The sequence below is a fragment of the Pristis pectinata genome, chromosome 34, assembly GCF_009764475.1.
Source record: "Pristis pectinata isolate sPriPec2 chromosome 34, sPriPec2.1.pri, whole genome shotgun sequence".
In the NCBI taxonomy this organism is placed as follows: domain Eukaryota; kingdom Metazoa; phylum Chordata; class Chondrichthyes; order Rhinopristiformes; family Pristidae; genus Pristis; species Pristis pectinata.
The window spans coordinates 1,419,078-1,671,140 of record NC_067438.1 but is presented as its reverse complement, the minus strand read 5'-3'; the positions used below and the strand labels follow the sequence as shown (position 1 = coordinate 1,671,140).

Sequence of the window (252,063 nt, the reverse complement as noted above, 5' to 3'; positions counted from 1 at the left end):
GTGAGAGTTGAATGTGGGGGTGGTGGGTGGTGGGGGGAGGGGAGGGGAGGTTGGGGGCAGTGGTGGGGAGAGGAGACAGGGTTGGTGGGGAGAGGGGTGGAGGTGGGGGCGGTGGGGAGAGGGGAAGGGGAGAGAGGGGAGCGGGAGGTGGGGAGGGGGGAGGTTGGGGCGGTGGTGGTTGGGAGAGGAGAGGTAGGGGAGATGGTGGGGAAGGGTGGTGGGGAGGTGGAGGTGGGGCGGTGGGGAGAGGGGTTGAGGTGGGGAGATGGGGAGGACGGGGCGGTGGGGAGAGGTGGAGGTGGGGAGAGGGGGAGGGGAGGTGGAGGTGGGGGCGGTGGGGAGAGGGGAGTTGGAGGCAGCGGCGCCCGAGGTCTCACTGCTGAGCCACAGTGCGACGGGTTTGCCTCGGCTTCCCCGATAGAAGTTGCCTCTCCTGTGCCCTGACCGCGTGTTTCGGGAGACCTCGTTATTTTGGATGCCTCCGTGCGGGAAGACACCGACTCGAGCTGGGAGCAGAGTCCCGGGACTGGACCGTTCTGTGCGCACATCATCCCGGGGTCTACCGGGGAATGAGGGACTCCAGCGGCACGGGCCCGCGTCACTGTGTCCGATAATATTGTGCACTCAAAGGTCGCGGTGTCCAGATTCACATCCAGTCTCGTCCGAGTCGTTTTACTGCTGGTGCAAGTGGCGCGGACTTGGAACCGGTTCTCTAACGCGGGAGATCAGAGTAAAGCGGACACCCCCCGCCCCCGAAATCCTCTGTCAAGGATGCACCGGCCTTCGCTACCCGCACCCACAGAGCTGGGGTAAACCAAGAGCCTCGTTACTTCTAACACTACAGAAGGTGATTTACTGCAACGTATTCGAGCTGATTTGTACTTCAGTGAGTTGAAGAACCGACCGGTTTAGTTCGAGTCCTGGACAAATTAATTAACAAACAAGATGCTGGAGGAACTCAGCGGGTCAGGCAGCATCTGTAGGGGGACATAGTCCAGATTTCGGGTCAAGACCCTTCATCTGGATAAATTAATCCTGTTGCGAAGGAGCCCTTGGGAAAGAGTGACCACAGTCGGACAGAACTGTACGTTCAGTGCGGCAGTGACGCGGTTCAACCTGAAACCGGGGCTTGAGATCAGAACCAGTGTGGCGGTGTCAGAGGCGGGTGACTGCAGGGAAGCGAGGCAGTGGGCAGGCGATGGTTGAAGAAATATTAAATGATTTGCAAACAATAGGCATTCTTTTAAGGCACAAAAATACAGCAGGAAAAGTGATTCAAATCGAGAGGAGAAATTAATAATTGTACCAAATCTGAGGAAAAGTTTCACACGGTTGCCAGAGGAAGCTCTAAGCCTGAGGATTCTGCTAAGGAAGGTCAAGAAATTGGTAAAGAAACAGAATACAACGTGTGAGTAAGTCGGTGAGAAATGGAAGAGCAGAGTAAATTTCAGAAGACCAAGAGTAGACCATTCGGCCCCTCCAACCTGTTCCACCAGTCAATGTGATCCTGGCTGATCTGCCCCCAGACTCATCTCCTCTTCTGTGCTAGTTCCCCAAGGCCGTCAATCCTCTGATCTTTCAAAATTTACACACCTCCTCTTTAAGGCTCCAGCCCCCAGACAAGAACATTCCGGAGACTCACCGCCCTCTGCAAGAAGTTCCTGGGTTTAAGTGATCAGACTCCTAACCCTGCAGCCACGTCCCCCGTTTCACAAGTGAAAACACGGCATCGAACCTGTCCCGCCCCCTTTAGACTCTTCTAGGTTTCGATAAGGTAACTTTTCATTCTTCTATGCTCCAAAAGTACACATCCAGCCTCTTTAGTTGCTTGTGTTGACAATCCTCTCATCCCCAAAGTTAGCCTGATGACTTTCTTGGACTGCCTTCAACACTGGTACATCCTTTCTTAAATAAGGGGGCTAAACTGCGCACAGTACGCCAGGCGTGGCCTCGTCAACATCCGATACAATTGTATCAAATTGAATCAATATCAATTTCTAAATTCCTACCCTCTTGCAATAAAAGCCAAAGCATCACTTGCCTTCCGACCTGTTTGCTGCATAGTCCTGCTAATATCTGTGATTGCCGCACAAGAACACCTGCATCCCTCTGTGCTTCCCTCATTTGCATTGCTTCTCCATTTAGATAACAGCCTGCCTTTAGATTCCTCTTTCTAAAGTTCATGAGCTTACACTTTCCCACATTAAACATTTGTCAAGTGTTCACCCCTTCACTCAATATCACGTTGCAGAATCTAAATACCCTGATCGCAACGTGACCTCTCATAATTTTAGTGTCATTGGCAAACTTGGATGCCTTACCTCCGCTGCATCGCCCAGGGTTATTGATGAGAAATCGCTCCATTCAGAGGTAGGTGAATATTTGGAATTCGGTACCCTTGGTGGCCTGGAGGCTCAGACATTGATTGGGTATCGGGAAAGGGTGGAAGATCAGCCAGAATCTTGTTGAATGGTGAACATGCTCAGCGATCCCTGTGGCCGGTTCTCCCTTGCTGTTTGGAAAAGAGGGTAACGGTTCGAGGGGAGAAGGGAGAGGAATTAAGCTTTCACACAGCTCCAGAGAAATCCAACAGAGATAGGGACCCCTTGTCCTCACATTTCATCCCACCAGCCTACATATCCAACACATCATTCTCCGCCACTTCCGCCATCTCCAACGGGACCCCACCAACAAGTCCACCGCCAGGACAATTCCAAGTGCAAACTGGAGGAACAGCACCTCATTTTCCGTCTTGGAACCTTGCAGCCTAACGGCATGAATATTGAATTCTCCCACTTTAAGTAATCCTCACCCCCCTTCCCCACACCCCAACCCCGCCATCTCCTCTTCTTCCCTTTCCCAGCATCTCTCTCTTTTTTCTGGCCCCTTTTCTCCCTCTCTCCTTCCCTCTGACCCATTTTCCTATCTTCAGTCCTGAAGAAGGCTCCTGACCCGAAACGTTGACCCCCTGCTTTTCTCCACGGATGCTGCCTGGCCTGCTGAGTTCCTCCAGCATCGGAGTGTTTTTCCACACAGCTCTTTCTGTTTCTCTTGTTGTCTGATGCTGAATAACAGTCCGTACAAAGTGCAACGTCTTCAATCCCCTTCAAAATGGCAAATTTCAAAACCTTTATTCTCCATATTTCCCTTTTTTTACATAAAAAAAATCCAATTAGGTTATTTTAAGAAGCTCAATAAATATTGTTCATTCTAAAATTATAACCGGTATCTCCCGACTCTCCGTGTAATTTCATAAATCTCTTTCCATTTTAACATTTTGTCGAGAATTTTAGTGTTCCTCCTGCTGGCGGTGAGCTGTACTGGGGCCAACAATTTATCCTCCTTAACACGGTACAACATCGCCTCCGGCTGCCGGAGTGCAGGACTGCCAGTGCCGATGTTAACACTGCTACCGGCTGGCGGAGAACACTACCAGCAAATATGAAAGTAAGAAAAAACCGCAGGTGCTGGAAATCTGAAATATAAATATAGTGGATAAAGTCAGCAGATCAGGCAACATCTGTGGAGAGAGAAAAACAGTTAAGTTTTAGGTTGAAGATCTTTCATTTAGAACTAGGAGAGAAAGCAAGTCAACCTTCGACCTGAAACGTCACCTGTTTCTCTCCAATCTAGTTAAATACAGGGATAGGAGAGGTTTAGAGGGCAAGGGGCAAAACGCGGGCAGATGGGGCTAGCTCGCTGGGCAACACAGTCGATATTAACAAGTTGGGCCGAAGGGCCTGTTTCCGTGCTCCGTGACTCTATATGCAATTTGGCCTGCTGAGTTTTTCCAGCACTTTGTTTTTAAGCCTGCAAATATATTTCATCCAGCGCCCATCGCTAGCGCTGTCTACTGATGCAACACACAAGATGCTGGAGGAACTCAGCGGGTCAGGCAGCGTCTGTGGAGGGAAATAAACAGTCGAGTCTTCGGGCCGCATCTCTGCTGTGTACTGATGTTGAGACGGGACAACACCGCCGCCAGCTGGTGGAGAGCGGGACTGTGAGGAATATATTTGTGCAGTGCCGCTTTTTCCCGATAGACGGCGGCAGGTACCAGTTTTTACATGGTGCGATCCTGCCACCGCATTGGCGGCGTTGCGGAGAATGTGCTGGCGGCGCGTTCAGGCAGATTTCAGGCGAAACGAGACCGACAGCTGGTTTCTCTGTGGATTCCGTGCAATCTGACGAGTTTTCCCTGCGATTTGTTTCTGTTTTATATTTCCAGCATCTGCAACATTTTATTTTCTCGATCTACAAATACGTCCATGTCCTTAAGGGTCGAAAGGGGTCTGTGGATTTTGTGCGAGGGGAACACATTTGTGCACGACGCTGCTCTCCGATCAGTGGCGCTGAGGGGCATTAGAAACAGCAATGTGGGAATTGGAATGGAGAAACTCGGAAAGATCACCAGAGAAATGGCACTGAGCAATGCTGACCTTGCTGGGCCTTGTGAGCTTCATTCTCGGGCCCTAACAGAAGTGGCTAGTGAGAGAGCTGATGCCTTGACTTTAACTTCCCCAAATTCCCTGAATTCGCAGAACCTTCCATTACATTGGAGACTGTGGGCCAGTTAGTTTACTGTATGTCATTGGGAAAAGTTAGGAAACATTTTTGAAGACATTTACTGAGAAAAATCCAAGGTCAAATGCCTGTAAAAGAGAAACATGTTTAGGCAGCAAACAATCTGCTGGGGGAACTCAGCGTATCGAGCAGCATCTGAGGGAGGAAAGGAATTGCTGATGTTCAGGGTTGAAAACCCTGCATCAGGACTGAGGCTGGAGAGGGAAGATGGCCAGTATAAAGAGCGGTGGACCGGTGGGGTAGGTGCCAGTAGGTGCCAATGCTTAGCAGATTTACTGGAGTCTTTTGAAGAAGGAACAAGTGCGATTGATAAAGGGAACCAGTGAATGCATTATACTTAGATTTAACAGATTGGAGTGGATAGAAGTTTGGCTGGCTAACAGGAAACAAGGGAGCAGGCATAAATGGTCTTCTTCTGGTTGGCAAGATGAGTGGTGTGCTGTGGGAATCACTGCTGGGGCCTCAGCTTTCTACAGTTAAGATAAATGACAGATAAAGAGCTAAATTTGTTGACACAGAGCTAGGAAGGAAAGTAACTTCTAAAGAGGATATAAGGAGGTTACAAAAGGGATAAAGAAAGATTAAGTGGGGTGGAGAAAGATTCAGCAAATGGAGTATAATGTAGGAGAATGTGAAATTGACCATTTTGGCAGGAAAGCATTTGTGAAAAAGGAAGCATGTTGTCTAATTGATGAGAGATTCAGAGAGGATGCAGAGGGATCCAGTACATGATTCTCAGAAGACCAGCATGTAGATAAACTGCAGATGTTAGCTGGGCATTGAATACAAGGGTAGGGAGGTTTTAATATAACAAAAGAGGAGGCATTGGCAACCTAGAGGCACAGAAAGTTGGACAAATCTGCAGGGCCTGAGCAAGAGTACCCCTAGAGTACTCCTGGAGACAAGAGAAAAAAAATGCTGGGGCCCTAGCAGAGATTTCTGTATCTTCCTTAGCCACAGCTGATGTACTGAAAGACTGGAAGGTGGGTAAGGTTGTGCCTTTGCTTAAGAAGGGCTGCAAGGACGAGCCGGAGAACTGCAGGCCGGTGAGCCTGACATCAGTGGTGGTAAAGATAATGGGGGGATTCTGAGGCATAGGATCTACCTGCATATGTAAAGGCAGGGACTGATAAGTGATGGTAGCTATAGCTCGTGTGTCTCACAAATTTAATTGAATTGTTTGAAGAGTAAAGGCAGGGACTGATAAGTGATGGTAACTATAGCTCGTGTGTCTCACAAATTTAATTGAATTGTTTGAAGAGACGACCAAGAGGACTGATGAGGGCAGGGCGGTGGACATCATCAACATGACTTTAGCAAAACTTACACAAGGTCCCACAAGGTAGACTGGAACAGGAGGTGAGACCACATGGGATGTGGGGTGAGCTAGCCAGCTGGATAATTTGGCTTGCTGGAAGGAGTCGGAGGGTGGTGGAGGAGAGTTGTTATTCAGATCGAAGGCCTGCGACCAGTGGTGTGCAACAGGGATCCGTGCTGGGCCCACTGTTGTCAGACATATATATTTCGGATTAGGGTGAGCATGTAGACAGCACGAGTAATGATGACGCCACAGCTGGTGGTGTGGTAAGGAAGATGGTGAAGGAGGTTGTCTAAGGTGACAACATCTCCATCATATGGAAAAGTGGGCAAAGGAATAACAGATGGAATGTAACTCAGACAAGTGTGAAGAGATGCATTTTGGTGAAACCGGGGCAGGGCTTGCACAGTGAATGGCAGGGCCCTGGACAGTGCTGTAGAACAGAGACCCAGGGTACAGGTACATAGCTCCCTGAAGGTAGTGACACAGGCAGAGGTGAGGCAATGAGTGTTGGTGAGACAACGCCTGGAGTATTGTGTGCAGCTCTGGTCACCATACTATAGCTACGTTGGAGAAGGTGCAGGAAAGATTCACTGGGATGTTGCCGGGACTGGAGGGCTTGAGTTAGAAGGTGAGACTGGACAGGCTGGGACTGTTCTCCCTGGAGTGAGGGTGAACTTATAGGTGGTTATAAAATCATGGGGGACATAGAATAGTTGGATGGTCACAGTTGTTTTTCCAGGGTAGGAGTCCCTAAACTAGAAGGCACAGGTTTAAAGTGAAAGGGGAAAGGTTTAAAGGGGAAATGAGCCAGTTTTTCACACAAAGGGTGGTGGGTATATGGAATGAGCTGCCAGAGGAAGTGGTAGAGATGGGGACAATCATAATGTTTAAAAGACATTTGGACAAGTACAGGGATATGTTGAGAGAAATACGGGCCAACTGGCTCAGGAAGGCACCTTTGTTGGCATGGATGAGTTGACCAAAGGGCCTGTTTTTGTGCTGTATAATTCCATGACTATGGCTTTATGACAAAGCTTTTGTTATGTAGGGCATGGTGGTACTGTGTACAGAATTGGTCCTCTTAAGAAAGATATGAATGCACTGGAAGCAGTTCAGAGAAGGCTGACTGGAGTAACACCTGGATCGTAGGTTGTCCAATGAGGAAAGATTGGACAGACTGGGCTTCTAACATTGGAGTTTAAAAGAGTGAGGTAGGACTTGATTGAAAGATATAAGATCCTGAATGGTCTTGACAGGTTGCATGAGGAGAGGATGATGCCTCTTGTGGGAGAATCTGCTGTTCAGGGACACTTAAAAAATAAGCGGTCACCCATCTAAGAGAAATAAGAGGCAGAAGTTTCACTCTCAGAGGATTACAAGGCTTTGGAACTCTCTTCCTGAAAGTGCAGTGGAGTCAGACTTTGAATACTGTAGAAGCAGTGGCAGAGAGAGCAACATCGTGAGAGTTACTGGGGGTAGACGGGTAGCTGAGGTTACATACAGGTGTTACGAACCAGCAACAAAAGAAATACACTGAGTCATAATTCAGTGTTAAAAACTATTTTATTAATCACTACATAATAATATGAAAAATAAAAGTAAAAATGTTAGTATGTTAGACATTCAAAAATGTTAAACCTTGAACATTAACCTCAAAAACTAAACTCTTCGTGTGCGTGTGGCAAAGTCCCAAACTCCAAGTCCAGGAATGGTTCTTAAAGTTCAGTTCTGCAAGCCATAAGGTGAAATGTGAGCAAAGGCTTCTTCAACAACCACCATTGTCTGAAGATAAGATGTAGATGTAGGGAACATAGAGAGAGTAATTACGAAATCCAAATGTTCCACGATGGAACCCAAATGACACTTCAGTGTTTACTCGGTAGTGACTTCCTCACCCCAAAAAGCATCCAAATCGTGGTCGTCCACACACAAATACCTGTTTCCTTCTACAGGTCAGCAACAAAGTGAACTCCACCGGATTACTTCCAACTTCCATACATGGATTGCAGTAACAGACACAGTTATTGTTTCTCATCCATTGATAGAGAAACTAGCAGGCTGGTGTCTCTCTCCCTTTCTCTCTCTCTCTCCCTTCGACTGACGTCTTCAACAACATCATTACGTCCTTTATCTTCTATTGACGTAAGAACGCCCCCCCCCCCACACACACACACACTCTCTCTCTCTACCTTAAAGGGACATTCACTGAGTCCGTAACACAGGCCAGTTGTGATCTTATAACAAGGCAGAACAGGCTCGAGGGTCCAACTCCTGCTCCTAATTCTAATGCTTGAATGAAGTTACACAAAGCCTTGCTCCGACCACAGGGCCGACAGCTCCAGGTTTTGAGAGGGGGCGGAGGAGAGCACTGCACAGTCTCCGAGGGTTCCGTTACCGCAGGAATTACACACCCCAGACGTCAGCAGGTTGAGAGCGCTTTGGTTCATTTTCCAGATACTTCAGGGAGATGGCAGGCAGTTGGAGAGAGACAATTCTCATTGGCTGGGGAGTCTTGGCAGGGGTTGAGACTGGGAATCAGACCCTAGGATTCAGGATACACAAGAGACTGCAGATGCTGGAATCTGGAGCAACACACAATCTGTTGGAGGAACTCAGTGAGTCAAGCAGCATCTGTGAAGGGAAATGATTCCTCCAGCACCATGTGTGTTGCCTGGTATTCAGGAGTCAGGTTCGGAGACACTTCTCCACTCAGAGATTTGAAAAGGCAATGATGGCAGGTCAGCAGGTAGCAGCTGCCTCACAGGCTCAGAGACCTGGGTTTGATCTTGCCCTCTGGCACTGTCTGTGTAGAGTTCGCACGTTCTCCCTAAAATGTGTGGGTTTCCCTCGGGTGATCCAATTTCCACCCACATCCCAAAGATGTGCGGGTCAATGGATTAACTGGCTGCTGTAAATTGCCCCTGGTGTTGGTGTGTGAGAGGAGAATCGGGGGCAGTTACTGGGCATGTGAGAGAGATTGGGTTAAGGGAAATGTAGGGGGTGGGATTGCCCTGTGTTGGGAGAGCATTGAAAGAACTCCTTTAGCGGATCTCTGCGCTGTGAGGGGGCAGCAATGAGGGATCTCCGCACTGAGGGGCAGCAGTGAGGGAGCTCCTCACTATGAGAGGGGTAGCAGTGAGGGATATCTGCACGTTGAGAGGAGAAGCAATGAGGGATCTCCGCACTGTCTGAGGGGTAGCAGTGAGGGAGCTCCTCACTGTGAGGGGGCAGCAATGAGGGATCTCCGCACTTTGAGAGGAGCAGCAATGAGGGATCTCCGCACTGTCTGAGGGGCAGCAGTGAGGGAGTTCGACAGTTGGAAGGGTGGCAGTGAGGGATCTCCACACGCTGAGGGCCAGCAGTGAGGGATCTCCACACTGAGGGGCAGCAGTGAGGGATCTCCACACTCTGAGGGGCAGCAGTGAGGGATCTCCACACTCTGAGGGGCAGCAGTGAGGGATCTCCACACTCTGAGGGGCAGCAGTGAGGGATCTCCACACTCTGAGGGGCAGCAGTGAGGGATCTCCATACTGTCTGGTTGAGTCGTTCCACAGGAGACCTCGTCAATGGGTCAGGTTTCAAATTATTCAGCAGCAATTTATTTTACCACATTCATTTTATTTCTTTCTTCCAAATAATTAAAAAATATTCCATTTCAGCCAACGAAATCCTCAGGAAAAACAGTGGGAGGGAGGAAGAGACATGTTTCAGAGAAAGAAAACTGATTAACGAGCAAATGGGAGTGAGGGAAAGAGGCGGCGAGAGGGGGAGTGTTGGAGGGAATGAACGTGTGGGAGCGATGGGAGGGAGGGGATATCAGAGGGAGGGAGGGAGGGAGAGAGGGAGAGGGCAGGAGAGAGTGGAAAGGGGAGGGAGAGAGAGAGGAGAGAAGGAGGGAGAGAGTGGAAAGGGGAGGGAGAGAGAGGAGAGAGGGAGGGAGAGAGTGGAAAGGGGGAGGGAGAGAGAGGGAGGGAGAGAGAGGAGAGAGGGAGGGAGAGAGAGGAGAGAGAGAGGGAGAGGTAGAGCGTTTGTCATTTCCCAAATCGGAATCTGAAACCCCCATTCTTGCGATAAGACTCCAGGCCGGTGACAAGCGAGGCAAGGACCTCGTCGTCAAAGCGTCTCTGCCCCAGGGCGGCGGCACAGGGAGTAGCTTCGTCCTCCTCGGTCCCGGCGAGGGGCCTGTCGAACGATAGTGCCGCTGCCCCCGCCTCCCGTCCCACTGCCGGGCGGCCCATGATCCACTTCTTTCCCGCGGTCCTGAGCTCCAGGCCCGCTCCGTCGCCACGCGGCGAGGGGTGGAACTCCGGCGGCCCAGTCTGCACCCGGGAGGGGCACAGTTCCCCGAGGAGTCCAGGCGAGAAGCCGTAGGGTCGGGCGGAGGACGGGGCGGACAGCAGGGCGAGGCAGCAGAGCGCCGTCACGGTCACAGAGGGAGCCGGTGGCTGCCGCGTCTTCATCTGAAAGGTGGAGAGACACAGGGTCACAGAGAGAGGCCAGGAACTGACCCAGACAGGGAAAACCCCGCCTGCCGGCCCAACATCCCGGCAAACAGGGGCGCAGGGAACGTCCTCCTGGAATCGTCCGGTTAGATCCCAACATCCAGGGATCTGCTAATCTATACATAAACCCCCCGAACCCCTCAATTAGATCCCAGCCTGTAACCTACCCCTGGGAATGTTATTACACTTAGAAACAGCCAACCTCCCAGATTAGATGACAGTCTGCACTCCCAGATATCTATTATTCTACATATAATCCTCCAAACCCAGATCCCAGCCTATTTCACATATAACCACCCCCCCCCCACCCCCCACAAAACGCATACATTAGATTCCCACCTGTAACCCAAACCCTGGGGTCGATTATTTACTACATTACCCCCACCCCCCCACCACCGAAAAAAGCTCTGAATTAGATCCCAGCCTGTAACCCACTCCTGGATACGCTTTGTTCTATATACAAACCCCACCGACCTCTTAGATTAGACTTCAGATTGTAACTCACCCCTGGATATCTGTTATTCCATATATAAACCCCACAAATTCGATTCCACCCTGTAACTCTCTCCCAGGTATGGTATTCAACAAATAAACCTCCATCACCCCCTCCCAACCCCCACTATTAGATTCCAACCTGTAACTCACTCCGGGTAACCCTTAATCTATTTGTAAACACCACAAAACCTCCCCATGTGACTCTGATTGTACCCCACTACCAGAGATGTGTTTTTCTACAATACACATTTCCAAAACCATCATTTAACCCTCCCAGAGTCTTGATTCTACTCCCACTTAACCTTGAGATGGTCTGAATCCAGACATTCAGAATGTGGGATCCATTTACGAATTTATCTGCTCTTTACTGTTCCTGCGGTAACAGATCAGCGACCGCTCTGACGGCTACAGCCCAGTTCTCTGGTTCCCACTCCCGCGAATCTTCGGCATCCATAAAGAATGGCACTTACCACGTTGTGTGAAGGATCTCTGGGAACACGGTGACTTGTCTGGATCTCCTCCAAACTTCTGCCCAGCTCCGGCGTGTTCCCTACCTTATATACCATCAGGGTGACATTTAATTGTATCCTAGAGAAATCCTGTAGAGAGCTCAGGAATCTCCGGACAAGGTGGACCTGTACTGAATGAACATTCTTTCCACTAGGATACCTGAAGAATCCTCTCTTGAGAATAAAGGCTCACTCAGCACAGCAATCATTATAATTAAATTAAAATTAAGACAACTGACTCACCCTTTGTGTTAACAGGTAAAAATGTTCTGAATCTCTAACACTTCTCTCTAAGAACAAGGTGAACCCGTCGGGCAGAAGTGAAATCAACGGTTTAACCTGAGTCGTCTTCTGCCCGCTGCTCGGCTTCCTTCTCACCCAGCTGCATGAATCATTTGTATCCACTGAAACAGCAGCTCCCACAGCACTGTTCCCCCACCCCTACCCACACAGACCCTCAGTACTGCCCCCCCCCCCACAGTGATTCCCTCAGTGCTGCCTCTCCCATAGACTACTGCCTCTCCCCCAGTGCGGCGCTCTCAGTACCGCCCCGCCCTCCCCTCAGTGAGGCGCTCCCTCAGTACTGCCTCTCCCACAGTGACTTCCTCAGTGCTGCCCCTCCCATAGACTACTACCTCTCCCCCAGTGCGGCGCTCCCAGTACCGCCCCGCCCCCCCCCCCCCCCCCCCGTGCGGCGCTCCCTCAGTACGGCCCCTCCGACGGCGCAGCATTGTCTCAGACTCACCAGCACCTTCGGAAGGTCAGTTCAGCGTGGGCCAACGGTGCTCTAACCCAATCACGTAGCCCCAGAGACCCGTTTGGAACCCTGTCCATAATCCTGCCCATTCAGACATAATGAAGGATAAAACACAACGTGCATGCCAGCGTTTATTAGGTCCAAGTCAGCAAGTAATAACGATTGCAGGATACAAGGGGACACACAGCGCAGCTCTTGTGCCCCAGGCAAGCTGGAGGAGGGGATTCTTGTTGCAAAGGAAGGTAGTCACATAAAGAGGTCTCTGTTTCAGTGGGAGTAAAACTGGAAAGTGAGTAGGTGAATTACCTGCACCGGCTGCGGCGTGTTGAACGGAGAGAAACACCGTGTAGAGCAGAATGACCCGTCTTCGTCCCGCACGACCCCCACCTCTTCTCTCCCCATCGGCCTTTCCCATTCCACCCCCTTCTCTCCTAGACACCACTCCTCCCCACCCTCACGGCTCCCCTGTAATTGCGGCAGTGACTGGGTTGAGCGCAGACTTGGGCGCAGGGGTTGAACTGTGGAGACAGCCGTTGTACGTCGCTCCAGATGCCCCGTTCCCAAATGGTCAATCGCTCTGAGTGTGGCAGAGACCGGCCGACAACCACTGCCCTGGCTCAGAGCTTGGCGGGAGTGGAGTCAGGTGGATGGGTTCCGGATTCGAACAGTGTGGCCTCTGGGGTAAGAGTCCGAAACTGAGGGCGGGTTACAGCAAACAGCGGCCGCCTACCAGCCCTGGAGAAAGGCGTAACATTAGTGGGCGGCAGCGTAAACCACCCCTCCCGCACCCCACCCCCGCTCTCTGCCCCCATCCAAACCCCTTCTTCCTACCACTGAAGACTCTCACCAAGTAACAATCCTAGTGGTGATGCCCAATAGCCCCCAGCCTCAGTAACCTCTGGAGAGGAGGCTCCGATTGCTCACGGGGATTGGTGATATCTCCCTCACCAATCCCTGACCTCACCCTTGATCAGCCCGGTTCTAATTTTAAGGCAGTGCTGTTCTTTTTTTCCCTGGACTTCCCCACCACCACCTCCACCCCAGCACAGAGTTTCTCTCTTCCCAACCCTGTCAACCCCTTCAGTCATCTCCAATAGATCACGCGTCACTATCAGTCATGCAGTTTACGGACGGAGAGTGCCCATCTGATGGAGAACAGTCTCAGGGCACTGAGGTACCGGAAAACAAGCGAAGTTGACACAATCCGAGAGGTAATGGGAAGGAAGACCCCACTCCCTCCCTCCCCGCCACTCCATCCAGCACAAGGCAGTGATTTTAGTTGTGTTGAAGCTTTGACCTGGGTACAACGGTCACTCGATAGGGCTTGACTTTCATCAGTTTCGCCTCCATGCTTTGTAACTCGGGGAGTTCCCCGGTCTTCGCTGGTAGGAACTTAAACTCCTTCAGGAGGTACGCCAGGCAAAGGAAAAGTTCCACTCGGGCAATGGGTTCACCCAGACAGGTCCTGGCACCCATTCCGAAAGAGATCACGTTCTGCATGGTCTTCTCCGCATCAGGCATATCCAAGAAACGTTCTGTACAAAATAAACAGACCCGGCCTTCAACTAACACACTCAATAAATCATCAGCTAATTGCCTAAATCGCAATCCATCGCCCGTGGGTTGTTCCCTTGTTGGAAATCCAGCAGGTAACTCCAAATCTGTTGTCATCGATTGCTACCTGGACTAAAGTGGGTTGGTTCAGTCACAATGTGGTGGTCATTGCGCAAAGATAAAATACTAACGGCTGAGGTGATCAGTTGATGAGGAAATAGTAGGAGCGGGTCCCTGAATTTGGATCAGCTATGGTCAGCTACTGAACGGGAGAGCAGGTGACACGGCTCCAGCGGTCTACTCCTGCCAAGAATTTGTATGTTCCTGTGATCTGGTCTGAAATCTATCAGGTCAGTGCCAATCCACTGACTGTGGATCGTTAACAGCGTTGAATTCTATCTGGTTAGTCCACTGATCATCAATCATTATCTGGTCTGACTTCTATCCAGTCAGACCCAAACCATCGTTTATAGATCACAGACTCACAGAGTAATACAGCACGGAAACAGGCCCTTCGGCCCAACTCGTCCATGCCAACCAAAAGTCGCAACCGAAGCTAGTCCCATTTGCCCTCTTCTCGTTACTACCATCAGGGAGGAGGTACAGGAGCCTGAAGACCCACACTCAACGATTCAGGAACAGCTTCTTCCCCTCCTCCATCAGATTTCTGAACATGACCTCGTTATTCCTTTTTATTGCACGTTTCATTCATTCATTCATTCATTCATTCATTCATTCATTCATCCATTTCTTTATTTATTTATCTGTTCATCTATTTATTTATCAATTTATTTATTTATTTTTGTGGCTTACAGTAATTTTATGTCTTTCCACTGACTGCTGCCGCAAGTCAGTGACAATAAACCTGATCCTGATTACCTGGTCTGAACTGGGTCGGCTCGGTCCATTTGGTTTCATCGTAATTTGCCCCAAACAGATTTGTGATGATGTGGGTCCCACTTGGAACAAAGTAACCTGCAACGCTTCAAAAGCACAAGCAGAAACGTGAGGAACGATCACTACCGTTCAGCAAGAGGCGAAATCCAACAAATTGACCGGGCACCGAGGGTTGGGGAGTCCGTTCTGGACACGACGACCCCGAACTGGAGCTTCAATTCACTATTCAGTGAAACGTTAGGTGAAGGGAAGACGGAGTCCCGGGTATGGCCAATTCCCTCTTCCCCCCACGGGAGTGAGCCGTGAGCCTCAATCACCCTCCCCCCCACCCCCCCCCCCCCACCACCCTGGGGTGTGGGGAGCCCGGGGTGACCGCGCGAAGGAGGGGTGGGTTGAGCTGCGGCTGCCTGGCCCGAGCTCCTACCTGCTGTTGCAGGTAGTGCGATGCGGCAGAGAGAGGGGTACCACGGGTCGCAGGCGCATCACCTCGACGATGGTGGCTGTCAGGAACGGCAGCTTCCCGCGGTCGGCGTACGAAGGGTAGCGGTCCTCGCCGACTCCGGAACATAACTCCTGAAAAATTCGATCCTGAATCTGGGCAGATAAAAGGAAATCTTGTGAACGGGGCTGGAGGGTCCTTGTAGGGAGATGGGGAATTTGGACCGAGGAGTGGACACGGAGGCCGATGGACAGGGCGGGGGGGCGGTCACGGTTGGACGGGGCGGTGGGTGTGGGGCGGGGTTGGGTAGGGGGGTGGAGACATGGAATTCAAACTTGCTCCGTGATTTCGTTGTCCCCATTAGGACTGAGACCCAGGCCGTGTTTCTCCTCTCCGCTCACCTCCCCCGGGACCTGCTCCGACAACTACAGCGGAAACTACCCCTCCATCCCCTGGGTCACTGGGCAGAAGGCGACAGCCCAACGCCCGCCCTCTTTGGTCGTGCTGCAATGCAGGGAATCCATCGTTGTTAGTCGCCGTGCTGCCCGAGGCCGGAGCGGGGAGGTGTGGACGGGGTGCTGAGGGCAACTGGTTCCGGCAGGTCCTGAGCAGGATCTGCTTTGACGCTCACCTCTGGCCGGTGAACCAAATACGCAACTGCCCAGCCAAGGGTGGATGAGGTCGTCTCTGTTCCGCCAATAAACAGGTCCACTATCACCATGTGAACGTGCTCCTCTGTGACCTCTCCCCGTTGCGAAGAGCCCTCTTCCTGATCCCAGATGGGCTTCATCAACATATCAGTGATATCCCGAATTATCCCCTTCTGGAATGTCACCTGGAAGACAGACTTTGACTATAAGAGGCAGGGACACGATCTCACCAGCTCCCAAGCCAGTGCAGTGTCGGCTGAATCACATAATGGGTTCAATATTAGAAAATGCCAAGTCACGGCAGAGGAGCGAGTTCAAACTGACTCACCAGAAGGTGCTACACGGGGAGGAGCGGTGTAAGTGGAGATGAGGGCGGCTGGGGATTCAGAATTTGGGACCCAGGCGCCAATAGTGGCGTGGCTAAACTCGGGAATGATTGGGAGGCCGGGACTGGAGAACCCGAGCGTTGCAAAGAGAGGGAGGTGAATGGCTGGATTTGGAAACCAGAGAGAATGTTAAACTCAAGGCATTGTTTAACCACGAACTGGCGTGAGCCATCGAGTACGGGGCGGAAGTTGAAGAGTGCTTGAAGCAAGTTGGGATGGATAAAGAGTAGAAGGCGTTTCCGGCCGATCGATAACCTCTGGAGTCAGATCCCGTGCTCGGGAAAAGTTAATTCATGGGCGGCCCCAGCTCCCCTCGCTGATGGTCACTCACCGCCAAAGAGCCACAGCACAGGACCAGAGGGAGGATCGGAACCGGGTCAGCGGCTGAACTGACTCACCTTGTGCTTCTGAATGTGGTGCCGGACAAAGGAGTCCCGCTTGTGTATGGCCTTTTGAAGCTGCCTCCAGGCGGAGTTGTGGAAATACTGCAGAAAGCATATTGGAAAGAACGGGAGGTGACAGTGCTAAACTCACTCCCAGTGACAGGCAGTCCAGTGTTAAAAACACTCTCAGTGACAGGCAGTCCATCATTAAACACCCTCCGAGTGACAGGTAGTCTAGAGTTAAACACACTCTCAGTGACAGCAAGTCCATCGTTAAACACACTTCCAGTTACAGGCAGTCCAGATTTAAACACACTCCCAGTTACAGGCAGTCCAGGGTTAAACACACTTCCAGTGACAAGCAGTCCATTGTTAAACACACACCCAGTGACAGGCAGTCCTGATTTAAACACGCTCCCAGTGACAGCTAGTCTAGAGTTAAACACACTCCCAGTGACAGGCAGTCCAGTGTTAAACACACTCCCAGTGACAGACAGTCCAGAGTTAAACACACTCCCAGTGATAGGCAGTCCAGTGTTAAACACACTCCCAGTGACAGGCAGTCCATCATTAAAAACGCTCCCAGTTACAGGCAGTCCAGAGTTAAACACACTCCCAGTGACAGGCAGTCCAGTGTTAAACACACTCCCAGTGACAGGCAGTCCATCATTAAAAACCCTCCCAGTTACAGGCAGTCTAGAGTTAAACACACTCTCAGTGACAGCAAGTCCATCGTTAAACACACTTCCAGTTGCAGGCAGTCCAGGGTTAAACACACTCCCAGTGACAAGCTGTCCATTGTTAAACACACACCCAGTGACAGGCAGTCCTGATTTAAACATGCTCCCAGTGACAGGTAGTCTAGAGTTAAACACACTCCCAGTGACAGGCAGTCCAGTGTTAAACACACTCCCAGTGACAGGCAGTCCAGAGTTAAACACACTCCCAGTGACAGGCAGTCCATCATTAAAAACGCTCCCAGTTACAGGCAGTCCAGAGTTAAACACACTCCCAGTGACAGGCAGTCTAGTGTTAAACACACTCCCAGTGACAGGCAGTCCAGTGTTAAACAGTCCCAGTGAGAGGCAGTCCAGAGTTAAACACACTCCAGTGGCAGGCAGTCCATCATTAAACACACTCCCAGTGACAGGCAGTATAGAGTTAAACAAACTCCCAGTGATAGCCAATCCAGAGTTAAACACACTTCCAGTTACAGGCAGTACAGCATTAAACACACTCCCAGTGATAGGCAGTCCAGATTTAAACACACTCTCAGTGACAGGCAGTCTAGTGTTAAACACACTCCCAGTTACAGGCAGTCCTGATTTAAACACGCTCCCAGTGACAGGCAGTCCAGAGTTAAACATATTCCCAGTGACAGGCAGTCCAGCATCAAACACTCCCAGTGACAGGCAGTCCAGATTTAAACACACTCCCAGTTACAGACAGTCCATCATTAAACACACTCCCAGTGACAGGCAGTACAGCATTAAACACAATCCTAGTGACAGGCAGTCCAGATTTTAACACACTCCCAGTTACAGACAGTCCATCATTAAACACACTCCCAGTGACAGGTAGACCAGATTTAAACACACTCCCAGTGACAGGCAGTCCAGATTTAAACACACTCCCAGTGACAGGCAGTCCAGATTTAAACACACTCCCAGTGACAGGCAGTACAGCATTAAACAGGCACCCAATGGCTGTAATTCTAATACTAATTACACAGATCCAATGACTGCAACTCCAGTGTCAATCACTGTGCCTGTAGCCTGCACCTTGTTCGAAGGTTTAGTGAGTGTTACGTCACAAAGTCACAGAGCATTGAAATACTCCTTTCGGCCCATCAACTCTGGGCTGACTATTGTCGCCTACTTCTGCACGATCTGTGCCGTTAACCTTCCATTCTCAGTGACAGCTGACAGCCTGTCTTCCGTCTCCTTTTGGTTCCATTAAGCACCAGCTGAATAAGATCCAGCCACTCACATGGCCCAGAGACCTGCTGTGGTTACCAGGTGTACGATAAGGCTAGACCCACTGTGTATCCCGCTCACAGAGAGTGTCACAGACAGGGGGCAACTTTTCTTCCTCCTTACCTGTAGAACAGGAAACATGTCGACAAGGCCAATTGCACGGGAGCCCCAGAGGTAGACCAGCTCCACCAAGCAGTCATGGATCTCCTGCAGCTCCTGGTCATTCCTGTCATACTGGAATTGGTGACAAGGTGAAAGGTAGAAAGTCAACAGCAACAGATCTCTACGGAGGGTGAGCTCATCACGCAGCAACCGATCACCATGCCCTACTCACCACTAACCCATGAGCCCTGCATGGAACCACTGACCACTGTGTATTCATTGACCATTGATCCCTGTCTGTGAACCCACTGACCATTGACCCTTCTGTGTAGGTCCATTAACCTCTGTGCATGGATCAATTTTACCCACGTTGCCCAGGTAGTCTTTTCCACAAATTGCTGATTACAACCTAAGGATCTGACGACACTTTCCAGCACCCTGGGCAGGAAATCTTTGGAATTCTGCAACCCAGCGTGCTGTCAATGTATGGTTCATGGCTGAGCTTGGGAGGTTTAAAGGAATCACAGGATACAGCGAATGGTGGGAAAGTGGACAGACAGGCTGTGATGGCATTGATGGTAGGATCATCTGGGGAGGCCGAATAGGGAGTCATAGAGAACAGGCCCTTCCGCCCACCCAGTCCATGCTGACCATCAACCTGGACAGAAACTTACAAATGCCACTTATTGATACTCACATTAGTACTAAAGATCAGGGAGCAGATTGTGTTACAGGTGAACATGGAGAAATCCTTGTTGGGATCCACGGGAGATCCTACGTAGCTCTGGAGAACCTGGAAATGTCAATTAAGAGATGGTTTATCAAAGGAATATTCTCACTTAGTTCACCAGAAGGAAACTGCACAAAAAGTGATATAATGTGCCCAGGATTGAATGGAAAATGTTCACTAAACTCACCCCCAAACAAGCTCATGACTGTGCCCGTTGAGACACTACAATGTCAGTGCCCAATGACCATACCCACACACACAGACAGTACAATCCCAGTGCCCACTGATTTTAGCCATACACATCCCCAGATACTATACCTACACAGAATGCCTGACAGTGCCCAGAGACTAACCACACATAGTCCCCATACTTTGATTAGCTTCGATCAGCACTGTACTCACACAGCACCCAGAGACTAACCACACACAGTGCCCACAGCCTCAACTCACACATGTAGCCCACACACTGTGATTAACCACAGGCAATAGATAGTGCTCACACACTGTGCTCACACTGTAATTACTATTCTGAGACTGTACCCTTACAGAGTGCTGATAGGCTGTACCCACACAGTGCCCAGAGAATGTACTCATACTGAGTGCGCATAAACTGTACTTATCCACAGTGATTCGACCGTGATTAACACCTATCGTGAGGATATATTCACATACATAATCCGATTAACCCATCCTGATTTTGATTAACCCTTGTCCTGAGATGATACCCACACATGGTGTGATTAACCTCTGTCCACCACGGCCCTGCCCTTTCACACTGTCCTTTCACCAGTCACTGTGAGCGAGGTTTCCTGCTGTACCTTGCAAAATTTCTCAGCTTCACGCAGCACCACCGGCTCGAGGGCCGAGATCCGACTCCACTGTATAGCACCATGTGCCATCTTCTTCTGGATTTTCCAGGTGTGGGTGTAGTCTCCAAGGGATAGGTCCTTCCCACCGAAGGATATGTAGTCTCCTGTAGAAGATAGGGACGGCTGAAACCAGTGGGCCAGAGGCGCGGAGACTGGTCTCTGTCCTGGCCAATATCACCTGAAATCAGCAGGGCTGAATCCTGGGCCGTGCCAATAACTGGAGGCTGATTGGTGATGTCACCCCCGGAGATATTCTACTCAAAACACAGATTGATACAAATATGTGGAGGTCGGTGAGAAGGGATGGGTGGGAAGGATGGAGGGAATCAGGGTCTGTTAGATTCCACGCTCACTGCCTGTGAAGGGCAGGATCGCTATCGAACCCTCCTTATTTCAGGGCAGAATAGTGAATAGTCATCCTCTGCCCCAGAGGACACCCTGAACCACTGCCGGTTCCCTGTTCATGTCACCATGTCCTAAAGTTATCAGCTGAGGGGGTAAGAACCCCTCTGAGGGTTTGGTGACCCTACGTCATTTCCATCCAACTGCAGTGCAAAGACCAAGCATGAACAATCCCAGTAAAACTAGCAAACTCCTATTAAAGAAAGTCAAATATTATCGATAACTTGGACTTAAAATACAGGAGGCACAAATAAGAAGTTTGTCTTTGATACCAAAATAGACAGTGTGGTTGACAGTATGAAGGGTTCTAGGCTGCAGGAAGATATGAATAAGCTTGTTAGCTGAGCAAAGGAAAGGCAAATAGAAGTCGATCTGGAGAAGTGTGTGGTGTGACGCAGTACATTTAGTGTGGTTACACGTGCAGCAAGAACACATTTAACCCAAAATCAACCAAAAGGCAATTTGGCCTTTACACATGGAACTGACCAACTTCCCCTCCCCTGAATGCCACGGGGAACCCCCATGGGACCTCTTTTTTAAAGAAACTTTTAAGCAGCTAGTAAGCTAAAGAATATTTGAAAGGAGTTGTTCATCCAAAGGTACAAACAAAACCAACCCAACGGTATGTCATTGGTCTCCTTTTACTGCAGAGCTTCCACGGTATGACTCCGCACAGAATTTTGATTTGAAAAGTGTTCACTACAGTCAGAACTTGTCAAGGCGCTGATAAGATCAGAAATCGTCCCTGTCAAAAGAGCATCTTGTGAAAATTGATGGCAAGAGCTTGTTTCAGTCAAGCAACTTAGGATCTGTAAAGAATACCAGCAAAAGGGAAAAGTTTGTATCGAACAAATTGCCATGGTTGGGCTTTTGAATTACAAAAAATGGGGATTGGAGCAAACCTTTGGTAACTTACAGGAGTACAGCTGACAGGTACGGTCACCTGTACAGGTGCGAACCAGCTCCTCCAACCTATGGCCCGCGTGAGCTGCATTCAGAGGTAGGGAGCATTACATGAAAATTGAATGTAGTTACAGTTAAACGTTAAAGTATAAAGGCTATATCTTCATGGTATTTTATAGTATTTTATATAAGACGATTCATTTGCAATTAAAACTTCAAAACTTTATTTAAACAACATGGTCTTCTGGCCCAACGAGCCCACGCAGCTCTATTACACCCACGTTAACCTACTAACCCGTACGTCTTCGGAACGTGGGAGGAAACCGGAGCACCCGGAGGAAATTCACGCAGTCACGGGGAGAACGTACAAACTCCTTACAGACAGCTGCGGGAATTGAACCCTGGCCCCTATACCCATATAATAGCGTTACGCTTACAGTTACGCTACCATACAGTAAAGTTGCAATATTTTATATTAGTATTGTACCGTTTGCATTTATATTATTTTACTTGTAGCATTTAGTTTGTTCTATGGATGTTTTGAAGATCCTGAGTTTCGCTGTCCTGAGTACATTGAATGGTTTTACCCCACCGGGACCGGTTCAAGCCAAACCGTGGGTGTAAGAGTCCCCACTCAACAGCAAGACACTGACAAATGGAGAGGAGCAGAAGGAACTTAGAGTGAAAGTCCTTGGGTCACTGAAGGTAGCAGGGCAGCTGCATAAGTTGGTTAAGAAGGTGTCTAGGAAACTTGTCATTACTGGTCAAGGGAGAAAATTCAAGAGCAGAGAGGTTTTATTAGAACTGTGTCAACACCAGTGAGATCAGGGCTGAAGCACCGTGTACGGATCCGGTCGGCATACGACAGAGGGACTCAGCAGGAGAAGGGAGCAGAGGGGATTTGCCAGACCTGGATAGTTGTAGTTCTGGGAAGAGAATGTCTGGGATGGGTTGATTTTTATGGGGAGGGGGGAGGGGTTCATAGCGGTGTATAAAATCATGAGAAGCACAAAAGGAGTGGCCAGAAACTCACTTGGTAGAGGCGCCAATGACTGGGGGACGCCGATTGTTAGAAGGATTAGAGAGCTGAGAGAAGGTGGGGGTTATGGACCTTGCTGGAGGCAGAAACCCCACGGTTAAACCAAACCGAGATGAGCACTTGAGAGCCGCAACCCGCAGGGTCACGGACCGGGAAGTGGGAGAAACCTAAAGTCCACCCGGCGGAACGGTCATGATGGGCCGAATGGCTTGTGTGCCGTGAATGTCTCTGTTCCTGTGACTGGGGAGTGAGGGCCGGTCAGCCAGCACTGAAGAAAGCGCAAGGCGGGTGAGTAAAGGGTTTGGACGGAAGAATCAAGAATGCTGTGGCTCAGACCGGGAGTAGCGGCTGAAGGACACGGTGGGAGAAGAGCCGAGAATGGAGGTGTTGACGCATTCCGACTGTGTCACGAAAGAACAAATAGCTCTGGAGATAAGGACGAACAGGGAACAAGGGCTGACTTACTCCGAGAAGCAATGTGAAATGGACAACAGAAACTGAAAAAAGGCACCAATTGATAACCAAGGGTAACAAAGTACACTTTAGTAGAAAGTGTCGTACAAGAAGCAACCCACAGAAAGGGAGTTTGGTGCGAACAGATCATGGGGCTCTGGAGTCTAAAAGGGGTCCCCGCGAACTTGGCGGAAGTGAAGAGAAAGGACCTTGATAGTGGGAGGCACAAACATGATAAAGCTATTGAATGTCAAATGTGGGTGGTTAGACTCTCATTTGTTGGAGATAATCTTTCCCTGGCACTGTTGTGATGTGAACGTCGTTTGCCACATCAGACCATGCCTTGCTGTGGACTAGTTCTTGTTGCACGTAGGCATCGGCTACTTCATTTGCCAAGTTGTGAATGGAATTGAATATTGCGCAATGGTCAGCAAACATCCCCACTTCCAACTTTATGATGGAAGGAAATCACTGATGAAGCAGCTGAAGGTGGTTGAGCCCAGCGGACCTGAGAAACTCCTGCAGTTATGCCCTGGGGCGGATAGGATTGACCTTTGACAACCATCCTTTTTTTTTACAAAGTAAAATTTATTCATAATAAAAGACAAACTATATACAATTACAAAACAGTGCAAACCTTTACATTCTTGTACAGATTATTCATCAGTGTTACCTTTTTATATAGAAAACAGCACCGATGCCACACGTGTGGCTCCCTGGAAACTACCCGGTCCCGTATTTACAATATTTAGGGGCTTTCTCTCCCTGTCCCCGCCCCTCCCTCTCCAGTGGCAGAAGAACCCTAAACTGTAGTCCTTCCCCACCGAGCCTTTGCGTTGGCTGTGCCCAGCTTCAGTGCGTCCCTCAGCACGTACTCCTGCAGCCTGGAATGTGCCAGCCGGCAGCATTCCCCTCCGAATATCTCAGTGCTGGGAGACCAACAAGTTTCGGGCAGACCAAAGGGCGTCTTTCACCGAGTTGATGACCTTCCAGCAGCAGTTGATGTCCATCTCTGTGTGTGTCCTCGGGAACAGCCCGTAGATCAACCATACCCATCTTCATTTGTGCAGGATATGACTCCCAACTACCGAAGTGCTCCCTTCGAGAAACGGTAGTGTAGCGGTTAGCGCAATGCTTTACAGCGGCAGTGACCTGGGATCAAATCCGGCCGCTGTCTGTAAGAAGTTTGTAGGTTCTCCCCGTGTCTGCGTGGGGTTCCTCCCACATTCCAGAGACGTACGGGTTAGGAAGTTGTGGGCATGCTATGTTGGCACCGGAAGCGTGGTGACACTTGCGGGCTGCCCCCAGAACACTGTGTGTTTCAATGTACATGTGACGGATAAAGATATCTTCGAAGCCCTTTGCTTTTACCAAGGTGCCTTGCTGCAACACTCAGTCAGATGTCTACAAGTCAAGGGCAGTCACTCGCCTCATCACAGTTCCACGGTTGTTTGTTGGTTTTTGTTCTGTGTTCCCCTCTCATCTGTTTACATCTCCTCCAGACAGATTAACCGTCATGAACAAGCCGTCAGCCCCCTCGCTCATCCACTTTGCTCTTTGTCTCCCCCTATCGCTGACTTTGCTCCCGCCCACCAGCCCCCGACTCTGCAGGCGTAGACACGCCTATCTCCTAAAGTTTTCCCGATCTATTGAAAGAGCGGGACCAAACGTCCTGCCCTTTCAGCAGTCCAGATGAAGGGTCTCGACCCGAAACGTCGACTGTCCATTTGCCTCCAGAGATGTTGCCCGACCCGCTGAGTTCCTCCAGCAGCTCGTGTGTGGAACCAAACGTTAGCTCTGCTCCCCCCACCCCCACCCCCAGCCTGACCTGCTGAGCATCCCACCATTTTCTGCTGTTATTTCAGGACTCCGACATCTGCGGGGTTTTTTTTGCGTCTCCCCCAGGTAAAGCCCCAGACCTATTCCTAGAATCTCCGTACGGTCGCTGCGATCACACTGGGTGGTGTAAACGCTCGCCTTACCGACAAACGTCCGGGGACGCCCAGCAAACTCCGACGACCTCTTCACCAGAGCTTCTTTGATCAGTTTCAAGCTGTTCAGGACAATAATATCTAAATTGGGGAAGAAGTTTGTCCACGTCAATATTTACAGCACCCGATAAAGGCCAGTCAGACCCTCGGCTCGCTGCCGCTGGCTATCTATTTCGGATCGGGGCATCGCAGGCGCGGCCAACTTTTATTGCCTGTCCCTCTCTGCCCAGGTTGTGGAAACCCTGTCATCATTCCCTGTGGGCTGCCTGGGGAAGAGGTCTCTCCACATTGCCCCGCTGGATCTAACAGTAATGTGCCCTAAGTTCTTCACTCACTTAAGTTATCCATAAACTTATTCCTCTCACTACTATCTGCCTGCACTGCACTGTCTCTATAACTGTAACACTTTACTCTGCATTCTGTATTGTTTTACCTTGTACTACCTCAATGCACTGTGTAATGAATTGATCTGTATGAACGGGTATGAACGGGGTGCAAGACACGTTTTTCACTGCACCTCGGTACAAATGACAATAATAAACCAATTTCAATTCCAATTCCAATACTGCCGAACTCGCGAAGTACTTGCGTCCGTGCGGCGAGGTCTGCCTCCGACCCGACCCCATGGGAGGCGCGGTGCAACACACAGACAGGCCGACAGAGACGGTTGAACGCTAGCGACCGCGGGTGACTTTCCAGATCTGTTGGTGATTTTACCTGGACAGGCTCCTCGTTTTGGGAACACACAGCCCCTGTCCAAGCAATTCCGGTGGATGTAACCGTGAAGGTCTGGTCTCATTCAGGGGTGGCCCCAGCAGGGCCGAAGATACTGAATAGCTTCTTTCTGAGCCATAGTATGAATCATTGCAGTAATTCTACCCCCGCGCCTTCCCCGCCAGGACCCCGGTATCGCGGGCCGGGCTCCAAGTGCGGTCTCACCCAGGATCTCGGGTACTTCCCAGCTCCATCGCTCTGCATTGAGCCTGGAGCCCAGTTTGGGTTTGGAAGGGTTGAATACTTAAATGAGAGAAGAACTAGAGGTGCATTATTGTTAGATCCGGCGGGGCAATGTGGAGAGACCTCACCCCAAGAGGCCCCTGCCTTCAGGGATTTGCGAAGGCGCCAACACTGGCTTTCGCGGGGTGCGGAGCTGGACCCCGTCGAGGGTTCAGGCAGCACAGGGATCCGTGGGATGAGCGGCCGGCGAGATGGGACCTGTCGAGGTGACCAATGGGTGGCAGCCTGCCGGAGGGTAGCGGGAGAGAATTATGAACGGTTTACTCATCTCGGACACCTTGCCAGTTTGGGAGTCACTGCAGCCTCCGAATTCCTTTCTCCCGCACTGCCCTGGGTCTGCCCTCCCACCTCACCCCCCCCCCCCACCCCGCTTGGCTACCGTGAACCAAGCCGGCTCCCCTCACTGCTACCTACCTTGGTTCCACAGCCGGAGTCTGTAGATTGGCCCGAAGGTCCTGGCCAGTTCGCTCAGGTGGACGTGGAGGTCCTTGTGCCTGAGGTCGGTCAGATTCCCGATGAGAGGCAACGAGGAGGGTCCAGGGACGGCTCGGTGGCTCCGGTCCTCCTGGACTCTCCTGTTCCTGCAGAGGCCGAGGGCCAGGAGCAGTGTGATGATGGCAAACAGAAGCAGAGTGAGCACAGCCATCTGGCAGCGGGGCAGCTGGAACAAAACACACTGTCCTTTTGCCTGTCAGAGCCAGTTCAGTGCTCGCTGATAGCTGAGGGCTGATCCCTGCAACATAGCCCTTGAGGCGGACCCCACCAGGCGCCAAGCCCCTCCTCCCTGGCGCCTAGTCCTTGGCACCAGCCTCCCCCAATCCCGGCCCTCATTCATCTTACAGTCCTTGGTTGCCAGTGGTAAACAAGGCCAGCGAGGCCATTCGGCTCATCTTAGCTTCCTCCGTCCTCGCTTTCCTGTCCTTTTCCGACAAAGCATTTTTCTCTCTCGGAAGGGGCGGGAGGGGAGAGAAACAGGAGACATTTTGGGAGGGCGGAGAGTTGGAGACAGACGGGACTGTGAAATCTTAGTCAAAGGTCATTCGACCCATCAAGTCCGTGACAGCCCTTTGAAAGAGCTCTCCAATTGCTCCCAGTCTCCCCCCATTCCCTCTCCCAGGCGGTAATCCTCCGACGTCCTTGCTGAAGACTGTCCTCTACAACTTTCCCCCCCCCCCCCACCTCCACCACCCCGGCAGCCGGCTCCCCACCCCCCGTTCGATTCAATCCGTGATCAACGTCTCCATATTTCGTCCAGCGAAACCCCGTCTTTTTAACAATTCAGTCAAATCTCCCCTGAACCTTCCCTAGTCTAACCAGAACAAACACGCGTGTTGTGTCTGAATGTGCCGAGCCGGTACCTGAAGTGACTGGTCAGCGGAACCATGAGCCGGGTGGTAACTGGGGAGAGTGGCCTGTTTAACATTGCTGGTTCAATGGTGAATGGGGAAAAAGAAGTGGGAAAGGCAGTACTGGTCGAAGGTACCTATGTAGCGCTGGTGAGGGATACTGGACTTGAAAACTCAACGGTGAAATACATTCGATGGTGTTGAGGGAACACTGACCGGCTCGGCATGGACCGGGGGCCGGAGTAGGTGCCAAGGAAACAGAACTGCAAATCTTCAGGCACATTGCACAGAGATGCAGGGCAGTTCCGTCCCAAACACAGACTGGGACAGTAAACATACGGCAAGAGTGAAAGGTGGGGGGGGGGGGGGGGGGTGCTGCGGTTGGTGGTGGGGGGTGCGGTGATGGTGGTTGTGGAAATGAGAGTCGATCTGTCTGGGTCAGAGTGTCTCCAACCCTGCAGAGCAGAACGCAAGGCGGGGTCCTGTTGCTAAATAAACGTCGCCCAGAAACAGGCTGTGCAGTTTCACAGAGTCGATAATCAACAAATCGAAGACAGAGGGAGGAGGCCGATCGTGTCCGTGAGAACACCCCAGCTTCATCCCACCTTCCTGCACTGGGCCGAAGCCCTGTAGGGCCCGGCTGCCCGAGTACTGCTGAAATGTGATGAGGGCCTCTGCCTCTCCCACACTCTCCGGCAGTGAGTTCCAGCTCCCAACTCTCTCTGGGTGAAAACAGCTTTCCTCATCTCCCCTCTAATTTAGAGTATTGCGTACAATTCTGGTCATCTCACTACAGGAAAGATGTCGAGGCTTTAGAGCGGGTGCAGAGGAGGTTTGCTAGGATGCTGCCTGGATTAGAGGGTATGTGCTATCAGGAGAGGCTGGACAAACTTGGGTTCTTTTCTCTGGAGCAGCGGAGGCTGTGGGGTGATCTGTTGGAAGTGTATACAATTATGAGGGGCATAGATAGCGTGGACAAGCAATATTTTTTCCCCATTATGGAGCGATCCAATACCAGAGGGCATGTATTTAAGGTGAGAGGGGGTAGGATCAGAAAAGACGTCAGGGGTACGTTTTTCACTCAGAGAGTGGTAGATGCCTGGAATGCGTTGCCTGATAGGGTGGTGGAGGCAAGTTCATTGGGGGCTTTTAAGAGGGGCTTGGATGGGCACATGAATGAGAGGAAAACGGAGGGCTATGGGCATTCTGTAGGTAGAAGGGATTAGCTATGTCGGCACAACATTGTGGGCCGAAGGGCCTGTCCTGTTCTATGTTCTAATCTTTGCCTTTGGTATCTGGTCTCGCTGTTTCCTACGTCTAGGCCCCTCATAATCAAGAATTATGATGGGGTATCAAGAACTAGAGGGCACAGGTTTAAGGTGAGAGGGGAAAGATTTAATAGGAACTTGAGGGGCAATCTTTTACACGAAGGGTGGTGTGTGTGTGGACTGAGTTGCCAGAGGAAGCGGCTGAAGCAGGTACAATTATAAATTTTAAAAGACAGTTGGACAGGTACATGGATTGGAAAGGTTTGGAAGGTTATCGGCCAAGCTTGGATGGGGCATTTTGGTGGGGCATTTGGGCCAAAGGTCCTGTTTCTGTGCTGTATAACTCCATATTCTTGGAAACACACTAGACTGCAAATGTTGGAATCTGGAGCAACACTGATGGAGGAACTCAGCGGGTCAGGCAGCATCTGTGGAGGGAAATGATCCGTAGATGATGTCTGACCAGCTGAGTTCTTCCAGCACTTTGTGTGTTTCGCCTTACAATCTTACACACATCCAGCACCTCCCCAGCCTCAAAGCTTTGCCAATCTTTTCCCGTAGGTGCAGTGGACATATCTGCGTTATTTTCGTCAAGCTTTCTCTGTGGTCACGAGTCCCTCGTTTTCACCGCTCTCTGGGTAACGAGTTTCCCCCTGAGCCCTCGGGAGGACTGTGGGCTCCCCACACATGGCTACCTCATTTCTAGTCTACTCTACCCAACCGTTTCATGAGAATGGGACCTTGATCGGGCTTTTCAGAGAAAACAGATCCAGCCAATTCGAAATTAATTACCTGGAAGCATTCTAACAAATCCATTTTTTTATCCTACTCTCCCGTGCCTCGATATCCCAGCACCAGAGAGTGAGCAGGATGTTACAGGACTGGTGGTTTGTCGTTGTGAGCAGAGTCTGCCTCGGCTGGGGTTTGTACTCTTTGGAAAATAGAGTGAGGAGAGATTTAATTGAAATGTTCGAGAGATACAGGCATGTGGACAAGGAGGAGCTTAGAAGAATGAGGGGTAATCTTATTGAATCCTATAAGATCCTAAGGGGCATGACAGGATAGATGTTGAGATGTTTCCACCAGTGGGAGAATCTCGAGCGAGGGGACTTGGTTACATGCTAAGGGGTCGGTCATTCTTCTCTTCGAGAGTGGTAAGTCTCTGGAATCCACACCCCCGGCTGGTCATTGGGAGTATTTAAAAGAGGAGGCAGTTAAGGTTTTGGAAGGTCCGGGTAGAGAGGGCCATGGGGAGCCGCGGAGTCACTGACGATGGAAGCAGAAACCACTTAAAAAGCTCCCGGATGAGCACTTGAAGAGCAACACAGAAAACGATGCCACAGGAGTCCATTCGGTCCATCGTAGTTTGCCGGTCATAAATGGACTTCCATTTCCTAGCTTTCCGTCCATAAAGTCCAATTTTTTTTTGGCTGACGTAGGTACAAAGGGCCGAACGGCCCCCTCCTGTGGTATATTTTTCTGTGATCTTCTTTCAGATCTGGCGGCCGGACCTGTTTAGTCCGTGTCCGATGTCAGGATCAGAGGGAACCCACTGGTTTGTCCGCGCTCGCCCACCTCCTCTCCTGGGACTAAGCCTCACCCTAGTCCCAGGAGACAAAACATCACTTGAAGGCTCTGATATAAGATTGAGTGTGAAAAGTTGAAGGTTGTTTCACATTCAGGGACTGACTTTCGGCGCCAGCCATAAATCACGGCACAGTGGCCGTCACAGTCCGTCAGCTCAGGAAGGGGCCGGGAGAGGTGACGGTCAGAGCCTGGCGGACAAGATGCAATCTGTCAATGTGGCAATGAAGTGTCAGCTTGCACTCTGTGCTCGGCTCTCTGAACACTCCACCTTCTGACTTTGGGGACGACTTAATGAGCCACCGCTCACACACAACCAGAGGAAAAGCGAGGACATTTAGAGCGGCGATTCCAGGCGCGCAAAGACGCGTCGGCAGTGCGATAACTAAAGGTGAACAGATGCGAGGGAGAGAGGGGGAGAGAGGGAGAGAGAGAGAATGGGGAAGGAGAGAGATCGGGAGGGGAGAGATGGAGGCAAGTGAGAGATGGCTTTGGGAAGGGGGACGGGAGAAAGGGGGCGAGAGATCACCGAGTAGGAGCTGGGGAGAGCGCGGAGTCTTTTCACTCTGTTGGACGGGGTTCTGCCTGCGAAACGTTGTTTCCCACACAGTATAAACCAGTACGGCTTGTATGAAGGATTGCAAGGCGATCGCGTCAAATATGGCCGCAGGGACTGAAAGCAGACTCCTCTTTATTATTGGACGTCTGTATCCTGCGGTTTAACGCTCATTCGTTCACAGACTGGTAACTGAGAACATTTGATGCACCAGCTCCCCCGCCTCCAGCCATTCACCACTGACCGCCGCCCAGCACCTCCCCACCTCGCCTACCACCAACCTCCAGCACCCCTCGCCGTTCACTGCTCCCCGCCCACTGCCCGCCACCTCGGCATCCCACACCCTCCACACTTTACCATCCACCTCTGCTCCTCGCCGCTGACTCCCTTCACTGCTCACACCTACCACCACCCACCTCTGCTCACTGCCCACAGGCCCACGCCACCCACTGCCACTCCTTGCCACCCACATCCCCCACTGCCCACTTCGTCCTCCACCAACCGCTGCATTTTCCCCATGCTAAACCCCTGCCCCTTACTGCTCACATCTGTCTCCCTCTTCCCACTGTCTCCCACCAATCAGCTCACCCCTCCCTGTCCACCTCCACCCCTTCCCACCCACCTCCACCTTCCCTCAGCACCCACTACCTCTCCTAACTGCTCACATTCACTGTCCACCATCCTTCACCACCCACCACTCTATCACGCCACCCACTGCCCCTACCCAACCACCAGCACCACCCCTGCTCCCACCCTGCCCTTCAGACAACACCCCCACACACCCCGTACATTGATTACAGACAGGAGACACATTTTCACTTAAGAACATCCAAAACAACAGCAAACTTTCAGAAAGACAACAGGTTTTACTGTAGTGGCTTTAAGAATTAGCCATAAAGGTACAGATTGGGGTAGCAGAGAAAGATCATGTCAATCACTGGCAAAGTGCTGGCAACTGCAGAACAATCGAGGCAGAGGGTACTGTTACTCTGATTGGGTGCTGGTGTTTATGGTTTGACTGAGGTTGTCACTTTCAGCCTGATTAGATGCTGTCTGTTATATTCTGACTGGTTGCTAGCGGTTGTTGTCTGACTGAATATTGCCTATCACACTGAGTGCTGCCTGTTACAGTCTGACCTGGTACTGACAGTAACTGTTTGAGTGCTGTCTTTTACCACCTGACTGGATGCTGCTGTTAAAGATCAACCCATTATACAGCAAGATGATAGCTGCTGGTTCCGACAACTGCCCAGTGAAATCAGAATGGGACCAGCAGGAGCTCTTGACTATTGTCACACTCCTCAGATCAAGACACCAATACACCAACCCATAGCTCCTACTAATAAAAGGGGATTCACTTTGTCCCTCACTAAGACACCATATATCTTACTGCAAAGTCTAACAGTAGAACAGCATGCAGCTCACCAGAAGACTCCCAACACATAATTTATCTTTTTCTAATAGAAGGGGCACTCTACCTGTTGAATATCTCACCAAAGATCTTGCTGCAAGTTGTCTCTAATGGTGGACACAGGAAATATCTTCTCAAACACCTCGTCTATTCCCCTAAGAAAGACTAAAGACTCCCGTGGATATAAACCTCTCTTCTGACACCAACCCCTCCATCCCAGGAATCAACCATCTCTGCATATTTATACAATGTATAAATATCCTTCCTTATATGGAGACCCAAAACTACATGCAGTACACAAGGTGCAGATTTTCCAGCATCCTATGAACTTGCATCAAATCTTCCCTATTTTTATACTGTATAGCCCTTGCAATAAAGGCTAATATTCTATTAGCCTCCCTAATTACATACTGTATCTATATGCCAATCCTTTGTGTTTCATAATGATGATTTGCACATCCCTTTGTACTGCAATATGTTGTAACCCCACTTTACCTAAAAATAATTTGCTTTCTCATTCTTTTTTTGAAGTACATATTCCCACTCACTTAACCCATCTACATCTTTTTGCAGGCACCTTGTGACCTCATAATTTGCTAACCACCTAACTTTGATTCATCAGCAAATGTGCATCCAAGACATTGATACAGATTGTAAATCGGTGAGGCCCCAGCACTGATCCCTGTGGCACCCTACTACTTACTGACTGCCAGTTTGAAAATGATCTAATTTTCCTAACTCTCTATATTTTTTATTTGTTAGCCAATCCCCTGTCCATGCCCCAACCCCTGCACCCTTAACCTGTGAAATAACCCTTTATGCCACACCCTATCATCCCAAGTCGAAATACATTGCATCTAATGTCCCCTTTATCTACTGTGTTACATCCTCAAAGAAGTCTAGCAAATCTGTTAAATCCACATTGATTATGCTTGTCCTATAATTTTTTAAATGTCCTATTATTTCTTTAATAATAGATTCCAGAAGTTTCCAAAGGACAGTTGTTAGGTTAACCACTCTATAATTTCCTGTTAATAGGAATTATAACAGGAAATTACCTGTCTCCTTTTGTTTTAAACAATGGAGTTACACTTCTGCTTTTCCAGTTCTCTGGGATCTCTCCAGAGTCCAAAGAACTAGATTACAGCATTGCATCCACTATCTCTACAGCTGTTCCCTTTAAGACCCTAGGATACAGGCCATAGTTCCAGGGGACTTGTCAGCTTTAGCCCATTAGTTTGCCTAATACATTTTCACCTTGTGATAGAAATTGATTTAAGTTCCTTCTTTCGTACAGTTCCTGGTTATTCCAAGACTTTAATAATGATTCAACTTAAATACTACCTAAAGAACTAAACAAAATAGCAAACAGCCAATAATTTGCTTGTAGTTGCCGGTCTGATGATTCTGCCGAGTTTCTCAACCACCACTGTCCAACAGGTTGACCCCACAATTTCTGGGGGCCAAGGGCTTTGGGAAAACCTGGAAAGTTGGAAACCCTGAGACACTGGTGGGAGGGTTCCAGGAGAGAGTGGTCCCTGTTCCATTCCTGCAGCACAGACGGAGAGCTAGGGACCCCAGGTGCAGGTCCTAGGGACCAGGAGGGGTGGTGGGTTATTAATCCTAGGCCCTCACCAGGTGCCTCAGAAGAGCCGTCGGAATTCATTGTGTACAGACTGGAGGGTTGGCCTTCCTGCCTGGCGGTTGTTCAGTCCCCAGAATGTTGTCGGTCCCAATATGTTGATGCCCCATCTGGTCAAAGGCAGAGTTTCAGCGTTAAGTCTTTCACGTCACACAGATGCTCCCCCCTCCCCTCCCTCCCCACTGTGAAATCTCGGCCTCCCCCTTTAAATGCCCCAAGGTTTACCCTCCCAGTGTGAGAGGCCGGGAGCCACCAAATCTGACTGGCTGATCCCAGACACCAAAAGCCGCCGTCAGCACAGGTTGGTGTGGTCAATGGTCTGGAGGGGATCAGCAGGCCCGTTGGGGTCGATGTTCAGGAAGATGGGCGCCATGGTGGGCCTGGGTGGCGGAAGGGGGCAAGGTGGTGAGCTGCCCTGGCTGGAGAAGAGGGGACTGGGCGGGCCCAGGGGTCCTGGGGTCTGCTGGGTGCTCGGGGAACGAGCTGCCTCCTGGGTGTCCGGCACGGTGTCGCTGTCGGTGTTCTCCTCCTGCAGGAGGCTCTTTCGAAGCTTGGCTCTGGCATTCTGAAACCAAACCTGCAGGGAAATGGGGCGTCAACATCGTATATGGACAATGACAATCCCCCCTCACCCATCCACATCCTTCCCATCCATACCTACTGCACCACCCAATCCCCTTTCACTTCACTCACTCTTACCTCCCTCCAACCCACCCACATAAACACCACCCACCTAAACACCACCGCACCCACCACTCGCAATCCCCTTATGTCACTGCCACCCATTCTACTTCATCCGAGCTCCCACCAATGCATCCCAAGCCTCACTCTCCACCTACCTCTCAAGCCCTGCACCCCACCGCCACTTCATCCCACCTGTCTCCTCATGCCTGTAACCACACCAGTTGCCAGCACTCAAGTCAGAGACTTTGTGCTCAGGCCCCACCCCGAGACACAGGCACAAGACCAATGCCCCACTGCGGTACTGAGGGAGTGCCACATTACTGGAGGAGATGTCTTTCAGATTAGCTGTTAAACTAAAGCCCCCAGATAAAATGACCACTATTTGGAGGAAGAGCAGGCAAGCTCTCGCCAGGGCCAATATTTATCGCTTAACCTACATTACAGAATAATATGACCTTTTTGCTCTGCACACACTGGCTGTCATCTTTCCTACAACAATGGCTGCAATCTGAAAAGAAATGTCATTGGGTGTAAAGCAGTCTGGGTCATCCTGGGGCTGTAGAGTCTTTCCTCACTAGCTGGGCTTTACATTGTTTGTTTGGGATCTTCCAATCACATCGAGCAAGTTTCACCTGGGATTTCAAGGGTGGGGGACGTGTGTGGGAAATGTTCTAAAATTCAGCAATGCAGATGAATGCCCTGGGTCTGAACAGCAGACAGAAGGGAGCTGGGCTGAATAGCAGATGGTTCAAGGACCAGTAGCGTAGTTTTAAAGTTTGGGCCACAAGATATACAAGGAGGCAATACGAGAAGATTCCTCTTCATGCAGAGACTGGCGACAGTCTGGAACTTGCCTGGAGGGTGGGTATGTGGAAACAATTTGTCAGGGCTTTCAAAAGGGAATTAGATCAGTAATGAGGGAATATAATCTGCAGAGCCACGGGGAGAGAGACGGGGAATGAGACTGATGAGATAATGTTACTGGGAGCTGGTTTACACTTAATGGACCTCAGGATGTCCCAAACTACCTTGCAGCCATTGACATACCTTTGCAAACTGCAGTCACTGTTGTAGAAAATCTGGCAGCCAGTGTGTGCACAGCTAGCCCCCAATAAGAGTGAGCTGACCCATCAGTGAAGAAACCCTCCATAAATTCCCTATGGATTCCTGTTAGGATAAGGCATGGGTGGGATTTAAGCGCAGTACTGCTGTGTTGTTAGTGGTTAGACATGTAGTCCCATCAGTGAGGACAGGTTAGGACCCACAGGGACCTTGGGGGGAGGGAGAGACAGCCTCCTGTGTGGTGGGGTTAATGGGATGGAGTCACCCACAGGCACCCTGGGTAAGCCAATGTCCGGCACTCACCTGCAGCACTCGCTTGGGAAGCCCTGTCTTCTTGGACAGCTGCTCCCAGTCTTTGCCATCTGGGTTGTGCTTGACAGCGAAGTAAGATTCCAGGGTGCGGAGCTGATGGTGCTTGAAGCAGGTGCGAATGCGCTTGGCCTTCTGCTGACCAGAGTAGCGAGGCTCCCCCAGGGGCTGCTCCCCCTCGGTGTAGGCTGAAATTGCAACAGAACCACATGTGACACATAGGCACCACTGGCGAGGAACAGGGGCAGCCCCTCGATCTGTGACACCATGGCTGACGGCTGATCCCTCTCCATCTACACCCCCACCCCCCACCCCCGTCTACCGATCCCACCTCCCCCCTTCCCCAGAGGCTGACTGGGTACACCATCAATCAGAAATCTAATGCCATTGAAGCCGCCGAGAGAACTTTTGGTAGGAGGCAGAGCAGTCCCACTTTGAGCTCTCACCGATGTTTTTCCAAAACCAGGAGTGATCAATGGTTTTACTGTTTTTCTCTGATCATAAACCCATCAGTGGTTTTACTCTGACTGTCCCAGATTCTCCCTCCAATGCTCTATCCACCAGTAATGAGAAAAACCCAGTCCAATCACCCTTTGATCTTCTCCATTCCAGGGAACACAAGACAGTTATTTAATAATCTCACAATGGGACCTTTGGAGAACAGGCAATGTGAATCCATCCTGAATGCATCTGAAAGTATCATTCTACACAGGTGGTTCAGAGTACATGAGGAGGAAGGGCAGTGGGGACGGGTCCCAGGGATTTGTGGGATGGGAGATGGCAGATTGCCCTGTGATGGGGTTAATGGGATGGAGGATGGAGTCATCCACAAAGGTGGGGCAAGTTGATGGGGGGGGGGGGGGCAGGATACAGGTTCACAACTGCACTTCGGAAGGCAAGATCGTTGCCTTGTGATGGGTTAAAGGGATACAGTTGCACAGCTGGACTGCCGAAGGTGGGACCGTTGCTCTGTGAAGGGGTTAATAGGATGGAGTCAACACAGGGTTTCCAGGAGGTGGGAGACAGGGTGCAGTGTCACAGATCTATCCCACCCCGGGCTGGTGTTTCCAAGGCCACATGAACACACCTGGATAAAAGTCATCGCCTTCACTCTGGAGCCTGCTGCCTCTCCGCTTCCGACCGCCGCCACTCTGCCTGGGCCATTCGGCGTCCCCACGGTCTGCCTCCATCCCCTCGTCACCCCGTAGGGCCAGGTCGGACAAGCTGTCCATCAGCCGCGCCTCGTCTTCCTCCCGGCCCGGAGGCTCAAAGTGTTCCTGGCAGTAGACCAAACCATGGCGAGTGCCGAAGAGGTCGCCGGTCACCAGCGCCCGTCCACACACAGCACAGGTGAAGCAGCTGAGGTGGTAGACCTCCTCCTTGGCACGCATCACCATCTCTGAGGCCAGGATCCCCAGCTGGCACCGGGAGCACTGCTTGACGCAGAACCTCCTGCACAAAGGAACACAAGTGTCTCACACAATGAAACACAGGACTGCTCCAACTGAGGCCTGACCACAAGACATGGCAAGGAATATCAGGCAGCCCAATCAAAGAGGGAAGGCTAGGGAGGGTCTTGGAGGGGGGAAGAGGCGTGAGGAGGGTGGGAGGAGGAGGTGAGGAGGAGGGAGGAGGAGGAATACATACTGTATATTTATTTAGGGACACTGGGAACCCCAGGAGACTGAAGGCATGGCTGTCTAGGCTCCAGGCATGGGGCAAGATATTCTGGAGGGCTGTAGGGGCTGCAGGAGGTAAGAGAGAGGGGCAGAGAAGGTGGACAATATTAAAAGATGTAAGGCAGTGCCTATCAGGGAGGACAGAGATGATGGATCAGGACTCAGAGCAAGAACACGGACAGTAGAGTGCCAGGCATCTGGAGTTTATGGAGAGCAGAACAAGAGAGCTATCCAGGTTTGAGGCTGGAACAACAACAATGTGGTTGAAGATTTTGGCAGTGGACAGGCAACAACAAGGTTGAGAGAGGGGACAAGACTGGAAATAGGCAACAGCAACAGTGCGGATATGAGATCTGAAGCTCGTTGGGGACAAATCAGACACCAACGTCACAAAGAGTCTGATTCATTCAGGTGGTCTTCAGAAGAGGGGCAAACGTGGGGGCTGGGGAACAGCAGAGGGGAGGGACTTGGTCAATGGAGCAGTGGATAGGTCAAATTCTACCTTGTTGGAGGGGAAGCACCAACTGTGCAGTCAGATGGTCAGTACTGAGGGAGCCCCACGCAGTTTAATGGGCAGTATTGAGGGAGCCCCACGCAGTTTAATAGGCAGTACTGAGGGAGCCCCACGCAGTTTAATGGGCAGTACTGAGGGAGCCCCACGCAGTTTAATGGGCAGTACTGAAGGAGCCCCACGCAGTTTAATGGGCAGTATTGAGGGAGCCCCATGCAATTTAATGGGCAGTATTAAGGGAGCTCCACGCAGTCAATAGGCAATACCGAGGGAGCTCTGCATAGTTGGGTAGGCAGTGCTAAGGGAGCTCAGGACAGTCGGACAGGCAGTGCTAAGGGAACTGCATAGTTGATAGGCGGTATTGAGGGAACTCCGCACAACTGGCTGGGCTGTACTGAGGAAGCGTCCCATGGCTCAACAGGCATTGGTGAATGAGCTCTGTTGAAAGGGCAATGCTAAGGGAGCTCTTGTAGTCCGATGGGCGGAACTGAGGGAGCTCTGTCCAATAGGAGGGCCAGTACCGTGGAGATAATGAGCTGTCAGCAATACTGGGTGAGTGCTGTGCTGTTAGAGAGGCTGTATTGAGGGGGTGCCATACCAGAGGGACAGAAACAGCACCACGGCATTGGGGGAATGATGATGCCAAGTGACCACTGCACTGCTGGAGGCACAATGCCAAGGGAGGAACACATTACTAGAGGGGCAGTGGTGTGGGAGCATCAGACCGTACTGAGGGAGTGCTGCACTGTCAGAGGGCTAAAGTAGCAACTGTATTTGCTACCATACCATGTTAGTATTGAGGTGGTAGGTGCCAGTATGAGGGGTCTGGGGCCAGTGTGAAGGATGTGTGGCCACTGTGAAGGGATCATAGTCAGTGTGAGGGGACCGAGGCCAGTGTGAGGGGTCCAGGGTGTGGGCTCTGGGACCAGTGTGAGGAGTCCTGGCCTGGTGTGAGGGGTCCTAGTTTGGTATGAGGGGCCTAGGGCCAGTGTGCATTGGGGGCTGGGGCACAGGTGTTGCACTTTACCTGTAATAATCGTCCTTGCAGTAGATGGCTCCATCCTTGGAGAAGCAGGTGAGCTCAGAGCCCAGGATGAGGTCACAAACACAGCACTTCAGGCAGCGACTGTGCCAGGGCTTGTCCACCGCAAATACCACGTAGCGGTCATAGATGGCCTCTCCACAGCCGGCACACACTGCGGCCTTCAAAGCGAGGTCCGGCGGCACTCCCTGATGGAAGGGACAGTAGGAGGTAAACCAGGGTGGGACACTTGTACAGGGACAATAGAAAAGGTGGCAGTGAACACTGGAGAGGGGCAGGAGTAACTGGAGAGCACGTTTAGGTGGCAAGCAAAAGGTGCGTGTCTTTCACCTTTCTACAGTGCTGTTGGATGACATTGGTCCCTGGTCAGGAGCTATGAGGACAAGGGCCACAGATTCATTGGCCTGATCCTGGTGTCAATGGGATTGGTCCTGAGGCTGGTGTTCCCTCAAGTGTAGTGGATTAGAATTGACAGGGAATCCTTGTCAATCTGAAAGTGAGATGGGTGGGGGGTGGCAGTAGGGGGAATCCAGAACAAGGGGGCTTGAGTTTAAAATTCAATAGCTGTCATTCGACAGCAGATTCAGGAGTCCCACCTTCACACAGGGGGAGGTGGAACCCAGAACTCTGCTGGGCCATGGGGTGGGATGGTGAGTGATGCACTTTGGAAATCTCACACAAATGTCAAATACTACAGGGCATAACCTTAAGGTGAGAGGGGAAACTTTAAAATACATTTACAAGGCAAGTTTTATTTTTACATAGAGAGTGCTCGGTGCCTATAACGCACTGCCAGGGGAAGCAGATATGAGCAACATTAGACAGGCATTCAGATAGGAACAGGGAATGGAGGGATATGGACATTCTCTCTTCTCTCCTCTCCCATCAGGCAGAAGATACAGGAGCCTGAGGGCACATACCACCAGGCTCAAGGACAGCTTCCATCCCACTGCGATAACACTATTGAACGGTTCCATTATATGTTGAGATGGACTCTTGACCTCGCAACCTACCTTGTTGTGACCTTGCACCTTATTATCTACCTGCAATGCACTTCCTTATAGCTGTGACACTTTACTCTGTACTCTGTTATTGTTTCTTTTTACCTGTACTACCTCAATGCACTCTGTACTAACTCAATGTATCTGCACTGTGTAATGAATTGACCAGTACGAATGGTGTGCAAGACACATTTTTCACTGTACCTCAGTACAAGTGACAATAATAAACCAATTCCAATATGGACCGTGTGCAGGCATATGGGATTAGTTTGGATTTGCATCATGGTCGGTGCAGACACCATGGGCTCAAGGGCCTGTTCCTGTACTGTTCTATGTTCTCTGAGACTGGCAGATAGTAAGGCTACTGAGGGTCAGAGAAGGTAGAGTTCACAAACAGATAAATCACAATCTCACCAGCTTCTTATAGCTGCTCTGCCATTTGGATGACCTCCTGTTCCCATTTTCCTCCCAGAGATTTGATGGGAGATGTGTGTAAAGTTAAAGGCAGAGGTGGCATTGGCAATCAACATTCACAGGATTAAAGTGACAAGCAGAGGAACCTAAAGAGACTCATCTAACACAGCAACACACTGACAGGCTGTTGGACACAGATTCACCAGGAGCTCTTGGATTAGATTGGTGCAGGGACTGGGGAAGAGTAGGGAAGTGGGACAAATTGGGAAGCTCTTTCAATGAGCTGGCACAGGCTCGATGGGCTGAGTGACCTCGTTCTGTGCTTCAAGCAATGCAGCAGCTCCTGTCTCCTCAGTCAGTCAGTTTTGCACCCTTGTGACTGAAGATGATTGGATGTCACTTACCTGTTGCATGTCCAAATGCAGGCTGGGTTGATGTGGAGTAATCCCTTCCTCCAGCATAGTCTCCCGGATTTCTTCCTCAGGGAATCCATGGATCAACATGGAGGAGTATTGGAAGCTGCAGCCTCCGTCCATTGCCAAGGTGCTGTGGCAGTGGTGATGTTAGCAGACCTCATGTGCCCACAGCCTGGGCAAAGATTGTACCTTCCTTCCAAGAAACAAGCAGGAAGCTGAGGTTTGGAAGCAAACACAGACTTTACTTATTATAATGCAGGAGGATATTCAGTCTTTGGGGTCCATGCTAGTTCCCTGCAGATCAATCCTGTCTCACTCCCCCTCTCCTTATTCCCCTGTATCCCTGCAACCTATTGTCTTTCACATGCCCATCAACTCTCTTTTGATACTTTTGTCATCCAGCTACACTGAGTGGTAATATATAGTGGCAAATTAACCCACCTACAATCCTTTGAGATGGAGGAGGTTACTGGAGCACACAGGGGAAACCCATGGGGTCACAAGAACTACAAACTTTACCTTTGGGAGGTCAAATACAAGGGGAAAGTATGCAGTTAATGGCAGGACCCTTAATAGCATTGATGTGCAGAGAGATCTTGGAGTCCAAGTCCATAGCTCTCTGAAAGTGGCCATGCAGGTAGATAGGGTGGTAAGGAAGGCATATGGGATGCTTGCCTTCATTAGATGGAGCAGTGAGTAGAAAGGTAAGGAATTCATGTTGCAGCTGTATAAAACTTAGGTTGCACTTGGGAGTATTGTGTGCAATTTTGGTCACCCCATTACAGGAAGGATGGGAAGGCTTTGGAGAGGGTCCAGAAGAGGTTTATCAGGATGATGCCTGGATTAGAGGTTATGAGCTACCCTCTAATCCAGGTTGGACAAACTTGGGTTGCTTTCTCTGGAGCATTGAAGCCTGAGGGGAAACCTGATAGGAATTTATAAAATTATAAGAGGCATAGATAGGGTAGACAGCCAGAATCTTTTTCCCAGAGAGGAAATGTCAAACACCAGAGGACATGCATTTAAGGTGACAGAGGGAAAGTTTAAAGGAGATATATTCTAGTATTTTTTTTTACACAGAGAGTGGTGGGTGCCTGGAACAGGCTGCCAGGGGTGGTGGTGGAAGCAGATATGATAGTGGTGTTTAAGAGGCTATTAGATAAACACATGAATACACAGGAAGTGGAGGGATATGGATCATGTACAGGCAGAAGGGATTTAGTTTAATTTGGCACTGTGTTTAGCGTAGACATTGTGGACCGAAGGGCCTGTTCCTGTGCTGTACTGTTCTATGTCCTGTGATATCGATGGAATCCAGATCCCTGGGGGTGTGAGGTGGCAACACTAACTGGTGTGTCCCTTTCCACTCTGCTCAAACTCCTTTATAATTGGGATCCTCACAGTGAAACTGCCAGTGCTGTGGGAGAATGAGGTCACAGCCCACGAGATCAGAGAAAGATATGCATTGTTATATCGCTGCTCACCTCCACAGAACATCCCACAGGACTTCAGAACCACAGAGGAACCTATAAAATATGTTCACTATTCTATTAGAGGCAGGCAGAGTGTGCACAGCAAGCTCCCACAAACAGCAACATCAGAATGATGGTTTGGTGGTTGACTGACGGTTGTTGACTCCAGAACTCTCTCCTCCAGAAGTGGCTGAGGGGTCAGATGGGAGCATGGATAAACATCCCATTTGAAAGATAGCTCCCTCAGAGCTGCCTCACCAAAAGTGCTGTGCTCCCTCAGCACTACGCCTCCAACAGAGAGGCGTTCCCTCAGTACTGCCTCTTTGACAGAATGACAATTCCTCACACTGCCCCCCCCCCGCAGTGGAGATCCCTCAGCATCGCCCCTCCGCGATGGAGCTCATTCAGTTTTGCCCCTCATGAGCCTTTGGAATGTTTCAAGATTTCCAACATTGCCAGACAGCTTCCAGTCCCTTGGAAAGTGCCAGCCCTCCCCTGCTTCCTTCTTTGTTCTGCATCACCCCGCCCTCCCCCACCACCTCCATGTCAGAAGCTGGGTGCTGTAGCCGGGGTGCATGGGTTCCCTCACACCAAACCCTGGGGCACACTGAGACACTGTATTTAGCAGGGTGGCCCAGGGGACAATGAAGGGACAGGTACCTGCCTTAACATTACCATTTCTCACTCCCAGAGGGATTGCACAGCGTGTCACTGGGGTCTGCAGAAATGGGTCCAGGAAACGTAGGCCAAGATGGGAAGAACAGCAAGACCCCACAAGGGTGGAGAGCGGTGGGTGACCCTACCCAATCCCTGAGTTTCTGACATGCTGCATAGCAAGATCCCAGAATGTGTCAGAATGGTAACCAATACACTTCACAGCAGCGTTCCGCTGCATTGTGGGGACCCAGAGGAAAAGGTGGCAGGGAGGACACACAGTAGCATCCAGGTCCAGTCCTTGAGATGTAATCACTACTGGAATGTCGGAATTGTAACGGCCAATTAATACACAACAAGATCCCACAAGTTGCCACATGATCATGAGCAGAAAATCTATTTAAGTGGGAATAGGATAAATACTGGTCTCAGGACACTGGGGAGAACTCGCTGCTCTTGTATCCTGGCGTGGTGAATGTTTACATCCACCTGAGACAAGGCCTCAGTTTAACCAATGCCTAAAGACAGCAGCTTACCCTCAATACCACACTCTGTGCAGACCTCATTCTGGAATCACATGCTCAAGTCTCTGGAGAGGGGTTTGGAAACACAATCCTATTCGAGAGATTTGGAGAGACAGGGATGGTGCTCAGTGAACCACAGCCAACAGAATAAATTCATTTTCTGACATGCCACTGATATAGCAGTGAACTAACAAATAGAATACAGGAGTCACATCAGTAAGTTAAGATAGTATATGTCAGAAGTATGTACATGATAGAGGGAGAGGTGGGGGTGGAAAAGGGGGGAGAGAAAGAGAGGGGGGAGAGAGAGGGAGGGGGAGGGGGAGAAGGGAAGGTGGGGGGAGAGCTGGGGGGAGAGAAAGAGAGAGAGAGGGAAAGAGTGAGAGAGAAAGAGAAAAGGAGAGAAAGTATTACTGCTGTTCCTCTGGACGGGCTCACTGCAAGTCAACAACAAGCACTGAGGGAGTGTCTCACAAGTGCTTCTCAGGGAGCATTTCACAAGTTCTATTTAGGGAGTGTTGTAAAGGTTCTGGCCTCCTGCAGGAGGAAAGTCTATCTGAGTATTGTGAACTCTTTATCCTGCAGATCCAGGCCCAACAGATTTCCTTCATCTTACCCAGATTTCACAAACAAACTGCAAAACAGAGCAGCACTGAGCATCTGAGAACCTGCTCCTCCACATCCTCACCCCTCTTCCTATCATTGATACCAGAGCCCCATGCTCCACGGATCCTCCCCCGAGACAACTGGTACAGACCTAATGCCTGAGCATTGGTTCAGTTCTGCTTGTTGTATTCGGAAGGTTTGGAGGCTGTGAGATATCACAGTCAGCTGGGAGCATTACAGAGTTGCACTGACACACTAGTACCCGGCCCAGAGCAGACTTGCAGGAAACAGTGCTCCCACACCGATCAGCCATTTGGTTCTTTTACCAATAGCACAATGCTAATCACTACCTCAGTACAGCAACACTATGACCACTTTAATCACTTTGCACTAAATGGACATTGTTTTTTTGTTCTAATTGTGCATAATTTATGTTTTCTTGTGAATGCTGCTTATATGATGCTATGTGCCTGTGATGCTGCTGCGAATAAGCTTTGCATTGCACCTGGGCATATATATACTTGTGCACATGACAATGAACTCGACTTTGACCCCAGTACCCACATTGTGTGATTGACCAGCCAGGATATGCAGAAGCTCTGTGACCCACTCTATTGCTAGAAAGCCAGGTAGTGTGGGTTTGAGCCTGCACTCCCCATCCAGCCCACAACAGAGCCACAGGACTGAAGGAGCACTGTCCAGGGGGCAGCAATGACAGATCACCACACTGTTGGAAGGTGGTGCTGAGGGATCACTGCATGGCCAGGGAGGCAGTGTGAAAGGAGTGCCGCACTGTGAGAAGGGAAACACTGAGGGATCGCCAACTTTCAGATGGTCAGCACTGTGGGACGGCCACACTGTCCGAGGGTAGGTGCCACAGGGTGGCCGCACTCTCTGAGGGTCAGCGCTGCGGGATGGCCGCACTCTGAAGGTCAGTGCCGCAGGGTGTCCACACTGTCCGAAGGTCAGTGCCACGGGACGGCCGCACTCTGAAGGTCAGTGCCTCAGGATGGCCACACTGAGGGTCAGCACCGCAGGACAGGGTGGAGACTTTGGGGAGCCCGGAGTTTCCACATGATTTTGAGATCCCCATTGATATGAATGAAGACGGTCTAAATCTCACATGTTACAAGCAGCACTGAGGTGTGAGAACCATCTCCTCCCAGGTCTAGACACTGCCACTGGTTAACGCTCCTTTTCAATTGGTTAAGCTGATCGACCTGATTGGTGGAGCAAGCTATGACATCAGGCAGCTGAGGTTGTATAGGGGTGGATGGGCGAGGTGAAGAAACCTCACAGAAAGCCCTTCCTGGTTTGGGGATGCTGAGGGTACGCCAACAGAGCTGGTTAAACCATCAACCCACCACCACCAAAGTAACTGCCCAGGCATGAAACAGACAACATCCCTTTAATTAATACTGCTAATTCCAAGAACTGAAACAGAGGGATTTTATACAGGAGGAGGATGATGGCAACACCCAGGAACAGAGGCAATAATATGGTAAATCTTATAAGCAAGTGGGGTGGTCTGATTGAACTTGAAATGCTTAACAGATTTCACAGCACCCCAAGCAGAGGAGAGGATTTGTAAACTACAGAGAGATGCTGAGATAATAAAACCAGAGCCAACTGTAGACAAAAGCCATCTGTCTGAGCAATTAATTCAACAGGTCTCCCGCAATCTTGCTTTGATAACCACTAATTAAACATGGCTTCATCTGGCGTGTGCTCCCACCCACTAAGAAATAATATCAAGAAAGGACAGGCGAAACATTAAAGCAAGAAATCACCGTCACATACCTGCCACTGTTCGGGGGCTGTCCCAGTACCTCGGTGACTCAGTGGGAGCGATTTGTTGAGGCACAGAGATCTTTGGATCTTGACGCAACCTCCCGACTGGCACGGGTTGCCCAGGAAGCCCAGTCGCCTCCGCACACCTGCTTACATTTACAAGGCCCAGGGAGCCTATTGGTTGCTGGAAGGTCCCTGGAGATGCCCAGTGGCGGATGACACATTAACAGGTAATTGCGCCTCTTGGGAGATGTTGGGTTGTTGGTGGGATTGGTTCACTGGGGGAGGGTGACAGAGACCTGTGAACCATGAATAATTTGACCTGCCATGCTCTGCACTTTAACCATTTTGGGGCTGGAACATGACGATCACTCAGAGATCCCCTGATATCATGGCATTGGCCACCTTGGACTTGAAGCCTTGCCTTTATCCACAGGGTGTTAGCAAATGCTCACTCCTTCTCACCACAATGTCAATAAGATTGTATTTTACCAGAGGGATACTTGGGCAGAGGGTTTTCAATAATGTGTGGAGGAAATCTCCCAGAGTTGCTTCGTCCCTGTGTCCACTGTTATCACCAGACCTTGTTGTTATGGCAGGGACCACCAGGGACACTTTCAACATCCAGTGAACATCCAGTGAAAGTTAGCGTCAGCCCCAAAGCACTGAGATCCTGAATAAAGAGGTGAGTCAGTAAAAGGAGAATGAGATGGAGGGGATAGAGCCAAGGTGGGGGGAGGGGGGAGGGCAGAGAGGACCAGAGGAGAGAAAGGATTGGAGGAAAAGAGGGAGCAGAGAGTAAGAGAGGAAGTAGGGAGGGGCAGAGAATTGGAGGGAGGTAGATAGAGGATGAGAGACACTGGGGAGGTGGATGAGGAAGGTCCAGGAATGAGGAGGGGAAAGGGAAAAAGATGGGGGAATGAAAGAGGGATGAGGGAGGGAAATGGGAGAGGGCTAGTAGGCAGTCCAGGTGAGGCTAGGGGAAGGAGGAAGGAAAGTGGGGGAGGGAGTAAAAGAGGGAGAAATGGAGACTGGGGGAGGGAAAGAACAAAGGGAGGGTGAGCGGGTGGGAGAGGTGGAGGCCAACCAGAACGGGAAGAAATGAGGGAGAGGGTCAGGTGAAACAGGGCAATGAGGGACAAATGGAAAGTGAGTAGAAAGAAACAAAACAGAAAAGCAAGAGGTAGATGGATGGAAGGGAAAGAGATAAACAGGTGAAAATGGGCAGAGAAAGAGAGGTGCAGGCAGAAAGCTAGTTGGGGGGGAGGAGTAGGTTGTATTGGGAAGAAAGAGAGTGAGATACAGGTTGACAGGATGAGGGTAGACAGTTTTGGAATGGAGATATAGAGATGGAGATCGTGGTGGAGGGAGATTAGTCTTGGGGAGAAGAGATAGGTGGGGATTGGAGTGGTGCTGGTGGGAAGGGGAAGAAGGGGATGTGGAAGGGATAGAGATGGGAAGAAGATAGGGAGGAGAGAAACATTCTGTCAGTATTCCTGAATTGGTTAAGGGAAGAAAAATATTACTATCCAGGGATTCTGAAGTGAAAGCATTTCTATCAGTGATGAGGGGAATGTCTACTGAAGGGGCACACAGCTGGAGCCAAGCCACTCATAGGGGCGAGGTCTGGGAGTACAGAGTGTAGTGGATATCTGATACTCTCTTCCTCAAACAGGTGGGCCAGAGCATTGATGCTTTCTATTTTAATGTGATATTGGTAAAATCTTTAAAGGTTGTAAAACCAAGGTGTTTCAATGAGATTGAGGTTCAATTCAGCATTAAGCTTACTGGTAGAACAAGTCGGAGGGGCTGAATGATCTCCTTCTGGTTTGGCTACTCTGGAATGCCAGAATAACATGCCAAATAAGAGCAGGAGTTGGCCATTCAAAATATTGAATTGATGCATCCTCACGTTGGTGAGGATGCATCTGGAATATTGTGTTCAGGTTTGGTCACCCTGCTATAGGAAAGATGCCATTAAGGTGGAAAGAGTGCAGAGAAGATTTACGAGGGTGTCATTGGGACTCGGGGCACTGAGTTACGGAGAGAGAGGTTGAGCAGTCTGGTACTTTATTCATTACGTAAGAGGAGTGATATTATAGAGGCATATAAAATCATGAGGTGCATAGATAGGGTGATTGTGCACTATCTGTTTCCTAGGGTTGGGGAATCAAGAACTAGAGAACATAGGCTTAATGTGAGAGGGGAAAATTTTAACAGGAATCTGAGGCACAACTTTTTCACCCAGAGGGCTTTCAGTATATGGAACAAGCTACCAGAGGAAGTGGCTGAGGCAGGTACATTAACAACATTTAAAAGGTACTTGGACAGGTACACGGATAGGAAAGGTTTAGAGGGATTTTGGCCAAATGCAGGCAAATGGGACTAGCTTAAATGGGAACCTTGGTCGGTCTGGACTAGTTGGGCCAAAGGCCTGTTTCTGTGCTTTATGACTCTATAACCTTGAGCTTGTTCCTTCATTCAATGTTTATGGCTGATCCTCTCCAACTTTTTGCAAATCCTCATATCCCCCAGTTTCCTGAAATCTATCAGCTGCCACACTAATTACACCTGAAGCAAAGAATTCCAAAGATTCACCATGCTCTGAGTGAAGAAATTCATTTCAATGGCCAAGAACATCATCTTCCCCACTGCTCTCAGACTCCTGAACCAACCACCTCTTCCACATCCCCTTCCCGATGGTGCTGACACGTTCTCGTCTCTTAACTCTACCTCTCTCAGTTATTCCGTTATCATCATTTCAGCATTTCTTTTTGCACTACTTCAGTACTTCACTACCCTCTCTGCACTATCCTGTTGTTTTGTACTCACTGTATTTTTTGTTGTATTTATCATTTACCACAAGCTTCACGCGAGAAAGGAATTTCTTTGCACACTGGTGTATATGACAATAAACTAAACTAACTACCTTACTCCTAATCATAAGACTGTGACCCCGGTTCTAGATTCTGCAGCTGAAGAAATAGCCTCTGAGTGGCTGCTGTATCCTGTACATCGCACTGAGTGCAGCAGTTCTCTGAGCATTTTGCAAAAAGCTCCAGAAGGTGGTCCTCACTTTCTTTGGGTGGGTGTAAGCAAATTCGATAACTACATCTGCACGAGGTGCATCCAGTTGCAGCTCATTACAGACCGTGTTAGGGAACTGGAGCTGCAGCTGGATGACCTTCGGCTCCTATGGGATACCGACGAGTACGTAGACAAGAGCTACAGGGAGACAGTCACTCTGAAGCTGCCGGAGGCAGGTAGCTGGATGACTGTCAGGAAAAGGGCAGAGAATAGGCAGGTAGTGCAGAGTACCCCTGTGGTCGTTCCCCTCAACGACAGGTACACTGTTGGGGGGGGGGGGGGGGGCGGGGGATGACCTACAAGGAGATAGCCACAGTGACCAGGTCTCTGGCACTGAGCCTGGTCGTGTGGTGCAGAAGGGAAGGGGGGAGAAGAGGAGAGCGGTAGTGATAGGGGATTCCATAATAGGGGGAGCAGACAGGAGATTCTGTGGACGTGAAAGAGATCCCAGATGGTATGTTACCTCACTGGTGCCAGGGTCAGGATACGTCTCAGATTGGGTCCACAGCATTCTAGTGAACAGCCAGAAGTCATGGTGCATATTTGTACCAACGACATAGGTAGGAAAGGAGATGAGGTCCTGAAGAGGGAAAATGGGGAGTTAGGTAGGAAGATGAAAAGCAGGACCTCAAGGGTAGTAATTTCTGCCTATGCCACATGCCAGTGAGGGTAAGAATAGGATGATTTGGCAGATGAATGCATGGCTGAGAAATTGGTGCAGGGTTTCAGATTTATTGATCATTGGGAGCTCTTCTGGGGAAGGTACGACCTGTACAAAAGGGTCGGGTTACACTTGAACTGGAGGGGGACCAATATTCTTGCGGGAGGGTTTGCTAGAATTGTTGGGGAGGGTTTAAACTAGTTTGGCAAGGGGATGGGAACCAGAGTGGGTCAGAGCTTGGTTCATTTAGTGTACAAGTAGATGCAGAGTGTAGAAAGACTGTGAGGAAGGATAGGCAGTTGAAAGGGCAAAATTGCAGTCAGTTGGATGGGCTGAAGTGAGTCTACTGTAATGTGAGAAGTATCAGGAACAAGGCTGATGAACTTAGAGCGTAGGTCAGTATGTGGAACTATGATGTGGTGACCATTACAGAGATTTGGCTGTCACAAGGGCAGGAATGGCTGCTGGAATATTCCAGGGTTTAGATGTTTCATAAGGGACAGGGGCGGAGGTAAAAGATGTGGGGGAGTGGCTTTGCTGATCAGGGACAGTGTCACAGCTGTAGAAAGGGAGGATGTCCTGGAGGAATCATCCACCGAGTCAATGTGGGAGGAAGTCAGAAACAGGAAGGGAGCGATCACTCTATTGGGAGTATTCTACAGATCCCACCCCCCACCCCCCCAATAGCAGCAGAGATGCTGAGGAGCAGATGAGGAGGCAGATTTTGGAGAGGTGCAAAAATAACAGGGTTGTTGTTATAGGAGATTTCAACTTCACTAATATTGATTGGCACCTTCTTAGTGTAAATGGGATAGATGGGATGGAGTTAGTTTGGTGTGTACAGGAAGGATTCCTGACACAGTATATGGGCAGGCCAACTACAGCAGGGGCCATACTGGACCTGGTACTTGGCAATGAGCCTGATCAGGTTTCAGATCTCTTGGTGGGAGAGCATTTTGGAGATAGTGACCACAACTCCTTGACCTTTACCATAACCTTGGAGAGGGATAGGAGCAGATGACATGGGAAAGTCTTTAACTGGGGGAGGGGGAATTATGATGCTGTTAGGCAGTAACTTGGGAGTGTAAATTGGAAACAGATGTTCTTGGGGAAGCGCACAGCAGAAATGTGGAGGTTTTTTAAGGAATATTTGCATGGGGATCTGGGTAGGTTTGTACCGTTGAGGCAGGGTAAGGATGGCAGAGTGAATGAACCATGGTTGATACGAGATGTAGAATATCTTGTCAAGAGGAAGAAAGAAGCTTACCCGAGGTTTAGAAAGCATGGATCAGACAGGGCTCTGGAGAGATACAAGGTAGCCAGGGGGGAGCTTCAGAATGCACTATTCTTAAGCTAGAAGGGGGCATGGGAAGTCCTTGGCGAGTAGGATCAAGGAAAACTCCGAGGTGTTCTACACGTATGTGAAGAATGAGAAGATGACTAGAGTGAGGGTAGGACCGATCAGAGATACATGCCTGGAGTTGGAAGAGGTAGGGGAGGTCCTTAATGGATACTTTGCTTCAGTGTGGGAGTGGGAGTGGGAGAGATGTACAACAGGCTGATATGCTAGGGCATGTCTATGTGAGGAAAGAGGATGTGCTGGAACTATTGAAAAACATTAGGATAGATAAGTCATCGGGGCCAAACAGGATATATTCAAGGTTATTACAGGAAGCTAGGGAAGAGATTGCTGCACCTTTGGCGATGATCTTTGCTTCCTCACTGGCCACAGGAGTAGTGCCAGATGATTGGAGGGAGGCAAATATTGTTCCTTTGTTTAAGAAAGGGAGTAGGGATAACCCTGGGAATTACAGACCAGTGAGTCTTACTTCAGTGGTGGGCAAATTACTGGAGAAGATTCTTAGAGACAGGACTTATGGGCATTTAGAGAAGCATAGGCTGATTAGGGACAATCAGCATGGCTTTGTGAGGGGCAGGTCATGCCTCACGAGCCTGATTGAATTCTTTGAGTAGATGACAAAGCACATCGATGAAGGTAGAGCAGTGGATGTGGTGTACGTGGATTTTAGAAAGGCGTTTGATAAGGTTCCTCATGGAAGGCTTATTCAGAAAGTCAGGAGGCATGGGATCCAGGGAAGCTTGGCTGTGTGGATTCAGAATTGGCTTGTCCATAGAAGACAGAGGGTGGTGGCAGATGGAGCGTATTCTACCTGGAGTTCCGTGACCAGTGGTGTTCTGCAGGGATCTGTTCTGGATCTGTTCTTTGTGATTTTTATAAATGACGTGGATGAGGATGTGGAAGGGTGGGTTAGTAAGTTTGCTGATGATACAAAGGTTGCTGTAGATTACAACAGGATATTGATAGAATGCAGAGCTGGGTTGAGAAGTGGCAGATGAAGTTCAACTGGATAAGTGTGAAATGATACACTTCGGGATATTGAATTCGAAGGCAGATTATAAGGTTAATGGCAGTGTGGGGAGAGGGATCTTGGGGTCCATGTCCATAGATCCCTCAAGGTTGCCACGCAGGTCGATAGGGTTGTTAAGAAGGCGTATGGAGTGTTGGCCTTCATTAGTCAGGGTATTGAGTTCAAGAGCCACGAGGTGATGTTGCAGCTTTATAGAACTCTGGTCAGACCACACGGAGTATTGTGTTCAGTTCTGGTCGCCTCATTATAGAAAGGATGTGGAAGTTTTAGAGAGGGTGCAGAGGAGATTTACCAGGATGTTGCCTGGATTGGAGAGCATGTCTTTTGAGGATAGGTTGAACGAGCTAGGACTTTTCTCTTTGGAGAGAAGAAGGATGAGAGGTGACTTGACAAAGGTGTACAAGATGATAAGAGGCATAGATCGAGTGGACAGTCAGAGACCTTATCCCAGTGCGACAATGGCTAACACAAGGGGACATAATTTTTAAGGTGATTGGAGGAAGGTATAAGGGGGATGTCAGGGGTATGTTAATTTTACAGAGTGATGGGTGCATGGAACACACTGCCTGCAGAGGTTGTGGGGGCAGATACATTGGGGACATTTAAGAGACCCTTAGATAGACACATGAATGATAGAAAAATAGGGAGATGTGTGGAAAGGAAGGGTTAGATAGATCTTAGAGCAGGATAAAATGTTGGCATATTGTGGGCCAAAGGGCCTGTACTGTGCTGTAGTGTTCTATGTTCTATTCCAAGAGGCTATGAAATGCTGTGCCTGCTTAATTGCCAGTCATTTGCCCCTCTCCTAGTGAGGCAAAGAGAGAAGAGAGATTCTGACACTGCAAATTGGTAACAGTAAATCAACAACTGACTTTACGTTCTTCTCCACGGTTTCAGTTCAAATTAAAGTCAGGAGAGTTGTGAAGAGCTCACTCACAATTGCACATTTTATACCATCAAACATAAGCAGAATCTAACCAACACCTTTATACTGCCAACTCACTGGTATCTGGACATTTAAACAATGATGTACTGTGCATGCTTTTGGTCTCCATTTAATGAAGGGGTACAAGCACTGCAGAGGATGCAACAGGTAAACAGGAAAGATACTGGGCATAAGAATTTATTAATATCAGGTTTGAATAGACTAAGCTCTGAACCTCTGTCAGAGGACTCCAAGATACTGAAATAGTTTAATGGAGTAGACAGAGAGAATACCTTTCTACTTCTGGGCGAGACCAGAATCAGGGGGCTATCAGTAATGAATTCCATCAAGTTCAGGAGAAACTCCTTTACTCAAAGAATGCAGAGAACATGGAACTCCTAGACAGAGTGATTGAGGTTAGTAACAGAGATGCATTTAAAGATGAGCTGGATAAACACAGGAGGGAGAAAGGAATGGAAAGATATGATGATAGGGTGTAAGATAGGGAGGGGATGGAAGGAGGCAGGTGAGCAGCGTGGACCAGTTGGGCTAACTTGTCATTTCTGCACTGCGAGTGCAGGAAGAGACTACTAGTAGCCTGATTGATGTGCCTTCATTTGGTAAAGCAAGTGGTTAAGCTGTAAATAGTGGTGAGGTGTTGTGCTTTCAGAATTCACTGAGAACTGCCTACAGTGACAATCAGCCCGCTCCAGCTAACATTTCATACTATGCTTCCAACTTAATTGCAGCCCACAGGGACTAGAGAATACAATTGGCCCATGAAGTTGCACAATCGCAGGAGCCTGAGCCCACCCTGCCCTCACCCAGGTAAGCACCTACTGAGAATTCCTTTCTGGGACCTCCCTAGGTGTAGTTGGTAGTTGGGGGATATGGGGGAGGGTAAGGCAAGTAGGAGCCAGCAGACAGGCACCAGACTGAGCCAGGAATTAGCAAGACACTTGAACAAAGGTGTTATAAACAAGTGGGGTGCAATTAAAATGGTGCAGTGACAGAGATAGCAAAGTAAACACTCACACCTCACATTACTGGGATGTCCCAAAACACCTCACAGCTAATGAGACATTTCTTGAAGTGATGTCACTACTTTATTGAAGGAACACACAGCAAGATCCCACAAATAGTAATGTGATCGTGACAAGGTGATAGGGTACTGAGTGTTGGCTAATCAGGTGATGGAGGATCAAAGTGACAAAGAACGGTTTTGAAAGAGTAAATAAGGACAAACTATTTCCATTGGCAGATGATCATAGGACCCAGATTTAAGCAGATTGGCATAAGAACCAGAGGGGAGATGAGGAAAGGTTTTAGTTACACAATGTTGTGATGGAGAAGGCACTTCTTAAAAGAGCGGTGGAAGCAGATCCAATTGGAACTTTTAAAAAGAGAAATACACAAGAGTTGAGGTGGAAAGGCAGGGGGATGGAGCTAATTGGAGAGCTCTATCAAACAGCTGGCACAAAAAGAATAGGCTGAAGGGCCTGAGTACTTGCTGTGAGGATAACTTTGTCTCTTGCATGGGGTTACACTGGCCAGGTAACCCTGTATGAGAAACAAGAATCAAAAACAGATACCTAGGAAACAATGCAAAGATCCAGGCCATTAGGTCTATCTCCTGTGTTGGAGCTTGTACCCAACATCTCCATTCACTTCATCTCAGCCCTTTTAGCTTTTATCCTTTGCTTTCCATTTAATCATAGTACTGCTATTTGCTACAACAACTGCTCATAGTCTTCCAAGCAGTCTCTGATACTTCTCCTGATTTCCCTGTTGGATTTATTAGTTAGTCTTGGAATGTATGGCTTCCACAAGTTGAAACATTCTCTCCACATCTCTCCAGTCCAACCAACCAACGATTTTAGAGAATTGCAGCAGACCATCTTTTAGTTGTTAGAATAGGTCCCCACCTGTTCAATCATTCTGGACACCTTAAAACTACAAGTTCTGATACTTCCCCAAAGCTTGTTTTTTTTTTATTGAGGTTCATCTATACAGCTGCACATAGGACAACTGTGCTCAGGAACACATACAGAGACAAACCAACTGCTGCTGGAAGAGCAGCAGAGGATATATTTTGTTTGGCCTATCTAAACCTTGGTCTTCGAACACAAGGGGCTGTGCATAACCAAATGTTGCAAATTGACATATTCCATGGCCCAGGATGACATGCTGTGGGACACACTGAAGTTGAGTGCAGCTACCACAAAGGCCACAGTTTAGGGTGATCCCACCTCTATACAGAGGGACTGGAACTTGTATAAAAAGTTCTCAGGCTGCCCAGGGAAAAAAATGTTAATATACAGTGGCATGCAAAAGTATGGGCACCCCTGGTCAAAATTTCTGTTACTGTAAATAGCTAAGCCAGTAAAAGATGACCTGATTTCCAAAAGGCATAAAGTTAAAGATGACACATTTCTTTAATATTTTAAGCAAGATTACTTTATTTCCATCTTTTACAGTTTCAAAATAACAAAAAAGGAAAAGGGCCCGAAGCAAAAGTTTGGGCACCCTGCATGGTCAGTACTTAGTAACACCCCCTTTGGCAAGTATCACAGCTTGTAAACTTTCTGTAGCCAGCTAAGAGTCTTTCAATTCTTGTTTGGGGGATTTTCATCCATTCTTCTTTGCAAAAGGCTTCTAGTTCTGCAAGATTCTTGGGCCGTCTTGCATGCACTGCGAGGTCTATCCACAGATTTTCTATGATTTTTAGGTCGGGGGACTGTGAGGGCCATGGCAAAACTTTCAGCTTGTGTCCCGAGGTAGTCCATTGTGGATTTTGAGGTGTGTTTAGGATAGTTATCCTGTTGTAGAAGCCATCCTCTTTTCATTTTCAGCTCTTTTTTTTTTAAAAACAGATGGTGGGATGTTTGCTTCCAGAATTTGCTGGTATTTAATTGAATTCATTCTTCCCTCTGCCAGTGAAATGTTCCCTGTGCCACTGGCTGCAACACAAGCCCAAAGCTTGATTGATCCACCCCCGTGCTTAACAGTTGGAGGAGTGTTCTCTTCATGAAATTCTGCACCCTTTTTTCTCCAAACTCTCCTGTGTCCTCACCATAAAATTCAGCGTCAGAAGTTTGCAAAGGAACATCTAAATAAGCCTGATGCATTTTGGAATCAAGTCCTGTGGACTGATGAAGTTAAAATAGAACCTTTTGGCCACAATGAGCAAAGGTATGTTTGGAGGAAAAAGGGTGCAGAATTTCATGAAAAGAACACCTCTCCAACTGTTAAGCACGGGAATGGATCGATCATGCTTTGGGCTTGTGTTGCAGCAGGTGGCACGGGGAACGTTTCACTGGTAGAAGGAAGAATGAATTCAATTAAATACCAGCAAATTCTGGAAGCAAACATCCCACTGTCTGTAAAAAAAAAGCTGAAGATGAAAAGAGGATGGCTTCTACAACAGGATAACTATCCTAAACACACCTCAAAATCCACAATGGACTACGTCAAGAGGCACAAGCTGAAGGTTTTGCCATGGCCCTCAGTCCCCCGACCTAAAAATCATCGAAAATCTGTGGATAGACCTCAAAAGAGCAGTGCATGCAAGACGGCCCAAGAATCTCACAGAACTAGAAGCCTTTTGCAAGGAAGAAAGGGCGAAAATCCCCCAAACAAGAATTGAAAGACTCTTAGCTGGCTACAGAAAGAGTTTACAAGCTGTGATACTTGCCAAAGGGGGTGTTACTAAGTACTGACCATGCAGGGTGCCCAAACTTTTGCTTCAGGCCCTTTTCCTTTTTTATTTTGAAACCATAAAAGATGGAAATAAAAAAGTAATCTTGCTTAAAATATTAAAGAAATGTGTCATCTTTAACTTTATGCCTTTTGGAAATCAGGTCATCTTTTACTCACTTAGCTATTCACAGTAACAGAAATTTTGACCAGGGGTGCCCAAACTTTTGCATGCCACTGTATATCTGGCAAGCAAATGAAATATGTTTTGTGCTGTTAATAGTAATGTGTTATACATTTACAAATTTATGAATAAAGTACATTTTTTGGCGGGGGCAGGGAGGAATCTATATGTTCATGCCTTCCTTTTAGTAAAGAGACAAGAATTGCACACATTCTAAGAGCAGGTCCTTAAAACTATAGCGAGATGAGGAACCAAGATGGGGGAGGGGAATAAACAGCACACCACAGGCTCTGCTCCATGAAGATACACCATGTTAACACGTCAAATGTTAATTGTTCCCAAGCCAATTATTACTTTATGCTTGACAATCCCGAGAGATGTGCCCTGTCTTTCTGTGGGGATTGAGTTGCCAGGTGAACATCGGCAATTTGCAATTAACAACTGTGTGCAATTGACAGACATCACTTCTCAATGAGAACTGGAGGAAAAAGTCAAGGAGGAAGAGAATAGAAGGACAATTTGTTTGGCAAGCACATTCCTTGACTGTGGCAACCCTATGTTAATTAAAGTAATGCAATCCCACGCAACAGTCACACCCTTGACAAGCTCTCAAGGCTCAGATTAATTGGACAATTTCTTTAACCTGCATTTGTTGTGCAATACAAGTGGCGCACTCACATGGAACCTTGTCCCTTGAGAAATATCCCACGTGCAATCAATTATTACATGTCACCAACTACTTTACAAGGGTAAAACTGCATTACTTCTAATCGTCAGGAAGCTACTTGACCCATCAAACCTCTTCACTTTCCAATTTCTCAGACTTTACAGCCACTTTTGCTGGTGTGATACATAGGGAATGTGTTGAATTGTGCACAGCAAGACCTCATAAGCATTAATGAGATAATGATCAAATAATCTAGGCTGATCCCTGTCTCACCCCTCCCTGTCACTTCTATATACTGGTTTTTTTCTCTTTACACTCAGTCCTGGTGCAGGGTCTCGATCCGAAACAACAACCATCCCTTGGCCTCCAAGATGCAGCCCAACCCACTTACTAATCTGCACTTCTGTTTTAGGGATAGCTGTTGAGAGATGAACATTACCCCAAGATATCAGGCAGAATATTTCAGGTGGTTGCCCCACAATCTTTTACTTGACTGTGGATAGAATCTCAGATTAACATTTCACACAAATGATAGCATGGAACATTTTCTTTCTACTTCTATGGTGTATTGGCCTATAGTTTTTGACAAATCATCATAGGATTGCTGTTTGCAGGAGCTTGCTGTGTGCAAACTAGTTGTTCAACTTCTTACATTACAATTTCAGAAAAGGAACAACATTGGTTATGAAGAACTTTGGCTCATCCTGAAAGCTCCCACGTCATTCATTCTTTAACAACGATAGCTCTTGATCCTATTAAATTTATCCCAATTGGAAGTATACTAGAAATTTATTCCAATCAGAAAGAGGGATCCCAGGAGAAAGATGAACTATCATTGGCTAAAAAAGTCAAGCAATATTAAATATTTGAACATTCAAGGTGGTAAGGGCTGGTGGTAGACCAAGGGACTGGAATTTTAGAAGAACTAGCAGTGAGAGACTAAAACATTAATAAGGAGGGAGGAAATAGATTACAGGAGGAAAATTGCTCAGTAATATCAAAACAAACAGCAAGGGTTGCTGTGGATATATAAAAAGGAAAAGAGTAATTAGAGCAAGGGTAAGACCCTTAGAGACTGAGCCTGAGAAATTAATAATAGGAAACAAGGAAATAGCAAGCAAGTTAAATCAATACTTTGCATCAGTCTTCATGGTGGAGGACTGCAAATATCCCAGAAGTATCTGATGGACTAATTTCAGACAGTATGCAAGAAACTTTACTATCAATATTACGAGGAATAAAAGGCAAACAAGTCACTAAGTTCTGATGGGTTACAGCAGAAAGTTTTAAAGGAAATGGCTGCAGAGATGGTGAAGCCATTGGTTGAGTTTCTCAAAACTCATTGAGATCAGGTAAGGTAGCAGCAATTGGAAAACCACAAATCTGACTTCATTATTCAAGGACAAAAGCAGGGAACCGTCGACCTGTTAGCTTAACCTCCAATTTTCGTAAGATGTCAGTGTCTATAATCAAGGAAGAAATAGCTCATAATTTAGAGAAATTTAATAGAATCAAAGCAAGTCAACGTGGATTTATGAAAGTTAAATCATGTTTTACAGATTTTCTGTTCATTGAAGATGCAAGGATTGAGAGGAATGTGTAGATGTAGTATTTGGATTTTCATAAGGCATTTGACAAATACAAGGCTGTTGGACAATACAAGAGCTCATGGCATTGGGCAAAGTGTGTTAGCGTGAAGATTGTCTCCTATGCAATAACCAGTCATAATAAATGGGTCTTTCTGAGGTTGAGAGGATGTAACCAATAACTAGAAAGGAGGGCTTATTGCAATAAGGATATTTGGACTCTGCAAAAGGATAGAGGGTAGATTGAATGAGTGGGTGAAAACCAAGCAAATGAATGTGGAAGAGTGCAAGGTCATGCACTTCGGTAAGAGGAAGCTAAAGGTAGATTATCTAAATGGAGGAAGATTGTGGGTGAGCAAAGTTTAGAGCGATATATTAAAACATTAGCACACACATTGTCTAATTCTGGAGTGAGTTTGCCTCCGAGTCTCCATAGCTAGGAATGTGTATACACTGGTCCAGATGCCTCACCTCTGGCAAATTCGGGACCAGGATGTCAGACAAGACCTGTACACACCTCTAGAACTTTTGACCAACCACCCCAAGTCATTTCTGCCTCCTTGTCAAGTTGTCATGGAGAGAATCTCTCCTTGTCTAGAGACTCACCCACGTGGAAAGAATGAAAAAAACACTACCACATGCTTCTTGATGCTCACAACCAAAGGGGCACCATGCCATGATCAGTATTGTAAAGTCAGAAGCTCAGTCAATTTGCTAATAGAAAGCTCTGTATTTTGTTAAAAAGTGATGTTGATTGAGAAAATATTGGCTCAACACTCCAGGCAGAACACCCACCTCTCTTGCCCACAGCCCCCATCTTCTGCTTATTCCTCATCAAAATAGTGTCCCAAGGGACCTTTTACATTCAGTTGAGAGGGCAGACTGTTGCAAGAGGGATTTAGCTCACTGAATCACTGAGCCCACATAGGGACCAATTTAGGGTGCACTCAAGATAGTTAACTCACTGAGAAAGCAGGAGCCACAGTCGTCAGTCTGGGCCACCTAGGAAAGAAAACTTTCAAGTACTAAGAAAACTTGATTTAGCATCTCACTCTGAAAGATAGCAACTTCTAAAACACATCTTAGCCTATTTTCCCCAGCAAAGATATACAATGGAGTCTGCTGTGCATGTTGTCAGCATTACATTGTCCACCCAAAATTAAAATTAACCCCTCCCTGTCATGTGAGCCCTGGGTGCCTGATACATTACCTAAAGTACTACCGAAACCTGTTTGTCTGTCTCAAGTGATAATTGAAAAAAAAAGACAATGAATGACAGGCTTGAAATACCAAATGGCCTGCTCAAATTCCCATTCCTTATGTAAATTGTTAACCATGTGTAGGATATTAATAAGGACATATCTACCAGCAAAGACTTTGTAAAGTTTGTAAAATAATCATACGGTATGCTACCACTGCACAGCCCACACATCATTCATGATCATAACCCAGTCAAATACCCCACATCCCTGGTTCAAAGAAATCTTAAGACAGGTTTTTACAAAATTGACCCAATACTCAAACCTTTATTTTATTGCATTTTGCAGTAAGAAAATACAAGCACATTTTTTTCTGCATCTTAATTATCAAGATTTTTATTTAAACTCTATTTACAACTCCCAAATCTTTGAAACATGCTCCAAAGTATTCCACTTCTCTTAATACATGGAAGCGCTGGTAACCTGAAATAAGCATGATCTCAGCTACAATACCTGTGCTTTATACAGGTAGTGAAGTAACACATGGAGCAATGCCCTTCAAAACTTGTGACTGTTTTTTTGCACCTTCCTGACCCAGCCAGTCAGCTTTATACTTTCCAGGGATAGAGGGGGGAATTCTATAGTGTAACACAAATTGGAGCACTATTAACTGGGATACTTGTATGGGGTCCCTGTGGGTGATGTACAAGATTTATGCTCAACAGGTACATTTGAAAAGCTGCAGGCTAAAGGCAGGATATTGAGATAATCTTTCAAAGAGCCAACATATGTATGATGGGCCAAAAGGTCTATACACAAAGTGTTTTTGGAAAGTTTGGAGCTTTGCATAATAAGATTTATGTGCGACTAACAAGCAAAGTGCATCAGAACTGACAATAGGGTACTGATGGCACAGGAGGAAAATACTTAATAACAATCGTTTTAAATGGACCACAATTTAAAAAAATCTGAACAGGTAAAAATACATAGCTCTCTCCCTCACACACACATTGAATGAGGTAGTCCATACCTCCTGGCACTGAAGGAAACAGCATTTGGACATTAAAAGCAATCTTTTCCATCTCAGTGTCTGGCAATTCTACTTAGTTACATAACAAGCAATTACATTATGCCTTTAGTTTTTCCTGAAATTTACCATACCATTCATGGAGTCATCAGGCAATGGGGTTGGGTCAAAATTTAGGACAAACCGATTTCTGGTTGACTGAAAATGTGGCAACTTTTTGACCAGTTGGAGGAAAGTTTCTTCAGAGTTGGTTTAGAAAAGTCGGTAAGAAATGTTTGCAAAATATATTTTAAATTATTTTTAAAAGTCAGATGAGTGATTTAAAACAATAACTACAGAGAAACACAGATGAAGCTAATATTTAAAATCACTTAATTTGGGACTTTTTATTTCAGTGATATGTTAGCATTAAAGTTAACCGACAGCAGAATAACAGAGGGAGGGTTTCCCACCAACATCCTTCAAAACAGCCTACAAAATGATTAATATCTCACTGTCTCTGCTGATGGTTTGGCTTTATCCAAATGTCCCCTTTATTCCCAAAGAGTTATAGCCACCTGGGAATGACAACCAGAGGACACAGAGAAAGGTAGAGGGTTGTAAGATGTTAGGGGAACATGCGTTAGGGTGGGGTCATGGTCTCAACCTTCAGCTACTCAGGCCCCACCATGAAGGTGCCAGGGAAGGGAGTATCAATACAAGTCCCCAGATTACCAATGGGGCTATTCTTCTGCCTGCAAAAGTGTAGAAACTTAACCATCATAAAAAGTACATTAAAAAAAAGTAAAATCTATTGCATACTAAAGGTAAAGGAACAGCAGTTAAAACCAGCTCTCAAAGCTCAAGAAAAGTTCAGGGAGTGCAAGCACAATGTGTTCATTGGCCAAGATCTCCCTATAGCTGCTCTCTTGCTGGCTGTACCTACTAGTGACAGAACAGTCAAAATTAAATTTACATTATTTAATACCAAATCACCCTTCTAGCTGGCGATTGGCATTAGATAATCCCATCCTCTGCACAAATGCACAACCTTCACTGGAAAACTGACAAGATAGGGACAGAATTGTTTTGTTCCCCTCCCCTGGTAGGCAAATTCATTCTTTGGGGTGGGAGACTTACTGCAGCTCAGTGATGATGAAAAGAAGGTTGTACAAATCTCCCTGCCACCTCCTTAAAAGGAGATTTTTTTTTCCACCAACCATATTTACATTCACCAAATACTCCATGCTTACCATTTATATTGGACAGAGATTCCCAGTTTCATATTGAAATAGGCAATGGTCAAATGTGTGTTAACTTATCTCAGTGAAGCTTGTGCTCAGGAAAGGATGAGATTAAGATACAAGTGCTGGGGCAGGATACTCCTGTCCGATCAAGCACAGCCTGATCAATAATCAACGTATGTTCCACAAGCACTTCTCAGACCAGTAAGCTTGGCTAGGTTTGAGGTGTGTGGGGGGGGAAGTGGGGGTGGAGGCCAAGAAATCCTGGCCAGCTGCACTGAAGAACAGCTACTATGCTCAGTGACATCAGTTGCTGACGTCTTCCAATTGGAGAGCATTGTGGCACAACTAAAATAAAAAATGGCTTAAAATGACTGAGCATCTATTCGAGAGAGGAGGCAATATGGGCATGCCACAATGATGCATCACCTGAGAGTCACCATGAGGCCCAGGAATGAAGTGGCAGAGCACATTTCCCATATCCCACTCTCTGGTAAATAGTCCTGTCTCCTTATTGGAAGTGAGGAAAGTTTTTTTTGGCACAGGTGCACAAAGGAGGGAGGGGAACATAGCAGAACTGACCTAAACACTTGGTTCTGCTGTGTTAACCCAAACCTGCCTGAATTCCCCTTATTTTTCGGGCCAGCTGTACGTCCTTGGGAAACAGGGTGACTCGCTTGGCATGCAGGGTGCAGAGGTAGGCATCCTCCAGGAGCAGCACCAGAAACGCCTCCGCTGCCTGTAGAACAGGACCAAGAACAAATCCCTGAATTACAATGGGAATTAAGGAAAGCAGCAAAAGAATGGAGGTTATTACAATGCCCTTCACGACCTTGAAACATCCTAATATGTTTTACCCACAAGAAATTTCTTGAAGTACAATCACTGCTGCATAATTTTTTTCTGTTTTGTCTTTTTTTTTACACTGATCACTTCTGGGTTCAGAAAATATTCCATGCTCTGAGGTTGCTATTTATATTGGGAAGGGGACTCCCAGTTTCAGATTGGAATAGGTACTGGTTGAATGAATGATGATTTCTGACTGACTCAATTCCAACTCAAAAGAAACTTGTGCTCCATAAAGGTGCTGGGACACTGAACAACAACACTGATGCCTGATCAATAATCAACAGATGCATTCCACAATTTGCACAGAGCTTCCACAACAGTTACATTTATTTGAAGTGTATAATAAATCTAGATAATAGCAGATTTGTGACAAAATCTGACATCAAGCCAGATTAAAAGATATCAGGACAGACAACCAAAATCTTAGTCACAGTTTTGAGAATCTGAGAAGAGAAGGGAGGGTCAAAGTGTTAATGAATGTAATTTCAGACCTTTGAGTCAGGAAATGTGATAATGACTGGACAACCTGTCCTTTTTAAAAAACACTCAGATATTAAAAGGCAACTGGTAAAGAAAGTGGTGATGAACTACTTCTGCCATTTGGGAATCCAAGGCTGATGCAGAGACTAAGAATTAGAAACAAACACAGGAATGCTGGAAGAACTTAGCCAGTCAAGCAGCATCTATGGAAAGAGAAACCAGTCAATATTTCAGGTCACCAACCCTTTCTTAGAACCTTGTTCCTTACTTCTAAAAGTTTGAGCCAGGCTTCTGGTCTGACATTCAGAAACACTTCAACATGCAGAGGATGGGAGAGATTTGGGATTGTCATCTGCAAATAGCAACCCAAGGTGGTTTTGTCATTAGTTGATAGATTTTTCTTAACCAAAAGGGTATCAATGGAACTAGGGAATAGGTAGGACCTGGAGTAAAGCCACAGATTAACCACAATTACAGCAGGTTATAGAACAACCTCTTCCAGTTTTCACATTCCATTTTTTGCCAAACTTGTGGTTGGTATTTTTTTTAAAAAAGTGGCTTCTTTTATGTCAATTTTACTGCAAATATTGATCCTGAGGGTTGCCTACTCACAGATGTAGTTATGGAGGTTTCTTCAGGAACTTTGTTTTAATAAACAGCTAATTGATGAAAGCATTCAATAAAATTTGTTAAATCATAAGCGCAGCAAAAAGACAAGTGGGATTTTCTGGCGGCATTTTAATCCCAAAGGACAGTAGTGTTAATAGAAGTTGGTGGAAACAGCAAGTTTAGCTACATTTAAATTCAATACCTCTCATGATCGCAGATATATGCGGCTCTGCATTGTTTCTAACAACCTGTACTTTTTAGGAAATCATAATTGGCAGATATTTGCTTAATTTGGGAGCCTACAGTGTTCAAGGCTAACCTTCTGCCAGAGTTCAGCTACTTTTAGAAAGACTTTAATATAGAAATAAGGGAGGGGGCATCACCAAACCAGTAAACACAATAGTCCAACAGTGCCCTATACTGTCCATTATCAGTATTACACTATCTCCAGTTTGAAAGACTGCTTGTTCCCCTAACCTATGAAACTACACCAACTCAGCATCTTCCACCTCTGAAATGCAAGGGACCTAGATGACTTCTTAAGTCAATTGTCAATCCAGCTGCCATGGAGAAAGGAGGAGTGATCTGAGACAAAAACAAACTGCAGGAAGAACTCAGAGGGGCAAGCAGCCTTTGTGGAGGCAAAGAGATAGATGACATTTCGGGTTGAGGCCCTGCATCAGGACTGCGTAGAGGGGAATAACCAGAATAAAGAGGTGAGAGGAAGGGGTGAACACAGGGGCTGGCAGGCCAGGTGAGAGATAATGGGCAGATGGAGCCAGGTGGGTGAGGGGGAAGGGTGGAATCAGGTAGGGGAGGGTGGAATCAGGAGACAGCAGCTGGTAGACAAGGAAAGAGAGAAAAGGGGAACATGGAGCTGGGGGTGCGGTGGGGGGCGTTGGCAGTTGAGACAAAAAGGCTGGAAGGTGATAAATGGGAACACGAGGCTGCAGATAAGGAATCTGATAAGTGAAGAAGGTAATAGGTGGAACCAGATAAGGGAGGGATGATGGGCAGGTGAAAACTGTAGGAGGAGAGGAGAGGAGAACCGGAAAGTCTAGGGTTTGGAATGGGTGATGGTGTGAAGCGAGGGCGGCAGTGATTTAGTTCCACAACTATTCGCTAGTGACGCATGAAGCTTAAAGCATATTAAGGTGGACAAATCTCAGGGGCCTGACCAAGTGCATCCTAGGACATTGTGGGAAGCTAGGGAAGAAATTTCAGGAGATCTAGCAGATAAATTTGTATCTTCCTTAGCCATGGATGAGGTACTGGAAGAGGGTAGCTCATTTTGTGCCTTTATTCAAGAAAGGCAGCAAGAACAAGCCAGAGAACTACAGGCCAGTGAGCCTAACATCAGTGGTGGTGAGGTCACTGGAGGGGATTCTAAGGGACAGGATCTACCAGCATTTGGAAAGTCAAGGACTGATTAGAGATAGTTAGCATGGCCTTGTGGTGGCAAATTGTGTCTCACAAATTTAATTGAGTTTTTATGAAGAGGTGACCAAGAGGATTGATGAAGACAGAGTTGTGGATATTGTCTACATGGCCCTTGGCAAGATCCCAAATGGTAGTCTGGTCTGCAAGGTTAGATCACATGAAATCCATAGTGATCTCACCAACTGGATGAAAATTGGCTTGGTGGAGGAGGGTTGTTTTTCCAGACTGGAGGCCTGTGATTAGTGATGTGCTACAGGGATTAGTGCTGGGTCATCTGTGGTAACTTCGCAGATGACACCAAAATTGATGGTGTAATGTACAGTTAAAAGTGTTAGCCAAGTTTACATGGGGATCTGGACCAACTTGGGAAGTGGGCCAAATACCAAATTAATTTAACTCAGACAAGTGCGATGTGTTGCACTATGGTCAATTAAACCAAAGCAGGACTTGCACAGTAAATGGTAGGGCCCTGGAAAAGTGTTATAGAACAGAGGAACCTAGGAGTACAGGTACAGTTTCCTGAAAGTGAAGACATGGGTAGACAGGATAGTGAAGGCAGCATTTGGCACACTTATCTTCATTGGTCAGGGCACTGAATACAAGAGTCTGGTTGTCAGGTTTAGAGATGTAAAAGATGTTGGTGAGACTGCACTTGGAATACTGTGTGCAGTTCCGGTCACCTGGGTACAGGAAAGATGTCATTAAGCTGGAACGGGTGCAGGAAAGATTCACAAGGATGTTACCAAGACTGCAGGGCTTGAGCTACAAGGACAGACTGGATAGTTGGGACTTTTTTCCTTAGGACGTAGGAGGCTGAGGGGTGACCTTATAGAGAGGTTTATAAAGTCATTAGGGGCAATGATAAGTAAATGGACACAATCTTTTTCCCAGGGATGGTGGGAATATGGAACAAGCTGCCCGAGGAAGTGGTAGAGGCAGGTACAATTACAACATATAAAAGACAGAAACAGGTACCTGGATAGGAAAGGTTTAGAAGGACATTGGCCAAACACAGGGAAATAGGACTAGCTCATGTAGACAACTTGGTCGGCATGAACAAGTTGGGCCAAAGGGTCTATTTGTGCTGTATAACTCTATGACTCTAAGCTGTGACTCTCAAAGTCTGTTGCCATAAGTGCTGGACTGTAGCAAGCCCCAGGGGCTGCACCCCTGCAGATTGCCAGCGTAGGGATTGAGACAGGCAGCAAGCTGGGAGGACGACCTCAGGCTGCCAACTTGCCCTGCTCTTCACTGAAGTGCAAATCTTCTGCAGATGTGTCATTTGCATAAAGGCATCCAATAAATTTATGTAATGTACCCAGGGATGGAGGAAAGTGTCAGAGTCATACAGCACAGAAACAGCCCATTAGTTCATCAAGTACACATCCAAGCTACACCCAGTTACCAGCACTTTGTCTTATTCCTTGGCAATTGAAGTACTCATCCGGTTCCTTCTTCAACATTGAGAGAGTACCTGCCTCCACCACTCCTTCGAGCAACATTTTCAGGATCCAACTACCCTCTGGGTAGAAAAAAAATTCCTCTAATCCCCTCCAAATGTTTTACACTTTACCATAAACCTATGCCTTCTAGTTATAGACAACTCTGCTATGGAGAAAAAGTTTCCTATCATCTACCCTAAAGGAGTTGGATAAATTACACTGGGATTTTGCTGCTTAGTTGGGCAGGGCAGCACAGCACAAGGGAAATCTGGTTAAACAGATCCAATTGATGTACTTTTATTATATAAAGATTTCTACTGTCTACAGCACAGAAGCTATTCAGCATGTCATGCCTACTTTGGCTTGTGGAAAGAACTGACCCAACCAATCCCTAGGACAGAAAGCTTGCTGCTGAAAAAACAGATTTCTGGCCCCATTCCTACTACTGGTTATGAGAAAGGTAGAACTGCCAAGACCTCTTGCACCAGATCTGCTTCTGAGGAACATCACAAACAAATGGGAATGAGTGCTGTTGAATTTATTTTCCCTGCCTCACCAGCCACTACCCAACCCCTTCCAGAGTTCCAAATTGCCTTTCATCCTCATTCACCTTTGAGTACTGTTACGGACTCAGTGAAAGTCCCTTTAAGATAGAGAGTGTGTGTGTATGTGTGTGTGGGGCGTGCTTACGTCAATAGAAGATAAAGGACGTAATGACGTTGTTGAAGAAGTAAGAAGAAGGAGAGAGAGAAGGGAGAGAGACACCAGCCTGCTTGTTTTCTCTATCGATGGATGAGAAACAATAACTGTGTTTGCGACTGAAATCCATGTATGGAAGTTGGAAGTAATCCAGTGGAGTTCACTTTGTTGATGACCTGTAGAAGGAAACAGGTATTTGTGTGGACGACCACGATTCAGATGCTTTTCGGGGTGAGGAAGTCACTACCGAGTAAACACTGAAGTGTCGTTTGGGGTTCCATCGTGGAACATTTGGATTTCGTATTTACTCTCCCTATGTTCTCTACATCTACGTCTTATCTTCAGACAACGGTGGTTGTTGAAGAAGCCCTTGCTCATGTTTCACCTTATGGCTTGCGGAACTGAACTTTAAGAACCATTCCGGAACTGGGAGTTTGGGACTTTGTCACACACACACACGATGAGTTTAGTTTTGGGGTTAACGTTCGAGGTTTAACATTTTTGAATTCTAACATACTAACATTTTTACTTTTATTTTACGTATTATCATAAGTAGTAATTAATAAAATAGTTTTTAACACTAAATCATGCTCAGTGTGTTTCTTTTGTTGCTGGTTCGTGACAGTACTTACACTGATGGACTCCAATTCCCATTCTCCAACTCTGGTTTTAAGACTTCCTCTTGTGTTTGTGTAGTCCCACCCATTATATTTCCAAGCATTGCTATAACATCTCCAAGACTGCTAATTTTTTAGCAAGCCATCTGAGGTGAATTATAAAGAAAAACAGAACACTATATTAAGAAGCTGGCAAGAGAAGCTTCCTCTCTGGTAACTCACTTCTTACCTCCTGCAGTGCTAATAAAGCATTTGCTTGCCATCTGAAATCTACACCTCTTGTAAACCGAGAAGCCACTTCACGAACCTGAAAAGAATAAGCCCCAGAAAATGGTTAGCAGTCTTCATTGAGTGCTCATGCTAACTCTATTCATCTCACTTCTCTGAGTGTCACCCAGCAGAATCAATGCTTATATTAAACACCTATAGGATAAATGTTTACTGTTCACACTCAGTCCTTCTATAGGCATTCCTCAACTAACAAACATGTGACAAATTTTCAACACAATACCATTGAGTCTTTGGAATATGTGCCTTTGATTTAAAAATCCATTGTTCAGTATAAGAAACAGTATGCACTCAAAACCCATAGAAATGTACTGTACCTAAATACCCACAGTGAATTTTCCCCAGCATTTTCAATTCACAAAATTTTGTTTAATGGAATCTTTTCCAAGAACACAACTCTTTCACGAAACAAGGAAACACCTACGTAATAATTACTTTCCTCTTGACTCAATGAATAGGTTTATGTTTTAGCTTTAGGTTTTTCGATTGAACAGATGGTCAACCCATGGTGCCCGCAGTGTCTGAACCAGCCTTTTACTAAATTCCATCCTCTGAGTCTCCCACCTTTCAAGTTATTATTTTGCATCCATTTCTAAATATCGGTTTGATTCTGCAGCCCTTGATACTCCATGATCCAACATAGAGTGGCACAGTGAAACAGCTTGTGCCTGACAGCTCCAGCAACCCAGCTTTGACCTGGACTTCTGTGCTGACTGTGTTGAGCATGAGCATGTGGGTACCTCCCAGGTGCTCCAGTTTCCTCCCACATTCCCAAACACGTGGCTCGTAGGCTAATTGGCCATTGTAACATATCCCTAGTGTGTAGATGAGTGGTAGAAACTGAGGGGAGTTGATGGGACTGTAGGGAGAATACAATGTGATTAGCATAGGATTAGTGTACCTGGGTGCTTGGTGGTCAGTATGCACTCGGTGGCTATATGACCTGTTTCCACGCTGTAAGACTCTATAAAATAGCCATCAGTGTTAACTACGAATAGCTCTGCCATCACAAAAAAATGATTGTACTGGAAGGGGCTTCTAGTACATGATTATCTCAATCACGTACTCAATCCCTTTTGTATCTGTCCACTTCTTAAAATATACTACCCAAAATCAGACAGTGCTCTACCTGGTTTGTACTGATGAAACAATTTCTGCCCAATTTACAGAACCCTGGATCCCACAAATAGTCTGTTTTGTAAGCTAGCCGAACACACTGAAACCTCAAGGCTAGCATTTACTGCCCATTCCTAATTGTTCTTGAGAAGGTGGTAAGCCACTTTATTTGAACAACAGATACTGTTCTTCTCCCAATTCTCTAGCAACCCAATTTTGCTTTCCATAACTGACTTATAATCCTTGTCACATAGAAATTGTAATATTGCGATCCCAATACCAAGCAGCTATATCTGCTAGAGCTGAATTCTGACAGTCCATCCATATTGCTGACAAAAATACCAAATAATCTGCAAAGAGCACTTTTGTTTCTAGTTACCATTCAGCATTTTTGCTATTGGTCACCAGCCCTTATCACAACTCACCACTCTGCTGAACGGCAGCTTCCTTATCAGCAAATCCGTCGACTTTTGATATTTGCGTATCTGCATCAAGGCCCTGGTGCCTGGGCGGAACCTCCTACGCAAGGCAGGCGCTGGAGGTCCTACAAACAGACATTCTTAGTTTTACAGTGATAGTAAGCAGCAAGCCTGCATTTTAATAACCCAATATGACTGAGCACAAACCATTGTACCTGCCCCCAGGTGCGAGGATGATGTGTGCTCTTCGATGAGAGTGTAAGGTGCAGTGTGCTGTTTGCAGGGATGGAGGTAATACATGGTGGGGACAGAGAGGGGAGAAAGAGGCCGCAGAGATCCAAAGGGCATGGCCCTGGATCTTAAAGGTTTTCACAATTTGTTCTCCATTTTGAATGCATCTATTAATCCTCTGTTGCTCTCAGGGGTACAATCCCCACTTCAGACTTTTCTTTAAATGATTCCCCTTTCAGTTAGGGCCAATCAATTCAGTTTCTATACAAAGACATGGATCCTGTAAACTTTAGCAAGATTTCCCCAGTTGACTCCATTCCTGCATTCACCTAAAAAACACTTTTCCAGTCTTTTTCTCCATTACTAGTCTATCTGCATCGCCTGGTTTGTTCCTATCCTACTTTCATGACAGGGTGCTGCAATTTCAAAACTGTACTCCCTGTACCCAAGTCCAAAACCAACTCCTGAAATCTCCAGTCACCAATGACAGCTTGCCAAATCTTAGCAAATTACTCATTCCTGATTTTGAACATGATGTTGCAGCATGCTTAAAACAGTGCTCTGTCTCATTTCTACCACAGAATGATATGCCTTGTGCAACAGGTATTACCCCAGTATAATTAAGATTAATTTTAAAAAATGTGCCTGGACATTGGTATATCACAGTCTGCTACCCTACTAGTAGGTTCTGAAGGAAAAAAAAGAAGTGACCTGCTTTATACTGTCGATGAAATACTGGAGAAGGTCAATTTGTTGATGCTTTTGACTGTCCATTGTCCCACAAAATTACATCCAAGGCGCAGCATTATTCATTTAGTAACGGTTTGCTCCTATTAATGAATTGCATTTGGAAGTGGCATTATCAGTCACTCAACTGAGAAAGAAAGGTTAAATAAGAGAAAGATAGCGCAGGGAGATACAAAAGAAACAACAGGACTGAAATTCTCTTACTTTGTCTGGCTCTGGGACTAACTGGCAGTCTCCCACGGGGACTCCGCTCTTCTGGCCTTCGAGGAACCCTTGGTGACCTCGGCTCTCTTTGTGGTGACCTTGCAGGTGATGCTCTCAATGGTGATCTTCGCTTGGGTGCTGGGCCCCTCCGCCTGGCTGCTCCATGAGGTCTCTCACTCATTATTGGTGCCACCTGGGGTTTAAATGTGATAAATCAAACCAATAATGCCATTTACATAGTGTCATATTAAAATATTAACTGTAAATGAAGTATTTTTAAAGAAAGGTTTGCAATGTTTTGACAAATGAGAGGTGCTCTTAAAGTGATGGGCTTGGGGGTAAGCATTGGTTAAGAACACCAGGAAGACGGCACCTACTCTTCTTCAAACAGTTGCCTCTCAATTTATCCAGTCACCTGAGAACAGAATGGGCCTCATTTAAATCATTCCTCTGAAAGGCCACCCTGGCAGTTATCCCGCATGAACCCTCCTCTAGTGACAATGCATCCCAAATCCAATGAACAGCACTCCCAGTCAATTACCTCTACCCAGTGCCATTTCATCATCTGCCCCACCACCTTTCCCTGAACCCTCCCCCAAATAAAAAAGAAAATGCTGAAAAATTCTCTAATCACTGCAGTTTAGCAACACCATGACCACTTTGCACTAAAATGGACTTTTTTTGTTCAAATTGTTTCTTTCTGTAAAAATTGTGTATAATTTATGTTTAATTTAGGTTGTTCTTGTGAATGCTGCTTATATGATGCTATTTGTCTGTGATGCTGCAAGTAAGTTTTTTATTGCACCTGTGCGTAAATGTACGTGTACATATGACAACAAAAAATTGACTTTGAAAACACTCAGCAGGCCAGGTAGCATCCTAATCCAAATCCCTACCCCTCCACATCTCAGCCCACGGCCTTCTCCTAGATGCCACCCTGCAGCCATGATTCTTCCTTATACTACCAATTATCCTCATAACCACCAATACCATGTCACATCATGCCCATTCCTTATAACCTCACCCAACTCCTTCCAAATGCCAGTGTGCCCACTGCTCCCAACACTGTACCCACACTCTGCACACCAGACTGTCCCATGAACCCCTCCATCTGGGCTACTCACCATGCCCAATCTCACTGACCATACCCACACCCAACTCCTCCAGTGCTCAGACCACCAGCCACCCACCACGGGCTACATCCCATCACCACTTCCCACCCCCACAGACTACATTCGGGGGACCGCCACCTCCCTCTGCACAGCCCTTCACCCACGCTCCCCCACTACCGTTCGTCCCCATGCAAGGCTGCATTTCACTGTGTGTTTCGATGCACATGTGACTGATAAAGAAGTCTCATCTCACCCCCCTCTCCCCACTCCTGGCCCCCGCACCCTCACTTACCACCCTTGCCCGCGCCCACCGTTCTCTCACCGGCGTCACCGCCGTCCGATCCCTTCCACCAGCCGGGCCCGTGACCGTGACCCCGCCCCCCGCGCGCGATCCGCCCGCCCTGCCAGATTCAAATAATGCGGCTCGAGCGTCTCCCGGGCAACCTCCCAGCAGACGGTTGAAACGTACTGATGACGCTAACGGTGCGAGGAGGAGCCGCGCCCCTCCGCAGGACTGACAACCGCGTCAGGCAATAAGAGGACGGGCTTCGGGCTCGTTACCGTGGAGACTGCGCGATTGGCAGGAGAAGAGGCGGGATCCTTCGGTGGAGGGCCTGAACATTCTCCCAATTAGTTGGCAGTCGCATAATTGGCAGACGAATCGGCCAATGATACGCCGAAGGAGTTTTGAGTTGATTGAAAGTCTCGTCTTCAGGGTTGCCCCCTTCAACATAAGGGCGCTCCCTCAGTACTGCCCCTCCGACGGTGCAGCCCCTTTCCTGGCGCTCCCTCAGTACTGGCCCGCCCATAGTGCGGCACTCCCTCAATGGTGATGAGATGTTTCCTCAGCACTGCCTCCCAGATGTTCTGGCACACCCGCAGCGATGCCTCGCCTCTGGGAGAGTGCTCAGTACTCTCATTATCTCTCCGTGCAATTCTTCCTCATACTGGACATACTTTCTTGATGTTATCTTCCCGCTGGAGTGGTTTTCCCTCAGCCTTGCCCCTCCGACCATGCAGCTCTCCCTCAGTATCGCCTCTCGGACAATGCCGCCCATCCTCAGAACTGCCCTCTGATGGTGCAGCGCTCTTCCTTTCTCCAGTCCCTCTGACAGTGCAGCACTTTCTTTACTGTTTCAGAATGTCCACTCGGATATCTTTGGTCAGTTCATTAGAATGAGGCTAGAACCGAGGTATCAACAATCACGTAGGCTATGGACGACACAGTGAATGGTGACAGCCTGCAGATAGACTGGGAATGATGAATCACAATAGACATCCCTCACAGGTACCTGAACAGAGGAGTAATGACACTGCCCCTATTTAAATCATTGGCCTTAAAAGTGTTAAGGAGCACTTCAAATGCGGAATGGGTGGTAATGAGGGAGAGGATAACCAGATCTCTGGAAAGCAAGGCTGCAAATATGACAAACTGTGCATAATCCTACACCAGTGTTGGGGAAAAAAATACCATCTGCACCTAAATTAGGTGCTAAATTAGGTAAATTAGTGACATTCAAAACATACAGTAGTCTGGGGGAGCCATGAATGATTGGTTTATTAGTGGTAAAGATGTGGGAAAAAGAGGACTGGATATTCTGTAAGGTCAATGACTTAACCAGTTGGGTATTTGAGGACAGAACTGCACTAACTTGCTTATTTCAGCTGGTTTACAATAAGTTAAATCATCACTACTGTGTTTTAACAATATCTTTCCTCTTAGCTTCTGCCTTCTGTTTGTCACTTTAAATTGGTGCTCTGGGTCCTGGAACCATCCACAAACACCTGCATCTATTTATCCCATCTAGATACATTATCTTGTACACCTTCAATCAGATCTCTTGTTGCTTTTCTTTGCTCTAGGCTTCTCCAATATCACCTTGTATCTCTGAATCCATTCTAGGAAATGTCTTCTGCATCCTCTCTAGGATCTTTGCATCCTTCCCAAAACTGATGACTAGAATAGATCATAATGTTCCACTTGTGTTCCATGTTACCTTTCATTAGGACATGAGCTTTGAACTGGAAAACTAGCTCCAAAACTTTTTTTCTGTAATTTCACCCAAATCTGCCCTGCCTTTGTGATCTCTGAATTCTATTTACACTTCTGGTCAACCTCCTTTGTCCTATAAAAACAGAAAATGTTGGAAATACGCAGTAGGTTATGTAACAGCTTACCTAATAATAGAGAAATGATTAACATTTCCCTGACCTGAAACATTAATTGTTTCTTTTTCCACAGATGTTGCCTGACCTGAGTATTTCCAGCATTTTCTGTTTTTATTTTAGAATTCCGGCAATCAATTTCATTTACTGCTTTGTCTTATCCTCTATAAACTTGAAGCTATTTGTAACAGCAGCTCTGGGTCCCATTCACCCACTCTGCATGCTCCCTGACTTTTATTTGCTCCTGGTTAAATTAAACATCCCTTTTTTTCAAAGCCTTCCATAGCACTTGCCTTCTCTCTATCTCTCCAACCTTCTCCCGCCCCAATGTCTTTAAAGACATCCGTACTCTTCCAGTTCTTACCTCTTAAACATATTTCAGCTCCAAAGGCCTCTTTTTTGGAATTCCTGCCTGTGTTCTTTTACAAAGAATTTGGTTACCTGCTATAACATATATAACAAAACTTATGTGAAGTTCCTCGGGTGTTTTACTATGAAAATAGAAGTTGTTATTGTTGTGTTGTTGGTTTATCCTTGCTGAGTAACTGCAATGCATTATGTAGATGGCACACACTGGAACCATGATGTGTCAAGCTAATCAAATGTGTTGCTATGTTCTGGATGGTATCAAACTCTTTAAATGTTGCTTGATTTGCACTCATCCAGGCAAGTGGAGAGTATTCCATCACACACCTAACCTGTGGCTTACAATGGTAGAATAGTTTAGAGGAATCTGGAATAAGATACTTTTTAGATGATATCCTGGCTCTATAGTATTTATGCTGCTTGACACTCTTGCATTTCTAGTCAGTAGTGACCCCAAGATTTTGATACTGGTGACAATTTTAATGTTAATAATATGCTTAGTTAAATTAGTATACCATGCAGCTTTTGCATATTCTAAGCATTTATTCCTCTGCAATAACAATTAGAATTATTGGGTCAAATTTGCTTTGTTGCAATATGCTATTTTAGGATGCAAATAGTAGATTTATACTGGCTGGTGATCTCCGCGCTGGCACTGATGGCTCCTGCCTGACATTCCTCACCATTGCTCTCCTCCTTGGTAGTGAACTATTTTGGCAAAAACACCTTGCAGCCACTTTCCTTGCTACTTTTGCTGGCAAAGTCCTTCCAAGCAGCCTCTTCTCCACTTTGGAATGTGGCTGTGTCTGCTCTGTCTTCAGCCTCAGGCTCCTCCTGCAGCCACTTGGCCGACATCAGCGGCTTTCCAGGCAGGGCCCTCACCAGCAGCCCTCGCATCTGCGGCTGAGGATTCACTAATGAGCTTCTAAGAGGGAGACGCCACACCGGCATTGATGTCCTGGCTGGAAGTGACCTTAGTGACAGCTCCCTTGGTAACTGTGACTTCCTCTTTGCTTGTCTCATTGTTTTAGGCTGTAATATTAAAAATAAAAAGGTGGACATTAACTCTGCATTGGTGTGTCACCTCACGCCTGAGCTGTCTCGGAGAGCTTTGCACTAAAGTAGGGAGAAGCAGAGGAGACCAATCACAGGAACAATGGGTAGTAATGAACAGCCTTGGGCATGAATGATTAAAGCATTATGCAGCCACTTTTCTAAACTCAAGGAAGCTGGGAAACGCTGGGTAAAACCATGGCCCTCCCACCTTCTGTATTACTATGTTATAGGTTCAATTCCCATTCCATGGTCTTGAGCATAGAATCCGGGCTGACATTCAGTGCAACTGAGGTGCCACTCTCATGCTGGATGTAAAAGATCACATGCTCAGTATTTCAAAGAGGAAGGAAGCGATAAACTGGCCAAAATGTATTCCTTAGCCCAAATATTATCTAGTCATTTATCCCATTCCTTTTTATGAAGATTGTTGTATGCAGATTGGCTGCTGCATTTCTGACACAACAGTAATTACATTTCAAGACTACTTTGTTAGTTGTGACAATCATGAAAAGTATGAAGCTGAGTTCCAGAGGACTAGATTCTGCACATAGTGTACTTGCAAAGTTCGATTTAGAAAAATAAGTTACATTTATGTATTTTTATATAAAAATTTCCTTGTATCCTAAGTTCAGGTGTACATGTCAATAATAGGCCCCACACAGGCTCCAGATAACAAACACACATCTAATGTTGCAGGGCTCTGCTCATGTCAATTGGAGTTGCAGTCTGTAGGCTGAATGGTCTTTGCTTCAGGAAAGCTTTAACCTGCTCCACAGGACTCTTTTTTTTATTGAACAATGATACCAAACTATTCACTACAATCCAGAAAGTACCAAGATTATCCAGCACATATTAACATGAGGAGGGGCTTGTTTTATAGTTGATTCATTGCAAAGTCTGTTATGCTCAATGTCTGGTTCATCTAATTGCAAATGGTAAAAACAAGGCCAGGACTGAACCAATAGAGTACAAGAGTATTTGATTGACAAGAGGTGAGGCCAGTGATAGTACTACTCTCTACTCGTACTGTTGAATGGTTGCCCTTTACCCCTAATTAAAAGTCAGAGTCCGACACGGCAGAGATTATCCAGTTTTTTACTCTTTTCCTTCAGCCTTCTGGGAAATGGGAGTGCAATGTAACAGGCCTATAGCAACAGGGCATGGCATTTAAGTTCCATCTTATTTTCACCAATTTTCCTTCAGTCCCCCAAACAACAAAAGTTACCTATACAGAGAATCAAAGTGTTCAGAATAAAGTACAGACAATGCAAGGCATTTAATCCATCACAGGATTAAAGGGACAGAGGAGGATTGCTCAGGGAATATATCATCAGTGCACTGTAGAAATTTAGTCTCCTCTCAGTCCTCCTTTCAAGAAACTACTGAAAACCAAACGTTTTATATGAGCTGGTCAAAATATGACCCAAGCCACAGGAGATATCAGGACAGAACTTTGGTCACAAAGGAGAGATTGAAAAGATGTAATAGGGCTCGAAAGACTGAGAAGTTTAGGGAGTGAATTCCAGAACTTTAAGAGCCAGGTTGCTTAAAGCACGACTGCCACTGGTGGTGTGGCTAAATCTGAGGCTGAAATTGGGAGTTAGACCGGGAGGTTTAAAGTCACCTGTCACAATCCTTCCTTATCAACTTGTACCACACAAAGCATCTCAGACATTTCACCAGATCTGAGCTGCTTTTGTCAATGACAGAGCATGGTGGACTTCAGATATCTCACATGGAGCACGGCTCACGGAATGGATTTTCCTCTCAGAAACAAGGAATTCTGCCCCACAACCTACATTTCCAGATGTTACAAAGAAAATGACTATCAAACTGAATTGTCACAGTGAAACACAGAAAGATCCCATTTGGACATCTTTGTCCATGCCAGCTTTCTTGACTTTTACTTTATAATGTATTTATCCAAATCAATTCAGAAGGTTTCATTTCAATCTGCTTCCACCACCCTGTCAGGCAGCACAACACTCCATTAAACCCCTCTGTGATTTTGAGAACCTCAATGAACTTACTTTACTGGGTGTCTTCTGGTTTTGACTCCTCTTCCTGTCTGGTGACGACTGGGGGGCAGGCAAGGCTGACCCCCTACCACCACCCCTACCCAGATTAAGGTCACAAATTTAAAGAGGACCCTCCAGTCAACTTAGGGCAGGAAAAGATTCCTCTCAACCCCAAACTTCCATTTTAACTGTCCCTATTGAAAGTGAGTATCAAGCCCTTGAGCTGAGCTTGAAACATATTGAAGGTATCAGGAAGTCTCTTCACCCATTGGGTGTTGGGCTATGGAACTTGCTGCCTGAATGTGTGGTGGAAGCAGAAAAATGCACCTTATTTAAAATGTGCTCAGATGAATGCTTGGTATGTCCCAACTTACGAGGCAATGGGCCAAGAGCTGGATAGTCCAGCTGGCACAGACATGGTGGGCTCACCCACAGATTTCCACAACAACCCCAAACTCACTGCTCAAAAACTAGTCCAGCTCACACTTTCCTTGGGTCAATGGTTTTAGGAACAACATCAATCAGCTCCGTCATTGAGCCCTTGGATATTTATTACCTTTCCAGCTGCAAGTATGTCATATTCTGTCACTGTGGCATTGGGAGTTGTTACAATTGCAGTGACAAACAAATATTTTGCCTTATTCATAGTCATTGACATGGCAACGGGAAGGTTATGTCACAACGTCATCACAAGTCAGTTGCACCAGAATTTACTCAACAAAATACATTTTACAAACAATCTCAATGCAATTTCAATAATTTCAAAGTTTGTAGAGGGTGAACACAGACAAATCCTGTAAGGTAACAGAAGCCACTACCAAGCTGCTGGAAGAACTCAGCATGTCAGGCAGCATCTGTGGAGGCAAACGGTTAGTGGAAGTTTCCGGTTGAGACCCTGTATCCCAGCCGTAATACAAGGGCTCTACCGGTCTCTTCAATCTCTTGTGTTTCTCTGTAAGGTAAGAGAATAGGTTAAGAAAGTTATTAAAGCAGCAGGCGGGATGTCTGGCTTTATAAAGTGCAGGCAACAAGTACAAAAGCAGCATGCATTAGGTATTTATAAAACACCGGTTGAGCCAGTGTCTTAATTTGGAGCATAATTATTTTAGAAAGGACATTAAGGCCACTGTAGATTGGTGTGGCCTATCCTCATAGTGCGTTATTCAACTGAAATTTGCTGTTGTTTTGGAAAGTCATTGGCTCTGTGAACATCAACTGTAAGATCTATATACCATGCACATTCTGTACTTCCCATTCACACCAGAGGTTCCTATGAGATTTTTTATTCTTATAGCTAAAAGGCTAGCAGGATACTGGTTATTTTCTTGAAGAAACCCATCTGACACTGAAAGCTGTCAGCTGAAAAGGAAGTAACTCTTCACACAGCTATTTTTTTTCCCCCAAGAATCTCATCAGACATTTTGGGGAGGTAACAGAGGTTCCATCGCTAAGCCAATATGTGTCAGCATGAACTTCACTCATCCAACAATCCCTGGAAATTGAATCGAGTTTAGATGGGTTCCTTGCTATGTTTAATTACCAACCACCAGAAGACTTTCTCAGCAGTTTGCCAGACTTATTTCTTTATCTTGTGCATGGTCATCCGTCATTGGGATTATGGTGATTATTCTACAGGAAGATGGGCCAGAGGCCTGAGCTAAGGATCTGACCTCATTGTTCAAATCCCACCAGAAGTGAACTTTAAAACTTTATTTATACAGCCACAGTAACAGGCCCTTCCGGCCCAGCGCCACCCAATTACACAATATCAAAAAATTTGTTGTTTTGTAGCAGCAGTACAGTGCAAGACGTAAAATGTATTATAAGTTACCAAAGTATAAATAGTGCAAAAGAGGAATAATGAGGTAGAGTTCATGGGTTCATGGACTGTTCAGAAATCTGATGGTGGAGGTGAAAAAACTGCTCCTGAAACATTGAGTGTGGGTCTTCAGGCTACTCTACCTCCTTCCTGATGGTAGTAATGAGAAGAGGGCATGTCCCAGATGGTGAGAGTCCTGAATGATGGATGCCACCTTCTCTCACTAATGACCCAATTCAGATTCTGCTGGCAGTCTCAGGTGTTGGCTACACAGCAACCAGCAGAGAATGTACCCATCCCTCTCCAGAGCCTGTACAATGGGGAAGCCAAAAAGAAACTGGAGAGTGCTTTGTAGAACTCCACCATTCAGTTCATAAGCATGATGGTGAGCTTCCAGGAATCTGACAGTTAACTCCTTACTCCACTTCACCTCGACCTTGTCTTCTGCTTTTTCAGCACAACTTCAAGGAGGAAATGGTACAATACTCAGAAGTTCATGACACAGTTTGTCAGTGACAACATAATTTAAAGGAAAATTGTGTTTAATTTTAGTTTCTTTGACGACCTAACCAACAGAATGGATGAAGGGGAACTAATGTTTAGGGGGAATTCAGTTACCCTCTGCACCAACATCAGTCGAGATTCAATTCATTTCAGCATAAGAAAGGAAGGCACCAAGTTACAGAGTTCCAAGATGATTTCAAAATTACAACTTGTGTGGTGATTATCATACCCTCAGCATAGGTACATGTGACTGATTACAAAATCAGAAATGAGCATTTCTTGACCAATGTAGAGATTTTGGTTATCACCTCAATCAACCATATACGAGACCCCTGCCTACCCCCATCACTGCCTGATCATAAAATAATCCTTTGCTAACTTAATCAATCACTACTGCACCCTACAAAACATCAATAGTCACACTTCATCTGGCAGAGTTTAGTTGTTTTTGTGAACAAACTTATAGCTTATTTTATCTCTTTCCAACCTGCAGCTATTTAATAGCCTGAGAAACAATTATGTAATAGCCTGCCGATCTGGACACAACTGGTCAATTAAGTCTCTCCTCCATATCTCTATTATCTTGCTTGATGTATCTTTACACTGACCCAAGCCCCTAATCACCATGGAATTTACAACAAAGACTAGAGCAATCCTGTGACCATGTTATCTTCAAGGGTACAGGCCAGTGGGCTGTTTATTATTTGTACTGCCAACCTGCTAGCTCAATTACTAGATCTCACTCATTAGGAGTATTTGCTACAATGTGCTTTGTACAAGCTGCATCAATATACCAACAGTCATAAAAATATTTTCTAACCCTTCGCAGTGAGTACAGTGTATTTGGATTTTCAACTCGATAAGGTTCCCTTTTCCTGATAGTAGCTGATGTTAGAAATAAGTTCTGGGATATCCCTTCCACTGACCAACAATGATGTCATTATCCAGGGTGAGCAGCCAATCATTTTTTAATTATACCTTTTAAAACATTTTACAGCACTGACTATGAAAGTAAGATTAGAACATGAAATTGGTAAATATTAGTGTCACATTTACAGAGGTACAGTACCATCCATACAGATTATTTCATTGGAAAAGCAATAACAGAATGCAGAAACGGAAATATTAACTTGTAAAAATAAGAAAATTCTATTTTAATATTTCATTCTGAAACATGCAATTAAGAACAGAAATAGGTTTGCCAAAGATATTGTTCAGTAGTAATCATGGCTATATACAAAATATATAAATATTTACAACATATACAAATAAATTAGAGCCATACAGCACAGAAATGGGCTGCCACATCCATGCCAACCTTGTTGGCCACCTATACTAAAATATGTGCCATATCTTGACCTTTTAAAAAAATGCCAAGGTTGTTTCTCAGACTGGAAGCCTGTCACTAGTGGTGTGCCACAGGGGTCGGTTCTGGGACCTTTGATGTTTGTTATTTATATAACTGATTTGGATGGACATGTACAAGGCAATGTTAGTAAGTTTGTGGAGGATACTAAAATTAGGGTAGAACTTTACAGTGAATGGTCAGGCCCTTGGGAGTGTTGTGAAACAGGGACTTAGGAGTACAGGTACATAGTTCGCTGAAAGTGGCATCACAGGTAGACAAGGGGGTGTAGGTGTTTGGTATGCTGGCCTTCATCAGTCAGGGCATTGACTATAGGAGTTGGGACATTGTATTTCAGTTGTACAAGATGTTAGTGAGACCACACTTGGAGTATTGTGTACAGTTTTGGTTGCCCTGTTATAGTAAAGACATCATTAAACATAGACCATAGAACAGTACAGCACAGTACGAGCCCTTCAGCCCACAATGTTGTGCCGACCTATGTAAACCTACTCCCTGATCAACTTAACCCTTCCCTCCTACACAGCCCATAACCCTTCATTTTTATTACATCCATGTGACTATCTAAGAGTGTTTTAAATGTCCCTATTGTATCAGCCTCTACTACCACCACCCCCAGCAGTGCATTGCAGGCATCCACCACTCTGTGTAAAAACAAAACCTACCTCTGACATCTCTCCTAAACTTTCCTCCACTCAACTTAAATAGATGTTCTCTGGTATTGGCCAATGCCATCCTGGGAAAAAGATGCTGGCTGTCCACTATCTATGCCTCTCATGATCTCGTACACCTCTATCAAGTCACCTCTCATTCTCTGTTGCTCCAAAGAGAAAAGCCCGAGCTCACTCAACCTTTCCTCACAAGATGTTCTCTAATCCAGGCAGCATCCTGGTAAATCTCTGCACCTTCTCTAAAGCTTCCACATCCTTCCTATAATGAGGTGACCAGAATGGAACACAATACTCTTGTGTGGTCTAACCAGAGCTTTATAGAGTTGCAGCATCACCTTGCGGCTCTTGAACTCAATACCCCGACTAATGAAGGCCAGCACAGCCTTCTTAACCACCCTATCATATTGCATGGCAACTTTGAGGGATCTATGGACGTGGACCCCAAGATCCCTCTGTTCCTCCAAACTGCTAAGAATTCTGCCATTAACTTTGTACTCCACCTTCACATTAGTTCTTCCAAAGTGTATCACTTCACTTTTCTGGATTGAACTCCATCTGCCACTTCACCATCCAACTCTGCATCCTGTCTAATATCCCACTGTAACCTATGACAACTTTCTACACCATCCACAATGCCTGCAACTTTCGTGTCATCTGCACTCTTACTAACCCACCCCTCCACTTCCTCATCCAAGCCATTTATAAAAGTCACAAAGAGCAGGGGTCCCAGAACAGAGCCCTACAGAACACCACTAGTCACGGACCTCCAGGCAGAATACTTTCCATCTACTACCACCCTCTGCCTTCTGTGGGCAAGCCAATTCCAAATCCACGCAGCCAAGTTTCCATGGATCCCATGTGTCATGACTTTCTGGATGAGCCTATCATGGGGAATCTTGTCAAACTCAAATTCTCCTTGTTAAACTGGAGAAGAATATTTACAAGGATGCTGCTAGGACTTGAGGGCCTAAGTTACAGGGAGAGGGTGGGCAGACCAGGACTTCATTCCTTTGAATGTAGGAGATTGAGGGGTGACTTTATAGAGGTGTGTAAAATCATGAGAGGCATAGATAGGATGAACACTCTTGTCTTTTTTTCCCAGGGAAGTGGAACTTAAAAGTTGAGGACATAGGTTTAAAATGGGAGGTGAAAGATTTAAAAGGGACTTGAGGGGCAACTTCTTTACAGAGCATGATGCGTATATGGAATGGGCTGTCAGAGAAAGTGGTTGAAGGCAGGTACAATAATAACTTCAAAAAACATTTGGGTAAGTACAGAGATAGGAGGGGTTTAGAGGGATATGGGTGAAATGCGGGAAAAGGGGACTAGTTTGGTGGGCACCATGGTTGGCATGGACAAGTTGGGCTAAAGGGCCTGTTTCTGTATTACTCTGACTCTTAACAGTTCTTGGTAATGAACTGTTTATACACCAGTGAGTCCATTACAGTGTTGCCTGCAGAGGAGCAGAGAATCATTGTCCAAACTTTTAAATTTCTGTATTCCATGCTGCTCGAGATTTTCTCCTTTACATCCTTAAACACTGATAAGAGTTCTCAAGAATCTGTACTTCAGTGTGATATGGAACAACATTGGGTTTCACAGTGCAAGAAAACGGGTTAAACAATGCAATAGTCTATTCCAGAGTGAAATGCATCTTTTTTTTTGCATAGTGTGTTCTGGAAGCAGTCTGCAAGTGTCACCACACTTCCAGCACGAACATAGCGTGCCCACACTTCCTAACCTGTAAGTCTTTGGAATGTGGGAGGAAATGTACTGAATTACACCTACATGTAATTCAGTGGATCTAGACTATTAAGAAAGGTCACCTTAACAGTTGTCAGAAACTATTGGATAGTTGAGAAAACCCACTTGGTTCAATAACATTCTTCAGGGAAGGAAATCTATTGCCCTTGCTCACTCATGGTCTACTTGTGACTCCAGAACCACAGCAAGGTAGCTAATTCTTGTGCACTTTCTGAAGTGGTCCAGCAAGAAACTTGGTTAAAAAATAGTGCTGGCCAAATCCCAGGAGAAAATAATATGTCCAATTCATGCATTTTTCATTCTCCTACGATTCTAAGTTCAGTCATTTCTTCACCTAGAAACTCAGCTCCATCATTATTTTAAAACAAATGCAAATTTCTCCAATGTGGCAACTAGTGCTTGACAAAGTGATTAGGTACTGAACCAGCAGTTGGCTAGCTGTTAACTGGGCAAATTGTCAATGGTGATTCACTCCACCCAGGTGAGAAAAATGGGTAGACTTTGCCTGAGAAATTGGTGTTGAAAGTGTAGAGATGGAACATAGTGTCAGCATTGTAGAAGGACACCTTCCCAGCCTGCATGTCCAGGAAAACTCCAATCTTTGTTGGCCTGGTTGTCACTGTGACACTGGAGTGAGTCTTGTCGCTCACTGCGTATGGCTCCCCGTCCCGTCCAAATGTCCAGAAGCCGTTGTTGGAGGACAGGTTGGGCATACCCTTCCGCTGGACAGATTCACTGGCAACACCAATGTCCCAATAACCCTTTGAGGCTACCTCCACCTCCCAGAAGTATGCACCTGTCACGAACCCCTCCATCCCCAGCACATATGGGACTGAGTCAAATCGTTCCGGGAGTTCGGGAACAGTCACTGGCTCTCCAACTCTCGCACTGATCCTCGATGAAGACACCTCCAGACTTCCACTTGCAGTCTTAGGATCTGGATACACAGCAACTAGGAGAGAACAAAAGAGCATAAGAGATAGGAGGTGGATTCCATTCAACCCCTTGAGCCTGCTCCATCATTCAGTAAGTTCATTGTTTTTCATTTACCCCATCTATCCAAACCCTATATCCTCCAGTTCCCTTAGAATCAATCGCCAGTTTTCTGGGATTAGAGAATTCCACAGATTCACAGACTATCGAACCTCTCCTCATATGATGTCAGGAATCAATGTAGAAAGGATTAAGTTTGGGAACAGTTTGGTGAAATGTGGCAGGGCAGGTTGAGAAAATGGTTATAAAAATATAAACAGAGGCATAGCATGCAAAAGCAAGGAAATCTGAGCCTTTATAAGACACTTGGTCAGCCACTACTGGAGAACTGACTCCTGTTCTAGGCTGAAACACCTTAGGAAAGATATAAAAGGCTTTGGAGAGACTGCAGAAGTTGGGATTGTTCTTGGAATAGAGGAAGTTGTGAGGGAATGTGAAAGAGAGATTTAAAAATCACAGTAGATGAGAAACTGTTCAAGACCGACAATCCAGAACCCTACAAGAAGTCCAGGTATGACCTACATACAGCCATCATGGGAGAGAAAAGGGATCCCCATGTCTGCCCCATAAAGCACTAAAAATTCTGTACGTTTCAATGCATTAATTCTTGTAAACTAAAGAATACAGGCATCAATTGCTTAAATTTCTCCTCAAAGTGCTATCGACTCATCCTAGAAATTAATCTACTTTTCGTCCCCTTTTGGAAGTACATCCTCATTTAGGTAGGAAGGTCAGATATGTACACGATATTACGGCTGTGTATTTACCAAGGCCCCATATAATTGCAGGAAAGAAGTCATTACTCTTGTTCTCAAATCCTTTTCCAATAAAACCCAATATACTACTAACTTTCCTAATTGCTTGATGTATATGGATAATAAATTTTTATTTATCTGTGCACAAGATCACACAAGTCTCCATCAACAACATTTTACAGTCTCTCATCTAACAGATGACATTGATTTGTTTGGACAAAAGGCTCTGTGCATAAGGAATTCATGGCTCAGTGCACAACAATCTCACCTCTGGGACAGAAGTCAAGGATTTGAATCGCACTCTAGAAACCTGAGCACAAACCCCAAACTGACAATCCATGCAGCAGTGTTGGAAGAACTGTCTTTTGGTTAGGACATGAAACTGTGGCCTTTCTGCTGCCTCACTTCCACATGAAATAGCTTATGGGGGTTATTTTGGAAAGCAAGGGAGCTCTCCTTGGTGTTCTGGTCAATATTTATCTCAACCAACATCAAATTCTCAACATCCCTCAAATGTGGGCAGTGTCACCCAAGGCTAGTGAGCAGCTGTCGTGCCTCAGTCAGGTCATGTTTTTAAGCCCCACACTAGAAACCTATGCACAAACTCTAAACCAATACCCTCCATGGAGAGGCAGAATAGTAAAATAGTCAACTTTCTGCCCATTCCTCTGATGCTAACTAAAGGGCCATGTGTTCTCTCAAATCCTTGGTCAACAATCTCAAAACCTGGAATCATCAACCTGTTCTTTCCGTCCTTCTGTGTCTACCTAATGCACAACACGTCAAAAGCATGGAGTAAATGTGGAGGTGCAGTGGTTAGTCATAATCTAAGATCTTCCTAATAATCTGGAGAGAATGAGTAGTCTGAGAATTTGAATTCTGTTTTTGAAAACATATTGGAAGTAACATTTCATCTTAGCAGGTGTGATTATACCATATAAAAATATATCTGCTCCATCAACATCCTTTACTGGTTTGGCTCCTACCTGACTAAACATGCTTTGAAGGCAGCACATCTCCCTGTAATCAAAGACACTGGAGGATAGGCAATAAAGGTTATCCTGCCAGCAGTGCCTGTACATTAAGAGTGAATTCCACTGTATGATTGCAAGATCAGCAGCTGTGTTTGGAACATTCAGTTCATTACCCAAAAGTTCTTACCTGCATGACTTCGTATCCTGTCCCATTCTGAAAAAGACACAAGGTGCAAAAAAATTAATGAGTAATTAACATAAACAATCTCAATCACTTCAGTATCAAAGTCCATCCCATTTCTAAAAAGCCAGGGATCTCTGGGCAAACACAAGTAATCGCAAGAAATAGAAGCAGGGGAAGGCCACTTGATCTATCCTGCCTGTATTGCCAGTCAATAAGATCATGCCCAATTCTTATTTCACCTCAACACCACTTTACTGCACTAACCCCCAAAATCCTTCATTTCCTTAATTCCTATACCAGGTAAGGCCTAGTGTTTGCCCTTGATTCACAAACTCTATGCACAAACTCTAAACCATCTTCCAGCACCTCACCTGGCTAATGTTCTGTTATTAAATAAAGCCCCCAAGAATAAGCCAGGAAATTATAGGCCAGTGAGCCTGACATCAGTCGTGGGTAAATTATTGGAAGTTTTCTAAGGGACAAGAAATGTAAGTATTTGGATGGACAGAGCCTGATTAGGAATAGTCAACATGGCTTTGTGTGTGGTAGGTCATGTCTAACCAATCTTAGTTTTTGAGAAGGTTCCCAAGAAGGTCGATGAGGTAAAGATGGTGGATGTTGTCTACATGGACTTTAGCAAGGCTGTTGACAAAGTCCCACATGAGAGGCTGCTCCAGAAGGTTAAGTCACTTGACATTTAGGATGAAGTAGTCAATTGATTCAATGATGGCTTAGCAGGAGAAGCCAGAGAATGATAGTAGATGTTGTCTCTCTGACTGGAGGCCTGTAACTAGTGGTGGGCCTGTTGTTGTTTATCATCAGCAAATTTGCAGATGACACCAAGATTGGGGAAGTAGTGGACAGCAAGGAAGGCTATCAAAGCTTGCAGTGTGACCTTGACCAGCTAGGAAAATGGGCTGAAAAAATGGCAGGTGGAATTTAATGCAGACAGGTGTGAGGTATTGCACTTTGGGAGGACAAACCAGGGTAAGACTCAGTAAATGGCAAGGTTCTGAGGTAGGTGTGCAGTAGAACAGGGATATGGGAATACAGATCCATCATTCCTTGAAAGTGGCATCAGAGAGTCATAAAGACCTTTTGACACAGACCTTCATAAAATAAGGCACTGAGTACAGGAGTTGGGATGTTATGTTGAAGTTGCTAGATAAGCATATGGAGGAATTTAAAATAGAGGGATATGTAGGAGGAAGGGGGTAGATAGTCTTAGGTGAGGTTTAAAGGTCAGCACAACATTGTGGGCTGAAGGGCCTGTATTGTGCTGTACTGTTCTATGATTCAATGCCCTCCATGGAGAGGTGGAATAGTAAAATAGTGTTTGCCCTTGATTCAGTGGGATAGCTGTGTCCCATGACCCTGACAACCACACTGACTGGGTTATGACTCCTGTCTCACTGTAATCTTCTTGCCATAGAGAGACAGGGATAAGATGGCAAGAGAGGCAGACACCTAGCACAAACATGCATATTTTCTGATTTATTTGCATAATAACAGTTCATACAATTAAAAGAGGGAGAAATCAGGTTAGCGATTAATCCTGGTGCGTTCCTCCTCTGGGCTGACGTACCTGACTTGACAAGGGGTCTCCATTGCTCTGAAATGAAAGGAGAAATATAATCCATGAATAAAAACCTTACTCTTTCAATGAAACATTCCCTGTGAGACCAGGTTTATTTCAAAAACAGTTACATTTAATAATACCAGAAACAATCAATGTATTAAAAAAAACTACTTCCACTTTCGTCACCATAAATCATCAAGCCAACATCTCCCAGTCAATTTTGCCATGTCAATTCTCACAGTGTAGTTAACAGGTTCTGGCTATCAGTTGGCTCTGTGGAGGGAAATGGACAGACAATGTTTCGAGTCTCAACTCGAAACGTTGACTGTCTTATTTCCCTCCATAGATGCTGCCTGACCTGCTGAGTTCCTTCAGCACTTTGTGGGTGTTGCTCCAGATTGCAGCATCTCCAGTCTCTCATGTCTATGGAGCAGGATTCTAAAATCCCTTAATCTGCTGTATCTACACAGGTAACAAGTCTCAGGGCAGATAATCCATAACCATCCTGTGCAGTTGCCGCTCACTATAAAGACAGTAAGAAAAATGGGCCGATTTTCCTGCAGGAGCACATCCAGGAGAAATAGTTCTATAATCAGGAAGCAAGCTGGAAATCTAATCTGTAGTTATTAACTGGGTCATTGGTAAATTTACACAATCAACTCATAAGAACATGGAGTCTGGCACCAACTCAGACAAATCTGCTAACCTCTGAAGTCATGAGATGGACATGCAAGGACTTCCCAGTCATATTACTGAAGGACCAAGCACAAAGAAAACCTAAAAAGAGGCTGGCACTCTGAGCTAAACCCCGGCACAAGGTGTCTCCAATGGCCCCTAATCCCTACACAAATACAATACTCAGCCAACAGCAACAAGCAAGGCTGCAAAACAACCAAGCGAGCCAAACTAACCAAACAAAGCCATTTACTGGCAGGATACTCACCAAATTCAGCCTTGAGCTTCTTGTACTCTGCAACAGAGAAAGTCATTAGGGAAAAGTTTGTCAATCTAGTCACGACCGTTAATTCAATGCACATTATGGAGGGGTGGAGGTAACAAAGGGAGGAGGAGAACAAGAGAGAAGGAGGTACAGAATGGGAGAGAGAGAAAATGAGGGGCAAGAGTGGGAGGAGAAAGAGAGCAAGGATTGAGGGAAAGAGGGAAATAAGTAGGAGTGGGAGGTGCAACATGTAGAGGAGAGGTTGCAGTGTGCTGGAGTTTTCATCTCTCTCTCTATCTCCCCCCAAAAACACAAAGCCTCTAAACAAACCATACTACATTGGCTGTTCAACAGCAGAAACCATCACATACCTTCTGATACAGCATCCCTCTCATCAGCTGCAAGACAGAAGTTCAAAAGTTAACAATAAGGCCAGTGAAAACAAAAAGCAAAAAACTTCAAATGTGGTAATTCTGAAATTGCTTTCATCTGTCAGGACGTGCAGGAGTTGGGACATCCTGTTCCAACTATACAAGACGTTACTGAGACCCACTTGGAGTACCGTGTGCAGTTCTAGTCGCCTAGCTATAGGAAGGATGTCATTAAGCTAGAGATGGTGTAGAAAAGATTCACAAGGACATTGCCAGGACTGGAAAGCTTGAGTTTTAAGGAGAGCCTGGATAGGCTGGGGCTGTTTTCCCTGGAGTGTAGGAGGTTGACAGGCAAACTTATAAAAGGTATATAAAATCATAAGTACGTAGATAAAGCGGATGGTCATAGTCTTTTTCCCAGGGTAGCAGAGTCTAAAATTGGACAGCATGCAGAAGGTGTAAGGTGAGAGGGGAAGGATTTAAAAGGGAACCCAAGGGGCAAGTTTTTCCACACAGAGAGCAGTGGGTATATGGAACAAGCTATTATTTCTTCCTATATATGGAATAATAAACATCCCAGACTAAATAAAGTTCACCTTCAGAAGGTTAAAAAGAACAGAGGTCTAGCCTTACCTAATTTTAGATTTTATTACCAGGCAGTCAATATATGAAATCTTACGTTTTGGTTACATTACATTAATCAAGAGGCTCGTCCAGTATGGGTCTCTTCGGAAATTAATTCTGTTAAAAAAATCTCTATTATCTCTTTGCTTGGTTCTTCACTTCCAATATCATTAAATAAACTAACAGATAATTTAGTAGTTAAACATGTTTTAAGGATTTGGTTACAATTTAGAAAATATTTTGGTTTATTGAGTTTTTCTTTGTCCAGTCCCATTTTCTCTAATTTCTTTTTTAAACCTTCTATGACTGATGTAGTTTTTAAAGAGTGGGACAAAATTAGGTATTACTCGTTTTCATGATCTGTTTGTTGGAGGAAACCTTTCTTCATTTGAACAATTGTCTACCAAGTATAATTCACCAAAAACTCATTTTTTTTTAGATATTTACAAATTAGAGATTTTCTTCACTCTCAATTACATTCATTTCCTTTGAGTACTGATAAGAATTTATTAGATGTAATTTTTAATTTTGAACCTTTTGAGAATGGCTCAATAGCTAATATTTATGACAGATTACTAGGAATGAGTAAGGTGCCACTAGATAAAATTAAAAATGCTTGGGAACAAGATTTGCAGATGTCAATTTCTGAGGAAACTTGGAATGAAATTTTCAAGTTGGTTAATACTTCGTCATTATGTGCTCATCATTCTCTCCTTCAATTGACAGTGGTCCATAGAGTTCACTTGTCTAGAGGTAAATTATCCCGTTTTTATTCTGACATATCCCCTTACTGTGACAAATGCAATAACGGAGTGGCTTCCTTAATTCACATGCTTTGGACGTGTCAGAGTCTTAAAAAATATCGGACAGAGGTCTTTCATACTTTTTCTGTACTTTTCAAAATAAATTTTAAACTTAATCCTTTGACTGCACTATTTGGGATTGTTGGAGAAAAAGATATAACTATGAAGGCTTCTGATTTACATATTCTGGCTTTTATTTCTCTTATAGCCAAGAGGGCTGTGTTGCTTAAATGGAAGGAAGTTACTCCGCCTATGCATGCTCAATGGTTACGAGATGTTCTGTCATACTTGAATCTAGAGAAGATTCGCTGTTTAGTTTTTGAACCTAACCTAGACTTTCAAACCCTGTGGGGACCTTTTTTGAATTATTTTCAAAATCTCTGATTTGGGGACTAAAATGCAGATATTGGCTGACACTGTTATGTTTTTAAAAGTTTTTCCTTGTTTTTTCCAGCTAACAGCTTCGGGTTTTGGTAGTGGGAGTAGATTTCTTTTTATAATAAAATATTACAATTTTTTCTTCCTTTATTAACTAACTACTATATGTGATTATTAATTTAGAGTATTGTAATCTAAGTACGATTTAATGCAACTTATTCAGTAGTATTTTTATTCTCTTTCTTGATGCCTGTACTCTGTATTTTTTTCATGGATTCAACAAAAATATTGTAAAGAGAACAAGCTGCCATAGGAAATGGTAGAGGCAGGGACAATTATGACATTTAAAAGACATTTAGACAGGTACCTGGATAGGAAACTGTAACTGTACTGTACAGAACTGTACTGTTCTATGTTCTAAAGGTTTAGAGGGATAATAGACCAAACACAGGCAGATGGTACTAGCTCAGATAGGCACCTTGGTTGGCATGAATGAGTTGAGCCGAAGGGCCTGTTTCTGTGCTGCAAGACTATGACTCTAAAAACAGAAACTGCTGGAATTATTCAGGTCAGATAGCATTTGTGGAGAGCTAAGCAGAGTTAATTTCTCAGTAAAATGACCTTACAGCAGAACGGTCATTGATCTGAAACATTAACTGTGTTTCTCTCTCCACAGATGCTGCTGAACCTGCTGAGTATCTCCAGCAATTTTCTGATTTCACACGAGAGAGAGTATCTACTGAATGTTATACAGTCAGAGACAGCTCCCACACTCTGGGGTCACCAGACTTCAGAGGGGATGCACAATCCCCATCAGACCCCAGCCCAACCACCCCCACAGCCTGGACCAATACCCCTCTCCATCTATCACAGACCCAAACCTCTCCTCATAAAAGCCAGGACCAAAGCCCCCACTCCCAGAACCCAGAGTGAGAAACGCTCCCCAATCCATCCCCAGAGTTGGATCATGACCCATCCTTCCTCTGCACCCAGGAGCGTGAAATTCTCAGACTCCCCACCCAAAGTGGGACTGAGACCAGACCACAGTGGGAGATGTTCTCTGAAGCTTGCTCCTGGTGATAAGGAATTTACTATGCTGACACAATGCTAATTGGTATCAGCTATTTGCACGCAATGTTTCATAAAGACACTTACCAAAAATCTTCTCCTGCCTCTCATGCTCTGTAAGAAAAGACAATGAATTACTAACACCAATTACCCAATAGCCCTCAGTATCTCACACCTAGTTCATGCAGTCCCTGTGCATGAATCGCAAAAGGTTGGTTTGCGGGTGCAACAGGTTATCAAGAAGGCAAATGGAATGTTGCCCTTCATTGCTAAAGGGATTGAATTTAAGAGCAGGAAGGTTATGCTGCAACTGTACAGGGTACTGGTGAGGCCACACCTGGAGTACTACGTGCAGTTCTGGTCTCCTTCCTTGAGAAAAGATATACTGGTTTTGGAGGTGGTTCAGAGGTCGTTCACTGGGTTGATTCCGGGTTAGCCCACGAGGAGAAAGTGAGTCACCTGGGACTATACTCGCTGGAATTCAGAAGAATAAGAGGGGATCTTATAGAAACATAAAATTATGAAAGTGATAGACAAGATAGAGACGGGAAAGTTGTTTCCACTGGTAGGTGAGACTAGAACTAGGGGACATAGCCTCAAGATTCGGGGGAGAAGATTTAGGACGGAAATGAGGAGGAACTGCTTTTCCTAGAGAGTAGTGAGTCTGTGGAATTCTCTGCCCAGGGAAACAGTGAAGGTTACCTCATTAAATATATTTAAGACACAGTTAGATAGATTTTTGCATAGTAAGGGAATTAGAGCCGAGTCCACAGCCAGATCAGCCATGATCTTAATGAATGGCTCGATGGGTCAGTTGGCCTATTCCTGCTCCTATTTCTTATGTTCCCCAGGGATGCCGAGAGCTCAGTGGGCTTTGGTTATTCTCTGGTACTAAGTCACCCAAGTGGTGTCAGGGCTGAGGTAGAGCTCACCAGTGCTGGGCCAATGACAATGAAAGCACCAACTCCTTGGCACTCAGTTCTATGCCAACCGTCCCCATGTTTGGGGTTTCCATCATGATCAGCTCAGGGCTACCATCAAACCTGTTGGGCACCAACATCAGCCAGGGATCCAGGAGACTTGCCTGCTGCCATAACTTCACCCCAGGCTCTTGCTATACCCAGACCTCAAAATTCCACCTATGCTTGGTTTTCTCCCTCAATCCCCTCTCCATAATCCCAGTTTCACCCAAAACTCTTCTACCCATGGCCCAATACATTTGCAGGAAGTAATGGATCGATTGGAGGGGCAGTTAGATTCACTGAGGAGCATGCACAGGAGGCAGAGATAGGAGTTTCACAGAAGTGTTCACACCACAGATTCAGCCAAATAAATGGGTGACTGCCAGGGGAAGGTAGGTATTGTGGGGTTCTCCTGTGGCTGTTCCCCTCTCTAACAAGTATAATGTTCTGAATATGTTAGTGGGGTGTGGGGGGAGGGGAGGGTTGTGGTGTGGGGGAGTGAGGTTGGCGGTGTGGGGGAGTGAGGTTGGCCTCTCAGGGAAAAGCAGGTAGCACCTCGACTGGCTCTGTTATACAGCAAGGAAAGTAAAAGTCTAGGTGAGCAGAAGTGATAGAGTACTCTTACAGTCAGGAGCAAAGATTTCAGTGGCCATTTCTGTGGCTGCAAGTGAGACTCCGGGATGGTGTGCTGCCTCCCTGGTGCCAGGGTCAAGATGTCTCTAGTGGGCACAGGACATTCCGTAAAGGGAGGGTGAGCAGCCAGTGGTCCATATTGGTACCAATGATATAGGCAGGGAGATAAGATCCTGCAGAGGGAGTTAGGCAGAAAGTTATAAACCAGGACCTCTAGGTTTATACTGTCAAGATTACTCTGGTGCCACGTGCTAGTGATGGTAGGAATAGGAGGATAAGGCAAATGAATGCAGGTGAATACAGACAAAAGAGCTGGTGCATGCAGGAGGGCTTCAACTACTTTGACCACTGAGATCTCTTCTGGGACAGAGACAACCTGTACAAAAGGGAAGGGTTGCATCTGAACTGGACGGGGGGCTAATATCCTTGTGGGGATATTTTCTAGTGTTACCCAGGAAGGGTCCAGCCTGGGTATCCATACCACCTCTCCCCAGCAACCCGGCACATACCTGTTCTGATGGCAAGCCTCTCCTCTGCTGTAAAACAGAGAAAGAGCAGACGTAAAACACAGAACCTTTTAGTCCCCAACACACACAGCTTCCCCATTCCTAATATTCAGCAAGTTTCCCACAGTTTATCCATCCTGAACTGTAAGATGAAAGTTACTGCCCCTGACGTTGAGGCAAGATTCAATTGAGTATTTACACACCCAGGGCAGGAACAGTATGAATTAAAAAGAGTAAAGCTCTCTCTACATGGTCCTATCAAACATGCCCAAGACACAGCAGCAAGAGTTTAATACAGAGTAAAGCCCCCTTTACACTCTCCATTCAAACACTTCAAAAGGCAGGGACAGCACCAGTTAGAAGGCACCAGGGCTAGAGTGTATTCCTGATGCAGAGAATAAGATCGTGGTTTGATTTTTACTTGTTTTTTTAAAAATAGTTATTAAAAGAAACAAAAATGCGATATTGTGTAGAAAGGCCAAATGAAAAACATTGGGTTAGGTACAGAGAAGAGCCCTCTGTGCTGTCCTGTCAAGTGTTCCCAGGACAGGTACAGTACAGGGTACTACAGACTAAAAGCTCCCTCTGCACTATCAGTCAAACAGTCCAGAGCAGGGTGAGATACAGTGTAAAGCTCCCTATGCTGTCCATTAGGGACTCCTAGATTCAAGAATCTTCCTGTTCACAATGAGCTTGCATAAAACAACAGTCCAAAGAGCAAAGCCATGAGAACCAGCCCCATTTAATTTGTGACCAATGTTTAAAAGGTTGATTCTGTGGTGAGATGTCAGTCCCAGTGCTTGCAGAGCATTGTGAATATTCTCTTACCAAATTCCTGGCGAAGTTTCTCGAGCTCTGAGCAAACAAAATAAAACAGGAGGCAAAGGAAGATTGTAATGAATAGACTGGGATAAGTTCAAACAACACCATTCATTCAAGAAATTATGCTCAAAAAGTTAAGGGTCATACTTCATTCAGCTAGCAAGCATATATGAAATAAAGGAGGTGGACTTTGGGTGCCAGTGCTCCTGAGGGCACACTGCACTACCAACATCATTCACTCTGCATTACTTTACAGAATAAAATTATTCTGCAGATGTGGTCAATCTGGATCCCTTCATGGCCAGAGAGCAATTTGGGAAGTAAATATTGGGTGCGGTCACGGTTTAATCACTCTTCCAGATGTAAATCATATTTGCCTCATTTACAAAGTGAATTCCTCAGTGAATTCTTCATCTCAAATAGCTAAGACTTGTTCCAATTGAAAATGCATCAGCTTGTTCACTATTGTCACACAACTGTCAATGACCCAGGCCTCTCGTATGTCTCCCACACCCCTTACCCGACTACTAATGACTGTGCCTTCTACTGCCCATGCAGAAACAACCCATGAGCCTCCTCCCACTGCTCTTCATCCCACAAACTTTATTCCTTCCTTCCTCCTGGTTTCCCTTCAGCTGTTAATTTCAACAACTACTGATCCAAGCCCTAGTTCCTCATATACTCTCCCTAAACTCCTCTGGTTAAAACTGCTAGACCAAGGGTTTGTCCACCTCTACTTTGGCTCCTGTCTTGGCATGTTCCTACACTATCAAATGCACCAAGGAACATAATGGACAGCAGCACATGAGCATCAGGCACAGTTCCCTCAAGCCTGCTCCACCAATGTGCATCATAGTTGATCCATATACGCAACTCACCCTTATGCATGCTTTTTGGTATCCAAAAATCCACTGATTCCAGCCTTGAAAATACTCAAGAATTGAGCTTACACAGCTCTAAAGAGAATTCAAATGATTCATGACCCCTGAGGGAAAAAAAATCTTCATCTTGGCCCTAAATGGCCAGCTCCTGTTCTAGACTCCTGAGCCTCTCAGCATCTCTGCCAACCCTACCTACATCTTGCATGTTTGAACTAGACCAGCTCTCATTCTACTTGATCCTGGAATCATTCTAATCATCTCTGGAGAAAAAGCTGAAGCAGGGGTTTTCCAGTCAGGGATCTCTGTTAAAAAAAATTGTAAGAGACAAAGGCTTGCATTATACAGTTACTTTCCTGTCTGTGCAAGATGATCCAAAATGTTAATAACAAATGAGATACTGTAGGAACGTGGCCCCTGCTGTAATTCATCCTGATCCATGATGTCTCTCCCCTCTTGCCTGTCTAGAAGATCAGATCAGTGATGCCTCTGGGGACATTCCCTTCTCCACACCCTACCTCCCTACATAATTCCACAAGTGTTGCTTCTCAAAAAATTCTTCTCACTAGGTTGTGGGATTTCTACCACCCGGACAGGGAGCCCTCAGTAACTTCCTAGGCTTTTCCCACATTTGATAGCATTGACTCTGTCATGTTGGGAAATTAACCGAGCACATGATCCACGTGGAAGTAGTGTAATTGGTTCCTCCGGCAGACAGAACAGTTATGGGAAGTAACTTCAAGTCAAAGTCTGGGTGGGATAAGTGGCAGCAAATGGGACTGTGCCAAAATGGTACAACACAACTGGTGACCAAACTTGCAATTGTGCTCACCTGATCTCGCCATTTGTACTGTTTTCTCTGAAACAGATAATGAAGAAATATTAAAAGGAGGTTGTCAGTGGCCTGAAGTCTCGTGCCCTAAACCCCTTCCAGATTTTCACTCAAGTGGCTCACGAGTACCACCAGCACTAGTGTTGTAGCTTCCCATGGTGGCATGATGAGGCCAGGCAGTTTGTAAGTACATGGGCAAAAGACATAACTTTGGTACTGCAGGCTGCAAATGCAGACTCTCCCCAACACCCCCCTATGGCCACAGAAACATTAGATTAGTTTGTCATCATGCACACTCGGGGCAATGAAATTCCTTATTCACATGAAGCTCACAAAATAAACAGTATACATAGTAATAATAAATAGAACTAGCACAAAGCAGCAGAATGGTGTTTATATACAAAAATATAAATTGAGAATAGAGGAATAAACTCGAGTGGTAGAGCTAAGGAATGTGACCACACCACCTGGGAGGGTGTGTGAAAGAGGCGATTGGTTCTGATAGCAGTGGGGAAGAAGCTGTTCAAGTCTACACATCCAGGCTTTCAAGCTCCTGTTATCTATCCCTTACAAAGAAATATTCACTGCTACTATCCCATCCTCCCTCCATCCTCATTCTCTGCCCCTCACCCCACCCCACCAACCCACTGTCTGCACCACACCGCATCCAAAACATTTTGCCCATCTTACCTTTCTCCTTGCGCAGCCTTTCATACTCTGAAATAGAAGAGAAATCCAGCTGTTAAATGAGTGACCAGCTGCAAGTCACACACCCTCAACTGTTTGGGAAACAAATAAAACTGCAGATGCTGGAGTCCAAGCCAATAAACAGAAATGCTGGAAAAACTGAGTCAAGCAGCATCTGTGGAAAGTGAAAGCAGTAAACGTTTTGGGTCAGAGACCTGTCCTCAGTACAGGGGGAGGGTGGAGGGGGGTCAGTTTTCAAAGCAGAGCCGAGGGTGGGGGGTGCCGGAAGGAGTGAGGTGCAAGACAAGAGTACACGTTGATTGGTTAAGACAGATCAGGTGATAATAGAGCACGTGTATTGACTGTTAGCAAAAACAAACGAGGTGAGAAAGGGGCACAAGCAGGGGACAGGGAAACAATGAGAGCGTAGTTTACTGCAAGTTACAAAACTCAACGTTCATTTCAGAAGGTTACAAAGTCTCCAGACCTGAGTTCTTCCAGCATTTCTGTTTTTACTCTCAATGTTTGCAGGATGTCACACATGAGCTTCTGATCTGGTAATTCCACCAGACATAGAATAAAATAGTGCCATTGCAGGGAGGGCCTGTCACTCAGCATGTCCTCACTGGACATTCAGGAAGGAACATGGTGTCATCATGGGGCTCTGCCACCATTTACCGTATCCCCGACAAAGAAGCACAGCATTATCATAAAGATTCCCATTAATCACCTTGTTCTGCAAACTTTTGCTGTTCATCTGCAAGAGACAAGAATTCCACATTAGCAATTAGGGCCAATGGTAAAGGACAAGCTTTACAGTGTCAGATTATCTTCAAGTACATAACAGCCAGAGAAATTTTTCTTGTCCAATGTGCATGAGGAGATTCCACAAACAGTAGTGTTAGTAATTTTGGTAGAGGGAAAATGTCAAGCAGGACACTGGAAAGAACTCCCCCCACACTTCTTCAGAATAGTGGTCCTGGGACTTTCACATCCTAGGGTGAGAAGATCCAATTCCAAAAGAAGGCAGTTCTGACACCGTGGCACTCCCTCAGTACTCGTCCGCATTTTGTGTTCAATTCTCTGGAGTGGAGACTCAAACCCAACAGCCTCCGGCTCTGTGGCTAGATGACACTTTGGTTCCATAGCCATGGATCTGTCTACCAGTGGTGAGATTTCCAATAGCCTTCTCATCTTTCCCACTCCACCACCATCAGGTGGGGGGGGCGGGGGGCGGGGGGTGGTGGGGTTGGAATTCCCGATTTCTACTTCCTCTGTGTGAAGCACTACCAACCCTCATTTTAAGGTTAGTCCGCCTTGTTTTACCTTCCTCAACTTTTCTCCAACCACATCATTAAATCCTTTCACCTTCCCAAATGGGTCACCCAATAATCTGCAGGATAATCATCTGTGCAACCTGTTCCACCCCAACATCCAGACTGGCTGAATCAAATTAAGGGCAAGGACATGCCACTGGGAAGCAGCAACATCTGGCCTCCACCAGTAACCTGCATTAGGTTTGCAGAACACTGGGACATCATCCAGAGGTTATAAAAATTGCAAGAAATGTAAATCTCCTTCTAACGATTATGGTGATATTTAGTGGAGCAAAGCAATTTACTTCACATTAGTGCTCTGTTCCTTCCCCCAACTTCGTCCGCACCATCACAACTTCCATCTCAGTCCAGCATTCTGACAGCCGTTAGGTTTAATATTACAATCACTTGACCCCTTTACTGATGGTCACTCACCAATTCTATCTCTCAGTGCATCATTCTCTGTAACAGAGAGAAAAAAAAATCAATCAGCAGCTTCATTCTTGCCCAGAACCAGTATCTACTGCTGAATACATTCCCCAAAAACAAGGCCGCATCACTCACTGGCTCAGCTGGTGGTGTCCACAGTGGGTGCAAAAGAATAAGCTTAACCAACTGACATCAATGTCCAGAAGAATCAGAGGGGGTGTGAGGAGATTATTTGCCGCAGTGACTTGCTGTGTTGGGGAATGCACTGCCTGAAATGGTGATAGGAACTTTCAAAGGAGAATTAGATATCTAGTGGAAGAGGAAACATTCACAGGCCACTGGGCAAGAAAAGGGGAGTGGGATTAACTGGAGAGCTTTATTGAAGAGATGACACAGAACAAGGGACTGTATGGTCCCTCCTCTTTAGGTGACTCGCAGCCCAACTGAATTTGGAAGCCATTCCTGGCCTTGAATCCTCTGGGGTCTGGAAGAAAATTCTGCCCCGGGCTTCTTTGCAACACCCTGCTGGTAAAACCTGGGTGAGGACAGGTCTGGCCAGGTTGTACCCACCACTCACCCTTGGACAACCTGCCAACCCACCCTGGCTCAAGTCTCAGTCATGGCTGTTGGGAGGGACACACAGGATCTCTGGTGTCCATGGACAGGAGATACTGCACATGGCGTGGGGTAAGGTGGGGGGCAGGCTAGGTGGGAAACAAAGTGGATGAAGGAGAGCGAGCAAGGAAAGAAGAGCACAAAAGAGGAAGGAGAGCTGGTGCTGAGTCAGGCCACGATGGGAAGAGGGCTTGGGCTCTGTGGAATGGGCATGCCAAGGAACCATGTGAAAGAACATTGCAAAATTTTCCAAAATATTGAGATTGCAGTCCTAGTAAAAGCTGATCAAATCTGGAGTAAGGGAATGGTAAGGTTGGCAGGGGGAGGGATCCAAATCAGAAGCAAGGCAGATGGGAGGCTGGAAGTTGAGATAGAATTCAATGACAGTAAGGTCAGTAGACAAGACAGGCAGCAGCATGGCAGGGAGCAAGGAAAGACCGTTGGATTAAATTACATTTATTTCACTGCAAGAGGTCTGACGGGCAAGGCGGATGAACTCAGGGCATGGATAACTACATGGGACTAGGATATTATAGCCATTACAGAAACATGATTAAGGGAGGAACAGGACTGGCAGCTGAATATCCCAGGGTACGGGTGCTACGGGTGGGACAGAGGTGGAGGAAAGTGAGGAGGGGAGAGCTGCATTTCTGATTAAGGAGAACATCACGGCAGTAGTCCCAAAATGAAATTACTGAGGGATCGTCCAATGAGGCTTTATGGGTGGAGCTGAGAAAGAAGAAGGGGATGATCACATTGTTGGGATTATACTATAGGCCCCCTGATAGTCAACGGGAATTAGAGGAACAAATATGCAGGGAAATTGCAGAAAGTTGCAAGAATAATAGTTGTCATAGCAGGGGATTTTAACTTTCCTAATATAGACTGGGACTGCCATAGTGCTTAGATGGAGTGGAATTTGTTAATTGTGTTCAGGAAAGTTTCCTCAGGCGATATACAGAAAGCCCTACTAGGGAGAGGGCAAAGCTTGACCTACTCTCGGGGAATGGGGCAGAACAAGTGACTGAGGTGTCAGTTGGGGAGCACTTTGGGAGCAGTGACCATAGTTCTGTTAGTTTTAAATTAGTTATGGAAAGGCACAGATCTGGTTCACAAGTGAAAGTTCTAAACTGGGGAAGGTAAATTTTGATGGTATTGAACAGGAACTTGCAAAAGTTGTTTGGAGTAGGTGGTTTGCAGGCAAAAGGATGTCTGGCAACTGGGAGGCTTTTAAAAGTGAGATATCATGAGTTCAAGATCTGCATGTTCCTGTTAGAGTGAAGGGCAAGGCTGGCTGGAGTAGGGAACCTTGGATGACAAACGATATTGATGCTCTTCTCAGGAAAAAGGAGGCATGGTACAGGCAACTGGGATCAAATGAATCCCTGGAAGAGTATAGGGGATGCAGGAGTGTACTCAAGAAGGAAATCAAAAGGGCAAAAAGGGGGCATAGGATAGCTTTGGCAGAGAATCTTAAGGAGAATCCAAGGAGATTTTATGTTAAAGAAAAAAGAGTAACTAGAAAGAGAATAGGGTCCCTCAAAGACCAAAGTGGACATCTTCGTGTGGAGCCGCAGGAGATGGGTGAGGTCCTCAATGAATATTTGATCAGTTTTTACAGTGGAGAAAGACATGAAGACTTCAGAACTTGAGATAGTTAATGGGGATGTCTTGGGGATAGTCCACCTTATAGTAGGGGAGGTACTAGATGTCTTAAAGAGTATGAAGGTAGATAAATCTCCAGGGCCTGATCAGGTATATCCAAGAACACTGTGGAAAGCTAGAGACAAAATTGTGGGAGCCCTGACTGAGATAAATGCACCATCATTAGTGATGGGCGAAGTGCCAGAAGACTGGAAGGTGACTAATGTTGCGTCTTTATTTAAGAAGGGCTGCAAAGAAAAACCTGGTAACTATCTGGGTAAGCAAGTTACTGGAGGGGATTCTGAGGGATAAGGTATGCAAGTATTTGGATTAGGGATAGTCAGCATGGCTTTGTGCATGGGAGATCATGTCTCACAGATTTGAGTTTTTTGAAGAAGTAACCAAGAAAGTCAATGAGGCCAGGGCTGTAGACATAGTCTAAATGCACTTCAGTAAGGCCCTTGATGTTTTTTAAAAATTTTTTCTTAAATGTTTAAATTTTATTTACAGCGTGGTAACAGGACCTTCTGGCCCAACGAGTCCGCGCCGCCCATTTTAAACCCAAATTAACCTACCCGTACGTCTTTGCAATGTGGGAGGAAACCGGAGCACCCGGAGGAAACCCACGCAGACACGGGAGAACGTACAAACTCCTTACAGACAGCGATGGGAATCGAACCCCGATCGCTGGCGCTGTAGTAGCGTTGCACTAACCGCTACGCTACCATGCCGCATGGTAGGCTGCTATAAGAAGTTCGATCGCATGGGATCCAGTGAGAGCGAGCTCATTAGATACACAATTGGTTTGATGGTAGGAAGCAGAGGGTGATGGAGGAAGGTTGTTTCTCAGACTGGAAGCCCATGACTAGTGGTGTTCCCCAGGGGACAGTGCACATTGCTATTTGTCATCTATAACAATGAATTGGATAAGAATGTGCAAGGCACAGTTAGTAAGTTTGCAGATGACATTAAAATAGGTGTTGTTGTTGCCACTGAAGATGGTTCTCAGGATTTACAGCGGGATCTTGGTCAGCTGGGGAAGTGGACCGAGGAATGGCAAATTTGGATAAGTGCGAGATGTTGCACTTTCGGAGGACAAATCAAGGTAGGACATTCACAGTGAGTGTTGTGGAACAGAGGAATCTAGGAGTACAAGTACATGGTTCCCTGCAAGTGACATTACAGGTAGACAGAGTGGTGAAGGAGACTTTTTGTACACAGGCCTTCATCAGTCAGGGCATTGAGTATAGAAGTTGGGATGTTATCTTGCAGTGGTACAAGACGTTGGGGATATTGCATTTGGAATATTGTAATCAGTTTTGGTCATCCTGCTACTAGAAAGATGCCACTAAGCTGGAAAGAGTACAGAGGAGATTTATGAGAATGTTACCAAGACTCAAGGGACTGAATTATGGAGAGGTTGAGCAGGTTGGGATTTTTTTCATTGGGACTGTAGGAGACTGAGGGGTGATCTTATTAGGGGCATACAAAATCATGAGGGGCATAGATAGGGTCAATGGGCACGTCTTTTTTCCAGGATTAGGGAATGAAGAACTAGAGGGCACAGGTTTGGGAGATTTAGTAAGTACTTGAGCAGCAACTTTTCCCACCTACAGGGTGATCAGTATAAGGAATGAACTGCCAGAGAAAGTGGATAAGGCAGGTACACTAGCAACACTAAAAGAAAGTTGGACAGGTACATGGATAGGAAAAATCTAGAGGGATATGGACCAAATGCAGGCAAATGGGTCTAGCTTAGATGGGAATCTTTTGTCGGCATAGACCACTTGGGCCAAAGGGCCTGTTTCTGCGCTGTATGACTCTAAGTATCACTTACCTAGAGCACCTGCAGATTTCTTCACAGCTGCAAGAAAAAAAATCACAAACTCATCAGAATAGGAAACACACTGAACTGAAAAGAACTGAACTAAGCAGTCTGCCATCCCACGCTTACCATTTGCCTGTGGCGAGCAGGCCACCCCGTATTCAAACAATGCATCCAATATTCCAAGTACCTCCTGCATTATTAGGGGATGTGATATTACTCTGTCCGGATATTACTCACCGGCAATGCGCTCCATCATTTTGCGATGGTAGAAGTAAGCCAAACCAAGTGCTGCAAACACCAAGACCACCAGGATCCAGAACGCCACCAGCCAGCCCGAGGGGTGAGGGAAGAAGCTATCTGCAGGGGTAGGAGACAGCATCAAGAACTCTCACTGCCTCCCTCCTCACTCAGTCTGGTTGACTCCATTCTCTTTGCCCCCCCTCTCCAACTCCCCCACTCTGTGCTCTCCCACTCCTGCCCAACCCCAGTCCACTCCTCCCCTTTACCTTTCCTCCTCCTCCTCTTGGTTCAGTCTTCACCTCATAACCCCAGTCCCTCTGCCCCAACCATGACCCTAACCCAATCCCCCACCCATCCTGTTTACTCCTACCATCCTAATCCGCTGTTGCCTCTGCTCTCTCCCCAGTCTTTCCCTTGCTTTTCCCCACTCTCCATCGATCTTCCTGCCCACTGCAACAACAACCTCTCCACTGCATCTTTGATCTAGCCTCTCTGTTAATTTGGCCTACCACCCCCCGCCCTCACAACAGCTCTTTATCTGGGATAAGATGGAGCACCACTTAGCTGGCAGATCTCACATCGACTTTACAGCTTGTGTAATCACATTATTGAACTTTCCCCCAAACTTCTGCGTGTTTTGGAAAGACTGACAGACCTGAGATATGGATGCCAGCTTGCATAGACTCATTCAGGGCCACGTTGAAAACCCGACAGGAGTAGGTGTTCATGGAGTCCTGGGAGACCTCAATGGTGCTCTGAACTTTAAACAATTGCCGGGAATCCTTATGGTGTGTGGTTTTTGGCTTCACCATCACATTGACTCCATTCCCATCCATCCACTGGACAAGCGGTTTTGGGAACCATCCCTCCGATCTACAACCCAGGCTGATGCCGTTTCTCGTATAGCCCATCATCTCAATCCAAGGTTGGTTCCCTGTGCCTGCAACAACAGCAACATTACACATGGTAGGAGGCCAGAAGGTACTTCGTGGCCTACTGCACCCCTCAGTCAAATTAGGGCTGGCCTGCATTTTCAAACACTTTATCCACACCCACCCTTGAAGGGGCCATCACCATCCTTGCAGGAAGATCCCACTCGGGGGAGAAGCAGGAATCCTCACTTCAAAAATATTCAGTATGAACCACCGAGGTTTTCAAATCCTCATTTGAACCAATCAGGCATGTTAAAAAAATTTTAAATAGGAGTGCACTATTTGGTCCTCAGCAATGCTCTGCCTTTCATTGAGATCCTATGTCTTAGCACTTTCCTGCCCAATCACCATAATCCTCAATTCTGGCTGTAGTACTCCCTAACTGTGCTCCATAATTAGCTGTACCTTTGGTCAAGCTGTTTCAATAGTTACAACACTAGCATCAGCCCATTAAGTGTTAATCCTGTTCGGAATTTATGATGAAAGTACATTCTGTTCACAAAAAGCAAGGCAAATTGAATTCGGCTAATTACTACTGACACGGAATCATCAGCAAAGCGATGGAAGGCACCATCAACAGCTCTATCAAGTAGCACTCACTCACCAATAACCTGCTCACTAATGCCCAGTTTGGTTTTCACCAGGACCACTTAGCTCCATAAAAGCCTGAAAGCACATACCACCTGGCTCAAGGACAGCATCTATCCTGCTGTTATAAGACTATTGAATAGTTCCCTAGTATGATAAGATGGACTCTTGACCTCATCATTTACCTTGTTATGACCTTGCACCTTGTTATCTATCTGCACTGCACTTTCTCTGTAACTGTAACACTTTACTCAGCATTTTGTATTGTTTTCCCTTGTACTACCTCAATGCACTGAGTAATGAATTGATCTGTATGAACGGTATGCAAGACAAGTTTTTCACTGTAGTTTGGTACATATGACAATAATAAACCAATTCCAATTCACTGCAGCCTTGATCCAAATCTACACTGAAGAGCTGAATTCCAGAGACGAGGTAAGAGTGACTGTCCCTGTCCAAGGCAGCTTTTGACTGTGTGCTATCAAGGTGCCCCGATGAAAATGAAATCAATGGGCATCAAAGGGAAAAACTCCACTGGTTGGACTCACACCTCAAAGGAAGATCGCTGTGGTTGTCAATCATTCCAGCCCCAGACAACTGCAGGACCTGTTTGGGACAGTGTCCAGGACCCACCTATCTTTAGCTGTTTGGCCTTCCCTCCATCAGAAGGTCAGAGTAACGTTCCTAAGTGACTGCACCAATGTTCAATTCCAATCTAAACTCCTAAAGTAAAGCAGCTCATGCCTGTGTGCAACAAGAACTAGGCAACACTCAGGCATGGGCTGACGAATGGCAAGTAACATTCACATCACAGAAGTGCCAGGCAATGAAAAGCAAAAGTTAAATTATCACACTTGACTTCAACGGCATTACCATCACCAAATCCCTCACTATCAATATTCTGGGATCACCATAGACCAGAAATTTAACGGACCAACCATGTATATGTGAATTTAAGTGTGGATCAGAGGCTGGGTATCCTAAAGTGAGTGACTCACCTCCTGATGCCACAAAGGTTTTCTACCATCTACAAGGCAAGTCCGGAGCAGGGAAGAAATATACTCCACTTGATTCGCACCCCAACAACCACCCTAAACAACTCCCTCCATCATTGGTATGCTCAGCAGTTACATCTACCAAACCGGAGGCCTCTGTCACCAAGGAGGACAAGGCAGTAGGTGCATGGGAACACCACCACCTCACGTTCTCCTCCAAGTCACACCCTCCTGAGATGGAAATATATTGCTGTTGCTTCATCATCGTTGTGTCTAAATCCTAAACGTCCCACCCAACAGCACTGTGGGAGAACGTGCACCAGAAGGTATCTGGTTTGAGAAGGTATCTCACCTCCACCTTCTCAAGGGCAATTACAAATGGGCAATAAATGCAAGTTTTACTAGTGATGCCCAGATCCCAAAAATGAATTTTTAAAAAAGTGCCCAACACCATTGAACTCAGTTTCAATAAACTCAGGCTCTCAATGTTCTCAGTCCAAGTTAAACACGGTGTTCTCTCAAATGCAACAAAAGCTGGAAACAAGTTCACTTGGTGTGTTAAAGGCCCCAAGTTTCTGCCCTTTTCTGAAGTACGCTACCCCGTGCTCCCCACCTTCCCTGTAGGAAACTTGCTCAAGGTAGGCTGAACCTGCACAGAGATAGGGAAATATCATGCATGCCAGGTGTCCATCATTTTTAAACAATGCCCGAAGTCAGTCTCTCAGCATGTGCACTGAGTGTCCCACACAGAATTATCAGCAGCCCTTATCCTGAGACTTTACAGCCTGGGGAAGCAGCGACTTGGCACCTGTACCATCCATTCAGCCTGTTCTTCCACTGCTTTAGCCAACGGTCATCTCTCAAAGGAGAAACTCAGCAGTTGGAGTGACAAGTACTGCAGTGTCAAAATGACCACCCACCTGTTACTTTCAAGGTCATCTTGATCTCGTTTTGGGCAAGTTGGGACGCTACAAAGCACTTATACTGTCCATCGTCGGTCACCCGCACATCCTTCAGCTTGAGGGAGAGGTTGCCCTTTGGGATCAGGTCAGGGAACAGCTGGGTCCTGCCCTGGTAGGCAGGAGCTTGCTGAGTCAGGTCATCTGCTCCCCCCTTGTACACGTGGACAGGTGACGTGTAGGACAGTGCTACATTGATCCAGCGCAACTCCATGTTGTTTGGGAGGCGGCCTGGCACTAGCTGGCAATCCAGGATGACATCCTTCCCAACAAAAGCCACAATGGGCTTTAGTGGAGCTGTAACCACAAATTCATCTGAGGCACCTAGAGTAACATGAAGGAGAGAGAAAAATCAGATCTACTGCTTGGGAAAACAGCATCAAATATAACAGGGAGAGCACAGTCGAGAGAGGAGAGTGAATGAGCAAGCCAGTGAGTGGAGGAGACAGAGGGAAGGAGGAGGAGAGGGTGAGAAGGTCGAATGAGAGAGAAAGGGATATACAGAGGGAAAGATACAGATAGAGAATGATGGTGTCTCTCACCTGCCAGACTGGAATTAATCCCGAGGAGGATCAGGATCAGTGCCCAGGCCTCCATCTGCTCACTGAATGGCTGAAGCCTATTCTGGAGATTCTGAAAGAAAGTTGATACAAATATAGATATACTTATTGTGACGTACTAGGAGGGCATCTGGCCCACGTCCACGCTGGGTCCGCGCACAGGAATCCCATTAGTTCACTAATTCCTGTTTTATTTCCCTGTTGCTCCTTATTCTTTCCCATATGCCCAGTTACTCCCCCTTTTGATTATTTTTAATCACTTACCTACACTAGGGATAACTTACAGCAACCCAGTAACCGAGCAACACATCTTTGGGATGTGGGAGGAAATATATATATATATAGTCACAGGAGAACATGCAAACTCCACAGAGAGCACCTCGGATCAGAAACAAACCCGAGTCCCTAGAACTGCGGCACCCGCCTTTCACAAAGCGGGCCATTCTGCCTCTCTCTGCCCGTGCGCCTAGTCCTCCTTAGCCTCCATCCACACCATCCATCTCCCCCATTACAATCACTTCTATTCCTCTCTCCGTCGTGTGTTTATGAAATCCAATCCTACTGTTCACCTGCACATTCCCAGTGGGAATGAGTTCCACATTTTCCCCACCTGGAGGCCAGAGGGGTTAGTCCCAAATCACCCAATGGATTTAGCAGTGTTATCTGCAGGTGTTTGGTTGTTGGCCAGTCATGCTGAAGAAGACGTGACTGTCTTACATTTGAGCTTGTCTGCATATGGAGTCGTAGAATAATACAACATAGAAACAGGCCCTTCGGCCCAATTCGTCCATGCCAGCTATTGTGCCCAACAGGTTAGGCCCGTGAGTCGGTTCTGCTCTCTGCTCAACATAGGGGACATCTTTGCCTCGCAAACCCCTGAAACATCTCGAAATACCTAATCAGATCATCCTCCAGAGTACCTCAGGGCCGCAAATACAGCATAGTGGTCACCGATATAACATGGGTGCCCAGATCCTTAAGAGGGAATGGGGCGAGGGAACGGCTCCAGTGTTCCAAGGGAAGGACTGGGCAGGTCCTGGGGAGCACCGATCGTGAACAGCCCGAACCACCCAGTCTGACCCTCGCCCTTCCTGAACCCAGGCCCGGGTCGGGTCGGGTCGGGGCAGAGCGGAGCGCATTCGGCGCCCGCCCTCAGCGGTCGGGGTGCGACCTGTCTCTCTCCCCGAAATGAACCCACCGGCCGCAGGGAGCACAAACTGTGGGAAACTCACCGAATCCCGACAGAATTATCGGCGGCGGCCTCACAAATCCACCGGCCGCTGCAAACGAGAAACGTTCAGTGTACTTTCACTTTGCAACTCACGTCACATCCGACCCAAAACCAAGCTCAACTCAGACCTTGGTGAGGGGCTCCTCGGCCCTGCAGCAGAGTTAACCCCCGAGTAGTTTGATTTACGTCCTCTCATCTGTCACCCCCACCGTATTCAGCAGCGGGGAAATAACCGAACATCCCTTCAATGACCCTGCCCCAGTCCCAGCCCCAGCCCCAGACAGGACCTCCTCTATCAGGAAGTGAACTACTTATCAGCTACTAACTGCAACCTCACCCTTCCTTCTCACTGCTTTACACCGGCAACCTCCCCTCTACACTCTGTCCTGATTCAAGGTCTCGACCCGAAACATCGACCACCCCGTTGCCTCCACAGATGCTGCCTGCTCCGCTGAGTTCCTCCGGCAGCTTTTCACTTTACATTCCAACATCTGCAGTCTCTCGAACTATTTATGTTGTTTTTAACCACCTCTCCGTACATTAAATTAGAACAGCCTGAATTTATACAGCACTATTCAACATCCCAAAACATCCCAGGGTCAGCAGAGACATCGATCCCTTCCCCAACAACCATCCAGAAACTACACACATGTTGTCCCAAAGATACTTGTGCCTCCACTAACCAAAAGCCTGTGAGTGAGCTCCTGCCACCCAAAACAAAACTTGCCCTGAACTGTTGCATCATCCTACAAAGGATACATCAGGGCAGCTGTTCAAAAGCTTGCCCAGACAGCTTAAGGAGCTCTTAAGAGATGAGAGAAAAAAATCAGGAATTATGAAATTCCAGAGTTCAGGGCCCATTCAGCTGAAGCCAAGGCCACCGATGAAATTACAGATTGAAATTGAAAAATGCAGAGGTCTTGGAGGGTTGTACTGTTGGAGGGGGTTATAGAGATAGGGGGTGGAGGGGCTCATGGGAGGTTACAGCAATGGGCAGCGGTGGAGGGGCTGGAGTGGCTATGGAGATGGGGAGGCAACGGGGACAGGTTACGTGATAGGTGTAGGGGCTGAGGGGTTGCTATGCAGATCGAGGAGTTATAGGGGCTGGAAGCAGGTTATGGAGTAGGAAGAGGTGTGAGATGGAGGGTTACAGAGATAGGGAGTGTGTAGAGACCAGACAAGTGCTACAGAGATAGAGAGGGATGTAGAGCTTGAGAAGGATGCAGAGATGTGGAAGGATGTTGGGGCTGGAGGGAGTTGTAGGGATTGGGAGAAGTGTTTGGGCTGGAGTGGGTGCAGAAATAGGGAGCTGTGTAATGGCAAGAGGCAGGTTACAGAACAGGGATAGAGGGAAACCATGGAGATTTCTGAAAACAAGGACAAGAATTTGAAAATCAAGGCCTTGCTTATACAGGTGCCCCTGTGGGTCAGCAAGCTGACGGGTGATGTGTGAATTACTTGCATTCCTTTGGAGAGGCTGGCCTTCGAGGAAAGCATTAGATTGGGCAAGGCTGGAGGTGTTAAAGGCTTTATGAGGGGTTCTGAGGCCAATAAGCTGTCTGGAGTTTAGCAATCCCTGTTCAGCTGTGAAGTAAACAAATTGTTGAGTGGATTGAAACAACTTCATAGAACATCCCTATTCAGTTTTCCTTTCACTGATCACTTTAACACACTCTATGATCTTACACACTCTTCCAATGAAGCTCAACACAACCTCAAGGAACAGCATCTCATATTACAGCTTTCAGAACAACGAATTAAGCAAGATCTGCAGACCTAAAAGGGAAAGGGTCTTGGTGGAAAGTTATTGTGAGATTGCAGGGAAAGAAAAGGGGAAATCGGAATGATTGGTAAAGAGCCGTCAGGGGATCAATGGGCCTTATAGTAAAGATCCTATGCTTCCATAATTGTAATCAAAGGACAAAAATTATTGCTGCATCTCTTTCAGTTGCTGGTGAAGACTCTGCTGCTGCTGTTTGCTATTCCATTAGACCCCCTTGTTTTCAGTTGGCCCAGGACTACCCCCTTTCACTTTGCATGTTTGGTCCATGAATCTTTCCTGCCTTCTACCCAGTCACAGGCCTGTCCTCGTCCTCTCCCTGCTCCGGAATTGGAAGCTGAGTTATTTGCAAGAGTAGAAACGACATCAGTTGAAGGTTCTATCACATCACGTTTATCTAAATGTGGTCTGTATGCAGCCTGCTTTTGAGGAAAAGTACAGGTCTGCAGATTGAAATAAACAACTTATACATTGCAAAAAGATGTCTGGCAAAAATTTTCTGATCCTTTAATCCATTGTGAGCTTTCTCTCTGTCGCTGTCTCTCTCTCCCTCTCTCTCCATCTCTGTCTGTCTGTCTCTCTTCCCATTTCTGTCTCTCTGTCTCGCTTTATCACCCTGTCTGTCTGTCTGTTTGTCTGTCTGTCTATCTATCTGTTAGCCCAGCTTTGGATACGATCAAAACTTGGATCATTTTGTGCGTTTTCATGGAAGCTTGTGACCAAATTTTGAGCTTAGCAATGGATTTCGCTTTTGACCTTACAGAGAGTTACCCACAAAGATCCAGCCATCTCTGTAGCAAAGACTTCCCTTTTCCTGACATCAATGCCTGACAGAAATTAATTCTAGATCTCAGTCACCTAGCAACAGTGATGTCATCTAGCGGGCCGAGCAACCAATTACATTTAGAACATAAGAACACAAGCTGCTACTGACCACTTGGCCCTCTGAGGCTGTCCTACCATTTAAGGTGTGGCTGATTTGATCTTACCCTCAACTCCACTCCCCTCCCTGTTTCTCATAACCCTTGGCTCCCCTATGGTCCAAACATCTGTTTGTCTCTGCCTCGAATGCCTTCCATGACTGCACCACCACAGCTCTCTGGGATAGAGAATTCCAACGATTTCTGACCTGCCCACCCCTCCCACCCCCAAGAGAAAAATTCGACCTTTCTCTATGGAAAATGGACAACCCAATATTCTGAACTATATCCCCAGTTCTGGATTCCCTCCTGAAGGGAGATATCCTCTCACCATCTACCACCGTCTCCTTAGAATCTTAAATGTTTCAATAAGATCATTTTTCATTCTTCTGTATTCTAGTGAGCATAGGCCCAAGTTGCTCAAGTCCTGCCCATGAGTCAACCTCCTTAACTCAGGAATCAACCTTAGCCACTTCCAATCCCCATCTAGTTCTACCTACCACCCACCAGTCTCTACCCCCATCCCCCTACGTACTGCTATACAATGGCAATCTTTCTGTTCTCCCTCAATCCTGATTTAGAAGACCTTTTGCCTTCACAGATGCTCTTTGACCTACTGAGTTCTTCCAAAATTTTTTTGTTCCAGATTTCAACATCTGCAGACTCTTTTGTCTTGTGAAACATTGTGATGTAGGACCTTAGTCTTGTAGTCACGTGCAAGGACCACCCTCTCACACACTTCAGTGAACGAGTCAAAGACGACTTGGAGCTCAGCCTTCAAGCACCCACACTGGAGGCATCATCTGCATGTCGCAACTCAACTACTAAGGTTAGCTGACTTTGCTTCTGGAGCACAGCCATAGAGTCATATAGCATGGAACAAGCCCGTCAGCCCAACTCATCCATGCCAACTGTGTTGCCCAGCGAGCTGGTCCCATTTGCCTCAGTTTGGCCCATAGCCTTCTAAACCTCTCCTATCCATGTACTTACTGAGGTGTCTTTTAAATGTTGCTAATGTGCCCACCTCAACCATTATTTCTGGCAGCTCATTCCAAATCTGCACCACTCTTTGTGTGAAGAAGCTGCCCCTGATGTCCATTTTAAATCTCTCTCTCTGATCTTAAACACCTGCCCTCTTCTTTTTAGCACTCCCTCCCTGGGAAAAAGACTATCACCCTGTCTATGCCCCTCATGATCTTATATACCTCCATCAGGTCACCCCTTAATCTCTTACGTTCCAGGGAATAAAGTCCTAGTCTATACCACCTCTCTTGTAACTCAGGCCCTCAAGTCCAGGCAACATCCTGGTAAATCTTTCTGCACTCTTTCTAGGTTAAATACACCTTTCCTATGTCAGGGTGACCAAAACTGTAAGTGTGGCCTCACCGTCTTATATAACTGCAACATAACTTCCCAGTTCCTATACTCAAGTGCCCCTGACTAATGAAGGCCAGTGTGCCAAATGCCTTTTTCACCACCTTATCTACTTGTGATGCTGCTTTGGGTGAACTCTGTTCCATAACACTCCCCAGGGCCCTACCATTCACTGTATATGTCCTACCCTGGTTTGATCTCCCAAAAATGCAATACTTCACATTTATCTGGATTGAAAGCCATTTGCCAATCCACAGCCCACAAACCGAGCTGAGCAAGAATCGCACTGCAATTTTTCATAACATTCTACACTATCTACAACACAACCTGCTTTAGTATCATCCACAAACTTACTAACCATGCCTTGTACATTCACATCCAAATCATTTATGTAAATTAGAAACAACAAAGGTCCCAGCACTGACCCCTGTGGCACACGACTAGACACAGCTCTCCAGTCTGAGAAACAACCCTCGACCTTCACCCTCTGCTTCCTACCACTGAGTCAATTATGAATCCAATCTGCTATTTCCCCCTGGTTCCCATGCGATCTAAACTTCCAGACCAGCCTGTCATGATGGACCTTGTCAAAGGCCTTGCTAAAGTCCACATAGACAACATTGACTGCCTTGCCCTCATCTACCCTCTTGGTTACCTCCTCAAAGAACTCCAAGAGATTTGTCAGACATGACTTCCCACACACAAAGCCGCGATGACTGTCCCGGATCAGACCATGTCTCTCCAAATGTTGGTAGATTCTGTCCCTCAGAATCCCCTCTAGCAATTTACCCACCACTGATGTCAGACTCACCAGCCTGTAGTTTCTTGGCTTGTTTTTGCTACCCTTTTTAAACAGTGGTACCATATCAGCCACTCTCCAGTCCTCCAGAACTTCACCTGTAGCCAGAGATGAAGCAAATATCTCTGCAAGGGCCTCTGCAATTTCTATTTCATTTTCCCACAAAGTCTGAGAATACACCACTTCAGGCCTTGGGGATTTATCCACCTTAATGCACTTTAAGGTCTCCAATACCTCCTCCCTGCTAATTTATATGTGGTACAAAACATCACCACTCATTTCCCTCATTTCCTTAGCTTACATCATTTTCCTCCACAGTAGAAATCTCCCTCATTTCCTTTGATTCCACAGATGGCCATCTGTCAGGGGACCTAATCTCTCCCCAGCCGCCCTTTAACTCTTAATATACCTATAGAATCTCTTGGGGTTTTGCCTCACCTTGCCTGCCAGATCCTTCTCATATCCTCTTTTTGCCCTCCAAGTTTCTCTCTTAAGTGCACTCCTACACTTCTTGTAGTCATCAAGAGATTCACTAGTTCCCAATTGCTTATGTGCAGTGTATGCCTCCTCTTTTTCTTAATCAGAGCCTCAATATCTCTCGTCAGCCAGGGTTCCCAAAACCTGCCAGCCTTGCCCTTCACACTAACAGGAACACACAGCCCCTGAACTCCTGACATCACACTTTTAAAGGCCTCCCACTTGGCAGATGCTCCTTTCCCTGCAAACAATCTCACCCAATCAACCACTGCAAGATCCCACCTAATGGCTCCAAAAGTTGCTCTGCCCCAGTTCAGGACCTTAACCTGTGAACCAGCCATATCTTTTCCCATAACTATTTGAAAACTGATAGAATTATAGTCACTGGACCCAAAGTGTTCACTGACAGACACTTCTGCCACTTGCCCTGCCTCATTCCCCTGGAGGAGGCCCAGTTTTGCACCCTCTTTAGTAGGTCCCTCTATATATATCGATAAAGGAAACTTTCTTGGACACATTTCACAATTTCCACTCTGTCCAAGCCTTCTACAGTCAATATTAGGGAAGTTAAAATCTCCCACTGATACTACCCTATTACGTTTATATATAACTGCAATCTCTCTACATATCTGGTCCTCCAATTCCTGCTGACTATAATACAATCCATTCAGAGTGACCATCTCTTTCTCGTTCTACCACATGGCCTCACTGGATGACCCCCCCCCCCCCCTCAAGAACCACTGTTATGTCCTCTTTCATCAAGAAGGCAACTCCCCCTCCTCTCTTAACTGCACCTCTGTCATATCTGTAGCACCTATATCCTGGAACATTGAGCTGCCAGTCCTGCTCTTTCATCACCCATGTTTCTGTTCTGGCTACGATATCCCAGTCCCAAGAGCCAATCCACACCGAGTTCATCCAGGTTACCTATCAAACCTCTTACATTGAAATAAATGCATTTTAAACCAATGGTCTTTCCTCTCCCTTTACTGTGTTCCCGTCTGTCCTTGTGACTAAGCTTGCTCTCATTGGCTACAGTATTATGTCACTCTACTGATCAGGGCCCCACCCACTGTAGTTTAAGTAGCTTTCCACTGGTTCTGTAGATTAGCTCTACAATTGCAGTAAGTTTGGGAATTGGAGGTATGATGCAATATTGCAGTGAGAAAGCTCGATGAAAGTATTGGGGCAACAAAACAGCATAGTTTGACTCCAGTCTTCACGGAGATTGGCTGCAACTTGGTCAGGATCATGGCTTGTATGTCCTAATGCAGCAGATACAAGATAAGAGATGATTTTCTCTGGGCAGCCAAATTTTAAGTGTTCCACAGTTCCTCTGGCTGAGAGGGTCAAAGTGTATAGCAAGGGTGAAAAAGGCCATGTATAGGGGATGATTCTGTCAAATTTCTATTAGTCACTAATGGATCATCCTTTTTATAGCATCTTTATTTCTCAACAGAAAGATCCTAGTTGATAATTACAGAAGTCTCTTGCCATCTTACCTTTTATTTTCCCAGTCCACTTCAGTCAATTCAAATTTCCTACCTTTTGTTACTGCCCTTAAGTTTCAAACCCAAGTTTCCTCATTCTTAAACAAAAAATGACATTCTATTGTGTTATGGTCACTTTCCCCATAGAATGATAGAATCTTCAATTAACTCCATCCTTGGTTGTGCTACAAGTTGTTCTAAATGTCCAGACTACTTTTACCATTACAATTTGAACTAAAATTGCCCTTGAAAGCAGTACAGTATCATTTTTGCATGCCTCCTTTATTTCTTGCTTTATACACTATACCCATTAGTAATTTCTTCCCACTTACCTCTGCCCAGTCAGATTCTACATCTTAATCCTCCAACTAAGATCAGTTGCCACAGTTTTACTCATCTCATTGTTAATTAGTTTCACAGCACAACTTTGCAAACATTTGACAAAGTTTATGGCAGTGCGGGTTTATGAGGAGGATATCTGAAGGTTTTAGGAGGAGATAGGTGAAGCAGAGGGGACATAATGTGGAATATATAAATTCACCCACTTTTACAGCAAAATAGAAAAGCTGAGAAACAAAGGACTGTAGATGCTGCAATCTAGATTAAAAAAACACGATGATGCTGGAGGAACTCAGCAGGCCAGGCAGCATCTGTGGAGAAAAGCAGGAGGTCAACGTTTCGGGTCAGGACCCTTCTTCAGGACTGATGATAGGAAAAGGGGAAGCCCCAATGTATTGGAGGGAAAAGCAGAGCAGTGATAGGTGGACAAAAGAGGAGTGGGCACAAGGTGGTGATAGGCAGATGCAGGTAAGAGATAGTGATAGGCAGGTGCAGGGGAGGAAGGGAGAGCAGATGCACTGGGGGGTAGGTTAAAGTTAAGGAGAGAAAGGAAAACAAAGGGTAGAAAAAAAGATACAGGCGAGGAAAGGGAAGAAGCATGGTGGGGTGTTGTGAGGGGAAGGGGGTGGGGGGTTACTTAAAGTGGGAGAATTCAAGGTTCATGCCGTCAGGCTGCAAGGTTCCAAGATGGAAAATGAGGTGCTGTTCCTCCAGTTTACACTGGAATTCTCCTGACAGTGGAGGAGGTCAAGGACTGACATGTCAGTGATAGCGTGGGAGGGGGAGTTGAAGTGACCGGCGACAGGGAGATGCAGATCGCAGTTACGGACAGAACACAGGTGTTCTGTGAAACGGTCACCAAGTCTCTGTTTGGTCTCACCAACATAGAGAAGGCCACAGTTTTACTCATCTCATTTTTAATTAGTTTCACAGCACAGTTTTGCAAACATTTGACAAAGCTTACTGCAGTGTGAGTTTATGGGGAGGATATCTAAAGGTTTCAGGAGGAGATAGGAGAAGCAGAGGAAAAACTTAGTATTTTTCAAATGAGCGATTTAAAGTTGGTGTTCAGAAAGGCTGGGTATCATTAAGTGATTTGTATACAATGTAGTTTGGTAATGAGGAATACCTTTATTTCAAGAGCAGTTTATTATAAAAGCACAGCACACAAAAAAAAAACAGGAAAAGGCCACCTGGCCCCTCAAACCTGCCTTACCTTTCAATATGATCATGGCTGATTTGCCCTAGGCTTCAATTCTTGCTTTTAGAAATTCTGGATATCAACAGACTCTCGGGAAACAGCACTAGTGCAGGAAAGTAGAGCATAGTGCAGAGGTAAAAGATCATAATGGTCAGTGGAGCAGGTGTGAGAGACCAAAGAGCATGCATATTCATTTACTAATTAGTACAATATTTTACACAGGTTTGAATACATGACAGTAAGAAACAGTAACAGAGCCAGGCACATTAAATCAGCAACATCACCCGCAATTTTGAGTTTTGATTCTTGCGTAGTCCAATCACACAGAGCATTAGTGAATCTATGCCTGGAACATTTTGTACAAGTCTGGTCTCCTGCTTTAATCTGAGAGTTATACAGCACAGAAATGGGCCTTTTCGGACCACCTCATCTGTGCCAATCATGATGCCCAGCTATGCTAATCCCATTAGGCACATATCCCTCCATACCTTCCTATTCAATTACCTGACCAAAGTCCTATCAAATGTTGTAACTGTATCTGCCTCCATCTCGTCTGGCGACTTGTTTCAGATAACCAGCACCTTAAAAACTCACCCCTCAGAGATCTCCTTTAAATGTCTTGTTATCACCCTAACCCTGCGTCCTCTACTTCTAGACTCCCCTACCCTGGGACAAAGATTCAGACTATCCATGACACTCATAATTTTATAAACCTCCAAGGCCACCATACCTCCAGCCTCCCACATTCCAGAAAGAAAAAACCCAGAGGATGAGGTGGCACTGGAGAGGGTACAGAGTTGATTCACAAAGATGTTGCCTGGGACGTAGTGTTTTAGTTATGAAACTGGAGAATCAAGGTCTGTTCTACCTGGAGGGGAGGAAGTTGAGATAATTATGAGGGGTATTGATAGGGTAGACTGCAGGAATCTTTTCCCCACATCAGGAAGTGAATAAAACTAGAAGACAGATTTAGGGCAAGGGTGAAGAGATTTAAAGAGAATATAAAAGGGACCTTTTATTCACTCAGACAGAGGCGAGTGGCTGAAACATGCTACTGGAGACAGTGGTGGAAGCAGAGTCACTGACACCATTTAAGAGGTGTCTAGATGAGCACTTGAATTGTCTAAGCATAGAAGGTTGCAATCCAAGTGCTCGAAGATGAGATTAACATAGATGGGTGCCCAGTGGTCAGTGTGGAGACCATGGGTTGAATGGCCTGTTTCCATGCTGTATGACTATGAATTCTGTTTATACTAAAATATCTGTGAAAGCACAGTTGATCACTATATTTAAAGACAGATTTTTAAAAAAATACTTCACAAATGCAGTTTTGAAAACTTGGCAATAAGTTACACTTTTTCCAGAGCCAGGCACAATGTTCAACGATACACTGCTGAGTACATTATCGGAAAGCCAATTCAATGCAGTGCAACGTTTACAGGGTTTCCTTCTTGAATATCTGGAGCTCATATTAATTTGCTGATTCCTGTGTATGCATTAGAGGGAGCAACAGCAGACCCTGGGAAAGCAAGTTGATTGTTGCTGACACAAGCCTCTGGACATCCTCGTCTTACTTCAGATGTGGAAGATTTCCTTAAAATTGGTCAGCGTGAACTGCTGCACCGTGTTTCCCACCAGACAGTCAGATCTGTTAACACTCTCTGAAGCAACATCATCTGCCTATTGTGTTGCCAGCATTCAGCTCTTCCCCTTCCCAGCTCAGAGCCACTTGCCTGGTAATGGGGCCTCCTCAGGGCCAGCCCTTCAGTCAAACACTTAATCGGCACTTGTCCAAAACAGAAAAATATAACCGGAGACACAACATTCAGTTGGTTATATCTGCATAAGTCACTCAGAGTCTAAATGTTTGTTTGACTCTGTTTGAGTTATTTCTCAGCTGGTCTGTGACAACAAGCTTTCTCCTGTGGCACATGCTCACTGGCCAAGGCATGAAGCTACAGCTGAAAGATGGATGAAATGCAGGGTTAGAGGGGAGAGATTTTCATGATCTCCTGCGACCCCCAGGGACTGAAGAAGGGATAGATCTTCTCAGTAAAATTTGCTTGAAAGGTGTAGATGTGAGCCATGGCTTCAGCATCGTAGAAGCTGACATTTCCTGTGTCACGATCCAGGTAAATACCGATGGTCAGAGCAGTTGCCTTCCCCTCGAGCGGTGTAGGAAACTCATCGTTGGCCTCATAAGATTGGCCGCGCTTGCCGATGGTCCAGATCCCATTACTTGGGCTCAGGGTGACCCAGTCATTCCTGGGGATGGATCCGTAGGCCACTCCCAGGTCCCAGTCCGGCTTGTTACCCACCCACACCTCCCAGTATTGTCTCCCACTCTGGTAGCCCTCGGTTGCCATCACAAACAGCCTGGCGGTGAAGCGCTTGGAATTGTCCTTGGCCTCTTTCCAGTCCTCGCTGAACGAGACCGTCAGACAGTCCTTCGAGACAGACAGGTAGGGATTGGCAGTATCCTGGTCAAAGGTCACCGACACTGAGGGACAAGAAGCAGACTGAAGGTCAAGCTTTTGGCACAACCCTGGGACCCGGGTCGTCCATGGTCACCAATGCAAGAGGCAAGTACTTCCAGCAATCCAAGCACACTGGCTCACCTCCAACTGAAACGGTCCAGTCCAGGCCATAACAGTTCACCCTCCTCCGATGGCAATCCCCCCACCACCCCGGCTCCTCCCACCGATGGCACATCCTTCCCCCCCCCCCCAATGGTTATGAGTTAAGAGGGCCCAAGGTTGGGGCAACTCGGGCATTCGTAAAGTGACCCTCACCTGAAGCATCGATGACTCTCTCCGCAGCTGAAAACATAAACAAACAGAGTTAACCAATCACCTCAGCCAAGGGCACCAAGCCCTACCCTAAGCGTTCTTCCATCAGGCCAAGGACTAATGTTCGGTGGGAGATGGGACACAACTGACAGACAGCTGGTCTTGATGTGGGAGACGGTTCACTGTCCACCGCAGTGGATGGTGGCAGTGCTGGGGAGCTCAAGCTTCCTGCAGGGGTGGACAGAGGGGGCAGGGGCATTTCCTTTAGCTTCTGGCTCCCTAGTGTCAGAAAGACTCCCCAGTTGGTATGTGGAATCACCAACACGATCACAATGGAATCATTGCTAGAACTCAGCCCCTCAAGGATACCCATTTGTGCCAGAGCACTGCCACTCCAGCCCACTCTGCGGGTGGAGGACTTGCCCCTGGTTCACACCCACCTGAGACAGGACCAATAGGAGAGGTGATGGCCCACACTGTCCCCTCACCCCAAACTGGAGACTCCCTCTAAACCCACCTCGACCCAGGGGTGCTTGGCATTACACACTCCATTAATGAGAGGGGAGTAAAGTTCTGCACTTTTAATTTGTGCAAAGTGCACAGCAAGATCCCACAAACCACAGAGTGATGGTGACCAGATAGCAGTTTTGGAAATCAAGGATGAACATCAGATCAAGACCCCAAGGAGAAATCCCCTGCATGTTTTTAGAACAGTCACCACTGGATATACTGTATCCATCTGAGATGGGGCTTGAACTTAGCAGCATCACTGACAGAGCATTGGTACTGCAGGGGAAGGCTAGTCTGCAGCTTTGTGCTCAACTCCCAAGAGCGAGGATCAAAGTGGGACCCAGAGTGATCAATGGCCCAAAGCGAGGGCAATTCCAGGCCAGCAGTGCAGCAGCTTTGCAATATCTGACACCCTACCTGCTGTGGATAGCTTCTTCTCCAGAGCTGCAATAAAGATGAGATTTCTGTTAATGGGACCCTGCATTATGGTTCTGTCCAAGCAGAAATGAACCAATAGTTTCACATTCATTCCACTTGTGACATTGTCTGATTCCACCCCACGTTAATCCCATATACAACACTCCAGCACTCTCACCTTGGAGTACTTGTAGATATGAGAGATGGGAGGGAGAAAGACAGAGAGAGTGCAAGGTGGTGGGAAGAGAAAGGGGGCCTCACAGTTTCAGCAACATGGGTCCAATCCCAACTTTGGGTGCTGTTTCTCCCAGTGACTGTGGGTTTCCCCTGGGTGCTCCGATTTCCTCCCATATCCCAAGGTAGGATAATTGACCACTGTGAATTACTCCTTTGTGTAGAAGGTGAAGGTGATAGGAATATGAGAGAGAATATGTTACAGAAACATAAGGGGGCGGGGAGTGGATGGGTTGAACAGCCTGCTCCTGTAACTTGACCAAGATTTGATTTAAAAGAAAGATTTGAGCAAGAAAACAATGCAAGATTGTGACCATTAAATGGCAGGCAGCTGGGGAATGACTCTACAACTCGGGGGCACAGATTTCAGACAAAGGGGGATGTGAGGAATACCTACTTGTGTGTTTTTTCCCTGCATTGTCTAGAGCTGTAGGGATGGATTGTAGAGAATTGTTGAACAGTCAGGCAGAAGGGAACTGGATGGGCTTGGAATAGAGACTCATTCACCAGGCTTTGGGGAAAGCACAGGGATGGGACTAAGGGGTTGGTGTGGTAGGATCTGGTGTAAAGCTGAATGGACTCTGTTTGTGCCGTAGGAACATGTGGCTGTAGGGACAGATGGGGACGATCTGGGAAACAACAAAGAGGAAGCAACAAAAAATATATGGGGAAATGGAAGAGGCAGAACAGAGCAAGGTAGAGATATAAAGTACATAAAAAGCTGATCCTGGACAGCTGATTTTATTCCACTAGTGAAACATCTTCCCTCAAAGCCACTCACAGTCCTGCAGACTTTCCACATTGCCCCGCTCAAGCCTCTCCTGAAGAAAGGGGCGTCAGGACTCAGCATACCCTCTCGGTTCTGCTCTCATCCTGGTGAATCCTCAGTGTAAACTGGATTCAATATACCACAGGTCCCCACTTTGAATACATTTAACACATTTTCCTTGCTTTCCAAATCCATCCCTCTGGGGGATAAAAGCAGCTTTGGTTATTTTCACATTTTATGGCCTTGTTATCTGGTGTTGCTGTTTCCAATGAACTTTGTGTTTGTCCTCCCGTCCTCCTACCCATGTCATTTCCAGTCTGTTTTCCTGCTGCAACAATGCTCTGCCTCACTTTGGCTTTTCACCAATGACCCACCCATTCAGAGTTCATCCAGTCTTCCTGGATCCCATCACAGTGCCCTCAGTAATAACCACACTCCCCAGTCAGGTTCAGCCACAAATTCCAAAACTCTGCTCTCAGTTCCTGAGAAGAAATCAGGAGCAAACACAGGCACAGACACAGGAAGAAAATTAAATCAACTCACAACACTGGCCAAGAGCAACTTACCAAAATTAGACCTGGCACTTTCTGGAATGAAACAAAAGGATAATAAATTATTTCGTAATAGTGGAGAAGAAATGTTCACAATCCTGTGTAGAACTTAACAGAAAGTTAGGTTTTCATTATCAATTATTTGGTCTTACATCTGACCAGCTTGGAACCACGTTTCCTGGGCAGTGTCCCAGGCTGGCAGCATCTGTGCTTTACACCATTTTCTCCAACTCCCTCACCCCCCACCTCTGAACCTGACCACAGCTCCCACAATGGGCATTCACTCCTCTAGAAAGTGAAACCTCCTCCATCTCCTGCTCCACTTCAGCCATCAGAAGGATCCATTGAGAGGCTGCTTTGTGCTTCTCTCCATATGAGACCTCAGCCAATCAGATATGTCAGGAGATGGAGGATAGGGTGTAGGGTCCCTCGGACTGGCCTTGTCCCCCAGCTGATAGCCAGTTACAGGAGGGTAGTCACACCCTGCTCCAGCCATCGTGGCTGCTGACTGGTTCTAGTGGACTCTGCTCTGACCACATGGATACTGTCAGTGACCCATGGAACACTGGGGGCAACCCGGCAAAAGGAAAACATCTCCCCAGATGATGTGGATATGTGTCTGATCGAGCCTGTTTCATCAAGAGAACTCACCAGCAAGGGTTTCCAATTTAGCTGCAATTAAAAGAGAAAGATGTCAAAATGAGCATCATAACAAGCGGAGATCTCAGCCTTGTCCCCCGAGCTTACATGGAGCCTTCTGTTAGGAAGCTGAACCATCAGCAACCTTTCCAACCTGATACTCCCCACAAGAGGACTCCACAACGTTAATCCTAGCCACTCGTGTCCTGGATCGCAACTCCAGTTTCTAAAGTTTAGTCCCAGGACCTGGCCCTTGCAGGAAAGGCCAACATTTATTGTCCATCCTAACCGCCCATGGGAAGGCGGTAGTGAGCTGCCTTCTTGAACTGCTGCAGTTCTTCTGGTGAAGGTGCTCCTGCAGTGCAGCTGGGGAGGGAGTTCCAGGGTGATGAAGGAACAGCAATGTATTTCCAAGCTAGGATGTGTGTGACTTGGAAGGGAAGCTGCAGGCAGTGGTGCTTCCCTGTGGTAGGGGCCATGGGCTTGGAAGAACAATGTAAGTACCCACTGGCAAATCCCTTTGTCTCATCAGTGGGCAGTGGGCGATGGGCAGGGTTTGGTCCCATGTCTCAAAAAGAAGCAGTGAGTGCTTTCAAGGTAACACTGATGATGAAAGCACACTAGAGGGTAACCTGGAACGATGTCCCACTTTCTCCCTGGAGTAAAGCTGAACCTTGGTGAGGACTGCACTGTGTTAGGAGTCCCCGTATTTTACAATCTGGATAATCCACAAAATCATACAAGACCAAATTTATTTGACCACATTCTCAGGACGATCACTCTTGACATGAGATGTGATGCAGGAAGAATTTAAGCCTCTTACCTATTTCATTCCCTAAGGACTCATGTTCTGCAATGAATAGAAAAGTAGTGTCAAAAACAAGCCCTTCTCAATAACAGGTTGCATTTGTTGTACAGTGCATTACAAAGCAAAACAAGGTACTTCAATCAAAATCAGATGCTTGCACAGGGGATATTGCAGAGCACGTTTGAAACTAATGTAGGTCTCAAGGAGAGGGAGGAAGGGAAGGGTTCCAAAGCTTGGACCCCAGGTAGCTGAGGATGTGGAGGCCAATGTTGGAATAATTAATAATTACTTTTGGGAATGAACCAGAATTGGAGGCATCAGAGATCTAGGAGGCTGGGGGTGGGGGGGGGGGGTGAGATCAGAGAAATGGTGGGCAGGGAGAGACAAAAAATTTTAAGTATCAAAGTACTCTTTAACAAGAAGCCAGTGCAGGTTAGTGAGCACAAGGCTTAGTGTGTGTTCGGAAACACAAAGATTAATCAGGACACTGAGGACAACTCTCCCATCCTTCGACAGTGCTTTAGTTCACCAGAAACAAGGACAAACCTCTGATGAAAGTCTCGTCCAAAAGAGACTCTGAGATGAAAGCGAAGGAAAAATATTACTTACCAGCTAACGTGGGACGTCTATACAACTCTGGAAGAGAACAGACACATTTGTAGCCACATAGCACTTCTCATTAAACGCACACACGCATGGACATGATGCTGCAATGCAGGCTTGTTACTTGCCTGTTCACGAGTCTACTGGGGTCAAACAAAGCCCTCCCCCAGAATACCCAAACTTCAAATCCATCGTTACCGATTGCATTCGCGATTCCTCCCTGAGCTGTTGTCTAATCAGACTCCTTCCCACCACCCCTCCCATGTCCCCCACAATCAGGTGCCCCCCCCTCCCAGAATCCACAACCTGTGACAATTTGAAGCAGGGCAATTGTCATCCATATTAACTCTCAAAATGGCAACCTGTCAAACGGTGACAAAGGAGTGATCAGCACAGGATCGTACCACTCGCATCCGTCCTCTTCTTGTAGTAAAGCCATCCGGCAGCAGCAAGTATTCCAAACAGAAGGACAAGGAACACCATGAATACGATGAAGAATTTTGAAGTCCGAGGGAAGAATTCATCTAGGGACAGATGTGGGAAGAGCTCCAATTATAAAATTGACCTACCCGCTCAGTATGTCTGTAAACCCAGCCCACATCCTGTGCCTGCATTCACGTAGCCCCTGCCACATTGAAGTATGTCCACAAGTCCATATCCTTTCGATTTGTGCATGCTGTCTCCACCCCATGGGTTGAACCCACATCGCAGCGGTTTCTGTGTATCAAGCCCACATCTCATTGCATTGGACAGGCTGACCCATGTTCACTGAACCCACGTCCCATTGGCTTATGTGCATCAAGCCTATTTCCCATTGCCTTGCACAGGCCGAACCCATGTTCACTAAATCTGCCTCCCATTTTGCTTCTGCACACAACCTCACACCCCGTTGACTTGCACAGGCTGAGCCCAAGTTCAATGAACCTGCATCCATGCCAGTCCATGCCAGGTGCACCTGCATTCACCCAACTCGCATACTACTGGTTTTCATGCACACAGCCCACATTCTCTGAACACACACTCTGTTTAAGCACACCAAGCTTGCACTTACCAAGCCGGTGCCCCTTTGAATTGCATCCACCGAGCCCACTTTCCCCAAGCCTACTGCACGTGCCAAAGCCATCTCTGTTGGCCTGTACAGGCCATGGCAGCATTCACCAAGTGCCTGCACTCACGATTCCCACCCTGTTCTTTCCGGCTCCGCGAGCTGCACTCACCGAGACCACACCCCCTGGTCTGCACACACAGCGCCCATGCCCCATTGGGTTTGCACCTGGTCTCTGACTGACCTGGGATCTGCAGCTTGGACTCCTGTATTTTCAGTGTGGGGGCCTCCACCCTGCACCTGATGTCAGCTGGGCCACTCATCACTTCCATGGAGCTGGAGATGCGGTAGAAGCCGTCTGTGTCCTTGGTGGTCTGGGCCTGGGACTCAGGAGACAGGTTCTGGTCACCGCTGCTGGTCCAATGTAGGCTGGGAAGGGGGTACCAGCCCGATGAGTTGCACTGGATCCTGATTCCATTCCCTTGGTAACCTTCCAATCGGATGGCAGGCCGGAGACCCAGACCTGTGGTTGGATGAGTTGTCAGTTGGGGAAACAACACCATGGAGATTCCATCACATCACCACCCTCCAGGCCTAACAGTGATTGGGTGAGATAGGTGCAAAGGGGCCAGGGGATTGGCTTGGCTACAGGAAGAAACACCTGCTGACCCTGCAATCATACCACACCACAATGGGACATCCCAACAAGGAGATGCTGGGACACAATGCGCACTGTGGCCCCGCCAGTTGCTCCAACACCTACCGTGGGACCCAAACTTGGTGCAGAGATTCAAGACCACTCCTAGGTGGCACTGACGGAGCTGGGCACAGCCAGGAGGGGCAAGACTGAGAGTGAGGTGTACAACCAGGGCACTGGGGCTGAAGGGGGGAGGAGGTAGCCCACAAGGGCAGTGCGTATCTGGGAAGCCAGGACTGACACTAACTGGGTGCGGCCAAGGCTGAGAGAACAGCGCCCTGTGGGATGAACAGCACTGAGATCCCTGCACAGGTAGAGATGCTCGTCAAGTCCATTCTCTTGGGTGATCATCAATTTGACAAGAGAGATTCTCCCCTTTGTCCCAAGCCCAACATTTATCCATCAACCAACATCGTCATCATTGCTCTTTTTGGGAAACTGCTGTACACAAAGTGGACACCAGATTTCATGCACCAGAACAGAGTCTCCATTTCACCAACAGCAGTGTTGAAAACCGCAATGGAGAAACAAGGCTGGTTTGAGTGGCAGAGGGAGGGAGGTGGGAGACCGCTGTGATGCCACCTCCTGCCCACGCCGACGGCAATTGGTAGGCCTTGGTGCTGTGTGGTGGGGGATGGAGGAGAAGGGGGTAACTAGTGAACGGAGATAAGGTATTCTGGCAACTCACTGGCAACCTTCAGCGGGACAAGAACCTGCTCAGGGGTCCTCTGGTATTCCACCATACACAGATAATCTCCTTCGTCCGCCAGCCGCACTCCGCTCAGCCGGAGGGAGATGTTGCCCTTGCTGAAGTCATTCTTGAAGAGCTCAGTGCGGCCCTTGTACGCATCATCCTGTTCCTCCACCACATCCTTGCTGTTGCGATACAAGTGGACGATGATATTCACCTTGGAGTCGCTGCGCATCCAACGAATCTCCATATCGCGTGGCATGTTCTCTGGGATCAGCTGGCATTCTAAGATGGCCACTCCGTGAACCCTGGCCACAATCGCTTGTGCAGGCCCCGTAACCTTGAATTGTTCTGGGGAGGGAGAGAACAGAAACACAAGCGTTAGCCCACTGACACTTAAATAATGATTCACAAAGGGTGCGGATGTAGATAGAGCAAGTAATTAGTAAAGCTAACAGAATGTAGTTTAATGTGAGGGGAATACAAAAGTAGGGAGGTTGTGCCTCAGTGGTACAGGACATAACTGAAACCACATCCAAACCATTGTGCACAGTACTGGTCTCCTTCCATTAAGGAGGGATGTTAATGTGTTGGGAACAGTGTAAAATAGGTTTACCAGACATACTTGGAATGGATGGATTGTCTTCCGAGGGAAGTTCGGACAGACTCAGCTTGAATCTACTGGACTTTAGAACGGCAATAGAGGATTTGATTGAAACATGCAAGATGTACAGAGGGATCTTGGGTCCAAATCCACAGTCCCTGAAAGTGGCTGCACAGGTTGATGGGTGGTTAAAAAAAAAGGCATATGGCATGCTTGCCTTTATCAGTTGAGGCACTGAGTTCAAGAGTCAGGAAGTTATGTTGCAGCTTTATAAAACTCTGCTGAGGCTGCATCTGGAGTATTGTATTTAATTTTGGTGGTGTCATTATAGGAAGGATGTGGAGGCTTTGGAGGGTGCAGAAGAGGTTTACCAGAATGCTGCCTGGATTAGAGGGCAAGGAGAGGTTGGACAAACAAGGGGTGTTTTCTCTGAAGCAGCAGAGGCTGAGAGGAGATCTGATAGAAGTTTACAAAATTATGACAGGCTTAGATGGGGTAGACAGCCAGCATCTTTTCCCCAGAGTCAAAATGTCTAATACTAGAGGCCATGAATTTAAGGCGAGAGGGGGAAGAAGTTAAAAGGAGATGTGCGGGGCAAGTTTTTTTTTGTTATGCAGAGTGGTGGGTGCCTGGAATGCGCTGCCAGGGGTGGTGGTGAAGGCAAATACAATAGAGGCATTTAAGAGGCTCTTAGATAGGCATGTGAATATGTAGAGAATGGAGGAATATGGACCACGTGCAGGCAGAAGAGATTAGTTTAATTAGGAATTACTAGCTTAATTAGTTTGGCACAACACTGTGCCTGTACTATTCTATGTTCTGTGCAGCGGGGTCGTGATAAAGTGCATGTGGAGAGATGTTCTCAGTAAAGGGAGGCTCTAGAACCAGGAGTCACTGCTCAAAAATAAGGGTTCACTGTCTAAGACGAAGCCAAATTATTTTGCTCAGGGGGTTGTCAGTCTTTGGAACTCCTCCTCGAAGGGCAGTGAAAACAGAATCATTGAATATTTCTAGGACAGAGGTGGATAGATTTGTGATAAGCAAGGGGGTAAGAAGTTACTGCAGGTCAGCGAGAATGCAGAGACGAGGTTACTGCCAGATCAGCCGTGATGTCACAGAGCGGTGGAGCAGGCTGCAGGGGCCAAGTGGCCTCCTTCTAATCAGTATGTCTGCGCATTTCAGAAGGTCAGGACGTCCCAACACCCCACCAGTGAATGCAGCACTTCTTTTCCCCAAACCTGTCTGATCCAGTGGTGGGGGGGGGGGGGGGGGGGGGGGGCGGGTGAACACAGTAGCGAATTTACAGCCCTCCCAAATCTCCTAATACCGTCATCGCCTGCGTGGCTTGGTGTCAAGCTGTCTGAAGATGCTTCTGTGAATGCAGTGGAGAAGTCCCTTCAGATGGCTCACCATAGTAGAGATACAATAGATCCATTTGGCTTAGCAGGTCAAAGGTTTAAGTCCCAATGAAGACATTAAAGCACAAATATGTAGGCAGGTGCTCGAGTGTATTAGTGAGGGAGGGATGCAGCTACTAACAGACCACATTGCCATTATTTGGGTGGAGCAGGTGAGCTCCCCCAATTTCTTGCAGGTTAATATTTATCCCTCAACCAAAAGCAGTGAAACAGATCACCTGGCCAGCATCACTTTGTTATCTGTGGGAAGTTGCTGTGTATAAACTGGCTCCCGTCTTTCCTGCATTATAACAGTGACCACAAAACTACTTGGCCACGATGTGCTCTGGAATGTGCTGTGGTTAAATGTGCCGGCGAAATGACACCCAGCGGGTGACTAACCAGGAGTTGGTTCTGAGACCCTCCCAGCCAGGGTGTGAGACCAGCAGATGTGGTGACGCTCAGAGAGGACTCCAGATGTTGCAGCAAAAGGCATCACTCACCAGCCCAGGCAAAGTGGATCCCATGGAAGAGGATCAGGATCAGAGTCCATGACGTCACCCTTTCCATGTGGGGCCTGGAAGAAGAATGTTTTTGTTAGAGAGCAAAATTCAGCTTATCAAAGTGTATCAGAGGGCTGGGAGGGAGTCTGGAGACCCTGGCAATAGAGGGAATCTCTCCTCAGATTCCCTTTGGGAGCTCCCCTGACCCTTGGGTCAGTTGCCATCTCAAATCCTCATTTTCCAACCTTCCCTGACCGGTAACAGAAGCCCAGATGCCACCGTTAGATGTGGGAGATACACCAGCAGCAATAACTTCCGACCTTCACAGACCTTCGGAACACTTTTGCACTCTGACCCCTGCCATCCTTACCTCTTCAGTGACAAAGAGTGCCAGAAAAAAAACCCAAACCAACTTGAAAGAAGGTGCAGAGCTGGGGTATAAAGTTTAACTGACAACTGCATGGCCCTCACTGGACGGCATCCAATGGGAGGAGAGCACGGTACCAACTTGGTGGGACTGCAGGCACCTCACACTCACACACACACACACACACACACACACACACACACACACACACAAAAACCAGATTTAAAGGGCATCTCACAGGTAACTCTTCAAATCAGAGTTAAATCGATGGGGCTCTGTGACAAACAGCATAAAAGGAGGAGCAGGAGTCGGCCAATCGTGGCTGATCTGATGACGGTAATAAACCCCTTGCCCGCTCTCACCCCGTACCCTTGGCTCTCTTGTACCTCAAATGTCTGTCTGTCTCCAGCTCGACTACATTCAATGACTGTCGCTGGCTGCCCCCTGCCCTGGATCCTCTCTCAGCGGTAACTCCCATCTCCCGCACAAGGACCCCTCCCCACCACCCTGCTGGCACTTCCCCCACCTTCCCTGGGGTGACCCGCCACACCCCCGCTCCCCCCACCCCCCACCCTACCTCAGCACCTCTGCCACCGTCCCAGGGCACCTACCCCCACCCCACTCCCCGGGGCACCTACCCCACCTCCGCACTTGTCGGGACACCCACCCCCACCCCCCTCCCTGGGACACCCACCCCCACCCCCCCCACAGCCACCCTCACCGGGGCTTCCAACTCTGCCACCCTCACCAGGGCACCCACCTACACTACCCCTGCCACTCTCCCTGGAGCACCAGAACCCACCCCCCCCCCCCACCCCGCACTTCCACCAACCTCCCTGGGGCACCCATCCCTCCCCAGGGCATCACCACTCCCTTGCACCTCCCCCACCCTCCCCAGGGCACCCACTCCCACCCCTCTCCGTGGCACCCATACCCCCTTCTCCACACCTCCCCCACCTTCCCAGAGATACCCACTCTCCCCCACCCCTCCTCACCTCCCCCACCCTCCCTGAAGCACCCAATCCCCACCCCCCAACCTCCCCAGGACACCCCGCCCACCCACGCTGCAGCTCAGACTGTTGAGTCCTGTAAGAATTTTGTAAGTTTAAAAGCTCTCCTTTCATTCTTCTCAACTCTAGGGAATAAAGGCCGAGTCTTCTCAACTTCTCATTATGGCAAAACCCCCATCCTGGAAGCAGTCCACTGATTCCTCACTGCACTCCCTCTATGGCACATACACATGTTAAGATAAGGACATAAAAACTGAACAATACTCCATGTATGGTCTCACCAAAGCCATGTATAATTGTGATAAAACATCTTTACTCCTGTGTTCAAATCCTCATGTTAAAGACCGACATAACACTTTCATTAACATCAACACCATGCGTTACCTCACCATTTAAAACACACTTTACTTTTCTATTTTGTGAATAACGGTTCATTTTCTACATTATATTTCACCGACCATGTTCTTGCCTTTTCATTCAGCTTGCTACAACTCCTTGAAGTTTCATTACCCCTCTCCCTATTGTTAGCAAAACTGGAATTATAACATTGGTCTCGCCAGCCAAATTGTAGACTTTGATTGTAAACAGACCAAGTGGCCTTGGCACCGATCCCTGCAGTAACCCACTAGTCATAGCCTGCCAGTCTGAGAAGACTCCATTTATTCTCACTCATTCCTCTCTGTCCGATAACCAATCCATGTCCACGTGCTCTGATCTTGTTGACCAATCTCACATGTGGGATTTCATCATGAAAATTTTATCCTGAAAATCCAAATACACCATTAACTGGTTCCTTTCATAAATCCACGATAACCCTGCTAAATCTTAATAGCCTTTTCAAGGTGTTCTGTTATTGCATCCTTAGTTATAGGTTCCAGCATTTTCACTAACAGGTTGATTGCACCCCCCTCCCCCCCATTTTTCTCTCTCCATCCTTTCTTAAATCATGGGATTATATTTGTTCCAATCCACAGGAACAATTCAAAATTTTGGATGAGGTCCACAGTGCCTTTTTTTAAACTCAGGAATACAGATCAACAGGTCATTGGAATAGTCCGAGAGTTATACAGCAGGGAAATAACTCATCCCCATGACAACCAAGATGTCTATCCCAGCTAATTCCATTTGCCTGTGTTTGGCCCATATTCTTCTAAACCTCTTCCATTCATGTCTCTGTCTAAATGCCTTTTGAACATTGTGACTGTACCCACCTCTACAGCTTCATCTGGCAGCTCGTTCTACATACCCATCACCCTCTGTGTGAAAAATTTCCTCTCGGGTCCCTTTTAAATCTTCAACCTCTCATCTTAAATCGATGTCCTCTACTTTTATACTCCACTACTCTGGGGGGGGACCACTCACCTTATCTCCAGCCCTCCTTAAGCTCCCAGTGATGCCAGCATTCTCACGAATCTTTTCTACACCCTTTGCAGCTGAATGACCCCTCCCTATAACTGGGCGGCCAGAATTGCTTTTGGTCTCGCCAACTCCACCGGTACCGTTAATAAAAAAAACAATACTTGAAGAGTCTGATTTGAAAATGTGAACTTGTTTCTCTCCCCACGGGTGCTGCCCGACCTGTCATGTGTTTCCTGCATTTTCTCTTTCAGGATTTCCAGCAACTACAGCTTTTTGATGTTCATTGTCCAGTACTTTTCCCACTAACATAGTTTCCTTCGGTTTCTCATTCTCCCTAAACCCTCGGTTCTTTAGTATTTCTGGCAGGCGTGTTTGTGCCTCCTTGTGCGAGGACAGACACAGAGCAGCTGTTTGGTTCCTCTGTTTAGTTCGAGGCAATTGACCGGTGTTATTCAGGCAGCTCCCGGGATGGGGCAGCCCAGGGGCCACACCCAGGCCCAGAAATTCTCACTAGGCCCGTGATCGCCAACCGCACCCTCGAACCCCGTCCGTGGGCAGACACCAGCCCGAATCCCGACACGATGTTCCGACCGAGGTAACCACTCGTCGTTGATACATCACCTGCTGGCGAGCCGCAGCCTCTCGCCGATAACCCGTCTGCTTTGACTTACTTCACTTTCCGAAGGCGCAGCGGGCCTGGAGAAAACGGAGCGGCCGCCCGAGTCTCTTTACTTTCACTTTGCGAGGGCGCCGTCGATCGGGACCGTGAAGGGCGGAGAGCGGCTTCCGCCGAGCTCAGTGTCGCCCCGCTCCGATCTCCTCGCCGCCCGCTGTCTTCTTTATTTAAACCTCTCCTGCTGGTCCCCGTCTCTGTCCCGACCCAGAGGCGGCCGCTTTCGCCCTGTCCCTGTCCCAGTCCCAGTCCCAGTCCCAGAGCCAGAGCCGCTCCTCACGGCCAAAGTCCACAGGCCGACCTCGGAACCAACTTGTTTCTTCCGGCGCCAAGCGCAGCAGCCTCGTTATTTCAGGAAATTGTATCACCAGAGTGGCCGGAAAACACGCGTGAAACCGAGGGTAGGGCGGCGGAACTGAGGGTGGGATTGGAGAAGAGGTGGAGGATCAGCCGCAGAAACACTAATTTCAAATGTCTGGGGTTTCTGACCTCGCTTTTACACCATCCATGTGAATTACTTTGTCCCAACGAAGGTGTTTGAATAGTCAGAGATCTCTCAGTTGCAGCGTGCTCCGGTTGTAAATGTTTAAATCAAAGAAACCATCTGTTCTCACTCAAAATATTGAAGTAAACAATGCAACTGTAGCCATTGATAACCATTCAATTGCCTGCTGTTACCTCTGATCTTTACTGTATTAAAGCTGGATGCACTTTGTGTTTGGGGAGATTCTACTGAGCGTCTCCCCGGGGAAAGCTTTCCACCAGGTCCACCAGTTTTCTTGTGCTGAATAAGGACCTTTTACACCCACAGCCCCAGTCTCCATGTGACTCATTGATAGTCACATTTAAATTAGAAGAACCTCTTTCCTTTGTCCGTGGGGGTGGTGACCCAGGCACACAGTTTTATGGCAAGTGGTGGAAGGGCAAAGAAAAAAACCAAACTCAATAGTCGTGGGAGTGTCCGAAGCCTGAAGGGGAACAGAGGGGTGGAAGCAGAAACCCTCCCCGGGTTTAGGAATACCAGATGAGCCCCTGAACAGCCGCGGGCTACCCCCAGAACACGACGCAAGAAGATGTATTTCACTCTGCGTTTCGATGTACATGTGACTAATAAAGATACCTAAACAAATCTTCTGGACTAGGGACCGAGAACTAGGAGTGGGGGTGACCTAAAGTCCATGAGGTGCGTTTGTCGGCTCTTGGACTGTACTCACTGGAGTACAGAAGAATGAGAGGGGCCCTCATAGCGACATTTAAAATATTGATAGGAAAGGACAGAGTAAATGTGGCTAGGCTGTTTCCCTTGGTGGGTGAGTCCAGGACCAGAGGGCACAATCTTAGAATTAGAGAGTACAGTTTCAAAACAGGGATGAGGAGAAATTTCTTTAGCCAGAGGGTGGTGAATTTGTGGAACTCCTTGCCACGTACAGCAGTGGAGGCCAGATCAGTGGGGGCATTCAAGGAGGAGATGGATAGATATCTAAATAGTCAGGATATCAAGGGATATGGGGATAAGATCGGAAATTGGGATTAGGTTTTTCTTCCCCCATTCCCCATTTCTATTTCCCTTGGAGCAGACTCAATGGGCCGAATGGCCTGCTTCTGCTCCCTTGTCTTGTGATCTTCATCTGGATCGCACTGTGCTGAACATTCCTGTGGATTCTGTGACTCTTAAATGACCAGCTGAGGCGCCATTCAACTCCTGAGTGACCTCAGCCATTTTACTTCCTGGGTCACAGGCTCCAATAGTTATTTCTATAGCACCTTTCTCATCCCTTCAGGAAGTCCAGACTTCATTGTCAGTGGTGTGAGGAACATGCCAATGAATTTTTACACAGTAAGATCATCTAAAAAGCAACATGATATTTACCATAAAATCTGTTACTGAGTTAATCTGGGAACAAAACAGTATTGAGTGCACTGAGATCTCCCCTGCCTACTTCTTCCAAGCCACCCATCGTGCCCCTGAGTTCTCTGGAATGTCCAGTCTGAAAAGTATTTCCCAGAGCGAATATGACCAACCATGGCTCACTTTGTAATGTTTACCATCAGAAAAAGGGACAGCCATAACTCAGCCAGGCTGGTCCGACAGCACCACCAAACCCATCACCTACACCACCAAGGGGCAGCATGTGAACACCAACTCCTGCAAATCACGTCACTGGGTCTAAATCCTGGAACTCCCTCCCCAACAGCACTCTGGGAGCACCTTCACCAGAAAGCCTCCAGTGGTTCAAGGTGGCAGCTCACCCATAATTAGAGATGGGCAGTAAACGCTGGTCTTGCCAGTGAAGCCCAAATCCACAATGTTAGCCATCAGAACTCCACGTCATCAAATCAAGCAAGTCTGAAATGTACCTACCACACAACCTCTCAAACAGAGCTCACCACTCAACCAAAGGGTAAATATTATTTATTCAAAAAATAACAGTGATTTTACAGTTTACAAACTGCGCAACACAAGCAGAAGTAGAGATTTCATACAAGATCCTAAATGGTGCCCTAGGACACATTCCCCACCCCACCCCCCCACCCCTCAGGAATCACACGACTCCCAATGCCGAATTTCCCTGGTCGATCTAGGAATGCATGGCAATTCCCCATGTTTCTATTTAACCAGGAAATGCCATCATCATCGAAAAGGTGGAGGAGGAGGGGGTGGAAGGGAAGGAGGCGGTGGATGCAAGTCCCTCGAAGGAGCAGTGAGCAAGCTCTGATTGAAATTGGGTGGGAATGAACTGAGGGATAGAAATATAGGCAGGAATAATGGGAAGGTCTGCAGACCTGGCTCAGGGGTGAACGAAGCTTCCCCAAGCTCACCCTGGCACACCAACTACCATGGGTTTGGAGTCAGGGATTCAGGAAGCATCTGCATCACTTTGTTGACCAGCAATACATTTGCACCATGAAGCCATAAAATTGGTTCTAAGTCAGCCCTGGAGAAAGTGGGAAAAGGCCAGGACATTTCTGGCTGTAGTTATCTGTTCTCAGAGATGCAGCAGGGCACTGCACCATCTGACAGGTTGGCACAGGATTCCCACATTGCTCAGGACAAATGATGCCCGAGCGACATGGACTATTTATGCTGAAGGTGCAACCCTACAAATCTTCAGAGGCTCTCCCTGCTTTGAGAGGTTGAAGAAGGGAAATATTACCCCCTCAAAATTGCACATTTCAAAAGTGTGGAGATGAGAGTATGTCTCAGCATTGCAGAACAGGACCTTTCTCTCACTGTAGTTGACATATATTCCAATCATCTGGATCTGTGCCTGGGTGAGTGGCTGGATGGAGATTTGTGCGCTGGTAGTGGCGTTGACTCTGTAGTCCTTCTCATGACATCCAATGGTCCAGAATCCATTATCTGGGCTCAGAGGGGTAATTCCCTGCCTCACCACCTTATCCAAGGCCACTCCCAGGTCCCATTCAGAGTTGCTCCGCACTTGCACCACCCAGTAATGCCTGCCGCAGCTGAATCCTTCCTTTCCCATCACTGATAACATGGAGTCAAACCTCTTGCTGTTTCCAGCAGGAATATTCAGTCCCTTTGCATGGCTCACAGTGGTCAGATCGGGAGATATCTTCAGGTCCGGGTGTGCAGTGTCACTGTCGAGTGTCACAGAAGCTAAGGGAAAAGGAAGTAGGAGGAAACATTCAAGACAAGACCGTGAAGAAGAGTTAACCATTGCCGACCCGTTGCAGCCCTGCAGCACTGGCACCTGTTTCATTCCCCATGAATGTGGCTGTGACTACACAGCTGGCACTCTTCTTTATTCTGGTCTCCTTTTCCGTCCAGACCACTCCTCCCGGCTTCTTACCCTCTCCAGAACTATTCACTAGCTGCAGACACAACACTGACATCTCTACTTTCCCACTCTGTCCACTCACTCTAACCCACCCCCTTCGGAACAAATCAATCTGTTCACTTAGGACCAATCCAAATGTCATCATTAAACATGTCAAAGGCAGTGTATTGAGGTCTGTCGAACTCGACATCCACCGTACAAAAGCCAAATGTGAGCACTCAGACACTCGTATCTCCCTCTGGACCATGACCTCACCGCTGAACAACAGTGATTAACCTCATTGCCTCAAGGATTTTACCTCGGCAGTTGCCAGCCTTTTAGTTTCCAGCCCTGCACAGCCCACTTCCACCCCCTATAAACATTCAGTAGATACCTTGAGCATTGGTTCCTCCCACTCTGCTTCCTGTAAGGACTCCATTCCATTCTCCTTCTTCCACCTCCATCTGATGATCTGATGCACAGGTGCCTCTGAGACCTCTTCATTTTCCCCCTTTACCATGGCTCCCCCCCCCCCCCCCCCCCCCCCCCCCAGAGTTGGCAGACCCCTCTACCTCATCTAATCAATTCACCTCTGCTCTCACCCCCACCTGCTCCCGGTTAGAGACAGGATGGCGTTCCCCTGGTCCCACCCTACCAGCCTCTGCATTCAATGGATCACCCTCTGGGAGTTCTGTCACCTTCAACATGATGCCACCACCAGACACATCTTCCCCACCCCTTTCAGCAGACTCCCTGGTCCACACTTCCATTCTCAGCAGCCTCTCCCCTTCTCACAGCACTTTCCCACGCAACCCCCGGAGATGCAGTAACTGTCCTTTACCAACATTCCTTCCAGGTGAAGCAGTACTGTGCCACATTCAGTGTTCGTACCCTGCTCTCCTCTACATTGCAGACTGCGAGGTTGCTTTGCCTCGTACTGCGTTCAGTCCATAGGGGTGACTCTGAGCTTCCTGCTGCTTGGCAATTTAATGCTCCACACCACTTCCACTGATCTATCTCTGCGGCCTCCTACAATGTTCCAACGTGACCCAATATAAGGAACAGCAACTCATCCTCCTCCTGGGCACAATACAGTCTTCGGAACTCAATACTGAATTCAACAATAACTTGCCTTTTCTGTTTACCTCGGAAGCAGTCGGGACCACTGTAAGGTTACCCATGCATAATATTAATTCAGTGTTTCTCTCTCCACAGACCCTGCCTGATCCGTTGGGCATTGCCCACATTCTCCTTTTGGTTTCAGGCCTCGGTTACAGCTCTTGCCCACCTTCCACAGCCTTTACATGTCCCTCTGTTTATCTTTGCTCCCTTGCTAATTGTTGTCATTAGTGCATTAACCAGGAAGTTCAGTAAACAGTGGGATCACCGCAGCAACCCAGGCCTCAACCTGTCAGAGATACTCTTTGTCCCTTCCACCCTCCTCCACCCTCAAGACTAATGTTTCCTCACCTTCCCAGTTCTGATGAAGGGTCCTTGAGCTGAAGCATTGACTGCTTCTCTTTCCACAGCCACAGAGTGATTCCAGCATTTTCTGTTTTTATCTCTTGTCTCTGTATCCCTGGGTTAGACCACACTGGGAGCACCGTGCACAGTTCTGCTCTCTGTATCCCTGGGTTAGACCACACTGGGAGCACCGTGCACAATTCTGCTCTCCGTATCCATGGGTTAGACCACACTGGGAGCACCGTGCACAGTTCTGCTCTCCGTATCCCTGGGTTAGACCACACTGGGAGCACCGTGCACAGTTCTGCTCTCTGTATCCCTGGGTTAGACCACACTGGGAGCACCGTGCACAGTTCTGCTCTCCGTATCCCTGGGTTAGACCACACTGGGAGCACCGTGCACAGTTCTGCTCTCCGTATCCATGGGTTAGACCACACTGGGAGCACCGTGCACAGTTCTGCTCTCCGTATCCATGGGTTAGACCACACTGGGAGCACCGTGCACAGTCCTGCTCTCTGTATCCATGGGTTAGACCACACTGGGAGCACCGTGCACAGTTCTGCTCTCTGTATCCCTGGGTTAGACCACACTGGGAGCACCATGCACTGTTCTGGTCTTCATATCTCTGAATTAGATCACACAGAGCACTGTACACAGTTCTAATCTCAGTGTCCATGGTGTAGATTTACCCCAGGAGCACTGTACATTGAGCAGAGGAACCAAATGATCTATTTCTGTACCATGACCGTATTCAGTCTCCTGAAAGGGTAATTGTGAACATGGCTGGCAATTACCAGAACAGTGACATAATGGGAAGGGTAATTCTGAAAGGGAAGGCACCTTCATTCACCAGCACCACCACCCATCCCAGGTAGGAGGTTTTTTGCTGGTCTCACTAAACACATCTGGGAGGAAAGATTGAGAAGGGTGTCCATGTTTGGGAAATTCCTCAAGTAAAAATCACTTTTTAGAAGACCCCACCACAGCATCAGGTAAACTTAAATTATCTGCTTCTTCCAAAAAACAAAGCTATTGTCATAAAAATTACTATTTTGCAGAGGTTGGAAAGGTTTAGGGCATTTAAAGGGCATTTAGAGATGACGGATTTTAGTTCAACATGGACAGACAAGAGGGGCTGGGGCTGTCCTTGGAGCAGGGAAGACCAGGATTTAAACCTGGGTGTTCAAAATGATCAGGAGTTTTGGCAAAGAAATTTGGGGGGTGGGGAGCAGCTAGTTGCTGTGGTCTGGGACATGCTCCCTGAAAGGGCTGTGGAAGCAGATTCAACAGCAACTTCCCAAAGAGGAAGTGGATAAACACTGGAAGGTAAAATTTTCAGGTCTGTGGGGAGAGAGCAGGGCAGCACAGATCCAACTCAGGCTCAACGGATCACAGCATCCTCCCATGCCACGAGATTCTGATAAAATGAAAGTCACCAACGCACAATTCAGCAGAGACTCAGTGAACAGAAGATCTTACCAGCAACACTTGTGATTCTGTTAATGGCTGAAAGTACAAGAGAGAAGGATTTAATGTGATTCATGTCTGATTCATTACACGAAGATGCTAACAATCTCCAGGACACCGAGGTGAACAGTGCCTTTAGCCTGTGAGATCCGAAGGTTCCCACAGCACCATTTCTAGGACAAGACAATGGTGCTGAGGCCCAGCCAATCCTGGAGCAGGTGACCAAAGACTTGGCATATTCAATGGGGAGGGGTTCAGGACTGAACTCCTGAAGTTGGGTCCCAGGCAGCTGAAGCCACGGCAACCTGAGATGGAGCAGCAGAGTTGGGATGTAAAGTTGATGGGGTCTTAGGTCACAGGGATGGGTGGCCAGATTTCAGCCGCCAAGGTCAGCAGCTGTGGATACCGGCCAAAGTTTAGCAAGACTGGACATAAAAGGGCAAGATTTTACTAATATAATGAAACCTGTGCTGCTGCAAAAAGCTAATTTACATGGCAGTTATACCCAGTGTATGTACGTCTGCACAACAATAAACTTCATCTTAAACCTGCGTCAGCCACCACCAAGGATGATGAGGCACGGGGACTACCGCCACCTGCAGGTTCCCCTTCAAGTCCCACTCCAATCAGATTTGGCCAGCCCTTCATCGTCACTGGGTCTAACTCCTGGAACTCCCTCCCCAAAAGTGCCGTGGGAGCACCTTCACCAGAAGGGCCACAGCTGTAGCTCATCCCAACCCATGTCCTGTAAATAGATCAATAAATAATATCCCCAGGCTTACCTGTTTTTGGGAGAACGCGAATCCTTTCTGAAAGATAGAAGACCAAGTATCAGAGCTCTAGAACCACTTGCTAAAGCTTCGTACCCTTGTCAACAACGAGCAGAATGCAAGGGCAGAGACACAGACACTTCAAATCACTGCTGGAACCGTGGGGGCAGCCTCAGATCCCAACACCAAACCTTGCTCACATCAGGAGAAGGCCAGGCAGGGACTGGAAGAGGGGAAGAACAATTTACTCTAAATTCCAGACTCTGCAGTCAAAGAGAACAAAACGATAGAGAGCAGGAGTTGGTCTCGGGGCTCGTGGAGGCTGCACTGCCACTCAGAGGGATCAGAACTGATCTCCTCTTGGCTGTAGCTCCCTCATTCCCCATATTCAGTGATCCATCTCCAAAACCCTCTGTTGGAGAGAATCCCAAAGATTAACCTCACTGAGAAAAAATTCCCCCTCATCTTGGTCCCAAGGGGAACCCCCTTTCGGAAACCAGATTCCCCGAAGGTAACCGTCCTGTCAGCATCCCAGAGGCTCAGGATTCAGTGAGATCACCGATCTCACTTCTGAACTCCACTGGGTATCGGCCCAACCTGTTCAATGATGCCTTCGTCCCAGGAATCTACCTGGTGAACATTCTCTGCACTGCCATCAGTGCAAGTGTATCCCTCTGACATCTGCCTCTCACCTTGTCAATGCCTCTTCATCTTACACCCTCCAATTTACACTTGAGATGGTTCCCACCCCTTCCCGCCCACTTCCACTCAACCTTCACAGCTGATGTATAATAGTAGAAAATCTACAACATGGGAGACCATTCAGTCCATCATGTCTGTGTCAGTCAAGGAAGCGCTACCTAGTCCAATCCCACCTTCCAGTACCAAGTCCATAGCCCTGAAGGCCACAGCTCTTCAAGGACACATCCGAGTACTGTTTAACTGTGATGGAGGTTCCTGCCCCTCCCACCGTCATTCAGTGAGTTCCACACCCCACCACCCTCTGGAAAATATGTTCTCCCATCACCTCTCCTCCGATCTCTAACCATTACTTCCATTAACCATTGTCCACACCAGCTGGTTTTTGACCCTCCTGTATGGAGAGCAGATCCTTCTCCAATACTGTGTCCAGACCACTCATAACTGTGCTACAGTGCAGAGCGAGCGAGGGGAGCAGCAGGTGAATAGGGGCCAGCAGAGAGGGCAGGTAAACCCACAGTTAGCATCTTACCTAGGTTGCCGTGCAGTGTACCTGGACCAAAACAAGAAAAGACACTGAGATTACTCTGTGCCACTCACGGACTCCCGGCTCCCTTTACTGCCAGGGCAACATCCAGTTCTGACCTTATACAGCAGGGTACGATCCCCACATTACAACACACTCCCTGAGAAAATGGTGTGATACAGTCACCTATCAGACTATATATCACACAGAGGCAGATGAGCCCTGGATTTAACCATAGAACCATACAGCACAAAACAGGCCCTTCGGAAAGCACAGTTTTCCTCACACTTGGGATGCGGGAGTCAGCAGGATTCTTGTGGTGAGGGTGCTGTTTGGGAGGGAGATCTCGGGTTGGATGCCGAAGGACCAACAACACATTTCCAAACCAGGGCAGTGTTGGTACCAGGAGGGGAAGCTGCAGGTGGTGGTGTCCTCAGTGTGACCCTTGTCCTTTCTGGGGACAGAGCTGCTGGGTTTGGGAGGTGCTGTCAGAGAGCCCAGATGTGCAATTACCTCCTGCATGGTCTGCCCTGCAAGGAACATCTGTGGTGGTAGATGGTGAACGGAGGAGAGGGGATGTGCATTAGTTTGGGGAGGGGGAGGGGAATATAGAAAGATTTTCAGGACATCCCAAAATAATTTATAACTGATTACATCCCTTTTGAAGAGTAGGCCCTACGTTAATGTAGGAACTGCAGGAGCCATTTTATACACAGCAAGATCCCAAATGCAGCAATGTGATAAAAACCAAATAATCTGCTCTTCAGAAACGTTATTTTCAGAACAGGAAAAAACTGCTCGATCCTCTTCTGAATGGGACTTTTTCCACCCACAGAGAACGCTAAGAGTCCCTCATCCAGGACTGCACTGGCGATAAGGTGGCACACCCTTGATCCTGCACTGGGAATTTATCCAAGGTTCCTGGGGTTAAGGCTTTGGATCAGGATTTGAACTTGCGGCCTTCTGCCTCACGAGGTGTCAGAGCTTCGCAGTGAGCTGCAACTAACCCGCTGCGCCTGGGGCTGTGGAAATCCCTGGTGTAGGGCCACATCCTGTGCTCCCACACCACAGCAGATGTTCCACAGAACGAGCCTCCAGTTTGTTCCTAATTTCACTGTCAGCTGTGAATTACTCAGCAAACAGAGCTCCACACCCCTCCCACATGTACACAAGTCCTTACCCAGTTCCTCTTTGAGTGCATCTGAAAAAGAAAGAAAATTAAATTAACCAATAACTCTGTTCTTCAGTTCTGGGCTAGAAATCTGTCACCTTCTTTTGGGGTTTTCAGACCCTGAGATCCCTGGAGTGGGAAGAGAGGTCTCCACTCCTGCAGGGATGGGGTGGAAAGATTCCAATCCCTGCTTTCCCTATTCCCAAGTCCCTCACAGACCCCGGGACATGTCTGCCTGACCCCGTGTCCTCAGCTTGTGTGGATTTTGGTCCCTGCAGGGAGGGAGGGGAGTGGGGAGATAGCAGCCATGATCTAAATCGCTCTGGCTCCTGGAGTTAAATTAATTCCTCCCCCACCACAGAATGGCAACACCGGCTTCACCACGTTCCTGGCTGTGGTGGTGAAATGGTTAAGTTACAGGACTAGCAGCAGAGCTCGGGACCACTGACCCCGGGACACCAATTCCAATCCCACTGGCAGTGGTGCAGCAAGTAGCTGCCTCACAGCTCCAGCAACCGGGGGTTCAATCCCAACCTTGGGTTCTGTCTGCCTGGAGTTTTCATGGGTTTCCCTGGATGCTCCGGTTTCCTCCCACCATCCCACTAGAATGATTCCAGGAATGAGAGGGTTAACATATGAGGAACATTTGGCGGCTCTTGGGCTGTACTCCTTGGAGTTCAGAAGAATGAGGGGGGACCTCATAAAAACATTTCGAATGTTAAAAGGCCTGGACAGAGTAGATGTGGCAAAGTTGTTTCCCTCGGTAGGGGAGTCTAGTACAAGAGGGCATGGCTTCAGGATTGAAGGGCGTCCATTCAGAACAGAGATGCGGAGAAATTTCTTTAGCCAGAGAGCGGTGAATCTGTGGAATTTGTTGGCATGGGTGGCTGTGGAGACAAAGTCATTGGGTGTACTTAAGGCAGAGATTGATAGGTATCTGAGTAGCCAGGGCATCAAAGGTTATGGTGAGAAGGCGGGGGGAGTGGGGCTAAATGGAGAATGGATCAGCTCATGATAGAATGGCAGAGCAGACTCGATGGGCCGATTGACCGACCTGCTCCTTTGTCTTATGGATCCCAAATTCGTGTGGGTTGGTAGGTTAATTGGCTGCTGTAAATCATCCCCAGTGTGTAGGGTGCAGGTGAGCGTAGAGTCTGACGGGGGGGGGGGGGGGGGGAAAAGAGTTGATGAAAATGGGGAAATAGTACAGGATTATGGTGGGATTGGTGTAGGTGGGGACGATGGGCTGAAAGGCCTGTTCCTGACCGTCCAGTCTCGGTATCAGTGACCAGAAACCTAGCAGATCGTTCCGGCCACAGTCCTGGCCATACTCTCAGCCTGTCCTTACTCCCGACCCACCAGCGCCGCTGACTGTTGAACGGTGGGCTGTGACATCAGGTAGTGAGGGCAGGACACGGACACAAGGAATCAATGAAAGGTTTACTCACTCTTCTTCATCTGCAGATCCATGTACTCTAAACCGCCGGAGGAGGGAAGAGACACACATAGTTACTGCAGCTCCCCAACCAGCCACTCCCAGCCCTCTGTTAACCACGCTTCCTGCTCCGGCATCCCATCTCCCTGGGACACCAGCTCAGCCTGAAGCACTCCCCAGTCTCCAACACTGCCCATTCCCAGGGAAAGCTCTAGCCGTCCGCACACTACATCAAACCACAAGCCCCATCTACTGCATAGCAAGATCCCGGGAGGTGGGTGGGTTCAGCCCGACCTGCGGCATTCTCCTAGGGTCTGCCTTGCCGAGGGCACGGGGAGCAAATGCTCAGAGCGAGGGTGTGGGAAGGAGGGGTGTTCCGGGGCAGTGCAACACGGGGGGTGGGGTAGGCAGCGCCTCACGCTTCCTGGGTCACACATCAGTCTGTTATCACAGGGGCAACGCTGGGGGAGAGACAATGGTGCCGGGGGGGGCAAAGGTACTGGGGAGGGGCAACACCACTGGGGGAGGGGCGACGGTGCTGGGGGGAGGGGCAACACTGCCAGGGAAGGGGCGATGGTGCCAGGGGAGGGGCAACACCACAGGGGGAGAGGCAATGCCGCCGGGGGAGAGGCAACGCCGCCAGGAGTAGGAAGCCCCCAAACTACGGGAGTGAACACAGCTCCAAACCATGTCAGTGTCCGGGAGCCACCGGGACCTCCCGCGGGGGGCGAGGGGAAGACAAGATTTCCTTCTACTCACCTTTGGCTGTCGGTCGCTTCTTGAGATCTGGAAGAGCAAGAGACACCATTACCGCGAGAGGGGCGACCCACCCTCCTCCACTGCCCACAAATCCCCTCGCACACCACCACCCCCCCGCCCCCAGAGAACAGCTTCCAACAGCCCAACTGTTTCCGATTGGGTGGGGGGGGGGGGGGGGGGGGTTCAAAACCAGAAACACCCAGACTGAGGGAGAGGCGGGGTCCACAGTTTAATATGGGGCGGGAGTTCTGGAGCAATCCTGGGGAGCAGTCGGGAGGCACTGTCATTTCTCCCTACCCTCCACCCCTTCCATACTCAACCCCCACCCTCCCCTCATCATCCCCACCCTCCACCCCTCACCCCATTGTCCCTCAGCCCCCTCGTTCTCCCCACTCTCACACACTCCCTCCATCCAGGCCCTGCCCCCTTCTACTTGTTCTCTTCACCCACTGGGTCCGTGCGGAGGGAGTTCCCGGACATAAACCCAGCTGCAATCCGGGACCATCCATACGTTTCCACATGAGGGTCACATGGGGTGAGGGATTGGTGACGTTGCCAGGGCAACGGTCCCAAGCAGGAGAGCTTACGAATGTGCGGGCTAACGTCATTCCAAAACAGGATGGCAAATTGGCATCTCACTATCTGGTGGAGGTTCTACCTTTGATGTGCTTCTGGAGCCTCCGAAAGAATAACACGAGCAAAACGACGACTACGATCAGGAGGAAGAAGATGAGGAGGAAGCCAGAGAGCCACTTGGATGTCCGGGGAAAGAATTCATCTGCAGAGAACAGGCGGCAAAGCTGAGAGTCACACCCACTGCACCCTCGCTGCCTCCCACCCCTCGCACTTACCGCATTGCCCCAGTTCCCCAGATTCAGCCCCTCAGATGCCAAGGCTGGACACCCTGCTTACTGCAGTCTCACCTTCAACAGCAAGACTGCATTTATATAGCATCCAACAACAGAAACTCCTCAGGAGTTTTACTCAACATCCAACCACGACAGGGAAAGATATCAGGGCCCTTGTGCATGTCAACAGCTCTTCAACTTTACCAAAACAGGTTCAATCCAGCATTTTCATTTAACAGTCCCGCTCTCCGCCACCCGGTGGCGGTGTTGTACCATGTTAACATCGATATGCGGAAGTGTGGGACTATTGCCGGAGACGATCAGAAACTACAGCAATATATCTGATGATGGACGGTTTCGACTCGAAATACCGACAATCCCTTTCCTCCTAAAGACGCTGCTCGACCCGCTGTGTTCCTCAAGCAGATTGTTTGTTGTTCCAGAGTCCAGCATCTGCAGTTTCTGGTGTCTCATTATACTTGTCAGCAGTCCCGTTCACCGCCACCCGATGGCGGTGTTGTATCACTTATCATCGGTATACCGGACGCGATCGGCACAACATGAATATATTTGCCGGCAGTCCCATTCTTAGCCACCCGGTGGCGGTGTTGTACCGTGTAGAAACACGGTCAATAACCTATTGGTGGCAGTGCCACCGACTGCCAGCGGGAGGGACAAGTGCCCCGTCAGAGTTATACAACACGGAAACAGACCATTCGGCCCAACTCGTCCATGCTGACCAAGGTGCTGACCTGAGCTACTCCCATTTATCTGCATTTGGCCCATAATTGCTCTAAACAGGTATTTCTCAACTTGTGGACCTCGGGTCTGCTTTAGTTGGTCCGAGACAAAGACAAATATTACTGATATAACAAACAAGTAATATGTAAAACAAGGTTGTAAAATTGATAACAAAGAAAATTGAAAATTCTCTCTGAAACAAACTCCCAATGGTCTGGGAAGGGGTTCGAGCTCACCAGGGCACCCCACCCCTCAAAATCCCCATTGGTGGCCCATGGATTTATTTTAGGTGTCTCCGGTAAGTAAAAGAAAACTTAAGGTAGTCTGTGGGTGGAAAAAGGTTGAGAACCACTGCCCTAAACCTTTCCTAGCACGTACCTGTCGAAATGTCTGTTAAACATTATAATTGTACCCATCTCGACCACTTCCTCTGGCAGCCTGTTCCATACACCCACCACCTTCATGTGAAAAAGTTGCCCCTCTCGTCACCTTTAAATTTTTCCCCTTCACCTTAAATCCACGTCTCTGTGTTAGATTCTCCTGCCTTGGGAGAATGACTGTGACCTTCCACTATACCCTCATGGCTTCATAAACTTCTATATGGTCACCCCTCAGCCTCCTTCGCTCCAGTGAAAACAGTCCCAGCCTATCAAGCCTCTTCTTATAACTCAAGCCCTCCAGTCCTGGTGACATCCTCGTGAATCTTTTCAGCACCTTTTCCAGCTTAATGACATCCTTCCAATAGCTGGGTGACCAGAACTGCACACAGTGCTCTGGTGCAGTCACACCACCCACTTGTACAGCTGTAACATGATGTCCCAACTCTTGTTCTAAACCCCATCTGAGGAAGGCAGCAGGGCCAAAATGCCTTCTTCATCACCCTATCTATCTATATTGCCACTTTCAGGAAACTATATATATCTGCACCCCAAAGTCTCTGTTCTACAACACTCCCCAGGGCCCTGCCAGTTACTGTGCAAGTCCTGCCCTCGTTTAACTTACTAAAAAAAAAATCACACTGGACTTGTCCGAGTTAAATTGCATCTGCCATTCCTTGGCCCACTGCCCCAGTTAAACCGAGACCAATGCTGTAATCTCAGATAACCTTCACTGTCCACTGCACCACCAAATTAGGTGTCATCCACAAACGTAGTGATCATGCCACCGACATCCTCCACTGCCAGGGTGAGGCCAAGCACAAACTACAGCACCTCACCTTCCGCCTGGGTCGTCTACAACCCGACAGCATGAACACTGAATTCTCCAACTTCACGTAAACTGCTCCCCTGTCCTTTTCTCCCTCCCCCCGATCTACCCAGTTCCTCCCACACCCACCCCAGTACCATCACCCCATTTCTTTCCCCTCCTCCACCCACTCCATCTTCCCACCACACACCCCTCCCACTGGTTCCCCTCTGCCCCCCCCCCACCTCTTCCATGCTCCCACCTTCCTCTCCTATCAGATTCCACCACCTGCAGCCCTGTCACCTCCACCCATCACCTCCTGGCCTCCGTCACCATCTCCCCTCCTCCATCTACCTATCGCCCCTCCTCACCTGGATCCACCTCTCACCTCTTGCCCCACCCTTTGATACTGACTACCTGACGAAGGGTTTCGCTCCCAAGCATCGACCGTCCATTCCCCTCCACAGATGCTGCCTGACCCGCTGAGTTCCTGCAGCGCTTTTTGTGTTGCACGTGGGGAAAGGTTAATCACTGACCTGGCACATCAAACTCTGCAGAGAGAGTTTGATTCATGACCTTGCTCTCTATCAGACAGATGTAGTTGTTCCCAGAGCCTTCCGTCACCTCGATTATGCTCCGCACATGGTAGAAATCTTTGGAGTTTTGCTCAGTGGTGGTCTGGGTTTCCTCGGCCAAGACCTTGCCGCTTTGGTCTCTCCACCTCACCATCGGAGCAGGGAACCACTGCTGGGAGTCACAGACCAGCTGAATGCCACTGCTCGTGTACCGCAGCAGGTTGATGGAGGGCAGCTCCCCGACACCTGCAGAACAACAGGCTTCAGTTCCTTCAGACAAGCAGCGGTGGGGCTCTCGCAGGCTGGAGCTGTGCATAAACCTAAAGGTTCTGCCTTCAAACCCCACTCGGGAGAATCGAATGCAAAAACCTAGACTGGCCCTTCAGTGCAGGATTGGGACAGAACGCAGGGTGACCCCACCAAGTTCCACCACCACTAGCTGAGATTAAGAAGAGATCTTATGTACTGATGGATGGGGTCCAAGTCCATGGTCACTGTAAGTAGCCACACAAGGAGATAGGGTGGTGAATAAGGCTGAGGGCATGCTTGCCTTCATTGGTCAGGTCAAGGCATTGAGTATTAGGTCAGGAAGACATACTGCAGCTGTAGTAAACATTGGTCAGGCCACATTTGGAGTATTGCATGCAGTTCTGGATGCCCCCATTACAGGAAGGATCTGGAGACTGTGCAGAAGAGGTTCACCAGGATGCTGCCTGGATTAGAGGGCATGAGTTATAAGGAGAGTTTGGACAAACTTGGGTTGTTTTCTCTGGAACAGCAGAGGCTGAGGGGAGACCTGATAGAAGTTTATAAGATTATGAGAGGAATAGATAGGGTAGACAGTCAGAATTCAAACCACACCCCCTCCCCCCACAACACCCCGGGTCAAAAAGTCAAACACTAGAGGACATACATTTAAGGTGAGAGGGGGAAAGTTTAAAGGAGATGTGCAGGGTAAGGTCTTTTAAAAAAAAGTGTGGTGGGTACCTGAAACAGGCTGCCATGGGTGGTGGTGGAAGTAGATATGATGGTGGTGATTAAGAGGCCATTAATAGACACATGAACGTCCAGGGAACAGAGGGATACGGACCACGTGCAGGCAGAAGGGATTTAATTTAATTCAGCATGGTGTTCGGCACAGACATTGTGGGCCAAAGGGCCTGTTCCTCTGCTGTACTGATCTATCAGATGTCAAAGATCACAAAGGGTTTACGTTGGGGAAAGAGGGAGAAGTGTATCTGATGAGTGGCTGGGTGTTCAGTGACCACCAGAACAAGCAGTGGAGAATTGTCTGTTGAGAGACTATGGGTGGTTGAACTCAGGCAGGTAAATTCAGAATAAACCAGAAATGGAGGAATTATTCCTGGGGTTATGGCAAAAGAGCTTGGGTCTAACAGGGCTTCTTTGAGAGGGTGAATAGATGCAAAGTGTCCAACAGCGTCTGGCTGTACGGTTTACTGTTAATGTTCCACATATTGAAAGCACAGATGGATAAATACAGGAGAACACAACAGGGATGGGGAAGATGGGCAAGCACAGAGAGGATGCTGAATGGCCTCTTCCCTTGCTGAACAGTGGGCCAGTCACAGGGGCGAGGGATGCTCGGTGGGGAGGTGCTGCCACCGCTCGATACTCACTGGTCACACTCAGCTCGACATTGGAGTCATGGTTGGTGTCAGGCGACACTTCCACAAAGCAGTTGTAGGTGCCCCGGTCGGACAACTCAACGTTCTGCAGCAGCAGCGAGACGTTGCCCTTCGGGAACTCGTCTTTGAAGAGCTGGGTCCGGCCCTGGAAACTGGGGTCCTGCTGGCTATTCTCGTCTTGGCTGAAGCGGTAGAGGTGAACCAGGGCTTTGCCCTTCATCCAGCGGATCTCCTTATCCTGAAGGTTCATGATGGGGAGCACCTGGCACTCCAGCACCACCCCAGAACCAACGTGCGTCAGTATCGGGTACGGAGAGCAAGTCACCTCGAGCCCCTCTGGAAAGCAGGGAAGGCTGACGTTACTGACTGCAATTGTATAGCACCTTCCAAAGGTAACAACATCTGAATCAGATTTACTATCACTGACTGATACAACGTGAAGTTTGTAGCTTTGAGGCAGCAGCACAGTGCAAAGGCAAACAAATAAATTACAAATAAATGAACAGTGCGAGAAAAAAGGAACAACGAGGTGGTGTTCATGGACCGTTCAGAGAAGGTGGAGGGGAAGAAGCTGTTCCTGAATCATTGAGTGTGGGTCTTCAGGCTCCTGTACCTCCTCCCCGATGGTAGTATTGAGAAGAGGGTGTGTCCCGGATGGTGAGGGTCCTTAATGACAGATGCTGCCTTCTTGATGCACCGCCTCTTGAAGATGGACCGGAGTGGTGATAACATCGTCAGGATATGGGGGGGTTAATAAGGGAAGATTCTGCAGCTTGGCTTGGATCAGTGGTGTTTTAGTGATCTCACTGAGGGGACCGATGTTCCTACTGCTGGGGTGTCTGTAACTAGGGAGCAAGAAGTTTCAGACAGAGATGAGGAGGGGTTTCTTCTGTCAGAGGGTGGTGAACCTTTGGAATCTTCCACCCACCACCGCACCCACCCCCCCACCGCCCTCCCCCCACCACTCCCCCCACACTGCAACCCCCCATCCCACACCACCCCCCCCACACTGCAACCCCCCCACCCCCCCACACCACCCCCCCTACACCAACCCCCCACCCCCCCACACTGCAACCCCCCCACACCACCCCCCACACCGCAACCCCCCACCCCCCACACCACCCCCCCACACTGCAACCCCCCCACCCCCCACACTGCAACCCCCCCACACTGCAACCCCCCCACCCCCCACACTGCAACCCCCCCCACCCCACCAACACTGCAACCCCCCCCACCCCAACCCCCCACACTGCAACCCCCCACCCCAACTCCCCAACCCCCCACCCCCCCACAGTGCAACCCCCACCCCCCCACACCATCCCCGCCACACTGCAACCCCCCCTCACACCACCCCCCGCCACACAGCAACCCCTCCCCCCCCACAATCACCCCCCCCCCCCCACCCCGAGAGCTGAGCAGACTGAGTCACTGAATGTATTCATGGTTGCTCAGCACTGGGCACATCAAGGGTTAAGGGCTTAAGGAGGACCCAAGGCCAGAACCAAACCAACCACGACCTGAGTGAATGGGGGAAGCAAGGCCAAAGTGCTGAGCAACTGACTGTCGAGGTAAAGTCAGGGTGCACCACATCTACATTGTGCCAACTCCACCAGTAGGCAGCCTGCCTGACACATGCGCTAACAGGAGCTCGAGAGTCACTCACCGGTTGGGTGATGGTGGAACCCACCGAGGACGAGGAGAAGCGGCACCCAGGAATCCATCGCATCCGCCTGCCCCACAGCCGCCTCCACACGTCCTGAAAGGCAGAGGTTTCCACGGGGATTAGTATCCAGCACAGAAAGAGGCCACCCTGCCCACTGCTTTGGTCCTCCCAGCGATCCTCATCGTCCCATTGCCACGTCCCATCCCCTTCACCCACCCGAGGAAGAGAGCAGAACTGAAGAGGGTAGGGGCAGGGGTGGAGGAGCTGAGGGAGAGCGTAGTGGGAAGATGTAAAATGGAACAGGTTTTGCAGGGAGGCGTCTGTGGAGAGGGACAGAGCAGTAACGCGTCAGGTCAGAGATTCTGTTTCTCTCTCCACAGATGCTGTCTGACCTGCTGAAAATTTTCACCCTCCATCCTTCTGGTGAAGTTGGCTAGCTGGGGGCCACAGTGAGTCTACGGTCACAGGGGTGGTGCACAGTCAGGGCACAGCTGCCAGCCCAGAAGGCAGGTCCACCTGTGTAATGGTAACGCCAGCCAAGGTGTGATATCCATTACAAGCCCACAGACTCCCACTGCTCTCCTGACTGCACACCTTCTGCTTCTCAGAAGGACTTTGTTCCATTCTCTGGCTCCCTTGTACCTGCTCTGACACATTCCACACCGGTGCTTCTGAATGCCTTCCTTTCTTTTTAACCGTGGTTTCCCCTCCACCAGCAGTTGTCGGATCTTCACCACATCTACTGTCACCTGCACCTCGGTCCTCACCCTCTCTCCTCCTCACATCTTCCTCCCCACCACCTCTGCAGTCAATGACCATCCTCCACTATATCCGACACCATCAATGAGATTTCACCACCAGATATCCCCCTCCCTTCTCAGCATTCCGACAGGTCTGTTCCCTCACCACCAACCATGCCCCCTCACCACTCCCATCAGGTCTCCTGCATTCAGTGTTCATAGTGTGGTCACCCCCACACTGGAGAAACCAAAGATTGAGGGACCCCCTTCGCAGGCACCTCTGTTCAGCCCACATGGGCCCTGTAACTCTCCATCACCGATCTCTTAATTTCCACAATTTCAGATAACCAACCCTTCAAAACTGTGTTGGAACTGGCCCAACAGGTCCATGCCAACCAAGGCGCCCACCCAGCTAGTCCCATTTGTTAGCACTTGGCCCATAACCTTTCAAACCTTTCAATCCATGTACTCGCCCATGTTCCGATGGAGGCTCATCAACCTGCAACATCAACTCAAGTTTTTCTACTCTCCTCAGATGCTGCTTTTCGTGATGTTTATTAATGACTTGGATGAGGGGGTAGAAGGGTGGGTTGGCAAGTTTGCAGACGACACAAAGGTCGGTGCTGTTGTGGATAGTGTGGAGGGTTGTCGAAGATTGCAGAGGAATATTGATAGGATGCAGAGCTGGGCTGAGAAGTGGCAGATGGAGTACAATCTGGAGAAGTGTGAGGTGGTACACTTTGGAAGGACAAACTCCAAGGTGGAGTACAAAGTGAATGGCAGGATTCTGGGTACTGTGGATCTGGGGGTCCATATCCACGGATCACTGAAAGTTGCCTCACAGGTGGACAGGGTAGTTAAGAAAGCTTATGGGATGTTAGCTTTCATAAGTTGTGGGATCGCGTTTAAGAGCCGCGAGGTAATGATGCAGCTCTACAAAACCCTGGTTAGACCACACTTATAGCACTGTGTCCCGTTCTGGTCGCCTCATTATAGGAAGGGTGGAAGCGTTGGAAAGGGTGCAGAGGAGATTTACCAAGATGCTGCCTGGTGTAGAGAGTATGCATTATGAGGAGAGACTAAGGGAGCTAGGGCTTTACTCTATGGAGAGGAGGAGGATGAGGGGAGACATGATAGAGGTATACAAAATATTATGAGGAATAGATAGAGAGGACAGACAGCACCTCTTTCCCAAGGCACCAATGCTCAATACAAGAGGGCACGGCTTTAAAGCAATGGGTGGGAAGTTCAAGGGAGATATCAGAGGAAGGTTTTTTTTACCCAGAGAGTGGTTGGGGCATGGAATGCGCTGCCTGGGGTGGTGGTGGAGGCAGGTACATTGGTCAAATTCAAGAGATTGCTGGATAAGCACATGGAGGAATTTAAAATAGAAGGATATGTGGGAGGAGGGGGTTAGATAGTCTTAGGCGAGATTTAAAGGTCGGTACAACATCATGGGCCGAAGGGCCTGTATTGTGCTGTACTATTCTATGACTCTATAACCCGTTCAGTATTTCTGCTGTGACACACATATATAGTGGTAAAGCTACCAGACCAGCGACCAAAAGCCAGGAGGCACGGGTTCCAGTTGCGCCGCAGTGAATGAAGATGCATTTCCAAGTAATGAGCTCCACTGGGAGTAGTGTCTGACTGAGACCAGCGAACCCCATCACCTCCCACCGCCCCACACCGTTCTGTGTCCGGCCAGCCCCATCCATGGGAGGGTAGCGTTAAGTAGCAGCGTTAGCGGTGCAGTTAGACGCCGACCTCGCCTGGGAAGGCCGCGGTCCCAGAAAAACATATCCCGAAGCGTTGTTCTCGCCAGCCCGGGCCACACCGCCAGCCGCCGCCACAATACCGTGCGCCCGGGCTATCTGACGGTCGACAGGTCGCTTCCCTGGGCACCACGTCCCGAATGACTGTTCGGTTCCCCCGGCGCCGGGGTAGCCGCCGCCCGGCCAAGGGTTTCGGGCGGTGGGCTGGGTGAAGGGGGACCCCCAGCTCCTCCAGAGCGACTCCTGCCCCCACCCCGGGCTCCCTTCACTCACCCACTCCGCTGCCGGCCTCACCACCGCGCCGTTTGCCCCGATTTCCCCCGCTGGGCCGTCCGCTCAGGCTTGAGGAAGCGAAGGGCGTCGGCCCAAAGCCAGTTTCACTTTTGCCTCGCTGCAAACGTCGGTTAAATGTTGTACCACGAGGGAGCGCTGCCTTAGAGAGGTTGTCCCTCCCACACCGTGTAACCACGGGGAGGGTAAGGAGAGGTGTGGCTGCGGACAGGAACCATTTCTCCCCACGGTTAACGGGCTAGAACGGGAAATTCAACCCTGCCTGTGACCCCAGGGCGTAGAATATACACCCGACCCGAGTTCAGCGCGGGTCCTAGACAGCTCCAAACCCGAGCCAATCATTGCTTAACGCACATTCTCTGCAGCATAGCTTGAGATGGGTGTGTTTAAAAACTAATGCGCTGGTACTCCGAAACATGGAACAAATTATTGGTATTGGTTTATTATTGTCACTTGTACCGAGGTGCAGTGAAAAACTTGTCTTGCACACCGATCGTACAGGTCAATTCATTACACAGTGCAGTTACATTTGAGTTAGTACAGAGTGCATTGAGGTAGTACACGTAAAATCAATAACAGTACAAAGTGCAGCTACAGAGAAAGTGCAGTTCTTAAAGTGTCTCATCCAAAATGTTTGGCTATGTTTACGCAAGGACACGCATGGTAGGCTGGCCGTGATGGTTAGGTCGCATGGAATCCGGAGATAGCTAATTGGATTTCTCATTGGTTCCATGACAGGAGGCGGAGGTGGAAAGTTGTATCTCTGACCGGAGACCTGTGTCTAGTGTGTGCAACAGGGGTGGTGCTGGGGCCTTTGTTGTTCGTTATTTATATAACCAATTTGGATGTGAATGTACAAGGCATGGTTAGTAAATTTGCGGATGATACAAACATTGGTGATAATGTAGACGGTGCAGAAGATTATCTGCGGTGTAAGTGGGCCACGGAATGACAAATGGCGTTCAACCCAGATAAGTGCAAGGTGTTGCATTTTGGGAAGTCAAACCAGGGTGGGAGTTACTCAGTGAATGGTAGTGCATTGGGGAGCGCTGAAAGTGGCATCACAGGTAGGGTGGTGAAGAAAGCATTTGGCACACTGGCAGTTATCAGTCAGGGCACTGAGTACAGGAGCTGGGGCATTATATTGCAGTTGCACATGATGGTGGTGAGGCCACATTTGGAGTATCCTGTACAATTTTGGTCGCCCTGTATAGGAAAGATGTGGTTATCTGGAAAGAGTGCAAAGAGATTTATGAGAATGTTGCCGGGACTCAAGGGACTGAGTTCCATTGAGAAGTTGGGCAGGCTGGGACTTTACTCCTTGATCCGTAGGAAACTGGGGTGGCCTTAGAAGTGCATAAAATCATGAGGGGATATAGATAGGGTGAATGCACACAGTCTTTTTCTCAGGGAAAGGGAACCGAAAACTAGAGGGCACAGGTTTGAGAGAGGTGAAAGATTTATAAGCGACTCGAGGGGCAACTTCTTCATGCAAACATTGGTGCATATATGGAATGAGGTGCCCGAGGAAGTGGTCGAGGCAGGTACAATAATATTTAAAAACACTTAGACAGGTACATGGATAGGAAAGGTTTAGAGGGCTATGGGCAAATGGGACTAGTCCAGGAGGGTATCTTGGTCAGCATGGATGTGTTGGGCTGAAGGGCCTGTTTCTGTGTATTACTCTATGCCATTGTGCTAACTTGTATGAAAATATGAATAAATTCGGCCTCTTCTCCTTGGTGCGATGGAGGATGAGAGGTGACCTGATAGAGGTGTATAAGATGATGAGAGGCATTGATGGTGTGGATAGTAAGAGGCTTTTCCCCAGGGCTGAAATGGTGGTCACAAGAGGACATTGGTTTAAGGTGCTGGGGAGTAGGTACAGAGGAGATGTCAGGGGTAAGTTTTTTACTCAGAGAGTGGTGTGTGGAATGGGCTGCCGGCAACGGTGGTGGAGGCGGATACAATAGGGTCTTTTAAGAGACTTTTAGATAGGTACATGGACCTTAGAAAAATAGAGGGCTATGGGTAAGCCTAGTAATATCTTAGGGACATGTTTGGCACAGCTTTGTGGGCCGAAGGTCCTGAATTTTGCTGTAGGTTTTCTATGTTTCTATGTAATTTCATATAAGAGGTTGAACTGTGCGGAATTGCCTTAGTGTCTCGGTTGACAGGGACCCAGTCCAGTGTCCTGCAGCCCGGGAAGGGTTCTGTGATGGTTCACTGGGTCGAAGAGCAGACTCCTGCTCTCACGATGTTCAAACGGGTGGGAGGTGTGGAACCAGACCTGGTCTGGGCCGTGGGGGAGCTGAATATCCAGCTCGAGCTCCAGGTCAGGTCGAGTTTATTTCCCTGCGCACAAATGCGGTGAGGTACAGGAACTGTGGAAAACTGTGCATCACAGGCACAGAGCTACAGACAACACACAGTATAAATTATACCAGACACTGGGGGAAAGACTGCAGAAACAAGGCCGTAATGTGGCTAGGTGGCGCCATTGGCCCGCTGTCGGGGTAAGAGCATGTCTGGGGTGTGTAAGGGGTTAACGGAGCAACGGGAAGCGCCGACGCTGGGATCTGGGAGGATCGCTGAGCGTGCAGAGAGAGAAGGGGGAAAGAGAGGCAGGAAAGGGGAGAGAGGGAGCGGGACACCTGCTGGCGCTCCAGGCTTGACACCGTGCGTCAGACCGAGGGGAGCTCCCGACTGAGACCAGCCTGCTCCTCGGAATCCTGGCATCCGAGCCGGGGCGACGGCTCTGTAGCCTGCGGAGGTACCTCTGGCCCTCCGCCAGCTGTCGATCCCCACCCTCCGTGTAGGATGGAGTCACGGAGCCCGTACCTCGCCGCTGCTCCCCGGTGATGTGCCCGCTCCCGGAGTCGGGGGTCCCGGGCTGCGAGGCGCCAGACTGCCCACGATGAGGGCTGCGCGCAGCCTCTCTCGGCTACTCCTGTTGTCGGTGCTCATCCGCTTCACTCAGGTAAGGGAGCAGCCGCCGGGCTCGGCCTGCGCACAGACACCGCGGCATCGTCCACAGACGGCAGGCAGGGTGGGGGCGGAGGGGAACTGTGCCCGGTGGAGGAGGATTCAAGGACCATGTTCACATATAACTTTGGGACAGAAGATTCTCTTTGACTCGGGGAACAGTCATGGTCTGGAACTCGCTGAATAAACTGCGGGGAAAGAGCGGTGACACGGTGGGGGTTGCTTTACTATGGGCTGGCACAGATTCAATGGACAGAATAGCCTCCTCCTGTGACCATTCTCTGCGTCCAGGTTTAGTGGAACTGAGTGCTCAGGTTATTGCACTGAGAGCGAACCCGGCTGGTGTGGGATGGAGTCACACAGAGTCCGGGTCTGGGTGGGGGGAGCAGACTGCCGTCTGCGCACGGACGGGGGCGGTCCAGGTTCGCTCGGGAACAATCACTGTGGTTCAGTTGGGGTGGGGGGGGGGTGTAAGGAGGCATACTCTCCCCTCCAACCCTGGGAGGGGGCAGACTCTCCCCTCCAACCCTGGGGTCGAGTCCCACTCCAAGGACCATTGCTTACACAGGCTGATACGTGGAGCGCCGATCCGTGGGTCGATGCGGAGGGAGCGCCGCGCCGTGGGCGGGGAGGCGGTGCGGAGGGAGCGCACTCTCTCACCTGGTGAGTCAGTCCATTCACTTGCCTCATGGTCAGACAGTGAAAGGTTCGAATCCAACCCCCGTGACTTGAGTCCACGGGTCTTCTTCCCAGAGAGTCAAGAACTAGAGGGCACAGGTTTAAGGTGAAAGGGAAGAGACTTAATAGGAACCTGAGATTTAATTTTTGGGGCCAGCTGCCAGCGGAAGTGGTTGAGGCAGGTCACTAACACTTGGCACTTGGACAGGACCATGGATAGAAGAGGTTTAGAGGGATATGGGCCAAACGCAGGCAGGTGGGACTCGCTTGGATGGGCATCTTGGACCAGTTGGGCCGAAGGGCCTGTTTCGGTGCCGTATGACTCTATGACACAGCTTGGCTTGGGCTCCCAGTGTGGTGCTGACGGAGTGCCACACTGCCCGCGGGGCAGGCCTTTGCCCACCGAGTGCTATTTTGAACAAGAGTAGGGGAGCTCCCTGGTATCCCGTGTTTAACCCCCAGCTTCCCTTCCTCTCCTGACAACTTGGATCAATTCAGCCATTTATCATTGCAAGTCCAAGGAATGCTCCAGTCAAGATATTTACTAGTCACATGTACATCGGAACGCACAGTGAAATGCATCTTTTTGCGTTACTGAGAATGTGTTGGGGACATGTGATGGGAGAATGTGATGTGCAAGTTGCTTTGGAGAGGGTGCAGAAGAGGTTCACCAGGATGCTGCCCGGATTAGTCATGTATTATAAGGAGAGGTCGGACAAATTTGGGTTGTTTTCTTTGGCGCGGTGGAGGCTGAGGGGAGACCTGACAGAGGTTTATAAAATTATGAGAGGCATAGATAGAGCTGACAGTTGACATTTTCCCCCCCAAGGTTGAAATATCTAATACAAAAGGCCATGCACGAGGTCGGGGGGGGGGGGGGGGAGTTTAAAGGAGATGTGTGGGGCAAGTTTTTTTTTTACACAGAGAGCAGTGGGTGCCTGGAATGTGCTGCCAGGGTTGGTGGTGGAGGCAGATACGATAGAGTAATTTGAGAGGGTGTTAAATAGACACATGAATGTGGAGGGAATGGAGGGATATGGATCACGTGGAGGCAGAAGGGACTGGTTTAATTAGGAATCATTTGCTGAATTAATTCGGCACAACATGGAGAGAAGGGCCTGTTCCTGTGCTGTACTGTTCTGTAATGTGACGGAGGGGAGCATAAAAACCGGTACAGACTGGATGGGCTGAATGGCTGGGTTGACTGGTGTAATTTTCTGTGTTTGTTTCACCTGTCGAGGTCGGGGCCGAGTCCCGGGGTGTGGAGGAACCCGCCTGCCTCGGGCAGTGCTCTGGCCAGCAGCATGGCACTGGGATGAAGCCGAGTGGTGCCAAGGTTGGGGGCCTGCACCCTCAGGAGACACTGAGCCGAGGGTCAAAGTGCAAGTGTTACTGTGGGGTTGAGCCCTGTGGGACCACGAGTGAGCGGTGGGAGCCCAGGCCCCAGGCACCAGCGCCAGACTTGGTCACGGTGAGTGTTGGTGCTGTGTACACTGGGGTCCTGGGACAGGGTGCGAGGGAGTGGTACTGGGAATCCAACACACACGGAATGGTTCAGAGAGGTTGCTGGGCTGTCGGGCCAGTGAAAGCAAACCTGGACTGTGGTAGGTGGGAGGGGAGGGGAGAGAGGGCAGGGGAGGGAGAGAGATCCAGGGAGGAGAGGGAGAGCAGGGGAGTGAAAAGTTAGAACCGTGGGGAGGGGAGGAGGACTGGTGGGGGGAGGGTTTCGGGGAGAACAGGGTAGAGCAGAGCAGTTTGGGGCAGAGGAGATGAGAGAAGAATGGAGGGTGTCAGGCCAGGTGAGGAGGGTGGGGAAGACAGGGGTGGGAAGGGGCAGTTGGGAGGGGAGATCCAGGGAAGGGGATGGAGAGGAAGGTGGAGAACCAGGCACAGGAGGAGAACAGGGGAGAGGAGATGGGAAGGAGGGGCAATGGGAGGAGGCAGTCCACTGCACAAAGGGAACATTTCATTGGGCTATGAGCTGGAATATTAGCTGGAGACGGAGGGATAATTGGGGACCAGAGAGAGTTTATCACTCCTGGGGTGGGTGGGAGACTGATACTCTTTCGACTATTCCATCTCTCCATCCCTTCTCCTCCTTACACCCCCCCCCCCGCCCCCTTTCTCATCTCCTCCTTGTCCCACTCTCTTGTCATTTTCCTTCACCCCCCCCCCCTTTCTATCCATGGTGTTATTTGGCAGTGACTGAAGGGAGATTGGGGGGGGGGGGGTAAGGAGGTTGCCCCACTGCCTACTTCACATGCCCTCCTGCCCACAGATCCAAGCACTGGCTGCCAACCTTCAGGGCATCCTGGACAACGCAGAGACCAAGAGGCTCATCTCCTACTCTGCCAAGCTCACCAGCCAGCTGAAGAAGCTTGAGAAGGTACGCAGCCCCCACTCGGGGTGTGGAGGGGTCTCGGTGGCAAGACCAGGGTTGATCATCCACCCCTGTGATGTGCTGCACCATTGCACAGGGTGATGGGGCTGGAGATGCATTCAGGCCTGGATCCAATGTGGGCAAGAGCAGACCTCACCTTCCTGGAAGGGAAACCTGGCCTGTGACTGGTGGAAGCGGGCAGTCAGTCAGGGCAGAGGAGGGAGATCCAGGGAGAGGAGAGAGAGCAGGGCAGGGGGAAGAGGACGATGGTGGAGAATTGTTTGAGTGTTTGCAACAATCTGGAGTTTCAGAGTTGGTGCTATCGACTTCCACGGGAAAGATTTGATCCGTGCAACTAGAGTTAATCCAGCTTTCTGGGATGTTGGGTCAAAGTCTTGGGTTATTTTTGTTCAGTCACAGGACATGGACATCACCAGCAAGGCTGGTATTTACTGGGCAGTTCGGAGCTAAGAAGCTGCAGTCACACGTATTATGAGGATACAGTCAGGGTAGATAGGAAGAAACCTTTCCCCATAGCAGAGGCATCTAAAGCTGGAGGCAAAGGTTCAGGGGAAGGGAGGAGAGGTTTACAGGGGATCTGAGGATGAACCTTTTCACTCAGAGTGGTTGGAATCTGTAGCAACAAGATGTAGCAATATCTGTACTCCTCCTGTAGTGTGTGGTGGAGGCAGAGACGGCTAGAGACCATATGCTGGTAAATGGGATTAGTATAGGTAGGTACACAATGGACAGCACAGATATTGGTGGGCTGAAGGGTCTGTTTCTGTGCTGTACAACTAGACATAGGCCTGGCTAGGTGGGGACATTCGTAAGACAGATGGGTTTATGAAACCAGTCTGGTGGGTCATTTATCATTGTCACTGGTACCAGTGTAATGTTCCAGATTTGTTAATCACTTGACTTTGAATTCTCCACTGGCTGTGGTGGGATTTGAACTCTCCAGAACAATAACTGAGGACTCTGAAACTGAGTCCAGTGAACTGAATCACTCTGCTGCTCCTGGTGCAGGTTTAGGTCAAGAATCCCAGTTCAAACCACAACCATCACATGACTGTATCTTCGGACTGTGCTGTGAGCATCCTCCAGGGGCTGATAGATAACACCATGGGTTGGTGCAGTTTGACATGAAGTGACTTGTGAAGCAATCTGAATTGTTGTCTAATAGTGGGAGGCAGAAAATTCTGGTTAATTGTGGGCCTGGTTCCTTCTCTTTGAACCTGAGGCAGTGTCAGGATTGGGGATTTTGACAGCTGGTACTCTGCCACTGTCACCTTGCCACAGCTGCCCTCCATCAGACTGTGTGTTCTCTCAGGTGAATGTAAAGGACATCATGGCCACCATTTTCCAGACAAGTTGTCCCCAGTGTGTCACCCTTAAATCCAAATCACTAAAACCATTAAACTTATCATTATCACACTAGTATTTGCAGGAGTTGCTGTGCCTGAATGCCTATATTTTCAACAGCGACGACACCTCAAAGTGTCTTTGGCCATCAATTGCTTTTGGACGTCCTGAGGTTGTAGGCTTTACAGAAATGCAAGATTTTCTTTAGTTCTTGGGAGGTCTATTTGGTACCTTGGAAACTGATGTGATCCCGCATGGATGCAGAACTCAGCCACTGGTCAACACAGGCTGTGTTCTTACCAACATCTACAGGACAAAGATGTGCACAGCCAATGGATGACATTGAATTATTCCAATGGGAAGGATATTTAATCTCAGCAGTAGGTTTAGGAAGCATTTCTGGAATCAGATGGCTGGAGTCCAACGACAGCTCAGATTTAAAATTCTCAACCACCTGTTCCAATCTTTCTGTGGGCTCTCTCCACTAGCTAAGATCTCTGAGGTCCTCCAGTTCTGGCCTCTCATGTACCCTAGAATGTAACTGGCAGCCCTGGTTTAAGCTGTTGTGAAATTCCCCGTCTCTCTCCATTCCTTTGTGTTCACAAAGATTGGAGACCCTCCACCTTCTGATATCTCTGCACTCCTCCAATTCTGGCCTGGTGCAGATATCTCTCAATTCAATTGTTTCACTATTACAAGCTAATTATGTTTTGAGCCTGCCCATTAGTTTCGGCAACACTTAATCTCTCTGTACCTTAAATTCCAAGCCACGTCTAACTGTGCTTCCTAAGCCCGGGAATCTAGTTTGCTATTCCTTCAACTAATAGACAAAAAGTTCATGTGGAGTACAGACCCATTGGGGTCAGAATTATTAAATCACAACCCACCTGTAATGTGAATACTTGGAGCAAGAAGGTTGCATAAAGCAAACTGCTAGAGGGTCAGGCAGCATCTGCGGAGGGAAATGAATAGCCAACATTTTGGGTTGAGACCCTTCATCTAGACTGAGAGCAGAGGGGAGATAGCCAGTGTAAAGAATTTAGGGTAAGGAGTGGGGCAAGAACTGGCAAGTGAAGATGGATCCAGGTGAGGAGGGGTTGACTGACAGATGGAGTCAGGTGGGTAAGGGAAGGGTGGAGACAAGAAGGTTGCCTTTGTTCAAGAGTGCCAAGTGAACACACGAGTACTGGGCACCCACAGCACTTGGTCCCTGATATTCATTCCCACTGACCTCACTACGGAAGTGGGAACAACAGACGGCTGATATGCCACACCCATGTACTGTTAGTTACCAATTTCTATCCCAGTACTGTGAAACAAGCAGTTAGACGCAGGGAGATGTGTGGGGGCCTGATACAGGTGATGTTATTTTCCACTTCCAATGAAAGTTGATGATGTCGGTGCCCCCACACAGAGGCTGGAGCGTAACGTGCCCAGTGTTAGCGCCCTCCTGAGAGAGACCTTCGCGAGGATTGTCCAGCACCAGGTCATCTACCAGAACTTCTCCATCACCATAGGGGGCATGAGGAAGGAGATGAGCAAACTCAACTTGCTGCTGCAGAAACATCAGCCGATGCAGGAACCCACAAAGGTATCAGCCCATCACTTTAAATACCAGTCCAAGGCTTGAGGGAGGGACATTTATGAAAATATATTTGCTCCACAGAATTCCCTGAGAGTTTTATTGGGACGGCCACTACTCTAAGAGCAGTGAAGCTCTCCATCAGTATCCTGAGATGACACTTTGCTCAGAAGGCCAAGGAGAGGTGCTGTCTGAGCCTTGTTCTGGCCTTGTTACATGCAGACTACACATTGAGGTGTCATGAGTGTGACTGAACACTTTCCAATGGGGAACTAACTGGTTTAGTGAATTCTCCATTGACACAAATTTGTCTCAATAATCAAACATTGGGAATTGGCTAGAACTTCCTGTAGGATTTCATTGGCCAAAGGTTGGCAAGGGAAATTTCATGTGTTATACAGAACAGTTTGCATACAGCAAACAAGAAAGGAATAATGACCAGTTAATTTTGTTTCTTGTTGCATTTAAGAGTTAAATGTTGGTCTGAGAGGGGTCACAGATCTGCTTTCCTTTGATGAAGGTGCCAGGGTTTAACACTGTCTGAGTGTTGTCAGCTCCCCCCAGTTACTGTACTATGTGTGGGGTGTAGTCTTACACCTTCCTCACTTGGAGCTCAGTGTGCCACCAAACTCCCAAACATATCTTACATATAGGCCATTCAGCCCATTTAGTTTGTGCTGACTGAAAGAGATCTCCAAATGGTTTTCCCCAGAGATGTTTTTTTCCCCCCTTGTTATGTTTTATCCAAATAAATTCCAACTAGATTTGCTTCCTTTGAGTTTTAGGATCTGGGCCATTCACAGCCTTTCTCCACCTCTGGTTACAGAGCCTCCTGCCATTGGAAACAGTTTCTCCTTATTTACTCTGCTGACCTTAGTCTCTTTGTAAATGTTCCTCTTTTAAGAAACTCTTGGTCTCTTGTAGGACACAGTCAAAGCAAACCAGATCAAGCCATCGCTCCCGAATGGTGACACCTCAAAGGATGCTGCCCACAAACAGCAGTACTATCCACAGCCACCAGTGGGAACAATGCCCACGCTGAGACCTCGCGTTTCCACTGATCGGCCAGTAGTCTCCACCCTGAAGGCTGTGGTTCGGGGACCACTGAACAATAATGGAAACATGAGTAAGTCCATGACAGACCCCTTCATTGGGTCCAGACTGACCAGGAGAGCCCCTGGACATCGCAGTGGCTGCTTTCTGCTCTGTCCTTGCTACCTTCCCAATGTGCTGATCATGCCAATGGATTGGCTTCACTGGATACGACCCCGCATAGTCCGTGACCGATCAATGTGTGCAGACTCTGTCCATTACATCCAGTGAGTGACTACTGTAACTAGACTCAGCCCAGTATTCCCAGACTGATCACCATGTGTGGGCACTGCCCAACATCGAAAATTACTAGTAGCAGGATGTTCACCATCTCATTGTCTGTTCCACCATCCAATGAAATCCTGTTGATCTTTTACTTTTGTGCCACTTTCCTGCACTGTTCCTATAACCCTGGATTGAGCTGGTCTTGAATATTTAGTGACTGAGCCCCTGCTCTCTCCTGGGTGAAGAATTTCAGTAAATAGCACCAACCTAGATCCAATTGACAACAACAATTGGGCTTCATCCAGAGCTGCTACAGTAATAAAATGTCCCCAGGGGCTTCTGGGTTCTTTATCCAACAGAAAATGCCATCGAGTCACACAAGGTGACCATGGACCAGGTGACAGCATTCAACCACTCACTCCCTTCCAGAGCAAGACCACCTCACCCATCCTCTCCAAGGATGCTCCCCCAATGCCAACCCACCCCCGCTTAGGAGACCTTGGGGCAATGTTCAGCCACTGCTCACTGTGGCTCCTGGTGCGTGACTTCCAGTCGGTGAGGCAGATTCATCCTGCAGGGGCAGGTCCCTCTCCCTCCACCAGCAGTTGTCCCAGGCCCACAGCCTGGGGAGGTTGTGGAGAGGGGGGGGGGGGTTCGAGACCACAGAAGGATTAGACAACAAGGAGAATCTAAAAACACAAAATGCTGGAAAAACTCAGTGGGTCAGGCAGCATCTGTGGGAAGAGAAACAGTTAACTGAGAAAGAGAAACAAGTTGGTCTGGGTGGCAGAGAAGGTGGGGAGGGCAACAGAGGAACGAAGGGAATTGTTCGGAAGGTAAGTTTCGTTCCTTTGACTGTGAATGGTAGTTTCTGACGAATTGCTTCATACCAGAAACGTTGACTGTTTCTCTCCCCACAGACACTGCCCGACTTGCTGAGTGTTTCCAGCATTTTCTGCTTTATTTCAATTCCCAGTGTCTGCAGGTTTTTTTAAAACTTCATTAACAGGAGAATTTGAAAGTGGAGATCTTGCAGGGCTGGGGGTCAGTGAGCAGGGCACAGTGGGTAGATTAGGCCACAGGGCAGGAAAGTTCTGGATGAGATCAGGTTTACCTGAACCCTGTCTGTCCCTCTGGGTTCTAGTTCAAGAAGACAGCTGTAATGGAACACCAGTGATGATTGGCGATCCCACGATCCACAGCAGCTACGGCCGGGCTCAAGGAGCCTGGATGAAAGATCCAATCATCAATCAGGAGAGGGTCTACGTCGCCAACTATTTCTTCGGGACCACGCTGATAGAGTTCCGCAGCCTGGAGCTTTTCAAACTGGGTAAGGGTTGGCCCACACGTGCACACACATCTACCTCTCTGACTGACAGCAGAGCAGGAGGCCAATTGGTCCACCGTGGTTCTACTACCCTTCTGCTATCAGGTGGACCATGCCTCGAATGCAGGAAATCACCTGAAGGACACAAGAAATAGAGGAAGCCATTTGGCCCCTCATGCCCACTTCATCCATCAACAAGATCATGGCTGATTTACCTCAATCCCACATTCCTGTACTAATCACATTTCCCTTGATTCACTTTGTACCTAAAAATCTCTGGATCTATATCTTGAATATAGTGAGTGAGCCTTCCTAGCCCCCTTGGGTAGAGAAATCCAAAGATTCATCACCCCACTTCTCATCTCTGTCCTCAATTGTCAATTCCTCATTTTGATTCCCCAGCCTTTAGTTGTAGACACCCCAGTAGGGAAACATTGACTCAGCATCTACCCTGCCAGGCCTCTTAGGAGTCTTCTAACTTTCAACAAGATCAAGCATACGCCAGTCCATGTAATCACTGCTCAAAGCTAGCTTGGCATTTCCAGGAATCAGCTGTTGAACCTTTACTCTGTTTATTGTATGTCCTTGCTTGGACATGGAGACTAAAGCTATACACTATCTTCCAGGTTCCTACACAAGTGAAACAGGACCCCTCCACTCCTATAATCCTCCTGCGTTTAAGGCCAACATACTATTTGTCCTTCCAACTGCTGTCCCTGAAAATTAACTTTCAATAATTTGTGTAAGAGGACTTCCCAGGTCCCTGTAAACACCAACACCTTTCAATCTCTCATCATTTAAAAAAAATACTCTGCCTTCCTGGTTTTCGCATCAAATTGGATGCTCCCAGATTTTTCTCCCTTTTATTCCAGTTTACTGAAACTTCTCTGCATTCGCCATAGAGCCCACACTGGCACCTACCTTTGTATCATCAACGACTTGGACACATTACGCCTGACATCCTCATCCAAATTACTGGTGCAGATTGTTAACACCCCCAGCTCCCGTCCAAGTGTGGCTGAAGTGCCTCATCCCTGAACTCTTCAGTAGCCTCTCCACGTGCTGAAATGTGTGATATCTCCACAGTGGCCCTACCCCAGCTAACCAAGCTGTTCAGTCTGCTGCCATGGAAAGGTGGCAATGGCCCACCTGTGCCCAACCTTGCACCTCAGTCCCAGGTGAATGGGTTTGGGGTGAGTTTAGCAACATCTAACATTTAAATCTTTTCTGTAAAAGATACAATGATAGTCTTGGAAAGGCAGTTTCAGCAGGTGCAGGAAAGGTTGACACGGTACCAATTACTGAGACTGGAGGAGATGGGTTGCCCACCACAGAGCAGATATGGTTGATAACAAGTACTCCAAGTCGGGGAAAGTGAATTGGCTGGTGTTCCCATTTGAAATTGGACGGTTAGCAGAAAATAAAGGGGTGTTGTGGGCAAGACCTGACTCAGCCAAGATGCAGTCTTGGTTTGGAATTCACTGCCTAAGAGGGTGGTGGTGGGAGACAATGGAAGCTCTTAAGGGGAGCTGGAATGATTCTTGAGCGACAGAGCTGGAGGAATGGGTTCAGATTACCCCTTTGAGAGCTGGGGGCTGGCGTGATGGCCTGTGGCCTTGTCTCCGCTGTGCCGTCACTATTCTATAGTGTGCCTTGTTGTTTCAGGTCGCTGGATCAACAGCTACAAGCTGCCATACAGCTGGATGGGCACAGGCCACGCTGTTTACAATGGCTCCTTCTACTACAACAAGGCGTATACACGCAGCATCATCCGCTATGACCTGGGGAAGCGGGCAGCTGCCAGCTGGGGCTGGCTGGATGACCTGGCCGTCGGCTCGACTACACTGGCTGGTTGGAAGGGCTACTCTGAGGTGGATTTCACAGCAGATGAGGGTGGCCTTTGGGTCACTTACTTCTCCAATGACTTTGGCTACCTTCCTGAAGAGGTCCTCGTACTCAGCCGCCTCGACCCCATCGACCTGACCATGAGGAAGGAGACCACCTGGAAAACACAGATCCAGCGGGCTTCCTATGGGAACTCCTTCCTGACATGTGGTGTTTTGTACGTCATGAACCTGCAGAGACACAGGGAAGGCACCATCACCTATGCCTTTGATACCCACACAGGCTTCGAGTCAAACCCAGGACTCAGGATCCAAAGTGAGTACTCTCTCCTGACTCAGGTGGACTACAACCCAGCAGACAAACTGCTCTACGCTTGGGACAATGGCTACCAAGTCACCTACAATGTAAGGTTTGCCTACTGACCTACAACATCGTGCGCTTTAGCTCTGACTCCAGGTTGGACCCCAAAATAACCAGCATTACAATTTCCCAACACACAGAACTCCAACTCGCCCAGAGCCAAGAATAACCTCTGGATCCTTATCCCCTCAACTCTCTGTCCCAACTGGTACACGTTTATCCATCCCTCATATGGGACTGTGGTATGCCTCCTGTTGGGGAGGCCAGGAACTCAGCAGGTCAGGCAGCATCTATGAAAGGAAAAGCACCGTCAACATTTCGGGTCGAGGCCCTTCAACTGCATTGAATGACACCAGTCTTGATGAAGGGTCATGGCCCAAAATGTTGACTATCCATTTCCCTCCACAGATGCTGCCTGACCCACTAATTCCTCTGGTGTTTCGTGTGTTGGACCAGATTCCAGGAGCTGCAGTCTCTCGCATCACTGTTAGTCCTGTTGTGCTTTGCAAGGAGTGATGTGTGGTAGCACGGTGGATTTTAAAACAAGGGAAGAATTTTACAATTTGAGTTGCCAGACCTCGATCTAGCCTTGGTTATGGGTACTTCTAATAGCAACTCACAGGATTACTCCCTGGGGACTCACTTGCTGCAGCTCAGACTGTGGGGCAGTATGCATAAGTGCCATACCGTCAGAGCCTTTCAGGTGAGGCATTAAATGGAGGCTCCCAGTGGATGTAAAAGATCCCACAGTGCAATTTAAGCAGGAGAGCTCGCTGGGTACCTTGGGGATCCTACTTATCCCTCAACCAGCACTGAGATGGTTGATCTCGTTAATATTCACACACTACTTGAGGGAGCTTTCTATGCACAAAGTGACTGATGTATTTCTTAATTCATGGCAGGGACTGCTGTTCAAATACAGTCAAGTGCTTCTGGAAGGTGTGAGGTTTCAAAGGGGATCTGGAGGGGAAATAATTTACAGGGCTACAGGGAAAGAGCTGGGGAATAAGAGTGAGCCAATATAGACTGAATGGTCAGCCCCTGTGCTGCAATGTAGAGTCCTATCTCAGGGATGTCCAGAGATGTTATTTAATAGTTCTTTTTTTCCATAGATTGCAATCAGCTTCTAATTCTACATTTAAAATAAAAAAAACATACTCAAGTAAGGATTTATGTTGATGAACGGAATGATTATTTGCACATCTTTGGGCATTGTAACGGAGATGCAGCAAGGTTCCTGCTTCTATCTTCAACCTATGTACTGGACTTGCAGCCATTAAGGATAGCTTGTTAATCCACAAGGTTCCCCACTGAATTTAGACAATGAATTAATTTTTTGTTCAATGGCTGCAGCCTTTCTGACCCCCATCACCCCACCCTCTCCTTCAATCACTCAGTTGATCCACTTGCCGTTGTTGAAAATAATAAAAAATACTGGAAATCTGAAATAAAAGCAGAACATGCTGGGAAAACTGAGCTCAGGCAACATTGTGCAGAAAGGAACAGAGTTAACATTTCAGGTCCATGACGTTCGTCTCCATAGATTGTACCCTAAATCTCCAGCGTTTGGGTTTTCTCCTGTTGAAAATAAACTCTGTTGGTTTTGAGAAACCTCCCCTCATCAGAAACTCTTCATTGGCGTTGAAGATTATTGGCTCTGGAGAGGATGCAAAGTGCAGGAACGATATTGGTCACTATAAAGCCACCACTTAGTCCTGTTCTACAAAGGATGGCCAGGGTGCAGGGGAGATTTACTGGAATGTTTCCAAAGATGAGTGACTGAAGGTGTTATTTAAGGAGAAGCGCTTAAAACCACAAAGGAATTGAGGGAAGCTGGATTGAAGGTCATCAATAACAGCAGAGGGAGTGATGTAAAGGCTTAATGTCCTCACAGTGCACATGATTTGCTCCTGCAAGCATTGTGCATCTTTAAGTGATCAAGAAAATGGTGCCTGAGAGGGAAGTAGAAGTAGATTCAACAGGATCTGGAGAAGGATTTGCAGGGCTCCAGGGCAAGAGCAGAAGGAAAGGGGGGACACTATGGGCCAAGTGGGCTCAAGCTCTGTTCCATGATTTGGTGATTGCTCTGCACCCCTCCCTGGGACGTACTGGAGCCCAGCGCAGCCAATTACCCTGTGCATTTTGTACTCGATGAATGGAGCCTACAGCTTGATTTGCCCTGCAGTCACAGTTTGTGCATCTTTAAGTGATCAGCAATTATGGCAGGGGCTAACGATGCTTTAGACCCTCCACGCTGAACCCGAGCTGTGGTTACCCACAACCACGAATGTTTGGATCCACTCCGCTTAAAAGAGCAGAAATATCGTCAGAGGGTATGTATGGCAGGGAAACAGATGCCTTGGCAGGAATGAGGGGGCTTCATAAGCAGCTGGGAGGTCTCTTGAATCAACTGTTAACAAGGGGCCATATGTTGACACATCTGGTCTGTATAACACCAATGGGACTGACCCTGGTCAGTCCTTCAGCTGCAGAGGCTGGCATTTCACCCAGAGCACGAAATCCAAACGACTCAAATTTCAACGAGACCCTGTTACACCAGGCATCAAGGGAGAGTCTTAAAAACCTCACCCCACTGCCACAAGCCTCCTCCCCATCACTACTCACACCCCAAGCCACCAGAAAGCCCATATGTGCAGGGACAGTCCTCCTGCATCCTCCCAGATACCGAGAAACTCTGTCCCCTCAATCCCAATGAACCACTCTCCTCCCCACACAGACTGTTACACAATCTAACTGGAAGATCGTGTTCTCTGCTAACCAGGGAAGACTAGGACCAAGATGCCAGCCTGATCTCTCCCACACTTTTATTACAAATAGCAACACAATCCACAGCAATAGAAAAAAAATTAATGCAGATGAAAATAAATCCCAACGTAACAGACTGTTGCATAGGATCAGACAGGAACAATGAGTCTTGGCAACCTCTCTCACACAGACACACACACTTAACCCCATCCACCACCCTTCTCATTTGTGAAGCTAGGTTGCAAATCTAACTCTACTGGTATAAAATGTACTGCCGTTCTTGCTACCAAAAGCTCCCAGATACCACCATAGGGAAACTAAGTATAGTAGTTGTCACATTTTAGCAACAAGCCAGTCCTCTGTTCAGGGCTGGTCTGAGTGTGGGGCAGGTATTGTGTTCCCCTGCTCTGGTCTCTTCCAGAACATGTCCTAATTTCAGCTGATTAAAAGTACAATCTTACTGTCCCGGTGCATCATTCCCATTCCCCCGTGGAACAAGTGCTAAATTAGGTGATGAGACTGGGTATTTATTCCCCCTCATTCCAGGCCCGTCGCCCCTTCGAATGAGGAAGAACAAGGTGGCGATCTGATTCAGGTGATGAAGATGACCAAAGAGTCAATTGGTGGAAAGAGAAATTACCACCTGGGGTGGGGTGGGTAGGGCAGACAAGGAAATATGACCTTATAATTAATCACTGGGGGTGTCGAGCAGCACTCCCTTACATTTGGCAGGGGGGGGGGGGGGGGGGGGGCGGTGTGGAGAGGGAGGAAAACCTGCAAACCATCCACCCACCACCAATTGACCCAAATCATTGGTTCTGGGATAAGTGGAAATTCAGGGGTTTCCCTTACACGCGGCCCAACTGGTAGACTGTGTGCTCAACAAATAGGGAACAGGAGGTTTGGATGGTGGGATTAGACCAAGGGGATGAATGGCATCCTCCAGCCTCCCCCACAAGGTAAGGGGTGGTTTGCTTACTTCCTGCACTAGTTCCCCTGAGCACATTTGCCCCCTAGAAGTTTCACTGGAAACGTTGAACCAGATTCCATCCCCAGCAATTATCAGGCTGCTGTACTGGGGGTCTTTGGCCTAAATGGTCAGGGCAGTGGAAGGGACTGGGCCGAGAGTTCACTGCTATCAGCCCTCAAACCCATCCAACCACTCCAGAAAGGAAACTGCATCGGATCAAAGTGCAAGTCAGGAGATACGATTCTAAGCCCTGGTACAATGCATTTGGTCCATAAATGTTACCCAGGCAATTCTGGAGACATTAGTGAATTCCTGAGAGCATCAAAAATCAAGGAGATGCAACTTCAGGGAAAACAGGTATTCTAGAGCGAGATACATCAAAGGATGGAAACTTGACAAATCCACGATCAACATTTGTCATGGTTCAGAAGGGAAACAATTAAAAATTTTTTCCATATGGGGTAAGTTGGGATCTGGAACTACTGCCTGAGAAAGGCAGAAGCCCTCATCACAGTCAAACGGCTCCTGGGTATGTGTTTGAAGAGCCATGACCTGTAGGGCTGGAAGGCGGGAGAAGGCTGGAATGCTCTTCCAAATGCACTGACGCAATGGGCCAAATGGGCTCCTTCTGCCTTATGATTCAATGATCCTCTGGGTACCAGTAAGGGTGCAAATTATTGGCACCTTGGATTTGGAGGGAATGAGAAACAACTGACCTCAACCGCAGTGGACTTCACAAAGTATCTCAAAGTGTTTATCTGAAACCTGTAACTTCTCCAGCCACCCTCAGGACCAACCTCCAGTTCTCAAACTGACTCAAGTCGATAACTTTCAGAACAGGTTTAGGGGCCTGTCACTGACAAATATAATCAGGAATTATTTAAACTAATTAAGTTTAAATTTAAACTAAATTCTTTCCCTGGAGGCCAGTGAGAATGTGGAACATTCTCCCATGGAGAGTGGTCAAGGTAAAGAGCAGGGATGTGTTTGAGGGCAAACCAAATAAAGAAGGGATGGGGGATGTGGAGAGGGGAAGTGTTGGGGGGGGGGGGGTAGGCCTGGGTGTAACAGCAACGCTAGAATGAGATGGATGTTTTATACGCAGCTTCTCAGATAAGTAACATCACACTCGGCTAAGTGAAAGCAACAGTCCTAGCCTTTAATTCCTCAGCATGAGGGTAGCAGTCAATAATAGATTTATGGAACTGCAATGAGAGAATACTGATTTAGCAAGCTAACCATGCCTTTGTGTGCCATCCTCTGCTCCCTCCATTCCAAAAGGAAGCATTAAACTTCCAAAACACTGGAAGTCAAAGGGTCCTGACACAAAACGTTGACCACCTGCTTTTCTCCACGGATGCTGCCTGGCCTGCTGAGTTCCTCCAGCATCATAATGTTTCTCATCTAGATTCCAGCATTTGCAGTCCTTTGTTTCTCCATTAAACTTCCAAGCTTCAATAATACAGCACAATAATGGAGCTCCAAATTTAAAAGGCTCAACAGCACGGTACCCCACCTTCAGATGTTTACCTTCCACTTGTGCCTTGGTCACTGATTCATTGGCACTAGAAACAATTCTATTTTAGCTTTGTCCAAACCCCTTGTGATTTTGAACTCTTCTACTTTCCATGTTCAAAGGAGAAAGCCCCAGCATCTCCAGTCTCCCCTTTCTGTAGAAACTCCAATTTAGCATAGAACATTTGAAGAGAAACAAGGACCCACTAGGGGAAGCACAAAGTGAATACGAACACTATTCCAGATCACCTTAAAAGTGAAGTAACATTTTCCCGAGACAGAGTATGTGAGAGTCACGGTTACAGAAATGAGCTACAGAGCAGGTGCAATCTAGCTGAATGAGTGAGTGGGCTCAGGTGCCAAATGGTTTCCTTCTGTTGCTAGCCAAGATACTCCACTGGTGCAATATCCCCAACACACATCAGGGCCGCAACACAGCTGAAGAACATTCCAGGCTCACTGACTTCCCAGTGATATCAATGTGAGGGCAGCCAAGGGTCCTTCAACATTAAGGCCTGACAACTAAACAGGCACAACAAGAATTTTTAACTAATATTTTCCGCTGTAGTCACAAACAAAAATACTATATATACTTTCCATTCAGGGCCTGGCTCTGGAGTTCACCAAAAGGGGAGAGGAATGGTTTGTGGGAAGAAGGGGGCAGGGTAAGTGCAGTACAGAGGGGAGGGCTAATGTAGGCAGAGGAACTTGGCACACTTCTGGGTCAGACTATCGTTAAACTCTGTCAACCAAGCCTGAACACTCCACACAAAGAAACATGGTTAAATAATAAATTACATAATTTTTTTAAAAAAATCACAACTTTAGGCTTATATACACAGAGAGAGAGGCCGGTTAACAACCTGGCATGGTATCACACCTGCACCCTGTTCACTGATGATTCCATTTTAGTGACACAGGTAGTCTGCGTGACTTGGTGGTGACTCTACAGCTCAGAGTGACACCATTGTGCTAATTTCTCTTCTCTTCATCCTTCAGAGATCAGCTATGCAAGCTCTCCCCTTTAGAGCAGGTCCCTCAAATGCAGCATGTTCAATCTCAGCCCAGGGACCACATTGCCACTGTAAGAGAAGGGAATTATTTTTTGCAGTGCCGATTACTGAGGACTGCAGTAAGGTACCCTTGATTCGGAATTAATGACAAAATATAACATTTAAAAAAAACATGAGCTACACAAAAGATATGCACACACACACACACACACACACACACATCCACACCCTCACAAAATTACCAATTAACAGAATGGCTACATGATAGAAACCAAACATGCTATGCACATGTTTACAGCAAAACCCCCATCCTCTGCTTCACATGGTCATGGAAATGTGAACACACTGAACAGGTTTGACGAATTTTTTCTGAAAGTGAATAAACAGTTTGGAGACAATAAACAGGGATGAGTTTGAACTTGTTGGCCGTGCCTGGTCAGAACGGATTTAAAGAAATGTAATAGTTTGACCAGGCTTTTGCTGTACAGATCAGGTTAGCAACTTGTAAGGCTTTCCTGTGTCAGATCTATTGGGTCTGTGTTGGAATTGAACTTCTCCCACGTACAAGCGACGGATCCCAGCCGTCACCTCGTAGCACTCTACAACATATGTAGTGCACTGGTATTCCTGTCCCTCCCTGCAACCCCGCAAACCAAAGCCCAGCCCCATAAATACAACATAAAGGGGTCATAACAGCTGTACAGTGCACAAAATGATGATAAAGACTGGTTATATGTGGTGGGCAGAATGATGAATTTTCCAAAACTGCCGATTCCCTCACTTCCAATAAAACAGTGCTGGGCTCTCTTCCCATAGAATTTTTTTCTGAGCAGAAATATTTCACAGTCAACGCTGAAGGAATTGCTCGAAATTAGTGCAAACCCCGTGGAATGTTTGCCTCACTGTCCCTCAGGGTTCGATCGAGGACCAGAACTCCAGATGGTGAGGTGGCAGTGCCGGGCATGGTTCCAAGGTGCGAAGGTGCCCAGCTTGTTTTGGTTCCTGGGTATTCCAAAAGGCATGGGCAGGTCTTTTGAAAACACCAGATCTGGGCTCACCTCTTTGCCTCCAAACACAATCCCATCCACCTCGCACCCAGTATTGTCTGTAAAAGTCAGTGACAATTAGAACTGTTTTTAAAAGAGCTTCCGAGGGCTGTGAGGGAAGGAACAACTAAAAAAAATCTCAAGTTCCCATATACACTTGCTTTGAGGAGGGTCAGGGAAGGGAGGCTCCCACTTCAGGGAATCCCTGCTGCTACACTTCACCTTCTGCAGAGAGGTACAGGGAGTCCTTGCTGCTGGGCGCAGTGACGGTTTGCGGGCGAGGTTGAAGCCCACCTGGGCTGGGTGACCTGCTGGCTCCACTGTGGGAGTGGAAGGAGCTGGTCCTGTTGTCCTGGGGTTGGCGGAGGGAGGGCGGCACAGATGAGCTCTTGATCTGGATGATTCTGGTGTCCATCACCTCACAGTCGATCTGCATCATCACCTCATAGCCCTGCGTGGTGTTGTACAGGCTCTCTGGAAGAGGGGGACAAACAGCACAGGGCACATTAACCACACCAGAGATATTGAAGACATAGGAAGCAGCCACTTGGTCCAGGCTGCCCAGAGGTGGAGTTACCCAGACTGCCCCCACTTCCCAGTGCCCAGCCCTGAAGGTTACAGCCCTTGCAGTCATCAGCCAGGTATATTTTAACCATGATGAGCGTTTCCACTACCACCATTCCTTCAGCAGATTGTTTATTGCACCAGATCACAGCCACCTGCTCTGACACTGCTCAATTTCACCACTTGGCTAACTTTCTACCCCATAGAATAGCAAGTGCCATGTTTAGGATCAGGTGCCTAGTTCAGCCTGATCTGTATTCAAAAATCAGATGTTGTATCTTAGTTCCATGTTACCATTGAGGTTCCATCACCCTGACACCATTAAACAAAAATTCAATCATCTCAATTTCAAGGTGCTTGACCAAGTCCCAACCTCAGCTTTATGGAGGAGCGCTTAACCTCCTTAATTAATGATTCATAAACCCACGACGGCAGCTGAGTATTTAAATCAAGCTAATTAAGTGAACTTTTATAACAGTGACCGTAAAAATAATGCACCATTAGACAACCCAATCTTGCTCACTGATATCTTTGCCATCCCTCCAGTCTGGTCTACAAGTGGCTCAAGACCCACAGCAGTGTAGTTGACTCTTACTGACCCCTAAAGAGCTTCAGTTCAGGGAGAATTTAGGACAGACAGTAAATGCTGGCCTATTCAGAGACACACACATTGTGAGATCAACTGTGTTATTTAAAAAAAGCACGTATAGATGTATGATGCATGTCTTCCTGCCAAAGAGTGAGAAGATCATGAATGCCAATCAACAAAACTGCAGATGCTGGAAATCTAAGATAAAAACAAAAAATGCTGGAAATACTCAACAGGTCAGGCTACCTCTGTGGAACGAGAAATAGAATTAATGTTTCAGTTCAAAGACCCTTCATCAGAATGGCATTCTTACTTCAGGGAGCACACAAGTCTGGGCTTACACTCCCAATGTAATGGTGAGGGAGTGCTGCACTGTTAGAGGCGTCATCCTTTGTACAAGACATTAATCTTTCCTCTTGGGTGGACGTACAACATCTCGTGAAACCATGCTTCTTAAAAAAAATGAGCACGGTAGTTACTTGTTTGATATAATCATCTTTCAACCAACATTGCAAAAATAACCCACTGCTGCTTGTGGGAGCTTGCTGGACATGAACTGTAGTCCCAAATTACAACACTTTGTACTTTGGGAATGAGGTCATTAAATGCGTTCTGAAAACACAAACTTTACGGCTGTGTATGAGAACCTGCGATATCCTACAGCAAACATCTCTGCAATTAAATCAATATGTTTATTCCCAGTATTCTCAAAGAGTGGGAGAGAACAGTTTTGCACTGTGGATTTAGCACAGAGGACACAGTTACAACTTGGTGGAATGGATCTCAATGATCTTTCTAACAGAGTCTGAATTGGTTTATTAACTGTGGAATCCCAGCATACCGAAAGTGACAAGGTGGTTTAATCTCCAACCATTGATGCACACATGACCACCAGCACCAACAATAAGCACAGAAACACCAGTCAGTCCACTAGCACCACCAGTAAGCACAAAAGTATCAGTCAGGCAGAACTCCCCCAAGCTATGCATGCTAGAGATTTGTACTAAGTATGCAAATACAGTGTATAACTCTGCAGTGATCTAGAAGCCTCATGTGCAGAACAACATGGTATATAACCTGCAGTGATCCAGGAGCCTCTCACAGAGGCCCATAAAACTGGTGCCCAACCCTCAGGGATGATCAATGGCCAGAGCTGTCTTCACACATGAAACCAAATTGAGAGGGGCACGTGCAGCGTCTCATATAACCCTGGGAGGAGGTAATTAAGGCATTTAGAAGTTGATTGACTGCTAATGACTTGTACAGCGAGCTCGAGAGGGGTCATGCCAGTCTGCATGTGCCCCTTCTGATCCCTCTAACAATGATTTTAAACCTGTGACCTTGGGTTTATTAACCCATTCACCAGAGTAGACTCCTCTTCCTGAAGGGAGCTGGGAGATTATGTCATTATGAGGTGATGGCAGTACACTGGCAGGCAAAGGGAACATGAAACAAAGCCAACTCATTGTGCAAATTGTTATTACCCGTCTGTACAAGCCCGAATGCTCTTGTGCCTATAGAATGTACAGCCCATTACTGAGGACAGCCACAGACTTTTGCAGCCACCTTTTGGGGCCACACGTCATCATGGCTGTGTTTAGGACCCAGGAACAAAAAGCAACAACTTGCCCCAAACTGCTGACCAGTACCCTCATCCGAACCGAGATTCTTAATAGGAGTAAGATGAGATGAAATACAACACTGAGCAGCACAGAGGCACCTTCACAAAACAAGTATGTTCTTGGGGATGAGAGAGAAGTGGAGCTGTGTCAGGAGGGAATTGCAAAGGTGAGGTTTGGAGAGTGCAAGGAACCACTGCCAATGGTGCAGAGTCATAGACGGTTACAGGAAAAAGGATTGTAGAGCTGGAGGAAGTTACTGTTCCAAAGTGGTGCACAGAGTTGTACGCTATAGAAGGCGAGACACAGTGTAGGTTCGAGGGTCAGTTAGAGAGATAGAGAAGGACAGAGAGGACGTTGCAGAGATAGGAATGGGTGCAAGGCTGGACGAGATTAGAGACAGGGTGGGGTTGGGCTGAAGATTGTTAATAGAGAGGGGCATAAGGCTGGAGTTGTCCTGAGAGTATTAAACAAATTGCTGGAGGAACTCAGCGTGTCAGGCAGTATCTGTGGAGGCAAATGGACAATCGACGTTTCTGGTCTAGACTCTTCATCTGGATCGAGCTGAAGGGTCTTGACCTGAAATGTCGACCGTCCACTTCCTTCCACAGATGCTGCCCGACCCACCGAATCCCTCCAGCATTTTGTTTGTTGCTCTAGATTTCAGCATCTGCAGTCTGTGTCTCCTTATCCTGAAAGTACATCAGAAATAGCAACTGAAGCTGAATGCCTGAACAAACCAATGTTGAGAGAATTAGGAAATACTTTTAAATTGGAAAATAACGAGTTAAGAGTGAAAGGAAGTGAATAAAACATCAGAACAAAAACACGGCGTGGATAAATTTTCAACAAACAATCCCTACCAACTCTCCATTATAAGAAGCTGCTTTGACTCACATTACAGCCTGCATGTGGTCTAATTCACTCAACTCTCACTAACCCTGAGGCATCCAGCTTTTCCTTCCATTTGAGATTTTGCCAAACAAAGGAACATCCAGGCTGAACGATTTCTCAGAAGAACAACACAAAAAACTCACACACTGGACCGCCCAAAGCCACAGGTTATGAAACAGTATCAACTAGTTCCAGACACAAAGCTTTTCTACTCCCTGTCAAGGAGAGAAACTGGTCGCTGTCAAGAGCGGGCACTTGCTGACCTGCACTTTCAACCTGAAAAGTTAAGTCTGTTCTTTTCCCCAGGGATGCTGCTTGACCTGTCGAGCACTTCCAGCGAGAATGCGAAACTTACTCCTGCAGGGAGTGGTTGAGGTGAACAGCAGGGATAAATTTCAGGGAAACAGGAACAACACACACAAGGGACACACAAAGAATAGAACTTTATATTAATCGTGTGAACATCCTTCACTTCTATAGCACTTTTCATATCCCTTTCAGAACATCCCAAAGTGCGTTACAACCAATGACGCACTTTTGAGATGTAGTCACTGCAGTATCACGGGAAACCTGGCAGCCAATCCTCATGATCCTGTGGAGACACAAGAGACTGCAGATGCTGGAATCTGGAGCAGAAAAACCAGAACGCTAGAGGAACACTGCGACGAGCAGCATCTATGGGGGGAAAGGAATTGTCAAAACCCTGCGTCAGAGCAGATCATTTGTTCCTCGTGATCCTATCGTCAGCAATGTGACAATGAACAGGCTGTCCATTTCTTTTAAAGAAATATTGGCTTATGAATAAGCCCACCAAGAACTCCCCCGCTCTTCTTCAAAACAGCAGCAATGGGATCTTTTCCATCCACCCGAGAAGGACAGAAGTTTAACAGCTCGTCTCAAAGACTGCACCTGTGACAATGTGATAGTCCCTCAGTACTGCACTGGAGGATCTGCCCAGATTATTGTGGTCAGTCTCCTGTAGGGGCAGTAGAGGCTAGTGTGTGCTGGTGGTTGAATGGCTGGTTCTAGGCTATAAATTAGGTGATATTCAGACCATTCAGCTCCATTTTAAACTGATACACAATGGGGGTATCAGGAGCAGGGCAAAATGCTTACCATTCACTGGCATGGCTGGCATGACCAGGGACATCTTTGGTCTGTTGGTCTTGTTGTGGCTGATGGCTGGCAACAGCAGGTGGTCCTGCAGAGAGTAGAGCACAAAGTTAGGATGTAGGTGACAACCTGATCCCACCAACACCACATGTAGACACAGAAAGTGCTGAGCATATAATAGTTACCCTTCGGAAAGAAACCACGTAGAAGGTGTCTTCCCTCCTGTCAATGGCATCCATGAAGTCATAGTAACTCTGCTCAGGGCTCTGGTACACCTGCAGCTGACTTGAGGTTAACCTGTTCAACAAGCAGAACGTATGAAAACAATGAGGCAATGCAACATAGTGCACAGATAGGGGAAGCAGCAGCACAACGGCCGGGGGTTGGGGGGGGGGGGGGGGGGGGAAGGGGGGGTGGGTGGGGTGGTGGTGGTGGGGGGCACGGTGTGGAATTGCCACTCTGCAGGTTTTTTCAAAATATACCATTTTTTAAAAAATTCCAGGATATATAAATGTTAAGTAACATTGCTTGTAAGGAAAGCGTTAAGTGAATACGTTCAACTCAACACTTTCACTACAAGCAATGTTACTTAACATTCAATCATCATCCTATTTATTTAATTATTTACAATGCTCTCAATAATTTTAGATCCAAATACAATCCCTGCAGTGCTCACTGGTTCCAGAGACTCCAGTGAGCCAGTGCTCCCTCTCCATGGGCACCAAGGCACAGATGTATCCTTGTGAGGTTTACAGGCAGTTTGGACCGACTCCTCGACAGCCCGCCGTCTGGACTTGTGAATGTCGACCCTGGCCAGGCCCAGAAGCAGACCAGAAGATACTGGTCTCCTACAGATGCTGGAATCTGGAACAACACACAAGATGCTGGAGGAACACACATCCTCCCTTGGACACCTATCCAGACCACATGCCCTTACACTGCTGCTCCCACCAGTGCTGCCTCTGTTAGTGGAACCACTTGGGTTTAGGACTCTTCTGTCTCTGCAGTTCTTACTAGCGACTCCCACTCCATAGTGTTCTTGTTACAAACACCCAGAGTTTAGTCCAGGCCATCTCCAGGAAGCGATGTTTAGAGGGGGCACTGTTGATGACTATAGTGGTTGGACAATTGCGTTTGGTGGATGTTGGGGGTGGTGTTGGAAGGCGGCAGAGGTATCACTGTATAATCAGTAGCTGGACAGGCATCTCAGGGGTGCCAAAGTCATTGTACAGCTGTGTTTGAGTAAACCAATGAATATTCAAGGTTGTCAGGAATGATTTGTTGATGTAACAGTAGAATTTAAATGCATTTGAACAAATTTGCTTTGGCACCTTGCTAGTTAAAACCTTTTTGTTTATTCAGTCATTGAGGAGGTCAGCATTTTCTGACTAGCTTTTCATCTGCACTGAGCATTTCACTGGGTGATTTGAGACAGCAGTTAACAGACACACTGAGGTGGGACTGGAGTCATGTATAGGCCAGATTATGCAAGGCCTGAAGGGTATTAATAAACCAGCCAGTGTTTTACAACAGTCGTCTAGTTTTATAGTCACAATCATCAAGCCCAGCTTTTTATTTCCAATTTACTTAATAAGTAACTTAAGTTCTCAGCTGCCATGGGGCAATTCAAATTTAATCAACAAACAATCTGCTGGAAGAACTCGTGGGTCGAGCAGCATCCATGGGAGGAAAGGAATTGTTCATGTTTCGGGTTGAAACCCTGCACCAGGGCGTCAGTGTCTTCATTCACATTGAAGTCTCCGGATCAATGGTCCAGATTGATGAAGACTTGGCCACAACATGACCACTGTGCTATGCATCCCTTTTTAACTCTTTCAAGAATGTGTGAGCATTGATAAAAACGCAAGTTTGCACCTTGGGATGTACCAGGGCACTTTACAATGAATGGAGTATTTTACAGAACATGGTCGATGCTCACAACCAATAGTGATACTGACTAGGTAACTTTGTTTTAAACCTATTGACTGAGTGTTATCTAATATCCCCAGGACCATGGTAGAACTCCCCTTGGTCATCTGTGTAGCTGTGGATCTTTTATGTCCACCTTACAGGGTGTAGAGGAGCTGAGATTTACCATCTTATCTGAATAGGTAGACAAGATTAACAATGGACTGGGCTTTGGAACCCCATTTGCATCTGCTTCTGTTCCTGGTAAACTATGGAAACCATCTCAAGGAAAAGAAAGGGGAAGTGGAGAGGGATAAATATAGGGATTAACACAAAGGAGAAAATGATCTCTTAAAACAAGCTCCATTTGAATCGAGGGTAGAATAAGTAAGGAAACACAGTCAATGAGGTTCACCATCCAAAGCACAAATTCTAGGAGAGAACACTGTCTCAATCAGTTCCTACTAAAATGAAGATGATATTGATGAGTACGAGGCAAAGTCTTTTATCTGCAATGTTACACCACCGCTGCCTCAGGCAGCTTTGGAAGATAAACACACATGGGATAAATATCTTTCATCTCTCACATATGAAAGTTTAATTATCATGTCTCAAGCCTCAACCATTTATCTTCCCTCAGTAAAATATGATAATAAGGCAAGGATGTTGCTTTAGTGCAATTGTTTCCACTAGTTACCAGTTTAAGATTAAGGATGGTCACCACTCACCTTGTGTCCGTGTCTGCAGACTGAACAGGAATAAAGCGAGGCAGATTGATTTTCCTCTGCTGTGACCGCTGCAAAAGAGACCACAATAGTGATTAACAAATAAAATGGTGGATGAAAATCAGCCTTCTTTCCCAGGAAAATCAGACACGTCCAAAGTGAAAAGGCCATGCCTCTCCATCCTGGTGTGCAAGAGTCAACCAACTAAATGCTGGTCAAGCATCAGGCTCAGTGTATGGCCCTTTGCCTCCAAGTCAAGAGCAATGGATGCAGAGATTGGTCCACAAAGCCCAGGCTGACACTCCAGTGTGGAACTGAGAGAATGCTGCACTGCTGGAGATGCTGTCTTTCAAATAAACCAAGATCCCATCAGCTCTCTTAAGTGGGCATGAAAGATCCCAAGGTCACTGTTTCACAGGAGCCTGAAGACCCAAACTCAATGATCCAGGAACAGCTTCTTCCCCTCCTCCATCAGAATTCTGAATGATCCATTACCACTAGCTCATTACTCCTTTTATTTTGCACTATGTGTTTTTGTAATTTATAGATTTTTATACCTTTGCACTGTACTGCAGCCGCAAAACAACAAATTTCATGTCATATGTCAGTGATAATAAACCTGATTCACAGGGGAGCTCTCCTCATTGTCCCAGATAACCAATGTTTAACACTTGATGAGATCACCAAAACAGTTGATCCAGTTGTTATCACTGTTGTTTGTGGGAGCTTACTCCAGTGACCACACTTTCAGTGGCTGTAAAAGTTGCATTGGGAGGTTCTGACATGGACGTGGAAGACATTTGCTGAACCTTAAAGCAATTCACCAGCTGTGAAGATCCATGGGGTTCTGGGAGGATGAGATTATTTCTTAGTCTACCTTCCTTGCCCTTTGAACATTGATACACAGAAGAGTAATTTATCTGCAGAAATTGGTGTGCAGTTTAGTCTTCAGACTTTGCCCAGGAAGGGCTGGGATAAGCAGATCTTTGGACAATAGAGTCAAGCATTGTGGCAAACAGCCAGGAAAGTGAAGTAGAGGCCATGATCAGATTAGTCCTGAATAGCAGGGCAGGTTGGAGGGACCAGGCAGCCCAATCCCATTCCTATTTCTTGCATTCTTATGAAGAGCAATATAGCAGATAAGATATCTTTATTAGTCACATGTACATCAAAACACACAGTGAAATGCACCTTTTGCGTAGACTGTTCTGGGAGCATCCCGCAAGTGTCGCCACGCTTCTGGAGCCAACATAGCATGCCCACAACGTCCTAACCCATACGTCTTATTTTGGAATGTGGGAGGAAACTGGAGCATCCAGAGGAAATCCACGCAGACACAGGGAGAACGTACAAACTCCTTACAGACAGTGGCCGGAATTGAACCCAGGTCGCTGGCACTGTAATAGCATTATGCTAACAGCTACACTACCGTGCCTGCTGAGTGCCAATAATTTCAAGAAGTGCTTTTGTTGCTGGCTTTTTTTTAAAAAAAGTCAGTATCTGGTTGGTATCTCAGTTTGTGAAGGGGCTCAGGAAATGACAGATACTGGTCATTTTGGCACAGTAGTCTGTTATGACACTTAAGGCACAAGTTTCAAAAGAACTGAGCACATTGTAAACAATTTCTGCATCTTTAAGTGGTGCAATAACATTTTCCACTGAGCCACAACAAGGAGCACAGTGGATCAGCAGCCTGGCCAAAGAGAGGAAGGAGAGAAGCAGAGTGGTTGAGGGAGGCGATTTTACAATCTTCCAAAGTTTGCTTGATTCTAGAAAGGTCACAGTGGCCTGGCACCATGAGGAAACTCAGATGTGCAAGAATTGGAAGAGCACAGAGACCCCTTGGGTTGGAGGGGATTGAACAGGCAAGGAAGGGGAAGTCAATGAAGGAGCTTGGAAATGAGGCTGACTATTTTAAAATGAGTTCCCTGCTTAAAACTGACTGTATGCTTCACATCCGTAACAAGAAAGTGAGTAGGGGCAAGAGTAAGAGTATCAGAACGTGTCAGTCCCACTACAGGGTGATACCCTGGCCACTATCAAGCTGCAACAATTAACATTGACTGCTCATCACTTGAGAAGATATCATGTGATCAGAGCAGTCAATGTTAATTGTTACAGCTTGATAGTGGCAGATCTGAGCACTCTGAAGAATAAATAAAGGCACTAACTTCTGCTGATAAAACCAGTCTGCACATCGAATGGAACTCAAGGAATTTTCCAATATACAATATACTCTGGTGGAGAATGCTGGGGGTATTTCAGTTCAATGAACTGTTAATTAAACAGTGAGATTAAATCAACGTGCCAATCTCCAAACTGTAAGATGATAGGACTGGCCGTATTCCTGCAGCTTGAGTACAAATGCTGGATAACTCCAACCTACCATGCCCTGTTTAAATTTCTTCTGACGCTTTGGTTTCTCATTGGATTTTGTCCTGTCAATTTGATGCCGGTGCACCCAGCCTCGTAGCTCATCGGCCAACCTGCAGAAGAGGCAAGAGAAAATCACAATGTTATCCCAGCATCTGCATGTTGAAACTCCCCAACCAAATATACAGAATGTCCACTAATTGCCAGGTAGTTGTGATGGAATTCCTTCCACTTAACTGAATGGGTGCACATATCAAAGCCCATATAATTCACTCAATTGGGACTTCATCTACCATCTGAAATATACACTCCAGCGGTGCACAGTAGCTGCAGTATGATCACCTGGTTGCTCGTGTCAGCTACTCTAACAACATATCCCAAACCTACAATCTCTGCTACCAAAAAGGACAGCAGGTGCAACATCCCCTTCAAGTAGCATCACATTGTAACTAGGAAAGTATATCACCAGTCCTTCAACGTTGCTGTGTCGAAATCCTGGAACTCCTTGTCCAACAGCACTGTGAGAGCAGCTGCCCAGAAGGTCTGCAGCAGTTCAAGATTGTGGCTGATCACTACCTTTTCAAGAGCTTTTTCACTACCTTTTGGCTTTGTCAGTAACACCCACTATTGGATTTTACTCATTGCAACTTAATGTTTAAGACTTGCAATTACTACATCTCAGAGAAAATATTTCACAACAACCCTCACTTCTCCTTAAACAAAAATGACAAATTTAGAGCTTTCTACCTCTCATTTCCTTGTTAAACTTTTCTTTGTTGGAAGCACCAAATATTCAGTGTGACAAAGAAGATTTCAAACAATTCTTTATATTTGCCCGTGAAGAGAAATAGGTTCTGGAGGTACTGGAAAAGGTGGGTGTGGGGAGGGAGGATGGGGAGGGAGGGTGGGAGGGTAGGAGGATGGGGAGGGAGGATGGGAGGGTGGGGTGGGGGTGTTATTCAGCCCTTCCAAGCCTGTTTCAACAATTACCTCTTGGCTGATCTGTGGCTGAGAAATCATCCACCGAGCCATTTCACACATTACGGACTTGTAGCAAATGCCACACACTTCTCTTTCAATGCACTTCCCTTCTCAACGTGGCAAGGATTTAATACACATATTTGCTGGGCTGCGACCTGCTTATTAATTGCAAACCTCCCCTCATTTTTAATCAGAGCAAAAGGGAGCATTGTCTTTCACTTGAGGTTCCAGCTCAGTGCCTCACTCCAACCTTGTGTCTCTGCACACTCCCCATCCCTTACATTGCACCGTGATGCCATCCTCAGGAGAAAACTGAGAACCCAGTCCTTATCCTGCCCAGGATCAGGGAGGATCTGGATGTGGTGCGGTTCAAAATGCTGCCCCTAAAACCTACCTAAGTGACTCTGTCTTATTGAACTGACGGCAATCTGAAGAGGGGAAGAGGATGCGGTCGATGTCACGAAGCACGAGGTCCTTCACCTCGGAGTAGGCCATGGTAATGTTGCTGGAAATGAAAGATAAGATGGCAGTTAACTGAGTGCAGAAACGCTGAAGTGCTACCCACTCGTGTTTCCAGTGGAGGGTGAACAACATCCAGAGGACACTATTACACCTCCGTCCCACTCTCTGCATTTAAGTTACTGAATTCATTGAATTTCACTTTGGCTGCAGACTCTCTCATTGCTGTTCTTCAAGTGTTCCTGGCAGTGGGCAAAACCTTCAGCCAACACCATTCATAACTGATTCAAATCTGGGTGGGTGAAACCCCTGACTCAAATTGAGTTAAAACTGATTCTCTCCCCTGGTCCACCTCAGTACAGGGCTGAGGACTTGAAAATGCAAGACTGGCAGGGCTGCAGACCGGGACGAGTAATCTGAGGCCCATTTGTGTACAGCACAGTCATGGTAGGCCTCCTCCTTTCTGTGATACAAGTTCCTTTGATACTAATTAGAGCCACCCTGCCCTACCTTCACTGAGAAGTACACCAATCAGGCATGGTAAATAAGGTACATTTTGAAGATGTCAAATGACTGCTGCACACCTCAAGTTTTCTGTGAACTATAACCTTCACCAGATACACTTTAATTACCAATCTTTGGAGCCTGCGTTGCACATGGCCCACCCAAGCTGCGTGCAGCCCACCATGTTGCTGCCTTTCCAACAAATTTGCCTCTGCGTCACACAATAAGATGTGGAAATGAACTCTGATACAAGAGGAGCTGTAATGAGTGCACAGCAGGGAACCAGGCTGGCGAGAGACTGGAAGGAATGCAGCCTGTGTGTTGCCCACTTGCGTTTGAGGTGGTTATCTCAGCACAGGCGATGCAGAGATTACAGAGGTGCAAAATGCCACTACAGCTGGTCCGTGGTATCAGTCACACACAGGTTAGCTCAGCTTTGCTTTGTTACATCATACAAGATAAAAGGAGATATGTTTTAGTTAAAAAAGCTCACCAGTCCTTCTGAACCAAACACACACACAACACCTGTATAAAAAATGGATTTCCAAAACAATTTCAGATCTGGTTAAGTTGCATTCATGGTGTGCCAGAAAGAGATCAGTTTCCTGAGTGGGATGAGGGCCACACATTACACGGCACTAACTAGCATTGCTAAAATTCTCAATTTAATGCTTCCTTTATACTGCAGCGTCTAAAATCGGGACAGAACCTGACTTTCAGATCTGCTTACACTGAGGAATCGCAGTAGGCTACTCAGCCCCTTGAGTCTGTTCCACAGGTTGGATTTATCTAGACCATACGATATAGGAGCAGAATTAGGCCATTCAGCCCATCAAGTCTTCTCCACCATTCAATCATGGCTGATCTTTTCAACCCCATCATCCCACCTTCTCCCTATAACCCTTAAACCCCTTACCAATCAAGAACCTATCAATCTCTGCCTTGCACCCAATGACCTGGCCTCCGCTGCACTCTGTGGCAACGAATTCCACAGATTCACCACTCTCTGGCAGACGAAATTCCTCGTCATCTCAGCTTTAAAGGGATGTCCCTTTACTCTGAGGCTGTGACCTTGGATCCTAGACTCTCCCACTGATGGAAACATCCTCTCCACGTCCACTCTATCCAGGCCTTTCAGTATCCAGTGGGTTTCAATGAGATCCCCCCCCCACCCCCCACCCAGATCCTTCTGAACTCCATCGAGTACAGGACCAGAGACATCAAACGCTCCTCACACCTTAAGCCTTTCATTCCCAGGGTCATTCTTGTGAACTTCCTCTGGACCCCTTCCAGAGCTGGCACATCTTTCCTTAGATACAGGGCTCAAAATTGCTCTCAAATTATGACTGACTGGAACCCTATCCCACTCATCTGCCTTGGAGTTTCTTCAATCATTCATTCACAAGACTGGCATGGCGGACACTTATTTTCCATCCTCAAAGCATTTTAGCAGGCCATTTCAGAGGGCAGTTAACAATGAACCGCAGTGCCGTGGGCCTAAAGTCACATTGTTGAGCAGTAGAACTTGGCTACCTGGTCTAGGCCCAACAGGTCAACTTGGGGTTGGTTAGCAGAAAGTTCACAAGACTTTGGGCTAGGGCTGAGTTCTGACTGGCTGAGTTTGGGTCAGGTTTTACAGCCAAACAGGTCTCTAGTAAGGATAACACATTACACTGATTAAGCAGATAAGTGTTATAGTACAGCAAGTTTGTTTTTTTAAATTCTAGGTTATTTAATTAACCCAAATTTAAAATCCCCTGCTGCCATGGTGGGATGTGAACTAGTGTCTTCAGATCACTGGTCTGTGTCAATGGATTACAAGATCAGAATTTAACCACAGTACGTCTCAGCATCCTAGCCCATTGTACCCTTGTGGGACTGTGTTCCACAGACCATCCTTAGCTTAAGAAGTGCTTCCCAACTTCTCTGCTAAGTGGCTTGACTCCAACTCGAAGTTATACTGCTCTTGCCCTATCATCTTCATCATTGAGTGCATTCAGGATTAAGACTGACAGATATTTGGACATTAAAGGAATCAAGGGAACACAAGCATCGTACAGAAAATTGGATGAAGTGGAACATCAGCCATAAATTCACTGAAAGGTGGGGTGGACGCAAGGGGCCCAATAACCTCAAGGTAGTAATGTGTTATTGGCAGGTTTGGTTGTTTACAGGGCTTGGTGTGGGGATTGGTCCTGTAATAAGAGTTTTTGCTCGACAAAACATATCCGAAGACTGAGAATTTGGCCTGAGAGGGTAGTCAGTGCAGGGAGGCCTCTCATCTGCGAGAGCAGGGAGCATTCAGTACTGAGAAGTTTGAAATTTAAAAACAAGCCAGTGCAGGATTCACTTCTTAGAAATTCAAAGCTGCAAAGAATTTTTGACACCAATATTACTAGCAATCGATAGATGAAAGGTCAGAAAGCAATGCACCTGCTTATCCACTGCTGCCTTGGAAACCAGAACAATTAAAAAATACAGTTGCCTAACCCTGAGGAACTTGGCAGCAGCTGAGAGATCTACTGAAGATTAAAGAATATCATTTCAACAAAGTAAATCAGATTTAACTCATTTAATGTCTGAACATGCACATCGAAAGAAAGCAAGGAAAATGAGGCTCAACATAACCGCATAAGAAAATAGTCAAGAATGTTTGCCCTTTAACCAAGCAGTTTAATCTGGGCAAGTGTGAGGTGTTGCACTTTGGGAGGTCAAATGTCAGGAAAAAATATACAGTTAATGGCTGGACCCTTAACAACACTGATGTACAGAGGGAACTTGGGGTCCAAGTCCACAGCTCCCCAAAAGTGGTCACGCAAGGAGAGAGGGTGGTAAAGGCGACGTACGGCATGCTTGCCTTCATTGGTCAGGGCATCGAGTCAGGAAGTCATGTTGCAGCTATACAAAACTTTGGTTCGGCTGTACTTGGAATATTGCGTGCAGTTCTGGTCACTCCATTAAGAGAGTGCAGAAGAGGTTCACCAGGATACTGCCTGGATTAGAGGGTAAGAATTATAAGGAGAGGTTGGACAAACTTGGGTTGTTTTCTCTAGAGCATCAGAGGCTGAGGGGTGACCTGATAGAAATTTATAAAATTATGAGAGGCATACACAGTCAGAATCTTTTCCCCTGGGAAGAAATGTCAAATTCTAGAGGACATGCATTTCAGGTGAGAGGGCAAAGTTTAAAGGAGATGTATGGGGTAAGTTCTCTTTGTATATAATATACACAGAGTGGTGAGTGCCTGGAATGGGCTGTCAGGGGTGGTGGTGGAAGCAGATATGATAGTGGTATTTAAGAGGCTTTTAGATATACACATGAATATGCAGGGAATGGAGGGATATGGATCATGTGCAGCAGAAGAAATTTAGTTTAATTTAGCATTGTGTTAAGCACAAACATGGTGGGCTGAAGGGCCTGTTCCTATGCTGTACTGTTCTATGTTCTATTAACCATATGTATAACCATCAATCATTTGCTGCAAAGTCTGCAGTTAAAATGCTTGCAGGCTCTGTACAAAACTAAACTACTTCCATTTATTTGCGTCCCCTACACAGTAATAGGTCCCAGGTGTGTCAACCAAGACTGAAGCCCACATGGAGATACGCAGACACTTCATCAAAATACTGCTTAAAAATGAAGGATTTTAAGGAGCTTCTTAAAAGAGGAATGAAAGGCATTGAGGTTCAAGGAGGGAAATTTCAAAGCTCAGGGCCCAAGCAACTGGCTGCTGAGCATGGAATGATAGAAATCAAGCAAGATCAAGGCATGATAACCAAAGCCTCAGACACATCTTTGGGCATTGCAGGGACAGGACATCACAGAGACAGATGAATCCAACCACAGAGGGAAAACAAGATTGGAATTTTTAAATTAAGGCATTACTTTTCCTGGAGTCAGCAAGCACAGGATGAATGGGAAGGTGCGAATTGGGACACTGGCAATAAAACTAAACAAAGTGGATTTATGGATTTGGATGAAATCCTTTTAAGCCATTTAATCTCATTCATCCTTGAAAAGCACAGTGAACAATCACAGATACAGGCTTCAGCCTGACTGCCCTTCCCAGCTCGATCTCTCAGTGCAAGCATCTGTCCTAAACTCTGCCATCACCATGACTAATTTGTGCTTTCATCATCGTGCCCTGAGGGAGATGCATTCTGCTGTTTGCTTCTTTGTGCAAAAACAAAGCTTTCCATGCCCTTTTGTGTTTGCCTCATCACCAGATCTAACAAGCACCAAGATCTCACTTGACTGGTGGTGAGAGGTGCCCTCCCAGTCAGAGCTTTCCTCTACAGATGACATATCACCCCCCAACATACGCTACCCTCGGGACAGCTGCGGTGGGGAAGAAACGGTCACGTCTTTGCAGACTGGATTTGCTGAGGGTGTGGAGACGGATGCAAGGGTTCGTGTCCCAGTGCATCCCCAGCAGCTGCATGACAGAGGACTCTCTGATCTACCGGCTGTTCCCAGGGACACACACTGAGACAGACATCAAGTGCTGCTGGAAGGTCATCAATTTGTGAAGGACACCCTTTGGTCTGCACGAAACTTGGTCTTCCAGCACTGCGAGATGTCCGTAGGGGAATGCTGCCTACTGGCACAGTCAAGGCTGCAGGAGTATGTGCTGAGGGACGTACTGAAGCTCGGGGCAGCCAATGCTAAAGCTCTGTGGGGAAGGACCAGAGTCTTGGCTCCTTCTGCTACTGCACATGGAGGGGCAGAATTGGGTGGGGAAGCCCCACAAACAATGAAAAGGGTCTCACCTCAGGGGCCCACATGAGTGGCAATGGTGTTATGTTTGTGTTTATCTTTAAAGTTTATTCTACTGAATGTAATGACCATGAATGTTAAGGTTTTGTTTTTGCACAGTTTCTTCCTCTGTATTTTTTAAAGTCATGAATAATGTTTATTTTTGAAATTAAAAAAAATGGTGTTAGTCCTCTATGCCTAATGGAGAAACTAATCAAGTGGATTCTCCTTTCCCTGGTTTTATCTGGGACCAAGCCTCCTCCTGGGACCAGGCTTCAGTCTAACCAGGATCTTACACACTTCCAGCATGATTCTTGGTGACTGGGAGTAGCAACATCACCACGAATCCACAGTTACTGATGGGTAAACCAACATCCTTCTCCTTGCCAAGCTCCATCTTAGCTGTGCAGTGCACATTGACCACGATCTTGAATTGATCTGTATCAAAGTTGAATTGCCACTTGTCAGCCCAGGATCAAATTCTCTTTGTAAGTTTGTGGCTGTCTCCTCTTCCTCAAAACACCACAATAACCATAGCAGCATTAGAAAATTTACTTTAGACAGACTAAATGATTAAATGAAACTGCTGTCCCAGGGTAATGAATGTGTTCTGTTTTTACAGATGTTCATGAGTCAATTTTGTCTGTCAGAAAATACAGAAAAAATCACTCGATATGGTAACGACAGCATTGACAGTATTGCAATGAACAGCATCAAAAACACATTGAAAACAATCACTAAAGATGGTGAGAGGAAGCTAGTTCTGCCATTCCTAGGAATGAATGTACTGTATGTATGTACTTTTGTATTTCAAAGTACTATGGGAGCTTGTTTGTATTTAGTGTCTGTAAGTCAGGCGTTCGTAACCTGGGAATGGCCTGTATTCTCCATCATCCCCACCATCTGGATATTTTTGGGAATCCAATGCAACCTACCCCTCCCACGCTGCAACCTACATACAATGAATTTTCAGCCAGTCAGCATTATGCAAGTGAGAGATTGGGGATACACCTGTTGTTTGCAAGTCTTATTTCAGAAGCACAAGGCATTAAGATGTCATACCACGTACCTTTCATGTTCTGTCAAACAATCTCAACCAATCAAGTGAAAACAATGCCGTATCTGAATTCACCATCACATACTTTTCTCATATGGGTTATTGAAAGCCTGATCTAAGCAATCGCTTCATCCTGATAGACCCATGCTGTCCACCCCAATAATAGATGTCAACAAACTGCTGGAACCTGTTGAGCAATCCTTAGTTCCCCTATTTACTCTCTCCCTCCTTTCTTATACAAAGGTGTTGCATTTTCTACCTACCAATCTGCTGGGAATATTTCAGAGGCTCGGGTTTTGCAGAAGATCTTCACTAATGCATCTGCGATCTTGGCATCCACCCCTTTTTAGATCCGTGGAATGGGCTCAACAGGTTCAGAGATTTGTCAGCTTTTAATCCCCTTAATTTCTCAAGTACTTTCCCTTTGGTTAATTCCCTTTAGTTCCTCACTCATTAAGACCACTGGTTCATTTATCAAAGAATTATACATTTCAGTTCCTTCAGCATCCTACAATTAGTGAGATGCCAACAGAAATATTAAACTAAATGACAGTAACACCCAGTTATCGAGACAAACAATTACCATTCCAATATATTTTGGTAAACGTGAAAAGACTGTGTACATTCAGACTTATAAAAAGCAACAAAAATCTGCCTGAGGCAAATCCACTAACGTGAATGCCAAGATGTCTGAACAAAGTAAAGCTTCACAGTGGCGGAGCTGATTTCAATAAGTGCTTTGAGTTACGTGAGCAAAGAAGCTCTTTTTCCTCCCCCCCCCCAGGAGCAACAAAGGTGATGTTTTCTGGGACTGCAAGTGAAAGGTAGTGACAGTGAGCTGAAGTGCAGTGAGGGGGGGGGGGGGGCGTACAGGTTTGGAGAGCTGGGAGAAGAGGAGAGGGGAGGTCAGAAAGAGGGAGGGCAAGGAGAAAAGATGGAAGTATTAAAGGAGGGGTCTCAAAGAGGCAGAGGTGAGATGCAGGATGGAAGGAATGTAGGGTTAGGGGAGAAGACTAAGGGAGATAGATCATAAAACAGTACGCTACAGGAAAAGGCCCTTTGACCCACCATATTTGAGCCAACTATGACGACAACCTAAACTAATCCCATCAACCTGCGTACGATTTATTCCCTGCATGTTCATGTGCCTGTCTAAGTGCCTCTTAAATGTTGCTTTCATATCTGCTTCTATCACTTCCCCTGGCAGCATGTTCCAGGTACCTACCCATCCCTGTGTAAAACAAACATGCCTGGTAAACCTCCTTCAAACTTTCCCCCCTCACCTTAAACCCATGCATGCTAGCATTCCCACCCTGAGAAAAACACTCCGATGATCTATGTCTCTCATGACTTTATACATTTCTGTCAGGTCGCCCCTCAGCCTCCGATGCTCCAGAGAAAATAATCCAGATTTATCCACTCTCTCTGTATAGCTAATACATTCCAATCCAGGCAACATCCTGGTGAACCTCTTCTGCACCCTTTCCAAAGCCTCCACATCCTTCCTGTAATGCAGTGACCAGAACTGCACACAATACTCCAAAGGTGGCCAAGTTAAAGTTTTATGCAGCTGTAACATAACTTCCCAACTTTGACACTCGATGCTACGACCAATGAAGGCAAGCATGTCAAATGCCTTCTTTACCACCCCATCCACTTGTGATGTTCTGTGGAAGAGGGCTGAGGGACATGTTCTGTGGAAGAGCCTTTGGGCAAGAACCTGTGTGTAGGCACACATGTAGGTTGAGTGTGCATGTGGAGTCCAAGTAGGCTTCACATGTGTGAATGTTAACACCGTGCAGGAGAGCATGGTCTTCAATTGTCTTGGACCACCTTGACTTTGTCCACATTCATAATGATTGAAAGAAGCAAGGCAGGTTAAGAGTGACTTTAACAGTCAAATCTAATGGCAGATGGTCATTGTTTAAAATCTCACCTTTCCAACTGCAGCATTCAACTGAAATCACCAGTCCAAGAAGCCAGGTTTACCCATAATTCTGTTAATGTTTCAATGGAACATCAACCTGAAAAGTTAACCGTTTTATGTGCCCAACCTGCTGAGTATATCAGCACTTTCAGTTTTCCAGTATCCACAGGTGTGACTTTTGCATTTTTGTTCATTGAATTTGTGTACCATTCAAACCTGACAAGATATTATTATATAACATGGCATATATTTTGACATTTAATAAACAGAAAATGGAATGTTTCAGAAACACACAGAGCCAGTTTGAAATGCTCTTGACTTTACCTCTGAATAACCCAAGCTGAGGAGATGGGAAATGTCATAGTGATTCGGATGAATGATTGTGGTACCTGAATTTGTCCTGCTGCTTGTAATCTCTTGCTGCCTGCTGTGTTGCACTCTCTGTGGCCTGCTCCTCTTTGAAAGCCAGCAGGTGCCGCTGCACGTAAGCATCCTCTTGCTGTTTCTGGAAGAGGTCTGTCTTCTTCTCTGTTATACTGGCACAGGGCAGACAAAAACAACTGTTGGTAATCTAAACAGTGCAAGATGGCTAGCCTTGGCTCAGTGGTTTCTTCAATCTGCCATAAAGCACTTTCCGTAAGCATCATTCACAACTATGGGACATCTCAAAGTGTCTTAGAACCAATGATGTCACAAACAACCAAAAACATTTATGGCACAGAACGAAGCCAATCAGTCCATCCCGTCCATCTCAACCGAAGGAAGGATATTCAAATCACTCCTACTTCCCACCCCTCAGTCCATAGCATCACTGCTCAAGTGCTTACCCAGGTATGCTTTTATATAATGTACTGAGAGTTTCTGCCTCCACCATCTTCTCAGGCAGAGAACTTCACCACCCTCTGAGCAGAAACACTTTCCCACATCTTCTGGTTACCGACAAGGGAAATTGAGCCTTCCCATTCACCCTATGCACGTCTCACAGTTGATTAAACCTTCCATCAGCCTCCTCTGTACCAAATGGAACCCCCTCAGCCTATCCACTGCTTCAATGCAGACACATCACATGGGTTCATGACTCCATTCCAGACACTTCAGCTGGGGCACCTGGTGTGGCAGAAGGAGTGTCGAAGCATTAACCCACCTGCCCTCTCAGGTGAGTGTAGAAGTTGCTATTTAGGAAAGGTAACGATACCTTCAGCCAATATTACTCTTTCAATGAATGGTAATCATTTAATAAAGAGGGTTATGTTATTGCTGTTTGTAGCAGCTTGCTGCCTGTAAGCTGGCTGCCGTCACAACAGTGGCTACAATTCATGGAGTACTCCATTAGCCGTAGAGTGATTTGGGTGTCCTGACCTGGTAATAAGCAGCATAACAGGTGGTTAGGGGTGCTGAAATGGGAGCTGGTTAAGTGCAAGAACTGCTTAACAGTGTTATACTGAGGATTTTTCTGAAACATAACTGGGTCCTAGTTGAGCTTACACTGGTTCAATCAGAAATGGTATCGCTGCAGCCGGTGAAGTTGCCATTCCAGTGATGAGTGAGTTCAGCCTATCACATTACCAGCACTACCCCCCTCTCCCCAGTTCAGCCTACCCACCAGCTCCCCCCAATCATCTGGTTCCACCTATCAGTTTTATCCCTCACTCTCACTTCTCTATACTAGCTATCTTCCTCTACACTCAATCCTGATGCAGGATGTCAACCTGAAACGATGAATGCTACTCGACCCACTGACTTCTTCCAGCAATTTTGTCCTTGAAGTACAGGGTGAGACATTGAGGCAACACCCCATCTATCCTTTCAGGCAGACGTTAAAAAACATTTTGTAATATTAAACTAATTCTCTTCTGCCTGGACATGATCCATACCCCTCCATTCTCCACATGTGTTTATCTAACAGCCTCTTAAATACCATTATCTGCCTCCACCACCACCCCTGGCAGCCTGTTCCAGGCACCCACCACTGTGTAAAAACTTGCCCCGAACATCTCCTTTAAATTTTCCCCCTTTCACCTTAAATGCACATCTCCTAGTACTTGACGTTTCTACCCTGGGAAAAAGATCTCAACTATCTACTCTATCTATGCCTCTCATGATCTTATAAATTCCCTTCAGCCTCCGATGCTCCAGAGAAAAATAAAAGTAGATTTATCTATGGAACCCTGGCCAATATACACACCTCAAGCAACATTATATTGCAGTAACTCCAACTAAAAGATGGAATCTACAAAACAGCCACACTTCCTCAGAACCACAGCCCGAATTTTTGTGTCAATGTAGACAACTGACGCCACCCACTTGGCTCCATCTGATGAAATCAAATTTAGGGCGCTGTTCTGACACAGCTTACTGCCTGTATCCAAGGCTGCACCTGCACCAGCTGCTGCTGTCATTACTGCTACAGGACATGCAATTAAAATGTTACACGATCTTTAAATTCCTTCTTGAGAATTGAGAGAATTGAGAGAATTGCCTGAACATCAAGCCGTGTTTCCAGGGCGTTTAGACTTTGGAAGTGAATAATTACACAGGTGCAGAAATAACATTGTGGGACAGGGGATGAGGGTAATTTGAGACAAACGGCCTTGAAATTTCAGTGCACCCCTGTGGGTGTGGTAGATGGTCTAAGCAGTGAGCTAAAACCACTTTGGTTACGGGCCTGCTGCTCCAAACCTTCAACAGTTCCCAAGGCCTGGTGAGGGAACAGGGAACATACAACCTCATCACTAAGGATAAAAGAACATACGAAATAAGAGGAGGAACAACAGACCATTTGGCCCCTCTAGCTTCCTCCACCACTCATGGCTGATCTGTACTTTAGTGCTATTTTCCTGCACTATCCCCGTGACCCCCCTAATGCCCAGAAATTTATTGATCTCTGTTATAAATGAACTTGATGAGTGAATCTCTAGAACTTCCAGGGTACACAATTCCCCTCACCTCAGTCCTGAATGTCTATTCCTTATTCTGGGACTGCCACCCATGGTTCCAGACTACACAGGCAGGAGGTACATCCTCCCTGCATCCAGCCTGCTGAGCCCCTTCAGAATTTTATTTCTATGAAACTGCTGCTCATTTTTCTTAACTCTAGACCTAGTCTCTCCTCATAAGGTAAACCTGCCATCCCTTGAATCTCAGCTGCACTCCATCTGTCAAGTATGTCCTTCTTGAGGTACGGAGATCAAAACTATACAAAATATTCCAGTTGTGGTCTCACCAAGTCCCTGTGTAAGTGCAGCCAGGTATCCTGTACTCAGATCCTCCCGTAATGAAGGCCAATGTAACATGCGCCTTCATAATTATTTGCTGCAGCTAAGTACTGGCTTTCGGTAATTGTGTATGCACCATACATATCCCTTTGAACATCAACGTTATCCAATCTCTCACCATATAAAGGACAGTCAGCTTTCCTTTTAGGTTCAGCAAAGTGGACCACCTCACATTTTTCCACATTATACTCTATCTGCCACGTTCTCCCCCACTCACTCTGCTGTCCATTTCTCCTCAAAGCCTCCTCACAATCCCACCCAGCAATATACAGTCAGCAAACTTGGAAATATGGCATTTGGTCCCCTCAACCCACCCACTGATATTGTTTGTGAACACCCAAGTGCTGATCCCTGTAGTATCCCACTCCTTGCTTTATGACTAATGACTATTTCTTAATCCATGTCAATATTATCCTGAATTCTGTGTGCTCTAACCTTGTTGGCCAAACTCCTGCCTGGGATCTCATTGAAAGCCTTCTGAAAATCCAAATACACCACATTCATTGGTTTCTCATCATCTCTTCACATCCTCAAAGAACCCTGACAGGTTAGTGAAACACAATCTCCCTTTCCTAAATCCATGCTGATTCTGTTCAATCCTATTCTTCTTTTTACGATGGTTTAGTTAAGCGTGACACCTACCTTAGTGCAAAGACATAGCTGATGGAGTAAAGACTAGAAGCTTTGGGCAAGAGATACAGGGACAACCTTGTTTTTTTGAATTCAGGAGTTAACTGCCTAGGATGGTGGTGGAAAGAGAGAAACAAACGATTTCAAAAGGAAACTGGATCAGTACTTGGGAGAGTCTCGAACTAGAGGGCACAGGTTTAAGGGGAGACGGGAGATATTAAAAGGAGATCTGGGGGTATGTTTTCCCACACAGGATGTGGTGAATATTTGGAACGAGCTGCCAGAGGAGGTCCTGGAGGCAACTACAATTACAATGTTTAAAAAAACAATTAGGCAGGTACTTGGATAGGAAAAGGGTGCAGGGATAAGGAACTAATGAGGGCAAATGGTATCAATGAAGCATAAATGAGGTGGTCCAGAAAAGTGCCCCTTTCTCTGCTATTTCTATGATTCTGTGAAATAAACTTTCAGGGGAAAGGGCATTTTAACAGGACTGACTGGATTACGCTACAAAGAGCTGGCACAGACTCCATGGACCAAATGGCCTTCTCTGCTGTAATGCTCAAAAGTTCCATTGTTGGAGGACATTCTCAGGAAGACAGACCTGGAAATTGCTTCAGCTTTGCAAGGGTTAATTCAGGAAGCAATTATTTCCATTACAGCAGCCACTAACTCAGGTGTTGAGACAGGTGGGATTTGCTCCAACTCTGAAACTATGCATCGCCTCACTCTGCTTCCCAGACATGGATCACAGATTGTGACATGCCTGAACAATCAGCTATGCACAAGCCTTGAGAAATCCTTGAGAGAGGAGGCTGCAGAGGGAAAAATAATAACAAATATCCCAAAAAGGTTCCACGAAGACCTTGAATAATCTCCTCATTAGTGCTCACTCAATTTTACTGCACTTTTATTTACTGGTGTCACAAAGTTGACAACATAAATAGAAGTAGACCATTTGGCCCCTTGAACCTGCTCTGTTATTTAATAAGATCTGTATCTTAACCTCATCTCCTGAATCCCTGTATTCTCTCAATTCCCTGTTGTGAACAGAAATATACTGACCTCAGCATTTAACACTCAATAACGCAACTGCCACAGGGCCCTGGGGTAGAGAATTCCAAACATTCACGGCTTTCTGAGTGAAATACCTCCCATCTCAATCCTAAACAGTTGATCCCTCATCTTGAGACCGTCCCTGGTATGGGTTAGCAAGTGAGCATGTCAATAAACATAGACACAAGAGACTGCAGATGCTGGAATATGGAGCAAGAAACAAAATGCTGGAGGAACTCGGCGGGTCAGGCAGCATCTGTGGAGAGAAATGGGCCCAAAATGTCCACTGTCCATTTCCCTCCACAGATGCTGCCTCACCTGCCAGATTCCTACAGCCTCTTGTTTCTTGCTCCAGCATCATTGGGGGAAGAGAACTGTCGATGCCTCAAGTTGAGGCCCTGCATCAGGACAATAAATGCAGATGCTGACCTGCCCTGACTTTAACCTTAGCCACTAGTGGAGAGACTGCTAAACAACAGTGAAACCAGAGTTTGATGATGATGACACTCTCACCTGGCTGGTCCAAAGGTGAATGCAATGAAGAGTAGGAAGGCCATCACACAGGCTGCTTTCCGATTACCCGATCCTAGCTTCAATTCGGTATTCTGGAAAATTAGACACAGGATGATTGTCAACAAAAACACTGCAGTAAAGCCATAGTCCTACATGCCTTTCTCAGGGACTGACGGGAGAGAGTTCTGCCAGAGGAGGTAGTGCTGGGTATGCAGCTGGACACTGCTGGCCCACACATCCGGTCTCTCCCTGCTTGGTACAAAAAACAGTGGTACTGATGGGAACTGTGTGGGGATGTTGTATTTCTTTGAGGTGGCTCTGAGCACATTCATGAGCCTTTTTCTCTCTGGCTGGTAATCTCTTCCATGTTTTACCAACATTGCACTTACAGTACAGACAGGCCATTCAGCCCCAGAGCTCCATGTATAGACCAGACACCCATTCCTTCCCACACGATCCCCAAAAACATATTTATTCCTTCTTCTTTCCCATTTTCCTTTGTGTCCATCCCTACCATTCATCTCAACCTCTCCCTGTGAGAGTGAGTCCACATTCTCTGTGTTTTCACGGTAAAAGCTTTCTTCTGAATTCCTAAATGAATTAATGACTGCTTTTTGTGTAGAGTTTTAACACTCAAATGGAAGTATCTTTATCAGGCTGCCACCCCACCTTCTCTTCCACAAAGTATCCGCATCAGCCTTTTGCCATGGTTAAACCACTCAGTTCTATCACTCATGCATCTTTCTGCACCACCAGTGCGGTCCACAGTCCATGGAGTTCTGCGGACTGTAATTTTATGTTCACAAAACATTAAAGATTAAAAGATAGCCACATTCTTGGCAACTCCAGGTGAATATCTGATTCAGCTGTGTACACACACAGGTTAAACATGTCCCATTTTTAATGCGTCTCTTGCTGATTTTTTGGAGAAGCAAGCCCTCTCTCATGCCACCCAAGATACTGTGTGGGCTTGACAGGGTAGATGTTAAGAAAATGTAACCTCCTGGTGAGGGAAGTCTGGAACAATGTTAGACTATGGGGGAATCAAACATTATGGGAAACAGTGGGATTGAGGCCAATATCAAATTTTATTGAGTGGCAGAGAAGCCTCGGGGACCAAACACCTGACTTCCGTTCTTGTTTCTTACATTTCTCCTCAGCTTTCTCTTTCCTGCGGGATGGTCCTGCAGGCTTTGTTGTGTAACTGAAGGCACAGATGTCAGCATCTGCCCAGTTCAGGCTCTAGCACTGTTGCGAGACTGCTGCATTCTCCTGGCTCTTGCCCTATCTTGCCACCAGAGTCATCCAGCACCAGAGGGGTAATATAGTAGTGCCACTGATATGCTCAAAGATACCAATGCAGAGCTCAGTTACTATTGAGCATGACTCTCAGCTGAAGGTAGTGAGGGGCAATTCTGTTGCCTCCCATTAATAAGCACCAACTGATTCCCACTGTACCGGATGGTTGAAACAAACCTTTTTCCGTAGTTTGGGCCAGAACAGTAACCACATTCTGTCCCTAACATGTGCATAGCTTCTTAAGTTGCCTACAACGTTTTGAGACCAACTTTACAAATTGTCATCAAGCAACCACGGCAAAGAAACAGGAGTGGATTGAGATGGATGGGCAGAAGGAGAGATTAGCTTTTACAGAGTGGCTGTGATTGGGGACAGAATCTTTGTGGGCAAAGTAAGCAGATTCAATAGGAACTTCTAAAAAGGAACTGAATAAACACTTAAAATCAGAAGGATAAGCATAAAGTGGACTAAGTGAAGCAATGGGGAACTGCTGGGCACAGGGCAACTACAGGAGAGAGGGACTAATTGAAGAATTCTTTCAAAAAGTTGACAATGAGCTGAGTGCCCATCTGAATCCATGGATTCTGTACGTTCTTTCACTGCAGATAGTTCAACAAGTTGGGAAAACCCAAGTGGAAGTCTGGGGCAGGAGGAGCGAAGAATAGTTCAATCACAAGGTGAGAGGCAGTGCCAGGATCTTAACAGCCAATAGGGAGTGAGGCTCAGAGTTCTACACTAAGGAGAACGAGTTGAAATCGATTCCAGCAAGTCAGGAGGCATGTCACCCTCTGCTGGCCAATTAATCAAATAGAACGAAGTTCAGGTAACCACAAGTAGTATGAGATTCCAGCAGCTAGGGATTGCTTGCAAATTTCTGGCCATAACCAGCTGTACATTGGGCATTCACACTTTCCATGAACATGCACTTCCTAAAAAATTGCTTTAATCCCCCTTGTGTGATTTCTTTCCTAGTAATGCCTTATTTTGCTCTCTTTCCCACCAGACCCGTGGAATTCCCTATTTCTGGAAGTGAAACGGCATAAAGCCTGCAACCTTCACCCCAGCTCATACATATCACAATTGGATTGGACAGTTATACATTAATCACAAGATGCTAGTGGTGGTGTGGGGCAGGGTGGGGTGGGGCGGGGCAGGGCGGAGGTGAAGTTGAGAGGCAGATCACAATGGGATTCTCAGTTTCAGCTCCAACCTCACCTCAGACACAATGCTGTCGAGTTTCTTCTTCAGCAGCGAGTTCTCCCGTTTGAGCTTCTCGTTCTCGCTGAGCGCCTCGCGCAGCTTGCTTTCCAGCCCCTGCAGGTATTCCTTCTTCTTCTTGCGGGACTGGCAGGCTGACTCCCGGTTCTTGATCATCCGCTGCTGCCGCTTCAGCAGCTTTATCTAAGGAGAGGGATTTTGCGGTGAACGATGTGGAGTGGACAGCAGAGAAATGTGCCTATCAGCCTGACAGGTCAGTGGAGGTGTGCAGTTTCCGGCCTCCTCACACCATCTCAGCAGGTCTTCAACTTGTGTCATACCTGACCTGATCCAGGCCTTGGTTACCTGCAGCTTTGACTATTCCAACACATTCCTGATCAGCCTCCTTTGCTCCAAACAAGCTCTTCTGAAACTGATTCCCCATGTCCTAACTCTCCCCAGTCCATTCACCCACTGTTCCTCTACTTGCTGACCTTTGCCAGCTCCAGTTTAATGCTTTGATTTTAAAACACTCACCTGTGCTTTCTAATCCTTCCATAACCTCATCCTCTCTATTTCTAATCTCCTCCAACCCTCCCCACCTCCGTAATTTCCTCCAGCCCCTTACTCCCCATCTCTGTAAAGTCTAGTTCCTATCTGGGTACCTCATCCAGTCTCTGCACCCTCCCTCCTGCTCGAATATTTACCAGCCCCTTGCACCTCCCCGTCTCTGCAGCATATTCCATATCCCTTTTTCCCTCCCCTTTCCTACTAGACATCTGTCTAATATCTCTCTGTAGCTCCCACCAATTCCTTGTTCGATAACTTCTATGAAGTGACTTAAGATGGCACAATGATGATGTAATATAAACAGGAATTTCTGCCATTTCCCCATCTGGTACTGAGAGCTTCAGTTAAATTTTGACCAAGAAGGGTTTTAGGCCTGGAGGAAACTGCAGCGATGTGGAGGGTTAAGGGGCTAGAGGAGCTTATAGTGATGGCAGAGGGGCTGGACTAGGTTATAGAGATAGAGAGGTATTCAGGCCTTGGTATGGAAAAATGCTGTTTCCCTGCCAAGGTCCGAACCTCTGAACCTCCTAGCTGTGGAGCATCACCACCTTCACCTAAAGCCAACTTCTCTACCAGGTATCCAGTCATGTCTAAATTCCTCAGACTTCAAATCGCTGTGTATTTTATTCTCTGTTGCAAAATGGTTTAGAACTTGATTTGGTGCAAACACTTCTAAATTTAAGTTTTTAAATGTTAAGTAAATAGCTTTTTTAAAATGATTCAGCTTCTCTGATATAATTTGTGATGTCATAATTTAAGAGGAAGATTAGATTTATAATTTCACACAGAAAGAGGAGAGCCTTGGGAAACAGACACAAATGGTGACAAACCCCTTGTATTTCTACAAGTGCCTACACCAGGATGCCTCAAAGCTCCTACACATAATGGGAACACAAGCAGGAAGATGGAAGCCAACCAGGACACAGCAAGCTTCCTCAGACAGCAAGTAATGTGACCAAATCAGGTCCCTCTCTCCCCTCTCCAAATAATTCTGGTTGAGAGATAAATATCCCCTTCGAGATAACAAGGAGAACTCCCCTGATTTTCAATTAGCACCAGGGGATCTGTTACACCAACCTCAAGAGACTGTGGTACATTATGATTTTGTACATTTCTTAAATACTCAGGTTCAGAGATGCCAGAAATGTTCCAAAGCTGTTCCAAAGAGAAGCCTGTTCAAACTAAAGTGGCAAGTGATTATTAAAACTCTGAAAGTATTAGCAGGTCCACTCTGTGCCAATTCAGGTACTCACGTCAATCTCAGAAGAGTTGCTTCCAGTATGTGTTGGTGCTGGTACGATTGGTTTGGTGGCAGGTTTGTTGATGGTAATCCCGTTGCCAACGCCTGTTGGCCGCTTGCAGTTGGCAGCAATCCCATTGATGGTCCCATTCGCTGCTGGTACCTTGATTAGTCCTTGCACAGGAATTCTCACCAGGTCTGACTGGGACAGGACAACCGATTGCCTTGACACTGGCAAGAAAGAGTGCATTCAGTACAAGCATGTCCCCTTTGACCCTCACCAAATGTTATTGATACACTGTAGAAAGCATCTGATCCGGATGCATCATGGCTTGGTATGGCAACTGCTCTGCCCGTGACCACACAAAACTAGCCTCCCTTCCATGGACTCTGTCTACATTTCTCGCTGCATCTGTAAAGCAGCCAGTATAATCAAAGACCCCACCCACCCCGGACATTCTCTCTTCTCTCCCCTCCCACTGGGCAGAAGAATACTGCACTTTTTCTGTAGCTGTAGAACTTTATTCTGCATTCTGTTATTGTTTTACCTTGTACTACCTCAATGCACTGTGGAATGAATTGATTTGTATGAACAGTATGCAAGACAAGTTTTTCACTGTACCTCAGTACATGTGGCAATAATAAGCCAATTTACCGATAAACCAATTTACCAAGCAGTACCTCAAGAATGGGATCCAACTACCATTCACATTCACTCAAAGACACCTCTCCCTTCTAAATTTTAACTAACCAGCTGGCTTGTAACCTTTTCATGGAATGATAGGTTCTAGGTGATTGACAGGTTTCTGATAACTGAAATATTATAGGACATGATGAAAAAGCAAGGATCTAGAGTCAGGTCACAAATGCTCTTGCTAAAATAGTGGAACAGCCTTAGGTAGTCAAGGCTTCCTCCTGTGTCTGGATTCCTCTATGCATCAATGGACATAATAAGATGGGGTTCTTTTCACCAAGAAGGGAGAGGAGCCTTTAAGACAATAAATGGGTTGGCAGACAGATGATAGTTCCACTGATGGGGGCAGGAAGTTTGACAAAGTCACTAATATACCAATTAGGCAATTCAGAGAAATTTTTTGAACAGACTGTGGAACTCGCTCCCACAGAATTGCACTGATGTATTTAAGGGAAAGCTGAATAAACAGAGGCAGGAGCAGCAAGATATGGTGAAGGGATGAGAAGATAGGTGAAAGGCCATCCACCCAAAATGCCAGCTGTGAGCCTCTCTCCACAGATGACACCCACATTTCCTGTATTGTTTCCAGATTATTGTGATACTGCCAAGAAGAGTTTGGAGATATAAGAGACTGCAGATGCTGGAATCTGGAGTAACACACAAAACCCTGGAGGAACTCAGCAGGTTAGGCAACACCTGTGGAGGGAAATGGATAGTCAATGTTTCGGGTCGAGACCCTTCACCTGGACTGAAAGATAAGAGGGGGGAATAACCAGTATAAGAAGGTGGAGGGAAGAGTTGGGAGATGATAGACAGATCCAGGCGAGGGGGTGGGGGTGATATGCAGATGGAGGAGGGGAGAGTGGGAATAGCACCAGAAACACTATCACCTCTACCTATCGCCTCCCAGCTTCTGGTGCTACCGCCACACTCCACTCCACTGACTGAGGGGGTAGTGGAGACAGCTACTGTCATAATATTTTAGTAGTATCTAGATAAGCACTTGAAACGACAAGGCAAAGAATCCTAAGGAAATGGGATTAGGGGATTGATATAGATGGTACTTTGTGATCAGCATTGACAGGGTGGACTAAAGAGCCCATTTCTATGATTTTAATAAGTTTATACTGCTCTCTTGCACCATCCAGTGGAACTAAATAGTGCACTACAACAACTTGTAAATCACATTGCAAAACAGGGCAATGCGCTTCACAGAAACATAACAAGATTAAACTTGGCACTGAGATCTTCCAGAACAGTCTCAGGAGAGAGAGAGAGACATGTATTATGTGAAAAGACTGGAGAAGCTGGAGCAGAGCAGCTATGTAGAGAATTAGAAGTATTTAAGGATTTTGGTAAAGTGGGAGAAATGCTTTCCAGCTGAGGAGTCAATAACCAGCAGCCTCCGATCTAAGATAAGTGACGCAAGAGCTGAAGAGAAAATGATATCTTTTTTTATATTAAGAACTGATGATCTGGAAGGTGTTGGTGACAGAGGGAAGGAAACTGATGAAATGACAGAAGGAAATCAGACAAATACAAGAGGAGAATGCAGAGCTGAGGGAACAGAGAGTGGGACGAACAGGAGAGCTAGCACAGGGATGATGTGTGGAGTGGCCTCCTTCTGCTTCATACAATTATGTAACTGAAACACGAGAGAACAGGCCACACACCCTGAGTTCACTGTGACATTTCTAAACCCTTCTACTCCCCTCCCCTTCTCTAAGCACTCAGTTTTATGCAAGCAGTTTGCATGCCCTTCCTGTACAAGGAGAGAGGTGACCATGAGGAGTGGGAGTTGGGAATCCGGGGTTTGGTGGAAGAAAAGTGAAAGAGCGAGTGAGTGTCCGGGGTGGGGTTAGGGAGTGAGTGTGCCAAGGTGGCAACAGACGAGAAGAGGGAGCACAATGATCGCAGAGATTAGTGGCTGGTGGTGGGGAGGGAGTGTGACAGGGTTTAAGGGAAAGAGTGTGTGGGACAAAGGGGGGGGGGGGGGTGAGGGAAGAAGTGGGTAGGTGCACCAAGGGGCTGGAATAATGTGCGCAAAAGGGAGGGACAGTGAGAGTGGTGGGAGAGTGAGAGAGCGCTCTGATCATACCTGGAATGGTTTGCTTTACTGGCAGGCTCTGTGGCTTAGACACAGGAAGACTGGTTTGCACTGACTGAAGAATGATCGTCTTCGCTGGGCTGGTGCTCGGAGCAGTGGGCAGCCTTGTCACGACAACTGGTTTGGGCTGAATGGTCGGTTTGCTGCACAGGATGCTGTTGGCCTTGATACTTGTGGTGGTTTGTACTGGAGTGGAGAAGAAAGAGTGAAACTACAGCAGGACGCACAGCCTAATATCACATTAAATGCACGTTAAATTCCTGTTGCAATGGACCTAATCTCAGGGCCAGGAATCTGTCTTCAACAGGTTATATCTCATTATCCATTAACTTAAATACCGAATAAAACCAGAAAATGTTGGGAAGACTCAGGCAGCATGTGTGTTTCATACAACTGATGCAGTTGTATAAAATTCTGGTTCAGTTGCATTGAGTATTGCAAGCAGTTCTGGTAACCCTTTTACAGGAAGGGTGTATATGTTTTGGAGAGGGTGCAGAAGAGGTTTACCAAGAGGCTGCCTGGATTAGAGGGTATGAACTGTAAGGAGAGGCTGGACAAACTTGGGTTGTTTTCTTTGGAGCGTCAGAGGCTGAGGGGAGACCTGATAGAAGTTTATAAAATTATGAGAGACATAGATATGGCAGACAGCCAGAATCTTTTTCCCAGGATAGAAATGTCAAATACTAGAGGATATAGTTTTAAGGTGAGAGGGAGAAAATTTAAAGGAGATGTGCAGGGCAAGTTTTCCTCTGTTTATTTTACACAAAGAATGGTAGGTGACTGGAACAGGCTGCCAGGGTAGTAGTGGAAACAGATACGATAATGGCATTCAAGAGGCTTTTAAATCAACACATGAATATGCCGGGAACGGAGGGATATAGAGGCAGAAGGGATTTGTTCAACTTGGCATCATGCTCGGCACAGATATTGCTGTACTATCAAACCATTTCATAATTTAAAAAAAAACAAAGGAACAGGATGATGAAGAATCTTTGACCTGAAACATTAATTGTTTTTCTCTCCACAGATAGAGCCTGACCTGTTGAGCATTTCCTGCATTTTCTGTTTATCCGTCTTTTATCAGCCCTATTTTTTCCTTGACGTGTGACCACAGGGCCCTATGTATCATTCCTGCTCCTCATCCGGTGTCCTCATTTCCCTTTCTTGTAGTTATAGAGGCCAGACTGTGCAGTTCTCTGAACAGTCAACTGGAGATCAATAAGTGATAGCAAGTTTCATTCTCTGCACAAACATTCAACCCCAACTAAAACAAAGCAATGAATCTCTCTCAGAGTGAGAGTAAAACACTGCCTGATACAGCTTGCTTTGCATGGAGGACCATTAACACAAGTGGAGAATTCACCAAACTCTGGGACTCGGAAAGCAATCTTTTGGAGAAATAGACAAGCTTCACTCAACTAATCCTTTGTACTTTTTTGGGGGTTTAATTTACTCGGTAAGAGAATGTAATTTACTTGCTGGCCCTTGCTTCACCGGTGAGGTCCCATTCTCAGTTTTTACCACATTGAGCTCGATGCCATTCACTGGTGGGTTGAGAACATCCCCAAAGGTACATGGTGGTGTGGGAGGGTCCTCAGTTTTCACCACTGGCAGTGTGGTCTCTGTGTTTAGGTTCTGATGAATCTTTTAGGAAAAGAGAGAGTTTTATTCAAAGTCAAATTTATTGTCATATGCACAAATGCAATGAAAAACTTAAATGTAAATTTAACAAAAAACGGTTTGCACTTCCAACGTTCCCTCTATCAGATCTTTATTCCAAATTCATTTAACTACCTTGGATTTAAATACTCCAACATGGTGGGAGTTGAATTAATGTCTCTGGATCAATGGTCTGAGCTTCTGCATGCCAGTCTAGTAACTTAACCACTCCACTGTCATACATAAAAAGCATCCTATCTGGGTGCATCACAACTTGTTTTGGCAATTGCTCCACCCGAGACCATAAGAAATTGCAGAGAGTAGTAAACGCAGCCCAGTCCATCACACAAACCAGCCTCCCCTCCATTGCCTCTGCCTACACTTCCCACTGCCTCGGGAAAGCACCCAGCACAATCAAGGACCCCTCCCACCCTGGTCATTCTCTTTTCTCCCCTCTCCCATCAAGCAGAAGATACAAAAGCTTGAGAACACATACCACCAAGCTCGAGGACAGCTTCTATCCTGCTGTTATCAGACTCTTGAACCAGACCTCTCAGATGCTAAAGATGAACTCTTGATCTCCCAAACTACTGTGTCCATGCCCTTGCATTTTATTTGCCAACCTGCACTTTCTCTGTAACTACAACACTATGTTCTGCATTCTGTTTTTCTTTTTACTACCTCGATGTACTTAGTAATTGGTTTATTATTGTCACATGTACCAAGGTACAGCGAAACACTTTGTTTTGCTTGCCAACCATACAGATCACTTCACAACATCAGTACATCAAAGCAGTACAAGGAAAAACCAATTAACAGAATGCAGAATATAGTGTTACAGTTACAGAGAAAGTGAAGTCCAGGCAGACTATAAGGTGCAAGGCCATGATGAGGTAGATTGTGAGGTCAAGGGTCCATCCTATTGTATAAGGGGACCACTCAATGGCCTTAATAACAGTGAGACAGAAGATTGTTGGTCTCCCAGCACTGCGAGATGTCCGTAGGGGAATGCTGCTGACTGGCACATTCCAGGCTGCAGGAGTACGTGCTGAGGGACGCACTGAAGCTGGGTGCAGCCAGCACGAGGGCTCGGTGGGGAAGGACGACAGTTTAGGGTTCTTCTGCCACTGGAGAGGGAGGGGCAGGGCAGGCGAGGAAGTCGCTCAAAGGTTGTAAATATGGGATTGGGGTATCACCTCAGGGAGCCACACGTGTGACATCGGTGCTGTGTTTTTTGTTTTATATATATAAAAAGGTAACACTAAGAATTGAACTGTACACAAATGTAAAGGTTTGAACAGTTTATTATTGTATATAGTTTCTTTTACTATGAATAGAGTTTATTTTGTATAAAAATAAAAAAGTGAGACAGAAGCTGTCCTTGAGCCTGGTGGTGCATGTTTTTAGGCTTTTGTATCTTCTGCCCAATGAAAGGGTGGATAGCATGCAAACAAAAGCTTTTCTAGGTACATACGACAAAAAATAAACTGATACCAATACCATCCTCTTGGCCGACAGCCCTGTCAACTGTGCCTGGAGGCAACACCTCTGCTGTCGAGTTTTGGCCAAGCTCCAATCACTGCCATTTGCTCAGAGAAATAATCAATCATGGAACTGTCTATCAATCCTAGTCTTGGAGAAATCAGTGGACTTTCATTGAGAGACAATGCTACAATTTCAGCTGTGAGCACCTTACTGAATAACCGATTCTGAAGACCATTTGATGTAATGCATGGTCTGACTTCTCAGATTCAAAATAGCCCATTTGCTGCTGTAAAAATTTCACGCAACCCCAAGAATGCTTGCAACGTCATTGGTTGATAGAGTAATATGTTTTGACACTGGATTTCCAGTCACCATCTGGATAACTGCTTTATGTCTAAAAAGCTGTAACCATCTCATGCACCACAGAACTAATCTGTGCATACAAATGATCCTTTCCGTCTCGCTCCCTTCAACCCAACAGGCTGCATGGGGTGGGTGTTGTTGGCACCATTTCTATTTCCTTACTGCAGCTGGAGGGTGAAACAAATTCAAGGAAGGGCTGGAAGATTGGATGACATGGTAGCCTCAGCAGCACTACAAATCCATGGTAGAATGAAAATCCTTTCCTAGGTGAAAGCTGGGTCATTCCCCTTGCCCCATTCATCAACAGTCCATGAAGGATTGTGGATCTTGTTGGAGACAAACATGAATGAAATGGCCTACCACAGGACAACATGGCTGTTCTGGCTCTATTCAGGTAGGACCCTAGTTGTAGTGTAGCGGTTAGCGTAACACTTTGCAGTGCCAGTGACCCGGGTTCAATTCTGGCCGCTGTCTGTAAGGAGTTTGTATGTTCTCCCCGTGTCTGCGTGGGCTTCATCTGGGTGCTCCAGTTTCCTCCCACATTCCAAAGACGTACGGGTCAGGAAGTTGTGGGCATGCTATGTTTGTGCCGGAAGTGTTGCGACACTTGCGGGCTGCTCCCAGGAAATTCTACGCAAAAGATGCATTTCACTGTGTGTTTCAACGCACATGTGACTAATAAAGAAATCTTCATCATCATCATCATCATCCACACTTTCTCCAGAACACTGCAATTTATTTTCTTTTGTTTGAATGCACCGGGAAAGGGAACCAAAAACTAAAGGGCCTAGGTTTAAAGTGAGAGGGGAAATATTTAAAAGGGACCTGAGAGGCAATTTCTTCATGCAAAGGGAGGTGCATATATGGAATGAGCCGCCAGAGGAAGTGGTTGAGGCAGGTAGAGCTGTGGATGTCATCTATATGGACTTCAGTAAGGCATTTGACAAGGTCCCACGTAATAGGTTAATCAAGAAGGTTTGGATGCATGGGGTCAGAGAATTGGCTGTGTGGATCCAGAACTGGCTTGGCCATAGATGGCGGTTGAAGGGACTTACTCTGGCTGGAGGCCTGTGAGTAGTGGTGTTCCGCAGGGATCTGTACTGAGATCTCTGCTGTTTGTAATGTACATAAATGACCTGGATGAGTATGTTGATGGGTGTGTTAGTAAGTTTGCAGACAATACAAGATTGGTAAATTGGGAATAGTGTAGAGACTGGCGACAGATACAGTGTGATATAGATCAGTTGCAGATGTGGGCAGAGAAATAGCAGATGTTTAACCTGGATAAATGTGAGGTGTTGCACCTTGGTAGGACTAATGTCAAGAGGCAGTACACTCCTAAGGGCAAGAGTGTACTGCCAGTGTTGAAGAGCAGAGAGACCTTGAGGTGCAAGTCCTTGGCTCATTGAAAGTGGCTACACAAGTAGATAAGGTGGTTAAGGTGGGTTATGGAATGCTTGGTTTCATTAATTGAGGTATTGAGTATAGGAGTCAGGAAACTATGATGCATTTCTGTAGAACTCTAGTTAGGCTGCACTTACAGTATTGCGTGCAATTCTGGTCACCTCACTATAGGAAGGATATAGAGGCTTTAGAGGGTGCAGAGGAGGCTTACTAGGATGCTGCCGGGATTAGAAGGCATGTGCTATCAGGAGAGGCTGAACAAACTTGGGCTCTTTTCTCTGGAGCGGCGGAGGTTGAGAGGTGATCTGTTGGAAGTGTACAAAATTATGGGCATAGATAGGGTGGACAACCAATATCTTTTTCCCATCACGGAGCGATCCAATACCAGAGGGCATGCATTTAAGGTGAGAGGGGGTGGGTTCAGAACAGACATGAGGGGTACTTTTTTTTTTAAAACTCAGAGTGGTGGGTGCTTGGAATGCATTGCCTGATAGCGTGGTGGAGGCAAATTCATTAGGGGCTTTTAAGAAGGACTTGGATGGGCACGTGAAAGAGAGGAAAATGGAGAGATATGGGCATTCTGTAGGTAGGAGGGATTAGCCATGTCGGCACAACATTGTGGGCCGAAGGGCCTGTTCTGTGCTGTACTGTTCTATGTTTTATAATAACAACATTTAAAAGACATTTGGATAAGTACATGGATAAGAAAGGTTTAAGAGGGATATGTGCCAAATGTGGGCAAATGGGACTAGCTCATTGAAGCATCTTGGTCGGCACAGATGAGTTGTTGTGCTGTATTACTATTACGTGCTGTATTACTCTATGACTTGTACATTAATTCTCTCCTTTGCCAAGGGTTGGTCATCGATATTCTCCAACCAACTCCTTCCATAGATGCTGCCTGACCTGCTGAGTTCCTCCAGCATTTTGTGTTGCTCTATATCTGCATCAATTTTTTGCCTTTTGAAGGAAGAATGACTGCTAATTACTGAAGGACTTTTGTAGGATACTATTCAATCCAAGAGGGCTCGAGAAGAAGCATTGGAAAATAGGGCTTACTGAAAGCCATTTTGCACCAACACATCAGGAGATCAATCCAGTGGTCAACCAGCCACATTATAAACTGTGAGTAATTGCTTACCTGTGGTATCAAGGGAATGTCACAAGAGGAGGAAAGTGAGGAATCTGAACAGCGAGAAGATGCAGGTGACAGCGGTTCCAATTTAACTTGCAGATCTGCTGCGGAAGAAACAGTTAAGCTTAATTTGCAATAATAATGGTTTAGGTAACAAGAGAAACAGCCCTGTTAGAGCGAGGTGAACTCACTGTATTCTTGCTGTTCCCACTAAAAACAACCCTAGATCGGAGATCAAAGAAAGCACGATTTATAGGTGTGGGCAGGCAAATGGAAATACGGTGCCGAGACCATTCCCATAGAAACACTGCTATATGTACAACTGTACATCCACACATCACCTTCAGACAGCCTGTCAACTTCCAACTAATGTTAAATGCCAATGATTGTTCTTAAAGGAGCTTTATAAACAATAACACAAAATCCTGGAAATCTGAAATTAAAGCAGGAAATAGCTCTGGCAGCAGCTCAAGAATGAGAAACAGTGCTAACATTTCAGGTTAGCAACCTTTCCTGAGAACTGGGAATATTTAGAGGGGGAAAGATTTCAGGCAATGGAGAGAGGGGGAATGGCGGGGAAGAGAGAACAAGGATACTCCTGCAACAGGGTGACATCAGGAGAGATAGGATGATGCAAGGTGTGAAAATGCAAAGCAAAAGAAACTGTAAAAGTGATCAGTCTGGAGGAAGCATGTGGACTAGTTATCGGAAATTACCAGAACCACATGAAATGAATGGTGAAAGTTGAGGTAAAAATGCCAGTGATGCCCTAAGTCACTCACCCCATTGACCAGTTCCTGGTTCAAGCATCTCTGAGTAAGACACCACCTTCATATCACAGCAATCTCTGGCCTCAGCCACAAGCTTTACCTTGGAGTCCTTACCTGTACAGCTGTCATCATTCACTGGATTCCAAGGGGAGTATGGTAGTCCAATTTCCATATTCAAATCAAACTGAAACATTGAAACAGGCAGTCAACTTCATTGCAATTGTAGGACACCAAACATTGCTGAAATAATTCATTCACGTGCCGCTCTTGATATCCTGGAGCCCCATAATCAGTCAATGAATGGTATCTGTAGAATTTGTGATGGAGGCATGGCTGTTGATTAATCATTGCAGGATCGTACAAACAACAATGAGCTAGCTACTTTTGGTGGTTTTAGCTGAGGGACTGACAGTGGAGCAAGCTGGTAGAAAATTTTCCATTCTGCTCTGCTGATAGTTCACAGTAGACATTGCATGTCCGCCTTGTCTAATGTCTCACCCGACAACAGAGTACCTCAAGCAATGCAGCACTCCTGTATTATGCTGAAATGCATGTCTAGGTTAAGGACCCAGTGCAAGGTGAACCCACTGCATTCTCGCTGGTGAAATTCCCAACTCACTGTTCCCAATAAAAATAACTCCAGTTTGGATGATTTAGAAAGCAGGATAGGGACATCGCTGGGACGTGTGGGCAAACAGATGGAAAGTAATGGCAGTGGAATTAGACAATTGGCCACCTGACTCACACCCAGACAACACGTCAGGAACAAGTTAGCTGACCCAATGATTGTGCATTTACTCGGGGCTTGAATTTTTTTTGAGTTTTATTTCTGGCTCACAGCAGGGGTGTTTACCCAGTTATCATCGTTCTGCAAAATCAGGTATTTTCAGGTTATTAAAGACCTAAAGCAAATGTCTGGACTTTTGGTTTCTATAATAAATAGGGATGAAAATGCTAACAACAATAGTGTGTTTTCAATGGCATTCAAGGTTGCCTACGTTGTTACAAATTCACGACCCCTGGGTCTCCTCACTACAGCATATTCCATTATATGTTCACAAATAATTGTGATTGGTCAGTAATCTATGCACAATATCTACAGATACATTTATGAAGAAGCTGGTGAAAGCCATGAGGGAGGAAGAAATTGAAGGATATAGTGATCAGGAGATGGAGATTTATGTGACATGGGTAGAGTGGAGCAGGAAAATCACCATGGAGTCAATGGAGAGTGACACCCCTCTCAAGCCAGAAGTCACAACATCTCTTTCACCTCCTCCACAGTTCCTCCCCAGCACATTAACACCAGACATATCACACAGTTGAATGAATCTGCAAAAGATTCTAAAGGGATTGGACCCAGAATGGTCGACACTTGGAAGGTTACACCATGGTGGCACAGAGGAGACAAGGTACAGCATTTTAAAACTCTAGTTCTATACCTCTGTGGCACTGTCAAAGCAGTGAAAGAGATCAACAGAATCATCCATCTCCTCCATCGTTTCATAGTTGTACAGACAGGCATCTGCAGAAAACAAAAGAGAAGATGTATATTGTTAATGTCTTATTGAGATGAAAATCTTTATTCCACAATATCACTCAACTATAGTGGATAAATCTGGAGAATGAATGCTGGACCCAGGAACATCATTCAATTACACAGAGCCCTGTAGAACCACATCTGGAATAATGTGTACAGCACTGATCTCCCTCTCCAGGATGAATATACTTGCAACAGCAGTGCAGCAAAGGTTCATCAGGTTTATTCCTGGGATGGCAGGTTTGTCAACTGGGAGATTAAGTACTCTGGGATTTGAGTGTAGAATAAGAGGTCACTTCATGGAAAAAGACAAAAATCTTACGGGGCTTGATAGAGTGAATGCAAGGATAACATTTCCACTGGCTAGAACCAGGGGTCATGGTGTCAAAAGGTGTCCAGAATCGGGGCCACAGTGTCAAAATAAGGATCAGCCATTTTCTTCACCCGGAGGGGGTGAATCTTTGGAATTTGCTACTTAAGAGAACTTTGGAAGCTTGGTCACTGAATATAATCAGGGCAGAGGTTGAAAGATACAGGATCAAAGGATACAGTGCTAGTTTGAACGGCAGAGCAGGAACAAATGCTCCTCTCTATGTTCATATGATTTAATCTAGACTACTGCAGAAACCCATTCTAACCAGTGTGGGACACTATTGAGCTAAGTAAATACATATTTAGATATCATCTGCTCGGTGTAAAAACTCTCTCCTCAGATCCTCCTTAGTTGCTCCCTCTCACCTTTATCCAATGCTCTCTTGTTTTTGATACACCTACCATGGGAAAAAGATCTTGTCTATGCTATCTTGTAACTTTATATATTAGTATTAGTTTATTATTGTCATTTGTACCAAGGTACAGTGAAAAACTTGTCTTGCATACTGTTTGTACAGATCAATTCATTACACAGTGCATTGAGGTAGTACAGCGTAAAAACTAACAGATTACAGAGTAAAGTGCCACAGCTACAGGGAAATGCAGGTAGACAATAAGGTCCAAGGTCATAATGAGGTAGATTGTGAGGTCAAGAGACCATCTCATCATATAAGGGAACTGTTCAATAGTCTTATCACAGTGGGACAGAAGCTGTCCTTGAGCCTGGTAGTATGTGCCCTCAGGCTCCTGTATCTTCTGCCTGATGGGAGAGGGGAGAAGAATGACCTGGGTGGTGGCTGCTTCACCAAGAGACTGAGAGGTATAGACAGAGGCCATGGAGGGGTCACCCTTCATCCTTCTTTGCTCCAGGGAAAACAAGCCGAGACAGTCCAATCTCTCCCCTTAACTAAAGACCTCCAATTCAGGCAACATCCAGGTGAATTGCCTCTGCACTATCCTGACTGGGAAATGCCTTTGTCTCTTTATTGTCACTGGGTCTAAATCCTGAAACTTCCCCAACAATACTGCAGGAGCATCTTCACCGTGAATCAAGGCAGCTCAGCACCACCTCCTCCGGGGTAGCTAGGGATGAACAATTCTCCACATCTGGAGAATGACTATAACATTTGCCATATTCCAATAGCTTGGTGACCAGCTGCTGTTTTAATACAACTTCAGAAAGTTATGAAGGGACAGAGACAGCAACTCTTAAAAATTCCAGCAGCATCTTGTAATCGACTCATTAAAGAACAAATGGACCTTCCAGACACTTTATTAGTACCAGTGTCTCAGGGAGATGGCAGAGAAGCAGCAAGTGTTTACAAACTGAGGTGACAACTTATCCCTCACTTACATTCTGCTAATTCCACTGAACGAAACAACATGCATTTAAACCCAACCATCTCTGACATTTACCACAGAAGAATGTTTGCAAACTATCAAGACAAATGAATTAGACAGACACAGGAAGAGGCCCTTTGTGCCTGCTCTATCATTCAAAAAGATCATGACTGATCCTGGGCCTTGTCCACTTTCCTACCCAATTCCAAAGTTTCTCAGCCCTCTGTGTTAAGAAATGTTTCATATCTGTTCTAAATGACCGAGCCCATTTTCTGATACTGTGACCCTTGGCTTTAGACTCTTCAGTTAAGGAAAAGCCTCTTAGTATCCAACCTTTCAACCCTTCCAAGAATTTAAAAGATTTCGAAGAAATCATCCTGTCTATTGGATGCAAGACAGATCTACTTAATCTCTTCCTTCCTGTACCAGCTGTACCAACTCAAATCAAGTGTGCCTTCCTTGGGAAAGAAGCTCTTAGATGTTCCAGCCAGAGGTGGAGAACTGCAGGGGACCCTTGTTAACCCCCAGTTAACAGCCCATGCCAAATACTTAACAGCACAGTCTTACAGCACAGAAATGGGACCTTCAGCCCACTATGTGCATACTGACCTTTTTGCCCATCTACACCAATCCCACTGGCCTGCATTTAGTTCATATCCTTTTATGTCTTGCCTAATTTAGTGCCTGTCTAAATCCCTCTTAAATCTGATTCCACGACCTCTTCTTCTCTATCTCCACCTTAAATACATCTAATGACCTGGCCTGCACCACCCTCGGGCAGAGAATTCCAGAGATTCACCATGCTCAAAGAAGTTTCTAACACCTCAGTTTTAAATTTTGAAGCTATGTCTCCCTGTTTGTGATTCTTCCACTGGTGGAAACACCTCAACACCTACCCTATCAAACCCTCTTGGGGTCTTGTATGTTTCTTCTAAATCTTCATTCTTCTAAATCAAGGCATATAAATCCAAACTGTCTAGCCTCCCTTGGATTGGTCTAGTTCAGTGGCTAGTACACTCAAATGTTATGGAGTCAAGTTACCCTCCAGAGACTCAGCATATAACTCCAACCAACATCCCCAGTAAAGCAGAGGCAGTGCCTTGTGGAGAGCAGTTACTTTGAAGCTATGCTATTTTGAAGACATTCTCCTGGACACCCTGCACCCACTTCTGTCCCACAATTAGTTTTGTTGAAATAAGTCATCAAGTCATTGTTGCACTGTTATTCTGTGGGAGCTTGCTGGGTGGAATTTGGTGGCTGCATTTCTACAACAGACTGCAGCTCAAGCTATTTCTTCAATTGAGGGGAGTTTTGGAATATTCTGGAGATGAAAGGCACTCTGGCAAAAGTTTTCAGTCGAATCTGCCTGTGGGGTGTTTTGTTTGTTGTGATCATCATCTTCCTACACGTACAGGCTCTTCTTTAAATTCACTTTCAGGAAGCTAGCCTCTGTTTGGTCCTTGCAAAGTTACAAGTTCCGACCGAAACTGTTTGTTGAGAAAAGTTAATGCAATGGATGTGTTACACCGAGGATTTGGGCTTTACTGCACCTGGGCTCCTCCTTTCTAGCTTGTCAATTTATAAAGTTGCTAACATGTAAAAAACTACAAAAATTTAACAGTCCATTGATGGACCAAAGCAGGTCTGAGGAAGTGATGTGTTCTATTTTTGTGCTAAGCTTTTGCTTTCTCTTCCTTTCCTTATTCGCTTTGGCTAACCTCTTGCTTCTTGGTATTAATGCAGCTTTCACAGTTTAGAAGTGGGGTGCTTCCCCTTTGACAGATTGCTGCCTGTACTCAGAATAGGTTGGCAGGGTAACCAGGTCTACCTTGGTCAGCTAAGTACTAACGAGTTCCCTTGATGTGTGGCAGCTTGTTTTGTAATAAGCACATAAAATGCTGGAAGCACTCAGCAGGTCTGGGTAGTCACTATGGAAACACATCCACAGAGGCTGCCTGGCCTGCTGACTGATACCAGCATTTTCTGTTTGTGTTTCAGATTTACAGCATCTGCAGTCTTTTGATTTTCCAGCTTGTGATGTAGAGCTGTTGCTTTGCCAGTTACAAGTAATCTACAGAAACCTGGGGCTGAGCTCTTCTCAAATCTCTGATGGATGATAGAAAATTCAATGTTGGTTACTACTCACGGAGTTGGGGGTAATATAATTGCTTGAATTAACAAAAAACTATACAAGTAAATGGACCTGTAACTAGGATGGCTCAGGGGTGAGCGCTTCTCCCTCAGTTATTTACAACCTACATTAATGGCAGATGATAGTGTCTGCTAATGATACAAAGCTCAGAGTGGTGTGCAGAGGAGGCAAAGAGATGCCTAACAAACTGTGCTCCTTATCTATTCAAGACAAAGCAGCTTGCTTGATCGGTACGATGTCCTGACTACAAACACTCACTTGTTCCAGCTGCAACATATACCATCCACAAAGTTCACTCACGTTAGCACCTCTAATGGCAACACCCAAACCCGCAGCATCTACCAAGAAGGAACAGGCAGCAGGGCTCTAACCCATAAGGTATCCTGACTGGGAAATGAATTTCCATCTCTTCATCATCACCGAATTCTGGAATTCCCTAGCCATCAGTACAGTGGGAGCACTTTACAGACTGCAGTGGTTTAAGGCAGCAGATCCCTACCATTCCCTCAAGGGGGGCAGTTAGGGACAGACAATAATTTCAGCCTCACCCATGATGCCCAAGTTAAATGAGGAGTAAGAAAAACACAAGCAGAGGAGAGAAGGAAACCCTCGTGCCCACTCTGCCTGTTGGTTAAATCGTAGTTAACTACTATCATGATCCACCTGTTTGCTTTGATGCAACTAAAATCTAAGCATTTCAGGTTTGACATTTGCATCTGATCCTCAATGTCAGCAGCCCAAGATGGGAAATGGTCATAAAAAAAACTGTTTTAGGTTTCCATTCCTTTGGTGGAAAAAAGTACCTCCTCACCATCCCGGCACAACTGGCTCAACATCTAAAGGTCATCACTTTTCTCCCACCCTAAAATTCATTAAATCCTTTAAATGCCCCAATGTGAATAGTCTCTTCCTACAAGTCTAGTCCAATCTAATTAATGGAAAGAGGTGAATATGGTGAATCCTTGAAATGTAGGAGGATGAGGGGTGACCTTATAGAAATGTTTAAAATTATGAGAGGCATGGATAAGGTGGACGGTAACAGTCTTTTCCCCAGGGTAGGGGAGTCCAAAACTAGAGGGCTTAGATTTAGGGTGAAAGGGAAAAGGGACCTGAGGGGCAACTTTTTCCACACAGAGGGTGGTAAGTATGTATATGGAAGTATATGGAGCTGCAGGGGAGGTCGTTGAGGCAGGTACAACAGTACTATTTAAGAAGCACTTGGATAAGGTACATGGAGGGGTGGGGCTTGGAGGGATATGGACTGAATGCAGGAAATTGGAACTAGCTGGGTGGGCACTCTGGTCAGCATGGACTGGTTGGGCCAAAGGGCCTATATCCATGCTGTATTGCTCTATGACTCTATGAATACATAGGCAATCTGTGAGCGGGACAGGAAAATATAGCAGAAATAAAATACCTTAATCCTTTCTCCACAGTCAGGGCTTGTAATTATAGAGCATAGAAACTAGCTGCGCTATGTAGCATCCTGAGCTCTAACATCAAGTCTCATATCACATCTCACTGTGACATCTGGCAGTTAGATGGGAAGGAGTGAGAGGCAGAGAGGGGTGCTGTGCACAATCACCTGATTGACTGACTTACTGCGACATAAAAGGTGAGCTGGCAGGACTTGCTCAGAACCATCCATTCTTAGTACCAAGTATACTTGAGACCAAAACTGATACTTTAGATTGGGTGAAGAGGTAAAAGAGTTAGAAGATTGGCAATGATTTTATTGAATGATGGAACATACTTGAGGGGGCAGAGTAGCCTGCTGTGGTTTACATTCCTATCAAGACCCTATAAGCTGAAGAGTAAAGGGTGCCAGACAAAGACCCCTACCATCAGGAAGCCTGTTGGTAACAGTTAATTTTCAATGCCACGAAATGGCCACATACTAAGCAGGATGGGCTACAAAAGATTGGAGCCAAGTCGTCTTAATATGACTTACAAGATTCCTATATCCAGAATTCCCAGATTAAAATAACTCCTTTTCTTTGGCAGCAAGAACAGGGATCATTGGTCATACATGTGACACAGGGGCAGGGTTAAATTGACACTTCATCCCGCCACAGAATCTTGTTGATAATTATCAGTTGGAAACTATGCACTTCTACAGCACCGAAGTGCACAAAGTGCTCTCCAGCCCAGAGCTTTTCACAGTCACTGGTGCAATGCAGGAAAAGTGACAGCCAGTTTAAGCACAGCAAGCTCCCACAGTCTTATAATAACTTAGTGCAGTCATATCTGCAACTGTTTAGTGTATTTTGCTGACATTCAATAGACCCAACTCAAGAGAAGCAGACACTTGTTCCTCAGCCCAATCTCTTCAAGTGTGCTGGTCAGGGACATGCATCCAATTTTCCAGAACAATAACAACAAGCTTTAATCTTACAAAACATGCCCATCATTCAGAACCCATAGCTCAACTGAAAGCAAGTCAAAATTATGACGGCTATTACTATTTGACAGGAAAGTTCTGAATCTTGACTTTGGGTATTCCTACATTAGGATGGGAATGTTTACTGGGATGTTTCCCCTTGATGTCAGATCCCAAACCTGTGGGTCAATGGATAACACACTCACCATTCGCCAGAGGTTCATGGGTTTAAGCTCTAGAGAACCAAACACAGAAATCCAGGCCGCTGCTGTACTGTTGGAGGCCCTGCCTTTCAGATGAGATATTAAACTGAGGCCTTGTCTGCCCTTTCAGGTGAGCATAAAAGATTTCAAAAGGTTTTAGAGCAGGTGAGTTCTCACTGGAACGGATGATCTGGTCATTTACCAGACTATTGTCTGCAATTTTTCTGTGCACAAACTGCTCACAATACACCAGTAATCACACTACAAAAGGACTTAATTGTATCAAAGCACAAAGTACTTCAGGGTGTCCTAAACTGGGGAAAGGCACTTGAGAAATGCAAGTATTTTTGTTATGATCATATTAATGTCGTGTCACATCAAGTGTTCAGGGAAGTGTTGAACTTCTCCAAACACTCTGAGCCCTGGTATTTTGTGAATTATAATATATTTTGGTATTTATGAATCCTAAGTGCTATTAAATATCCATCCTACTCCATCTAAAAATTTTGAGCCCATTTGTCTTTCTGTTTCACCCACTTGCAGTTTCTGGCAGATGTCCCAACTCCCAAGAGACAATGGAACTGCAGGGGAATTCCATACTTCAGTATGCAAACACCATTCAAATTTACACAATGACAAGCAGTGTAAGCCAGGGAGAACTTCACTTCCTCTCCCACTCTCCTGCAGTGGCAAGTGAGAAACCATATCTTTGCACTGAACACCCAACTTTGCCCTCAATCGCAATTTTGTTTTAAATTGTCTGAGGGCTTGGGGACATCAAAAAGCAAGACTCTGACAGCTGTTGTTATCTCTTGGCACCTTATTGTTCAAAATTCAAGCAATCATTAAGTCCAGCACTCAATGCTGCTGCTCACATCTATCCAAGCCCAGCATAGGCTACTGTGCAATGTTGATTTTAACCAATTATTCTTCTGATTAAATCATTTCAAGGCCTCACTCCCTTTCTTTAACCACCTACCCCCTTAAGACAAATTTTACACTCATCCGGTCTCACACACCCCTTTCTCCACTGGAAGCCCTGTGTTTGTAGTCTGTGTGCTTTACAATTGCCTGCTTAAAGCTCTCTCTCTCTCTCTAGACCCTCAGTAAACATCAGTTATCCAAGGGTGTCCACATCCAATTTTGTCTGATCATGTTTTCAGTAAAGTGCACAGTTTAAGATTACAAGGAGTAGGGTCCACCATTCAACAAGTCTGTAGATGATCCTGTGCATCAAGTCTAGTTTCCTGCCCAATCTCCATATCCTTTGATTCCCTGAATAATACACCAATCCCAGCCTTGAACACACTCAACTGACCACCGACAACCCTCTTGAGATAGAGAATGCCTAAGACCTACAAATCCTTTGTCCACTCTTGTTGGGATTGTGCCCCCTAGTTCAAGACTCTCCAGCCCGAGGAACAGTGATCCAGAATCTAGCCCGTCAATCCCACAGAATCACTTCTGAATTCAAAATAACTATAGACCAACACTCTGTAATCTCAACTCATGTGGAAAAAGGGTAACCTACATATCCCAGAAATCAATCTAGTGAATCTATGCTACACCATGTATAATCTTCTCTAGGTAGAGACCAGAAATGCAGATAATAGTCCAGTATAATGTTAAGGATTGAAAACCAGCCTTAACTGGTCTTGCCACTCTCAAAGTATGTAGGTCTTGTTAATGTAGTTTAGTTTTGACATTGACATATTGCACCATATGACTGGATAGATGCACCTGAAAAATGAAGTGGTTCAGCAGCTTTTGTAGGATAAATATTGCAAACACTCCAAACTGATTAGTAAGTTTGCAGATGACACAAAAACTGGTGCTGTTGTGGATAGTGAGGAAGGTCGGATTTAACTCAGTTGGAAATTTGGGCAGAGAAATGGCAGGTGGAGTTTGGTCTGGACAAGTGTGAAGTGATGCATTTTGGGAGGTGAAATGCACGAGGGAAGTATACAGTAAATGGCAGGATCCTTAGAGCACTGATGTACAGAGGGATCTTGGGGTCCAAGTCCATAGCTCCCTGAAAGTAGCAACACAAATGGATAGGGCGGTAAAGGTGGTGTACACCATGCTTGCCTTCATCAGTCGGGGTATTGAATATAAAAGTTGGGAAGTCATGTTGCAGGTGTATAAAGCATTGGTTAAGCCATATTTGGATTATTGAGTACATTCTGGTCACCACACTACAGGAAGGATGTGGAGAGTTTGGAGAGAGTGCAGAAGAGGTTCACCAGAATGTTGCTTGGATTGGAGTGTATTAGCTACAAGGACAGGTTGGACAAACTTGGATTGTTTTCTCTAGAGTGACAAAGGTGAAGGGGTGACCTGATAGAAGTTTATGAAATTGTTAGAGCCATAGATAGATTAGATCGTCAAGAGTCTTTCTCCCCGAGATAGAAATGTCAAATACTTAAGAATAGAGCAGTAAGGAGAGAAGGAGAAAAGTTTAAAGGGGATGTGTGAGGCAAGTTACTTTTATTAATATATAGAGTGTGCCTGGAATGCTCTGCCAGGGGAAGCAGCAGATGCAGATGTGATAGCAATGTTTACGAGGCACTTAGACCAACTCATGAACAGGTAGGGAATAGAGGGATACAGACCACACGCCAGCCAATGGAATTAGGTTAGACTGACATCATGGTCAATACAGATACTGTGGGCCAAAGGGACTGTTCTGTGCTATACTGTTCTACGTATAACCACAAGAGCAGCCAATGGTAGAATTAACAGCCTATGCTGCTATCCATAGTGGTGGTGATGGTTCTGGGGGAGGTCAGGGGGTGGGGGGGGGGGGGGTGGCGGTAGCAGTGGGGGCATTACAGCAAGGCTACCAGCTGTCGAAAGGGAAATCTCGTGCACTGTGGCCGTGGCAATATTTGCATGCATCAAAGTGGTCTCACTGCTGCACACAGCCGTGGTTAACAAGCAACAGATGAACAATGTGGAAGACAACAGACAGCGCATGTGACAGCACTTTAAATGTAGTGGCACTGCTATATCCCAAGAAATGCAGCAAGCTATTTAAGCACAGAAAGCTCTCAGTAATGTGGTAATGATCCAGATGTAACATTGGCTGAAGGGTAAGTTTTAGTGCCAGGACAGTGGGGAGAACTTCCCTGCTCTTCTCCCAAACAGCATCGTGGGCTTTGTTATCATTAGGTCAGAAGTGGGAATGTTTCCCAATGTTTGCACAACATTAATCTCTACTGGACACTCCTCAGCAAATGAAGCTATGCATACATGCATGCAATAAGACTATATTCCGCATTGGTCTTATAAGTTGCAAGTGACATTCACACCACACCTGTCAGGCAATGCAAACTCCAACAACAGTTTAACCACCTACCCTTGACATTCAATGACATTTCTCTCTCCACAGACGCTGTTTGACATGCTGAGTGTTTCCAGCATTTTCTCTTTTTATTTCAGATTTCCAGCAACCTGCAACTTTTTTTTTGATTTTTCAGCCATATAAACACCACGGACAGAAGAGAAGGTCAGAGGCTGGGTATCCTAAAAGAGGGTTGAATCTCTGACATTCTTTACCCAGAGGGTTCTGATCCACCTGGAGGTATTTAAAGAAAAGCTAGATACATTTTTGAAAGATCGGAGAGGCCTGGGACAGATCAACCGTGACCATATTGAAGGACGCAGCAGTCATTCAATATGGTCTTAAGGATCTGTGTGACCCACTCCTGCTATCATTTCCTCCTCCACCAGTGCAGTGGTAGCAGTACGTACTATCTGAAATGCACTGCCGTTATTTGTCCAGTCTACTTCACATGCAACTTCCAAACCCACAACCAGTATCACTAACATGGACAATGGCAGCAGGCACAGGGGAACACCACTACTCGCAGGTTCCCCTCCAAGCCACACATCATCGAGATTTGGAAATAGTTTTTCGGACTTTCATTGTGGCTGGGTCTAAATCTTGGAACTCCCCTTCACCTACTGCCCTGTGAGGTCACATTCACCAGGGGGACTGCAGTTGTTCACAGTGGGTCACCGCCCACCTTCTCAAAGGCGACTAGAAACGGGCAATAAATGCTGGCCTTGCCAGTGCTGCCCAAGTCCTGAAATGAATGGAAAATTAGGAGGTCATTTGTCCTCATCTACGCAACGTAGGGCATCAAATTTTGTTTGATAATCCTCCTGTGAAAAGTGTTGAGACATTTCGACATAAATGAAGATTATTGTTGGGAGTCTCATTGTCTACTGACTGTGATTGATGACTGGAAATCTTTGGCAGATTCAGGGTTGTTTCTCAAAAAATGACCCTTGCTGATTTTGTGACTGTTCTATGACAATTGAAAAATTTCTTGCATCCCATTTCAAATTCAGATAAGGCTTGTGAATGCCATGGAATACTGTGGCCTCAGTCACTGTAACATTTTATGCCATTACTTCTGAGGGCTATTATCGGATGCTGCTTCCGATTAGCTTGTCCCACGCTCATTCCCACAAGGCCCTGTGTGGTCTTGAACAGGCAAGATTCTGAGTAGAGCACAGGAAAAATATAAGAAAAACCATGAAGTGTCAGTGTAGCAGTTGGAAATGTGCCAGATGTCAAAAGACTAATAAACTTGGTTAAAGAGATGCTCACTATTGTGCATCACCTTCACTAATCTCTGGTTGTATTGAGGTCAATGAGCACTTCTGAGGTATAGTCACTTTTACAGCAAAAAAATACAGGACCAGAAAGCTCCCACAAACCAGGCTTAACCAAGTCTCCAAATAATCTGGTCAATGTGTTATGTAGGGATACATACACATTGAACAGAGTATTTGAAAACCCGTATTGCTCAGGATGCAGGATAACTTGCTCCTTGAAATTTTGCACAAACTTCTGTGTCACTAAGGACCTTGGTTGGACATGTTATGGCAAACATCTCAAGCCCGACTGTGCAAACGCTCCCTCGGACCCTACGGCATAGTCTCATGATGACTGAACTGAGAAGGTGGTTCAAGTTTATGAAGCATTCGTCACTAGTGTTGCATGGGATCCTGATTCTCTTTGTATTGATATGTTTTAATCTTCACTGTGTAGCCAACCAAAAGAAACAATTGTTTTTAAACCTATATATAAAAGCCTTTACAAGGAAGTTCCAGTAAGTGAACAGTCGTTTGTACTGGAAATGATTTACTGTGGCTTTGGCAAACCCCAGATAAACTGGGTTGTTATTTGTTCATGTTGTTTCAGGATTTGGGCATCACTGGAAAGGTCAGCATATATTGGGCATCACTGGAAAGGTCAGCATATATTGCCCATTCCAAATTGTTCTTGAGAAAGTAATGAAATGAGGTACTCCCATTTTGTTGTTGCATAGGGAGTTTCAGGCTTTAGATCCAAAAACAAAGGAGTGACAACACACCTCCAAACTGAGATGGTTTGGAATGAACCTCTTACCTGATGTTTCCACCTGCCTGCTGCCATTATCCTCTTTGGTAGTTAAGGGCTCGCAAGATGAATAACTGCAGTCTATTTTGTAGATGCACTAGTGGGGAATGGGAATGAACATTTAGAAGGTTGAGTGAGGTACCAGTCTGGCAAGTTGCTTTGTACTGGATAGTGTTGACCTCCTTCAGTTGTTGGAACTGCACTTATCCAGGGAAATGGAAAGCATTGCCTCACACTCCTGACTAATGTCTTATGGATGGTGAAAGGCTTTGGGGTGACAGTACACGAGTCACTTGCTGCAGAATGTGTCTCTGACCTGTTCCTGTAACCACAATATTTTTGTGGCTGGTCCAGTTGAGTTTCTGGTCAATAGTGACACTGCTCTTTTTCCCCGCCTTAAGGACTAGATGTGGTAAGTGGTTGGACTCTCCGTTGTTGAAGATGATCATTACCTGCACTCTTCCCCTGTGAATGTTATTTGCCTCTTATCAGCTCATGCTTCGATGGTGTCTAGGTCTTGCTGCATGAACCCCTTCACTTTCTGAACAGTTGAGAATAGAAATGAACATTGTGCAAACATGTTCATTCAGTCTCACCTTATGACAGAAGGAAAGTCACAGATAAAGACTGCATTGTCCAGGACATAGCACAATACAGCACAGAACAGGCCCTTCGGCCTACAATGTTGTGCTGACAAAGCTATTCCCACCTACCTACAGAATGCCCCTATCCCTCTCATTTTCCTCTCATTCATGTGCCCATCCAAGCCCCTCCTAAAAGCCCCCAATGAATTTGCCTCCACCACCCTATCAGGCAATGCATTCCAGGCATCCACCACTCTCTTAGTAAAACAATGTACCCCTCACGTCTGTTCTGAACCTACCCCCTCTCACCTTAAATGCATGCCCTCTGCTATTATCCGGCAACTGCTAGTGGACAGCAGTGTCAGCATTAGGGAAGAAAATAAGACAGACACTGTCCTTTGTGGAAGGCATGACTCCCCTTGATGCTCATTGACTTCAATTTCACCATTACATCTTGATGCATATCATAAGATTGCAATGAGCTACCCCTGCCTGCCTGTTTTCCACTGCGCTGCCATCTCTCGTGTGTGTCCCAGTAGCACAAGATCTGCCCAGGAATTGCGAATGGAGAAGTCTGGCACATACACATCTGTATTCCATGATTGAGTGTATGACAGTGTCGTGCTGTTGCTCCACTACTCTGTGGAGAAGCTCTCCCACTTTAGACACCAGTCCCCAGCCGTTTGAGAGGACGATTCTGAAAAATCGACTGCAAGATTTTAACAATCTGGAAATATTTAGCAGTTTTCTAGTGTGAAACTTGAAGTGCCCACCTGTTTCCTCAGGCAGATATAAAAAAATCCTACAGCTGTTAGTTTGAAGAAAGCCCTGTCTGACTGGAAATCCCCCAACTTGCTGTGGGACCTCAAGAGCACAGGAATTATTACCTACATTACAGCGGTGTAATGTAGGAAAATGCTGTGGAATTATTTGAGTGAGTGTTCTGTCATTTACTGAGGCACTAAAAGGCACTGTGGAAATGCAAGTCTAATGATGCTTTTGGAGAACACACTCTGCAGAGCCTGCTCACTTTAATTCAAACAGGTAGCTGTTTGAGAATCTGAAGGACTTTACAAGGATTCTGTGGTGGTCACTTCTACCAAAGCAATCACATACAGATGCATCTGCCACAGGTAGATGGGCAAGGATGAGGTCAATTAAGTTTATCCCTTGTGTTGGTTCACTCACTATCTGTTGCAGACCCAGGCTGGCATGTACCCTTCATCCAGTCTGGTCAGCAGTGGTGTTCCCAAGCCATTCTCGATGGACATTTAAGTCTCCCTCCACCCAGTACATTCTGTGCTCTTGATACTTTCCGTGTTACTTCCAAGTGTGTGTTACAAGGACGAACACCAATTCGTCAGCCCATCATCTGCTAGTTAATGTGGCAAACCCCATGACAGCCGTAACTTTGCTAATAACACATCACGCCTCCAGCTATCTGTTCTCTCTACTGAACTGAAAGCTCATATGCAGCAAAACTGTTAAATTCCACACCGGACTAACCTGTGGAAGAACACAGAATAAATCAAGTTCCTACTGGGAAATCAAATCAGAATATTTAATGATATGGAAAACTACAGAAATGCAGGCACATCTCCAAATGCCAATGCCATTCATGGCCTCACCACCTGCACTCCCACTCCACAGCCCCTCTCAAGCCCACACAAACACAGAAAACTTAGCTCTATACCGGATAGGTTTGCACACTCCAGCTTGTTCAGAAGATGCAGCTGTTGTTGTTGATTTAATAGCTACAGGAAACTTGCTGTGTGCATGTGTGTTGTGCAAGTGCTTATCTGGGTCTCTTGTTACATTGCACAGGTGGGCAGTAATTCTTAGTCAATAAGAACGTGGATTAAGGCAACACCAATCCAATGGTAGCCGAGATGGACAGAACAAAGGGGAAGCAGTGGAGGAAAGTACAACACAGAATGTTGGCCAGTGCTGTTGGAGATGGCAGAGTATACTGAAGGCTCTGTTAGATTTGACAGGCAACAGACTAACTTGTGAAAGATCATCAACCTAAAACATTACCCATCTTTTCTGCTACAGATTCTTACAGACTTGCTAAAAACTTCCAGCATTTTCTGTTTCAGATGTGCAGCACCTTCAGTGCTTTGCTTTTCCATTACTGTTTATTTGGGCCTGACAAGCATTTTAAAAATGTTTAGCAAAGCTCCCTTGCTTTTCAGCTTCAACCTGGAAGTGCCAATCTCCCAGAAGGGTTGAGCGTTACGGATTGGTAAGTAGTGGTTGTCCAGTTACTGAACTAGTGGCCAGAATCCAGAGACAGGAGTTCCATCCAAGTAATTAACTACAGGTTTTATTCAAAAGGATTCTGTTTCAGTAGGTGTGGCCATGAAACTACAGAATTGTTTTAAAAGCCCACTTGGTTCATTAAAGTCCTTCAATAAAGGAACTCTTCTTGTCCTTGTCTGGTTTGTGTGCAGCTCCGGGCCCTCTAACATGATGGACTTCACTGCTTCCACATTTCAGGGAGGATCAGGGATAAGCAATAAACACAGCATTGCCAGTAATGATCACATCCCATGAACAAAGATAAAACAGAACACAGGAGGTGGCACTGGTCTCATGAAGTCCATACACAATCCTGTTAAACCCATTCCCCATTATGCCACAAACTTCTTTCCCGCAAAAGAACATCCATTTCTGCTGTAAAGCCATGACCGTGCCCAAAAACCCTACTGGTGATCAAAAGATTTTCCTCGTATCCTCCTTGTACTTGCCCTTCAACTCAAGTCTGTGCCTCCTGATCCATGAACCATCTACTGATGGGAACAACAGGTCTTTACCAACATCCTCTGTTCAGTGTGGTCTTGGTGAACCAAATGGCAAGTTTTTGTGCTGCATGATTCTCAAACCTGTATTAGCAGTGGGATGTTTTATAGCATCTGCAGATTATCCACACAGGAGCTAGTCTTCAATCTAATACACAAGAACCACAGCTTCATCACAAAAGAACCACATAATAAGATTCCCTCTGGTAAACACCAGTGAAAAACAAATCTGGGCAACTTCACTGAATTCCAGTAATCTAATATTGCCAGACACAAATGAACAGAGGTCAGTTATATGGGGACAGTAGCTGAAAGTCAAGAGACCTACACCTGTAAATTTTCCATCATATCCATTGAAATTGCAAAACAGTGTCATTTGTGAGAGCATTACTGCCTTCTTCTTGGCAGAGTGCCCTGTCCGAATTTCCAGAAGTTGACAATGCTCTTAAAATCCATACAGCTAGCCAGCACAACTGTATATATTCTGAGCTGCTTGTTAAACAGGGACACCTTATCACCAGATACTTTGACAAGTATTGCAATGTATTTCGTTTAAAACAAAAAAACCTTGTAAAACAAAGTGCTATTTTTAAAACGTGCCAAGCTAAGGATTCAATAGAACGCCACTCACCATTTGTTCTAAATATTGACGAGTTGTATTTGCATCAGTATTGGTGCAGGTGTTAGCTCTGTCCATAGCCAGAGTGCTCATTAAGAAAGTTTGGCAATGAACCAAAGAAATTCCAGTCTCACTGAACTTCTCTAATAGAAATTAAACATCTTGTGTCCAAGGGAAAAAAAATTACCCAAACAGATTTAGTCATAGTTTGGCTCACTCTGTTGGAGTCACTTTTGAAAACAGACTTTAAAAAAAGTTCAGCAATGTCAAGGAGGTTGCAAAATCAACCCAAGTCTCCTTTTGCAGCCAAGTATTCTTTCTGAAATCTGGATAGATTTCTGTAGCACACATTAGACACACGTGAAGTCACTTTTTTTTTTAAAAAGAGGGACTTTGTACATCTCCCTAGTGCACTTGATATGGGAGGGGTGTTCCATTCAGATCAAACCCAGCAAACTTCCTCATCCCTCCATTTTCATACTGCTCAGCATCTATTAATCCCTGCTTTGAATATTCCCAACGTGCACATCTCTTTGGGGCAAAGAATCACAATCCATCAAGTAGAGGACCTTCTCCTTAACCAAGACAAAAATGGCCAATTTGATGTCCAAATTCGGTGCTCTCTGGATCTAGACTCGACAGTCTCTGGAAACAGTCCCTCTGCATCTACTGTGTCAAACCCAGGTTCACAGCATGCGAACGTCAGCAACCTTACTTAATCTCACCACTCAGCACATCTTTCTATTATTGACGTGTCCTATCCAGGTTGAGGGATAAATCACAACCAACAGATTATCAGGTCACTTTCATCACCGCGATTTGTGGAAGCTTGCTACGTGCTGTGCTCTTCACAGGGACTTCACAAGTATTTCATGGACAGTGGTTTTGGGAAATCTTGGGAACATAAAAAAGGCACTACATAAACGAACCCACTCACTAACATGATAGTGACTGGCACATGAAGCTTCCCTTCAATCAACCCAACAGAGAGCCGAGGAAAAACACCTGACTGGCTTGTGGTGATTTGCTCACTTCTGCCACAAGTTGGCTCTGTGTTTCTCCCACTGCCAGTGTGACCTCACTATGTCAGCTCAAAGCCTTTCAGGTGCCACAGTGTCCTGAGGCACGGGTCTTTCCTTTGACAGTGACACTACTGCAGTTTGACAATGGAGACTGTCAGCAACAGTTACGTAGCTGGAGATGGCAACACTGTTGAATCATTTCCTGCTGCTGCCTATTCATTAGTTCCCTGGACCCAGCTATCAGCATTTGCTTTCCATTATAATTCTAACTTACACATACCTAACAGTGGATGACTACTCCATCACTAAACAGATCCCATACACACACAATCCATGACTAGGGTTGCTCACCATTCTATCACTGGGATTCTCAGCACCAAAGGCAAGCTTCCTTCTGACTTGGCACATTTTAACTACAGTGATAAAGTTGTTTTACAGTGAATTTCAGGACACCCAATCTGGGAGCCAATACTTGCATCACTAAGTTCAGCTCCGAAGCTTTCACAGACATCTTCAGCCTGGGGTATGGAGCAAACGATACATCCCCGCTTCCTCTGCAAGTCCAAACCATACAACCTACAATTCAATTCATTCCACGTGATGACAATCAGAGGAGCACTGAATACAGCAAAGACTATGGGACCAGTTAACATCCCAGCTTCAATACTGAAGACATGCACTCGAGTTAGCCATGCTGTTCCAATACAGTTGCAACACTGGCAGCATTCCTTTCTGGAAGTAGGTCAGATCCAATTAATTACTTCCCAGTCCACTCTCAATCAACTAAGGATCAATGACGTGTTATCAGGTGGCACTTACCATTAACCTGCCCCTTGATGCTCCCAGTTTCACACAGGCCATTTTGCTCCAGAGTGCAGTACGGTCTTGGATCAAACCTGGTCAGAAGACTCAAATTCAAGACATGGTGCGAGGAGATGTGTCCCTAACACTGTTGCAGCAACTGACCTTATAAAACCAGTCGATGAGTGGAAGGAAGAACCTCTGAAGTGGCTGAAGTCACACCCCACAAAGCTGTGATTATTAGAGGTTTATCATCCCAGCCCAGAAGATCACCACTGGGAGTTCCACAGAGCAGTGTCCAACCATCTTCAGAAACTTGTCCTCCATCAGGTCAGAAGCGGTGATGTTCGTTGATGATTGCACAAGGTTCAATTCCATTTGAAATGCTTTGACACGTGAAGTCACAACCTTCAAGGTTTGAGCTGATATGCAGTAGACATCACTGAACCCACACAAGATAGAGAGCTTAGTGACATGGTGTCATGACAACAACCTTTCCCTCAATGTCAGCAAAACAAAAGAGCTGGTCATTGACTTCAGGAAAGGTGGCAGTGTACACGCACCTGTCTACTTCAATGGTGCTGAGGTCAAGAGGGTTGAGAGCTTCAGGTTCCTAGGAGTGAACATCACCAATAGCCTCTCTTGGTCCAACCACGTAGATGCCACAGCCAAGAAAGCTCAGCAGCGCCTCTACTTCCTCAGGAGGCTAAAGAAATTTGGTATGTCCCCTTTGACACTCACTAACTTTTATTGATGCACCATAGAAAGCATCCTATCTGGATGCATCACGGTTTGGTATGGCAACTGCTCTGCCCAGGACCGCAAGAAACTGCAGAGTTGTGGACACAGCCCGGTGCATCACAGAAACCAGCCTCCCTTCCATGAACTGTCTATACCTCTCGCTGCCTTGGTGAGGCAGCCAGTATAATCAAAGACCCCACCCACCCGGGTCAATCTCTCTTCTCTCCTGTCAAGCAGAAGATACAGAAGCCTGAGGGCACATACCACCAGGCTCAAGGACAGCTCTATCCCACGGTGATAAGACTATTGAATGGTTCCCTTATACAATGAGATGGACACTTGACCTCACAATCTACCTTGTTTGACCTTGCTTCTTATTATCTACCTGCACTGCACTTCCCTGTAGCTGTGACACTTTACTCTGTATTCTCTTATTATTTTTACCCTGTACTACCTCAATGCACTGTGTAATGAATTGATCTGTATGAATGGTAATCAAGACAGGTTTTTCACCGTACCTTGGTACAAATGACAATAATAAACCAATACCAAGTGTTGGCAAGGGAGAAAATAGCCACCTATCATAGTCAGCGCCATCATCACATCACATCGTCACCAGTACTGTACTACAAGAGCAGGTGAGAAGATGAATGGGCAGGGATTAAGGAAGGGAAAGGTGAAGAAGCAAGGATTCACCTCCAAAAACTCAAAAGCTTTTCCAACATCTATATGATGGATTAACCTCAACCTGCCTGGATAAGTGCAGCTCAATCAACTCCAAGCAGCACAACATCCAAAGCAACCTATGACCAAATTCCAACAACCCTCAGGACTTTGGATTAACCTCAACCTGCCTGGATAAGTGCAGCTCAATCAACTCCAAGCAGCACAACATCCAAAGCAACCTATGACCAAATTCCAACAACCCTCAGGACTTTGGTGTTGTCGGACTGGCAGATTTTCTGGACTACTGGATTTTACTTCTATTGATACCACAACACTTATTTAATTCACCTTTTTAACAGTAGAATAATAATTTTCCAGTGAACCAAATGTGTTTGGAGGAAACACGACAAATGAGTTGAAGTGTGGGGAACAGGACTTGGTGAGCCACTGGGATTTCTGAACAATTACAGAGGGGATTGCCAGAGTTTTACTGCACTTATTTTTCATGCTGCACACCATTATAAACCTCAAGAATGATGGCAAGTAATGTAGCACCAACAATGATGCACCAACTCAAAAGTTTTTTGGAACCAGCATTACCCAAAACCCCTATCGCCTGGAAGAACGAGGGCAGCAGGTGGGTACAAATGCAGCATTTTCTCATTTCACTTCCAAGCTAATAACTATTATGACTTGGGAATATTACTGTTTTGTTTTAAACTACTGGGTGTAAAACATGTTTATCAAACAGCATTGTGGATGCATCTTTAACAGTTCAAGATGACTGCTCAGCTCACCTCCACCTTCAAGGGCCAGTAGCTCTAGACTCTAACACTGCCTGTACCAGTGATGCCCAAGTCCAAATAAGGTTTTACTCTTGCTCTTTTATATACATGAACACATACTCGCAACACTTCAGAAATACGTTCTTGCTGATGCTCCTAGCGACCACCCAGCTCGTCAACAGGTTTCCATAAAGTCTTGCAATAGCTCCACTACAATTATGGAAAAATTGGATTTGCACAGTGTTTAATGCAGTAAAACACCCCAATATCTTACAGGGCAGTGTTCTCTTTAAAATTAAACAGTACTGGTGACCATTCAGCCCATCATCCTTGTACCAACTCGATGGTAGAGTTGTCCAGTCATTTCCAATCCCCTGATCTGATTCTTTTGCCACCTGCCTTAAGTATACATCAATTGAGATTTGATGCACAAGGTAACGTTACTCACATAGCCAAATCTTGTCATAGAGATAGACTTGGAGAGCAAGGGAGAGTGGGTGGGAAGATTGAAGGGATTCCAGAGCTCAGGATCTGGACAGTTGAAGCTACAGCTGCAGTCTTTCAATTTATAAACTACATAATAGGTAACACGCACTGTAAGTGGCAGCTATGCTGTGTATGACACTTTGTGCTTTACCTTCCAATGGATTTAACGTTAGCTCGGTAACATCTACAGTGTATTCTGTATCCACCAGCTTAACAATGGTCAACAGAGCACGAGATTGCCAATGCAATTTAAATAACTCTCAATGTACAATGGCTACAAAGTTCTACGTAGTTTGACACAGATCATAAACTCATTCTCTGCCTCATCACCTTCAGACTCAGTCATCGTATCTTCGAAGGACACTTGGATAATTTTACATATCAACCACCTTATTCACTCCCTCCACCATGGTTGCAGTGTTTACTGTACTGCATTACACTTAGTCGCCTTGGATTCTTCAACAGCACTTTTTGGACTCAAGACCTCAGGCAAGTGGGATGCGTCGCCTACAAGTTTACATTCAGATCACACGTCATTCAGACTTGGTCTCAGAAGCAGTGAAGAATCTGAGGTATTTTCCAAGTCCTAGAACCCTCCACAACAGCACCAAAGGTGCCTTCACCCTAGAGACTACAGTGGTTTAAGGAGCTGGCTCACCATCATCTTCTTAAGAACAAATAGGCATTACTAGAACAGCTTGGTTAGGAGCAACCTAGTTTTAGAACAGAATCACCAGCATTGTAATTTTGCTGCATCCAGAACTCCTAGGTTAATATTACATCACTGAATCAAACTGGGTGAACACTGCCTGCTGTGCTGGTGAGGATCTCTGGAGGAGGGCAAAATGGATCATCCACTTGGCACTGGATGTGCTCCAGTCTGACTTCAATCACTCACGTTCTGGGTTGCCAATCCTAAAATGATGTTCTTGGAGCTTCCTTCCTCCTTTCCCTTCCCCCACCACACTTCCTTCCTTCCTTCCCTCCCTTCCCTTCCCCCCCCCCACACTTCCTTCCTTCCCTCCCTCCCTCCCCTCCCCCCTTCCCCCACCTTCCCCCCTCCTCCCCTCCCCCCCTCCCCCCTTCCCCCCCCCCCTCCCTCCCTCCTTCCCCCCCTCCCCTCCCCCCTTCCCCCCCCCTCCTCCCTCCCTCCCCCCCCTCCCTCCCTCCCCCCCCTCCTCCCTCCCTCCTTCCCCCCCTCCTCCCTCCCTCCCCCCCCTTCCCCCCCCTCCCCCCCCCTTCCCCCCCCTCCTCCCTCCCTCCCCCCCCTTCCCCCCCCTCCTCCCCCCTTCCCCCCCTCCTCCCCCCTTCCCCCCCCTCCTCCCTCCCTCCCCCCCTTCCCCCCCCTCCTCCCTCCCCTCCCCCCCCTCCTCCCTCCCCCTCCCCCCCTCCTCCCTCCCTCCCCCTCCTCCTCTCCTCCCCCACCTCCCTCCCCCCTCCTCCCTCTCCCTTCCCCCCCCCTCCTCCCTCTCCCTTCCCCCTCCTCTCCTCCCTCCCCCCTCCTCCCTCTCCCTTCCCCCTCCTCTCCTCCCTCCCCTCCTCCCTCTCCCTTCCCCCTCTCCCTTCCCCCTCCTCTCCTCCCTCCCCTCCTCTCCTCCCTCTCCCTTCCCCCTCCTCCCTCTCCCTTCCCCCTCCTCCCTCCCTCACTCCCCCTCTCCCCCTCCTCTCCCCCCTCCCCCCTCCTCTCCCCCCCACCCCTCCCCCCTCCCCTCCCCCCCTTACCCCTCCCCTCCCCCACCCTCCCCCCCCTACCCCTCCCCTCCCCCCTTACCCTCCCCCCCCTACCTTCCCCCTCCCCTCCCCCCCTTACCCCTCCCCTCCCCCCCTTACCCCTCCCCTCCCCTCCCCTCCCCCCCCCCCCCTTACCCCAATCTTCGCTGCTCAGCAGGTTGTCCGCAAAGAACCGACTGTCCAGCTCCGTCGCCATGGCGCCTGCCCGGGAATCAGACCCACTCTTCGCTGGACCCCGAGCCAGAACAACTGCAGCCCCGCCGCCTCCAACAACCCGAACCCCCGCCCGAAATCCAAACCGTACACCCGCCGAGGCCCAGGCCTGTCCCCGGAAGCCCGCCCCCTCCCTGAATGACAGACGGGTTGGCCAATCCCTGCCCAAAGCCCGTTCCCGTCGCTCTGAGCACAGCGACTGAATCAGCCAGGGAACGAACTCGCCTACGTCATTCGATTGACAGAAGCTCTCACCAATCAACGTTGCAAGAAGGCCCGGAAAGCCTGAGTGCCAGCGTATCCACCAATCGGCGAGCCCAGAGTCTGGTGAAAGAGAACCGCCTCCACTCAGAAATTGAGCTGCTGCTGAACTCAGCGGGTCGAGCGGCGGCTGTGGAGATAAAGGGATGGTCGACGGTTCAGGTCGACACCCTGCATCAGGGCTGAGGGTGTAGCGGGAAGATACCCGGTATATAAATTAGAATTGGTTTATAATTGTTACTTGTACCGAGGAACAGTGACAAACGTGTTTTGCATATAGATCAATTCATCACATACTGCATCGAGGGAGTACAGGGGAAAACTAACAGAATGCAGAATAAAGTGTCACAGTTACAAAGTGCAGTGCAGGCAGACAATAAGGTGCAAGGTCATAACGAGATCGAGAGCTCAAAAGTCCATCTTATCGTACTAGGGAACAGTTTAATAGTCTTATAACAGCAGGGTAGAAGCTTTCCTTGAGCCTGGTGGTACCTGCTTTCAGGCTTTTGTATCTTCTGCCTGATGGGAGGGGGGAGAAGGCAGAATGTCCGGGGTGGGAGGGGTCTTTGATTATGCTGGCTGCTTTACCGAGGCAGTGAGAAGTGTAGAAGGAGTCCCTGGAGGGGAGACACACAAGAGAGACTGCAGATGCTGGAAATCTGGAGCAACGCACATGAAATGCTGGAGGAACTCAGGTCAGGCAGCATCAATCAGAGGGAAATGAACAGTCAACGTTTTGGGCTGGAATCATCAGGACCGGAAAGAAAGAGGGCAGAAGCCAGAATAAAAGGGGATTGGTATTGGTTTATTATTGTCACTTGTACCGAGGTAGAGTGAAAAACTTGTCTTGCCTACCGATCCTACAGGTCAATTGATTACACAGTGCAGTTACATTGAGTCAGTACAGAGTGCATTGATGTAGTACAGGTAAAAACAATAAAAGTACAGAGTAAAGTGTCACAGCTACAGAGAAAGTGCAGTGCAATAAGGTGCAAGGTCACAACAAGGTAGATCATGAGATCAGAGTCCATCCCATCGTATAAGGGAACCGTTCAATAGTCTTATCACCGTGGGATAGAAGCTGTCATTAAGCCTGGTGGTACGTGCCCTCAGGATCCTGTATCTTTTACATGATGGAAGCAGAGAGAAGAGAGAGTGACCCGAGTGGGTCGGATCTTTGATTATGCTGACTGCTTCGCCGAGGCAGCGACAGGTAAAGACAGAGTCCAAGGAGGGGAGGCTGTGTCCACAACTCCCTGCAGTTTCTTGCGGTCCTGGGCAGAGCAGTTCCCATACCAAGCCATGATACGTCCAGATAGGATGCTTTCTATGGTGCATTGATAGAAGTTGGTGAGGGACAAACTGAATTTCTTTAGCCTCCTGAGGAAGTAGAGGCGCTGGTGAGCTTTCTTGGCCATGGCATCTACATGATTTGACCAGGACAGGCTATTGGTGATGTTCACTCCCAGGAACTTGAAGCTCTCAACCCTCTCGACCTCAGCACCGTTGAGGTAGACAGGTGCATGTACACCACCCCCTTTCCTGAAGTTAATGACCGGCTCTTTTGTTTTGTTGACATTAAGGGAAAGGTTGTTGTCATGACACCATTCCACTGAGCTCTCTATCTCCTTCCTTTACTCCGACTCATCACTGTTTGAGGTACGGCCTACAACGGTGGTATCATCTGCAAACTTGTAGATAGAGTTAGAGCAGAACCTGGCCACACAGTCATGAGTGTATAGGGGGTAGAGTAGCGGGCTGAGGACGCAGCCTTGTATGGCACCAGTGTTGAGAATAATCATGCTGGAGGTATTGCTGCCTATCCTCACTGATTGTGGTCTGTTGGTCAGAAAGTCAGGGATCCAGTTACAGAGGGAGGTGTTGAGTCCGAGGTCTCAGAGCTTGGTGATGAGTTTGCTTGGGATTATAGTATTGAAGGCAGAGCTGTAGTCAATAAACTATAGTCTAACGTAAGTGTCTTTACTGTCCAGATACTCCAGAGCTGAGTGTAGAACATAGGACATAGAACATTACAGCACAGTACAGGCCCTTCGGCCCATGATGTTGTGCCGACATTTTATCCTGCTCTAAGATCTATCTAACCCTTCTCTCCCACATAGCCCCATGTTTTTCCATCATTCATTTGTCTATCTAAGGGTCTCTTAAATGTCCCTAATGTATCTGCCCCCACAACTTCTGCCGGCAGTGCGTCCCACGCACCCACCACTCGCTGTGTAAAAAAAACTTACCCCTGACATCCCCCTTATACCTTTCTCCAATCACCTTAAAATTATGTCCCCTTGTGTTAGCCATTGTCGCACTGGAAAAAAGTCTCTGACTGTCCGCTCGATCTATGCCTCTTATCATCCTGTACACCTCTATCATCACCTCTCATCCTCCTTCTCTCCAAAGAGAAAAGCCCCAGCTCACTCAACCTATCCTCATAAGACATGCTCTCCAATCCAGGCAGCATCCTGGTAAATCTCCTCTGCACTCTCTCTAAAGCTTCCACATCCTTTCTATAATGAGGTGTCCAGAACTGAACACAGTACTCCAACTGTGGTCTGACCAGAGTTCTATAGAGCTGCAACATCACCTTGGGGCTCTTGAACTCAATACCCTGACTAACGAAGGCCAACACTCCATACGCCTTCTTAACAACCCTATCGACCTGTGTGGCAACCTTGAGGGATCTACGGATGTGGACCCCAAGATCCCTCTGTTCCTCCACACTGCTAAGAATCTTGCCATTAACCTTGTATTCTGCCTTCAAATTCGATCTTCAGAAGTGTATCACTTCACACTTGTCCAGGTTGAACTCCATCTGCCACTTCTCAGCCCAGCTCTGCATTCTATCAATATCCTGTTGTAATCTACAGCAACCTTCTACACTATCCACAACACCACCAACCTTTGTATCATCAGCAAACTTACTAACCCACCCTTCCACATCCTCATCCAAGTCATTTATAAAAATCACAAAGAGCAGGGAGATGGCGTCCGCTGTAGACTTGTTTCGGCGATAGGCGAATTGCAGTGGGTTGAGATTGTCTGGGAGGCTTCAGTTGATGCGTGCCATGACGAACCTCTCAAAGGGGTGGGGGTGACGGGGAGGAACATGAGCTGGCAGGTGACAGGTGAACACAGGTGAGGAGGGGGGAAAGTGGGAATGATATGATGAGGTGGGAGGTGATAGGTGAAAGAGGCAAAGGGTTGAACAAGCTGGAATCTGATAGGAGAGGACCGTAGACCATGGAGGGGAGGCTGGTTTCCATGATGTGCTGAGCTGTGTCCACAACGCTCTGCAGTTTCTTGCGGCCACGGGCAGAGCAGTTGCCATACCAAGCCATGGTGCATCCTGATATGATGCTTTCTATGGTGTATCGATAAAATTGGTGAGAGTTAAAGGGGAAATGTCAAATTTCTTTATCCTTGTGAGGAAGTAGAGGTGCAGGTGAGCTTTCCAGCATATAAAGAAGGGATGAGGAGCATTGGTGGGGCAACACACAGTCTGCTGGAGGAACTCAGCGGGTCGAGCAGCATCTGTGAGGGGAAAGAAATTGTCGATGTTTTGGGTGAAAGCCCTGCATCAGGGCTGAGTGGAGAGGCCACTATATAGAGGAGGGGGGGGGGGTGGTGAGACAGGAGTCTGAGGTGATTGGTGGACTTGGTAGGTGACAGGTGGAACCAGATAAGGGAGGGATGGTGGGGAGGTGGAGCCAGGTGGGGATGGAGAGGAAAGGTGAACCTAGGAAGATAGGTATGTGGGTGATGGGCAGATTGAAGTGGGGGGGGGGAGTGTGATTGTCAGGGCAGGGGGAAGCTGAACATAGGAGAGAGAGAGACCCCTGGGTGGACTGGTGGAAGCGGGAAAGGAACGCAGAGGGGGGTGGGTTACCCAAAACTCGAAAATTCGCTGTTCATTCCAGTGGATTGTAGGCTACTCAAGTGGAGTATTAGGTGTCGTCCTTCCAGTTTTGTGCTTGGCCCCACCATGGCAGTTCAGAAGGTGGAGGACAGACAGCTCAGTGTGAATGGAGCTGAAAGGACATGCTTACAATAGCTGTTGTGGACAGATTGCAGGTGTGCTGCAAAATTGTCGCCTAGTCTATGCTTGGTCTTACCATTGCAGTAGACCAGGTTGGAGGAGGTCACCTCCCAGCCCCTGTCTCACTCGTCCCTCTGACTTTCAGAAACTGGCTGTCTTCCCTCTACCTTCTTAGTCCTGATGCAGGGACGTCGATGTTTCAGGTTGACCCTTTGCCACCACAGATGCTGCTTTACCCGCTGAGTTCATTTTGCCAGCAGTTTTCTTTTGCTCCATATTTCGTCGTTTGCAGTCCCTTGTACCGCCCTGGCGTATGCAATGACCAATTCTCTTCCCATTAATACAAGAAACTCAACCCCGCTCCCTTTGATTGACACCTGTTAGCCAATTGTTGAGAACCCTGGCTGGAAACTTGCCTTCCAAACTCCGAGTGACAGCTTTCTCAGCCAATCAACCTTTAAATTTGTAAAAATACACCTCTGACAACGTGAGTTACAGGAACAACAGCCATATTTATAATGTGACATCTCTTCTTCACAAATCTGAAATACAAACGGAAACAGAACCAACCTAATGTTATCCGACCTGCTGAATGTGTGCTAAGGACACGGATATGGGGAGCCCAAGAGCATTTCTGTTTTTCCCTGATTCCCTTCCATTTGTGAAGAAAGGTGCTGCCTGCGCTGTCCGACCAGCCGAGTGTGGTGGTCAGAGGGATATTTTCACAAACTTCAAGGTTGCTTGGCTGAGAATGCGGGGTCCCTGCTCTCCCCGCAGTACCGGTTTCCGGCAGCAGGTGGGGATCGTGCGCCGTGAAACGGCACAGACCTTTGGACAGCTCGCCATCCCCATCTTCTGGCTGAACGCGGCACTGCAACAACTGTTGGAGCTAAAGCTGCAGATGCTGGAAATCCCTCCCTTCTCTTCACATCTCTATCTCCATGTCAGTCTCCATCTCAGGGCATGGGCCAACTGTCAGTATGCATTACAGGCCCACCGACACTGAGCCACTGTGCCGCTCCACTCGTTGTATCTGCTCTGTTAATGAGACTTTCCACCCCAGTGCCTTAAATATGTCTTCCCTTTTCCTTCACTGGACTACTGTTGGGACGGCTCTCAACCACATCTTCCCTATTCTTCAACTTCTGCTCCCAGCCAGTCTCCTCCCAGTCACAGCAAGGATAGGGCTTCTCTTGTCCTCGCCTTCCGCATTCAGTGGAATTATCACCTCTGTCACCTCCACTGAGAATCTGCCACCAACACATCTGCCCCACACCCCTTTCAGTTTTCCAAAAGGAACAATCCCTTCATGGCTCCCTGGGCTGCTCTTCACTCTTCACCAACCACTCCCATTCATGTGGCACCTTCCCACTAAACCATAGGAGATGCAACATTTACCCTTTCACCTCTTCCCTTCCCACCACCCAGGGAGCCAAACTCTGACTTGTCCTTCATCCAATCCAGTTTTGTATTCAGTGCTCACAACGTGGTCCCCTCCATCTGTGGAGAAACCAGGCACAGATTGGATGCCGCTCCACAGAACCTCTCCGTTCAGTCTGTGAGGGGGGCTGTGAACTACCTGTGTCCCGACACTTACTTCACCAACCCACTCCCACTCTGTTTCCATTTCCCACGTTGCTCCAGTGATGCCCCTTGTAAGTTCAAGGACCAGGGCTTCACCTTCCAACTTGAAGCGGTACAACCCTCCAGACTTCACACTGAGTTTAACAGTTTCAGGTCAAGTGGCCCTTCTCTCCTCACGGATGTGACTGGACCTTTCTGGTTCCATTTGTTATGTTTCAAGTGATCACTTTGTTCCACCTGCCAGTTTTAAAGTAATTGCTACCTTGACCACTTCGGTCTTCACCCTGTCAGTCATTCCCTCTGTTCTCCCCACCCTCCCGCTCTCTGCAAGTTAAAACACACTCGGCTTCCAGTTTTCTAATTCTGATGAAGAGTCCGTGAACAAAACGTCAACTCTGCTTCTCCCCTCACTGATGCTGCCTGAGCCGCTGAGCAGTTCCAGGGTACAACTGTAATCACGGCTGACTTTAATCTACACCTAGATTGGGTGAACCAAATTGGTAACAATACTGCAGAGGATGAGGTCCTGGAATGTGCGCAAGAAACCAGCCAGGAGTAGGTCATCCCAGCCGGGTGTAATAAGAAAGGGTTAATTAGCAACCTTGTTGTACGAGGCTCACCGGGGAGGAGTGATCATAATGTGGCAGAATCCTTCATAAGACGGAGAGTGACTTCATTGAATCTGTGACTGGTCTCTTGAATCTAAGTAAAGGAACCCGTGCTGGCGTGAGGCAGACTGCGCTGAGATAGACTGGGGAACATTGCTTGTGGGGTTGGATGTGGATTGATATTGACAAACATTAAAGGATCCTATGGGTGAACGACAACAGTTGTTCATTCCTGGCTGGGACAAAAATCAAAACAGGAAAGGTGGCTCAAATGTGCTGAACAAGGGAAGTGCATGTGTCGGTGATCATTTTCCAACATTCTTCGCACTCCGGACCAGTTCCTATGGATTGGAGAATAGCTGTAACATCAGTTTAAAAAGGAGAGACCAATAAAAAAAAGGGAATTATAGACCAATGAGCCTGACATCAGTGGTGGGGAAGTTGCGAGAGTCCATGGTTAAGGATGTAATATCAGAGGATTTGGAAAACAATGAATGAATCGGACAGGAACAGAGACGGGTAACATACTGACACGGACAGAGAGCTGGCGGGCTGACAGGAGACAGAGCAGGAATCTGGTCCTTAACGGGGTGGCAGGAGGTGACTCCTGGGGAACCCCAGGGATCGGTGCTGGGACCCCAACTATTCACCATAAATATTCACAGTTCAGGTGACGGAATTAATTGTAATGTCTCCGCGCTTGTAGACAACACACAGCTTCCTGGGAGCGTGAGCTGTGTGGAGGATGCAGAGAGGCTCCAGTGTGATGTGGAGGGCTTAAGGGAATGGGCAGGGACGCGGCCGACGCTGTACAATGTGGGTAAATGTGGGGTGATCTACGGTGACATAAACAGACAGCCAGATTATTATCTGAACAACAGTAGGTTGGGAAAGGGGGAGGTGCAACAAGACCTGGGGGTCCCCGTGCACCAGTCACTGAAGGTAAGCAGGCAGGTAAGAAGGCAAATGGTGTGTTGGCCACAGCGAGAGGATTTGAGTACAGGAGTGTTGTGGGTGAAAGAGCCACACGGAGTCTGGAGTCAGAGATGTAACAGGTCTTTATTCAGCACACGTGAATCTGCATGGGATACCCAGTGAAAGATCTCCCCAAAGCTCAATTATATTGCCTTTTATACATATAAAAAATAACAGGTGATCAAATACAACTTCAGTAGTTACAATGGGTTACTTTCCCTCAATATATTGGGTGTGAACTAATGGTTCCCTCGAATTACAGGCGGTTCTGCTATAACTTGTGTTTCCATAACACCGACTGGACATAACGTGATTGATGAATTAGGGAACACAGTTGTATTATGTGGGCCTAATTAGTTATAACACGATTTTGATCAGGAACTAGCCCCACAGTAATTAGACACTGTTGTCTGTTAAGTACACAGGCTGCCAGTTTCACCACTGGAGGCCACTTGAGGGAGATACTTTGGAAAGTGACAAACAATCACTTCTATTGATACTTGTACAATGATATCTGATTAAACAATGTAAAGAAAAATAAACTTAATCCTGCAGGAAAAATAACTGTTGTTGTGAGTCTGAAATTCTCTAGCCCCAAAGCCCCCTTTTCCCATTGATACAATAGTTTTATAACACGATTTTCTGTAACACAAGGTTTCTAAGGAACACAACTGTAGCTATAGTAGAACTACCTGTACATTTACAACAGAAACACATCTGAAGTGACAAAACTAAACACTTTGTTGAGACAAGGTAATTCACATCAATGTTCTAAAGTGGAGGACAAAATCCAGACATCCAAAACATCCTCCTTTGACCAGAGTACTGTGAGCTACAGCTCTTTGATACACAGACACCCATGTATTGACTGACAGAACAAATGTAACCATGACCATGTTTGATGTGCTGGGTGACAAAACAGCCAGTCTGGAACCTCCCTTGTCTCCTTCCAGGGTTGGAAACACATGCCACCCTTTATCAGCATATCCCCCTACTGATGGATGTCACACTTCCCTTAGTGTAGTTGGACTGGGATTTCAATGTAATCCAATTAACAAATCCCTGTTGTCTGGAGATGGTGTGTACACATTTGGCCTTGTTTACAAGAATATCTCATGGTCATGTCACATTTGCTTTGTCCCAATATGTAACCTGCCCACAGAGACTTGTATCTGTTGACAGGTGGCGGATTGTTTGGTCAGTTTCTAAATCCCATGTCTCAGTGTCTCCGCTGTGAGCCGGTGGCCTGGTCCCTTCACACACAATGGCTTTTTATTTATACAGTTCTGGCTGTAATTCCAAAACCTGACTGCTTGTAAGTTACACTTGAAGTAGTTTGAAGATTGGTTCTTGCTTATAGGAACATAGAACAGTAGAGCACAGTACAGGCCCTTCGGCCCACAATGTTGTGCTGACCAAAGTAAACCTACTCCATGATCACTCTACCCGTGCTTCCTGCACAGCCCATAACCCTCCATTTTTCTTACTTCCATGTGCCTATCTAAGAGTCTTTTAAATGTCCCTATTGTATCAGCCTGTACCACCGACCCCGCAGTGTGTTCCAGGCACCCACCACTCTCTGTGTAAAGAACCTACTTCTGACATCTCCCCTGAACATCGCTCCTCTGATCTTAAACGGATGTCTTCTTGTATTGGCCATTGCCACCCTGAGGAGAAGGTGCTGGCTGTCCACTCTATCTATGCCTCTACTAATCTTATACACCTCTGTCAAGTCAACCCTCATCCTGTGTCACTCCAAAGAGAAAAGTCCTATCTCGCTCAACCTTTCCTCATAAGACATGTCCTCTAATCCAGGCAGCATCTTGGTAAATCTTCTCTGCACCCTCTCTAAAGCTTCCACATCCTTCCTATAATGAGATGACCTGAACTGAACACAACACTCCAAGTGTGGTCTGACCAGAGTTCTATAGAGCTGCAACATCACCTCGCGGCTCTTGAACTCAATACCCTGACTAATGAAGGCCAACACTCCATACGCCTTCTTAACAACACTATCCACCTGCGTGGCAACCTTGAGGGTTCTATGGACATGGACCCCATCAAAAAGAAAGGAGACTCCATTCACTTTTTATTTCACACTTCCTACATTTATATTTACACTGGTTTTACTTTGGGCTCATTGGGATTTTACAACGCGGAATTTGGGAATTAAATGGGACCCGTTCAGCACCAACCTGTTGTCCATGGGGTTTCTGCCCAAAGCCTCAGACACTGGTCCTGGGACCCTTTTACAGATCCAGAGTGCAACTTGAGCAGATTCTCAGCCAGTTTCCATGCCAAGTCCAGAAGAGAGGATGAAGATTCTCCGTGAATTTATTCCCAGTGAAGGTGTGGAGATGGGACACGACATCCACGCCATAAAATGAAACAGTCCCGGACTCGTAATTGAGATAAACTCCCACCCTCAGTGGGACAGGGCGGGCAAGGAGATGGGATGGAGGGGAGGTGTTTGCGTAAAATCCATCACTGTCCTGCCCGATGGTCTCGGATCCATTCTCCGGGCTCAGTTGGATCCATCTCTCCCTCTCTGCAGTCTCTGCAGCGACTCCCAGTCTCCAGCCCTGATCCTGATGCATCTCCCAGTAATGTTTCCCCAATATGAATCCCTCCGACCCCAGCGCACAGAACCTGACTGTGAACCTCTTACCGGTGTCAGGGAGTTCCCTCCAGCTCGGGGTCCATATCACACTCTTCTGATCCTCGAGCTCCGGACCCACCGTTCCCACATCCAGGGTCACAGAGACTGGGGGGGAAGCAGAGAATAAGACAGTTCCCGGGGGTCGGGGGGAGACTCGGACAGCATGGTCCCGGGACCGGGGGAGGGGGGAGAGGCCGCTCGGCCTCAGGTACAGTCGAGTGGTGGTGGGGAAGAATCGAAGGTGGCAAGAAATGGGAGAGAGATGAATGGGGGGGGAGGGAGGGGAGAGAGAGAGGAGAGGGGAGGTGCAGAAATGGGAGGAGGGGAGAGCAAGGGAGGAGGGAATGAGGGATCGTGAGTGGAAGGGAGGAGGTCGGGGGGAGAGTGTGTGGAATGACAGAGCGAGCGAGGGCAAGGGAGGGAGGTAGAGAGTGAGGGGAGAGCGATGGCAGCGGAGGTGAGAGGGTGATGGGTTGGGAAGGGCAAGAGGAGGGAAGGGGAGGTGTGGCTGACGAGGTTCACTGAGGAAGTCAGAGGCAGGGGGACAGAACATGGAGGGAAGTGTCAGACTGGAAGCAAGAGCAAGAGGAGGAGAGATGGAAAGAGGAAGAGAGAAATGGGGGGGGGTGAGGGGACAGAGGAGGGGAGAGAAAGTGTGCACGGAGTGGTGGGAAAAATGTTGGGAAGGGAGAGAGGTGGGGGGGAAGGGGGATCCCAGGTGTTTACTGAAGCTCCTGAAAGGGACACCAGATGCGCTTGTCTGTAATATATACACATAAAATCTCTCTCCCTCTCCCCGTCCCCCCAATAAAGCTGCAGACTGAAACACCGAACCCTAAGGCATGGTTCCCTTTCTGCAAATGCTGCCTAACTCTCACCCAAAATGTGAGCTCCTTTTCTCTCTCCACACCTGCTGGCCTGCTTGCTGAATATTTCCAGCATTTTCAGTTTCTAGTTTTTATTTCATTTTTATTTTTATTTCAGTTTTTCAACAGATCTTCATTTAAAAACTTTTAATTACAGGGTGCTGATTCCAACTTGAGTGGAATCCATTCTAAGAGACAGTACAAAACTTATTTGGAAAGGCACAGATTAATCAGGGACAGTAAATATGGATTTCTGAGGAAAGGTCACGTTTGCCAAAATTGACTGAATTTTTCAGGGTCAATGCATTCGATGCAATCTGCATGATTTTAGCAAGGTTTTTGACAGGTTCCACATGGCAGACTGGTTGAGAAAGTAAAAGTCCATGCAATCTGGATGGAATATTGGATCCAATGCAGCTCAGTGGCAGGAAGCAGATTGTAATGGTTGATGAGCATTTTGGTGACTGAAAGCCCGAGTCCCACAGGGCTCAGGCCTCAGTCCTTCTTTGTTTGTAATATTTGTGGAATGATTTCTACCTAAATGCAAGGGACAAGGTTAGGAAATTTGCAGATGATACCACCATTGGCTGTGGTTGACAGTAAGGAGGGAACCTTTCGACCCAGTGGGGTGCAATAGAAGGTGAGCTGGGCAGAAAAGTGGCAAATTGACTTCAATCCAGAGATGTGCGGGTATTGCATTTGGGGAGGTGCAACAAGGGAAGGGAATTTTTAAGAAATAGCAGAGCACTGAGTCATCTGGAGGAACGAAGGGATCTCTGCCCTGGCGGAGCAGCGGAAGTATTTAAAGTGAAGCTGAATAGATGGAGGAATAGAGGGGTATGGGGAAATGGCATAGAAGAGGTTGAGGCCAGCATAGATCAGCTTCCTCCTGATCCTATTTTCTTGTGTTCTTGTGAGTACATCCACAGATCCTTCAAGGTAATAGGACGGCAATAAAATGGTTGAAAGGCAGAGGACATACTTTCCTTTCTCAGCTGGAGTGTAGAATCTAAGAGCAGGGAGGTTACATTGGAACTACGTACAATACCTGTCACGAACCAGCAACAAAAGAAACACACTGAGCAGGATTCAGTGTTAAAAACTATTTTATTAATCACTACTTATGATAATACGTAAAATAAAAGTAAAAATGTTAGTATGTTAGACTTCAAAAATGTTAAACCTTGAACGTTAACCCCAAAACTAAACTCTTCGTTTGTGTGTGTGTGGGTGTGGCAAAGTCCAAAACTCCCAGTTCCGGAATGGTTCTTAAAGTTCAGTTCCGCAAGCCATAAGGTGAAACATGAGCAAGGGCTTCTTCAACAACCACCGTTGTCTGAAGATAAGACGTAGACATAGAGAAACATAGAGAGAGTACATATGAAATCCAAATGTTCCACGATGGAACCCAAACGACACTTCAGTGTTTACTCGGTAGTGACTTCCTCACCCCAAAAAGCATCCGAACCGTGGTCGTCCACACACAAATACCTGTTTCCTTCTACAGGTCAGCAACAAAGTGAACTCCACCGGATTACTTCCAACTTCCATACATGGATTTCAGTGGCAGACACAGTTATAGTTTCTCATCCATCGATAGAGAAAACAAGCAGGCTGGTGTCTCTCTCCCTTCTCTCTCTCTCTCTCTCTCCTTCTTCTAACCTCTTCAACAACGTCATTACGTCCTTTATCTTCTATTAACATAAGCACGCCCCACACACACATACACA

The 252,063-nt window shown here is 47.0% G+C and overlaps 8 protein-coding genes across 13 annotated transcripts; 1 reads left to right on the top strand and 7 right to left on the bottom strand.

Moving 5' to 3' along the window:
* Window positions 1-13,443: 13,443 nt before the first annotated feature.
* LOC127585801 (steroid 21-hydroxylase) lies at window positions 13,444-26,605 on the bottom strand. The gene is made up of 10 exons (XM_052043500.1): window positions 26,374-26,605; window positions 24,934-25,023; window positions 20,104-20,258; window positions 19,253-19,348; window positions 18,577-18,687; window positions 16,493-16,579; window positions 15,690-15,911; window positions 15,044-15,213; window positions 14,602-14,705; window positions 13,444-13,703 (listed from the first exon to the last, which is right to left on the bottom strand). The coding sequence occupies exons 1-10, from the start codon at window positions 26,603-26,605 to the stop codon at window positions 13,444-13,446; spliced, it is 1,527 nt and encodes a 508-aa protein (XP_051899460.1).
* Window positions 26,606-31,562: 4,957 nt separating this feature from the next.
* LOC127585930 (LIM/homeobox protein Lhx9-like) lies at window positions 31,563-46,103 on the bottom strand. The gene is made up of 7 exons (XM_052043683.1): window positions 45,941-46,103; window positions 43,547-43,625; window positions 40,873-41,099; window positions 39,039-39,241; window positions 36,909-37,273; window positions 35,816-36,009; window positions 31,563-34,343 (listed from the first exon to the last, which is right to left on the bottom strand). Exons 3-7 carry the CDS (start codon window positions 41,002-41,004, stop codon window positions 34,059-34,061), a joined length of 1,179 nt encoding a protein of 392 aa, XP_051899643.1. The 5' UTR covers window positions 41,005-41,099; window positions 43,547-43,625; window positions 45,941-46,103; the 3' UTR covers window positions 31,563-34,058.
* Window positions 46,104-60,627: 14,524 nt separating this feature from the next.
* On the bottom strand, window positions 60,628-76,258 carry LOC127585800 (histone H3-like centromeric protein A). The gene is made up of 6 exons (XM_052043498.1): window positions 76,088-76,258; window positions 73,152-73,343; window positions 71,718-71,910; window positions 70,542-70,660; window positions 68,942-69,019; window positions 60,628-63,315 (listed from the first exon to the last, which is right to left on the bottom strand). The coding sequence occupies exons 1-6, from the start codon at window positions 76,256-76,258 to the stop codon at window positions 63,181-63,183; spliced, it is 888 nt and encodes a 295-aa protein (XP_051899458.1). The 3' UTR covers window positions 60,628-63,180.
* A 5,451-nt stretch (window positions 76,259-81,709) lies between these two features.
* On the bottom strand, window positions 81,710-110,173 carry LOC127585921 (butyrophilin subfamily 2 member A2-like). The gene is made up of 18 exons (XM_052043670.1): window positions 109,887-110,173; window positions 108,637-108,727; window positions 108,056-108,418; window positions 105,276-105,560; window positions 104,618-104,737; window positions 104,390-104,416; window positions 100,300-100,326; window positions 99,279-99,305; window positions 98,552-98,578; window positions 97,862-97,888; window positions 96,158-96,184; window positions 95,333-95,359; window positions 93,316-93,342; window positions 90,356-90,382; window positions 89,988-90,014; window positions 89,051-89,077; window positions 87,469-87,495; window positions 81,710-85,511 (listed from the first exon to the last, which is right to left on the bottom strand). Exons 2-18 carry the CDS (start codon window positions 108,689-108,691, stop codon window positions 84,994-84,996), a joined length of 1,665 nt encoding a protein of 554 aa, XP_051899630.1. The 5' UTR covers window positions 108,692-108,727; window positions 109,887-110,173; the 3' UTR covers window positions 81,710-84,993.
* Window positions 110,174-118,194: 8,021 nt separating this feature from the next.
* LOC127585925 (butyrophilin subfamily 3 member A3-like) lies at window positions 118,195-134,317 on the bottom strand. Of its 2 annotated transcripts, none has more exons than XM_052043677.1 (12): window positions 133,880-134,317; window positions 130,523-130,596; window positions 128,016-128,369; window positions 126,875-127,153; window positions 125,990-126,109; window positions 125,592-125,618; window positions 124,998-125,024; window positions 124,187-124,207; window positions 123,551-123,571; window positions 121,982-122,008; window positions 121,058-121,084; window positions 118,195-120,765 (listed from the first exon to the last, which is right to left on the bottom strand). In XM_052043677.1, the coding sequence occupies exons 2-12, from the start codon at window positions 130,587-130,589 to the stop codon at window positions 120,251-120,253; spliced, it is 1,485 nt and encodes a 494-aa protein (XP_051899637.1). In that variant the 5' UTR covers window positions 130,590-130,596; window positions 133,880-134,317; the 3' UTR covers window positions 118,195-120,250. The 2 variants fall into 2 exon arrangements, with proteins under 2 accessions (XP_051899637.1, XP_051899636.1); XM_052043676.1 differs by having other exon boundaries at window positions 133,930-134,316.
* A 2,012-nt stretch (window positions 134,318-136,329) lies between these two features.
* On the bottom strand, window positions 136,330-155,741 carry LOC127585924 (butyrophilin subfamily 1 member A1-like). Its single transcript, XM_052043675.1, has 12 exons — window positions 155,451-155,741; window positions 152,663-152,755; window positions 150,991-151,335; window positions 149,315-149,599; window positions 146,663-146,782; window positions 146,005-146,031; window positions 145,259-145,285; window positions 143,820-143,840; window positions 142,646-142,666; window positions 141,427-141,453; window positions 140,657-140,683; window positions 136,330-137,553 (listed from the first exon to the last, which is right to left on the bottom strand). Exons 2-12 carry the CDS (start codon window positions 152,718-152,720, stop codon window positions 137,012-137,014), a joined length of 1,500 nt encoding a protein of 499 aa, XP_051899635.1. The 5' UTR covers window positions 152,721-152,755; window positions 155,451-155,741; the 3' UTR covers window positions 136,330-137,011.
* Window positions 155,742-158,079: 2,338 nt separating this feature from the next.
* Window positions 158,080-172,013, top strand: LOC127585923 (olfactomedin-like protein 2A). 3 transcript variants are annotated; one of them, XM_052043673.1, is made up of 8 exons: window positions 158,080-158,448; window positions 159,022-159,116; window positions 160,372-160,602; window positions 161,410-161,517; window positions 164,291-164,467; window positions 165,383-165,584; window positions 166,920-167,105; window positions 168,768-172,013. In XM_052043673.1, exons 3-8 carry the CDS (start codon window positions 160,447-160,449, stop codon window positions 169,367-169,369), a joined length of 1,431 nt encoding a protein of 476 aa, XP_051899633.1. In that variant the 5' UTR covers window positions 158,080-158,448; window positions 159,022-159,116; window positions 160,372-160,446; the 3' UTR covers window positions 169,370-172,013. The 3 variants fall into 3 exon arrangements, with proteins under 3 accessions (XP_051899633.1, XP_051899632.1, XP_051899634.1); XM_052043672.1 differs by lacking the exon at window positions 159,022-159,116; XM_052043674.1 differs by lacking the exons at window positions 159,022-159,116; window positions 164,291-164,467.
* Window positions 172,014-174,852: 2,839 nt separating this feature from the next.
* Window positions 174,853-239,431, bottom strand: atf6b (activating transcription factor 6 beta). Of its 3 annotated transcripts, none has more exons than XM_052043666.1 (17): window positions 239,255-239,431; window positions 216,925-217,007; window positions 215,597-215,666; window positions 214,719-214,816; window positions 210,142-210,310; window positions 208,658-208,852; window positions 205,879-206,096; window positions 204,074-204,259; window positions 201,560-201,651; window positions 196,475-196,621; window positions 187,778-187,888; window positions 186,416-186,515; window positions 184,033-184,100; window positions 181,582-181,693; window positions 181,400-181,484; window positions 176,840-177,091; window positions 174,853-175,640 (listed from the first exon to the last, which is right to left on the bottom strand). In XM_052043666.1, exons 1-17 carry the CDS (start codon window positions 239,313-239,315, stop codon window positions 175,618-175,620), a joined length of 2,070 nt encoding a protein of 689 aa, XP_051899626.1. In that variant the 5' UTR covers window positions 239,316-239,431; the 3' UTR covers window positions 174,853-175,617. The 3 variants fall into 3 exon arrangements, with proteins under 3 accessions (XP_051899626.1, XP_051899628.1, XP_051899627.1); XM_052043668.1 differs by having other exon boundaries at window positions 176,912-177,091; XM_052043667.1 differs by having other exon boundaries at window positions 214,719-214,813.
* Window positions 239,432-252,063: the final 12,632 nt, after the last annotated feature.

Coding starts and splice junctions, on each gene's coding strand:
- LOC127585924 (XM_052043675.1), bottom strand. CDS start 152,720: ATGGATTCCTGGGTGCCGCTTCTCCTCGTCCTCGGTGGGTTCCACCAT. Junction 149,600..150,990: donor TGTCGAGCTGAGTGTGACCA/GTGAGTATCGAG, acceptor GTTGTTCTGCAG/GTGTCGGGGAGCTGCCCTCC. Junction 137,554..140,656: donor CAGAATCACAAGTGTTGCTG/GTAAGATCTTCT, acceptor CTTTTCCCTTAG/CTTCTGTGACACTCGACAGT.
- LOC127585930 (XM_052043683.1), bottom strand. CDS start 41,004: ATGGACGGAGGCTGCAGCTTCCAATACTCCTCCATGTTGATCCATGGA. Junction 36,010..36,908: donor AGGCGATGACTTTTATCCAG/GTGTGTTCATGT, acceptor TTGCAATTTCAG/CCTACACCGAGGGGGAGCAG. Junction 34,344..35,815: donor TTCCCAAGCGAGTGCTGCAG/GTGAGTGCCGGA, acceptor ATTTCCCTGCAG/GTTTGGTTTCAGAATGCCAG.
- LOC127585923 (XM_052043672.1), top strand. CDS start 158,386: ATGAGGGCTGCGCGCAGCCTCTCTCGGCTACTCCTGTTGTCGGTGCTC. Junction 160,603..161,409: donor CAGCGCCAGACTTGGTCACG/GTGAGTGTTGGT, acceptor TCCTGCCCACAG/ATCCAAGCACTGGCTGCCAA. Junction 167,106..168,767: donor CCTGGAGCTTTTCAAACTGG/GTAAGGGTTGGC, acceptor TTGTTGTTTCAG/GTCGCTGGATCAACAGCTAC.
- atf6b (XM_052043666.1), bottom strand. CDS start 239,315: ATGGCGACGGAGCTGGACAGTCGGTTCTTTGCGGACAACCTGCTGAGC. Junction 201,652..204,073: donor TCGACAGCATTGTGTCTGAG/GTGAGGTTGGAG, acceptor CTAATTTTCCAG/AATACCGAATTGAAGCTAGG. Junction 184,101..186,415: donor AGAAATTTAAACAGGGCATG/GTAGGTTGGAGT, acceptor TCTCTTTTGCAG/CGGTCACAGCAGAGGAAAAT.
- LOC127585800 (XM_052043498.1), bottom strand. CDS start 76,258: ATGCGAGGGCTGCTGGTGAGGGCCCTGCCTGGAAAGCCGCTGATGTCG. Junction 71,911..73,151: donor ATCGGACGGCGGTGACGCCG/GTGAGAGAACGG, acceptor TTTAAACCCCAG/GTGGCACCAATAATGAGTGA. Junction 63,316..68,941: donor CTTTATTAGCACTGCAGGAG/GTAAGAAGTGAG, acceptor CCTGTTCTACAG/GCAGCGGAGGCGTTTCTGGT.
- LOC127585921 (XM_052043670.1), bottom strand. CDS start 108,691: ATGGAGGCCTGGGCACTGATCCTGATCCTCCTCGGGATTAATTCCAGT. Junction 95,360..96,157: donor GAAACTTCGCCAGGAATTTG/GTAAGAGAATAT, acceptor TCTGTTTTACAG/CAGAGGAGAGGCTTGCCATC. Junction 89,078..89,987: donor GAAGCTCAAGGCTGAATTTG/GTGAGTATCCTG, acceptor CTTTCATTTCAG/AGCAATGGAGACCCCTTGTC.
- LOC127585801 (XM_052043500.1), bottom strand. CDS start 26,605: ATGGCTGTGCTCACTCTGCTTCTGTTTGCCATCATCACACTGCTCCTG. Junction 19,349..20,103: donor AAGCTGAGAAATTTTGCAAG/GTACAGCAGGAA, acceptor TGACATTTCCAG/GTTCTCCAGAGCTACGTAGG. Junction 15,214..15,689: donor ATTTGGTTCACCGGCCAGAG/GTGAGCGTCAAA, acceptor TTATCTGCCCAG/ATTCAGGATCGAATTTTTCA.
- LOC127585925 (XM_052043677.1), bottom strand. CDS start 130,589: ATGGAAAGGGTGACGTCATGGACTCTGATCCTGATCCTCTTCCATGGG. Junction 127,154..128,015: donor TGTCCCGCTGAAGGTTGCCA/GTGAGTTGCCAG, acceptor ATCCAACCACAG/GTCTGGGTCTCCGGCCTGCC. Junction 123,572..124,186: donor TAAATTGGAAACCCTTGCTG/GTGAGTTCTCTT, acceptor GTTTCATTCCAG/AAAGTGCCAGGTCTAATTTT.